Below are 288,358 nucleotides of genomic sequence, written 5' to 3'. Positions count from 1 at the left end.
AGTATGCAACTCTCTGTGATAGCTATTAATGAATCAGCTCTGTCCTTGTGCAATAATATATGAGCATCTGCTACATGCATTACATTGAAGTAGGTGGAATAGAGATTGTAAATGAATAGACACATTATTTCATTGTCCCTTCCTGCAAACAACTCACATCACAATGGGAAATAGAAATAAATATGAAAAAATAGATTTTCCAATTGAAAAAATTCTTGGTCCAAATCTCTCCTATTTATCAGGTGTGTAACATTGCCATACATGTACACATTTCAAGAAAAGTTACTTTATAATGTGGGTACTCTGCTACCTCAACAGTAAGAAAGTGTCTACATCAAGGGAATTAACTCAAATTAATTCTTTTTAAAATGACATATGTATTTAAGAAAGAGAAAGAGAGAGAAATAGAGACTAGAGGTTAGTAGTCCTTTAGATTATAGCTATTAAGTAGCTGTATAATAAAAGCATTTGAAGAATTATTGGGGGACATAGTTAATAATTAATAATCAAGTGACTACTAATTGAAATTAACTGTAAAACATTTGATCATCTGCACTGTAGAAGGTAATTTCAGTCTGAAGATTTCAAATTTCCATCCAGACTAATTTTTAAAACTGTTTGTTACCAAGTTTCCTACAATAAAAATTTTAAAATTTTGGAAGTCATGAAATCTCCAGTAACTATAGACTTATTTTTTTATTTGTTTGTTTGATGCCATAGTGTATTTTCAGCATCATATAGTTAACTTTAACAGCATACTCTAATCAAAATAGTCAAATCTATTATTTCTAATATAATTATATCAGATTTCAATCTATAATTTACTGACATTAAAATTCATCCCTTTTGATGTACAGTTCAATGAGTTTTGGCAGGTGTACAAAGTCATGCAATGACAACCATGGTCAAGATATAGAACATTTCCTTCAGCCCAGAGAGTCCCCATCGAGACTATAGTCAGTGTCCCTTCTCCCACAGCTCCTGGGAAGCACTCATCTGTTTTCTGTCCCCACAACTTTGCTTTTCCAGAATATGATATAAATGCAGTCATGCAGTAGGAGTCTTTTGTTTCTGGTTCCTTTCATTATAAATATATTTTATTTTAATATTATATTTTCATTATAAGTTTTATATTTTTAAGCAAAATATACAACTCAGACTGAGATATTTAGTAAGTATTTCATTAATTTGTAAAATGTATAGATAGAGTTACAGTTAGAGAGCGTTCATTATCTTTGGCCTTAAGAACTAAAACTTTCCCTCTCAGAACACTTTTATACTATGGATAGTTAACAAAATCTAGTTGATAGGGTTTTTTGGTGGTTGTGCTAGCAGTGAAAAACTGAAGTGTTTAACAACAACAAAAAAAATGTAGTTGCATATTTTAGAGCACCTGTTACATTTGTAAGGTAACCTATAGCAAAACAATTTCCTTGTAACCCTTTGAAAGAATTAAAATGCAAAATAACTGGTACACTTTGTTGTGGTTACAGAAATGTCTATGAAAAGCTTGCATTTTTTACTTGTAGGAGTTTCAGTTTTGCACAGTGAATTTGCCTTGATAGTAACTGCAAACAACTATAGCTATTACCTCTTCAGTCCTGACAGCAAGTTCAAAGTCTATCAACTATATTGTCCCAGCACAAGGGGAAGCAGACTTTTAAGCTTTAAAAAGCCTATTGTTGTATTTCTTTTTAGAGAATTTTTAAATGTACTATTGAGGCATCTTAAAATTTGATTTCAGCTTTAGTCATGCACGTGTATGTGCTTAGAACTGGGAGGAAAACAACATTTAAACTAGATCCATTCTTTTGGTGACTTCTTGTATACTGCTTATCCTTTGAATATTTTCACAGTCATCAATGACGATTTTTAAAAACACTTTTATTAAGATACAATTTTTATTTTATAAAATTCTCCCCTTCTTAGTGTGCCATGCAATGGTTTTTAGTATATTTACAGAGCTGTGTAACCATCATCATAATCTAATTTTAGAACATTTCCCTCACCCCTAAAATAAACCTCAAGCCTGTCAGCAGTCACTCCCCATCCCTCACACCCTCTGCCTTAGGCAACCATTAATCTACTCTCTGAATGACAATGATTTTTACCTTGGTAGGAATTTTTTAACCCTGTAGCTAAAAATGGGCCACATTTTAATTCTACTTACATTAAATTCTGTAAATTTATTGATTTATTTTTTAATTGGTAAAAATTTATTGTGTTTTTGCCATTACCATTTGTCCCCCTTATACCCTCTCCCCCCAGTAATCCCCACACTGTTGTCCCCATCCATGACTCCTTTTTCCTTTTTGATCAATCCCTCTACCCACTAACCTCTCCTCCCTCCTGAGCTGTCATATGCTCTCCATCTATGAGTCTGTCTCCGTTTTGCTTGTTAGTTCAGTTTGTTCATTGGATTCCACATATGAGTGAGATTATATAGTATTTGTCTTTCTCTGACTGGCTTATTTCACTTAGCGTAATGTTCTCCAGGTCCATCCATGCCATCACAAAGAATAAAATTTTCTTCCTTTTTAGACATTAACTTAGGAAAATTCATTGTTATCTTTCTTAAAATGCCTAGATCAGTTTGGATTTTTCTAAAAATAGTTCTTTTTTAAAAATCAATATTTCCCTTTTTCCCTTCTTTGTAGTTTTTAAAGCTCTTTCTTTGACTCCTTTGAAGATGTAGCTAAGGGACAGTTGGTGTTCAGGAAAGCAAATATTGGCATGAGTGGTTCCAAAAACCCTTTCCTTTAGCAATTAACAAGGCATTTACATAACTAAAAATATTTCAGTAACACGCATTTTCTCAACAAGTTACTTAGTAAAAGTAAACAACAAAAATTTAAAAATACATGAACAGCAGCACTTTTGTTAAGGGTGTTTTTTTAAGGTTTAGGTCTGTTTAGCAGTTAAAGGAAAACCTGTTGGGTGGAGTGGAAAGATATTGCCTAACTGGTACTTTGTATTCTTTTACCAATGACCTTAGCTCTCCCCTGAATTTTTACTACTGGTGGAGAAAACAGTGTTTCCAGTTTTCTCTGCAACAAAGGTCTTATTAGCTGAAGACAAATGTTTAATTATTAGAAAAAGAGTGCTTTAGAGATATGCGCTTCTCAGAATAACAGACTCAACAGGAAGAAGAAACCAGAAAAGAGAGTCCATCTGTGGTAACATGGTCTAATTTGACATCGTAATGTTGACTTAGTATTTCAGAAGAAAAGGTTGCTGTTCCACTCACTGAGATATATTCATTACATTTATTTTTTTTTATTTTTATTTTTTTTATACTTTTAATTTTATTTTATTTTTTTATTTTTTTATTTTTTATTTTTAGATTTAATGTGTTTTATTGATTAAAATATTACATTTGTGCCAATTTCCCTTCCCTCTGCTCCCCTCCACCCGGTGGCCCCCCTCCCTCCAGTTGTCCCCCCCTTTTAGATTATGTCCATTAGTTGTGCATACAGTTCCTCCCAACCTCTCTCCGTCTATTCCATTCCCTCCTACCATGATCCCCAATTCCTATATCATCTCCCTCCCTCTCCCCACTCCCCCTCCCTGTTGACCTCCCCCCAATATGCTTCCCGTACCCACAGTTCCTTTTCCACTCTCGTTGCCTGTTTAGTTTGCCTTTGTTTCATCTCCCTAGCTTCTGTTTTTTAAACCAGTCCCTTTAACATCTCATATAACAGTGGTTTGGATCTAATGAACTCTTTCAGTTTTATTTTGTCCTGGAAACACTTTCTCTGTCCTTCTATTCTGAATGACAATTTCGCTGGATAGAGTATTCGTGGTTGTAGGTTTTGGATTTTCATTACTTTGAATATTTCTTGCCAGTCCCTTCTTGCTTGTAGGGTCTCCCTTGAGAAGTCAGCTGATAGTCTAATTGGGACCCCTTTGTACATAATTCTTTTCTTCTCTCTTGCTGCTTTTAAGATTCTCTCTTTATCTTTATTTTTTGACATTTTGATTATAATGTGTCTTGGAGTGGTTCTCCCTGGGTCCAGTCTCTTGGGAACTCTCCTTGCTTCCTGGACCTGCAAGTCTATTCCCTTCCCCAAGTCTGGGAAGTTCTCCTTTATTATATTTTCATTCAATTTTTCAAGTTCTAGTTCATCTTCCTCGCTCTCTGGCAAACCAATGATTCTTATGTTGGGCCTTTTATAGCTGTCCCAGAGGTTTCTGATCCTCTCATTGTTGCTTCCCATTTCCTCTCGCTGCATTGGTTGACTGCTTGTTCCTTCTCCATATTCCAGTTTGTTGAAATGAACTCTGGATTTTTTTTCCTCACCATCTGTCTCGTATGTGGTTTTGTTCCTTTCGTTATGAATGTTTTTCGGTTCTTTCTTATCTTTTTCCTGCTCTTTTGTGAATTCTGTAAGCCACCTGATAACAATGGCCCAGAACTGAGCCTCTGACAGGTTTCTTATCTGTTCATCTGTCAGGTTCTCTATCTGTTGCCTGGTGAGTTGTGTCACCGGGATTTCTATAGTTGTCTGCCTCATTTTGACAGATGCGTTTTGTTTTCTTGGGCTGGCTATATGGGGCAGTGCCTGCGTACGCGTCACAAATCAGCGACCGGCGCCTGTCTGCGACCTATTTCGCAGCCCTGTGGTGCCTTCTTTGGGGGCGGGGGTCCAAGATGGATTCACACAGTTATTCAGCTAGGAGACCGGGATCCGTCCTCCCGCCCCCCTGGGCCTCACTGTTCAAGGCGATGCGGTGGCTGCTCTCCCCAGTGCTGGGGTCACGCACTGCCAGGGGCTTGACTGCCGCCGGGATTTTTCGCCGCCCCGCCGCTGTCTCAGGTGCGACCGCAAACAGCACTGCCCTCTTTAACTCTTACCTGCCCAAATGGCACCGCTGGTTTATAACTTCATATGTTGGGCTTCCGTGTAGTTTTATTTTCTGGAATTTCTAGTTATCCTTTGTTTTGAAGTAGTTGTATTCCTCTCTAGTTGTAGAGGGAGACCTAGCGTGTCCGTCTAAGCCTCCATCTTGGCCGGAAGTCTACATTTATTTTTGTTAGTTTACATATTAGTCATTTATTGCTGTGTAACAAATATTCCCTCCCCCTAAATTTAGTGGTAGAAAACAATAAACATGTATTACTTCTCACAGTATTCATCCATAGGCCATGAATTAGCGGATGGCTTGGTTGGGCAGTTCAGGCTTGGTCTTCTCAGGAGGTTCTCCCACGTGTCTCCTGAGACTGACGTTATGTAAAGGCTTTCCTGGGACTAAAGATGAACCACTCACATGGTTGGGAAGCTGGTGGTTGCTGTTGGCAGTAAACCTTAGTTTCGTTCCACATATGCCTCTCCATAGAGCTACTTGAATACCCATGACATGGAATCCGACTTCTCCCAGAGTGGATAATACAAGAGTACCAGCAAACCCAGCTGAAGAATCACCTCACCTCAGAGCATTTATTTCTTGCTTTACTGGTCACATAGATCAGCCTAGATTTGTTGTGGAGGAGTCTACACAAGGGCATAAACACCAAGGAGGTGAGACTTTCAGGCACCCCTTTCAGAGCCTCGCCACTTAAGCTTATACCATAGCCTTGCAGATAAATTTTTAAGCATTACCAAAATGCAAAGGCATTAATTTCTTTTCAAATATAAAAAATCCATATGGAGAAAGAAATATAGATTTATATCTCCCCAGTGAGCAGGAGAAGTCTGATGAAAATACATCCTTATTTTCAATTCCAAGGCAATTAATCATGTATTCATTGAGAGAGTAAGCTATATGCCCAGAACTATGCTACCTACATATGTTAAGGAATATGAGAGATGTGACAAAGTCATCTTAGAATTGTATCTGAAGGATATCTTTGTAATGTCTTTTCAGAATGATGTCCTCTGCCAAAATCTAGGCATAAAATCCAACCTCAGTCATCGGAGTTATGATTGTACCTCCAAGATCTTTGGGGGAATTCTGGTTTTCTCTTGATCTTGAAAGAAAGTAAAATGCCACCTATCAGAAACAGGGACATTTCCCCCCTTTATATTAACACCAGATAAAACATGATATGTCTCTTTTTCACAGAGAAGTCTAGACTTTAGCCATGCTTTGTTTTGAATATTGAGATGTATCCAACATGCTTAGGTATCCTGGAACTTTCCTAGCTTTGTACAGTTGCTCACAAGAGTAGAGTCTGGAAGTTATGCATCCAACTGGTTATTCACTTTAAATCTTTTTTTTTTTTCCTTGAAACAGCAACCCTCTCTATCTGTTAAACCTCTCATCTTCTTGCTTTGTCAATTGTTGCAAATGGAAGCTGCCATCCATCATCTTTTCAGTTCTCTTTCTCTGGCCGCAGGAATTGGTCAATGTGCTACCCAAGAGCCCTGGCCACACGGATCACTTCGGAGATCAGCCTGTGACCCACGCCAGACTAGTCTGGGTGCTTCTTCTAACTGGCTTCTTTTAAGACACAAGATGATGCTTAAACTGCTAGGGGCCAGTTTTATTTCAACTGGTAAAGAATTAATTTGAGAGAATAAAGTGAACATACACAGAAAAGTGGAGAGGAGACAAAGCTAGTTACAAGTCTTTGGTTCCAGAGTCCTCAGGGCCTGCTCACATACTTGCCCTTCCAAAGGCTTGGTTGGAGGAGCAAATAATCTTCCTATTTGTTTAAGATGGATCAAACTAAGTTTCTGTCAGTTATATCCATGATCTAACTAGTACCTCTTGAGAAAGGGTTGAGGGGATTCCACTTTCAACTTTATGCATTAATTATATTAATCAGAATTTTTTTGGCTGCAAATGATGGTAACTCAACTTGAGCTAGCATGAGCAAAGAGGGAGTTTATTAGATCGTGCTTCCAGTTGTAAGAAGGGCATGAGGGAAGCTGGCCTGAGGAGTACCTCGATCAAGGATCTAAATGTCATCAACATTCTCTTTTCTTTTTGTTTCTGGATCTCAGCTTTATTCCTCAATTGTGGGCTTGCTTTTCTCACCCAGGTAGGGTATGTGTGTGTGTGGGAGGGAGGCATAGGCATTGCTGGTAAATTCTAGGCTGACTCTTCATAGTATCTGAGAAGAAAGTTTTCCCTCCCTAATTATGAGTTTGCAAAACTCTCAGGAAAGGATGCTGATTGGCCGGGCTTGGGTTACATGCCCCTTCCTGCACCAAGTTTTGGAGCCAACAATGTAGGTACTATCATTGCCAAATTGGTTCACATGCCCTCTCCTGGATCCGGTCTGTGGCCAGGGATGTGGAGTCATGTAAGAACATGGCAGTCCCTATCTGAAAGCGATGACTAGAGTGAGGGGGAAAGAATCGATCTTCAAAAGAAGAGAGAATGTGGCTCTGACATGGTCACTGGGGACAGTACTCTAAGTATGGCAGTAGATGCCTGACTTTTGTGTTTGTGTTCCACATTCTATTTTGTTCATCTATTTTTATAACAAATGGGTATAAAAATACTTTGAAAAGATATTCATCTATATATTCGCTTTTAGTTTTAAGTGCTTTCCTCCTAAAGTAATATTAAATTTATAAGGAACCTTAGAAGTCATCAGGTTTCAATAATACTAAGGCAAACTACTCTCTTATGTTGCCATGGACCAGGGGCTTAACTATCTTCATCTCTTCAGTGATGTGAATAATGAGTTAAAATACATTTTTCTTAGAAACAGAGTTGGGACATAAGAGCACAGTTGACTAAATCAGACGCTATTAATTGACCTGCAATTCTTGAATTACTTTGGAAAAATTGTTGTCTCTCTGATTTCCTTTTCTTATTAAAAAATGAAAGTAACATAGTAATACTATAATGTTTTAAATATACCACAATAAGGGAATGGGGTAGAGAGAGCTCCAATAATTTTTACATACAATCTACAAAGTAGTAGTTTTAATTATTTTCTTGGTACTGTTATGGAAATGGCATCTATTTAGTTAAGGTATAAAATTAGCCTGTATGCTGAATGATAATTTTAGTTCAACTGGTATATTATTTAGTATTTATTGAACACCAACTTGTTCCAGATTCCTTACAGGGCACAAAATGTGGTCTGTGTTCTCAGGGTTTTTGAGTTCTTCAGTGAGAACTCTGTTTGCTGTTCAGGGACACTGCAGCCTTTTGTCAGTGAAGAGCTTTTCCCTGAAGTCAACTGAAATTTTAAAGATGTAGGTGGTATTCACAATTGTGAACATCTGAAAGGACTTAGAGCAGCTATATCTGCCATGTGTGTAGAAGGATATAACATTAAGTATAAAGCACTAAGAAGGTAAAAAGCAAATACAAGTAAAAATTAAAGAGGGCAATTTACAGAATACTGTGTTTGTCCTGCTTGGATATTCAGGCATCATCATCATCATCATCATCGATGGTATTCTCCTTAGCTAGGTTAGAAAAGCTCTCTCAGCACTGAAATTCCAAAGGAACTTTTGCACATCTAAGATAAGCTTCTTAGAAATAGCCTGCGTCTGAGATGAGAAGGGCACTGGTTAGTATGGCACCATGGGGAAGAACACGGGCCCGTGGACCTTTCAGTCCTGTTCTTCTACCTACTGGCTGTGTGACTTTTGATCTATGTTACTTACCTTCATAGACCTCAGTACCTGCATCTAAACTTAAGTATATACACATATATGTTCAAGTATATAAAATAAATTTATATATATTGGGTTTACCAAAAAGTTCGTAACTTTTTTTCCTGTAAAATAAAAGATGCTTTTCATTTTCACCAATAACTTTATTGATTTAGATATTCTGGCTATCTCCCATGTGGTATAATGTTGATTGTTCTCAATTAACGTCTTGATTTGATCGCTCTCATCTTCAACTGATCTATCTGACCATGGAGCATTGTCCAGAGAGAAATCTCCAGCATGAAACTTCACAAACTACTTTGGACATGTTTGATCAATCACAGCACCTTCTCGATACACTGTACAATTCTCTTTTTGCATTTCAGTTGCATTTTTACCTTTCTTGAAATAATAAACCATAATATGCCAGAAATGATGCTTATTTTTTTCCATCTTCAATATTAAAATGGCTAAACAAAAATTCACCAATTTTGGTAAGTTTTTAAAAAATGCACACTGATATGACAGCTGTCACAATACAATCTAACAAAATTGTTTCGAATGAAGTTAAAGACAACTAAGCACTACTAGAGCCAGCTTACAGAAAAAAAAGCAGACGAACTTTTTGGCCACCCCAATATATAAACTCTATAACAACTCATTTGCAGACTTGATTATGTGAAATATAATGTCTGGCATATAGTAGGCACTCAATGGATATTAGTTGAATTGTATTTTTGTTACTCTGTCATGAGATAGCCTAACCTCACTGAGGATAATATGGTTTTAACAGCAAATAGTAGGATTGTAAAAGACGATGAGATTGGGACCATTTTAATAGCTGGCGGAGCCCACCTGGAGTGTAAGGTTCAGGCAGTCCTGCTAATCCTATTTCCCGTGTTGGAGGGAGGTGGGGGAGAGGAGTGCAGACTCTCTTCAGCCTACTGGCCTTGCTCCTTCTATGCTCCCTGAAGGTCTTTTGAACATTTCTAAGGTCCTCTGACTGACAACCTAGAAAACCAGTGCTTAATTTGGATAGAGACTGTCCTCAACTCCCCACTGCTCACCCCAAACCTCTAGTCCCCATCAGCTGTGAGATGCCGCAGGGTAGTGGCTTTAGGATGTACTCCTTTGCGTGGTGTTGGTGCAATGCTTCAGTTGCCGCACATTTGTATTTTGAATAACCAATAGGAAGTGGAACTAGGGTGATAACATTCATCATGGTTAATTAGATGATATATTTCCCAATAATTACAATTTGAGGGTTATGAGAAAGAACTGTCTCTTTAGGAGAGTCTGTGAGGTGCTGCTCCTTTAATCTAGCTGCAGGATGGCATGGCCATTGCTTTTCCGAAACTGTTCTCCAGCTTTGAAGTGTCAGCCAAGGCACCACATGAACAAGGAGCATGATACTGCTAACTAAACTGGCGAGCGATTGCTGAGTTACACAGCATGGCAAATTTTTCATTCAAATGAGAACTCTAGCTGACAAGTGGAAGAAAATTTCCAGTTCATTTGCTCAGTGCTTTCCCTCCCCTTGAGGAACCGCATGCAGAAGGGAGCTCAGTCGGCAGCCGTCGGCAGCCGTCGGCAGCCGTCCGTCTCGAGAGACGATGGTGTAGCTTCTTAAGAGTCTATCTGCACCGCCGAGAATGGTTGTGCAGTCCAACTCGGGAGTGACACGGTATCTGTCTCCTCCCGTGTTGAATCGACATCTTGCGATGACGCTGGAGTGTCCTCTCCAGTGAAGCTGAAGCTACAGAGCCTGGGCAGGGTGATATGGAGGGTCTGCTGTTGCCCATGCAGCAGACCCCCCCTCTCTTCGCAGCTGAAGGGTCCAAGGGAAAGACGGAGTCAATACAGCTTGGCTTCAGGTGCGCCGCAGGAGTTGCTGGTGTTGACTACAACGTCAAACCGCCTTAGGGACTCCGGCTCCGGATTTTCTGTCGGGGTTTACTCCCCTAGCCTTTCCCCTGAAGAGGTATGCCGCAAGGCAGCGGAGGTTTTTTGGAATCAGAGTTTTCCTTCTCTGATGTGCCCTGACTGGAAGATCGAACCAGCGACACTTAGCTCGCAGGCCGACGCTCAATCCACTGAGCCAAACCAGCCAGGGTGAGGGAGCTCAGTGAGGAAAAGAAATGCAACAAGAGAGGAAGCTGGTGTGAAGGGGACTGTATTTCCTATGAACAAGAATTATCTTTACATAATCACAGTACAGTTTTCAAATTGAGGAAATCAATATTGCTAGAATACTTTCAGCTATAGACCATGTTCTATTTTGTCAATGTATTCAATAATGAACTTTATAGCTTTCTCTCTTCTGTACAGGATTTCATCCAGGATCATGTATTACATTTAATTACCACTTCTCTTCATTTCGCTTTAATCTGAAACAGGCCTTCAGCCTTCCACAGTCTTTCATGGTGTTGATATTGCTGTTTTACTGATGTTCATTTTTATGGACTAGTCCTCTACTTGGTCTTGTCTGATGTTTCCTCATGATGAGATGCAGGTTACACATCATCATTACATAAGTGCTGTCATGTCCTTCTCAAGGTATTCCATCCATGACGGACACATCACGTCCATCTGCTCTCACTGACAATTTAATTTTGGGTATATGGTTAAAGTGTAGTCTTTTTTCTCACCTATACATTTTACTGGCTCTCCCTTTGTGACTAATACACAATCTATGACTAATACACAATCTACTTTTTAAACCAGTGTTTTCACCATGTCAGGACCATCATAGATTTAATTTTTTCATAAGTATGTAATAATTCCTGCCATATTTGTTACAAAAAATATAATATATCCACGTACAACAATGATATATACTAGTAAGCTAATAGAATATAATGATTGAGACTATAGACTCTTGAGTTAGATGCCTTAGGTTTGGACCCTGTTCTACCACTTTCCTGCTGGAAATTTTTGGTAAGTTACTTTACCTCCCTGTGCTTCAATTTTATCATCTATAAAATTTTCAGGATAAAAATACTGTCACAGCTTATGGTGTTGTTGCAGGATTAAATGAGTTGATAATATGTGCCTGACACATAGTAAGCACACGATAAATGTAGGCTTTTATATATGATAGATATTTTATATATAATATATACTTTTTTCAGGGTACTCTTTTCAAAAATACAGGATAGTAAGTAAAAATCCAAATAGCGAGGTAACAGTTTTAGATAGAGCTGCTCTTCTTCCACTACCAGATCCAAAAAGAAACTTAGCTGATGTAATTTTTAAAAATCCCTAATGTAAGTGCTTTGACTTTCTTATTCATTTCTTGAACAAATTTGCAACAAGCTCCTACAATGTGCCAAGCACAGATGTAAGGTATGAGATATACAGTAATGAACCAGACAGCTCTCATGGATATTATATTCTAGGACATAGATGAAACCCAATTAGGATATAAATTAAGATAATTTCAAGTAGTACAAAGTGCTCTGAGGAATACAAAAGAGGCCCATACAATACAGAGAAACAGGTGTGGCAATAAGGATGACTTGGTCAGGGAAGGCCTTTTGGTGACACATATTTTAATGTCTCTTCATTGCTAATCTAACAAAAATGTTTATAGACTTATGATTTGAAATGAAACAACGTGGAACAAATCTTTTCCAATACATTAAGCTCTCTATAAACAAGATAGTACCACAGCTATATGTTTTCAGGATTGCAGAACATGTATCAGTTAAGCTGATGTTGAATAATGCTCTTCTTAATTGAAAATCTGCCCCTTAATCATCTTCTCTTCTTAATTAAGTTAGTGATGGTGTTATTACATAGTTTTATTTAGACACTAGTTGCATAAATCCTTCTTCCTTCCCTCAATATATTTTCCATCCTAGCTTTTATGGATGCAAGTTGTCCTTTCAAATATGCTTCATAGTGTCCAAAAGGAAAAATCTGAAACTTACCTCATAGCATACAGCATCATTCCTTAATTTATCCAGTCTCTCATTTGCCTCCTCCAGGGCTGTGTGGACCCCAAAGATTGTAACATCCCAGATTATTCTGTGTGCCTTGTAAGATCTTACACAGGGTTTTTCCTGTGACCCCCTTGGACATGAGGTATTCTGGGCTTGAAAGTCAGAGAGTCTTCACTTGAAACTAGGATGTGCCACTTAGCACCCGTGTGAATTAGGGAGGGTTGTTAATCTCTCCAAACCTCATCTCTAAAATGTAGAGTTATTGTGAGGTTTGGATGAAACTAAGTGAGATTACGTATGTGAAAGCCTAACACAGTGTTAGGGAGGAGGGGGAGTCTCCCCTCTTTTCCGTTAGTTATTGTAGTTGGTCTAATAAATTGACAGAGGCGGATTAACAAGAGAAAATAACTGAATTTAATTATGTATATGCATATGGTAGTTCCATAAGAATATGGGACCCAAGGACAAATTGGGCAGTTGAGGCTCATATGCCATCTTAAGCTAAGTGGTTTGGACTTGAAAGGGAGGGTGGCAATTCACAAGTACATGAGAAAGAGGAAATGTCTGGGAAACAAATTCTTACCTGGCCACCTAGAAATGATGGGCACCCGAGGGAAGACCAAGCAGACTTTGCTAGGTTCCTCCCTATCACATGCAACTTACATTAAACCACAGTTATCTATGGTGATAGCTCCTTTCCTGGAGCAGATCCTCTATCTAAATTCTTTTAGACAGGAGAAGGTCAAAGGTTCTTTCTGCATCTTTTGTTTCTTAAAAATAATCAGTTTAAAATAATCCCTATCCCAATAAAGGCATATTTTGGGGTGGCACACTATGCTCCCCCTCAGTATGTTGCCTGGAGTGCAGGTGCTCATGAAATATGAAGTCCTCCTCCTGCACTCATATGTCTGGTAACCTGTGTGGAGCTAATGAGTCTCTCCAAGGAGGCCCTGCAACTGGCCCAACTCCTATCAGGACAGAGGTTTGTTTTGTTTTTTTTAAATTTATCCTAGGAGGACAGCAAATACCTGGATGATGAGGTAGTTTCCAAAGCTACCTCAACAGGCTGATCCAGGATTTTTAACCTCTGAACCATAGATCCTAAAGCACAGGAACCCTGTGGCGGGGGCGGGGGGAGGGGGGCACTGCCTGGAGAAAGCTGGGAGGTGTAGAGGCATGAAAAGCAAGCTTTGTCCATTCTGATTTGCGTGATCTGTGTGCTGGTTGGCACACAGACGTTCTTGTCCTTTCTAGGTCTGCTCCATAGGAGTTCTGCTCCTAGTTCTTGATGAAGTATTTATATAGCATTGCCATTTCATTTCTAACATGTTAGAATTTAGTGATTTCATCATAATTCCTAGTTCACAGCTGCATACCTGTCAGTTGCATACCTTTTAGTGACTAAAACTTAATAAGACATCATGAGATACGGTGGCCATTTGCAAAGTATGTATGGTAGCCTAAGGCAGTAGCTAGAATGATGTTGTTGTTGTTGCTAAAATGAGATGTTTAGTTCTGATTACAAAAACAGCATTCTCAAAACTAGTGAAGTTAGATATGTCAGCGTAAGAAACATTCAAACCTATGGAGAATTTTTATGAGTTTTTTTGAGCCAAATTGATGACATACACTGGGAAGCAAGATCTCAAATGTTCCATAGAATAACAGTTTTGCAGCTTCTTTTATGCATCTAAAATTAAGGAGGAACTGTACATGAGGGTGGGAACACAAGGCAGAAATTGGATTACAGGCTAGTTAACAAGACCGTGTGCTCTCTTGATGGTTAACACCCTTGAAGGGGCACTAATTATTTCTGGCATTTTGAAGGTGTGTTAACCTAGATGCACAAGAAGAATGGACAGGGTTGACATAAACACCTTTCACTAAAGAAGTTATAGGCCTGGAGCATGACTACCCACAATTACCTGCCCAGTTAGGAATTTATGATCAGATCACCCTGTGAGGTTATCTTCCATAGAACCCCGTTTTTTTCTTCCACAGAAAACAAGTGATGACATAGTATTCCAGAACCATATTTCAGAACTTCTGCTTCAGAATCTCCTGGTTGCTTGTTAGCTATGCTAGGTCACGGGCCCTCCAGGAGCACCAACTCCGAATCCCTGAAGGTGGGACCCAGAATGGGCATTTAATGAACTTCACGTGCAACTCTGCAGGCAGACTAAAGTCCCATAACTAAGCTTCTGACCACATATTTAATTTTTCTTTCCCTTCAACTACTAACTTATTTTCATCCAAAAATAGAAAAGCAGTGAAGATTCTGAAAAAGTCCGTTTTATAAAATGATTTGCAAGTTTCTGTAGAACAATGTGCAAATTTCTAGTGAATTATTGATTTGCCAGATAAAACGCTTTCTACAATGGGGGGGGGGGGAGTGAGTACAAAGTGCAAAAAAAAAAAAAAACATTGATCAACTAGGATATTAGGTGCAATTTACATACACGTGCAAATAAACCCCTCCCCACCCTCTTCATATAGAGAAGCAGTGGTTTTAAAGCCCAGCGGGGTGCTCAATGAGATTGCTTGCGTTAGCACTTTTGTTTTGGTTTCAGTTCCCATGTACACACTCCTGTGTTTGTGGAGTTGTGGTAGAGTCCACACTCCACCCTAGTTCCAGGCCTCTGCATTTTACCTCCCCAGCCCTGGTGTTTGTTTTGGGTCTTGTGGTTTTGAAAGAGGTGTGGCAACTAGGGAGGAGAGCCCACAGTGCACAGGCTTATACCTGTACAAGTGGCTTTGTCTCCCTGGATTTAGGACACCAGGTATGATGATTTAGGCATTAGGACTCACTACCCCCCCACCCCCCCCACTGCCACAAATGGTTCACTATGTCTGATTTTTTTTTCCTCAAGCAGAGTTGCATAAAGGAAAGGGCTTAGAAAATGGCCATTGGAGTCAGATAGAACTGACTTCAAAATCTAACCCCACCAATCCAACTATATAACCTTAGATTTCAACTTTCTCATGTGCAAAAAAACAATTTCCTAAAAGGAGAGTAAGGATTAAATGTCCTAATGTATTATATATAAAGTTCATGGCACATAGTAGTCTTAATAAATGGTGTTATAAATATTACTCTTTCACCTAAACATTGAGCATCTATTCAAAAATAAACCTGAGAAAGGAAGAAGGATGAGTGTATCTAACACTGAGGAGTGGTTTTTCTTTTGGAGGGGGAAGGGAATCAGTCTCGTGGTGCTGGTCTCTTAATTAGGATTGGATCTCCATACCCAGGTCCAGGCTCGATGCCAACTAAGTGATGGCTTCCCAGTACTTCCCAGACATTACTGAAGGTCACCCAAGGGTTGCAGAGATGGAGGGAGAAGAAATCTGAGAATCTGAGACAAAGCTCTAAGCAATTGTGCCAAATAGAAAATTTGGCTTTCTGCAATATATACACATTTATTTTTACATAAAAACAATGGTTCCCCCTCCCCAAATCTTCACCTTAAATTGGTACCCTAGGAAGCTGCACCATGTTTACTCTAAAGCCTCGAATACCAGGGGTGAGTGTGTCCACAGTAGTTGGAGAATCAGCGATCTGAAGTATAAAGAACAAAGCCCACATTCTTTCTTAAGGCCTTCGGATCCAAGTGCTATATACTTCTCTAACCTCTGTCCCTTCCAAACACTTCCCAAACATATATGGTCCTTCACTGCCTGTGCCTTTATTCCTGCAGTTTCCCTGTGCCTGAAATGAAGGGTCTTCCTTCCAACCACCGTCTTTCCTGCTTCCCCCACACACCAACTCTACCTCCCAGATCCAGCTGAAAAGACAATTCTGAGAAGCCTTCCCTAGTTCCTCTTGGCAGGTGACAAGGCTCCTCCACCCAGCGAGCTTTTGGCACAAATAGTAGTAACTCTTCTATTGTTCGCCAAGAAGATGGACCCAGCTTTATTCATCTTTGGATCCCCTAGTGCAGGGAGTACTTAGTAAGTACTCAATAAATAATTGTGGACTTGATTGACTAATGAAAGGAAGACAGTTGGAAAAGGACCTGTTTTAAAAAGACTTTTCCTTACACCCAGTTTCTTTCTTTGGGCAAAGCAGATAGAATGAGCCCAGCATTTTAGAGAGAGATATTCTGCATGATGTTAGTTCATGTGCATTAATGTGGCCCTGTTACAAACAAAAGGGCTTTGCATTAATTATATGACTTTATTATACTTCCTTCTCACATTATGTATTTTTAGGGAAAGACAACTTTTAAAGTTTTTTTAAAATTTCCAGGTGAAGCTAATGTCTTAAAAGTGAGATAAGAGATGATTTGTCAAAACTGGTTCATTTTTGTCTTCATGTTTTTAGTTTGTTGGATCAGGCTAAATTCATTCCTCCAGTAATTATTCTCAATTTATTCACCTTTAAATAGATAAGTTTCCATATGCCAAGGTTATAGGTTTGATCCCCATTCAGGGCACATGCAAGAATCAATCAATGAAGGTATAAATAACTGGAATAACAAATCAATGTCTCTCTCCTTTCTTCTCTCTTTAAAATAAATAAATAAAATTTAAAAAAATTTTTAAAAATATATAAATGATGATGTGAAAAACACACACATGTACATGTGGACACACAGCTGTTGAGAGAGGAAAGAAGTGAAACCATTGTGATAATCCACTGCTCTGGAAATCTTGCTATATTTAGCTTTATATAGACACTGAAAATTATTGGATGCAGCAGTTCAGTTCCTTTAATTGCAGATACTAGAAATAAAAATCAGCCAAAAGAGAAAAGAAGTCTACTCTCTGACTAGTTTTCTCATCAAGTCTGTTACTGCCTTGGAGGTCTGCATTCCATGTTACCTACCAGTCCTTTGTGATCCCATATACTCATGTAGTGCTATCTACTCAATATCTTAAGGAAATACATGAGTTTTAAGTTTATTTTAAGATTTTTATTCCAATTTTTATTTATTCATAGCCTTTAGGGCCTCAATTATTTACTGAGCCCCAGCTGGGTAGCTCAGTTGGTTAGAGTCCCCCCTGATACACCAAGGTTGTGGGTTCAATCCCTGGTCAGGGCACATGCAAGAATACAGTATTCCCTCACCTATTGCGGCTATTATGTTCTAGAGTCCCCCCACGATAGGTGAAAATCCACAAAATAGGAACCTTACATTTATTTTAGAATTTACATTTTTTCCCCTACACAGGTGCACATAAAATTAGTTTATTAAAGACTACATTTTGAAGCCAGCCATTTTGATCCAATATTTAAATAACAAGCTGTTTAATATTAAAGCAGAAGGTACTGCCACAATGTGACAGAAGTACAGCTTTATCCATAATCCCTCCACACAATTATACATTAAATGCTATTTTTATTTAAGCATGGCACCCCTACTTGTTCTAAAATATGGGATGTGCTACCCCTGAAAAGCAAAGGAGGGGTCTTAGATAGTTTCCTATCTAGCGCTGGTTTAAATTCAAGTGAAGCCATCAATGTCCTTACCAGTAGGGACTGTTTTGACATGTCATTTCACAGTTTTGAGACTAACACCCCTAATGTTTACCCAAAACCAAGAAAAGGGGTGGGATTAGGGGTGTGTGTTCAGCCAGCTTTTAAGTTGAGACTAGAACCCCCTCCTAACGTACGCAGGCTTAGTACTTACGTATATTTTAAGGCTTTATAAACCCTTCCCACACACTTATAAACCATTCCCAGTCCCTTATTAACCTTTCCCACTCCCTTATTAACCTTTTCCACACTTCTATAAACACTAATTATGTTCTTAAACATATTCTACACTCTTAAACCTACGTAACTTTAACAACATATGTATACAGTACTGCAAAATCCTGCAACATAGCGAAAAATCTGTGATAAATAATTAAATATAATATTTTTTAAAATCCTGCGATACAGTGAGGCCGCAATAAGTGAACTGCAATATAGAGAGGGACTACTGTAAACCAATGAATGAATAAATAAGTGGAACAACAAATCAATATTTCTTTCTCTCCCTCCTTCCTCTCTCTCTAAAACCAATAAATAAAAATTTAAAATAAAGAATTATTTATCGAATGTCCATTATGTGTCAGGTCTGTGCATACCGAATGATTTTAGTCCCTAATCTCTAGTAACTGATACTCTAATCAGAGAGAGAGATGTAAAGGCATGCATACAACATAGCTCATTTGTTAAATCCAAGGACCTAGAGCCTTCACTAATTGACCTAATTAGTTTGTGCTTTATCTTTATTAACAAAGTTGTAAGCATATGTCCTTCTCTACAAAACGCAAATTCACTTGAAAATGCATATCTGTATAAGCACTCACACACTGATGTTTATGAAGAAGCAACAAAAAGAATGGGGAATTCAAATGTTAGAAAGTATTTTCTATTGGGACATATACAAGATAAATTATTACTCATGGTATATGCTTAACTTTAAAAGAAGATTACTTTATTTCAGGTAAATACTGTAATAATTATTTCCCACTAAAATGAAGAGTATACTTCTAAATAAAAGAGAACAAGAAAAAAATTAAACCCATGAATATTTCCTCAAAATTTTGATCTTAACCTAACCTTTTGAGTTATCTAATGTTTTCAAAAGTAGACAATGTCAGGCTTTTCAGGGATGTTTTCTGAGGTTACTTATTAGTAAATAGAGAAGGGATTTTGAATAATGTTACTTTCCACTAGGTATGGATCATTTCAAGGTGATTTGGAGTATTTCTGAATTTTAAAAATGGCTTTTCTTTTGTATTAGTGAACATCAAACCTCCACAAACAAAGATCATAGAGGCCTCTGATTGAAAACTGATTAAAGAGAATTCACAATATCTAGAAAGAAAGGTGCAAGATAAATATTATCAAAGTTTTCACTCCTGTAAAAGCAGAGATATAAGCATGCAATAAGTATTAAGGGAGGCTAGTAATCTACCTAGAAAATCAAGGGGAAAATAACCACAGAAATGGTATAAGGTTATCACACACAAGAAGTATGCAGCTGGAGGTTTTGCTTCCAGGAACCTTAGATTGCGAATGTTCCAGGAAGACAATCAAAATTCTTTTATGAGATCTAATTTCCCTGGAGAAAAATAGTGCTAGTGTGGTTTAGCATGTATACTTTTGCACCTTTACAAAAAAATATTATCTGCAGAAAGATTATTTATTTATTGAAACTGTAATTCAGGCTTGACTTAAAAAATGAATGTATTAATACCAATTCTTATTGTGGCTGACCACACTTGGGTTAGAATGAGGCATTCATATTCACACTTCTGGTTTTTTAAAGGAAATAGGAAGCTTTAATTATAGTAATGAAGTATTCCATTTCAAACCTATATTTAAAGTTCTAACTATTAGTAAAGTGGAACTGTGACCTCAGAAGGCAAACCGCCAATAAATGAAATCTCCAGTAAGTTATTGAAGATATTGGGAAATCTTCAATAAGCACTGAATGTACTCTCCTTACAAAATTTACCAAACTTCACTTTATTCTTCAATATTACAATACATTAATTTTTTTGAGGGCACACATGGTGTCCTATTCATGAACAGATTTCTAGTAGCTAACAAATGATCCAGTATATGTTAAGGCCTTAAGAAAATAGTTGTTAAAGGAATACATGGACATCCTTTAACAGGTAATCTAGTGACCAGTGGATATAAGCAGTGCTATGTTATGTGCATGATGTAACACCAAGTTAGGAAAGTTCCCTTTCCTCTAGAAGCCTAGATTTTTATTACTAGTCTGCAAAATTAACGTCAATAGCAAATATTATTGTTGATACACTTTAAACTATACATAGACTGGTTCCAACGATTCAAAGCATTGCAATAGTTCCTTATACATTACAAAGGTGGTGCATTTAACTTTTTCATATGATTCCAAGATAATCTTGGAATATCCTTACACATTCTTTTAAAAAAATGATAATAATTGCAGGTGCCATAGTGTGATTTTTCTGGAATATATCTTTATTTTCTCATTCAATGAATTTTTTAAAAATGTCTTCAAGGCTGTGTCTGAAAAAAGAAGTAAAGAACTATACATTTATGAATTTTATCCTCTGTCCCAGCTGCTGTACTAGATGCTTTATTTAATAATCTTGTGAAGTAGCTATTATATTCCTATTTTAGGGCTAAGGAAATTTATTTATGGGTAAGGAAATCATTATTTATAACCTCTCAAGGAATAGAAAATAATCTGGACTGATGATGTCTAGAACACAACTGTGCTCAATCGTGAAATGTAGTCATACTAGAAGGTCTCTGGAGCAGATGAAATAGATCAAAATACTGTTCCCCAAGGAATAATCACATGTCTCAGCATCCACTGGGATAAACCAATACAGTATTGTTGAGTGTATTCCTGCAGGGTCTTTTTATTTAATTGGAATGGAAGTAGGAAATTTTTTGTCTTGTGAGTGAGGTTGCTAGTGGAGAATAGGTAAGTCAGTTATCGTCAAGGCCAAGCTGCCCTGTTTGGGTCATAGGAAAATGCTGGGGTGCTCCCAGCTCTCCCCGCCACCATTCCCACACTCCTATCCTCTATCCTGCCCAACCTTGCCCAGTCACTTACCCATCACCCTATTGTCTTTTCTTCATAGCACTTATCATTGTATGACATTAGAGTTTGTCTACCACAAATCCCACTTACAATACAATGCTATTAAAAAGGGATGTTGCGTATCTTGTTGTTCTCAGATGTCATCATGCCCAGAATAGTGTCTAGAATATAGGAAGTGCTTAGTAATTATTTGTTGAATGAATGAATACACATAGAGTATTTAGATACTCCAAAATCTGCTTACCTTACTCAGACCTAACAAGGTTCCAGAGAGTTCTGCTGTTAAAGGCATTGCTTTGAGCAAAGTTATAAATTCTCAGGAAAATCAGATTATAAACTAACTGTGCTTTTGGGTAAAGATAACATTAGCCAAGGGGTACCATTAACATTTTATTAAGTACTAACTGTCAGATGAGCAGGTTTTTATCTAATCAAAAACAAAGCTGTGAAGTATGGGGACAAGCTGGTCAGAGTAAGAGTGTGGCTCAGAGCAGGGACTGCGAAGGTGAGGCTCCTGAGGAGCCAGTTTCCTGGGCCCCGGATGTGAGGTGAGGATGTAGGAAGAACTAAATGGCTGAATTTGATGCTTAGTTTTGCCTCAAACTTGACTGTCTTAAGGCTATTTATGCTCACTTCCTTTCCATCGCTTTGTTTTCTCAGCACCTATTAGTAGTCATCTCTGCCATCCAAGAAAGGATGGTCTTTATGTATTTTAGTTTCTCTTCCCAGAAAAAGAGATAATATAGTATCTGTATAAGGCTATCTGAGATCTAAAATTTTTTTCTAATGTCCACCTATAATCTTCTTTCTATAGTTTAAGCTAAAGCTAATTCTTTGTTTGTATTCTATCTAATGGAAAGAGAATGTCTGTTCAGCATTTAATTCATGGAATATCTTCCTATTTTCAGAGACCCTCAAATTCTGTACTCAGTAGGTCATCTGAAAAATAAAAAAAGTTCAGCTTTATTTTCTTAGGGTGATAGAGAGTTTATTAGAAGGACTTCAACCAGTATTTATAAGCCAAATTTAGTCAAACCACTTTGTTTAGACACTTCACCTCAGTTTTCTCCAGTTAAAATATTTCAGGTCTTTAAGCCTCTTCCTATGGGGCCTGTTTCACAAACCTTTAATTAGCTTTGTGGTTCTTCCATAAAGTCATCTCAAGTTTTTTTTTTTCTCCCTAATAATATGAAAACCTTCCAACGAGTAGATTTCTTTAGTCTCTAAATTTTAAACATGCATTCATATCCTTGCAGAAGAATATTGTGTTTCTTTAAATAACTGATGATTTTTACCTATAACTCTATTATGTCAATCAGCTGATGTCAAAATGTGTGTTCTAGACCAAGTGTTCAAAATTCAGTAAAATAAGAAAAATGGAGTGGAAATAGAAAGAATGATTTAAAATGTATTATAGGAATAACTGTATGTGGTTAATCAGGGATAAAGAATTTGAAACTTTAAACATAAACAACCCATAAAAGATAATTTAAAAAATTTTTAAGAGAAAATATAAACAACCCAATAGTTACCAAAAGTCTAGACTTGTACCTTTGTATTAATCTTGTGTTAAAACTCATTTTTTAAAAAATTATTTTTGAGGGAGGATTTTATGTGTAGAAAAGACGATTCAAAACGTTTAAAATTAAAGTTACAAATTCTAAACAGTAGTTTTGTATAAAGGTGTTAAATTCCATTTACAAATAATATTCTATGATTTGTAATACTTTCTGTCATAGTTAAGGGTCATCAATTAATGTTTTCTTTCATTCACAGTTAAAGGAACTCCTTTGAACATCTTAAGCTATATTTACAAATTTAAAATATTCATTTTCTTTTAATACTATAAATGTCTGATTTAATGGATAAAATAGTCCTGGTACCAAATAGACTATAAATCTGTTTTTTTCTCTTTTATTGACTTTATTGGGATGACACTGGTTAAGAAAAGTATACATGTTTTAAGTGGACAATTCCACAATGCATCATCTGTACACTGTATTGCGTGTTCACCACCCAAGTCAAGTCTCCTTCCATCACCATTTATGGCCTCTATACCCTCCTCCACCTCCCACCATCTACCAGATCCCAACCAACTTCCCCCTAGCAGTCAGCACACTATTGTCCATATCCATGAGTTTTTATTCCTTTTCTTCTTTTTTGCTCAATCCCCCATCCCCCACCCAGTTCCCCAATCCCCCTCTTCCTGAAAACTGTCAGCCTGCTCTCTATCTATGAGTGTGTCTCTATTTTGCTCACTAATTAACTTTGTTCATTAGATTCTACATATGACTAAAATCATATGGCATTTTTCTTTCTCTGATTGGCTTTTTTCACTTAGTATAATGTTCTCCAAGTCCATCTATGCTGCTGCAAAGGGTGAGATTGCCTTCTTTTTTATGGCTGAGTAGTATTCCATTGTGTAAATGTACCACAGCATTTTTATCCACTCATCTACTGATGGGCACTTGGGTTGCTTCCATATCTTGACTATTGTAAATAATGCTGCAGTGAACATGAGGATGTATATATCCTTTCAAACTAGTGTTTTCGGTTTCTTTGGATGTGTACCTGGAAGCAGAATCACTGGGTCATAAGGCAGTTCCATTTTTAATTTTTTAAAGAAAGCTCCATACTGCTTTCCACAGTGGCTGCCCCAATCTGCATTCCCACCAGAGGAATACAAGAGGATTCCTTTTTTTCCCCATATTCTCTCCAGTACTTCATGTTTGTTGATTTATCAATGATAGGCATTCTGACAGGTTTGGGGTGATATCTCATTGTGGTTTTAATTTGTATCTTTCTGATGATTAGTGATGTTGAACATCTTTTCATATTGGCCATCTGCATGTCCTCTTTGGAGAAGTGTCTATTCGGGTCTTTTGTCCATTTTTTAATTGGATTGTTTTTTGTTTTTTTCTGGTGTTGAATTTTATAAGTTCTTTACAAATTTTGGGTATTAACCCTGTACCAGATGTAGACCATAAATCTAATAAAATAAACTTCTAAGTACAATGAACTTTAAGATCTCTTAACTATTCTAATATGTATATCAACTTGATAAGATTTCAAATTAAATCACGTCTAAATTAATTACATATTACATGTTTTAAACTACAACTAAAAAGCTGATCTGTTAACTCTAATAGGCCAAATTCCAGGTGCTGAAAGTACCCAAGTTACTAAGGATACATAGATTTCCTAACCCAAAATGTATTAATATCATGAAAAACTTTCTAAATCTTGGAGTTGAAAGATGCTTAGCCACTAAGGAAGTCATTCTGTCATATGTCACAGTTTGGGGGATTACGTCCCCTTGTGATTTTTACATTGTCTTTCAGTTTGCTGAAGCTTCGTGAGGACCAGATGGTGCAAGCTGGATAACATTGGATCCTTGTTGGTGGCACTGAAGTGGCATTCTGGCACACTGAGACCTATTTATAGCCTCTGTCAGAGAGTTCATCATTTAAAACAAATGGTGGTCATTTAGCCACAGATCTTGGAGGTGAGTCATTTTATTACTTAATTTTCAAGTCATATTAGGATCTATTAACACCCACTCTTGAAATTTCCTTATATGATTGGACTTCGTATTTCTTTGGCTTTTGATATATTTAAATACCTTTTTAGTCAAGCCCTTGCATTCTTATCATACACTTTTAGTATTTTAGAACCACCCAACTCTTATAGATATCAAAATAATAATCCATTGAATTCTATCTATGTCTCATGGGTTTCTCTGGTTATTTCATTGTAAGTTGTGAGATCATCAAAGTGCCACCTTACAAATCCCCTTCTAAAAAGTATCCCAAGGTACTATTTGTGGATGGGCAAAAGAATTCAACCACAGAGATTTCATCACAGTATTATTTTTAGTAGAAGCTGACCTAAATGTCAAACAAAGCCTTTTTTGTTATTTAAAAATTTCTTCAGGGCAAAAACCAAGGTTTGTTCATTTTGTGTCTCTTTTCATTTAAAATTTACCTTATGACTTTGCACATAGAAGGTGTTTAACAAATGCTTCTTACCTAAATAGAAAACTAAATAGTCTCTTGAACACTCCTCTGCAGCATTGTGTCACTGGGAGTGGGGTTTAGGAGGACTTTAAATTCTAAAACATCTTCATGATCCATTCCTTAAAATGAATAATTTATGTGTTCTAGGTCTTAGGCCAAGTACTATACAAACTCACAACTCTACTCCTCTCTTTATAACAATAGGGCATGGCCCCTAAGACCCTCTTATATAAAATTCTAGATCTGCTACTTCTCTGTAAGATGCAGTTTTAAAAAGACAAAAAAGAAAAAATAAAGTTTTTGATACCTTTGTCATATTTGACCTTTAATAGGAACAGAGGATGTGAGAAAGAGAGTGGAAACCAGCTGAGAGATACCTCTGCTTTGTTATCAATTAATCATATCAAAATGCTTACATTTTCCAAAGATTGTGCAATAAATGAAGATTTCTTTAGTAATAAAGTAAAATAAGCTTACAAATTATGCTTAAATACTACTATAATGTGTTCTTAACTTTTTTCACTAATCTTCTAAAAGCTCTTGTTGCTCAGTAGTAGGGGTGTGTACACCATTGCAGTTTTTTTAGAGGCTGGGGCTCTGCTGGGCAAAGTGCAGAAATTCATTGTCATTGAAAACTTTACCTATACCACACTAAGAGTGAAACTGGTAGCTCAGAGAATGAAAAGGGGAGTCCAGAAAGTATTCCAAAGCTTCAGTGACAGGCTGTCCTGGCCTTGGGAGCTCTGGTCCCCCACTTGAAATAGGAGTGCTCACAGGTTTGCAAATTCAGTATCTCATCAAAGTCTTCAAGTAGATAGTCAGGAAGTTCTGAGGCAGACAGATAACCAGATAACAATGTGGACTATAAAAGGCGTGTAGATAACATTATTGTCAACATTGAATAAAGGGGTAAGATTTCCTGTGAATAAAAGGTCAGCAGAAGAGGAAGAGAGACAATTGGGAGGAGTCACAGGACTTGACCACTGTCTACAGTGAGAGTCATTACATCCTTGATGGTCATTCTGGAAGGCTTGCTGGAGGAGATGTGGTTTTAGCTGCTGCTTGTCTCAAACACATGTATCATAGAAATTAATACAATACTAAATTATGCCATCCTGCCCCCGCCCCCCAAAAAATCGGGGTAATTTTTAAAGATAAATGAGAAATCAGGAAATATACTTTTGGGATCTCACTGGGAACCTCAACATTGGTGAGTTAACAGCACCTTGGACAATCATCTTAGAATATGGTTGGGGGATGATCCCCAATCCAGCCCCATGCCAATCCTATGGTTTATATACTGCACTCCCATCTCTGTCCCAAGAGCTCCCAGTCTCCCTCCATATACCCTCTGTGCCCCTCCCTCAGTTTCCTATTTGAAATTTAAGAACAGCAGTAGAAAAGGCAAATGACACCTCTTTTAATTCTGGCTCTGCTAGGCTCTCTGAGCCTATTGCATTATAGTTAAAAGAATAATAATGCACACTTCCTAACAATGCTGTCAGAGTGAAATGAGATCATGTCTGGGAAAGGATCAAGCCTAGTTCTCTACTTAATGTGTGATTGAGAGATACACTAGTATATTTTTCAAAATATGAAAATATGGCCAAATAACAAATGAGTTTTGTTGTAGTTTGATTATTTTCCTTCTTTAGTCTTGCAACAGGCCTCCCTTCAGCTCTTTTTCCCTTCTGGATAAGAAAAACTTTAGTCACAATAACCATAATTTAACCTAAACACGGTGTTAAGAGCAATGTACTATACTATTGACCATGAAACTACAGAGATTTTAGATTTATGATCCTCCCCTGTAGCTTTAGCATGTAGGGGCTGATGATATAAGAAATGACCAAACCTGTAGAGAATTTTTATGACTTGATTTTAGCCAAATTAATTACATATGCCAGAGAGCAAGATCTCAAATGCTCCAGGGAATAGCAGTTTTGCAGCTTCCTTTTTGCATTTAAAATTAGGGAGGGGAAGATTGGAGGAAGCAAAGCAGACATTGATCAAATGGTCTCTTAAGGGTTAATGTCCCCTTTGAAGGGTATACTAGCATTTCAAAGGTGTGTTAACTAAGTTGAAGAACAATGGACAGGGTTTGCTTGAAGCCTTTCACTAGAGAAATTATAGTCCTATCCATCACCTGTGTGGCTCAGTTGGTTGGGTGTAGTCCTACAAAGTGAAAGGTTGATGGTTCGATTCCCAGTCAGGGTACATGCCTTAGTTGTGGGTTTGGGGCATGTACAAGAGCTGGTCAATGTTTTCTTTCACATCAGTGCTTCTTCCTGCCTTTTTCTCCCTCCCTTCAACTCTCTCTAAAAATAAATAAATACATTGAAGAACACAAGGAGAAGGAGAAGGAAAAGAAGGAGAAGAAGTTGAAGTTATAGCCCTGGGGAGTGACTACCCACCATGACTTGCCCAATTAGCAATTTGATCAGATCACTCTGTGAGGTTAATTTTTATAGAACCTCTGTTTTTTGCCCACAGGACTTTGGGTCCTAAATAAGATTAAAGAAAGTCTTCTTCCTAAATCAAGCTTCTTCCTTTCCACCCTTATCAATATTTTTTGTACTTTATTTTTATTTTTTATAACTAAATTTTATTGATTATGCTGTGAGAATTGTCCCAGTTTTTCCCCTTTGCCCCCTCCACCCAACAGCCCCCATTCCCTCAGGCAATCCCCACACCATTGTTCATGTCCACAGGTCATGCATATAAGTTCTTTGGCTACTCCATTTCCTATACAGTAATTTACATCCCCATGGCTATTTTGCAACTACCTATTTGTACTTCTTAATCCCCTTACCTCAACACCCATTCCCTCAGACTCTTGTCCAATCTGGCAACCATCAAAATGCTCTCTGTATCCATGATTCTGTCTCTATTCTTCTTGTTTGCTTAGTTTGTTTTTTAGATTCAATTGCTGTTAGATTTGTATATTTTTACCATTTAATTGTTCATAGTTTTGATCTTTTTCTTTTTCTTAAATAAGTCTCTTAACATTTCATATAATAATGGTTTGGTGATGATGAACTCCTTTAGTTTTTTCTTCTCTGGGAAGCTCTTCATCTGCCCTTTGATTCTAAATGGTAGCTTTGTTGGGTAAAGTAATCTTAGCCATAGGGCTCTGTTTTTCATGACTTTAAATATTTCTTGCCAATCCCTTCTTGCCTGCAAAGTTTCTTTCGGGAAATTAGCTGACAGTCTTATGGGAATTTCTCTGTAGGTAACTAACTGCTTTTCTCTTGATGCCTTTAAGATTCTCTCTGTACCTTTAACCTTCAATTTTGTCACTCACTCAGGTCTTACCTCTGCAAGGGCAAGGCCTTTATTGGCTACTTTGGACTACCTAACTTTTCCATTATTGAGTACTATCATTAGCACTGACAAGCTGTGAATTTCCAACAGAGACTTCACCATAGAAATAGTATTCATCAACTAAATTCCCACTTATAGAGCACTTTGTATTTGTCTAATTCTGACAACAACCCTGCAACATAGCTATAATTATCCTGATTTTACAAAGGAAGGCAATAGGCTAAAAGAGATTAGGTAACAATGGTAGAGCTTGGATTTAAAGTATAAAGTCTCCACTACCCCAATCTATCTTCCAAATATGCTTATAATTTATTCACTTTGGGTTATTTCATTTGTGGGTTAATTAATTTGTGTATCCCCTTCCATAAATTATTAAGGGCCATGCCTCTGAGTGAAGGACTTACATTACAATGCTGTTTAGTTGCATCTGTTTCCTCTTCACTTCTAAGTTACAGTCAGGCACCTGTTGAAGAAAGCTGATGCTCTCCAATTCTTTGATGCTGTCATTGCATCCTTTCAGGACAAAACTAGGAATGCTAAATACTGTCTGTACATACTTATGAAACTAACTGGATTAATAAAAAAGGGAGAGCATAATGAGAAACCTTAAATCACTACTATCCCTCAAAAATTGAATCCAAGAAGCTAAGTCAATATGCATTAATATTGACTCAACAAGTTTAGCTCAGTGTCACCAATTTTCCAAATGAAGGGCTTGAGTTATTTGTTTTTCATGATGAGGTGAGCCAATGCAGGGCTAACTCAAATTCGTGCTTCTCAAGTGTTTTTTAAAAAGTAAATTAGAAAGTTGATATTTAGTTATAGCCAAACACATTTAAAAGGTGGCAATAACAACCAATGTTTTTGTCACCCAGTTTTTGAAAAGAGCTTACCTATGTGTTACTTGTTTAGACACTCAGATATTAACAAATATATTCTCTTACTGAAATGCTAACTGCCAAGATTCAGCCCACAGGCATATTTTTATAGGCAAGTTACATATCTCTGAAAAACTGTCATAGAAATACACAATAACACCTACGTCCCTAAGGCCAAAATCTACAAGCAGCTTCTACAGACCTATGTGCCACAAGAGGCAGCAGTTTTTCCCAACTGAAAAGAACTCATAAAAATCTCAAAGGAAATGAAAACATCTTTTTAAAAACATGGAGCATCAAACCATCAGTCTCATCAGAAGAGAAAACAGGGGCTAAAAATATATCCCATGTTCTTTCCAATTCTGTTTATTGTACTCGTAAATTAAAATGTCCTGAATCATTTATTCACGCATACACCATACATATTTATTCACATTTATTCAAAATTCACAAGGCTAGAGGTTTCTGACAGTACTATGGCTTTCTCATTTGTGCTCATGTGATTCAGTCCCTATGGACTTGGTTATTATCAACAAAGAGTATGCTTGTGAATTAGAGTTGGAGCTCAGAGAAATTGCATCATCAGTCAAATATCAAACATTTGACTAGAATTTATAGCATGCAAGACATTGGGCTACACATGGTGACCATATTAAAAGTAAAGGATATAATTCTGTTAAAAATAAGAGTTAAATTGAATTCAAGTATTATTACTATGTGCTTATTAGTATGGTATAAACAGATAGCTGATTTCTCTATAGAAAGAAATTTACCCTTTGAAAGTAATTTTTAGTGAGTTGAAAACAATATTTCAGTAAATATTTTGAGATGATAAGTCTCTGAAATTATAAGATTCTAACTATTGCTTCTACTACCTCATGTACTGTTGTTTAGAGTGGCATTCACCAAAATGCATTCTAGTTTGAACCAAGTGAAGGAAAGTTGACAGGCTTTCTCAGAGCCTTTAACATGTTAATGATTCTCCAGTCATATTCAACACAAGGTTTTGTGAGTTTTTTTTCCATCACATTTACTAACATCTAATGACACATATGTTTATGTCCATATTTGATATCTCAGGAGTCTGGAAGTTCAGAAAAAATTGTGTGAGAGAGTGTATGTGTATGTTTTCTGTTTATTATTTAAAACAATTAAAGTAAGTATATTTAGTTACTAGAATGATTACCTTATATCTGAGTAGTGTCATGAGATTTCAGTGCCCTAATTTGCATTTCCCTTTATGATTGGGTTAATAGTAATAAGCCAAATGACATTGTGCTAAGTTGCATGAAGATTTCCAAATAATTTGAATAGAGAACAATAGCAGGAAAACTGAATCATTATGTTAGTCATTATGTTAATCATTAAGTGTATAGACTTGAACTCAAGAGAAACACTGCTCTAGTTGAGAACTCATTACCCCAAAGCAGGAGTCTATAGGGTTTAAGTTGCTCCTCTCTATGCATCCAAACTGTGACAGTTTGCTAACATTAGCGTAGTCAAAATTATAAAATTTCACAAAATTGTTCTAGTGGTTATATTTTGCAGGGCATTATTAAAATTATTGACAATGTAATAAGTGATAATAAAACATTAAGAAGAAAAACTAACTGCAGTGTTAATAGCAGTGCACCAAAGTTTTGTCATATGGGAAAGCAAAGGAATACTGTAGACAAGTAGAATAAAACCCGCAAACACGTCTTTCCATTATTTAATTCAACATTGAACATTTAATTTCAGCAGAACACTAATGTATGGATTTATACAATTTTAGTTTAATTTGATTATGATTTATAAATTTGTTTTTGTTTTATTGTCATTTGAGAACCACAGTAATTAGGAGTTTTACCTTAATCTTATGTTTTATATATTTTAAAATAATATTATAATAAAAGTAATTAAAGTCAACACTTAGGTCCTTCAAGATTCTCTTTTCCCCTTTACTAAATTTTGAAAAAAGCATAGATATAGTGCAAAGAACCTTAAAATTGAAGTAAAACAAAATTGGGTTCAGACTCAATATTTAAGTCTCTCTAAACTTCAATTTTCTCATCTGTGAAACTGGAATAATACTACATTTTTCACAGAGATATTGGTTGATGGTGTGACACATAAAAAGAATTCAATAAATAATGGTTGATTTTTCAGTAACAATCTGTCAAAATTTGTCATGATACTGTTTTTTATAGTCCAAATTTGAAAGTTGTATTTTCTACAAGACTATTTAAGATATTTGAATTGAGCAGCAAAGGTAAACAATCTAATAATACAAGAATAATTTAGCCTGTATGTACATTATTATTCTGTTTATAAAATAACAATAATACATTTATATAATTTGATACATATATAATATTACCAAATATGCATTTTGGCCAAGTGGTCAAGTGTTCAAATCAACAGTGGGAGAGGCCAAAGTTTACATCACCATTATAGAATGATTTTATGAGTTGTAAAAATAAATCTTAAATGTGGTGTTATTTTTAAAATTTTTCTATAATTACAATTTTATTATTAAAAATTTTAAAGTTTGATATTATATAGTTCAAAAGCAATATTTTCATAGTCCAGTTTTTCTAGAGCCTACCTTTGTGTTATCAGAGAGATTCTCCCTTTCAAGTTACATAAGTAATAACGTCGCTAACCTTTTCTTGTCTGTACAAAGCAGAAAATGTTTTTCAGCACATGTTTTCTGGAAGAGATGTTGTATCTGGGACTCATAGCTTGGGTTAAGTCTGAAAAATCCTTTATCTTTACATAATTGGCAAGCTATAACAATCAATTTAATAGGTTTTTAAAAAATATTTTTTGAACCTATGGTCTCAAAAACATAAGGAGGTATCTTATTAAAGCATTCTTAGAAAGCCTGTTGTTTTGAAATTTGAGTAGTGAGTACAAGGTATGCTTTGAGTACCTTATCTTTCTCTAAGATTATCTTCTTTATTGTATACACTTTATCTTCATCATAAATGTTATTGTACATATTTTAAGGGCTCCTTATCCTTGTGGGATTTATAGATAGCAACACTGAGTTATTTTAATTCATCCTTACAAGGTATAAAGAAACCTCAAATAGAAATCCCATTTCTTGAATAATGGCCAATATAGAATTAAAGAACTAAAAGGTTATTTTTGCTTAGTGTCATAAATTTCAGTTCACAAAATAACTCAATTAGGATTAACATTACGATGTGATGTTAACCATACATATCTTCATTTTTCTGTCTTACATTATTATTTTTATGTTTCTGAACATATGTTTATAAAACATTTGTTATTCTTCCTAAAGTTATCTAGCTAATATTTCCCTTTATCTGCAATTTAAAAAAATTCAAAAGCTCAGAGAAACAAAATATTCTCATAACTCATTTGGCTGCAAAATCTGTCTGATCTAACATGAGGTTTACTGGAAATATTCATACATTGTACTAAATAGTAATGTGTTTCATTATTTCTCTCTCAGTCCCCTACTACCCCACCTGAGAGGAGTTGATAAATATGATGCACATAATATATTACCTTCCTAAAACCTGAATATTTCTTAATTCCAAGTGACATATGAGACAAGGGATTATGGACCCTTGTAAGTCTTTATTTGAAAGTTCTAAATAATTGATGGGCATTTTTTGTACATAAAGTTAGTAAGTTTACAAACTAATTATTGAAGCATTTTATTCTCAGGTAATTAAAATGCATTTATGCTTCAACTGACAAAATCTGAACAAAGCACACAAGTGAACATTGGTCTATGTACTTTCTAGAATGCTTATATAATAAACATTAAAATAGTAATATTTATATTTTGTATAATGTGATATAAATAATATATAAATATATAACATAGGAACATTACAGTCACTTATATTCAAAAGTTAGTATTCAGATATTAATATATTAATCTTGGTAAGGTACCTTGTTTGTGTTACTAATACTGTGTTAGGGAGGAGGCATTCAACTATTCTGCACTTCAAAAGCCAATGTTAAGTCTGAAACTGAAGCCAAACAGTAAAAATTTTGACTAAATACTGAGATTGAAGTTAGATTTCAGTAGATCTTAAATTACATGTCTATGTGCATTTTACATTTTTTCTCAAAGAGCATTATTACATATATACTTTGAAGTAGTTTTGACCTCTAAAATTTAATACAGAATAAGCGTGTGTAATGGTGATTATTACTTTTCGAAATCAAATTATGGAGCTCTCTTCTTAAGTACTTTTAAAGCATAAATTTACTGAAAAGCAGGATTTTTTTCACTTACATATTTTTCTAAGTATCTTATATATTTTTAATTATATTTTATTGATTATGCTATTACAGTTGTCTAGACTTTTCCATCTTTGCCCCCTCTCCAGCAAGCACCTCTACTCCCTCAGGCAATCCCCCCACCATTGTTCATGTCCATGGGTCATGCCTATAAGTTCTTTGGCTACTCCATTTCCTATACTGTAATTTACATCCCCATGGCTATTCTGTAACTACCTATTTGTACTTCTTAATCCCATTACCTCATCACCCATTCCCTCAGACCCCCCATCCAATATGGCAACCATCAAAATGCTCTCTGTATCCATGATTCTGTCTCTGTTCTTCTTGTTCACTTAGTTTGTTTTTTAGATGCAATTGTGTTAGATTTGTATTTTTTGCCATTTTATTGTTCATAGTTTAATCTTCTTTTTCTTAAATAACTACCTTTAATATTTCATATAATAACGGTTTGGTGATGATGAACACCATTAGCTTTTTCTTGTTGGGAAGTTCTTAATCTGCCTTTTGATTCTAAATGATAGCTTTTCTGGGTAGCGCAATCTTGTCTGTAGATCCTTGCTTTTCATGAGTTTGAATATTTCTTGCCAGTCCCTTCTTGCCTGTGAAGTTTCTTTTGAGAAATTAGCTGACAGTCTTGTGGGAGATCCCCTGAAGGTAACTAACTTCTTTTTTCTTGCTGCTTTTAAGATTTTCTCTTTATCTTTAACCTTTGGCATTTTGATTATGATGTGTCTTGGAATGGGCCTCTTTGCATTCATCTTGTTTGGGACTCTTATGTGCTTCCTGGACTTTCATATCTGTTTCTTTCACCAAGTTAGAGAAGTATTTTAAAAAAAATTTTTTTCAAGTAGATTTCCAATGTCTTGCTCTTCCTCTTCCCCTTCTGGCACCCCTATGATGCAAATGTTGGACTGCTTGAAATTGTCTCAGAGGCTGCTTATATTATTCTTATTTTCTTGGATTCTTTTTTCTTCTCGTTCTCAAGATGCACCCTTCATGTGGGCTGAGTACACCCTCCTCTTGTAGTTGAGCCTTGGTTGCTGTTGGCAGGTCAATGAGAGGTATATACCCAGACCAGAAACTGCAAAGATTGGTGGTGATCAGTGACCACCAACCTCTGCCCTCCATGGAGGATCAGCTGTGCAGGGGCAGGGTGATGGTGCTCCAACATAGTCTGTAGCTACCCACTGGGTACACTGTCCCTGGGGTTTCTGAGTGGTGGAGGGCAAAATCAGCCCCCATCTGTGTTTTTCCCAGGGCCACTCTACCTGAACTATAAAACTCTTTGAAATGGCTGCTACTTGTGCTGGATTTGGAGATTCCCAGGTGAAGCCAAGGTGTGAATCAAAGCTGTCTGCTGGTAGTGCCAGGCCTGGAGTTCACTGAGGCCAGCTGTTGCTTATTTGATAGGATTTAGGAAGTTGTGAATCAGGAGCCAAGACCAGTCATTCCCACGGAAAAGCAGCTTGCACAGGTCCATAAGTTGGGTGGAGCAGTCTCTGGGGATCTCCAAGGCAGTGTAGCCAGGTTGAGGGAGTCTCAGATATGGCAACAGCTTGCTGGCTCTGTGTGGTGGTTTAGAAGAGGAACAATGGCCTCTGCTTACATTGATGCCGGAGACATAATTTCTCCCTGTATGCCACTGGTGCCCCTTAAAACTACTATCTCAGTGATTGAGCCCCAAAGGAGTAAGTGTAAGTAGGTGAGTTCATGTGTGGGTTAAGAGGAACTGCTTGGGGCTCCATCAGTTTCTTCCACTGACTTAATCCCTGCTCGTTTTTGCAGTGAGAAGTTATGGGGACTTATCTTCCTGGCACTGGAACCTGGTTTGGGGGGCGTGGTGTGGGGCTGGGACTCCTCGCTCCTGCGATATCCCTTCAGACTTTTTATCCATCATATGTGTGTGTAAGACCAGCCCATTCCACATCTGTGCCCCTCCTTCCAGTCCAGTGTGGTTTCTTTAATTCCGTAGTTGTCAGACTTCCATTCAACTCAATTTCTGATGGTTCTGAGTGATGGTTGTTCTATATTTTAGTTGTAATTTTTATGAGATTGTGTGAAGATTCGACCCATGTCTGCCTACACTGCCATCTTGACCGGAAGCCGCAAGATTTTTTTTAAACCAAGGAAAAAGATAAGACTGTGTCTGGGGGAGGGGATAGTATATGTGTGGGTGAGAGGAGGAGTCCATTGCTAAATAACTTCCTATGGTGTAGAGAACATGGGCACGGCACCATATGTCTATCTTCAAATTCAGTTTTGCTCTATTCTAGCTGAATGATCTTTGGAAATTATTTGCCATACGGCTGATGTCTTCATTTATAAACTTGAGGCAACAGCCACTACCTTTCAGGGTGTTGATAATATTAAACAAGTTAATTTTTGTAAATATATAACATAGAGCGTATCACCTGGTAAACAGTCAAAAAATGCATGGCATCTTGCTTAGGGGAACAAGTTTTGAAGAGGTAAAATGTAAAATATAATTAAGCCTTTGCCTTGACTAAGCCAACGGAGTAATTGGGTGCTCCTTCTGCCTTGTGCACATTCCAATGCCCATCCACATAATGAAATTCTCTGGGCCCCAACATGCCTGAGATCCTTGGATGAAAAATGTCGCATAAGGGGAAGTGATATTTTGATCAGTTCTTTCAGTCACACTGCAAATGTGCCGCACTGGAAGCCTCACTTATCCCATCCCTCTCCCACTTTTCTCCCGAGTTTCCAGCTACAATGGCAGTTGCTCTCAGGTCTTTTCCTTACAGAGCTGTGAGAATTAAACCAGAGCACATACATACCAACCCTTTCTCTACGACCAGGAAAATCCCTGAGAACTGCTCATATCTCCAGAAATACAGAGGAGTGGAGGAGCATTTTGTAAGTGGTGGGTGGGCTAGAGTTCATCACATTCCGCATAAATTTCAGCATCTTCCCTTTAAAGTTCAGCCCCTGACCTACTGTTTGTGAGAACTGGGAATGCTTCTATCATTGTTATCATCAGCTGCCATGTTATTGTTACGTACACTATACAAAGATATTATTTTTTCATCTTGAAATAGGGCAAATGAAGTGTGAGGAACAATTAACAGTAAAAATATGCCCCTGATTTATCTAGGATAATACTTCGAAAATGTAACAGTCATCTAAGGCAAAGGGTGCACCAAAAGCCTCATTTTGTGGTTCTTTATTTCAATATTTTTGTGATGAGAATTGTTATTATATCTTTTTTTTTTTTAATCTATCATTTTGCTACAGTTGTATCCTCTTCTGGAATTTTTACTTTTTTTTTTTTTCATGGAATGTTAAATACATTTCATAATAGCCAGGAGAAAATGAGAACACTTTAAAGAGTGGGAAACCTACTGTATCTCATGCATCGTCGGCAGCCGTCCGTCTCGAGAGACGATGGTGTAGCTTCTTAAGAGTCTATCTGCACCGCCAAGAATGGCTGTGCAGTCCGACTCGGGAGTGACACGGTATCTGTCTCCTCCCGTGTTGAATCGACATCTTGCGATGTCGCTGGAGTGTCCTCTCCAGTGAAGCTGAAGCTACAGAGCCTGGGCAGGGTGATATGGAGGGTCTGCTGTTGCCCATGCAGCAGACCCCCCCTCTCTTCGCAGCTGAAGGGTCCAAGGGAAAGACGGAGTCAATACAGCTTGGCTTCAGGTGCGCCGCAGGAGTTGCCGGTGTTGACTACAACGTCAAACCGCCTTAGGGACTCCGGCTCCGGATTTTCTGTCAGGGTTTACTCCCTTAGCCTTTCCCCTGAAGAGGTATGCCGCAAGGCAGCGGAGATTTTTTGGAGTCAGAGTTTTCCTTCATGCATAAAACCAGCAAAAACAGCAACCACAAGCCAATAATGGGAACGCAAGGGAAATGCAATGACTGTAATGGGTCATTCAACAATATGGCAGGAAAGAGTGGAAGAGGAGGGTCTGGATTATTCACTCTGCTCATGCCCCTTAAAGGCCCCCAGAGCCCTTCAGCTTTACCAGATCATTACTTGCACGTCCCTACTTTATTGAGAAAACAGAGATCAGACAACATGGGCTTCCTTCACTATGCTGCCCTTGTCCACAAATGTCCTCTGATCTCTGGAAAGAAAAGGACTGACCTCTTGTCCAGATAAGACTTCTCATCCATGTGTGATTGCATCTTTCCCAGTTTTCTCTGTGTTCTCCACCAGTCCCCCTTCCATGAAGTTTCAGTCACCCTTGCTGGCTTGACTTCTTTTCAACCTAAAAACATGTTCTGTTTTCTCTATCCCCATCTTAATATCCCATCTCTTTTTTCCTTTATTACCAAGCTGTCACTTGTAAACCAGGTCTGCTCCATCTCCTCTCCTAAAACAGTTCTGGAGGTCTCCAGTAGCCTTCCTACACACAATTCTATTGGCCCTCTTACCCTCTTTGATCTTACCACCATCTGATTCTGTGGACCATCTCCTCCCTGAGAAACTCTTTTCCTTGAAGTCTTGAGATTTCCCTCTCTGACCTCTACCTCACCACCCTTTGCAGATTTTTTTTTCCTCTTCTACTCATGAAATAAGGTGCTACTAAGGATCTTTCTAGACACTCTTTGATCTCACTCCCTGTGCACTTTTTTTTTTTTTTTTCTGGAGAGCTTATCTCAACTCTTTCAATGTTTTGCAAGTGATTCCAAAATCTGTTTACAATTCTAACCTCTCCTAATTCAGCACCTGAATTTCAAATTGCCTGCTACATGACTCCACATCCCAAAATCATTTAAAATTTAAAATCCAAACAAAAGGAATCACCTCATCTCTAAAACTTTCTTGTCTATGTGAATACAATACCAGCCTCCAAAATCTTTTGGGGGGAGCACACTCAGCTTTTCCTTTCTCTCATTCCCTGTATGAACTTTATCAGTGAAAAAACACTGCACTTTGGAACCAGACTGACTTCTGTTGAATCCTTGTTCTGGCATCTTTCTAGAACACTGACCTCAGGCAAATTTCTTAACTCCCTGAGTTTCTTCATCTGAATTAATCAAGTACTCATATTTACCTAGCCTAGATATTGTGCCAATTAAATGAGATAATGTTCACAAACCACCTTGTACACGCTTGACATATCAGAGACATGCAAATAATTTTTCTACCTTTTACCTGCTTTAGTTTTAACTTCCAGGTAGTCTCTACTGCCTTGGCATTTTCTGACATTGTTGCCATGTTGCTGACATTGTCACCACCTTAGTTTCATGGTTCATTATCACTTGCCTAGATCGTTGCAACTTCTGGAAAAAACATTTTCTTGCCTGCACCATTTCCCAGGCTCTTGTCCATCCTTCTACTAGAATTCTTCTGCAGCACTGACACAATCCCATGATGTCACATGGCATACAGAATAGATTACAGGCTCCTCATCTTGGTATTCAAGTTACTCCAAAACTTGGTCACTTGGTCTTTTTAACCTTTTAAAACCACTACTATAGCCCTTGCTGGTGTGGTGCAGTGGATTGAATGCTGGCCTGTGAACCAAAAGGTCGCTGGTTTGATTCCCAGTGAGGGTACATGCCTAGGTTGAGGGCCAGGTCCCCAGTTGGGGGCATGCGAGAGGCTACCGATTGATGTATCTCTCACACATGGATGTTTCTCTCCATCTCTTTCTCCCTCCCTTCCTCTCTCTCTAGAGATAAATAAAATCTTTAAAAATATATTTAAAAGAAAACCACTACTATATATGCAGCCCCTTGAGCCCAGTGCTTTCGCCAAAATGGACTCTTAAAGAGATATTCTTTACTTTCCCATCTTCCTACTTTTGCTCACTCAATACTCTTGGCCAGCTAGTGGTGTCCCAGGATCTGGTCAGGCCATGTGGCCATTGGGCTTATTTGCTGCAGTTCAGTGAAACAGTACTGAGAGGAAACTACGAGGAAGTAATTTTATTTAACATAGAGATTACGTGCCAGGAACATTTTCACGTGTTTTAGAACTATTAACTCAGACTTTATAACAACCCTTTGAGTTTGATGCTATTATAATCCTAATTCAAAAGCTTAGGAAACTGAGGCACATACAAAAAAGGTATGTCATATGCTCAAGATCACCATAAAGAGCTAATAAATAATAAAGCCAAGCTTCAAATGCAGATGGCCTAGATAACTAAGAGTCTGTGCTTTCACCCTGGCTGGGTAGCTCAGTTGGTTAGAAAATTGTCACATTTGCCAAGGTTGTGGGTTCAATCCTCGACAGGGCATACACAAGAATCAACCAATGAATACATAAGTAAGTGGAACAACAAATCAATATAAATTTTTTCTCTCTAAAAATCAATAATTAAAAAAAAGAGTCTGTGCTTTTTCCTAAAGATTTGCTGGGGCAGTGCCAAGGTAAGCAGCTCTAACTGAGTTTACCAGTCCAAGTCAAGCTAGACGCCAACAGGGAGGACCAGGATGTGAAGCCAAATGGGTCAAGAATGAGATGTATGAAGAGGTTCAAGGTTGACAACTGTAAGATGAGCTGACAGGAGTTACATGAACCAAGTTCAGGGGCTCATGACTGCTTTTAATGCAGTGTCCATGTCTTCTGTTCTGGACAAGTCGTTAATAGTCATTTGTTCCTGTTCCTCGTGAGAGATGAGCCTCCATGGAGGGGGAATCCCTCACCTTTGTAGCCTCCACATCTAACATAATACTTTTATTTAGTTAAGAAATATTTATCAAGTGCCCATACGTGGCAGGAAGTGTAGGGTTTAGGGGCATTTAATCCCTTCCCTTAGAGCTGCTTTAGTGCTTCTTACCTGATTTGATCTGTATATTGTATTCGTTCAAGAGGTCTGATTGCCAAGCATTTTCTCCACAATCTGCAGAAGATATAGAAACCACCTGAAAATCACAGGGCTGTCTGGAAATGAGTTAGGGCCGAGAGTCAAAGAAATGACTCTAGGGAGTTTTAATTAGAACTGCAAATACGTGACAGAGATTCCTTGTCATTTGACAAATCAAACCTGATCCCAATAAAATTGCTACACTTGGCTCCATGACAAGTGCTATGCCTTCCTTCTCTGTATTCTCCATGGTGTCTTGCATAGACTCTAAATATAGCAGGTTTGCTATGTGTGCTTGATGATAAGAAATGGTAGTAAAAATTTCATATCTGAACATTTTCTCTTTTTGTCTTTGAAGTTGAAAGTTGTTTTCCTCAGGGGGGAATGTTGGCTATTACAACATAGAAGAGTCTGGGTTAAATGTCACAAGTCTCCAACCCTAGAACTTAACAGCCAAACAAAACAAAACAAAACAAAACAAAAAAAATAGTCTGAGATAAATATCTCTATTTTAGAGACTCACACAAAGTAAAATTTACTCTCTTCATTTTTGACCATCAACATGGACACTCAGTGTTTTGTTTCCACTTGGGATAAAAAAAGAGGTTTTTGTTACCGGTTTCCCTACATCATATAATTATAGGAACTTTGAAATTACTGGATCTTTTCTCTGACCTTCAGGTGGAACAATGTTTAAAACTTTACCCTGAGCAGATTGATGAGAGTTTGTCCTGTTTTTAGATACCCTTAGAGCAGACTGCACTATCACCAGTAACCTAATGTCTGTAGTGTTTAATAGCTAAAGTCTGATGTCTAATCTAATCTTCTCCCTGACATTTCTTTCTCTTTCTCTCCTCAGTGGAGCTTGAGAATGACTGACTGGTAACTGTGTAATTACTTCACGAAGTCATTTCTCCTTTTTCAAGAAGACACATAAAACATTTAAGAAATGGAGTTACTGAATTGTACGCCCCTACATGTGAGGCCTTCTTAGGTATTGAAGATGCTTACATAAATATAGAAAAAAATTAATTGGATATATGGTATAACAGAACTTGGAATACAAATATTTGAGATGAGTCCCGGTTCTAACTGTTATCAGCTATGTAACTATAAAGGAATATGTTATCTTTATGAGATTCAGTCTCTGTATGTGTAAAATGGGATCAAGATAACCCAACAGAGTGATATTTGATACACTGTGAAGTGCTGCCTCTGCTGCCTACACAATGCCCAGCATGGGTGTTTAGCAACTATTCATGGGATTCAAAAATTGCCTGACTGAATTATTTATACTTTAAATGTTAGCTGGGCTACCTAAAGGGAGACTTGATGTACCATTAATTACTATTAACTCCTTCTCATCTTCAAATGTGTACAAAGATGTTTTCCTTCCTATCATCCACATATACCAGCATAAATATTCTTAATTTGGCAACAAATCAGACCCAAATTCAGTAATCTGGCATAGTCTAAATCCCACAAACTTGTCTTTGCTCTAAAATGGTATATTCATTCTAAAGAGAAAAAAAATCAGTGATTCGTGAATCACTAAGATTAATCATTAGACAAAGAAGCAAGTAGGATATTCAGAAAGAGACATGACTGGAAGAAGCAAAGAACATTTAAATGGCAAATATTTCACTCCAGGGACTTGGCTGAAGCACTTGAAAATCTTGGGGCCAATTATGTAAACTCTGAAGATGTTGGGAGGATAGTTAACAGCTATGTGGGTGCTGGAAAAGAATATGTCTTTTCTTTACACAGGCTAGTTCTCATGAATGCCTAAAATATTTGGTGTGGTGTTTTATAAAATCATGTCAGGAGGTTTTTTTCCCCTCACTTGAAGAGAAACTATTGTCCTCTTGAGACTTTTCAAAAATGATTTGTTTCATATTTGTGTATGTTGTTTGATACTTGTACTAACTTCATGATTTTTTTTTTAAGTTTAGCTTTGTAATTTTAATCTTTTCCATTTAAAATTAAAATTCATGAGAAGGGGTGTAGGTAAGAATATTTTAGTTTTTCCTATTCCTTTATGTTGACCTTCCATGGTCTAAGAGAGGGAATGCAGAAAGACTTTCTTGCCAATAGATTCTTGGAACTGGGCATCTTTCGTATTTGGCCTAGATGAGCTGATGGTCAAAGAACCTGAGACAATACCAGACTCCACCACGTAGACAATGTTTTCAGGGTGGGCACAGCCTATGCATGGCACTTGGGTTACACACAACTATCCATACTGAACTGCAGAAATGTCTGATGAGTCTCAGAAACTCTTTGCTAATGCAAAAATTAGGAGTGCAGCCTTATCATTCCCCCCAGTACAGTACTCCAGGCCCTTGATAGAAAAGCCTCTTCTCATCCCAGATACAAAGAATACTGACACAGTTGAAGTATGTGATTTCAATGACAGGTATTGTGCAAAGGAAATGTACCTTCTGAGAATTACTCTTTACAGTAAAGGAAATCCCGTGATGAAAGCCTGTCCTCCAGAATCTTCAGTCTTTTCTGGAAGTCTAGGTGCCATTGTTATACTTAGCGCAAATCAGGATATGAAATCAGAGTTAAACCAAGTGACTGGAAATTAATTTGGAATCTACACCTCCTTTTGAAAGGATGCCATATTAAATTTAATGTTTATCCTAGTAGGAGAAACAATATAAAAAAGCCCCCGTCAAAGTATTTGTTGTAGCCATTTTTTATATTTGCCCTGGGAATTATCTTCTCAGCATGGATTGAACCGATGTTACATCAATAATTAAAATAATTGATCATGGTAGTAGTTGCAAGAAAACAACTTCCGGTTTCTGCACTACTTATGTGAATATCAGATTACAGTACTTGTTGAAAAAATGGTAGTCAGGTTAAGGATGACAAGGGCAGAGACACAGTTCTTTGGGTTTGGAAGCAGTTTTTCCCCTCAAAGATGAGAGATGTCTTTCCTGGTGCCTTCATGAGAAGAGGCAATTCCTGAAACAGAGAAACTGTAAGGGTGACCTATAGGTAGATAAGACAGAAAAGCTCTGTCTCCATTCTGTCTAGATAATAAGGAATCTAGGTGTCTGGGAAAGTGAGTGCAACCGGCTGGGGCTAACAAAAGGATCTTTCTAGGTGGATGCAAGGAGGTACATGGGAAGGATGGACAAGCACATCAGAGTGGAGTACAAGATGAAAGTCTCTAAACTACTTTGTTAGCTAGATTCTCTAATTTCTTTTTACGTTTTTTAAAGTATATTTTATTGATTATGTTGTTACAGTAGTCCCAATTTTTTCCCCTTTGCTCCCCTCTGCCTAGTACCCCCCCTTCCCTTCAGCATATAAGTTCTTTGGCTTCACCCTTTCCTCTATTATTCTTAACTTCCCCCTGTCTATTTTGTACCAACCTATTATGCTTCTTAGTCCCTGCACCATTTTCTCAATTCTCCCCCTTCGCCTTCCCAGCTGATAACCCTCCAAATGATCTCCATACCTATGATTATGTTCCTATTCTAGTTTGCTTAGTTGGATTGTTTTTATTTTTTAGATTCAGTTTTGATAGTTGTGAGTTTGTTGTCCTTTTAGTGTTCATAGTTTTGATCTTCTTTTTCTTGAGTAAGTCCTTTTGACATTTCATATAATAATGGCTTGGTGATGATGAGCTCCTTTAGCTTTATCTTGTCTGGGAAGCACTTCATCTGCCCTTCCATTCCAAATGATAGCCTTACTGGATAGAGTAATCCTGGTTGCAGGTTGCCTTTCATCACATTGAATACTGTTTGCCAGTCCCTTCCTGCCTGCGAAGTGTCCTCTGAGAAATCAGCTGATAGTCCTATAGGCAGCCCCCTGTAGGCAACTCTCTGCCTCTCTCTTGCCGCCCCCAGGACTCTGTCTTTATCTTTCACCTTTGGCATCTCAGTCATGATGCATCCTGGTGTAGTTCCCTCTGGGTCCAGCTTGCCTGAGACCCTCTGTGCTTCCTAAACCTGTATGTCCATCTCCTTCGCAAAATTTGGAAAGTTTTCCTCATTTTTTTCAATTCTTGCTTCCTCATTCTGCACTGGTTGACAGTTTTTTTCTTCCTTATGTTCCAAATCATTGATTTAAACACTGGTTTCCTTCCCTTCACCACTGTTTCCTATGGATTTTCCTTCGTTTCCCTTGACATAGCCTTCACTTCTTCTCTTATGCATTTGCAGTACTCAAGCATATCTGTCAAGCCTGTGAGCATCTTTATCATCAGTGTTTGGAATTCTGCATCTGTTAGGTTGGCTATCTCCTCATCTGTTAGGTTGTCTATCTCTTTGTCATTTAGTTCTCCCACTGGAACCTTGATCTTTTTCCCCTTTTGGGCCATACTTCTCTGTCTCCTCATTCTGACAGGCTCCTTTGTTTGTTTGCCTCAACATACTAGGTAGAGCTGTCATTCCTGTTACGTTGTAAGGGGCAGAGCCTTAAGGATTCTTCAGTACAGGGCGACCGGTTTCACCATGTTGTGGCGCTGTATGTGGGGGACGGGTCTGAGGGGAACAATGCCGCCAGCCCAGCACTTGCCCCTTTTCCAGGCACCTCTCCCACTTCTGCACCAAACTGGCGCCCCTCTAGCTGCTACCCTGGTCTTCGTTCCCAGAGTGGGTGGGTCTGTGGACGTTCTAGGATGTGGGGGCCCTTTAAATAAGCAAACTCTGCTGAGACCAGCAGTTTATGCCTCCACCCCAGCCCCCACTGGTCTGCACAGTCAAAAGCAATGAGGCTATATTTTCCCCAGTGCTGGGGCTGTGAGCTGCGAGGTCTGGTGAGGAGCTGGGAATGCTCTCCAGGTGTCCCTCCTGACTTTTTAAAACGTGACTGCACATTCTGCTGGCCTGCCACTGCTGCTGCCGCTGCTGCCGCCACCACACCGCATCCTCGCCATCCCGGCTCCACCCCTCCTACCTGTCTGGATGAGTATTTCTTCTTTATATCTTTGTTTGCTGGACTTCCATGCAGTTTGATTTTCTGGAACTTCTGGTTGTTTCTAGTTTTGAGGTAGTTGTACTCCTTCTTAGTTTTGGAGGGAGACGCAGGATGTCTGTCTACACCTCCATCTTGGCCAGATGTCCTCTTTTTACTCTTTCAGTTAGCTTTCTTTGTAGTTGTTCAGCCTTTCCATTAAAGTTTGTTTGACAGTTACAGATATGTTAGGCCTTAGAGATTATGAAGAGAAAAAAACAGGTGAAAGTTGTGGAGGTGATGTCACAAACCTTAAACACAAAAGTGGTGACAAAAGGCAATAATCAGCAAGACACTCCTAAGAAGTGAGAGAACTGCATGACGCACTCCTCTGAATCTTCTGCATTGACCCTCAGAGGGTGCTGACCTCTACGGAATCTAAAAGAAGTGGTTTTATCTTGCAGGTGGGATTGGAGCACTTAGCTTAGTATGAACAAGTTGTTTCCATAAGCCAACAAGGTTGCATAGATTCAATGAAGATCTGGAGACCAGCTTGGTGTATCCATGAGACTTTGTATTTGAGTGTATTTTCACTTAAGGCTAAGTGAAGATATTTAGAAATCAAGGGTAGAAAATCTATCATAATACCAGAATGTCTGTGCCAGTCGGCAAGTATTTGCTGGTAAAGAAAAAGTTGTCTACTGGAGAGAGGAGAGATTGCACCAAGATCATAAAGTCAGAGGAGTTGGCCCTTTACGCAAAGGTATCCAAGAATGCTATCAGTAGAGAAGGGTAGCTCATATAAAGCAGGCAGCCTCAAAGATGGCCCTCAATAACCCCTACTTCCTGGTATTTACACCTTTGTGTAGGGCCCTCCCACACATACCAAGGTTGATCTATGTGGCCAATAGCATATGACAGAAAGTGACAGTATGTCACTCCTGAGATTAGTTTATAAAAAGATTTCAGATTCTATCTTGAGAGGTTATCTATTTATCTGTCTACCTACTATGGCTCTGTCTTCCTACCTATCTCTGTCTGTCTCATGGGTCACTTTTTCTGGAGAAAGTCAGGTCATAAGCAGCCCAACAGAAAAACCCATGTGGTGAGGAACTAAAGCCACTTGCCAAAAGTCACGTAAATGAGCTTAAAAACACATCCTTTAGCCCCAGTCAAGTCTTCAAAGACTGACCATGTCTGATTTTATGACTGCAACCTCATGCAAGACTCTGAGCCAGAACCATTCAGCTAGTAATCAGCAAGCCAATCCAGATCCCTCAGAAGCTATGTGAGATAATAATGTTTGCTGTTTTAAACTATTAAGTTTTTGGATGATTTGTTGCGCAATCTTAGATAATGAAGGCATGACAATATAGAGTCAAGGATTCCAGGAGGAATGTTAAATAGAGAAGAGAGACTCAGGTCTAATGAACAACCTAGCTCATTCTCCTAAGATCTGATAATAGGGCTTTTGGTTGGACACTAGTTGAGGGATACAATGGTGGATTAGCTTGTCCTTATCAAATCTTCCAGCCAAGCAGGGAAGAAAATGCCTCCTCTGGATAATAGAAACTCAACTGCAGAGGACCAAGTAAAATAAGGGTGCAAGCTGAGAGATACTTTTGGGAATCTATGTAAGAATGGGAGGAAGTACCTACAAACACAGAGAAAGAATAGGTTAGTGGAGATACTTGCTTTCCACAAATCTTCCATTTCAAAGGGGAAGGGAATGACCATTTACAACAAAAGGAGTTCAACTTGATTTCTACCAGCAGAGTTAAAAACCACTTGGGAATGAGGGTCCAAAGAACCAAATGTTTATGGTGATCCTCTTCAAACAATCCTTCTGCCTTCTAGGGAAAAGAAGAGTATAGAAGTCCATGAACAGCCTCATACCAGAATGGAGCATATCCAGGGAAGGGGGCTTTAAAATCCCAACTCTAAGAATTTATTCTCTTATTCTGAGAAATGTATATACGTCAACATTTTTATATGTCAAATTTCCATATGGGTGAGATGAACAAAACAGCAAATTGGGTTACATGTCTTGCTCTGGAAAGCCTATCCATCTAAATAGAAGACTCCATGGAAATACTGGGAAAAATAAAATTTTGGGAAGTAATTCCCTGACCAAATCAATCCCATAGAAGCATATGGCATATGGCATGCTCTTGGAAAAGTAATACAATTTTAATAAAATAGAAATTGATTGGAGGCTGGTCAGCTAGTGATTGGGTTCTGAGAGGTCTAATGGGTCCTAGGGAAATAAGAGAGGTGGTCATGGTAATAAGACTGCCTCTAAGATATCAATGAAAAGACATTAGTTTAGGAGGCTCCCACAATGGAGTGAGAAAAGAGAACCTTCCTGAGCCCTTCCTTGTTGGGGAAGGCAATAAGACAGTGAAAAGTAAATTGGAGGGAAGGAGGGAAAAGATGTTGAAGATTAAACTATAGAGCAGGTTATTATACCAATTCTATCTCCAAACAAAAGCTATCCTAGCAGCCTAGCAGCAGATAAGAGAAACTGAGGAATTAGTCATTAAATAATAACCTGTAGGCTATTCCAAAAGGGAAAGCAAATAATAAAAAAAGAGTGGGGACAAGTGTCTTTCCAGCACCAAAATGTGACTTCTAGATTTATCTTTACTAGAGAAAGTGGACTTATGTTACAAGCTCCTCATCAATTTTTCTCTTTTGCTGCCAATAATTTACTGAGGCCAAATAATTAGTTGACTATATTATAGGACACTATGAGTGACACAATGTTAAGTAGGAAATAAAATGTAGGTTACAAACAGTATTTGCACTATAATTCTACTTTTGTTTTTAAAAAGCATATATGTTACATGAAAAGATGCTCAATATCATTAGTAATCAAGGAAATAAAAGCAAATTAAAATCACAAATGACATACTGCTGTACATCTATTAAAACATCTATTTATTTTAAAATGATAATACTAGGTTCTGGCAAGGAAGATAACCACTATACATCTATTAGAACACCTAAACTTTTTTAAATGTAACAACACTGGGTAGAGCAACTAGCACTCTCATTCATTGCTGGTGGGCATGCAACAAAAAAGAACAGTTTAGCAGTTTTAGTTTATAAAGTTTTTTAACTGCATTAAGTTAAGAAATTTTTTATATTTTATAATTTATAAGTATAAAGTTTTATATTATGAAGTTAAACACACCAATTATCTAGTAATCTTACTTGTAGGTATTTATCCAGAGAAATGAAAATTTTAAGTTTGTTAAAAAAAAACTTATCATGTATGTTTACAGTGGCTTTATTTATAATTGCTAAAACCAAAATGCTCTTCAACTGGTGAATGTATAAACTATAATATAAATAGTGAATTATTACTCATCAATAAAGAGGAATAAACAACTAATACATGGAATAACATAGAGGAAACTCAATGAGCAATGTTGAAAGAAAGAAGGCTACATACTGTATGATTTCATTTCTAAGGCATTCTGGAAAAGACAGAATGAGAGGGCAGAAAATGGATCTGTGATTGTCAGGGACTGGGGTGAAAGGAGAGGCTGATACTAAGGGGACAAAGGAAATATATATCTTGATTGCTTGGAGTACAATTTGCTAGCAGTCATAATTCATTTTTAAAACTTTTTAAATATTATAATGATCACATATTTTGTTCTATAAATACCAAGAGTAGAAAGAAAAAATCATTGTTTTTAGTGCTTAGTTCTATAAGTTTTGACAGCTGCATGTGGTTGTATGACTGCTATCTGGATCAAGCTTTCTAAATACGATTCTCCACTAAACAGAACTAGATATACTTAGCGGGGAAAGTTGATTGCAAAGCTCAGGTGGACAAATACTACATAAATCTGGAATGATTCACTGTACCAGAAAGTCAGCATTCACTCAAAGAATAGAAGAATGATCAGGCTATGTCAAAAGGACAAAAGAGACAGCTGTAGATGGTTCCCCACTGACCAAATCTTGGGTAATTTAAATATCAAAATCAATAATAATAACAACGGATTATAACTCATTGAGAAAAATAAAAATCCTTGAATCCATATTAACTGACTCACACACACACATATATACATAGGAGGGGGGACCCCCCAAAAAACAGTTATCATCTGGAAGGCAGGCCCCTTGTAGTCTAGACTCCTCACACTAGGTGAGTGTTCTAGGAACCCATCTGTATCAGTGTACCAGCTAGCATTGTTGTGAGAGGCTGTGTTTGGCTTCAGTGAATTTTTTTTGTGAAGACTCGTTCAACGTATTTGCCCATTTATGATGGGTGATTTACAAGTGCATCTGCCCATATCACGCTGAGTGTTCAGCAGTTTTTGAGCAAAAACTACATGATTCCAATACCCACCCTCCCTATTCACCCGATCTTACCTCAACTGACTATTTTTTTGTTTCCTAGTTAAAAAGAGTCCTCAAAAGGAAACAGTTTGCCTTTGTGGAAGAGGTGGAACAAAAATGACAGAAGGAATAAAAAGCATCAAAATTGACAAATTCAAAAACTGTTTTGAGCGGTGGAAAAAACATCTCGATAGGAGTATTGCATCGAACGGAGAGTACTTTGAAGGTGACTGAAGTTTAAACATGTAAGACTAAATACACAATATTTTATAAATAAATTCCAGTTTTTTGGGGTGCACCCTATACATATATGAAAACTCCACCTTACAGCAGAAAACCAACTAATTAAATAAGAAATAAATATTTCCTGTTTGATAATAGGAAATACAGAATAAAGTATTTAGAAGAAAGGAGCATGATGCCTCCAATTTACATTTAAACATCTCTCATAAAAAATATATGCAGCATAGAATGATAAAGCAAAGAGAGTAATATGTAAAACATTGGTGAGTCTGGGTAAAAGGTACGTGTGTGATTCATGTGCTACTGCACCTTCTGCAACTTTAAAATTATGTGAAAATAAGAAGTTGTAAAATATAGTGTTTGGAATGTGCTGGAATGGATTTGTACCAGTCATCTGCTCCTAGTGAGGAAGCAGAGTTTTTAGAACAACTGTTTAGGGGAAGGTTGCCAGAGTATTTACAAGAACTCTGGATGCTTCTCAAATCTGGAAGAATCTTTATTCAGCACTAGTGGTATCATGTGTAGCTAGCTGTACATCCCTATGGAAAGTTGGGGAGGCCTGTATTCAACTGGGAATATGTGGGACTACTGCTTTATTTATATACCCTTCTCCATAACTTTCCATGTCCTTTACTTTAAAAAAAAAAAAAAAACGAAAAAAGGGGAGTTATTGGCTCAATATATTCACTCTCCACAAACTTAAATTTCTTATTGCATTGTATTTTGCCTGGTCTTGGGTATGTAGGACAGAAATGAGACCAGAGGAAGTGTGGGAATATTAATCAGCTGTGAAAAGGCTGTATGGTGTCAACATTGTAGGTATCTGCAAAATATCCCCCTGTCCTGCCCCCAGCTGAGGGCATGAAGGGACAGCTGAGTACTTTATGGACTTTTCTTCTCCCTAAGTACCATCACCTGCTCCTTCATACATTTAAAGCTTTGTACCACCTTAAGCAATAAAGAAAGATCAGTGAGTAAAATAATTACAATAATTTTACATTAAAAATTGACATTAGCGTTGTGTAGTAGAAACAACACAGAATTTGGTGTCGAAATACCTGGATTTAAGTTTGCCAAACTATCCCATCTCTCTATGAATCCATTGCTGTGTTTATAAAAGTACATAGCTTTATGTTTTTGAAGGTAGGCTGAGTTTTTATACAACAAACAAAGCAAACAAAAAATAAACATAAAGAAAAATATTGACAAATTGGACTAGATTAAATTAAGAACTGATCATCAGAAGGCACCGTAAAGTAGGTGAAAAAGCAAGTCATAAGCCATAAAAAAAAATCTCTGTAATATAAAAAAATGGCAAAGGACTCGTAACCAAAATATTTAACGAACTCCTACTAATTGATAAGAAAAAGACAGATAACCCAACAGAAAAATAGACAAGGGATTTAAACAGATACTTCCAAGAAAAGATATCCAGATGGCCAATAAATACATGAAAAGGTTCATAATCCCATTGGTAGTAATGAAGAAAATGCAAATTAAAGAGCGTGTACTCCATAGCCGCCACAGAAGATAAAATTAAAGACCAACAATAACAATATGCCAGTGAGTAGCCAGAACAAGGACTCTCAGGTGCTGCTGTTGGGGGTGTAAATTGGCATAATCAAATGAAAACAGTTTGTTATTATGTAGTTAGTGTATAATCTGTGACTCAATAATTTCACTGCCAGGTGTACCCACCCTAACTTGTGCACATGTGCACTCGAGGACACATGTGGAACGAAGGTCATAAGAGCATTATTTGCATTAACCCAAACCTGGAAACAACCCAAATTTCCATCAATAATTAATCGATAAATATATTCTGGAATATTCATTCAATATAAACAGTCCCTTGCAATGAAAATTAAGGAACTGTAGGTGGAAACAACATTTGTAAGTCTCAAAAATACCATTTTGAGTGAAAAAATGCAGGCACAAAAGAATAGACAGAATACATTCCTACTTAAACCAAGTTAAACAAACAAAAATTACAGTGCTTAGTGGTGCATATATGCATAGCAAAACTGTAAAAAAAAACAAAGAAGTGGTGGTCATTAATGTGGTTACCAATTGGGTAGAGGTTGGGGTGATAGTTGAGGAAGATGTGAGGGGCTTTGGAATCTGACAATGGCTCTTGACTTGGAGGTGGTTACACAGGTGACTATCTTATTTCCATGAGCTGTAACATGTTTTGTGTACTTTATTACATGTGTGTTACATTTCATAACAAAGAGGTTAAATTTTAAGGACTTAATTCTATCAGCCCTATCTACATCAAATGTCCACTATGAATCAGGAAGAAGTGTAAAGGCATTTTAAAACTATAATGTCCCATATGTTTATACTGTTGCTATTTCTATTAATAATACTAGGCAAATAAAACCAAAGAGCTGTTCTTAACAATGGCAACTCTAGAGCAGTATATCCTCAATTGAGAAATCACATTTCTAACGGCATAATGGCTACCAGCCGAAAGCTCTGTTAAAATAAATTTATTCTGTCTAGACAAACTCAGCATCAAAAGTGAAAACAGATGACTTAACTATTTCTTTTTCTTTTTAAATATAACTAGTAATGCTCATTGATATGTTTGGAATTAAATATGAGAGGATTAAGTCAGAAAATTCAAGGTAAAAATTGAAAACCAAAAAGAAAAATTCTTATTGAAGACCTAAAAGCATAATTCAAATTATGATATTTCTTCTTGCTCCTTGTGTATAGCTGATGCTTATTTTAAAGTCACTATTTATTATTATTCATAACACCTATAATGAGATTAACAATAATAAATAGTAACTACATATGTTGAATTTTAGAAAATGTTTTATTTAATATTATTCACTCTGTGAGCTTAGTAAAGATCTTTTCTTCAGTTCTCTGTACTGTTACATGTCTAGAATCTGCTACCTATTACTGTTAATAAATTATTAATAAATTACTTTCATACTGCTCTTCTCTCTTCAGTACAGAAATTTTTATGAGGCAAATCACTTGTATGTCCCCTTGAAATTTTATATTATAACCCTAGTACTATTCCTCAACTCTCCCTTTCTCCCTCCTGATTGTGAAAATTCTCTAGATTCTGTATTTCTTCCTTCTCTTTGGAAATGGTTTCAATACAATCACTATTCCCTCCTAACAGCTATTAAAATGACCTCCTAACAGGCTTTTCTGCTTCTAATCTCTCCATTGACTCATTTTTCACATGAAAGACTTTCCAAGACACAAGATTTGATTGGCTCAGTCCCTCTCCTTGAGGTTTTGATGGCTTAGTCTAGCTTTTAGGTTTTCTCCTGCCACCAGTCCCTCCCCACCGTGTCCCCAAGGACACCAGAGATAACTCATGCTAAAATACACTGAATCTTCGGGCATGCTCCCACCTCAGCATTCTAGGTATGTGAAAGTTTCCCATTTCTTTCTATCAGCACACAGTAGGTGTCTCGATAGGTGTTCAATGACAGTAAAGCTGTGAGACCCTTATGGCGATACATCTGCATCCTCCAGACACTTGATTGCTTTCTGCTCTGGGCTCCCAAAGCAACTTGTTCATATCTTGATTATGGTTTTGTAACTCTTTATTCTTCAACAACAGCAGCCCTGTTTTATTGATCTTTGTATCTGAATAGTACCCACCAGATATTAGTGCTCAATAAAATGCAACTCTTTATATTATTCTTCTAATCTTTATGAACTATAAAAAGAACTGTAGCAAATGAATGCGGAAACTCCTTAAAGGGCCCTGGCACTGTTTGCTGCTAGAGGAAAATGGACCCTTTCATTTCAGCCTTCCAACTGCACAGCGATTCAATAAATAGCAACTGGACATTTCCTCTGTACCAGACACTATGTGAGGTATTGGGACAGAATGAATCATAATCCCATTTTCATTGTTCTCTATACCTGGTGCAATAATAGAGCTACAGAGAAAAGTATTTTCCCATTTGCCTCACTCATAAGAGATGCCTGAAATATCCCATGCAGAAAGAATCAGTTTTTTGTTTTTTGTTTTAAGATCTTAGCCTTGTAAAATAGCCCCTTTCATCATAAGTGTTCACAAAAGCATTTCTCAGCTTTTCTGTCACTTGACCTGGGCTTTTCAAAGTATCCCCTGAAGAATCTGATTTGAAAAAAGAAATCTTCAGTTCTGATCGTGTGAAATTGATCCCCAGTCACATGTTCTCCATACTCAGACAGCAACATTAACCACCAACCTATTAAGTGGCGCCAATTGTGTTGGAGAACCCATCACATGAACTGGTGCTAGCTAGCTAGCCCCATCAGAATGAAATCCTTCAGTTTTACAGTCTTTGTAGAAAGTAAGCAATCACAGACCATCAGGGAAACCTTTCTTTCACCATCAGTTCTAACAGTGGACTATATAAGATATGATGCTAAGGTATTCCTTTTGTTTAAAAAAAAATTTTTTTCCCTTCTGATGTGAACAATTCCAGTTATGTTTAGCTCTAACAAGAAGACTTCAAGGTTTTATGTTAATTATTAAACACATACACATTAAACTCTCATCTCCAAGACCAGGTTGAAATGAATGTGAAATATTCTGGTTAATTATATTCCTATGCATATCACTCATACATAATCAGCTTTCTAAGACTTAGAGTGGATTAAAAAAAACACACAAAGAAGAATAAATATGGTGATATAATTTGGGCTACTTCAGAAAGAATGAGTTCACAGCTATCTTCAGATTTTTTCCCACATTACCTGAAATTCTCTTCATTTTGTCATATTTCTTAAATTTGAACCAATCCAAATTTTATTTCCGTTAACAAGTTCTGCATTGAAAATATGGATGCTCCAAGGATCCAATCATTCTCACCTTAGGACCATTCAGTATCAGATTAATTTGTTTTTTTCCTAAAACATTTTAGTAAAAGTTAATGTCAGCTAGACTCCCCCTAGAATATTGCTTTAAAAAAAGGAAGTCAATATTGGGAGTTTTAATGAGTAATGAACTAAAAGAAGTGGTGATGTAAGGGGAATAACGCTATAGACAGTAGATTGGATGGTTTCTAGTGAGGGTCTTTTGGGTACCAAAGGAAAACATGAGAACACCCAATACTTAGAGGAAAGGTTATTAGTTAGGTTGCTTTTAGCAGTAAGTAGCAAGAAACTTCCATTAAAATTAGCTATGGAGAAGTCTGGCAGGCTACCAGCATGCAGAGTTGAGCTCCACTTTTCTGTCATGTTTTGCCTTTGCCTTTCTCTGCATGTTGGCTTCGTCTTCAACCTAGTAGAAAGAAGGCTGTAACAATTCCAGGGCCAACTCCAGATATCGCACAACAATATCCAGAGGAAGATGGCACTGTCTCTTCCTTTGTATCACTGTAAGATGGCTCAGCTTTTCCCTGAAGCCCCCAGGTGAACTTCTCCATTATGTCATATTGGTTGGAATTATGTCACAAACAAAAATTATGTGTAAATCAGTCTCTAGCCAGGAAAGGAGAACACTATTATTGTCTTAGATCAATCAGAATTTAGCTCCCTGAGCTAGAGGTAGGGACAATATCCCTCAAAACACCTAAACAAAAGGGAAGTTGTGTTAAGACAGAAAAAACAAGGAAACTAGTTATTGATTGTGTTAGTGTCTGCTACAAGGAATGAAGGAAGCATGATTCTACAAGATGGAAGAGAAAGGAGAAGGTATAAGCAGAAGGCTCTAAACACAAAATTCATAAGTTCAAATTTTTTCCTGGAGCTCAACTCTGTTTTTAAACTTATCTTTAATTAGTATTCATTATCATGGTATACTAGTCACAGAAACACCTGTCAGTAGAGATTTTCTATTTCCTGTTAATAGAAACAGTCTATTAATAGAGTTATTGAATGTAGTAATTAGGATCATCATGCTTCCTTTTCCTCACCAAAGCTAAAGTAAAACAATTAATTTTTGCAATAATTGTTTCACAGACAAAGTATGTGTCCTATAGTTTAATGAAAAGTTTATTTGATATATGCATGGGTATCTAATGTTTTATGATTTGATGCTAATAGGGATTATAGGTTGTTTAGTTTAATATTTAGCTGCATGGTCATTAGTTGCATTTTCTAGTATTCTGATATGGTTGCCACTTCTTTATTTATTCATTTATTTATTCAAATTATATTTATTATCTATATATTTTATGCCAAGCACTAGGCAAAACTCTAAGAATACAATGTTTGTCATAAAAATAGAGTTTTCATGAACAAATAGATGTTTTACTAAGTAAGCTTAGAAGATCTAAGCTCTTGAAGGATGTCCATATTTTAAAAGTCATCCAAATGCAAACAGATCTTTTAAGAACTAACAAAGAAAGAAAGGAAAGAAGGAAGGAAGGAAGGAAGGAAGGAAGGGAGAGAGGAAGGAAGGAAGGAAGGGAGAGAGGAAGGAAGGAAGGAAGGGAGAGAGGAAGGAAGGAAGGAAGGGAGAGAGGAAGGAAGGAAGGAAGAAGGAAAGAAAAGAAATGAATCAGCCCAGTTTTCTTCAGAGGGAAAAATGGTCTGGTACCTAACTAATATTGTTTTAAGAATTATTTTTTTAAAGCTTCTTGTGGAGGCAAGTTTGCATTTCAGAGGAAGCTGTTAGGAAATACAAGGTTCACTCAGTCCCTGTTGGCCTTACCTCCATAGATGGTAAGCATTTAATGTGCCCAAACGGATGATATCATCTACATTACACCATCGCAAATAGTAATCTCATTATTAAATGTTTATAGAAAAATTGAAGGAGGGAAACTCACAGAATATAGCAAATATATGCCTGTACAGCTAATGAATATACATTTTAAAAATTATATTTGTTTCATAAAATATAGTAATTTTGAATGTCAAGACCTTCAGGGCAGGGAATGTTTTTTGGTTTTTGTTTTTGTAATTAGGTAATTTATGCAACTCCCTAGCATTTACTACAATATATATTCAACATTTGCTTCAATATTTTATACTTAGAAAAGTAAAGAGAAATTCTTTTCATTGTCCATTTGTAAAATTTCTGTATGAATTCTTCTCCTTGCTTATTTGGGGGAAAATGCAAAGTAAGGCCGTAAGGATAGAAACAAAAAAACACAACTTTGAAACCACTGCCTATTAGAATACATTTGAACTGCAATTTCCATTCATGTGCAAAAATCTCAAAGTTGCCTGGCATTGAAGCAGGAAGATATGTAAACTCACAGGAAACATACGTGCATCCTTTATACCTGACTCAGTTCAATCCAACTTGATTAAATAAATACATTGCAAAAATCCAGATGAAAGTTAACGAGGGCGGACTAAAGATACCTGCAATGAAAATAATAGTTACACAACAGTGCTTTATAGGATAAAACACAAACTCCTTTGCATGACATGAAACTTCCTTCATGATCACGCTTCTGGTCTCCTCTTCTGCTTCATCTTTTGCCAAACTACCCCAGGTTCCAGTCACTGAACACTGTCTGGGATTTCCCCACAGCTTTCACATCTCTTTGCATTTTCCCCCAACATTTCATTTTGAATATATTCAAACTTAAAGTTTTAAAGACTATTACAATGAGCACCCATGTGTCCACTACAATGATTTTATTATTAATATTTTATTGTATTTATTTTATCATATATCTACGTGTCCCTCTCTCTGTCAAAGTAAATTGCAGTCACCAGTAGTCTTCCCCCTAAATACATCATATGTATATTCCTTAACTAGAGATCAGTACTTGTTTATATGGCCTTTTATTTTTCTGCTGCGGTAAATTTTACATATAGTAAAATATGCAAATCTTAAGTGTGTCATTTACTGAATGTTGATAAATGCTGTGTACTATTTTTTTTTTAAAGTATATTTTATTGATTATGTTGTTACAGTAGTTCCAATTTTTTCCCCTTTACTCCCCTCCACCCAGTATCTCCCTCCCCCAGCATCCCCCCCCCAAGTCCGTACCCATGGTTCGTAAAAAATAACTATCCCTCCCTCTCAGATATTAAGACCCTTTGTAATCTTGTAAAGGACAATGGGCGAAGGTCTCAAGCTCCTCTAGCTGCTTCAAGCTGGACATGGTCGTCGTCCTACCTACCCTTGGGTCCAGAAATCCCTAATAATAGTGGGGGTGTGGAGGGGAGGGTGGCCTTCCCACATGGGGAAGGATTGTGCAGACTCCAGGTCAGTTGGCTGTCTCCGGACAACGGCGTGCTTGGTTTAGCAGGTTGGCATCCTTGTTGTGTTCTGGGGGGAACAGATTTGGCAAAAAGGGTTAAAAAGCATCATTCAATCCATAACTACTAGGTGACAAAAGGCAGGGATTAATTTTTCAATGTTCCACATTAGGAGAAAAAAAAAAGGGGGGGGGGGCTTCTTTGGAGGAAGGTGTGCTAGGCACATCTCGCCTGTCCAAAACCCTTTTGCCCATTATATTTAGTTTGGGCTGAGGGAAATAGTTTATGTTTCCCCCTTCTCAGACCTCTGGGCCCTTTCTGTCCAAGCCATTAGGATAGAAAAGAGAATTCAGTTTTAAAGTGAAGCCCACAGACCACCCTATTCTTCATCAACCCAGCCATTTAGTTCAGCCAAACCATTGAGTCTCAGGAGGCAGCGCTGCAGAGAGGATTAAGTGAGCCTTTTGCGTACAGACAATCACTCAGGTAATGCGGTCATAGGCTTATGCCCCAAGGAACATTTAGGGTGGCCCTCAGTCTGCTCTTCAGGGCACAGAAGCTGGGCCACATACCTGGCATTCATCCTTGCCTGTACACACCTGTCCTTTCCAAGTCTTTATGGTTTTCCATTGTGCCTTAAGGTCCCTTCTAGCCATCTTTCAGGAAAACAACCTTCATTCTTTCCCTGGAGAGATTGCTGTGGACCGCACAACCAACCATGGCAGCAGGCCTTTTATTTCGCGGGCTTTTATTACCTTTGAAAGTCATTCCCAGTCATTCCCATGCCCATTTGCTTGAAATACTTTTTTCCATCCCTTTACTTTCAGTCTGTGTAGATCTTTTGTTCTAAGGTGGGTCTCTTGTAGACAGCATATATGTGGGTCATTCTTTCTAATCCATTCAGCTACCCTATGTCTTTTAATTGGAGCATTTAATGCATTTACATTTAAGGTTATTACCGATAAGTACTTATTCACTGTCATTTTTCCCCTTTGTACTTGTGTTCTTCTCTGTCTCTCTCTGTTTCTTTATCTTCTTAGAGCAGACCCTTTAGCATCTCTTGCATTGCTGGTTTGGTGGAGATGTATTCTTTTAGCCTTCTTTTGTCTTGGAAGCTCCTTATTTCACCCTCCATTTTGAATGAGAGTTTTGCTGGGTATAGTATTCTAGGTTGTAGACCTTTGTTTTTCATTGCTTGGAATATTTTTTGCCATTCCCTTCTGGCTTGTAGTGTTTCTGCTGAGAAATCTGATGATAGCCTTATTGGAGTACCCTTGTATGTTATTAGTTGTTTTTCTCTTGCTGCTTTTAGGATCCTCTCTTTGTCTTTGAATGTTGCCATTTTAATTATGATGTGTCTTGAGGTGGGCCTGTTGGGGTTCATCTTCATTGGGACCCTCTGTGCTTCCTGGACTTGCGTGACTCTTTCTCTCGTCATGTTAGGGAAGTTTTCTGTCATTAGTTTTTCAAAGAGGTTTTCTATCCCTTGCTCTTCTTCTTCTCCTTCTGGAATTCCTATGATACGGATATTATTACGTTTCATGTTGTCCTGCAGCTGTCTTAGAACCTCTTCAGTCTTGTTCAGTCTTTTTTCATTTTGTTGCATTGTCTGGGAGTTTTTGTGTAGGTTGTCCTCCAGCTCGCTGATCCGATCTTCTGCTTCCTCTAGCCTGCTTTTAATTCCTTCTACTGTGTTCTTCAATTCAGAGATCGTATTCTTCATTTCCTCCTGGCTCTTATTGATAGCTTCTATGTCCTTTTTCATGCTCACGTAATTTTCTGTGAGTTCCTTGTAGTTTTTCTGGAGTTCTTTGAAGTTTCCGCTGAGCTCATTCAGCTTCTCCATAATCCATGTTTTGAATTCCATATCTGATAGTTCGCTCCCCTCTATTTCATTTAGCACTCTTTCTGGGGATTCTACCTTTCCTTTTGATGGGAGGTTGTTTCTCTGTCTCCCCATTTTTTTGACTCCTATTGTTTGTTGGTGCTTCCTAGAATGATCTGCACTTCCTGGATCTGCCTCTGGTGGCGTCAGATCATGTACCAGTCTGGCCCTAGGCAGCCTGTTGGAGACTTCCAGGGATCTACTGCTGTTGTCTGTCTTCTTTGATTGTTAATCTGCTCAATCTGTGATTAGCTGTCAGGCTTAAGGACTGTGGGTGTGGCAGCTTAATTCCCGTCGGCAGGGCTTTTGCTTCCCCTCAGGCTGACGCCACTTGGAGGGGAATGGTCTACCCGCAGTACTGGGGATGAGTCAGCACTGGGACCCAGTCGGCTGCTCCTCCAGTTCTTCCCTCAAAGCCACCGTGCCAAACTCTCCCCAAGTGTCTCCAGTCCTCTCTGCCTTCCCTCTGCTTGAGCCCAGGGTAAGTGGTGGCCAAAATATTTTCGTATGTGATCCACTTAAGAGCTCTTTTTCTCCTGCTGTTTCTCTCCGGCTAGCAAGAAACCCTGTGGCTTTTCGCTTTTCACAGCTGATACTGTTTTACTTTCCACTCTGTTGCTGTAGGCTGGGAAGCCCAGCTGGGGGTTTAGACCCTGCCCTTCTCAGGGGGAATCCCCGGCTGCTGAGCTGTTTCTCAGTCCCTTCAGCTGCCACCCATGTGAGCCCAGCCAGCCCTTCCGCGTCTCCGCACTCCCTACCGGTCACGTTGTGATGTAGCGGCCTTTTCTGTCTCTCCGTGGTTATAAGACTTCTTTCCAGCTAGTGTTCGTTGGTTGTTCCAGATGATTTCTCCAAAATTAAGTTGTAAACCCAGACTGGTCCTGGGAGGAGGTTAGTGTAGCTTCCATTTACTCCTCCGCCATCTTGGATCTCCGATAAATGCTGTGTACTATTAACCCCTCTTTAGATGTAGCACTATACCATTGTCCCAGAAATTTCCTTTATTCCCTTCCCCAGTCAATTCTAGCTCCAGCCTTCTAGAGGCAACCACTGCTCAATTATTTTCCTACCAGAGATGAAATTTGTCTTTCCTGTCATTAAGCTTTATGTAAATGAAATTATACAGTGTATACTCTATCTCACCCAGCATACTGGTTTTGAACATAGCTGAGTATGTCAATAGTTCATTCCTTTTTAATTACTGAGTAGTATTCTTTTGTATGACTATATCACATAGTTTGGTTAACCATATTCTTGTTGATAGACACTTGGGTTAGTTCCAGTGTTTGGCTCTGAACATTCTTGTGTAAGTCTTTCTTTGGATATATGTTTTCATTCCTGTTAGGTGAATAATAGTGGAATTGCTGGGTCATAGGGTAGGTATATATTTTAAAAGCAATAGTCAAATCTCTTTCCAGAAAATTGTACTGTGTTATACTTTTCTGCCAACATATGAGAGTTCTGCTTGCTCCACATACCCATCAACACTTGGTGTTGTCAGTCTTTTGAGTTTTAGCCATTTTTGCATGTGCCCTGACCGGGGATCAAACCTGCAACCCAGACATGTGCTGTGACCAGGAATTGAACTGGCAACCTTTTAATTTATGGGATGACACTCCAACAAATCAAGCCATACTATCCAGGGCTCAGATTTTTCTTATATGGCTATTGCTTTCCATATCCTGTCTACAACTTGCCTAGTCCCAAGTCATAAAGATATTCTATATTTTCCCTTGAAATATTTATGGTTTTAGCTTTCATACTTAGATCTATAATCTAACTTGATTTACTCTTTGCATACTGTGTGAGGTAGAGGCTGGGTTTTTTTTCATATTGATAACATAATTATTTCAAAACAATATATTGAAAAGAATTTTTTCCCATTGGATTGCCTTGGTGCTTTATCAATAATCAAATGATCCTTTAAGTGCAGACTTATTTGGGGTCTCTCAGTTCTGTTTTATTGATCTTTGTTAATATTTATGCCATTACTATAATTTATTGATTATTGTAACTTTATGATAAGTTGAGAAATCATATAGTATAAAAACTTCAATTTTTTTCAAATTTCCTTTGCCTTCCAGGTCCTTTGTGTTTTCATATAAGTTTTAGAATCAGCTTGTTGATTTTTACCAAAAAAAAGGCCCTTCTTAGATTAAAATTTAGATGGCATTAATATACAGATCAATTTTGTATCATGTCACTTAAATTGTTTTTTCTTCTATGGTGTTTTGTATATTAAACCCCTGCCTGAAGTGTGCATTTTCTAAATTCACTAAAAGGCAACTGCTATTTATTTTTCAGGACTCAGTTTAAGTAGCACTTCTGTTAAGTCTTCCCTCTCTGAAGGTAGAATTAATTGCTTATTCCTTCTTCTGAGTCCAAAACTAGCTATAGATGCTTCAGTAGAGTTTATCATATTATATTATGATTTTTTTGATTATATATATTTTTTCAATATTTTATTCAGGGTTATTCCCCATCATCTGATACGGTTCCTCGCACATGGTAAACCATTCTTGAATGTTTATCCATTAAACTCTTTATTGTGTGTCTACTATATACCAGATGTTACATCTGAGGTGGGGGACACAGAAAAAAACATGTACACAGATAAATGAATAAAATAATTGCAGATAATGCTAGGTGATATAGAGACAATAAAACCAAGGGAAGGGATAGAGAGGACTGGAGAGCATGTGTAACTACCTTACCTCAGGTGATCAGAGAAGGGCTCCAAGGAAGTGATATCTGAGCTGAGACATAACTGATAAAAATGAAACACCCATAAGGATGTTTGGGGGAAGAGCATTTGAAGCAGAAGAAACAGGAAATGCAAAAGCTCTGAGGAGAAATCAGGCTTAGATCAAGGAAGGGACAATTATTGAGCAATTAAGTGTATCTAGCAGAGAAGGGTGTCTGGGAGAAGTCACAGAGCTAAGCTTGAGAAAATGAGTAGTAGGTATCTTGTTAGACACCTACAGGAAATATCCTAGGCAGAGGGAATTATATGAGGTCTATCCATGTAATATGAAAAATACAGACATTTACCGAAGAAGATACAAGATACAAGAAACTTTGTACATAGGACAATGATGTCTCAGTCCCCCTTCAAAGTAGGCACCTTGGGACCTCACACAGTTCTCCCAATCACCATCAGCTGCCCCATGTATTTTCCTGAATCTCACTGATGGTCTGAAATCTCTTTCCTTTTCAAAGGTGATTTTAGTTTTGAGGAAAACCAGAAGTTGCAGGGTGCCAAATCTGGACTGTGGGGGTGGGGGCGGGGGGCTAAGTCACCTGGGTGATTTGATGTTCCACCAAAAAATTCTGCAGGAGACGTAATGCATGAGCCAGTGTTTTGTCTTGATGAAGCTGCCAATCACCAGTTGCCCACAGCTGCGGCCTTCTGAGTCATCCAAATGGTTTCTGCGGAGGAATGTTCAAGCTTAATGTAAAACTTGAAGCAGATTTGTTGCTCTACTCAGTCATTTTGAATGCAATGGCCATGCAGTACACATGCTCACTCACATCTACCACCCCCACTGACCAGAACAGTGAAGTCACCATTGTTCATACATGCACATTCCAGTCCGCTCTCCTTGGCTGCCAGGGTACATCAATGTTCTGCAAACTTTTTCCAGACAGACCTCCTCGTATGTAACAAGGAGCAATACACAGGCAAAGGAGAGAGTGGAAAGAAATGTTACAGAAGTAGGCAGAAGACAAAAAAATGTAGGTATGCGAACCATTCAAAGGAATTTGGATTTTATTATGATTGAAAAAGTGAGAAGCTAGTACAGTATATGCTTTATGAAGACCACTATGGGTCCAAAAAGTGGGAAGTAGACAAGGGTAGGGGGGGCAAGAGTGAACACCTGAGAACAGCTGGGAGACTGTTGCAGTGGACTGGGTGGGAGATAAGGGAGATCTGGACCAGAATTCCTCAGTGGGATGGAAGAAAAGCGGTCACCTTTGGGCCATACTGGAGGTGTGATAGACAGGTCTTGTGTATGATTGAATATGAGACATGAGGAGAACAGGATGAAAAGTAGGTGCCACTTTTTCTGGTCTGGGTGTGTGATGGGGCCATTTACTGACATGATGAGAAGCACATTTGGACAGAGGTGGGAAGGGAAGAGGCCAGGAATCAGGAGTTCCACAGTAGCAATGTTAAGTTTAAGATGCCTGTTAATTACCCAAGAAGAGCTGTATAGTAGGTAACTGGTTATGTGAGTCTGGAAATCAGAGGAAAGGTCAGAACTGGATGTACTTGGGAGTCGTAAGCATATGGCAGGTATCCAAGACCATAGGCCTAGATGAGATCACTACAGAGAAAAGAAAGAGTTTTGAAGAACAAAGGAGAGTGGGAAAGAGGAACTGTTGTGATGGGATAATATCAGGAGCCCATGAGGTCAGGGAGTCAGGGAAGCTTAGAGAAGGAAACATTTCAACAAAGACTGAGTAAGCAAACAAATCAAATGATAGATAGAAAGTTGACCTATAGGAATATTACAAAATGAAATCATTTGGTGACTTTAATAAACTTCATTTCAGCAGAGTGGATTGAGGCGTGATGATAGGAGTGAAAAGGAGACAGATAAACATGGACAAATTCTAGAGAGAACTTGAAGTAAGAGGGTTTGTTTAAGCATTTTTCTTTTTGACATAGATGTCATTAAGGCATATTTGTATGCAGATGGAAATAGCAGACATGAGGGAGAAAGTAAAAGAAAAAGATTATTTTGGAACCAAAATCTTTGTTAAATTCTCTCACACTCAAAATCAGATAAATATGTTAGGTGATGGATGTGTTAATTGACTAGATGATAGGAATTCTTTCATAATGTATATGTATATTAAATCACTATGATATACACTATAAATATATTATAATTTTATTTGTCAACTATACCTCAATAAAGCTTTAAAAATTCTGAAATTTAAGAACTGTTCCTCATCTTTTAAAGAAAAAACTTTTCATAAAAATACAGTAGAGCTCAGGCCAGTGTGGCTTGGTTGGTTGGAGCATCATCCTGTGGAGGCAAAGGCTGTGGGTTCGGTTCCTGGTCAGGACATATACATAGATTGTGGGTCCTGATCAATTTCTCTCTCTCTCTCTCTCTCTCTCTCTCTCTCTCTCTCAATCTCTCTCTCTCTCTCTCTCCATTCCTCTCTTTCTAAAGAGCAATGAAAAAAAAGTGTCCTTGGGTGAGGATAAAAAAAAAAAAAAAAAAAAAAGACAGATCCTTAATTTACATAAGAAAAAGGAAAGGAGAAAGCCATTAGATATATATCCCCTAAACAAAATAATACTGATTTTTTTTCTGATATTTCAAACTCCTCAGTCTTAAGCATAATTATTAGAATCAATATGGTATTACTGATATCCAATAATATACAATCTCTAATTACTAAATTTATTATTGCAATCTCCATTTTCTATCTGTATTTCCCTGTTGGCATTTACTGCAATACCATGAAATGCTGGCATTCACCAAAATGCCAATAGCATCGATTAAAAAGTCCATCTTCGTACATGACGCTGGAGAGGAAGAGTGTTCTAAAAAATTGCATTAATATAACTAACTCCTTTGTATTTAATTAAAATAAATGACTTTTCTGTTTGATTTATAGACATATAAACCAAAAAAGAAAAGAAATACAGTACTTGTTAAAATGAGATGAAATAAAAAACAAAAAAGGAGGCATTGGCCTTAGGAGAAAGGCATTTATCAATTTTTCATAAGAGGAAGGGAAACCAAGTACATGGGTCCTATTGTAGGTGGGTTAGTAGATATGGTGATGAAAAAACAAAATAAAATAAATAAGTGGTGAAAAAACAGTAAGAGACTCCTTAAGACTTGAGGATTGACTAAATGTTAGAAATGGAAGAGGTGTGAGAAGCAGTTAAAGGATTCCAGCATTATAGATGAATGTGTATGTGGGGTGGGGGAAGGAGGTGCAGCTGACAACACCATTGATCAGTCTGTTCATTCATTCACCCACTCACTCAACAAGGGGGAGCATGAATAAGACAGACACCATCCTTGTCCTCCCAGAGTTTTTAGTTGAGTTTACAATATAGTTTTTGAGGACTTCATTTTTAAAAATTATTTTATTTATTTATTATTAGAGAGAGGTAAAGGGAAGGAGAAAGAGAGGGGGAGAAACATTGATCAGTTGCCTCTTGCATCTACCCCAGACCTGCACCCCAGACCTGCAGCCCTGGCAGGTGCCCCAATCAGAGGTTGAATTAGTGACCTTTCTCTTTGTAGGCAATGCCCAACCAACTGAGCCACACAGGTCTGGGCTTGAGGACTCCATTTTTAATGAGATATTAGCAGCAAATGTATAGCTAAAACGTTGTTCTGTGGTCATAAATAAGAACAAGGGCTGTTTGTTGTTCCTGAGGTGTGTTCTTCAGTTAAGATATCTTGAGCTACTCTTATTTATTTACTTATCTATCTATCTATCTCTATTTTTTTAAAGACATTCTTCTTTTATTTTTTCATTTTTTATTATATTGTGTTCCAAGAAGCACTCTTTTTCTTAATGGTAAGAATTGCTTTTTATAATGACTGCATCAGGACATTTGAAGTCAATTGGCCAAAAATCTTTGTCCTTATACAGTTATAATCTTAATACCTTTAATCTTATACATACTTATGATTACATTCTATCATTAGATATGCTGATGTAATCATTCAAGTTATTACACTCTTCTAAGTGAAGATACAGCAGAGCATAATGATTAAGAGTATGGACTCTGGAATTGCCCAGATTTGAAGGACAACTTTACTGTATACAAATCACTTCACCATGGGGACATTACTTAGCCTTTCTAAACCTCAGATTTCTCATCTGTAAAATGGAAATAATACACAGAATGAGATATACACACACACAAATGAGTAACCTATATAAGTGGCAAATATGAATTAACTCTGTGGATTATCCAAATATCAGTTTCTTGGTTTTAGCATAGTATCATCATCGTGTGAGATGTTAACATTGGGTGAGGCTTGAGGAAATGTGCATGGGATTTCTCTATCCATTTCTTTACAACTTTCCATTAACTTACGGATATTTCCAAATAAAAGTTAGAAAAAATGTGAATAGTAATAGTACCCATTTCATAGGGTTTCAGGATGATTAAATGATTTGATATGCATATATAAAGTTTTAGAATAATGCTGGTGTACATTAAGCATTATACAAGTGTTAGTCATCTTTTAAAGGTAACTTTCATTACATCCACTGATTCATTTGTATATTTTAACACCCTGAGTACAACCATGTTTTTCCTCTTAAATAAGTCTTGGGAGAACTATCTATAATATGAATATTACATAGTAATCAAAGGTTTTTTCTTGCACCTGGGCTCTGGTGACTGCCTTCTTCTATCTCTTCGGTTTTTAAGGCTCCTGGGCAGGTCATAGAGGAACATCTTAGGTGGCCTCTGAAGTCTGGGATTCTACTCGTGATGAACAGGGGAAAATCTGCTTTAGAGTTGTCATTGTTATAGTTTCTCAAGGAAAGATTTCAGATACACATTTATGTATGTTAATAATATATGCAAGCATATACTTATTCACTGATGCCTTCATTCAAAGTCTATTGAACATCTTCCATATACCACAAACCTTTAAGACTTAGGGGACTATGAAATGAATAGATTGCAGCCCTCTGCTCTTGATAGCTCCACGGGGACAGACATGCAAGTGTATGATTGAAATACAATTTATTTTAATTCTGAAAAATAAAAGAAGGAAAAGAAATACAATGTGGTAATGCTTAAAATCTAAATGTGACAGGAAAGCTCAATGAGCAACCAATTTCCTGGGAAACTAGGCCATTCTTCAATGAATGTGATATTTGAGCTGCAGGTCAAATATATTGCTTATCTGTGGAATCACCTTGGTTGAAAAAGGTTGGAAATGGTTTTATTTCCATGGATAAATACATGGACATATAACCAAGGTCAGTATATAATATACTATGGAACCATAAGTTATAGGTGAAAAATGAGACCAAATCTTTTCTGTTGCATAAATTTTTATTTAGTAAAAAGCTAGATAGCCTAATTATGTAAAAGACTTACTTAGCTTACTTTCTGTAAAGTGTTAATCATTCACAAACATGGTTACTAATACATAGTATATGCCTGTTTATTGAGAATCAAAATTGAGTAGCTCAGAAAAGAGCCATTAAAAACATATTTGTTGATTTATTTAATGGGAAATGTTTACTAGCAAATGTCAAAGATTTATTATTAAAATTAACATCAAGACAATACCGCATAAACATTAAAAATCATGGACTTTTAAAAGGCCTTAGAAAACTTTAAAATGAGCTTAAGTTTAGATTATCATTACTAAATATATTTGACTAAATGAAAATTTTCTGAAAACTTACTATTTTAGTATTTTAAAAATAGTAATGGAGCAAACAAAATATTAGGTAACCCTGATCTGTTTCACCCACATTATCCCCATCTGAGGATTGCTAATTCTTTCAGTTGCTCAGGTAAAAATGTGCACTCTATTTGGGTTCCTCTCTTTTTATTTCCTGTCTTACTTTAATTTCTAATAAAGGATTTGCCTTCTAGTATTGTGTAATTTGTATACTTATAATTTGTTTTCTGTCTCCCTCTGTTAGAATGCCATCTCACTATGGCTAGATTTGGGTCTCTTTTCTTCACTGACCTATCTCTAAACTAACTACTGGAACATAGAAAGAGCTCACTAAGTATTTGTTGAGCCTAAATAATTTACTATCATCTTACCCACTGTCTCTCCTCCTTCTCCCACCAATATCCTCTTGAACCCCCTCCAATTATGGCACCACACTCTCGGGGTTCTCCTTGCTTACTTGTATCATCTTCTTGTCTCCTTTGCTTTTTTTTTGTCTCTTTCCACTCAGAAGTGGACTAATGGAATACCACAGGAATCATTTCTTATACCTTCTTCCTTTGGATCTGCCTCACTCCTTAAGTGATCTCATCTAATCCCAAGCATGTGAAAACACCGACTCTCTGCAGTCAACCTACAAATTTATACCTCCAGGTCAAACATTTTCCCTCAGAGCATAATTACATTAAACTACTTGCTTATTTTCATATGGATGTTTAATAAGCATCTAAATCCTAACATGCCCCATGTTGAACTCTACTTTTTCTTTAAGATAAGCACATCCTGCAGTCTACCCATCTTTGTTAATGGCAACTCATGCTTACAATTGTCCAGGTCAAAAGTCCATAAATAATCATTAATTTTTCTCCTTTTCTCATACCTTTTGTCATTTGGTCAGATCTTCCAAATATGTTTAGTATCTGACCATCTCCAGCACTACCACCTTGAACCATGCCACGATTCTCTCTAGCCTGAATTATTGCTTGCTTTCTTATTGGTTTCAGGTGGTTCTCCAACCTACACCAAGATGATCTTTTGTTTTAGACATAAGTAAGATCCCTATGCTCAAAAGCCTCCAGGGACTACAATCTCAATGTGTTACATTTAAATCCATGCCCTGGCTGGTTTAGCTCAGTGGATTGAGCGTCGGCCTGCGAGCTAAGTGTCGCTGGTTCGATCTTCCAGTCAGGGCACATCAGAGAAGGAAAACTCTGACTCCAAAAAAACCTCCGCTGCCTTGCGGCATACCTCTTCAGGGGAAAGGCTAAGGGAGTAAACCCCGACAGAAAATCCGGAGCCGGAGTCCCTAAGGCGGTTTGACATTGTAGTCAACACCGGCAACTCCTGCGGCGCACCTGAACCCAAGCTGTATCGACTCCGTCTTTCCCTTGGACCCTTCAGCTGCGAAGAGAGGGGGGGTCTGCTGCATGGGCAACAGCAGACCCTCCATATTACCCTGCCCAGGCTCTGTAGCTTCAGCGTCATCGCAAGATGTCGATTCAACACGGGAGGAGACAGATACCATGTCACTCCTGAGTCGGACTGCACAGCCATTCTCGGCGGTGCAGATAGACCCTTAAGAAGCTACACCATCGTCTCTCGAGACGGACGGCTGCTGACGATGACATAGTAATATATAAATATACATGCTATATTTATATTTATAATTTAGTAAAGTGTTGGGCACTGTGAAAGAGAAAACCACAGGCCCAAAACACTGAACCTAGGTTTAATATCTGATCTAATTGTAGTTTCAAACCTCTCCAGGAATATAATCTTAATTAGTCAGTGTGGGATTTTCTGGTCAGTACTCATGAGGTAATCTGTCATGGTGGCTTTCTCCATACACACACACACACACACACACACACACACACACACACACACAGGAAACAGAAGCAGTTTGCATGGTAAGACTCCACTGTCCCTTAAGAGAAGATAACTTTGCCTGAAACAATCCTTTCTTTTTTTGTTAATGACTTTCTTGTCCCTCCACCCCTGCCCCACCGCCCCTTTCTCTCTATAAAAGCCTTCCATATTGTACAGCTTCTTGGATTGAGAGCTGTCAGCCTGCTCTCTTATCTATGAGTCTGTCTCTATGTTGCTTGTTAGTTCAGTTTCTTCATTAGATTCCACAAATGAGTAAAATCATAAAGTATTTGTCTTTCTCTGACTGGCTTATTTCACTTAGTTGAATGTTCTCCAGGGACATCCATACTGTTGCAAAGGGTAAAATTTTCTTCTTTTTTACAGCTGAGTAGTATTCCAGTGTGTAAATGTCCCATAATTATTTTATCCACTCACCTGTTGATGGACACTTGGGCTGCTTTCATATCTTGGTGATTGTAAATAATGCTGCAATAAACATAAGAGTACTTATGTTCTTTCCAGAGAAGGAAAACTCTGATTCCAAAAAACCTCCGCTGCCTTGCGGCATACCTCTTCAGGGGAAAGGCTAAGGGAGTAAACCCCGACAGAAAATCTGGAGCCGGAGTCCCTAAGGCGGTTTGACGTTGTAGTCAACACCGGCAACTCCTGCGGCGCACCTGAAGCCAAGCTGTATTGACTCTGTCTTTCCCTTGGATCCTTCAGCTGCGAAGAGAGGGGGTGTCTGCTGCATGGGCAACAGCAGACCCTCCATATCACCCTGCCCAGGCTCTGTAGCTTCAGCTCCACTGGAGAGGACACTCCAGCGTCATCGCAAGATGTCGATTCAACACGGGAGGAGACAGATACCGTGTCACTCCCGAGTCGGACTGCACAACCATTCTCGGCGGTGCAGATAGACTCTTAAGAAGCTACACCATCGTCTCTCGAGACGGACGGCTGCCGACGACTTATGTTCTTTCAAATTCATGTTTTAGGTGTCTTCAGATATATTCCCAGAAGAAGGATTGCTGAGTCAAAAGACAGATCCATTTTTAATTTCTTGAGAAAACTCCATACTGCTTTCCCCAGTGGCTGCACCAGTCTGCATTCCCACCAACAGTGCAGTAGGGTTCCCTTTTCTCTGCGTCCTTGCTAGCACTTGTTGTTTGTTGATTTATTGATGATGGCCATTCTGACAGGTGTGAGGTGGTATTTCATTGTGGTTTTTATTTGCATTTCTCTAAAGATTAGTGACATTGAGCATCTTTTCATGTCTATTGGCCATGTGTATGTCCTCTTTGGAGGAGTGTCTATTCAAGACCTTTGTCTATTTATTTTTTTAATTGGGTTGTTTGTTTATTGGTGTTGAGTTTTTAGGCTCTTTATACATTTTGGATATTAACCTCTTATCAGATTTATTGGTGAATATATTCCCCCATTCTGTGGGTTTTTAATTTTGTTGATGGTTTCCTTGACTGTGCAAAAACCTTTTAGTTTGATGTAGCCCCATTTGTTTATTTTTTTCTTTTGTTTCCCTTGCCTGAGGAGATATATCAGAAAAAAATGTTGCTTTGAGCAAAGTCCAAGATTTTACTGCCTGTGTTATCTTCTAGGATTTTTATGGTTTGGGGTCTAACACTTAAGTCTTTAATCTATTTTGAATGTATTCTTGTGTGTGTTGTAAGAAGGTGATCTAGTTTCATTTTTCTGTACATATCTGTCCAATTTTCCAACACCTATATTGAATAAACTATCTTTAGCCCATTGTATGTGCTTGCTTCCTCTGTCAAATATTCGTCGTCGGCAGCCGTCCGTCTCGAGAGACGATGGTGTAGCTTCTTAAGAGTCTATCTGCACCGCCGAGAATGGTTGTGCAGTCCGACTCGGGAGTGACACGGTATCTGTCTCCTCCCGTGTTGAATCGACATCTTGCGATGACGCTGGAGTGTCCTCTCCAGTGGAGCTGAAGCTACAGAGCCTGGGCAGGGTGATATGGAGGGTCTGCTGTTGCCCATGCAGCAGACACCCCCTCTCTTCGCAGCTGAAGGATCCAAGGGAAAGACAGAGTCAATACAGCTTGGCTTCAGGTGCGCCGCAGGAGTTGCCGGTGTTGACTACAACGTCAAACCGCCTTAGGGACTCCGGCTCCAGATTTTCTGTCGGGGTTTACTCCCTTAGCCTTTCCCCTGAAGAGGTATGCCGCAAGGCAGCGGAGGTTTTTTGGAATCAGAGTTTTCCTTCTCTGATGTGCCCTGACTGGAAGATCGAACCAGCGACACTTAGCTCGCAGGCCGACGCTCAATCCACTGAGCCAAACCAGCCAGGGCATCTGTCAAATATTAATTGACTATAAAGTTGTCAATTCTCTGGGCTCTCTATTCTTCCTATACTTTTTGACATCTATCCAACTTTTTGTTGTTGTTTTTAACTATTTTTTGGAAGCATAATAAATGACAAGATACACAACAATGTGTTATGTACGAATTAAACATATTGGCATCCTCTAGAACCTTCATTTGTGCCAGCAAGTCACTTTAATTATGGCATTCTGCAATAAATGCTTCCTGATATCACTGTTTTCATTTGAAATTTTGTTAAAACACAGGGTTCCTTGAAATTTTTCACATTTTGTTCCACTACAAAAAAAGAACTTGAAAACAACTAATAGAACATTGAGTATTCCTTACGCTTTTCCTTCTCTGCTTCTCACTAAAGTGAGAAACCTGTTAAAAGAATCATTTCATGATGCTGTGAAAAATAATAGTACAGTACCACAAATAAATTTGCTTGGTTAAGAGTTGTGGCTTAGAGTGAGGAAGGGCCTCATGGTCTTGGTACCTTGTTGTTTAGAAATTCTAGAATAGCATTGCCAAGTGCTCTAAGAATGCCTTTTGGAATATTTGTCTGAAGGGATCTTACGGAGGCTTTTCTGAGCCACTAGGCATTCATGAGCATGACTATACTGGCAGTCACACAATTTTCTGCAGTGAAGATCTTTGTATCATCTAAAAGTAGTTCAGAAAGAAGCCAGAAAGCTAAGCTGGAAGAAAAACAAATGATTTTACTTAGAAACATACAAAATGCTCTGAATTTGTACTTTTAATATACTTTTTACAAATATAACCGTATAATGTGCTTATGCTGTGCTAAGCATTAGAATACTTTCACCTTTAATTCTTATGAACTTAGAGGTTAAACCTTTACCCAAGGTTGTATTTTAGGATTTTTGTTTCAAGTGGCAGAAAGTCCAGAACTGCAGTGGCATGCATAGAAGGTTATTTTTTTCTTGTGTAAAAGTCTGTGAGGTGAGCCGTTATGATGCTTCATGGTGTCCACGGCCTTCACCCCCAGTCCAAAATGGAGGCATATGTGTTCTAAATGGGAGGAAGGAAGAAGAGGTCAAAGAAGGCATGCATGCTGCTCTTTCAGATGTTTCTCAGAAGCTTCCCCATGACACTCCACTTACATCCTATGGGTCAGAACTTAGACACATAGGCACGTCTGCAGCATAATAGGCTGAAAATGTAGTAGTTCTTTTAATCAGTGGCTTTGTCCCCAGATAATATTCCTATCTCTACGGAAGGAGAAGGCAGATATTGGGGATGAGTGGAAGTCTCTGCAGTAGTCATAGTGATAAAGGTGGGGTTTGAAATCAGTTATGTCTTACCCTTTTGTTTTTCCTAAACCAGATCTTTTCATGGAGAATGGTATAGAAAATATATTAAACTGGCCCTACTTTTTACATTACCAGGTTAACTGAAAGAAACAAACATGCATGGAAAGAAGCTGAAGAATCATAAATTGGGCTTCCAAGCTCCCTTGATATGAGTAAAGAACAATCTTCATAAGTATTCCAGTCCTCTCGAAAAGGAAGGACAATATTTTGAGGCCCACCTCTCTGTGCTGTCCAGTACACAGCCACCAACTAGCTATGTGTAGCTACTGACCATCTGAGATACTACAGTTTAGAAATGAGATGTATCGTAAGTTTAAAACACATCCTGAATTTCAAAGACTTAGTATAAACAAAAAATGAAATATATCTCAATAATTTTTATATTGATTACATGTTGAGAGTATAACATAAAATATATTATTAAATTAATTTCACATGTTTGTTTTTTTAAAATGTAGCTACTAGATTTAAAATAACATATGTATTTTGCATTGTGGATTCTATCACATTTCTACTGGAAATCAATTTGCCTAGAAGACAAAAGATTGTTCTACAGCTGCCCTATCACTGAAACAGTCTTTCAAAGTGCTTAGAGGATCTGTGAAAAAGTTATTTCTGAGGATTTTTTACAAAAGGGATGTGGCAAATTTGGCTCCATAATAAATGACCCCAGGTTCTTTCTGGGGTCTCTCTCCCAGTTTCTATAAAGTGTGAATAATATTGACTATCTCCTGGGTAGCATGTATGGATTGATGACAACACTTGGATTGTACTGAGCCTCTCTAGCCCACACTTTTGAGGCATGTGACCATTGTTCTTTCTAGAAGGATGGGATGATTTATTGAGATGACTTACTGAAAGCACTCTCTGGTTCATTTACATCCACAAGAGGAAATATTTCTGGGCTGGATTCAGTAAAAACAGCTAGTCAGCATAGCCTACTTGAAGAACATCATGATTTCTCAAAGATTACTGAAATTGAGTCCTCAAGCATATTTGCAAGTTCTGTAGTAACTTAGTAAGTCTTTGGATAGCTCAGGAGTATTGAATTCATTAAAGCAGTTAGGGGTTCTCTTGTTATCCTCTTATCTATCTTTATCTTTAGCTTCATGTTCCCTTTAGCAGTGATTGATCTACACTTTCCATTTGAAAATTTGATGTTCTCTATGTAGAAAAAGGAAGCAAGATTTAAGGAGTTCTGGAGTTTTCTTCCATTAATATTTTATTATATACTGTCGACAGCTAGTATATCTCTTCCTTGTTCTTCTCTTCTTAATATATTTTATATATGTATGCATATACACACTTATATAAATACATGTATCTTCTTAGTCTATTACATATATATGTATATGTGTGTGTGTGTGTGTGTGTGTGTGTGTATATATATATATATATATATATATATATATATATATATATAAAACTATTAAAAAATAGGGGACCAACTTTGATGTCTTAGAATTTTCATCAACTTCATCTCATTCCAGATTTCAAATATTCTATTTGTCCATGCTACCATTGGAATTATATTTTATTAACTTCACATTATTCAGTACCTGCATTGTTTGAACTATTTGCAAATTATACTAATATCAATTAAAACAATACATAACCTATAGCTTTTAAAATAACTATTTGAAAGGACTTAAAAAGACTTTCTTATTTAACAAATACTGTTCTTGATGGAAAAAATTAAAAAGTGTATTAATGATAAAGATAAGTAAAAGGAAATGGTATAAGTGAATAGGGGCAATTGCTGACTCAAAGTGGATTAGTTTTTTTTTAAGTGCCACAGTGGTTGTTTTTAGTTTACTAAAATATTTAATTTTTGTAGAGGAGACCATTATTGTTTTGCAGTCCCTGCTTCTGGGAACATTAATTGGGAAACTTGTCTGCCTCATACTCAAACTCATGTTGCTGGTGGGAACAGCCAACCATAGAACCCAAACCAATGGCCACGCGATGCAAGTTAGGCCAATAAGAATTTCCCCTAGAGCTTTTCTAATTGGAGCTAAGGGGAGAGTCAGATCTTCTCTGAAGAAGGCAAAAGTGAAAGGAGTATGCCTCCCCATGTAATAAATGAGGTTCACTCACATGTCACCTTGGTGTAAAACCCAATAATTAGTATTGAGTAAAACAGGTCTTTATTTACAATATTCCAACCTGGGGGGTAGTCTGTGAGCATTCCTGCTCAGAGACCTGTTTTCTCACAAGACCCAGCACTTTCCTTGCTCCCCAAAAAGCTATAAGCCAAAACCATACCCAGAAGTTCCCCATCCCTTATCTGTCAACTGTCTCCTTCAGGATCTGGGGTATGATGTCATCAGCCTCCTTATTATAGTCCAGGAAAACATGTGCCATGTTGCACTGGATCATGGTGAAGTCCAGATTTTAACAGTTCTTTCTGCATGTCCTGAGTTTCAAAAGTCCAAAAGTCCGGTCTTTGGCAGCTTTGGAGTCAGCTGAAGTCAGCACAATCAAAACAGCATCATGCCAGCTTTCTTACTAGCCCAGGCCACATGGCTGAATCATTCCTATAAACTGCATTGCTGCTCCTTTCTTCTCTCAGACCACATGGCTTTCTCTTTTCAAAACCACATGGTTTTCCTCTGCTTAATGGCTGCCACCTTATTTTTAAATTCCTGACTGTGGCCTGTGATGCAGTGGGTGTGGTAACCAGTTCTGGCCATTAGCAGAACCTTGCACAGGCCCCATACGCTCTTTTGTCACCATTCTATGGCCAAAGTCTCTCCCATTTCCTTGGTGCTGAAAGTAGCTACCCGCCATAGATATGCAAAGGCATCTCTCAAGAAAAATGGCTGTGCTCCACTGAGTCCCATCCCCCATTTCCCAAACCACAGGCTGTGGGGAATTTGGGAGATGGCCTCCTTTCACCCTGTAATACCCATACCAGTGACATGCAAAAAGGAACAGATGCATAGAATGGACAGAGAGTTCTTAAAGGGTTTATGAATCTGGTTTCATTAATATCTAAAGCACAAATACATTCCACTGCTAATGACAATTCAGTATGTGAACCAATATAGTCTCCTTTGCCTAAGTGAATGAGTTGTGTTTCTGTCACTTGATAACTGAGAGTGTTACAGAAACAGGGGACTCCAAAAAACCCCAGAGTTTGTGGCTGGGAGATGGGGAGAAGGAAGCAGCTTTCAGAATGCTTCCACATACCTGAGTCTGGTGGCTAGTGTCTTTCTTATGTAAATGGCTAGGGTGCTTCCAAGTCCTCAGGTAGATGTGAGGGGTCTTGGACCATGAGATGGTACTGAAAGAGCTTACAGAGCCTGCGTGAGGTTCTGTGAATGTTCAGAACTGGTTACCACACCCACTGCATCAGAGGACGTAGTCAGGGATTTAAAAACAAGCAGCAGACATTTTAAGGAGGCTGACCGTGAGGATTTAACTGGAGACAGGCGGACCATGTGAATTTAACTGGGAACAGGCTGACTATGCGGATTTAATGGGGACTGACGATGCAGTTTTAAGGAAGGGACATACCTTGCTGCTTTGAAAAGGGACAGACTGACCATGTGGATTACAAAAGGACTAACTATACAGTTTACAAGGAGGCTGAGAATCCACGAGGTTCTGGATTAAAAGCTGGTGGACACCATAACACAGACGAGGTCTCCCCAATCAGAATTGAATGATTGGCAGCTACTGGTAAAGCTGAACTGTGTGTGGAAAGTAGGGAAACAGAATCTCTAACTTTTCTAAAACTAGCTTGGTTTGGTAGGGGGAGGCAAGGATATGTGTTTATAGGTGTTTTAAGGAACATAAAGTTTAACGGCAGAAATCCGCAAGTAATTAAATCTATATAACTATTAAATAAACAGTTCTTTTTCTTTTCACTAAACTCTGGTATTGAGAGTTATAATTCTGGCAGCAGGCAATCGGGCCCCTAACTAAAGAGCCCATGGGTTTTGTTTCAATTAGAGCAGCCCAAAGTTTCTGTAACAAGAGTCCTGGCTTTCTCTTTGGTGTCCAGCCTGTGAAATGACCACCGATGATGCTAACTCTGGTAGTCATACCCTTGTACAGTATCCTCATAGATTTAATGAAGATTTGATCAGTAAAGTACAGTGGAGGTGATGGTGTATGACTACTGTAAGTAGGTCATAGAAGGTCTATCTTGGTCTCCTGGATTGCTAGCAGAGGAAGAAGCCAGCTCCTGTGTTGAAAGGACACTCTAGAAGTCTCAGAATGAGGCCCCCATGGAGAGGAACTAAGACCACTTGCCAACAGCCAGTGCCAACTTGTTGCCATGGGAGTGAGCCACCTTGGAAGCAGATCCTCCAACCTCAGAGAAGCCTTCAGGTGACTGCAGCCTCATGAAAGACCTAATTTAAAAACACCTGCCAAGCCACCCCCAAATCCTGGACTCACAGAAACTGTAAGAAATAAATGTTTATAGTTGTTTCAAGCCACTGATTTGAGGGTAACTTGTTACTCTAAGGAAATACGTTATTAACATAACAACAGATAATTCTAACAGCTTTATAGGAACATTGAAAAGGGGAAAAAGGCGACTGAGAAGCCTAATACAATAATATGGTGCTTTTCCAGAGAGACAGTCAATGACTAAGCTGGGAGTCATTGATACTCAGTATTCCTAACTCCTGTCTGTTTTACATGCTTACGTGGGTTATATACTTTATCACTAACCATCACAGAAGCTAATAGCTCAATACAGAAGCAAGATAGCAAATGTTGTTACTCATAGGAAAATGAATATTAACTTGTAGACATTTTAACACATTTTTCCTACTAGTTAATTTACTAAAGGTAGGACTTTCTCTTAAGTAAGTGAATGATCAAGGACTTCTGATATTATCATCTAAAGAGAACTCTATTAAATTTTCTAATTGACTTCTCTATTTGAATATTAGAGATTAAGCTTGATATAGAATAATAACCAAATACAATACATATTTTTGTTTTTTAATGTGGTATTTTTAAGCTCATTAAATAATATTTAATTTTTACTATTTTTTCTTTTCTTCTCCAGGTTTTCTAGTTTTGATAATTATTACATACTTTTTCTAATGGGATCTAGTTCAACTCCTCACTCAAGTGCTAACTCAGCAAATAGTTGTCGGTGGCCCTTCCTTTGGTCTCGGTGTGAGGCAGAGGGTTGAAAACCAGCCGATGCATGTTTGTTCGTGGCCCAAGTATTAACCATCATTTGACTTCATGTACTTTCTCTGCACTTGATCTCAACTATCAATAAGTACCTCCTAAAATTCTATAAAATTGGGAAAATCAACGAATATTGAGTCTTCTATTATCCATCTTGTAAACTGTCAAGTCGAAAAACCACCAATATTTGTATGTGTAAGGTGATTCATTTATTGTCACATTTGTATTCTTGGTACCTAGAATTGCATGTTGTATGATGATTTCACTGTTGGAGAGATTTGGAAATGGAATGTTACCCATAAGGTAAAATTAATGTTTTAAAATGCTATTAAGAAAAAGTATATAGAAACCAGGAATGACTCACAATTATAAAATGATAACACCTTATATTTTTCAAGAAATTATTTAAATTACAACTAACTTAGAAAATACATGTGAATAATATAATGAGGTAATATCATTTCCTTATGTTCTCTCTAATTCTTTGATTATACAGTGAAAATGTCTGGAATGATAAGTTTTCACAATACTACAGTTTTATATCTATAATATGATATGTATATATATATTTCTACAGCACACACTGTATATAACTCTCAGTTAGCCAGCATTTTATTTATGAAGGTGCTGAAAAACCTTTCAAAACCATCAATGAAAGATGAAATCATGACCAGTAGGTTTACTCTTTAGGATTTGATGTGGACAGGAACTAACACTTGTCTAGTTACAAGATGCCAGTGCATTGCATTATATGCTATATTTCATTAGATCCACACATCAAACATATCAAAGAACTACCACTATCACCATTTTCAAAACAAAGAAAGGAAAAAGATGGTATTAATTTATGCATTTTGACAAAGCAAGAGAGAAAGAAGTGGGAAGTGAACATACTGAGTTGGCCGAAATGTTCGTTTGGTTTTTCTCTCTAAGATGGTTCTAGTAGAGCTTAGTTGTCTTTAACTTATTGGAAACAATTTTGTTAGATTGTATTGTGACAGCTGTCATATCAGCATGCATTTTTTTAACAACTTACCAAAATTGGTGGATTTTTGTATAGTCATTTTAATATTTAAGATGGAAGAAAAGTACATTTTTGAGATATTATGCTTTTTTATTTCAAGAAAGGTAAAATGCAACTGAAATGCATAAAAAGATTTCTGCAGTGTATGGAGAAGGTGCTGTGACTAATTGAACGTGTTAAAAGTGTTTTGCAAAGTATTGTGCTGGAAATTTCCCGCTGGATGATGCTCCATGCTTGGGTAGACAGTTGAAGTTGATAGCGATCAAATCAAGACATTAATTGAGAACAATCACTGATATACCATGTGGGAGATAGTCGACACATCACATCAACAAAGTTTTTGGTGAAAATGAAAAATGTGTCTTATTTTATGAAAAAAATGAAATGGACTTTTTGGCCAACCCAATATATCTCTAAAAATAGCTTTCAACTTTTTAAGCTGTGGAATCTTTTCTTAAGGCAAAAACTTCTGTGCTTGTGAAAATATAAACCAGAGGAATGCCTGGATGCTCTGGTTGAGCTGCTGGTCTTGCTGCTTCACTTCTCTTCCTGCCTGTGGCCACTGCTGCCCTATTACATCTTCAGTTTGAAACTACTGGGTTATGCCATTGTTCCTCATCATTCTAGTCTTTTTAAATCAACAATCCTCATCTAGTGCACCAAACTATTCTCTACTAACAAGAATATTTGACAAACCAGAGCAATACACTTATGTAAGACCATATTTGTCAAAATTTAGATGTTATTATACAAGGTACAAGAGATAAGATGACAATGATTATGAAAATGTCGATGATGACAATGATGATGCTAGAATTTACTCTATAAAAACTGTTCATTTCCTTAGTTTCAGAGTTAAATAATAACATATATACAGGCCTTCTGAGGCACCTAGCCACTATCATTGCTCTCTCTGGAAAAGCACCAGAGTAGTTCTTTGTGAGAAGTTCCTTATAGGTGTGTTAACCTTGTGTTTTTGCCATATAACCCTGCTCATTCGACAGGATGACCTATGATGAAGCCTGGCCCCAGAGCAGTGCTCTTTCTTCTCTCTACAGAGTGAGAGTATGAAACACCCAGGGAGGGTCAGCACTGGGTAAATGCAGAAGTAGGGAGATGAAAGACAGGAAACAGAAGCCATGAGTAAGCAAAGCCATGAGGCAGAGAGAAAGTGAGTAGAGCTCAGTCAGTAGCAAGAGTTGGAAAAATAAGCAGGTAGAGAGAAACAGCGAGAGAAGAACTGAGTCATGTGCATGGCAAGAAGCCACAAATTCCTATGAAGTCACGAAAGGGTAGCTTGTACTACTAGACTAGAGCTATTACTCAGTGGTTGCTGAGCGGCTGTATGGAAAACTTAGTTTTCCACAAACCTGTCAATAAGAGCTTTATCTGTCTTTTTTACTTCCCCATATTGTATCCTTTTTAATAAGCCTACATGAATTGAGCCTCATTTCTCTGTTTATTGTAGCCTGAATGAATCTAATTAACACAATACTGAAAGCCTGAGCTATGGCTGGAACTTAAGAGGAGGTCCTTTTATCATGGCTTTTATTATTTTAAAAGAGGTCCTGTGAGCAAAAACCAAAGTGCAGACTAACACTCAAATCCAATTGGTTTGGATTTGTAGTTTGGTAGCTTTTTTTCCTTCCTGCTTTAAAGGTTTTTTTTTAGTTCTAGGAGAGGGCCCAAATTGGATAAGTTTAGGTGTGGAAATAAAACACATGTTCTAACAGTTTGAGAGAGATGGATGAACCTCTTGGGATATGAGGCTTCACAAAATATTTCAAATTATTTTTTAAATATTACAGGCTTGGCAAAAACAAAATGATTTTCTAAAAGAATTTCTCTTTTTAACATTCAGATGATCTCAAGGGAAGTGTAATGTACATATTTCTAACCATCTTACATAACTCAGTATTATTTAATAGGAATTGATTGATGTTTATAAATTCAAAAAATTTTGAACTAAAAGGTGTTTCTGGACAGCAAAACTGTCTCCTCGGAAAATATTTGAATTAGGTGTTTTCTTAAAAGGTTTTCAGAGCTCTGTTTCAAACTTTACCAAATGTTCTTTTTTTTTCGTATAACACTGAAGAAGTAATCTCTAAAAATATCTCCCTTCCAGTTATGAACAAAAAGAGTAATTTAAATTCCAGAAAATTAGTGGGAAACAAAGAAGAAACCAACCATATTCTTAATCTAGATGTAGAAAAAAGAAGAGTGGGTGGAGATAAAAAGGAAGAAGGAGGAGGTGGGGTAAAAGGGAGAGGAGAAAGAAGTACTGAAATAATAAAGAATTACAAGGTTGTGAATTAAATGACATGTAATAAGCAACTCAAATTCCTCTATGGCATTCATTAAATCTCAGAACAATCTGGAGAGCTTTGCTAGTGTAAAATTATACTTCAACTGTACTTCCTTGATGCCCTATTCTTTTCCCATTATAATACTTATCAAGTTTTATTGAAATCACTTGGCAATCGTCTGCCTTTCCTTTGTACTGTAAGCAGTGTGAGTTTAGGGTCAATGTCTGTCTAAACAGAACCAGTATAAGACCTGGCAGAGCAGGTGCTCAAAGTTATTTGTTAAATAAAACCTTATCATGTCTAGGGAGTAAAAACAAGGCTCTGGAATCAAATTCAGTGTCATTTTCAAACTCTATAGAGTGGATACAGTAGCAGCACCTGCCTAAGTTATAATGAGAATTATATGAGGAAATAAGTGTACAGCCCTTGGCATGGTACCTGACATATTATTAGTGTCCAGAAAATTATTTCTGTAAAAATAGTCATTAGTATTTCCTCCATAGCAATGAATCTAAGCATTTTCTTCAACAAATAAAGTTTTTATAAAAATTAAGTAAAAATAAAAATTTTAAGAACACCCATTGTGATTTAGCCGTGCACATTTTATCTACACAGCCTGAAGCGTCACTGGTAATGCTCTCTTGAAAAATCTCTGTTTCTCCAATTGGCTGGTTGGCCATTCTCACGATCAGTGAGTCATTTAATCATACTTTTTTCTGGCTGAATTCAGTTGGCTATGGAGCAGGCATGCCAGAGAGTATGAAGGGTTGTAATTCTGGATTCTTTCAGCCTAATAAATATGTCAATTGTCTCAAAGAAAGGCCATGATTTAACAGTTACATAGTCAGAAATTCCTAGAATAAGATTTTTCTTTTTCCAACCCTGGCATGACTCTGACCCTGAACAGAGTGTACTTGGGTTACTCTGGAGATGTGGCCACTGCCCAAGTATCCCTTAGACAGATGAAACAGAGATTGAAAAGCTGTAAATGACTAGCCTGTTAGCCAGGGATAGCATTTGTCTTTAACCAAGCCCAATCACACAGCTGGAGGGAACTAATAAGAGATAGAATTTATTGAACACCTACCAAGTGTGACATGTTTTATAAATATTACTGCTAATTCTAACACAAAACTATGAAAGATACACTGTATTTCCCATTTTACAGATAAGGAAACTAGAGCTCAAATAGGTTAAGTCACTTGCTCAAAAGTTCACAGATCTAAAATCACTGGAATGTACCATCTTTACAATTTTTATGTAAGATTAGAAACTTCTAAAATATAAATTTTATTTTAAAATTAAAAGATTTCTTTTGTGAATGGAAACCCTCAGAGTAAAATTAATTTAAAAAATAAATTTCTAAAGCATAGAACCTGAAAAAAACTACGGCACCTGAGAATAAACCCACTTCTGTCTTTTATTTATTTATTATTAAATTTATTGAGGTAACATTGGTTAATAGCATTATATACATTTTAGGTGTACAATTTTATAATATGAGGTATATATGACATTTCTTTTCTCTATTATGTGCTCACCACCCAAAACCTAGTCTCCTTTCATCACCATATAGTTGATTCCTTTACCCTCTTCCTCCTGCTTCCACCCCTCTTCCCTTCTGGTAACCATCAGTCTGCTGTCTGTATCTATAAGTTTGGTTTTTGTTTTGTTTTGTTTTGTTTGTTTTTTGTTCCTTTTTGTTCTATATCCCACGTGTAAGTGAAGTCATATGGTTTTTGTCCTTTTCCATCTGACTTATTTCATTTAACATAATAATCTCAAGATCCATCCATCTTGTCATAAATGGCAGTATTTATCTTTTTATGGCTGAATACTATGCGATAGTACATACAAAGTTCTGCCCAAAAAATGTCCAACCATTCTTAAAATAAGAAAAATGGTTTGCGCAATATCAATGTAACCTGGCAGCCAAGGAGAGTGGACTGAAAGGCACATGCATGAACAATGACGACTTCACTGTACTAGTCAGTGGGGGCAGTAGACACCATTGAGCATGTGTACTGTGCGGCCATCACATTCAAAATGACTGAGCAAGCAGAGCAATGAATCTGCATCAAATTTTGCATTAAGCTTGGACATTCCTCTGCAGAAACTATTTGGATGATTCATAAGACTGCAGCTCTGGGCAACTGGTGATTGGCAGCTTCATCAAGACAAAACACTGGCTCATGCATCACATCTCATGCAGTTTTTTGGTGAAACAAAAGCTCACCCACATGACTCAGCCCCTCTACAGATTTGGCACCCTGCAACTTTTGGCTTTTCCCAAAACTAAAATTGCCTTTGAAAGAAAAAAGATTTCAGACCATCGGTGAGATGGTCTTAAAATACATGGCACAGCTGATAGTGATTGGGAGAACTGTGTGAGGTCCCAAGGTGCCTACTTTGAAGGGGACTAAGGTGTGATTGTCCTGTGTACAATGTTTCTTGTATCTTCTTCAATAAATTCCTTTATTTTTCATATTACATGGCTGGATACCTTCTGGCCACATCTTGTATGTACCACGTCTTCTTTATCCAAACATCTGCTGAAGAACACTTCAGTTGTTTCCATATCTTGGCTATTGTGAATAATGCTGCAAAGAACATAAGGTATATGTGTACATATAAAAATCTTTATGGGTATTTTCAAATTTATCTTTAGAATAGACCTTTACCCTTTGTATTTTAAGAAAGCTTCATTATCCATTGTTCATCTCCATGTCCTTTCTCCCTTAACTTTAATTTCCAGCCAGAAAATATAATCCTAGTAGGATAGGAAATTTTCCATCATTTCAAGAAGAAAATCTGCATCCTTTGGAGTGATCTACCCAGTTACAACCAGCTCATTGGCTTCTTCCCAGCTATTTAAGGCTTATTCCACTCTTGGGTGGTGAAAGGGAATTTCCTGGGACCTCTCTAATTATTTTTTATGTCCATAACCACCCCCATCTTTGCTCAGCTGATATTCTGAGCCTGTCTTGTACAGGTACAGGCCATGCAATGGTGACCCTGTGCCACTCCTGCTGTTCTGCATACCTGAGTCATCACCACAAATCATTCTCTCTTCTCAGGTTCCACATCACCTTTGAATGGGCCCCACAACAATGTACTGATTTTTTTTTTTAACTTTAAGAATGCTGCAGACTGTGTCTCCATTGAAGACAAAGAAACAATTATTCAATTTAATAAATATTATTGAACACCAGACACCAAGCAAGACTGGGTTGGACAGGGGTGAAGACATTCAGATGAAAGAAAGACATCAAAACATGGAAAACACATAGGCAAGTAGATCTGAGAAAGACAGTGTAGCAGAACAATGACCCTTTAGACCATAACCTACATGAGGACAGGGAATTTTGTTTTGTTTCATTTTTACATTGATGTACCCTGAGTGCCCCAAATAGTGAATGGTATTCAGTAGACGTTTGACTAATATTTGTTGGATGAATGAATGCATAAACAAGATATGATTCTTGCCTTAATGAAGCTTGCGCTCTAGTACCCGATAAATAAAAACTATGCAATAATAAGTGCTCCTATAGGAATAAGTGGAGTGGGAACAAAGGTATCAAATCCAGTCTTGAGGTGGTTTAAGGAAGTTTGGGACTACAGTATTTCTATCTCCTATCCAAATAGTTCTGCTCAAGAGACAAAATGTGTTGACCCAAGTCAAACTTTTCTTAGAAGTCAGTTTCCTGCTAGTGTGGCTGTAACTTTAATTTTTTTTTCATGCTGAGCATATCTTAATAAGTCTATTTTTATTTTATTGTTTATCATTTAAGTCCAAATGTAAGTATGTAAATAATTTTAAATAAGATTTTTTTTATCATTGGTGTAGTCATTGTTCTTTCTGATCAAATATTAAGAAGAGGGGAGATAGCTGTGTAGGTCCTTAGGCATGGCAAAACCAGATGGAGGGAATCCATGGATTACTCAGTTACTAAGAGAGCCTAATTTCTGAAAATGGCTCTAAATAGTTAAAGGAAAAAAATTCCATCAGAGAACAAACTAGAAATTAAAAGTAAGGTTGCCAAAGACTTTCACCATATCATTCTACTCTAAACACGTGAATGAGAAAGTTAAGGATCAGACTCAGTTGCTAGTTGTGCTTCTATTTTATACTGTCATAAAATAATTTATGTTCTACCTTGACAATTCCCTTGGCTTAGGCATTAAAAAATTATTTTTATAGGAAAGTAAATCATTGCATTAAAATAATTATTTTTAGGGGAAAGAAAATGATCTCCTAAAATGAAAGCAATAATGCTGTTAAATTTTACATTACAGGTCCTTGTTCCCAAGTAAACACAGAAAATGACTTTTTAGTAGAAATTTTCAACTATAAGAATACCTCTGGCTTTAAACATATTGTTAGCTCCCACAGATTCCTGCAAGAGCAATGCACAGATGGTGTATTATATTGAGATTCTTGAAGGGCTCTCTGTATGTTGATAATATTAGCTATGCACCGAGTAACATAGCTTAATTTGCAAATAATAGACAAGAAGAACATTTAGTGATAAAATAGAATGCCATTTGGACTATGAATGTTTTCATCATAGAAAAACGTCGTGTGTCGTGCAAAGTTTTGTGTAAATATGTTTATCTATGTGTTAATGGTATGGATGCTTTGCAACAAAGACTTGCTGAATATGAATTGGGGCTGATGGTGGTCATACATTATGTATCATATTGAAGTGCTATGCTACAAAACCCTGAATTTCCTGGGTAACAACATTTAATATAGAAACTGCATATATAATTTCTCAAGTCAACTCAGGAAGTTAAAACTGATGGGTCATATACTGAAACAGAGACATCTAAAAGAATTCACCTTCATTTATTTTTCCAGTTGAAAGGCAAAATATTCATTTCTTTATTTTGTTAATGCTTTAGACTAGAATTATTCTCTTAAAAGGGGTGGTGCTGTCTCACAAATCCATAAATTCTTTTTAACTATGCATGTAATATTCATTTCTCTTATTTTTTCAGTTCAAGTAGCAATGTTTCTAATGAAAAAATTTCATACTCAATGTCTAACAAAATGATTTTGTGTTTTTTTCACACTGAGGTAATCATGCAAGAAAGGAAAATAAATCATTCTCTTTTGGGGTGAAAGCATTCATATTTGATAAGTGATTTGAAAGTAAAATGAGATTTTACATAAACATTTTACATTTTTTATGGACTTATCTTTATTGGTATTCTTTTCAGGAAAGAGTTATTACTAAAATGAATATGCACATATCACAATATACACGACAAAGTATAGTTATAGATAATCTGTGCTACAGAAATGAAGAAATCTTGCAAAGTGCATATGAGAAAGAACCTAGTGATAAAAAGGTTCTGAGAGAGTATTATTAAAAACAAAATGTTTTGTTTTATTTGAGCATAGGACCACAACTTATAAATACTACCCAGAAAATATAAAAAAGGGAAGTAACAAATTACTCAGAGATGAAAAAATACAACAGAAAATATATAGGTAAATTTTTGGTTTTTGAATATCATCTAGATCTTAATATGGCCCCTCTGGAAGACTGTCAAGTCAGAACTGGACTAGAAATACCGTTAAGGGATCTAAAATAAACTTTGTTTTACATTCTTGCTCCACCCCTGAAATTCCTTTCTACTACATTTAAAACATTGGTTGGCAATTAGTTCAGCTTTTTTAATGTATTTAGAGGCCCTAGGCTCTAGTGAAATCTTATAAAGCTGTTTATAGCATATTCCACAGTGGAGAAAAAAAGCTAACTGACAAATGCCCCACACCTTCACTCCCACCTTTGGCTTTTCATCCTTCTGGCTACAACTTTATACAAAAACAGTAAAACTCTGTTTTAGTGTTACTGCTGTTGAAAGCAGGAGTAATACATGACCACCTTAGAGAATAACCAATGACAGATGTATTTTATGGCATTTTCTTGGAAGGCATAGGATTCATATTCAGGATATAATCTTGGCATGTATCAACATGTATTTATTGAGCATCTACTGTGTGCCAGGTACTAGGCTACTCTCTATGGAGCATGCAAAGATGAACAGAACACTGTTATGTCTTCAAGGTGCTTACAATCAAGTAGGGGGTGTGAAACATTACAAATAACTACAACAATGGTATATATGCTAAGAAACTTTGATTGCCTGATATATTCATAGCCACTTCAAAGAAAGGTAGCTTAAGGTAGTTTTTTTATGCATATTTTATATGCAACCCAGTGCTTTGAAGATTGGATCTGAGACCAACACCTAAACCTAGAAGTGGCCTGAGGTACAAGCTCTTCCAGAGATGGGAGTTCAAAACTGATGAGCCCTTCCCTGGCTCACTTCATTAAGTTTACATTCCAGAAGTTGGAATGTGAGGCAGGCAGAGAGAGTCACTTTGTTGGTAACATGGCTGGAGTTGAAGAAGCAGAAATAGAGGTTTACAAAGTCATTGTGACAGCAGAAAACTAGAATAAGGAGCAAGCAATGATGTGTTGCCTGATTTGGAAGAATGAAGATGAACAGCTGGACAGATGGATAGAACTTCTGAACCTGGTGGGTCTCAAGCACTGCTGTGTCCTGGATTTAGGTTCTGTTCTTCGCTGATTTGACTGTTGAGACAGTTCTTCCTTTTACTCCCCTGCAGAGCTTCACAATACATTCCTGTTAGTTAGGGCCTAACCTAAAGATGTCTAGCCCTTGCATACTGAGAAGATCCCTCTTTACACTACAGTAGGAGGATTCAAGGTTAAAGGCTTAGTAGCATGATCCTTCTTATCTTGCAGTTTCAATACCAGGCACTTAGAAGACCCCACAGATATTTGAATGAATATTGAATAAGGGAAATGGGTAAAATATAATGCAAGTTAAGAAAAGTAGAAGTTATTTGTTACTGAGAGAATCAGAGATAAGCTTTTCTGAAGATAGTATCATCTGAGCAGAGCCTTAAAGTCAGAGAGTGCTTAGTTAAGAGTGATGGGAGGGACTTCTCCTCCCAAAATATGCTCTAAGCATGAGACTTTTTAAACTGTTTTTAAAGTATTATGTCATGAGAAATTTTCAGGCTATGATGAAAATACACTAGCGAGAACATTATGAAAAGAGTGTTTAAAGGTTGCACCTTTGAAAGTATTCACCTTCCCCCTAAACCCAAGGAATAGGTCTTATACCTGGGTCTATCCCCCTTTGCCATGACAACCTGTTCTAGCAAATACTTGAGGGTTAGGGAAGGCGCACACATGGAAGTAAGAATTTCAAGCAGTGGACAAAGGCATATCAGTGGGGTAAATAGGGAAGTAAAGAAGTTTAGCTTCAAGTAAAGCATTTGAAGGGGATTATTACTGGGAAAAAAAGTTGAAAATGGAGATTCAGGTTTAAACTTTATTCTGCAGGTATTTATGCTGTAGACATTTATGAATTCTAAGCAAGGGAGGAATGCCAACATTGTGCTTTGGAGAATTAATCTGAAAATAGGATACAAAGTGGATTTGAGAAGGATAAAACCAAGTTAGGAATCCAAGGCAAAAGCCCCAGTGAAAGGTAATGTGCTTTCCTGTCATTGTAAAACTACGTGTACTTTTCAGTGTTACTCTCTAGTGTTTGTGTTAGTGTCTTGCATTTATACACATCTTTATTATTTATTTATGTATTATAGCTCCATATGATAAGTTAGTAACACAGCAATACTACACATCCTTCTTTAATTTATAGCAATGAGATTGCATACAAGATGCAAAATTGCCTAACTGCCTGTTTCTTCAAACGGCACATAAGGAACAATAGTAACTGCTCCACACATTGTATACTATTTTGGGTAGAGATGTTATTGAAATATAACCAATCCCAAATTCTTGTACAAAGTACTACTTTGTTCTCAGATGCTCTGAAAATTCTTTGATTTGAAAGAAAACCCAAAGCAATCTGCCTCTGGATGTCCAGTTTCATATGTTAGTGTCTCAGGGCATAACATTGCACCTTTTGGAATTTTATTGACTCACATTTTACACTGTGGACTCAGCCTGCTTCCAACCACCAGACACCAAACTCATGATGAATGGTTTTTGAGTGCTCCGTTCCAGAAATATTTGAAAAAAGAAATGGCCCAACTGTCTATTGATAATGTCACCAAAGCTTTTCTTTTTTTCTTTTTCTTTATTTGGTGGGATTTCTGATTTCCCTTCGAAAGAGAACCTGCCCAATGATTCTCAGTCTCTTCTCCCTGAGCCACAAACAATTGAAGATAATCACATTCATCATATCCTCCCATGGGAACTAGCTGCAACTTCGACTCAAGAAAACAGATGAGAATTCATGCTAGCTTCAGAAACCTGTGCTAGGGATAACTGAACATGAAGTAAAATTTTAATAGCCAACTCAAGTATGAAATGCTTTAATATTAGTCACAAGTGACTGGTGTACATCCTCATCATTAGACACATCACAACACCTTGCTTAATTGAGAACTGCTAGACGGATGATGCTACTGACACCAACTCTTACTCTGCGTGGGTCAAGTACACACGGAGCACACTCCCCCACCGTCCACACATATGCACATTCCCAGCATTAACTAAACACAGACTCTTAATTTCTTCATTCTTACCTCTGTTTTCAAACTCTATCAACAATTAGAGCCCTAGTTGGTGTGGCTCAGTGGATTGAGTGCTGGCCTGTGAACCAAAGGGTCTCTATTTTAATTCCCAGTCAGGGCACATGCCTGGGTTGCAGGCCCGGTCCCCAGTTAGGGGCATGCGAGAGGCAACTACACACTGATGTTCCTCTCTCTCTCTTTCTCCCTCCCTTCCTTTCTCTCTAAAAAGAAATAAATAAAATCTTTAAAAAGAAAACCAATTACATACAATTGTATAGAATTTGCTCTTTGATTTTATATGGAAGTACGTTGAATCAGAAAAAAATTGATTTAGAAAATTAGATTGGCTATTGAGGACTTATTTTGTTTTGTTTGTGTTCCTAAAACTGATCTCAAGCCAAAACAAAACAAACAAACAAAAAAAAAAAAACAAAAAAACACCAAGACATATACAAAATTTGTTCAAATGTGTTAAATGCCTTCTCACCCATAAAACCATGAGAATTTGCACTCTGATCACAATTTTATCTATTTGCAGAACTCATTTGGGTAGTCCTACCATTGATTTAAAAAAAAACAAAAACAATACAAGCTGCATACCGTTCTGAAGCCAGGAGAAACAACTGGGTGGAGGATCCATCCTGTGTTTCAAGATGATTTTCTGGAAATACATGTTTATATTTTAACACATTTTCTTGATTGGCACATTCTTATTTATTCTGACACATGTCAAAGTGCATATTAGGGTGTCTTTATTTTTTATTCAACGAATATTTTTTGAGTATCGACTATGTGTTCTACTGATTTCAACAGTGACTAGAACAGACAAATCCTAGCTCTTGTATAACTTAGATTCATGGTGAGGAAGGACAGTTCTTGAGCAAATAAGTAAGTGAAACACGTTTTGTGGAGATAAGAATGCAGATAAAGGGAAACGAGAGTTCTGGAGTGAAAGTTACAGCTTAAGTAAGGTGGCCAGGTACTTCACCGAGAAAGTGGAATTTCAGCAAAGACCTGAAGGACGCGAGGGAGCAAATCTGAGCCTTCCAGGCAGGAGGAACAGCAAGTTCAAAAGCCCTGTGGTAAGTGTCTGCTGATCTGTCCAGGGAGCAAGAGGAAGCCAGTGTGGCAACAAAAGAGCAGGCAAGGGGCAGAGGAGTGCATGTGATTAAGAAGCTAAGGGGGTCCCTCGTGGGTCATTTTGAGGGGTTTGCTTTTTAATGAGATGGGAAGCTATTGGATGTTTTGAAGAGAGGAGTGATGGGATTTTACCATGACTGACTTGAATATCTGTGGATGGAATAGAATACAAATATGAGGTCACCAAAGTGATGACTTCGGGAGAGCCAAGGTGTTTTATGGAGTTAGGCTAAGATTTAGTGTCTGAGGAGTTTTATAATTTTGTTATTTTTTCCTGGAAAAAAAAAAAAGGAAAGGAAAGAAGAAAGGCAGAATGGAGGAAGAAAAAGAGGAACAAAGGAAGGAAAAAAGAAAAATGAAAGAAATCAAGTATGTTGAGACATTAAGGGTGGTAACTTTCATTACAAGATTATCCATGCTCCTGACAAACCTGGTAAGTTAAAGAAACTGGGAGAATATATAGTGTATTAACAGTCACAATAAATACATGATAATTCTTCAGTTTGGTTCACAATTTTCCTTCACGCCAGGACAAACTCTGCTACTCTGTCAGTTAAACTATTAGCAAAAATGCATAGAATTTGTATTTGGAAACATTTCATTGGCATCCTGGGAAGTTCAGTTAATTAATGTCTGTAAAGTACTTCAAGATCATCAAGAACACAAAACTGACCTAAAAACAAGAGTTTTTAATTACTGCAAACAAGGACATTATTTGTGGCATCTGTTTTACCTTTTTACATTGCCTTAGCAATGATTTCTCTTGATCATCATTATCAATTGATGCTGTCTTACAGGGACTCAGAGAGCTGGTCTTGAGAAGTAAAGTGGTAAATTTGGAAAAGCTAATTATTGTATTTACCTCTATTAAATTTGGCCTTGTTTTATTAGCAAAAATAATTTTAATTTCTTTTCAACAGTTCTTAAATAATTTTAATTTCTTTTCAACAGTTCTTAAAGTATAATCCAGGCACCTCTGAGGTTTAGAAGGTCTGTGAGGCCAAACCTGTATTCACAATAATACAAAGATGTTATTTTCTTTTTTCACTTTCATTTCTCTTATGAGTGTACAGTGACGTTTTCTAGAGGCTACGTGTGATATCTAAACAGACAGAATAATGCAGGAGCAGATGTGAGAATCTAACTTCTTTTTAAAAGCCATACATTAGAGATTTGCAAACATGTTAAAACAATGCTATTTTTCTCACTACTTTTTAAACTATATTTTCATTAAGATGTTATTTTTGTTAACATGTAATGAGCTTAGTTTTGTTATTTTAAATTAATGAAATAAGAAACTCAATAAATTTTAAGTGTGTGAAAGAATCCTGAAGTCAGAAAGTCTGAGAACCACTACATTGGAATGTGAGCTCCCAGAGGGCAGAGATTTTTGTGTTTCATGCAGCCATGTGCCAAATATCCCAGAGTGCCTAGCATATAGTAAGTGCTTAATAAATACTTGTTAAATAGATGAATGAATTGTTGTCGAGATGTTAAATGAACTAACATGAGCTTCTTAAGGGCTTGAGACAAATGGTAATATTTGTGTTTATTGAAGTTTGTACATACATTAGGATACAATTATTTTATGCAGACCTTAGAATTATTCATGAAAGAAATTCAGGATAAAGTGCGATACTCATTTATATTTTCCTTTGCAGCCTCCCCACACATTCGCAGATGCCCTGATAGAAGAATTATCGCCTTATCAGTAAAAGCAAAGATGTTCCTTTGAGTTTTCAGCATGTGAATAACTGGTCTTCTATTCTTTTTGGTACATTCACAAACTCCCGTATCTTGGTTTTCACCGGATATTTGACAAGGCAAACAATCTTCCACAGAAACTAGAAGAATTTAGCAAAAAAGGTGACTTGCTTCTTCCAACTGAGGACATGCGGATACTAAATCAGATCCCTGGTTCCAAAGGGATCTGATGCTTCTAGACTCTAGAATGTTAAATTGATGTGCACAAGTAAAGCTGTCTTTGAATGTACATTACCCAAGTGGAACTGAAGAACCTTACAATGTAGTTAATGAATGTGATTAAGGAGAAGAGACAAAAACTAGGAAAATAAGTCTTGTGATCAATAGGCTGTCCAATGAGTACCACCTTTGGGAATTGGAAGGAATTTTAAAACGTACTTCTGATTTCTAATATTTCTAAAAACGAAACAAGCATTCAGTGAAGTACTATTGTATAAGGTAGATGGAAATAAAAGTGAGAGACTTTAATTGACCCGAGAAGTCCTCAGTTAGAGTGGATTATTAATCCTATTATTTCTTTATAGCAACATATCCACAAACTTTTATTACGTGACTACTGTGAGCCTAGGTCTCACTGGATATCGAGGATTCAGTGTACCCTGTCTCATGAAATTTAAATTTCAGGGAGAAACAGACAAGCAAACACATAAACAACCAAGATAATTTCAGGTATGATAAGCGTGATAAAACAAGCCTCTGTGTGAAGGAGTGATTTGTTGGAGAGTAGAGGTTAGGGAACAGGGCGGAGAGTGCTGATTTAGACTGGGTGTTGAGGAATCTCTCACTGAAGTGAAGGTATTAATCTGACGTGACACCTGAACGGCAAGAAGAGGCTTGCTGGCAGGAGCATGCTCAGCTGAGAAAACTGCTAGTTCAAGGTCCTGAGGAGGGAAGGAGCTTGGTACTTAAAGGGAAGGACACGGTAGCTAGTGTAATTGGAGCCTAGTGAGGAAAGGGGTCAGACATTATGTGCTCAGAAGTAGGTAAAAACTACGGTATGAAATGACTTGAATGAATTTGAATTTTCTTCTGAGTTCAATGAAAAGCCTTTGGAGAACTTGATCTGATCACATGATTCAGTTTGCATATTGAGAAGAATCAGCCTGGCTGCTCAATGGGGGATGGATTGTAGGGAAGCAAGCATAGAAGCAAGGAATCCATTAGCAGATGACTGTCCCCCCAGGAGAGGGACAATGGGTGGTGGCTCGGAATGCAGTGGTAGCAGTGAAGAAGAGAAGTGGATACAAATTGATTTGTTCTTTGTTTAAAATAGCGTATGAAACTTGTCTGGCTCATTGGAGCAGTTTAACAAATGGTAACTGTTATGTCATTGTTCCATTTATTTACTTTTTTAGAGACAGGGGAAGGGAGGGAGAAAGAGAGAAACAGTCACGTGAGAGAGAAGCATCAATCAATTAGTTGGCTCTCTTACGCTTCCTGACTGTGCCCTGATGGGACCACAACGCAACTCAGGCATGTGCCCTAACCAGGACTCTAACCTGAAACCTTCCGCTTTGCGGGTTGACCCCCTACTGACTGAGCCACACTGGTCCTTGTTCCATTTTTAAACACAAAGTTTGCAGAGACTCACAGATTTGTACCAGCCCATACGACTAGAAAATTCAGACAGTGTACCATTCCCACTGCCATAGGGTACTGTTATACCATTCACAAAAACTTTACCTGAGGTCTTTTTCCTTTCCAATCTTTTCTGCATTTACCATTCTAATCTTCTTCAAGCATTGCTTTCATCATGTTTACCTTGCTGATAAGCACATTACATGCACTTGTGTAGTTATTGAGTAATTGTGGTGAACTAAGCTTTTATGGGTGGGTGTGGTCACAGACTTAAGATATGGCTCTTGCTTCTAGGGTTTTAGAATTTACTTGGGGAGACATAAGTAACCCATATGACATAATAGATTAAAAAGATGACATAATTAACAAAGCTTTCATAAAGGAGGTCAGACTTGTTCTAGATCTTGAAAGAGGGAATTTTAGCAAAGAGAGAGGCAGAAAAATCCTGGGTGAAAAAGACACAATACCCTAGTTTTGTGCCATAGAGAGGGGGATTTGTTTGAGAAGAGAGTGCCTGCTTTGGGAAGGTGGGAGACAAAGTTACAGGGCAGGATAGTACCCAACAGTGGGTGCTATCATAAAGCTAAACACCAGGAATTTGGCCTTGATTCAGTTGGATATAAAGAGTTATTCAAGATTTGTGAGCATCATTCACTCTTACTGAAGGTTGAGCTGAGACTAGGGGTCTCTAATCTCTAAGGTATTTACCATCATCTAAGGTATTTATCATCATCTTTAGGTACTCATTAAGTACTTGGCTTGTAACTCTTTGCATTTTTAAAATACACAACCTGTATGAGTGCAGCCTATGTGGAGTAGGTGCAGAGGGAATATTTATTTGGTGGTGATGCAAGGTATGTGGCAACAGCATGTGGCCCGAACTGAAAAGAAGAAAGCCAGGAGGTAGGAAAGTCACGAGGAAGCTATTCCAGAGTGTAGGTGTGAAGAAAAGAATGTGGACAGGGCAGATATGAGAAAACGCTTAGGAAGTATAATTAAAGGGAACTGTAATAGTTTTGAATGCAGAGTGGGTTAAAAATTAAGTTAAGCTTTTGAATATAAAGTGTTGAAGGACCATGATGCCCCTCAGGCAAGAGAAATATTTGGGAGAGGGTATTAGTTTGGTGGGATTGAATAGGGGAACTTGGTTTTGGACAGGTATCTGAGGTGATGACAGAGTATTCATTTAGAAGTACTCTAGGAAATGGGCTAAGTGAGAGTGGAGTGGCTATGTAGAGACAGGGCTGAAGCTTTGTTATAATTTCATTCACTTCAACAAATATTTATAGAGGTTCTATTATGTGCTTAGAGCTATGGGATATAGAGTTGAAATCAGCATGAACTTTGAGGAATTGACAACCTACTGGGGAAAACAGGCATGCAAGAAAAGATCGCAAAGTGTAATGAAACAAGAGTCCATAGGAAATGATGTGCTGGGTAAGTGAATCAAATAGCATTTATTTAGTGGTATGAATTTCCCACCTGAGAAAACTGACATTAAGTTCATGAAAGCATCCTGAGGTGGCTCCTCCTGCTTAACTTCCCCTGACCACGCTGGCCACCACTGCCTGGACTCAGGATGGCACCCAAACAAAGGCAATGATCTCTAAACCAGGCATAAACAAGGCTGGGCACCATCAGGGAAATTGTCTCCCTTAAAGGCGCTACTTATTGAATAGTGAATGACATGCACACAGATTCACTCTCTTGGAATGTCTTAAATGTAACTCACTGAGGGTCATCACTAGAAGCAGAGATAGCAGTGGAAGCTGACACCTATATGAGCAAGAAGCAGAGAGATGCTGGTTCAGGAGAGTGGCAAAATTATCATAAAGCAAGAATGTGTGGCTGCCTTCCTGGAAGAGTGTAACAGTAGAAGGTAGAAATACAGTTATACTTAGAGCAAGCCTGAAATCCCCAGGCTCATACTTATTGTTACCCTTCTCTCGCTTTGCCTATTGTGATCACAGGACAGAGTTATGTACTTGCCCTTAGGGAGAGCAAAGAAAGGGAGAGCCAGGGAGGCTGTGCAATGCAGCTACCAGGCTAGAGGAAGAGAAACCCCCGAAGAGTAGAAAGTGCAGTTTCCAAGAGGAGAGAGGAATTTGAGTACCTAAATGAAAGTTTCTCAAAATGTACAGACTGCTAACCACAAGTTTAAGATAATCTGATTTGATAAAAAGGAAGATTTCTGGTTCACCTTAGATGAACTGAATGGGAGATCTGGGTGAGGGGCCTAGGAACTTGCATTTTTTAGGTGTGTCAAGAGCTTATGAAGTGCTTCCCTTTGAGACTCACTGCACTAAGCACTGGCTAAAGAAAGTGTTGAGAAGGCTACTGGCTTCTGACAATGCACCCAGGACTGAATGGTAGGAAGATTTGACATAGCACACGTGTACATTGTGTAGAAGTTAAAGGAAGGAGAGAGAAAGTATGTGAGGTGAAGCTGGAGTGTAGGGTGCATGGAACAGATAGTGGGGTTCAGATTTGCTTTGGGAATCATGAGATGAGTGATAACTGAGACCATATGGATTAGGTTTCTGCTAATGCCAGAATTTTTATAATCAGCATAAAAGTGCAATATAAAGCTTCCCACACCCCCTCTATATTCGTCCTTTTAAGATTTATGGAGCACCAACTACAGGGAGAACATTGTATTAACAGCTGTCACAGAAAACAGGAGCTCATGATGTACTTCAAGTTGGACAAAAATCAGTCATTCATATTTAAGTGACTACAAAGCAACATACAAATAAGTGCAAGTTAACTCACTTAATAAAATTTGTGTCCATTATGTGCAGACTTTTATTTCTAGACTTCATAGAGTGGTTTATCAGATGGTAAAGGCAGATTTTGTAAAAGGTGAAACCAGATTATAGAGTTTAAGGCACTCAGTCCAAGTAAAGATTTAGAATTACTGAGTTCAGGAGGGTACATAATTTCATGCAACATTCCACAAATATTTACTGAGTGCCTATTGTGTTGTAGGCACTGGAAATACAGCAATAAGTAAAACAGACCCCCCCCCCCTGCCCAAATTAATCCCTGCCCTCATGGATCTTATATTCTGGTGGGAGAAACGTGAAAACAAAATAAGTTATATAAAAATGAGTATATTACCTAAATATAAATAAGTATATTAGGAGATAATTGTTCTAGAGGAAAATAAAGCAGGTAGTGATAGATTTGGGGAGGACGAAGGAGGGGGAGATCCAATATTATAGGTGATCTTTAGGAAGAACTCATTAGAGCACGTTTGAACGAAGATTTGTAAGTCGGTGTCAGAGGATCTATAGTGGACGTGCGTTGCGCTTCCTCTCCTCTGCCTCTCCCACCTGGTACCAATTGCTATGAGAGGGAGACAGGCTCCAGCCTTGCAGATTACAGCTCACATAAGGAGTAAGAAGAAAGGGTGACAGTTGGTGTAAGGCCTAGATTAACAGACAAAATAGTTGGGATTTAAAATACAGTAATTTATTCGTGGTTTATGATGTGGACCATTTACCTTTCTAGGTAGTTTAACCACGCAGATTCTGGGTATGCTGGCAGGTTTAATTGTCACATCGTTGAATGTGTTAACTCCCGGAATGTTAACTGATTAATCTCAATCTTCTAATTAATGTTTGAATGGTTCTCCTCAGGTCCAAAGTATCAAGGGCATTTCTACTTAAAAGTAATTTGCCTTCTGATTGCGCCGTCAAGGGTAATAGGTATATTTGAGGTCCCTGTTTGGAGTGACCTGTGATGGCTTCACAATATCCATAGAAACAATAAAAAACCCCAACAGACTCCTCCCCCCCACCCCGCCCCGCCGTAGGATTAGTGATAAAAGGATTTGTCAGGTTCCGTCGGGCCTGGGGCTCGGCTCCCAGCCCCTGTGTTACGGCTGGTTATCACCCAGCTGAGAACAGAAAGCCCTGGGCAAGGGGGGGCTGTCTGCCCGGTCTCCTCCCTCCCACATTTGGTGACTGCTGTTTATTTACACGCACTGAATGGTAGTAAATGAATGTGAACAAGTGCAGGCAAATGCCGAGACATGGCGGGATTTTCGCAGCTTCTCCGCGTAGACCCGATAGGGGTGCGGTGGGTTCGCTCAGGGTGTCTCTCCGGTGTGCGCGTGGCCGACCCCATGACGGCCGGGGTCCCACTCTGTGGCGAGACCAGGTGGCGGGCGGCTGCGTGGGTCCAGCAGTGACCCCGCCGAGGGGCCTCTCTGACTTCCGTCCAAGCCCCGCCGGCCCCGCCGGCTCGGCTCTCCCTCCCTCCCCTGCTCCGGCCACCCCTCTTCCAGAGGCAGCCCGGCCCCCGCTCCGCCTACCCGGCTCACTCTCTTCCCTCTTCCCACACCGCCCTCAGCCGCTCCCTCCCCGCAAGCCCGTCTGCAGAGGAGTCGAGCGCCGAACGCGTCGATAGCTCTGCCCTCTGCGGCCGCCCGGCCCCGAACTCATCGGTGTTCTCGGAACTCGATTTCCCTAGGCGGCGGCCGCGGCGGCGAAGGCACAGCGGCGCGGTGGCTGTGGTGGCGGCGGCGGCGGTGGCGGCTGCTCGGCCAGTACTCCCGGCCCCCGCCATTTCAGACTGGGAGCGAGCGCGGTGCAGGCACTGAAGGCGGCGGCGGGGGCCAGAGGCTCGGCGGCTCCCAGGTGCGGGAGAGAGGTACGGAGCGGACCACCCCTCCTGGGCCCCTGCCTTGGACCCGACCCTCCGCGTCCGCGACGGGCGGGGCCGACGGCGAGTGAATGAATTAGGGGTCCCCGGAGGGGCGGGGAGGGGGCGCGGGCGCCGAGCCCAGGAGGGCGGGCGGGCGCTACGGAGGGGTCTACCGCGGGAGGCGCGGGGACGCAGCGACGCGGGGAATGAGGAATAGGCTGTGCGGGGCTGAGGAGGGTGAGGCTAGAGGCGGTCGGCGCTAGTGTTGCTTCCTGGACGGGGAACCCCTTCCTTCCTCCTCCCGAGAGCCGCGACTGGAGGCGGCCGGGGAGAAACTCGCGGGCCGGGCGGCTGTCCCTCGGGGCGGCGGGGTGCGGTGGAGGTGACTCCCGCGGCGCTCCAGCCTCCCCTCCCCCTCGTCGTCCTTTCCTCTCCCTCTCCCCCGTCGCTCCCGCACCTTTTCCTCCCTTCCCAGCACTCGGCTTGCCGTGGTGACTGTCTTCTCTGCTGCATCTAGCATCTCTGGATGAAGGAATAAACTTCTCCCTCAAGCGCAGACCGGACGAATAGTGGTCCTTTTCAGTGTGTCAGGGGATATATGAGTAAGGGGGGAGGACACGTTCTGGAAGACCATAGGAAAGTGCTTAGGGACCACTCTTTGAGGGTATTGTGTTTGGGGAAAAAAATGCATCTGCAGCCGAGTCCCTGACTGCTCCCCTCCCCCATGCATGGGCTGTGACATTGCTGTGGCCACAAAGGAGGTAGAGATGTTGATGGAAGAACAGGTGGCCAACACCCTACAATGTAAAGTCTGTGACTTAGTGAAAAGGAAAAAGTTAATCCCAGAAGGTCTGTTTTGCTTTGTCAAGTTGAAACACACGCAGAAAACCCGCAGAGCAGAAGCAGGGCTTTCCCTTTGCTAGTTGAGTGTAGACAGTAATAGCCAAAATCAGCCTTGAAGTTTTATTTTCCTGTTCCCCTTATCTCTTCTGTGTTACCCTCATGCTTAAAATTTGACCTCCGTCCCAAGAGTTATTACAGTACTCTTAAACAGCACACAGTTGTTTTTTTTTTTAACTGATTACAAGAGGAGTTAATTGTAGCAACCTCCCAGCCAACTGCTTGAAATACTCTTAGGCATGTGCATGCTGTAGCTGAAGTCCTAAGCTAATCTTCTTAAATCTTGATATCCATCAAAGCTAGGTGTTAACAACAGAAAAGTATTTTCTAATATTTACACAATATATATGTTACATTTGTAATGGAAACAGTCATTTAAAAAGATATTGGAAAAAGTCTGTTCATAATAATCATTTCAGAATCAACCATATATATGTAAGATAATCACTCTTAGGTCCAAAATGGTGACTCAAACATAGACATCAAATATGGTTAATATCGGTACTCCTTGCTTTGAGACTGTAGCCATATAGAGGCAGACTTGGTTTTAAGAGATGGTAGATACCATGATAATTCAGTTTTATGACAAATAAAAATGATTTTTCCCCCCCTTAACAAGATGTTCGGTTCTGGTCCCATTTCCACCCCTTGCTAGCTTTTGTAGCTTTGGTTGAGGGGGGATGTGATCTCCAGTAAGCCTCCTTGGGAACCCAGTTCTCTCTAGTGGGCTTAAATATTACATGATTTTTATAATTAAATATAAGGATTTTTAAAAAATCAGAAACAGCCATTCATAAACAAGAAGACCAGGAGGTGTGTTTCTCTCAGAGTTTACATATGTTTATAAAACAAAGCTCTAATCCAGTATATGTCCACAAAATCTAGGCTAGCAAACTTTTTGGTTGTAAGGATCCCTTTTATACTCTTCAAAAGTTTTCAAAGATCCCTACATGGGTTATGCCAATATTTACAATCACAGAAACAAAAACTGAGAATTTTAAGCATTTATTAATTCATTAAAAAATAGAAATAAAACCATTATTTGGTAACATAAATAGCACTTTTTTATGAAAAATAAGTATTTTTCAAAACAAAAATATTAGAAGGGTGTATTGTTTAACACTTGTAATCTCCTTAATTATATAACTTAATAGAAGACATCTGGATCCTCATATCTCTTTTTTCATTCAATCTATTGGTATCACACATCTGGAAAACTCAACACTTGTGGAAGAACAAGAGTGGAAAGGGTAATCAACATTGTAGTATTTTAATGAAAACAGTTTTTAACCTTTTGGACCCTCTCTCCCACAAAGCCTTAGGAACCCTAATGGCTTCCTGGACCACATTTTGAGAGCTACTGTACCATGCTATCCAAATTGTTTTGTGGGGTTTGGTGGGCAGGGATACATTGCAGTGTGATTCTCCTTATCTGTCCCATATGCTGTGGCCAGTATTTGGAATAAATGAGATACATATTAATAGTGGCTCCCAAGGTGGCTCTAGACAAGAGCAAGTAAGGATCGGAGGCACAGAGTAGGCCTGGGAGCTGTAATGTAACCGTCTGTGATAACAGTTATGCCGCCTGTCTGCTCTTTGTGAGAGGGCTCAGGAATAGGGTAAGGAGGTGGTTAGTATGTTACTATTTGGAAAACCATATTTTATTTTTTTGTGCCTATTTGAATAATTCTTGGTCTTTACTAAGTAGGATACTGCCTATATACAGTGCTTTTATCTGCACTTTCATTAATTTGGGACTCCTTATAATAAATTGTGCATTTACTGCCATTCTTTCTGCAGTTCCTCATTTGTAATAATAGCATGTAGTTATTGAAGGAGAGGAGATAAAAATAGATAAACTCATTTCTTTCAAAAAGTTTGAAACAACCAACTGAAAAATACTTTCTGTCTTGTACTGTTAACTTTACAAGTTGTCAGTGTTTATTGCAACTGTTGGGAGATGATTTATGAGATGCAAAGTGTAAAAGTTATGTGAATTACTGAGAAATATTCACTTACATCTCTTAAAAAATTTCTCATTAAAAGAGTACTTATATTTAAATTTTATATAATTGTATTTTTCTTGTGCAAAATGCTATTTTCAGCACTAATATAGGATTAGAGAGTGTGATTGATGATCGAACCAACTATACTGAATATTTCAAAATTTCTAAAGTTCTCTTAGTATTTACACCATGATTTTCCCCAGCAGATATTCTACAGATTTAAATGTTCATCAAATATTGTCCTTATCTGCTTTGGGTCTCAATTTTTATTTCCTCACTACACAGTGCAGCTTTATTTGACATCCTTCCACCTCCCCCCACAACTCCCATCTAATTCTTGCTAACTCTTCAGGAGAACTAACTATGATGATGCTTTTTAAAAGTTTTCTATAGCTCTTGGCTCCAACAAAGACACTCAGCATATCCACTTGTAAACTCTTAGGGGCCATAGCCAACCAGGAGAGAGAGCTGTCACCAGTTTTGTGTGGGTGTGTCCACAGGGTGTAGAGCATTGTGCTAGACACTTGTACTGAGTAAAATCATGGCATGTTCCTTTGAGAGCCATTAAGTGCTACAGAACAGCAGGCTGCTGTTCAGACAGAGAACCTGAATATAAGATAAAAGAACTTTGTACTCTGGCTGCATTTTTCAGAAATGTTGATGGGGGCGTTTGTAAATGTAGTGCAATTCATTACAATACACATCTGTAGTCAACTGAAGTTTTTGTCATTGAATTTTGTGAGCTGTTTGAAGAATTTCCCACAAGAAGGTGAATTTGTGTGAAAAGGTATTTATAGAGTATTTGGATGATATTAACCTCGTGTGTGACACATGTTCTAATTTAGTCACATTTTCATTATTTTTATTATAAGGCCTGCTGAAAATGACTGAATATAAACTTGTGGTAGTTGGAGCTGGTGGCGTAGGCAAGAGTGCCTTGACGATACAGCTAATTCAGAATCACTTTGTGGATGAATATGATCCTACAATAGAGGTAAAGCCTGTTTTAATATTACGCATATTGATTTGTGCAGGTCCATCCTTTGGGTAAAAAAATAGTTTTCTTTGATCATTTTTTGACTACTCATCATAAGACAATTATTTGAAAATAATTTTATTAAGTTATCAGAAATGTACTTAGGCTTCAAGACTTTAAAGTTATATATAACTGTGGGTATGGACAGCCCTTCTTGGGAGAATATCAAGATTCATTAACATTCATTCTGTGTTATTATGTGTGCATTTTGATTAGAAGTCCATTTCAGAGTTTTGTGAGAGGGTGAAAATGTGAATTTACATCTTATCTGTACTAACAGTCTTTTTTTTTTAAGTGGCTATTTTCATGTTTTGGGTCTTTTTGTTTTTTTTTTGTATTTTGATTTCCTTCTTTTCACATTGAAGTAGTGGAAAACCTACAGCTACCTGATGTATTTTAAAAGCTCATTCTTTGCATATATATATATATATATATGTATATATCCATAGACAGAGATATATATACGTAAGGGTACCACTACCAATCCTTAGCTTTATTTTGCAGCCCTTTTTTAATTTACTCAAGGAAATATTAGAATTATTTTTATTACAAATTGATTAATGAATAATTTTCAGACTTTTTTATTTTAATGAAAATATTACCAAAGTAAAGGCCAATAGCAAAACGATAGAATAAAGGCCTGAAAGAGACCTTGAGAGGTCAGGTAGTATCAAGCAGATGAGGATTAATTTAATTCCAAAGACCTACAGAAGGGGATGGCCCAACTGTGCTTGTTAACTCATTTCCAAAATTAACCGTATTTTATGCATAATCTGAGTCTACATGTTAAGTTTAACATCAGTGGAGATGGAAATAAGTATACTGCCTCATCTTTGAAATACTTATATTGTTGGGTTACTTCTTAGACTTCTTTACCCCAGTTTAAAGCAGTTCTAACCCCTTAGCTGTTATTCTAGATATGATATACCAGTCTTTCAAATCAGCTCTGAAAAATTTCCCAGAACTTGCTCTGAGTCTCAAGTTGTGTAATGCCTTGAAGAAACACTTTGACTGCACTGAGTTAGGTTCTGAGGGCATTGGTAGCCTTGGGAGGATATTTATGCAATTTAGAGCTTTGAGGATTGATTAGGTAAGTTTTATAAGGAAATGCCATATATTTTTGGTACTGCAGGATAAAAATGGAGAAATAACTGCTATTTACAAAGGTTTGATTTGAACAAAGAAACAATTTTTATTTGACTTCCGAGTTTAAAAATTTGCATTAGTAAATGGGAAGAGTCTAACTGAAGTGGACTATCTATAAAATAGTCTCTATATATTTTTTCTTGACAAGTCACTTCATGCTGTATGATGATTTTGTTTTCTTTTTGTCTTAAAAGGGGATTAAATAGTTAACTCATTTCTAAAGCCAAAGCTACTTGGCATACTTCACCATTTAAATCAGAAGTGAAAGGAAGTTTTAAATAGAATTCAGGTTAAGCACTGAAGTGTTCCTGGGATTTTGGAAGATGGTTTTAGCAGAAGTAACCACCATCTTCTCTGAAAATCTGAGGAATTCCAATATGCTGTTTCCTATCAGAGGTCATAAATATTATGTGTAGGAAACCTATCGGTCACAGTTGTTAAAGCGCAATATGAACCTTAGAGAACTAAAGCTAAAAGTTAATCCTTGATTGTGGAAGAAAGTAGAAAAAGTTTATAGACTCAAACCCATGACTGATGATTTCTGCCATACTATAAGATTTGATTCTGGGAACATTGATTACCTGTGAACTTTGAAACTGACATTCCCTCACTGGCTGAGACACCTGGGAAAAGGCATCAATCACACAGAGATTGTCTCTTAGGCAACTGACACTTAAATTTTTGGTGTATAGTTCAACTAAAAGAAAGGCAAGATAATTTATTAGTTTATTTTAATAAATAGTTAAGCAAAACTGCTCACTTGATGTTTTTGTAAAAAGTTAAGAAGGAGGGATGCGATATCACTACTGGTGTTAAGTTTTGATTAGTGAATAACGTAGGTCAGAGAAACAGAGAGGAACATGGACTTTGCACATTTGGAATTCTCATCAGTTTTTCTGCATTAACACAAATTGAAAGAAATTGAGAAAAAAGTTTTTTAATCAGGTAATACCATATTTTCTAGTGGTTTAGAATTTGCAAAGCTTTATATACTATGAAATAGATAAGGAAGGTGGTCATTGTTTCTTTCATTTTATAGATGAAAATGGTCTCTGAGAGGTGGTCATTTTCCTAAGGATACTTGGCTAGTAAGTGGTGGCATTTTGAGTTTTCTGAGACTAAGTTAAATGAAATTTCCACTGTATCATTGTCTAACTTTTAAAAAATGAAAAATTAGCCTTCAAGCAAAGAAGTATGTAATATTGGAGGCTAATTCAGATTATCAGTATAACAAAGTTTGATCTTATGCACATCTAATGGCATGTTAATTGTGGAGATATGGTATAGAATTACACAGGTATGACATTTGTGGAGCATGTTTATGCTTGAGGCTATGCACATGATAATCACCTTTACATCTATTCTGAAAGATTTTACCTTTATCTTTTATGGAGTCCATCAAAGAGTCCCAGAGATAATGAAATCTCATTAGTGGTGCAAGATTATTAAAAATTCAAAGCAATCCCCCAAACATACCAGGCTAGAAATAACATGCTTTTATAGCTTAGAGATCCTTTGCTTTTATGAAAACATGTTCCCTGAGATGTGTTTAGCAAGGGAAAATTTGATGGAAGAAGAAAAATCTTGTCTTAAAAAAATACAAGTAGTTATAAACATAGAAATCAGAATGATTAGTTGATCAATTAACAGATACTTATTATGTTTATCTACTGGATATAACATACTAGTAAAAATAGGTGTAGCAAAAAGTATTTTGTTTTCTAGGCTCTAATTCACTGACATCTGCATGCTTTTATTAGGATGACACAGTTCAGCCCGAGTTTCATGCCCTTCTCAGTAAGGAAGAATTTATTCAATTGGATTGATTTGTTCCATCTTTAGTGTCCTGAGCTGTAATCACCAAGATTTTATCAGTTTTTCTATTTTTTACTTTTTCATGTTAATTATGGAATTTATTTTACTTGCTGAATAAGGTATTTAGATTATAGGGAGAAATTTTGTAATATTAAACAATATTGAAGAGTGGTGTTAAAAGCATTATGTAGACTTGCAAACTGTTATTTTGCTTGCTTTCTGTATATATGTATCAAGTTATCAAGGAGTGGGGTGGATGACTTTGCCTTTAGGGGACATTTTGCAGTATCTGGAGATATTTCTGTTGTCACAACTCGAGGTGGGTACTGCTCGCACCTGCGGTGGGTGGTGCACAGGATAGCCCCACAATAAGTAATTACCTGGCCCAGAATGTCAGTAGTGCTGAGGTTGAGACCCTACTATGTGCTACACATAGCTTTAAACATCCGTAAATTGTTAAACTCCAAGTCCCTGAATAAGGTTTATGTTAAATTTTCTAACATAATATAGATTATAGATTTAAGCTTTACCTCTTTTAAACCTGTAATATGTTAAATATGTTAAAACGTTCTCTTTTTAAAATAAGGTAACACATGGCAGTTTTGTAACTGAAGTTCTCTCTCAGGCTGTGGCCAGCTCTTCCCCCCTTTCAAATGAGTGCCCTCTGCTGGTCAACTTATTTGCTTTTATAATAACAATGAAATACCTAACAAGCATGGATATTTTTCCTATTTAAATTGTGGGTATAAACATTTTATAATATGTACATTTTAATTAAGTTTCATTTTATTTAATTGTTTAAAAATATAAAGTATCATTTTACTCTTTAATATTAAGATTACTGTGTGGACAATTAAATATGTAAGTGAATATTTTTAATTAAGAAAGGAAATGCAGCCCAGTAAGAAAAAATAGGGAGACTATTTTGTTTGAGGGAATGAAAAGTGGCACAGTGGCTCTGAGTTTCTTGACATGGACACAGGAGGTTCAAAGCTTAGTGGTGTGTTCAATGGGTGTTAAGAAGGGCCTATTCAAAAGTGGCAAATTGCGGCAGTTCACATTTTGTACATTTTTATAGGATTGTAGAATAGTTGCGAGCATCTGAATTTTAGAATTAACTAATACAAATTCAAGTACTTTAGGTCAATTTAAGAATAAGTACTTACTAATAACTGTTTAGACCTGAGTGTTAAAAATTTTTGGACATGTTTTATTCTAACTTGAGTTTTTATAAATATGAAGCTTTAAAAGTACACAAATGAAAGTTGGTAATGGAAATAAGTGAGAGGAAAAAATATTATAGTTTGGCATTTCTTAAGATTCTAGTTTTAGCAATGCAATTAACTTCTTAATTCCACAGATATTAACTCAGTACCTACTTTGTACCGTACAGTCCTCCTGGGGCTGGAGACATGTTGAGGAGCAAAGGGGACCAAATTATCACCTTTGTGGGGCTTATTAGTCTTAAGATGTATTTTGAAGAACAATGTTTCTAGACAATGACCCTAATTATATATAACTTACTTTAGAGGCTTTATGCTTTAGGAGCATAGTAGATTTGTTGCATCTCTTAATTATATTATTTATCATAGTGCCTGGGTTTATGGAACAGTTTTATTATTATCTTAAATTAGTAGAAATGGGTAGTAAAAATAAAATGTTTGAGAGGATTAAGTAGGGACATAGTGCTTACCTTACATAACTTTTCAGCTTTTTATTTTGAAAACTTTCAAATCTGTGGAAAAGTAGTAAAAAAATAATACAGTAAATACCCTTTACTCTTAAACTAGACATACTTGCTTTCTCACATATGTGTGTATGGCTGCTTTCAACTACAGTGTGAGCTGAGTAGTTTCACTGGAGACCAGTTACCATCTGGTCTTTCACAGAAAAAGTTTGCCAACCCTAATCTGACAACAAGAGCATCTCCAATATAACCACAGTGCAGTGGTGAAATTTAGGAAATTTAACATCGATAGAAAACATTATCTCATATATAGTCCATGAATAAATTTTGTCAGTTTCCAGATTGTTCTCTCTTTTTTTTTTAGCAATTCCTCCCCCTCCATCTCCCCACCCCACCCCCCGATCCAGAATCAAAAAATCAGTTGTCCTGTCTCAAAGTCTCTCTTAACCTATAACAGTTTCTCAGCTTTTTTTACTCATTCATGATAGTGGTACCTTTTGAAGAATTCAGAAGTTGTTTTGTCTGATTGTGTCCTCATGATCAGATTCAGTTTAAACAATTTTGGCTGGAATACTACAAAAGTGGTGGTGTGTCCTCCTCTGTGTAGCACATCAGTAGGCACAGGTGTGTCCCATTATTGATGATGTTAACATTAATTATTAGGTTAAGGTGATGTCTGTTTTCTCTCTGTAAAGCTAGTTTCTCTTCCTTTTATAATTAATATATTGTCTGTGGGGAGATACTTTCAGAATATAAATATCCTGTTCAACATATTTGTACCCAGTGGGATATAGCATCCACTGATAATTCTCACCAAAATAAATTACTAACATAGTGATTACAAAATGGTAGTTAATCTTCTAACTCTGTCATTACTGCTACATTTATTGGTTGACATCTACTGTAAATAATGGCTCTCTACTTTCTCATCACTCCCCGTTTTTATTTGTTTTGTTTTTCTTATTTGTATTAGTATGGACACATACTATAATTATTGATATTGATTCTCAAATTTGCTTTAGATAAAGCCAGTGGCATCTTTTTCAGCTGGTCTCTGTATCCTTTTGACACGTCCCCATCAGTTTTTGAGCTCTTCCTTACTTGCGTTACAGTGCGTCCCAGCTTCATCTTGTTCTTTCCATGGCCCCACTCTGGATTGAGCTATTTGTCCAAAGAGCCCTAATCCTTTTAGTGGGGAACAATATTTAAAAGTACCTGGATGTTAGGTATGTTTATTGCGATTGGGGTGTCATTGCTTCTAGACCTTTTTCAATGGACGGAGCTAAGAAATGTATTTTAAAATCACGAGTTCATTCTTTCTCACCTCCTTCCGTATCATCTTTCTCCCATGGTGAGAACCCGGGTTCTATTTTGTATAAAATTTAAAGTTAAATATTAGACAGCTGTTGAAATAAAAACGGTAATGTCTTAAATCCCGATTCTTGCAGTATTACGTAAATAACACAGATTGAGTGAATTAATACTAGGCTGACTTCTTTAATTTTGTCATCGGGGTTAAATATTTTTCTCCATTGAGAACAGTAGGGATCTTTTTTATTTTCAAAATATTCTTAAACCATATAGGAAAATATTTAGGAAAAGATTGAGCTATTTGTCAACATAAAAATGAAGACATCTTGAACAAAAATATAAGACAAATGGAAATCTGGGGAAATATTTCCATCATATAGCCATCAGGAAGCTCTATTATATAACTTTTAGAAAAAGGCAAATATCAAAAAGGAAAAGGGGGTGAAGGATATAAATAGCCAACCTGTCCGCCAAAAATAAATAAATAAAACAAGTGACATATAAACATAAAAAGATAGAAATGCAAGTTCAAACAAATAACACTTTTTACTCTTATATTGACTAAGACTGAAATAACAGTGCTGGGAAGGCTATGGAGGAATGTGTACTATTCTATAAACAGGAGTATATAATCTTACAACTTTCTGGTCATTTTGGTGATATGTATTAAAATATAAGCTGCATGTTCTTTGACTACGTCTAGGTCAATTCGACTTCTGGGAATTTATCCCAAGGATTTGGTTTGTTAAGTGTTTAAGATGAATATACAGGGAAGTTTATTGCAGTGTTGTTTATGATTTTTAAAAGTATAAGTAATTTACATGTCTACCAATAGGGAATGGCTGAAGTAATTTATGGTGTATCTATTCAAATTATATTATGGAGTTGTCGAAAAGTACTAGGTACTGACATTGACTGGGTAGGTGGGGGTGAACCAATAAACCATTGTACATATATCCCAAATTCCTTGTTTTTCTTTTTCCCTATAGTATCTAACTAGGCTATTGTACGTGTTTTGAACTGTTTTTGAGAATTAGCTGTCTACAACAGCCTTTGGTGGCTTATAATCAATAGTGTAGAACATATTCTATGATGGATTTAAATCTTTTAGAAGTTACAAAATATTTGAACATTAAGAGTGTTAAGGTTTATCATTTTTCCTATAGGTGTTACTTAAGAGTATTAAGAAGAATTACACTACTTAACACGTTAAGAAAAAGTTACAAACATTTCAAGAGTAAATCCTCAAATAATACTTTAGTTGACATTTTCAGCAGTTCTATTCATATTTACAATAGCATCTGATGTAATCAGCAGCATGAAGATGGAGATTAAATGGGATAATGCTTTTAATATGCTTATCACAGTATCTGACATAAAAGTAAGGGCTCCGTAAATGTTGGCTATTAAAACTACTATTAATATTATATGGTTACCTTTAGTAAAAATTATTAATTTCCTTTTTTTTTTATTGCTGTTTACTGTAGTCTGCCTTCCAATGTCAGGGTTACTTCCTGAGCTGGAAAACTAAGTTGAGCATGTTAAGGATAACATACTGAGTAACTGGTTATTCTTAATTATAATAGAACAATGACAAAACGCTGTCCTGATGTCCTGGTAGTGAACTTAATCTCATTTTGAAATATTTAGTCTTAATTTTCAAACTCCTCTAATGGGTCTACAAATACGTTTCTGTAAATAAAACAATACTTAAAGCCATCTTAATAAACTTCAAAACACTTTTAATAAATTATATAAGTCAATGCAATAAGATGAAAATTCTAAATGGGCATAGGACATAGGTGATGGGAATAACTATTAAGATAAAATTATATAATATTATTAGTCCTCAAAGAAATGAATATAAAACAAAAAGAATTTTTAGCATTACTGACAGGAGTTTAAAGAAAAATAAAAATATAAAATTTATTGTTGATGAGTGGTGATAAAATATGTACACTCTTAATGCTGTTTGGAAAAATAATATGATGAACATGTGTGCACCAACCAGCTTTTTCATATCTTAGCATTCTGCCACCTTTGGTTTATATCCTTTTTCTTTTTTAAGATGTAAAACTTATTACAAATGAAGACTTCTGTGTTCTTTTCTGTAATCATATTGTCTTCTCTCCCATAAATGTTTTAAAATCTCTGTATGTATTGTTTGGTTTATATTTTTACATTTAAAGTTTCATATTATATAAAACTTGCTTGAATACATTTACTGAAGTATTCTTACTATGTTATAATTAAAAAATTTATAACTTAATTGTTTTATTATACTTTAAGCTCTATTAAACTTGTACTTATTTTGATAATTCACTTTTATAGTGTCTGCATATATTTACATTGAATGGATTCATTCACTTGTTCAACAGACAGTGCTGATTTCCTCCCGTGTTAGAACAATACTTATGCACAGGGTGTCTAGTGGTGAGCAAAACAGATGTGAGCTCAACCGTCATGGAGTTTAATGCCTAGTAGTGGTATAGACTTAAAAAATTATACAAACAAATATTTAGTTACAGATTATAATACATGATATGAAGGAGACATAGAGGTACTGAGGAAGGAGAGTGATAAGTCCTTTGGATTTTATTTTTAAGAACAACAGGATACTATTTGAGGACTTTAACCAAGCCAGTGACATTTAAAGTGGGTGACATTTAAAAATAATTACTAGCTGCTGTGTGCAGAATATATCCTATAAGAATAACAACAGGGATCCCAGCTAGGAAACACTTGCAAGCAATTGCATGAGACACAATAGTGTCATGGTCTAGGGTGATGGTGCTGGGGGTACTTGGATTTGGGGTGTATTTTGAACATAGATCTATGGCATAAGATTGTAGGTCAGTATTAAATACCAATGTAATTTTTCTTTGTAAGACATTTTAGGATGCCTTCCATGTTAAGTGTATCTATTGTAATGATCATTTAAAAGGAAATACACCATATTTCCTTAACATCGTTTACCAATAGTGGCATTGCTGTGTCAAAAGCTATGAACATTCGTATGGTTCTTGATAAATCTGGAACTGCTTTCCAAAAGGATTGTGCCTATTTATTGTATCGTTAGAAATGTTTGTGTTCTAGCTATGATAAACTTTTACCAGCATAGTATATTTCATTTAGAAAGGATTTGTTTGTTTTTTTTTCCTTTTTTTAACTAAGTGAAACAATAGTACTTTAGCTGGGAGAGAAGGAAAGTATGTGGAATAACTTCCTGCATTTAATATTTTATTATTTTGAGTGAAAGTGGCTTTATTATTTTTTTTGTCATAGCTTCCAAAGGATTTTAGTAACTTATGTACCTGAGCTAAAAATTTATTCTATTTAAAAGGCTGGAAATAATACTAATTAAGAATGTTTGGTCTTGATCATTTTCTTGCTCTATTAACTAGTTTCTTTTTAGAATCTGTGTTTTATAAAACTGGTTGAGCTTTGATAATCTGTACTTTCTCAGAGTGGTGGTTTATTTTTTAAGTATAAAAGAAATAAATAATATGTGTTGAGAATACTACAGATTTGTGAAAAGGTATTTTATTAGCCTAGAGCAGCATTGGCAAACTTTTCTCTAAAGGGCCATATGAATGTTTGTCACATAGGCTTTTTAAAAAAAAATTTAAACAACCATTTCAAAATTTAAGCACCATCCTTAGTTCATGGGCCAGATAAAAAAATAGGTGGGCAGTATTTGGCCTGTGAACAATAGTTTGCTGAACCCTTATTTAGATTCTAATTTGGGAAAGACCTTAAACTGATGACTAATTTTTTTTCTACTGCCATATACTTCTTTTTAATGGCTAACCTAAAGTTGGAACAAAATCTTTAGTATTTATATATTGATTTTTTGTTGTGCTTGTCTTCTGCTTTGTTATCAAACCTGTCAGTTTTTTTTTTTTTTTTTTTTCAGATTATGCTCTGCCTTTTAACACTTTTGTTCTGAAGTTTTTACTAGGTTGCATTGCCTTTTTATATAACTCAGAGATACTCTGCTCCGAAGGATGACTCTAGTTAAAATTAACTTTGGAAATACTGAAGTTTTAACCTAAATCTATTATTTCTAATCAGCAGATTCTACTCATTGTTTACAATTAGATTGTAGATTACTTTTTTCAGTAACTGAATGTAACCCAGAACTTAGCTGTTAAGATTTTTAAGGTTTGGAAGGGAAGAGATGATAGGAGTGAGAGAGATTGGTGAGTAAGGAGAGACTGCTTTCCCATTTCTTAGTCCCTTTGATGGAGTATTCATCATGGAAACATGTTATGAAATGCGTATGGAAACTACTGATACTCCACATTAAATACTTTTGAAACACAAAATATTTGAAAATTTTGTAAATGGGACATTATTGAGCTACATCTGGGAGGCATTATATAGGGGCACATGAGGAGTAAATCCCCAGCTACCCCTCACGTATAGACTTGTGTGGCTCCAGAAACTATAGTTATTAATTTTATTATTTGGAAAACATTTTTTATTTAAAGACTAAGGGAGCTTTCAACTATAAGATTGACTTTGGTTAGTATTGATGAGTGAAGAATGTGAGGTGACAGCAACAGGTAAGGAAAAGTCTTTGGTTGCTAGCCACACCCAGGTTATGAATGGATTGCTCTCAATTCCTGTTCTTTCATTATATGTCAAAAACACTCATTTTCAACTTACAATATACAAGAGTTCTTTCAAGTAATTAAGAGAATAGGTGAAAATAAAATGTCAACCAAATGTTGAATTTTTAGTTAAAGAACTTCTTGCTTAGAAAATAAATATCCATCCTTTTTTTTCTGACTGTGAAATCATTTTTATTATAGATAGTATGGAAAAATAGTTTAAAAGTAAGCATGAGATCATAGTCTAATATAGTAGTTCACTCTTTAAAAAATTAAAAGCCAAAAAGGGAAAGCATTTGACATAGCATCTAGTACCAAAAAAAAAAAAAAAAAAAGGCAGCAAGAGATCAATTATTTCTTAAATTATCTCCATCAAAGACAGCCTTTATTAACACTTTTATGTAATACCATCAGCTTTTAAATATATGTATATACATTTATATTGTTTCGTATCTATATTTTGTTGTGATCATGCTACATATATAGGGGTGAGCAAAAGTAGATTACAATTGTACGTAAGGAAAATAATACAATAATGAATATAAAATAATACAAGAATAAACTTTTGTGTATTCACAACTGTAAACCCACTTTTGCCCACCCTGGAGATCTGTATCTTTGTATTCTCTGGCTGTAAACATTTAAAATATATATCAAAAACATAATGTTTAATGACTATTCTCTTTTTTAATGATGGAACGATCTATAAAGTGATTCATGAAACAAAGACACATTAGTGCAATCCCACATGTGGAACAGTAAGAAACAGTGCCCTTGGTTTATACTTCATAGCCATCCTCAGCCTGGCCTTACTCTGTGGCCTCACATTGCACCATTTCTTTTTCCATGTTTTTTTTTTTTTTTTTTTTTTTTTTTTTTTGAGGCCTGTTTTGGCAGTGTGTATGAAATCTTTTAGGCATGAGTATTAATCAAAAGTCAAAGAAAATTAGATTTTAATTTTAAGATTCTATTAATGTTACCCACTCCATTTTTCTTTACTCAGCCTTAGAGTTGCATAGTCCCTTTAAGATTTCCCTCTCTCTCTCCCCTCCTCCCCCCTGCCTTTAATAGAGGCCCCACAGAATTTGCAGATAGGACAATCATGCTCTTTAGAGTTATCATAGTATCCATCTGGCTGTGATATATTGTGCCCAGGATTTCAGAAATGCATAAGGGCATTAAAATCCTCATTATTGACCATTCTCTTTGTATTCCTTTGACTATAAGTAAAATAGATGCATGACATTTATTTGTAAGCTGATTGGTTTTTTCTTGCCATCTAAATCATCCTGAATAACAGAGTTGGTAGAGCTGTCCCATTTTTGTAGTAACTATTTTTTATGAGAATTTGGGTCTTCGTGATGTCAACATGTACACTTACATTGTTGAATCTCTGTGTAACAGCTTTTTAAGAATTGTGGAGGTATATAAATAGCTATATATATATATATATATATCTCTCTCATAAAATTTACCATTGCAGCCATTTTTAAGTGTACAATTCAGTGACATTAAGTAAATCCACAATGTGGGGTTCTAATTTCATGACTTCGTCACCACAAACTAAAACTCTGCACCCACTGAATAATAACTCTCCAGCCCCACCCCAGCCTCAGGTAACTATTCTACTTTTTGTCTCTGTGACTTTACCTATTTTTGGTACCTCATTTACGTGGAATAATAGATATTTGTCTTTCTGTGTCTGGCTTATTTCAGTTAGCATAATGTTTTTAAGATCCATTCATGTTGTACTACATATCAGAATTTTCTTTTTATGACTGAATAATATTTCACTGTATTTATATACCACATTTTGCTTATCCATTCATCTGTTACTAAACACCTGAATTGTTTCTACATCTTGGCTCTTATAAATAATGCTGCTGTGAGCATTGGCATACAGATATCTGTTTCAGTCCCTGCTTTCAGTTCTTTTGGGTATATCCTAAGGATTGGAATTGCTGGATCATGTGTTAATTCTGTGTTTTACTTTTTTGAGGAACTGCTAAATTGTTTTCCACAGTGGCTGCACCATTTTACATTGCCATCAGTAATGGACAGGGATCTAGTTTTTCCACATCCTTGCTAACACTTGTTATTTTCCCTTTAAAAAATAAATAGCCATCCTAATGGCTGTGAAGTGGTAGCTCATTGTGGTTTTGATTTGCACTTCTTTAATGATGTTGAAGATATTTTCATGCGCATATCGGCCATTTGTCTGTCTTCTTTGGAGAGATGTCTGTTCATGGCATTTGCCCAGTTTTGAATTGGGTTCTTTTTCTTGACTTGTGTCCTAACACCTTTATAAAAGTAAAAGTACACCATAATAATGCAGACTGTGTTTCTCCCTTCTCAGGATTCCTACAGGAAACAAGTAGTAATTGATGGAGAAACCTGTCTCTTGGATATTCTCGACACAGCAGGTCAAGAGGAGTACAGTGCAATGAGGGACCAGTACATGAGGACTGGGGAGGGCTTTCTTTGTGTATTTGCCATAAATAATACTAAATCATTTGAAGATATTCACCATTATAGGTGGGTTTAAATTGACTATATAAGTTGACATTAAGGAGAAGTTTTATCTTCCATTTATTGAGTCTTTGCTAATCACCACGGATAAATTATCTAATTTAACTTTTAGAATAATTATGAGGTAGGTAATATCCTATTTTACAAATTAACTTCTTGAGGATTAGAGAAATTGAGTATCGTGTTTTAGATTGCATACTTAGTGGTGGTGCTAGGATTGAAACTTTGGCCTTTTTAACTCCAAAACCTCTTCAACCACTCTACACTAGAGAAGCAAAGCTTTAAGCTAGAGCTGCCATCATATAAATGAAAACCATCAACAAAAATATGAAAATGTAATTGAAGCAGTATCACTCAAATAACCTTAAAAATAATCAAGTATAGTTAGTGTAGAATTTCTTGGAATTGGATAGTGGGTACTTAAAAAAAAATCCCACAACTCTGAAGTTGTAATAGATTGAAGTATTAGAACAATTACAGTTTTTAAAGAAACTGACAAATCAGCCTAAAAGTGACTACCTTTTAAAAAATAATCACTATTGTATTAAGTATAGTTTGTATTCTGTTTTTTGAGGGTTTACAGTTTTCAGAGAACTTCGTATTAAGCAAATATCCCATTCATCAACTGTTCATTTAACAGTGAGTTAGCTCAGTTAAGAGGTTTAACATACTACTTAATATTTCTTACATTTTTGTCTATAGTAATAGAGATAAAGAAATTTGGATGGGTGATAATATTTTTGTAGAATAACTGGCTTTTTATTTCATGCTGCATCTTTGAAATTCACTTAAAATTTTGAAGGAATATAATTTTACCCCGAATTTAGAGTTTATGCGTATCTTATTGAAGAAGGACTTTTATAGAATAAACAGTGTAGGAGCATGAGTGTTGTCTTCACAGAAATCAAAATCCACTTGGCGCTCTTTTGTGAGAAAGGAGTATGAAAATTATGTTAATGTTATAATTAATGTTTTTATAAAAACATACTTAATTCTATAGATACACATTGAACAACATATATAGTTTATGTTTCAAAGATAATTTTAAAAATTAGGAATAGCACCTTCTCTGGTCTATAATTTTCAGTATTTTTCTGTTTTATCACATGACCTACCTGCATATGAGCCTATTAGATTGTAGTTTTAGTATATTTTTGGGTATTTGATCTTTTAAGGGACATAGTTCTCTGTTTAATATGGAGAAACACAATAATGGGAAGGAGAAACAAGGAAAATTTGTGGTGGGAAGCAGGAATTACATAAAAAGTTTTTTTCCAGCCATATTTTATAAGAAAAGGGGTGTACAGTTTTATAGAGTTTTGTATTTTTAATACCTCTAATGTAACTTTTTCCCCCACAGAGAACAAATAAAAAGAGTTAAAGACTCTGAAGATGTACCTATGGTCCTAGTAGGAAATAAATGTGACTTGCCTTCTAGAACAGTAGACACAAAACAGGCTCAGGACTTAGCAAGAAGTTATGGAATTCCTTTTATTGAAACGTCAGCAAAAACAAGACAGGTAAGTAAAATTGTATTAAATACAAGTCTATTTTCTGCAAACCATATCAAATGATTTTAATTATTAATCATAGTTTACTGATAAATCTCCTAGTAATATCATTTTGGGAGTAGGAGGGCAAGAATATAATAAATGTGTATACCTGAGGGCGTAACTGTTACATTGTTCAATGTAATTTATCAGTTTTTCTTTCCATTATACTAAAATAGGAAGTAAAACTCTTTATTTGGTAAATGTTCTCTTAAGGATATGAGAGGGATGCGCTTCTTAATCCAGTTCATGGTATTACTTTTGGCTTTGGTTTCTCTCCACAATGAACAATTGAACATTCTCTTTCTTCAGCTCAGCACTTCTTACATTCAGGAGTCAAGAAATGTGGGGATTTTTGTTGTTGTTGCTGTTATGTTTACAAAGTGACAGAACAGGGCAACGAATATTGAGTTCCTATTTTAGAAGTGCCATTAAGAGCTTTATGTCATGTTTCTAGATTAAATTTTGTTGAAGTTGAAGTATTTTACTTTGGTAGAATCTTTTAAAGGATATATTTATTTTTGGAGAAAGTTTTCATTAAAGCAAGAGAATATTTAGAAAGTAAATAGAAGTTCTCAGTTATTCATTACTATGTTGTTCTGACAAAAATTAATGCCAGGTTGATCTTGACTTTTATTTCAAAAATTACCTATATTTTAAAAGTAACTTTTTTCTCTAGGTAAAATAAAATAATTTCAGTTTATTATTTAACCTCTTTGTATGAAATAAAAGTTTAATGTATTGAAAAAATCCTAGAAAGAAATAATATGTAAGGATATGACGGAATATAATTTTCATATACTAAGAAATTGGTCAGTTTATGTTCCATACAAGACGTACATTTGTTTTGGGCTGTGAGTCCAGAAAACTGTAATACGAGGAGATGAAAATTGATGAACTCATTACATGTTAAACTTATAAAAAACAGGCATTCTAGAATTCTCAAATTTTGTAAAAGGGTAAAAATTTAAAAGTAAACCATCATTCAGCTAGTATATATACCTATTTCCCCAGTGGAAATGTACTGCTTCCTAGTTGTACAAATTTGGTACACAGTGAAAACACAGCGAATTCTATTTTAAGTCTTTCTTTTAGGATTAAAAGCTGAATTTCTGTCGTTTGACCATAGTGCAAATATCTCATTTTAAACCCTGATTTATAGGTTAAAGAAAGACCTGAATACAGCACTTTACTTCAGAAGAATTAAGATTTTATTTACATTCATTCCCAGGTCCATAGGCTGGGAGTAGGTTTTGATTTAGTCTTTTTCTTTTTGCTGGTCATCTCTGACCATATTCCTTGCTTTCCACTGGAGAGGAGGTACTCAAAAAAATGATTATAATATTTATAACTTTTTCTCCCAGCATTTTCTTATGAAAAACTTGCAAATATACAATTAAAGGAATTTGATTGAAAACATTTGCAAACATACTACTTAGATTATACCATTAACATTTTAACTTGCACTATTTGTAACTTGAAAAATACTTTTGGAACTAGTTAAAATTTTATTTTAAATTTTATAGAGAAAAAACCTAAGAGATTTTGCCTAATGTGAAGAATTGCAAATAGAGCAGCGCTTCTCCTATTTTTATATGCATATGAATGAATTGGGCTTCTTATTCAAATCTAGATTCTAATTCAGTGGGTCTAGGTTGGGACCTGTGATTCTGAGTGTCTTAACAGGCTCTCAGGTGATGCTGATTTTAGTACGTGGACCATAGTTGGAGCAGAAAGGCAGTAAGAACAATAAAAGTCTTGTTACAGTATTCCCCCATTGTTGCCTTCCGCTTCTCAGCTGATGAGCCTTAAATAGTTGTCTTCTTTCCTTGTTCTATAGCTCCTGTCTCAGAAGTACTAGTTAATTCTTAGTGTTTGATGTTAATGCTTTAATATACCACAGCATTCATAATTAACCAGAAAACTACCTGTCTTCCTTTTAAAATAGATTTTTAAATTTTATACTGTTTTTTTTGGGGGGGGTGATTAGGAAAGATGTATGTAGTGTGTATGATGTGGAAGTTAACTAATTTAAATTTGCTTTGTAGATATGTGAATCATTAATTAAAATATAGAGTGGTATAAAGGAATACTTTATTTCTTAACCTAAATGTTCAACTTTTCTTATATTTATATCCTGTTTTATTGATATGTTTATGTAATTTATGTTGCTAAACTATAACTTAGATATTTGGTTTCTGAGCTTTGATTTTTTATTATTACATAGACTTGTTGATTTGCCTTTCACAAATTTATTCATCTTCCTTTGAAATTTGTTTGATATTTGCATGCTTTTGGAAGACTTTATAAAGATTTATTCAAGTACTAATTGAGGAGATTACAAAATGAAACATTTAAATTTTGTAAATTTTATATCTTCAGTGTTTTGTGAAAATTTAAAGCCCTATTTTCTGCAGAATATTTTATTACTTATTTGCTATTATTTATTTATTTGAACAAAATTAATATGCATATTCTTGTATTTTATTAACATCTACTTATGTCATGGCCTATTTCAAACACCCCAGACAATTATATTCAAGTTAGTAGGAACAGGATGTTCCTTTAGAGCTTCTCAGAGATGTAAGTCAGGGGCTGGCACACTTTCTCTGTTAAGGGCCAGATAATAAATACTTTAAGCATCATGAGCCACAAATAGTATCCATTGCATATTTTCCTTATAACCCTTTATAAATGCAAAAATCATCCTTAGCTTTTGGACAGTACAAAAAAATAGACCGTGGCTACAGTTGGCCTTCTGGTTGTAGCGTATGCCCAGTTCTCTGGGGAACTGTATTGTTTGATTCAACACTAGAACTTTACCAGGGTAGAGTTTTCAACTTAACTTAAAATTACTAATGTTAGCCTGTAAAAATTTAAAGTAAGACTTATGTATTTTCTATGAAAGGGAAATAGAAGGGGAAAAAGGGGGAATTTCTTCTAGTACATTGTTAAGGGTTGTGGAATATATATTTTACCAACTTTAAAAAGTCCACCACATGGCTAGGATATAATGAGTTATATTTATTTACAATCATTTTACTCCACATCTGAATGGCTAAAGTAATTTTTATTTACTGCTAGTATGCTGAATGTGGTCCCTATGTCCCTACTGGGTAAAGACTGCTACCTAGTTTACATTTATCTGGGCAGTTAGGAATTGCCACATTTTCCCGGCTTCCTTGGGCAGTGCATGCAGTGTTGGCAAAGGCTGTTGAAACCAAACTATTGTTACCATGGTAGTCAGCTGTGTGTTTTCCAGTCTGCTAAAATCAAAAGTGGGGATGTTCAGTAAAGTGGATGACAGAAGCAGAATTCTCAGCATATTTGCTACTCCTGATTCAGCTTTTTTGCTTTCTGGAGGTCTCAACTTGAGTATAATGTGAAAATTAGTTTTATGAACATAAAATTTTGAGTAATTGCATCCTGGTTTTTGTTGTTAATTTCTGGATACTTAAAATTAATTGTTACAATGCAAATTTGCTTTTTTAGAATACATCTTGTTCCTCCCATTCGTCTCCCCCAAGGCTAGTGTTCTTGCATCTCTCTGTAATTAGCGTGTTCAAAGTGTTATTTCCTTAAAAGAATTTGCGAGAATTTTTGCAGATAATAAGCCATTCAGTAGGAACAAATACTTGTTTAAAATGAAATCTCATAGTGAAAGCATTATAGACTCCCGGATATGGAATGATGCTGTTAACAGTTTTTCTTTAGCATAGAATGGTCTATTACCTTAGTCTCACAAGTATGTTTTCACATAATAGCTGAGCTCAAAATGTCATCAAACATCTTGATTTTTAAAAATTTAGGTGTACAAACATGTGCACCTTTGTTCCTAATAAGTATTTTCAATTGTCCTTAAAGTTTGGTAACCAACATTTGAAAATGAGTATGTGTGGCAATAAGCTGTATTCTCAGGAATAAATCATGAAGTGCCAGTTAAGAGTTTAGCATCTAGCCACAGTTGCATATTGAATGTTTCAGCTGTACTTTATCTTTAAAAATTATCTATAAATTTTGGAATATAAAACCAGTGTTCTGTACCAGTGCCAGTAGTTTAAGGTGCACACAAGGATAAATAATAATCTCTTGATGTCAGTATGACCTTAAAGTATATTACCAAGAAATAAGAAATATTTAAATCTGAGGAAATACGGTAATAATTGGTTCTTTAAAATATAATTTAACTTTCCAATAATAAAAATTAGTGAAAAATCACTTTGAAATAACTATTTCTCACTGTTATTTTAGCTACTGAGGTCCTAATACTGAATATTTTGGTGATGGGTAGTAATTTCTTCTTTTTAATCATTGGCTTCCAATTCTCTCTCTGCATTGCTGGAAACAAAATCATATATTCTCGTATTGGTGATGGGGATTTGCACACTTGTAAACTCTTTCAAACTGATTTTAGAAGTAAGTTACAATCAAACTTTGCTTCTGCCAAATTTGTAGAGGACCAAAACCTTGTTTTTCTCCTCTCATAGCATGTTTAAGTATTCTACATTGACCTTATAACTTTTTAAAAACAGGAGTAAATCTTTACATTCTCAAAAAATATGAGCTTTTACCTGGTTTGTTTAATTTATGTATAATTAAATTTCTTGCATTAGTTTTCAAATTGGAAGAATTATTGTGAAAATATCATAAATGTCAGTTCATGCTTTACATTTTACTTGCTATATGAAAGTCATTGTGATGCTTTAAATTACTTATATTATTTGACAGTGATAATTTCTAATATATATATGTTTTTCAAGGACTTGGGAATAAAAATAATTCCTTGAGAATTAATGGTAATTATAAAATATTAAAATTTTTATATACAGGTAAAGTGTTTATGTAATTTAAAGTACTAACATATTTAATGATTTCAGAAAATGGTTGGAAATTTTTATTTTGTAGTGAGCTTAGCTAGCTAGTTAACTAAATTGATTCCATTAAAAATAAGATACAAATTTTCTTTGGCTATAGTGATTTTTTTATGAGATAGTTGAATAGGAATATATTACTGGGTGATATAACTTTTGAGATGTACTTTTTCTTTTTAACGTTTTTATTTACTTATTTTTAGAGAGAGGGGAAGGGAGGGAGAGAGAGGAGGGAAACATTGATGTGAGAGAGAAACATCGATTGGTTGCCTCTCATATGCTCCCCTACCAGGGACTGAACCTGCAACCCAGGCATACACCCTAACCAGGAATCGAACTGGCAACCTTTAACTTTGCGGAATGACACCCAACCAGCTGAGCCCCGTGGATCAGGGCTTGAGATATACATCTTACTATATAATTAACTTATTATTTAATGCCCACTTCTTAACTGAAACTGAGTTTTAGGAGTTTTAAGTTGTACTTTAATGGTAAATTACCAAACTCTACTGAAGCAGTTCTTGATACATTTTTGAGGATTATAAAAATTAATATACCCAAAGAATTGAAGTACCTTTTTTGTCTTAACTATTATAAGCAATAGTTGTGCAAGAGTTCTGCATGCAAAAATTAATCTTTAGCTGTCGACTTACTTTAGTTAATACTTAAATGGCCAATTCTCTGTGCCTGATTTAATTAAAACTAGAAATCATACAGTTGATATGTATTAACTTTTTACGTGCTGAGAGCATTTGATCACATTCAATTCATAGAAAGACTGATCTTACTGTTACAGAACCCCTGGGCTCTTCCAATTGAAACAGAAACCCATGGGCTGTTTCGTTAGGGGCCCGATTGCCTGCCGCCAAAATTATAACTCTTAATACCAGAGTTTAGTGAAAAGAAAAAAGAGTTGTTTATTTTAACAGTTATATAGATTTAATTATTTGCGGATTTTTGCTGCTAAGTCTTATGTTCTTTAAAACACCCATAGACACATATCCTTGCCTCCCCCTACCAAACCAGGCTAGTTTTAGAAAAGTTAGAGATTCTGTTTCCCTACTTTCTAAACACAGTTCAGCTTTACCAGTAGCTGCCAATCATTCAGTTCTGATTGAGGAGACCTTGTCTGTGTTATGGTGTCCACCAGCTTTTAATCCAGAACCTTGTGGATTCTCAGCCTCCTTGTAAACTGCATAGTTAGTCCTTTGTAATCCACATGGTCAGTCTGTTTCTTTTCAAAGCAGCAAGGTATGTCCCTCCCTTAAATCCGCATGGTCAGCCTGTCCCAAGTTAAGTCCACATGGTCAGCCTCCTTAAAATGTCTGCCGCTTGTTTTTAAATCCCTGACTGCGTCCTCTGACGCAGTGGGTGTGGTAACCAGTTCTGACCATTCACAGAACCTCACGCAGGCTCTGTGTGCTTTCTCCATACCATCCCCTGGTCCAAGACCCCTCCCATCTACCTGAGGCCTTGGATGCATTAAAGCCATTTTGCATAAGAAAGACACTAGCCACCAGCCTCAGGCATGTGGAGGCATTCTGAAAGCTGCTTCCTTCTCCCCATCCCCCAGTCGCAAACTGTGGGGTTTTTTTGGACTCCCCTGTTTCTGTAACATTACCAATCCCAGAGAGTTAAAATATTCAAATCCCTATAGTGAGTAATTCATTCCTAAAATTAAAAAAAAAAAATTAAGCTTTAAGTTAAATGTGCAATAAAATAGACCAGCTTTCCTACGGACTTCATTCTTTGAGAGGAATGCACACAGATATTAAACTTTTAAGTTAATTTGCATTACATGTAGATTAATATTTGTGTCCATTTGTTTTTTAGATGTAAGCTTCTAATTTGATGGTGTAGTTTTTCTGGACAAACTAGTAATACATTTAACTAAACACTTCGTCCCCTTTGGCTGTGGCCTAATTTTGGGGACTGAAAAAGGCATTAAAAACTTCAGTGATCTCCCTGTGGCCATACACGATGGTATTTTTCATCATAGCTTTCTTTCCATTGTCTTAAGTAGAGGTCCCTTTTGCCTCTTTAGAGTATTTGAATTAGAAAATAAAGTATGAGGCCATTATAATTAGATACTGTTCTAAAAATTAATTATAAGACTTGTAATCACTAAGAATGCACTTCTGTTGTGTGTTAAGCCACTTGCCCATCCTAGAAATTCACTGGACAGTGTTGTTATTGAAGGTAGGATTCAAGATTCTAGTCTCTTGACCTTTTTTTTGAGGTGTGTATGTATGTGGGGTTTTGTTTTTTTAAAAAAACAAGGGTTAAAACCCTTTTTGTACCACTTTTCTCCTCATTTCTCATGCAGGGTTGAAGTGGGAGGGGTGGGGATCAGTGCTACATAAAGCATCTGTTTTCCCTAAGTCAAAGAAATAATTTAGATCTAAGTTTAGTTTAGGTTTTGATTAATTCTATGACTAGCATACTAAAATGGTTGCTCTAATACATGTACTTAAGCTTTTCATCATCTCCTCTATTTGCAAATTTTAAAAAAATTATAATTCTTTTATAAAACAGAACTGACTTTAAAGAACAAACCAGGATTGAAGCCATATTTTAAAAACTGCATCCCCAGTTTTATTCAAGCAATCTGATGTCTGTTTTAAAAAGAAATTCTCAAGTAAAGCTCATAATTTCAAACTCCTTGCACATGGTTGTCCCAATAAATTATCATTATCGATGAAACAGACTTTAAAGAAGTTGTGTTTTACAATGCAGAGAGTGGAGGATGCTTTTTATACATTGGTGAGAGAGATCCGACAGTACAGATTGAAAAAAATCAGCAAAGAAGAAAAGACTCCTGGCTGTGTGAAAATTAAAAAATGCATTGTAATGTAATCTGGTAAGTTCAGCATATTAATTTTGGCAGAAAGCAGATGTCTTTCAAAGGTATCCAAGTAGCAACCACTTTAGAACTACTTAGGTGTGGGCTTTTAATTTGAAATACTAAAAGAAACCCCAGAGGGAGGTGGGTGGGAAGGGACAGATGAAAACGGGGAAGGGGGGATTAAATGGTAACAATACAAATTAAAAATTTCCAGGAAGAATTTAAAAGTAAAAAAAAGTAAAATGTCTTTCTTGAAAAAAAGAAATCTTTAGTTTGTTACCATAATTAGTTTAGTTTTATTTTTTATTTAATAGGTATTATAATTGAGGCAGTTTTGATGGCTATAGATGACATTTGTCTCAGAGTCTAGAAAGAAAAAGTATTAAGAAACTGTAGAGTAATAAGGCTGAATGGCCCAGAAGGTGGAGAAGGGCCACTCTTAACAATTCTAACTCAGTGGTGTCAACATCACTTTTTACCCAAGTTAGAAACTTGGGATTCTTTGGATGATCCTTCATCCTTCTTTTTCACCCGCAAGTGGAGACAATCACCAATTCCTTTGATGTTACATTCTAACTTTTACCACATCGTTAGTTCAGGCCTCTTTGGTTTCTTCCTGGAACTATTAAAACCTCTTATTTGCCGCCTTCATTCACAGTGCAGCCAGAGAGATATACTTAAGTATCATTCTCCTATCTTTAAATCCAGTCACTGACTTCCTGTTAACTGTGGAATAAAATCTCAAATTTCGTAGTATGTTATAGATGGTTCTTAACATCTTCCTACCCTCCAGCCTTTGGCCTTAGCTCTAAAAACTCCTTGGAAAAATGTTTGTGCTTATGTAAATGAACACCATGTATTTTCTTACCTTCCCTTGAGATTTGGCTGTTGCTCTTGTTTGGAATAGTACTAGTATTCTTGTCTTCTAGTCTTATTAATTAGCTAACATTCTTCAATGATCTCTAATTTGTTCTCTTAAGAATCTTTCTTTAAACCTTTAGACTGAATATAATGCCCTTCCTGTGTATTCCCAATATACGATTTTTAACTGTTATGCACTTACCCTGTTATATTGAAATAACTTCTTCTATATTTGTTTGCTGTACTGTAAAATCTTAGATAGCCAGAATCATATATTTTTAATATTTGCATGACCATGACCTAATGAGGTTCTTGGCACTTAATAGCTGATCAGTTGGGTTTTATTGCATTAAATTTCTCAGTTTTCTTTCTAAATCAACCCATATTAAATTTGGTCTTTCTCAGAAAACATTTCAGTCAGTAGATGCCATACACTTTATGACAAAGCTTAATATTTTGATGTATATTGTTTGTAATAATGTTCTGTGAGAACATGAAATAAAATTGTAGTTTATTATTTATTGTGCTGATTAAAATAAAGGTAGGTAGTCTTTATTATATGAATTTAAGGTCAGGAAATAATTAATGTAGCTCCCAAAAGTGTAACATATACATCTGAATAGATTTCATGTCTAGTCTAAACTCAGAAGAGGAGACAAAGCATGATGGGCATTAATTTTATGAACTCTTGACATTTTTTAGTATCACTATCTAAAGCAATATCTTAATTTAGAAGGTGTGGTAAAATTTAGCATTGCAATGCACTTTGAAAAGTCATACTTCTTAAATCACAGTAGCCATGACCAGATTTAAGTGATTAAGTTTAGTTTTTAATTTAATTTAGTTTAAATTTTTTATTTTCTCATTATCTTACTATTAGGTGATTTTTTTTAAGTAGGACTATTTAAAATAAGTTTTGTGCTTTAATTTTTATTTAAACAAAGGTGGAATCATACACTTTTCTAAAATTTCTTATTTGTGCAAACTTTTCAGTGCCTGTGTATTGTGGACGTCAGGTAGTTGTTGGGCATGATGACTTGAATCTTGTTTTTTCAGTGGACATGGATGGCAAGAAAAAAGCGTACTTGGTAATACTTAACATTTTAAATAAAAGTATTTTTACAAAACTAATTGGAAAGTGATAAATAGATACCAATTAGTTTTCTTAGTTCAAAAAATGGATGAGTTTAGACAAAATAATTACTGGGATACTACTTCTGTCTCATATCTGTGTGTATGACAACGACTGGTTCCCATATTTAAAAAAAGGCATTTACTGCTTTGTCTTGATTAATTGTAACATTCCCCTAATCATTGAAATTATTTAGTTTTAGTAAGATTGGATAGAAAGGAAAGTTCAGTGCAATATGAACCTGAAGTATTTGTCAGTCTTAGAGGAAGAAAATGTTAACAGATTTGTTTTTTGGTGCCTCCTAAATACTTGTGTTGTTTTCAGCTTAGAATGTGTTCTTCTCTGTATTCATCTACATCATCATTTCAGGCCCACTGACTTTTCTTCATTATAAAAATTGAACTAGAGTAGACTAAAGACGATACACGATCAAAGAGAATTTGTGAAGGCTAAGTGAGGTGGATTAGATCCTCAAGTATTCCATTCGAAGTGTTTATGATTATAAATCAGTCAGGGGTTGGTGAGCTATAAAATTATTTTTGGGAAAAGGGGACAACTGTAATTGAAAAACCAAAATAAAAAAAAAAATTATTTTTTACTATACCATTAGAAGTTTTTGCTTTTTATTTGTTAAGAAGATTAGCATGAAAGCCTTGACTGTATTGCTGAGAAATTGTCTTATCTCATTTCCTCACTACTTCAGGTGTAACAAAACATATGTTGTATCAGTAATGGTATCACAAAGTGGGGAGCATTCAATGAGTGAAACTTGGGGGTTTTATTGGGGAACTTTTAATCTCTGTTATTCAAATCAATAATGCTATGTTTTATCTTACTAATATTTGTTTAAAAGTGAGCATGGCTCTCATTACCATTCTGTTTACTTTAAAAATGTTGGTAATGCTTTTTTGAATTTTAGATGTGAAAATTAGATAAATGTAACTTGAAAATGCCCTGATTTAATTTTGCTGTTATTTTGAAATACTAATTTTGGAAGATTTTAGTAATACAGTAAAGGAGAAATAATGTCACTTAAACTTTAAATTATTTTCAAGATAACGTAACAAATGTGTTTATATGAATATCAACAGAGGTGGCTGAAATCAGTAAAAGCCTAATTCTCACAACTTCATTTGATGGGTATTTGTTCCAAGGACTCCCTCTAGTGTCTAGGTTTAAAAATATCAGTATGTTAATAGGCTTTAAAAATTACTCCTCAGGTGAACATATTTTAAAGTATATTGAGGATCATATTTTTCTTTATGTTTTAAAATATTGCTTTTATATTTAATTTTCTCTAACAGGGACATGAGAAGAGTTGACTTATATATAGATCTTGTATTATTTCAGTATTGCACAGTTAAAATCTCTCCTGATAGTCTGAGTGCCACTTCTGTGTTATGAATTACTAGGTTGAAGAGTATTCTGTCTTACAATCACTTTCATCCAGTACTCATTTAGATACATTGCTTTGGTCACAAATAGATGTTAGCCACAATGACCAAATGGGTATTTCTTTGAAGATGTAGCATTTCACTTTATATGGCAAACTTTTGAATACTTAATATATGAAACAAACCAAAGCAATAAATAAGGGAATCTCTCTAAATTGCTAAATTACACTATTTAAATAATTTAACTCCATTCTCCACAAATCAGAGTATTAACATTTTTCAAAGTAGTGTCTTGTATTGGGATTACTTTAAATTTCTTGCTTATATGATTGATTATAATTGAAACCAATGCCTTAATACACCTGTATATAATATTTGAAAAACTGGAAGTATATTCCAACACTGTTCACTTCTTGGTAATTATCAAAGTCTAATGGATTTAAATAGATATTGAAACAGCTCAGATATTGTTACTGTGAATATTTATAAAAATAGTTTATACTGATATCTAATGTCTAGAAACTCAGGGATAATTAAGTATAAATACTTATTCACACACATGCGCATGGATTTTGGTTACCAAGGTGTGCCAGTATTTCAAAAATTAGTAGCAAGTCTGGGGAAATATCATTTGTGAAGCTTATATAAGATTCTGTGCCATTACTTTTCATTACCTTTTGTTAAAATCAGTGTTCTCTATTTAAAATGTTGACAACATACCCATGAAGAAGACATTAAAGAATTATAAACGCATGATAAATATCCACTTGTCTAAAGAAAAATGTAAAGTGTCCTTATTCTTTCTCAGTATTGATGTTTCCATTAGTGATATATCCTTTCTATTATATGTACACCTCAAACCATCACATATATTCACATTTTAATACTTGTTATATATTTCAGGGTGTTGACGATGCCTTCTATACATTAGTTCGAGAAATTCGAAAACATAAAGAAAAGATGAGCAAAGATGGTAAAAAGAAGAAAAAGAAGTCAAAGACAAAGTGTGTAATTATGTAAATACAATTTGTACTTTTTTCTTAAGGCATACTTAAGTAAAAGTGGTAATTTTTGTACATTACACTAAATTATTAGCATTTGTTTTAGCATTACCTAATTTTCTTTCTGCTCCATCCAAACTGTTAGCTTTTATCTTGAATGCTTATTTTAAAATGACAGTGGAAACTTTTTTCCTCTAAGTGCCAGTATTCCCTGAGTTTTGGTTTTTGAACTAGCAATGCCTGTGAAAAAGAAATTGAATACCTGAGATATCTTTCTTGGGGTTTTTGGTGCATGCAATTGATTACTTCCTATTTTTCTTACCAATTGTGAACTTTGGTGTGAAACAAATTAACATGGCTTTTGAATCCTCCCTATTCTATTTTATCTAATCATATATATACTAATTATAACTTCAGTTGAGAATTCACTATTGGTTCTACAGACACATTGAGGGAACATGAATTTCTGAGCTTCCTGTAGATTCTTCTTCTGTTCATCATGTCCTCTAGTTTCAGTCACCCTTAATGAATGTAAATTTACACTGTTCATAAAGGTGTTCTTCCTCTTTCCACTGCTATTTGTCATAGTCATGTTCCCAAAAATACTATATTTTTTCTATAAAAGGAGAAAAATTGAAAAAAAGATAAGGCAATGGAAAACTATTAAAAGGCCATTTACTTTCCACATGAGATAAATTCCTATAATACTCTGAATAACTTTCCCTGTTAATGAAGATTTGGTATGTAATGAGGATTATAGCAACCATTTGTGGGCTATATTTACATGCTACTAAATTTTTGTAATAATTTAAAACATTTAACATACATAAAAATTCTCATAGGAATTAAATGTAGTCTCCCTGTGTCAGATTGCTGTTTAAAGAACTTTAAACCTTTTCTTGTACTTCAGTCTTTGAAAATAGTTTTAATTGATATTGAAGGTTATTTGAGCCAGTTATTGTAGTATGTGTTAAAGAGACCAAGTTGAAGGCTAAGTCCTATGTGAACCCTTGAGCTTCATTGTGCGTTTCACAGTATGGAGTGCATCTCTGTGGTCTTCCTGTGTTGTCATGCATTGATTGGGCAAAAATGGAGACAGAGAGAGTTGGCTAGATCAGCAAGATACATTCTCACTATGTATAGTGGTTCTGCTGACAGATCAGGAGCATCACTTTAAAAAAAAAAAACAACTTAAAAAAATACTTTAAATGAGATTTGGGGATGGGGAAGACTTTTAATTTTTTTAAACAATGAAGGGAAAAAGTTTCAGAGTCTAGTAATTGGCTAGTTCTCTTATCATGGCTAAAGTAACATTTCATAAAAATTTTCAAGTCTGGTCCATATTTTAAGAAGATCTAATGCTTTAAAATAGATAAATTAACAAAATTATTCTTTCAATGCATTTAAAATGTTCCTTATTTTAAGATATGTGAAGTGAGATGCTATGTTGAAGTGAAAATAATCACTGACCAGGAGGAAAGTGATTCTGGTATCTTTCACAACTCCAATTTTGGGCAAATCACCCATTTCTTCATGTTAAAATAAGTCATCTCAAGGCTATAGCTAGCATTACAATTATGTGTTTTACATTCAGTTTACATAAAAATAAGCCTATTTGTCAATCTCAGCACAATCTGTAACTTTTTACCTGTGTTACCATCTTCAGTGCCAGTTCTTAGGCAAAATTGTACAAGAGGTGAGGTTATTTTTAAATATCCTTTCTCCATCTTTTAAGACCCTTCCCCCATATAAATGTCACCTTGCCTGCCTACTCTTCTGTATGACCCATGACTTGATGCTTTTTCTTTTCATGTCTAATTCCCCTAAACTCTAAATTTATTGCTGCTTTAGATATCTCCTTGAAGAAGTCCCATCAAGACACATCAAAATGCCCTACATCTTGTTTCCTCAGGTTCAGTATAACCTGACACATACTACAATGGGACTCAACCTAATGGCTAATTTTGAGATGGTGGTGGTAGCAATTTAACCTTAATCCTTTGAATATTATGTTTGCTGCCTGGTCCATTGGTGACTGTGCAGGAATTTTCATACCTGCTGTGAGTAGACAGAACCCTATCCAGTGGAAGAAGAATTTAATAAAGGTAGTGCTGAAAGAATTCCTTAGATAATCTGTAATTAGGACTAGCCCTGGCAACAGTGTCATATTACATTGTTTTAATAACTAAAATCTTACAATGAAGAATACTTAAAATTTAATTCAACACAGTTCATTTATACCACATACTTGTCTGCTAAATGCCAGGAGCTACACAAGGCACTGGGGACTTGTGGTAAAGGGGGACATAATCCCTTTCCTAAGTAGTGCTTATATTCTCGAATGGTCTGATATCCTCATGAAGCATTTGGCACATGATCCAGAGATAACATAATGCATATTTTAGTTTTGTAAGGAAGGAAGTTGGTCTCCTAAGGTTTCTTCCATTTCTGGAGTAATTATTTTGCTCTGATTCAAATGTAACCGGTTAATCAAGTGACTTTATGTAAATCACTTTTACTTCATTGTTTTAAAGGAGTAAACTTGATTATATATTTTTTATTTTTTGGCATAATTGTGTGAATCTATTGGGACAATTATAGTATACATTAAGTAGTATGACATAATATTAGAATTCCCAAGTGTGTAATATTCTGGTTGGTCTCTTTATATGAGTAATTAAAATAGACTGTAAAAATTAAATATTGAATTCTAAAAGTTATGTTTATCTAAGTACGAATAAACAGATGCCTGAATTAATTTACAGAAAAGGAAATTTCTGTGTAAGAATCATTATGATTTCTGAAATGCTTTGCTATAAACTACAGGTTCATGGGACATCATCTAGGTGGGATGTTAAGACTCATATAGAACCTCCTCTTGTTTCTACCCAAGAGAAAGACATGGCCATATGTACTTTAAGAATAGCAGTACATAACTGAGTAAGGGGATTTTTAGGACTCATGAATTTTTTATGTAGCTGGGTTTTTTTTTTTTTTTTTTTAAGCAGTGGTAATTATCCTTTATTATGTGAATTTCAAATGATTTGAAAAATGTTTGTTTTCATAGAAACTTTAAAAGGGGAGAGATGATCCTAGAAGTAACATAAATGTTATTTAATTATTACAGCCTTAAAGATAAAACTCCTTGTTGAAGTTGAAAGAAATGCTAAATTACATAGTCTTAGATTTTAACATGTTTGTGGAAGAATATAGCAGAAGTATGTAGTATAATTTGAGTGAATATTCCCAATTGGTAATTCTAGGCTCTATTTTAACTGAGTCACACTGCATAGGCATTTAAAACCTAACTTTCATAGGTGATCAAAACCTTTGCCACCATTGCACAATTTTGTCCTAATATATAATGTAAAGAAATCTTGTGAGGCATGTTAAGTTGCAGTTTGCACCAATTCATCTCATTTGTATTCCAGTGACTTTTTTTCTTGTTATTTTTTTCTAAACAATATATACACAGTTTTTTGTAGGCAATAAAAACTGTCATTTACATTTGTCAAAAAGTAGTAATTTCTTGATAATTATGTACTAATGGTTTTAAAAACCTATCAGTTACAATAAAACTGAATTTATATTTAATAAATTCTGTGTTAATATTGGGTAGCATGAAATCTGCTTTGATAAATTGAACAGCATATACCTGGTAGCTGCAAATTCCTTCAGAAAATGAAAATTACATTCTAAAGATATATTCACATCAGTTCTTAAAACATAGTTATAACTAGATGAATACATCTTTTAGTTTAATAGTTTTAAGTGCCTGTTTGGGATGATGCTAGGTAATTTAGATGAATTTAGTGAAAACAAAGTTGTTACCTACAGAAATGTCCATTACAGAGGGTCCCCCTCCCCAGAGCTAAATGGGTTATGTAATGTTTTATCCAAAAGTATCCAGTTCCACTGTCTTGTGTTTTCATGTTGAAAATACTTTTGCATTTTTCCTTTGAGTGCCAATTTCTTACTAGTACTATTTCTTAATGTAACATGTTTACCTGGAATGTATTTTAACTATTTTTGTATAGTGTAAACTGAAACATGCACATTTTGTACATTGTGCTTTTTTTTGTGGGACATACGCAGTGTGATCCAGTTGTTTTCCATCATTTGGTTGCGCTGACCTAGGAATGTTGGTCATATCAAACATTACATTTAAAAATGACCACTCTTTTAATTAAAATTAACTTTTAAATGTTTATAGGAGTATGTGCTGTGAAGTGATCTGAAATTTGTAATATTTTTGTCATGAACTGTACTGCTCCTAATTATTGTAATGTAATAAAAATAGTTATGGTGACTATGATAGTGTGTATTTCTTGATAGAAATTTGAAACATTTGCCCCACAATTGACATGGAGTAGTTTGTAAGCCACAGACACTATAGTGTATTAGTAAATTTTCTTTTTTTTTTTTTGCAGCTTGTAAGTTAGCAGTACTCTTTATTTATGAAAGATGCTATGAACATTATGTAAAGGTTTGAGTCTGGTTAAGCTTAAGACCATCTTAGGTTTAAGTCCTTTGCCATGTTAAATCATTTAGAAGTAGGTACAAAACAGACCTGCCTTTATGACAGAAAATAACATTATTTATTACTTTTTATCAAAGAAGGTAATTGATACACAACAGGTGATTTGTTTTAAGGCCTAAAGGGAGCTAGCAGCAAAATAATGGAAATATTGAATAGGTATGTATGAAATGCCAGTCATTGGCAGGCTATTTCAAGATCTGAAGTAATCTTCATATATATTATTATTTCTATAACTGCACTAAAATCATGACCAGGTGCTATTTGATTTTTAGTGAACCTTGCTAATGTAACAAATGGAGTAAAAAATAAGGTACTCCTTCAAAAATTAAGAGAATAAGTGTTCAAGAAATTATTTTGTCTGTTTACATGTGAATTAAGTGGCACTGTCAGTAAAATGGAGAAATGGGCTAAGAATAATTGGCAAAAACCTATTAAGTTGAAACTTTTAAGTATGTTATTTTTTTCATTCGAAATTAGGTGCTCATTAATTTATAATCTAGTTGGCAACATTATGTAGCTAAGTTTCTATTTTAGTATCAATCATACATAAAGGATTGCTGATAAAGCTCAGAATGAAGTTGAAACCTATTTTCAGTTCAGTAAGGCAGCTTAAGTATTTTTTACATGATGTGTATATTGACATTTTAAGTTAGAATTATTTTTATATTTGTTAAACATAAAAAGATGGCACTGGCTTTCAGTCAATTATAGTAATGATCAGTTAGTTTCCTTGGTTTCTGAACAATAGCGTTGTTTCATAGCTCTGTATTTCCTGAGAAAGTATAAGGCTTCTAGCTCCTTCATTACAAATTCACCCCGTCCAATAAGTTCTTTGATCTTCTCTGGGTCCTTCACATCTTTGTTTTTAAGGAAAGCATTCTTCAGACGCCTTTTAAAATAGTCTGCTCCTTTTGGATAGTCTCGTCCCAGGTACAGCAGCTTAAAAAACAAAGATTACATATTTCTAAACAATCCATGTCATATAATAACATTTATAAAGTTGGCAGCATAATTACTTACATTCTTATAAAGATTCAGTACTTCCCCTCTTAAAGTATTGGCCATTTTCATTTATCATGAAAAATATCCACTTTTATACATAAGCATACCTAAAGGAAAGAAAAGTGTCTTTGCAAATAACTATTGTCAAAAAAGAAGCATAGAAAAAAGATTTTACATTTTGGGGAAATGCTAATTTTTAAAAAAAATTTCATTATTACTTTCAGCACTTTTATGTTCCAGGCACTGGGATACAGCTATGACCACTGGTCAGATAAGATACCTGCTCTCACAGAACTAACATCTCCTGAATGAGACAGAGTAAGCAAATTTCCTTATCAAAAGGAAGACTGTATTTATTCTGGCTGGCCAAGTCTAGAAGGGTGATATCCTAAGAAAGGCTAAAAGAATAGGAGAAACTGGCTGTGTGAGTCAGGAGGCTCATAATTAATGGTAGGTGGGCAAGAAGATGGGTGGCAGAGAGGTCAATGAAACTACCCAAGTGAATTTACATTAGTAGGCAGTATTCAGTGGGACAGATTATACTTCCTTATGTGTAATTCGTTAGTGCTGCATGGGAGACAGTTCCTTAAATGCACCGTGACAAACTAAACATTGAAAATAATTCACAATACTTGTTATAATTGTGGGGATTAAGTCATAAAATTCCTAACATCATAAGCAGGCCCAAAGTAAATGTTAATGTCATTTACAACCTCCTTTAAAATTCTCTAATTCCCATTTTCCCAATGACCTACCAAAGTGTTTTTATACTTTGTTTCTCATTAATTTTTCTTTTGAAATAATTTCAATCTTGCAGAAAAGTTGCAACATACTACTGCTGTTTTCCCCCTGAACTATTTGATAAGTTGCTAACATGCTGTCCGATCCACTTGAATACTTTGCATAGCCATCCAACAGAAATATATCAACCACCTACAAAATTTTACATTTTCCATATTAAAAAATAAAATTTTAATAACATTTTTATATATAAAATACTATTTCAATGTGTCATGCTAGCTACATTTTAAGTGCTTATAGGTACCGATGACTTAGTTGCTACCACACTGAGTGTATTTTCTATGAACAAGGACATTTTCTGACAGTAAAACCATCAGCATCAGGAAGTTAATAGTGCTGCATTACTTCCATCTGATCCACAACCTCTTCATGTTCTAGCAATTGTCTTAAAGATGCCCTTTATATTTTATAGCAAAAGGATCAGACTCAAAATGGCACACTGCTCATTTATTTTGTAGAATAGGTCTCATTTTGATGTCAACTCATGGCTAGATTCAGGTTGTGAAGTTTGGGCAGAAATAATACAGACATGATGGTTTGTTCATTTTACTGCAATTCCAATTTGTTCTGTTACAGTTAATGTTAATTTTGATCATTAAAGTGGTGTTTGGATTCTCCACTGTAAAGTTACTCTTATTTTTCCCTTTGTAGTATGTATTTTGTGGGAAGTACTTTGAGACTACATAGATGTATTCCTGAAAAACCTTTCCTCTTGCAAAATAACAAGGCTTATGGGGGAGATTGGTTTGGGACAGACCACTCAAATCAAACTAAACAAATAATAAACAGAAATTGGTACCTGGAGAGCTAATGTGGACCACTTGGATTGCCCTGTGCCTAGCTGCAGACTCACAGAGATGTTTAAAATGCTCAAAACTAATAGGGTAGGCTGGGAATGGGAGTCAGGGGCTGGGGACTAGGGATCAAAAGAAACAAGTAAATCTTCAGGGATGATGGATGTTTATCATGATTGTGGTGATGGTTTCCTAAATGCATGCATATGTCACATTTATCAAATTGTATTTATAATTTAAATAAGTATAGTTTATTCTATGTCGATTATATCTCAGTGAACTTTTAAAATGATAAGAGTAGGGTTGAGAGATACTGAGGTACCCATGGGAGTAGAGGTCTACCTAACCACTAGGCTGCCACTTAGTGGTCAGGGTAGGTTATTCAATCTGCCACCAATCAGTTGCATAAAATGGGTTATGCTTCTCTGGGGAAGGAGCCCTGTGTGTAAGCACTTGTTTTAAAATTTTAGAAACTATACCTGAATGACTTCTGCTGGCAGTACAGCAACTATGTGAAGACTTTTTCATTTCTTGCCAAAGTTCATAAATCACATTACTTCCATGTTAAAACTTGTATAATCCTTTTTTTTTTTACTAATTTATGAGCTAATTCACATAACAAGCATACTATGTAGCAGAATAATTTTCCTTTGAGTTCATTCATATTAGCTTTCTTTCAGTGTTCTGTTCTTTTCCTTCAAGTTGCTCCTTTTCTGCTTGCTTTTGCTGCATTTGTGAGCTTTCCTCCAAAGACTGGTAAACCTTTACTCTTAGAAGTGAAAGACCAAAAAGTGCATTTTAGAAGGTCTACATACGTGGTTGCAATTTGCAGACTGAGCTTCACTTAGGGTGATCTGAGTGGGCCCTTTATTGGAGAACCTCTGATGTCAATCTCAGATCTTTCCTCTTGGGCTGGTCAGAGTCCCCAGCCCAAGATTGGAAGAGAAGAGTCTTCCAATCTGAGGATTTGCCTATTCAACGTGAAAAAGTGGAAGAGGAACAGGGGCCTTGCCTCCATATTATGTATACCCAAATTGAATTAATTTATTGTCACTGTGGTTCTCATGGACTTAGTATGACTAAAGACACCCCAGTCCAGAGACTAGTACTATTTTGTACACAAATAAACCTCCAGTCTTCTGTGAGAGGGAGGGGGTATAGTCACTTAGAAATGTTTCTTAACTAGCTTTCACTTAATTCTCTTTACTTCATTTTTCATTTCCAGTTCCAATGGCCTTCCTCCAGTGGTTTTCGAAAATGATGCTGTATAAATTGTGCTAAGTCACATTCACCTACTCTGTAGCTTCCAGAGTCTTATTATCATCGCCTTTTTCCAATTTATTTTTATATCCCTTTACTGAAAAGTTAGTGGAGTTTTGGGAGGGAGTGAAATTAGATGGGTATATTTAACCCGCTATATTAACACCTAATTTCACTTTTTTAAACCTTTTTCTTGTTTGGCTGAGAGCCATTTTCCAATGCCATTTAATTTTACCGAAGAAGACTCAAGAACCATGTGCTTTTAGGGTTGGTTACAAGATGGCTGCAGAGTAGCTGGAAGCTCCATCCACGTGCTCCCAGCCCCGGCCTGGTCTTGCAGCTAAACCTCAGCGCAATAGCTCGAAAATCCAGCTGAGTGTTTCTGAGAGTATGTGTGAGTGCGTGTGTACGGGTGTGTGTGCAAGCGCCTGTCCGTCCACAAGCGCACTTGGGGGCCGGGTCCCCTGCCATAACCACGCCCAGCCCCATACTTCTGGCTCGCAGATTTGGAGCACAGCCGTTTTGTGGAATTTGCAATGTCCTCCTTGGGAAGAAGCTGCTAGAGTGGCTGCACCTGGGCGCCCAGCCTTGCTTTTGTGATTTCCATGCCTGCCCGGCCAGGCTGTGCACCCCGCCACCGGCAGGAGCCAGGGTGCAGAGGGCTGCGGTACTTGCAGGGGAGGGAGCTGTAGCCTCCCTAGCTGTGGGTGCTGCTGAAACCAAGAACAGGACAAAGTCTGACTGAGGAGGCTGTGGATCGGCTGAGGAGCTAGGAACACCTGGGACAGGGAGGCAGCCGGGGTGGCAGTGCTGGTGGCAGAGATCGCCGCGGGAGCACAGCGGCGGGAGTCCGAGGCTGAGACGCACTGGAGGGAGCAGCGCGAACACCCTGCCACTGTCTCATGTTATAGTTTTGCTGCTTGACTCTTCCCTTCCCTCCCCTATCCCACCAGGATGGTATGAGACTTAAGAGAAGACAGTGCACACAGGATACAATCTATTGATTTGGGAAAGGGGGGAGAGGCGTCGGAGTGAGAAGCGTCAATAGGTGGTTTCCTGTATGTGCCCCGACTGTGCATCCAACCCACACCAAGAAGCCCTCACAAGGCAGATGCGAGCATGGTAGGGGTTGAGCCCTTTAGCCAGACGGGTTCAAGTTCCCCCCAGTGAACATGTGAATGAAAATCAGGACCCAAATGCAACAGGAGAGTCCACATAACTCACACAAGGACGTTCCTAAAGCACCCAGATCAGGAGATCAAGGAGTCTGCACCATGAGGGGCTCTCTGCTCTGGGGAGAGATGAAAACTGCTGGAGAGGAAATCACCATCTATTTTTTTTTTCCTTAAAGAGGTAAAGTACAGGTTGTGTTTGTGGCTACCCAGCTTGGGCCCCAGCAAAGGGAGGATGGTGCAGACCTGAGTTGTGTGAGGTGAGTCTGGAGTGGGAGGTACCCACTGTGAAGTCTTGGGGGAGTGGCTGTGGGATTTTCAGGACCTGGATATACCTGGGCTACACAGCAGCCATCTTTCTTAGAGCTAGCCCTTTCCAGGGGAAAATCAATTACCTTGCCCTGTGGGATACTGCTCTACCCACCCTCTGGAAATTCCCTCACTCCAACCTCTGAAATCCTGTTTGCTCCACTCAACAACTTATTTTTGGTATTATTTTTAATTTACTGGTGTTCTGCTTTGTTTTTCTTTTCTCCCATCCTGCATCTTAACCCTTGCCAAGGAGACAGCAACATAATCAGAATGAGGGTCCCACAGGACTCCTAACACACAAGGCCACTCCACAAGACAGAGTCAAAGCAAAAAAAATCCAATACATAGAGACAAAGAAACAACTAAAATGAAGAGACAAAGAAACAACACCCAAATGAAAGAAAAGGTGGAATCTCCAGAAAAAGAGCTAAGTGAAATTGAGGCAAGCAATTTATCAGACATAGAGTTCAAAGTAATGGTTACAAGGATGCTCAAGGAACTTTGTGAGAACTATAAGGAACTTAGTGGGACCTTAATCAGCATGAAAAATGACAAACCTTAAATAAGAATCAGAAGGAAATTAAGAATGCAATATCTGAAAAGAAAAACACACTAGAAGGAATTAAAAGCAGGCTAGATGAAGCAAAGGATCAGATCAGAGAACTGGAAGTCAAAGTAGAAAAAAACACCCAGTCAGAGCAACAAAATGAAAAAAGTCTCAGAAAGAATAAGGATAGTTTAAGGGAGCTTTGGAACAACATGAAATGTAACAATATTCACATCATAGGGATACTAGAAGGAGATAAAAAAGGAGCAAGGAATAGAAAACCTGTTTGAAAAAATATCAGAAAATTTCTCTAACTTGGCAAGGGAAAATGTCATGCAAGTCCAGGAAGCACAGAGGGCCCTAATCAAGATGAACCCAAAGAGACCCATACCAAGATACATTACAATCAAAATGGCAAAATTTAAAGACAGAGAATCTTAAAGGCAGCAAGGGAGAAACAGCTAGTAACATACAAGGGAGCTCCAAAATGGCTATCAACTGATTTCTCAACAGAAACACTACATGCCAGAGGAATTGTCATGAAATATTCCAGGCAGTAAAAAGCAAGGATCTACAACCAAGACTATTCTATCCAGCAAGGCTCCTTAAAATGGAAGGCAAAATAAAAAGCTTACCAGACAAAAGAAGGCTGAAGGAGTACACCTCTGCCAAGCCAATACTGCAAGAGATGCTAAAGAGACTACTTTATTTTTTTATTTTTTTAAAGTTCACATCTTTTTATTTCATTTTTTTAAATTTATTTGTAGAGAGAGGGGAAAGGAGAAAGAGAGGGAGAGAAACATCACTGTGCAGTTGCCTCTCACTTGCGCCCCCAACTGGGTACCTGACGTGCAACCTAGTCATGTGCCCTGACTGGGAATCGAACCAGTGACACTTGGCTCGCAGGCCGATGTTCAATCCACTGAGCCACAGCAGCCAGGGTATAAAGAGACTACTTTAAAAAGAAGAAATAGGAACACAGGTACAAAGGGAAGATGGCAATGAACAAGTACCTATAAATAATAACCTTAAATATAAACGGATTAAATGCTCCAATCAAAATACATAAGGTAGCTGAATGGATAAGAAAACACAACCTGCATATTATGCTTTCTACAAGAGACCCACCTCAGAACAAATGATATACACAGGCCTAAAGTGAAGGGATGGAAAAAATATTCCATACAAATGGATGTGAAAAAAAAGCAGGGGTAGCAATATTTATATCAGACAAAACAGACTTCAAAAACAGGCCATAACAAGAAACAAAGGAGGTCACTGCATAATACTTAAGGGAGTAGTCCAACAACAGGATATAATTCTTATAAACATATACACGCAATAGAGATGCACCTATATACATAAAGAAAATATTGGAGGACTTTAAGGAAGAGATAGACAGTAATACACTCATTGTAGGGGATCTTAACACCCCTTTGTCAACAATGGATAGATCTTCCAAACAAAAAAATTAAGAAAAATATTGCAGAATTGAATGACACTCGAGATCAAATAGACTTAATTGATATTTATAGAACATTTCACCCCATGGAAGCAAAATATACATTCTCCTCAAATACCCATGGGTCATTCTCAATGATGGACCAAATGGTAGGACACAAAACAAGCTTTAACAAATTCAAGAAAATTGAAATAACACCAAGCTACTTCTCAGATTATGACTGCTTGAAACTATAGGCCAACCTTAAGAAAAAAACCTTAAAAACATTAAAATATATGGCAGCTGAATAACATGTTATTAAATAATGAATGTGTTAACAATAGGTCCAGGAATAAATCAAAAAGTATCTGGAAACAAATGAATATAAACACACAAACCAAAACCTATGGGGCACAGTGAAGGCAGTCCTGAGAGGGAAGTTCATAGCAATTCGGGCCTACAAAAAGAAGACAGAAAAATCTCAAACAAACAAACTTAACCCTACATCTAAAAGAACTAGAGAAACAACAACAACAACAAACAAACCCAGAGCAAGCAGAAGGAAGGAAATTATCAAGATCAGAGCTGAATTAAATGACCTAGAAAAGAAAAAACAAACAAAAAAAGGATCAATGAATCCAAGAGCTGGTTCTTTGAAAAGATAAACAAAATTGACAAAATGTTAAGCAGACTGATCAAGAAAAATAGAAAGAAAGAGGACGCAAATAAATCAGAAATGAAAGAGAAGTAACAACTGATACCACAGAAATGCAAAGCATTGTAAGAAATTACCATGAACAACTATATGCCAAAGAATTTGGACAACCTTGATAAAATAGAAAATTTTCTAGAGTCATACAATCTTCCAGAAGTGAATGAGGAAGAAGCAGAAAACTTGATTAGACCAATAACAACTAGCAAAATTGAAGCAATAATCAAGAGACTACCGACACATTAGTTGAATTTTACCAAATATTCAAAGAAGAATTAACACCTCTCGTCAAACTATTCCAAAAAATTCAAGAAAAGGGAAGACTCCCAATCACTTTTTATGAGGCCAGTATTATCCTAATCCCCAAACCAGGTAAAGACACAGCAAAGAATGAAAATTACAGCCAGTATTTCTGATGAACATAGATGCTAAAATTCTCAACAAAATACTAGCAAACCAAATCCAACAATACATTAAAAATATTAGGACTTTCAGTCAAGACAGAGGAGTAAGTAAACATGTCTCACCTCTGTGCACAACTATAGCAAAAAATATAGCTACACTACAAAACAAGTATCACCCATAATTGTCAGAAAATTGAATTGTGTGGAAGTCTGACAATCAAGGATTTAACAAAGGAGGTAAAAGACCTGTGCTTGGAAAACTAAAACACTGAAGAAAGAAATCAAGAAAGATACAAACAAATGGAAGCATATACCCTGTTCAAGGAATGGAAGAATTAATATCATTAAAATGTCCATACTACCCAAAGCAATCTATAGATTTAATGCAATTCCTATTAAAATACCAATGGCATATTTCACAGATCTAGAACAAATATTTCAAAAATTTATATGGAACCAAAAAAGACCCCGGCTAGCATCAGCAAACTTGAGAATAACAAAGTTGGAAGGATCACAATACCTGATATCAAACTATACTTCAAGGCCACTGTAATCAAAACAGTTTGATACTGGCATAAGAATAAACATATAGATCACTGGAACAGAATAGAGAGCCCAGAAATAAACCCATGTTACTATGGTTAGACAAAGGGGGCATAAACATACAATGCAGAAAAAATAGACTCTTTAATAAATGGTGTTGGGAGATCTGGATTGGGTCGTGCAAAAAAATGAAACTAGACCACCAACTTCCACCATGCACCAGAATAAACTAAAATGGATAAAAAGCTTTAGTATAAGTCGTGATACCATAAAAGTCCTAATGGAAAACATAAGCAAGAAAATTTCAGATATCCTACGTAGCAGTATTTTTGCTGACATATCTCCCAGGGCAAGGGAAATAAAGGAAAAAATAAACAAAGACGACTACATCAAATTAAAAATCTGCACGGCTAAAGAAACCAAAATGAAAAGGGACTGACTATGTGGGAGAACATGTTTGCCAATGACACCTGGGACAAGGGTTTAATCTCCAAAATATATAAAGAACTCACACAATTCAATACCAGGAAGACAATCCAATGAAAAAATGGGCAAAGGATCTGAATAGACACTTCTCCAAGGAGGACATACAGAGGGTCCACAGACATTTGAAAAAATGCTCAACATCACTAGCCATCAGAGAGATGCAAATTAAAACCACAATGAGATACCACCTCACAGCGGTCAGAATGATCATCTTCAACAAATCAACAACACGTGCTGGCGTGGAGAAAAGGGAACCCTAGTGCACTGTTGGTGGGAATGCAGACTGGTGCAGCCTCTGTGGAAAACAGTATGGAATTTCCTCAAAAAACTAAAAATGGAACTTCCTTTAGAGCCAGAGTTCACTGCTTGGACTATACCCTAAGAATCCCAAAACACCAATTCAAAAGAACTTATGCACCCCTATGTTCACAGCAAGTGCTATACTAGGTCTGTATCCAGCCTTGTACTATGAAAATTAGACATTTATTGAAGAAGATACAAGAAACATTGTAGACTCCTCAGTCACCTTCCAAGTTATTGACTTTCTTGAGGAAATCTGGTTCATCGGTAATGGTTTGAATCAAGTCATTAGCAACTGCAGCATGATGTTCCTTCTGCTCTGGTAGCAGAAGCTGCGGAACGAGTTTTGCCACATGTTTCATGCCAAGATCCTGCATCGAAATTTTGGAAATGGTAGTTTTTGGAATCCCCAGGTCAGCTTTGCACTGTCAGGTGCCGATCTTTGTTGACTAGAGCCCATACACTTTGAACATTCTCAGGTGTTCTGCTTGCTGCAGGCCTTCTAGAATGTGGATCACTTTTAACAGATTAACAGATTCTCAACCATCTTTGAAATGTTTGTGCCGCACTTTTAGTTGCACTGCACTCATTGCATTGTTCCCAAAAGCGTTCTGAATCATCTGAATAGTTTCCATGCAGGAATGTTTAAGCTTAACGCAAAATTTGATGCAGATTCATTGCTGTGCTTGCTCAGTCATTTGTAATGTGATGCCCACACAGTACACATGTTCACTCAACAGCATTTACTGCCCCCACTGACTAGTACAGTGAAGTCATCATTGTTCATGCACCCTCATTTCAGTCCACTCTCCTTGGCTCCCAGGTTACATCCATGTCACACAGAGTGTTCTCATTATATTAACGATGGCTGGACTTTTTCTGGACAGACTGCAATACAGTAGCCAAGTGCTGGAAACAGCCTTAGTGACCATCAGTAGATGAATGGATTAAAAAACTGTGGTACATTTACACAATGGAATACTACACAGCAGAAAGAAAGAAGAAGGAATTCCTACCCTTTCCGGCAGCATGGGTGGAACTGGAGTCTATTATGCTAAGTGAAATACACCAGTCGGTGAAAGACAAATACTATATGATCTTACTTATAAGAGGAATCTAATGAACAAAATAGAACCACAGACATGGAAACAGGGAACAGACTGACATTGCCAGAGGAAAAGGGAAAGGTGGGGGGGTGGGCTATGGAAAGAAGGTGAAGGGATTAGGCAAAGAACATGTATGAATGATTCATGGACATGGACAACTGTGTGGGAACAAGGGGTGGGCTGGATGGAGGAGGGAAAAGGGGGAAAATTGGGACAATTGCAATAGAGTAAATAAGAATAATAAATAAATATAGTACAAAGCCAAGATAAACTCAGCAAAATTTTTAAAAAAAGAACCATGTGCTTTTAAAATAATTCTGAATTAAATCTACATAGATATAATTTCAAATTGCAAATTATAGTTTTAATTCCTGGGAAACAGCATAATTTTATTTAATTCACAACTTGTAAATTTGCAGAAGCTTTTATAGATGTGGCTTAAATTGTACATTTTTAGCTGTTGTTCTTTTTACAACTTATGCATAATACAAGATATGCCCAGCAAAAAAAGTAGCTGATGTGGCTAAGGTAAATTTGTCCCAATTTTGGACATGTTAACTTAAACAGATTAAAGCAGTTTATTTTTTATGATTGTATGTTGACATTCAGGCAGTTAGGCTTATTTTAGCCTTTGAGAGAAACAGTTCTTGGGTTTGCAATTGTTGAACAATTTAAGTGCAGTAGGGACCCGGGACTGCTCCTGAACTGTGTATGAAGTCATGCAGATTTCTCTTATTTGTAAAAAGTCAAATAAGTTGGGGACTAAAAGAAGTCCCCCATCATCCTGAGAATGTGGATGTGCGTGGTAGGAAAAGGGTGAGGGGAACAATCCCCAGTGACAGCTTTTCTTCTAGTGACTTTGGCCTAACAAGTTAAGGCTTAACTCCAGTCCTGGGTTAAGTAAGAATTGTCATTTTACTCGGGATTATGGCACTCAGAGCTGTTGTTAATCACTCTTCCCCATAAAGTTCGATGGCAATAAAAGGTGAAAAGAAAACTGGCAATGGGAGGCATTGCAATGTTATTATTTATTGGGTTCTAGTAGACTTAAACAGACAAAACACATTTCCCCAAACTAGTTAAACCTAAAAAGCTTCACACAAAAACTTGTTCCAACACACGTGCCAGCACCAAAGGATATGTAATCAAAGAGATAGGCAGCAAGAGATTTTGCCTTCAAAGGCTAGCATACAGTTTGTTCTAATACTATCTAGAAGCCAGATAATATAAGTTGAAGGGAGATGGTCATGTATGTTCAAAACAGGTAGGTACTACAACTGTCTGAAGGTGAAGAGAACAGGGCCTTCTTACTCTTTATGCAGCTTGCAAGAGAAGTACTAGAGAACCACACTCACTGGCATAATCTCTTATAGCACAAAGACTCCTAGAACACACCCCAGCCTGTTCTATCACATCCATAGCAATTCCTCCTCAATGAGTGTGAACTTGAGCAAGTCCTTCCCCATAGAGGCCCACAATTTTAAGGTAATTGGGAACTAACGCCTCCTTTCCCCCATCAGTCCTAGTGGAGTGGACTGAGGCTTTGTATCATAAACAGTATTCTGGCTGAAAAATAATTTAAAGCAAAAGTTTACTTCCATACCAAATGGCTTTAGGTGTATATGAAGTCGACATTAATGTGTTTATCTTACTACTAGGGATTTGGAGGTGGGATATCATAAATATTACACAACCTGGATTTCTGTTACAATGGGGATAATAACACTGTAGCCCACAAAGACTAGCTCAGTAATATTTATTAATAACACATTTAATCAATGACGTTTGGATAGAGCATTATAAAATTAGAATTCAGAGATGAGAAATAGTGCTAATAATTTTAAAGTATTTCCTGTTATGTTATACTAAAATAGGGTTTAGGGTCCTAAAATCATGGAAAAATCAGTTCGGCTTTGGAAGGAGCTTAACTTCTTAAATCACTATTTTCTTCCAGTTTCCTGTTGGAGTAGTTGCCAGTGTTTCTTCATTTGGGGAGGAGACAAATTCTAAAGGTTGTGCTACTGGTTATTACAATTTTTACCTTGGGCAAATAACTTAATGAACCTTGCTGGGCCTCAGTGACCTTCAACCGTAAGAAATAACTTTGCCCAGGAATTGCTTCAGATCCTTTCCAGTTCTTGTTTACAGCGGCTCTTAGAAAAAACGGCACACACCTTGCACAGGAAATAAATAGAACCGTGTGCAAGGAGAAGAGTCCGAAGGTCATTCATTTAAAAATAACCAAGCCACTGGAGCCAATTTACCTCTTTATCTAAATTGCCAACTGAGCCCGTCACCAGGCAGCCGATGGAGTCATCACTGGACCCAATCGCGTAGCTAGGGTGGCCCCTTTCCTTCTGGAAACCCTCAGAAAGAATCTTCGCCCAACACACTCCAGGGAAATAATGAGGGACAGACTGTCAATGTCAGAAGACCCTCAGAAACCCTTTCACACACACTGAGAATATCCTCGTCCAGAGAATACTTCACCATCTCTAGACCCCAGGATCCGCAAAACAGAACAAAATACCCCGGTAGCTGCACTCACGCACTTCCTGGCACTCCACCGCCGTAAAAATTTCAGACGGCTTCCACTCCTGCGTTGGTAAACTAAGGAAGCACGACGGGAGGGGTGGGGCAACCTGTCAGGGGAGGGGCGGGGCGCTATCCGGAAAAACCCAGAGCGACTGCGCCGGCTGGTACGGGAGGATGCGTGGTTTTCTTGGGCGCAAGTGGGCGGGGCTTGTCGTCCAGACAACCCAAGAGCGTCTGTCCACACAACTCAGCTTGACTTTTGCAGACAGACCACTGAGGTCGTGCTTTGTTCAGCATGGTGAGCCAGGAAAGTGGGGTAACCAGGTTAAGGCGCAAGCACTGAATCTCCTTCACTGGTGTTAAATGATGTAATAAGAGCCTGTTTTATTTTAGAGGGGAGCCGGTCAGTTTAGTAAAGAACACATACCCCTGTTGGGGGAAAGGCCTTCTCCTGATCCGTGGCCTCCCTGTGCAGTGTGCACTATCCGGCGGACAGGTCAGATGGTGTCCTAATCTCTCACTGCTGCTAGGTTTAAAAATTGGCCTCAACCTAGTGGTAATATTGTTTTTTAGATTCAATATACTCAGCCTTAAGTATGATGAAGCTTCTCAGTTTTTTTCTGCACTCAGCTGTCTTCTGCAAGAGCACAAGCCAACATGTAGCTATGAGATAATCTCTTTTCCCATTTTTCTTACAACCAGAGGAAGTGGAAGTGTAATTAATTATTTAATTCATTAATTACTGGAAAATATAGAGTTCATTCTTTGTGCTTATGCCCTCTGAACTTTGAGCACTACTCAACTATCTGATGCTCTTATGATTTGCAAGGGGGTGAGGATATGTACAATACTTATCCCTAATCTGCTTCACATTAAAAGCACTAGTGAGAGATGATAATTTGCCCATCTTTAAAATATGGCTACTTGAGTGCAGAGGCAATGCTTTTTATATAGTCTGCTCTATAGTACTTATTTCAAAGTGGAAGTATGTTAACTGTTGATTGACAGCAAATATAGTACTAAAGGTGAAACTCATTTTTAAAAATTATGAGAGTAAAGTCTCTTCTATTCTTTATTTCTCCAGCATCTTAGAGTGCCTTGTATGTAAATCACTAATAAATATTTACTGAATTAACTAAATATATGAACTTTTCAAGAAGATGTAATCTGCTTTGTGTCAGTTTTAACATTTGTATTTTATACAGTGACAATCTTATGGTTTGAGCCAGTAATTTGTCCTGTATAAACCTTCAAATGTGGAAAATGTATAATCTTATAGTCACATGATCTCTTACAAATTCCTTAACAGAAATCTAATGGACACAGGAGCCTGATCAGGAAATTACAAGTAGCCTAACTGAAAAGTACTTGTAATTAATTATTGAAGTACTGTGCTTTCCAAAATAATTTCCACATATTGCCGAACAGTATCATTTAATCATAGTATTGCCTGCTTTAAATAACTGCTTCTCTTTCTATAAAATAAGCAATCTAATTTCACAGAAAGAAATTTTTATGAGATCATTCCAACACTTTCAAACTTGACAGTAGTACCAATATTTAGTCAATGGTTTATTGTTTTTTGGAGCCCTTTAAACTAGTGCCGTACTGACTGGTACTCTGTTTAGTGATAGGGCACTTCATTAAACATGAATTATTGAATGATTTTCATAAGAAAAAGTGTAAAATTTACTTATAAAAGATGCTTCAGCGAGTGAACTATTTTATCTTTTTTCCCTAGACTTGCTTCTAGTTTAGTCTGAATTTTTTTTAAGACTTTTTATTTTAAGATAATTTTAGATTTACAGAATAGTTGCCAAGATGGTATAGAGACTTCTCTTACACTCGTTACCCAGCTTCTTCTGTTTTAACATCTTACATAATCAGGGTACTTTTGTTTAAAATATCCGAATTTTAAAAAAAATTATTAATTCCTTTGTGTTTCCAAAATTTAGGGTCCCAAAGCAAAGAAGGTAGGTAGAAATTTTCTCAAAATAATTTTATAAGCACTGACATTGTACAAACTGAATTTTAAAACATGTTTTAGTTTCTTATAGTTTACAGAATTTACTAAGCTTACTTTGTAGACATTAATGCTGTTTAAGTAATGGAATAATCTTTGTGATGATTTTATGTATGTATATATTATGAAATGATTACCAAAATAAGGTCAGTTAATACATCTATCACTTCATATAATTAGCATTGTGTGTATGTGTATGTTTCTGTGTGTGTGTAGTGAGAACATTAAAGATTTGTCTTAGCAGCTTCAAGTATACGATACAGTATTGTTAACTGTAGTCACCATGCTGTACATTAGATCCCCAGAACATATTCATCTCATAACTGAAATTTATACACTTGCCCAGCATCTGCCCACTTTCTCCATCTCCTGCCCTTGACAATCACCAATTTACTCTGTTTTTATGAGTTTGGATTTCTTTTTTAGGTTCTATATATAAGTGAGATCATACAGTGTATGTCTTTCTCTGACTTATTTCACATAGCATAATGCCCTCAAGGTTCATCCAAGTTCTGGCAATAGCAAGATTTTCTTATTTTTTTTATGGCTGAATAATATTCTATTGCATAGTTTCTTTTTCTTTATCCATTCATAGATGGATAAACGCTGAAGTTGTTTCCATGGCTTGGCTATTTTAAATAATGAGGGTGCAGATATCTTTTAGAGAGAGTTGTTTCATTTCATAAAGTTTACATTCTGTCTAGGGAGGGAAAGTGATGAAATAATATAATTCAGATAGCTTTGAATATGCAGAAAACAAAGGTTTCAGTGAGAAATGTGTGGTAGTGGAGAGTGTTGATACTGTTGCATATATGGTGATTGAAGAGGTAAAATTTGAGAAGAGACCTAGATGAAACAAGGGACTAAGTCAATACTTACCTAAGGGATCACCATTCTAGGCAGAAGAAACAGTTATCGTGAAGTCCCAAAGTTGGGAGTGACCTTGTGAGAATGCCAGAGTGGCCAGAATAGAAAGTGAAAGATAAAACATGGGCTCTGGGTGGGGGAGATAAGCAGGACCCAGTTCGAGAACAAAAAGACTAAGGAGAAATATTTGGGTTTATTCTGAAGGTAATGGGAAGCCTAGGAAAGTTGTAAGCAGAAGAGTGACATGATATGATTTATAGTACATTCTTAAAGTGTCAGTGGAGCCCAGACCAGTGTGGCTCAGTTGGTTGGGTGTCCTGCAGAGCCAGAGGTTGCCAGTTCCCTTCCTGACAGGGCACATGCCTGGATTGGGGCAAGTACAGCAACCAATCAATGATTTTTTCTCACATTGATATTTCTCTCCCTCTCTTTTTCTTTCCCTTTTCCTCTCTGTGGCTCAGTGGATTGAGTGCTGGTCTGCAAACCAAAGGGTCATGGGTTCAATTCCCAGTCAGGGCACATGCCTGGGTTGTGGGCCATGTCCCCAGTTGGGAGTGTGTGAGAGGCAACCACACATTGATGTTTCTTTCTCTCTGTTCCTTCCCCTCTCTCTAAAAATAAATAAAATGTTTTTAAAAAATAATAAAAATTTTAAAATAAAAATAAATAAATAAGTAATCAGTGGAAAATTCACTCTAGAGAAGCCAGAATATAATAGGAGGACTGGTTAGAAAGCTACTGCAGCAGTCTAGATCAAAGTCTTCACACTGAAATAAATCAACTTTTAGAAGTAAGGACTCTCAGAGGTACACAAACGTTTTCTAAGGGTACAAGAATATAGGTAGCTTTATGAAAATCAATTTCTAGGTCATCAACTTCCATATTTACCCTTTCCTGGGAAAAACTACAGTCTTGAAGTCCTGCCTTTTGCCATTGCATTCTCTCCTTTCACATTATTACCCTTTGGTTTTATAATAATAATAATAATAATAACAACAAGATATATCTCTCATCCATTCTAAATCTTACTGTGGTTTATTACCCTTAGGCTTGGGCTATGAAACTAATGGACAATTCAAAACATTGATTTTGGCAAACCTTTCTTTAATCATGGCACCAAGGACTTACTGTTTTTGTCTTCTTGTAAGTGGTAAGATGCAGCATTAGAAGTTTTGAGATATTCTGTATTTCTTATCTATTGTAGTATGGAGTTGTGGGACTGCTAATAATTTTTCTTTAGTGATATCACCCATGAAATTATTGTTAAATGATGATCCAAAAAAATCTATCATAGTATAATTTATTGATAAAATATCCAGACTTTCAAAATAATGATTTTAATAGGATTAAGAGTATTAGTAAAAATGTAAATGAGTTTAATATTTTTAAATAGACCTTAAAGTTGTCTTTGAAATTTCACATATGTTAAATTAGTATTATTCATTGAAAAAGCTAGGAAATTGTACAGGACTATAAAAAAGGTTAGGACACCAGATGCACTCTTGAAAGATCCATCACTGCATTTACATCAATATGTTTTTTTTTCACCTAGAAACCACTGTTCTCCATAGAATACATGAAATAGCAGAAAACATTAATTAGATTATAGGGAGAAATTGCCTTACAGATTGATAAATATACAGATGACTCCACTTAAGTTATTCCCAGTTAATTTGTTAAGGAAATTTTGATATTTGAATTCTCTTTTAGGAATACAACTTGTGGAGAGACTTTACAGAACTTTATGTAATATAATATATGTTATATATTATATATATATATATATTTCTTAATCCTCACCTGATACGTTTATTAATTTTAGAGAGAGGAAGAAAGGAAGTGGGGAGGGGAGGGATAGAGGCAGACAATCAGACAGACCGACAGACAATTGATGTGAGAGAGAACATCAATTGGTTGCCTCCCATATGTTTCCTGACTGAAGATGAAACCCACAACCTAGCTGTGTGCCCTGACTGGGAATTGAACCCACAATGTTTTGGTGTACAGGACAACATTCAAACCAACTGAGCCACCTGTCCATGGTGGCATATTTTTATTTGAATTGATTTTATTTGAATATATTGAAAATGGTTACCAAGTACCTCCAGGGCAAGAATGGGCAAAAAGGTGGCCTAATAATCATAGCAGTACTTTAAATCTTATTTTAATTTAGAAATACTTTATTCACAAACAGGCTTTAGTTGCCTAAAATTTGAGTCCTGGTGATTAAAATTGCATCTTCTTAAAACAATGTGTAAAGAAATGGAATCAACTCATATCTGGCTCATCATAAAAATTGAGGTAGCCTGTTATGAGGATATACATTTGTACTAAAAAATGAAGTCAGACTGTCTTCTGTAACTGTGATAAGGCCAACTGGTTTAACTTTGAAAGCTGGACTTTGCTAATTAGGTAAATAGTAGACATTTTTATATAATACTTTGAGCGAAATCTGCAGCTTTAAAGTTTTGATCAAGTTAAAATTAAAGCAAGTGATAAGATAAAATAATTTATCAAAAATATTTTGATTTTAAAATTTTCAATAATATTGGAATTAAATGATTTTTTTGATCAACTTTTATGCTGAAAACAAATAATGCTGACTAAAATATAAATATAGATCAAAAAATCATCTTAAAATCATTTAATAGCTGATAAGATAGTAAGCAATTATCAGGAGAATCAGGAGAAAATCTGTATAAAGGCAGGAACCAAAAAAATAACAGAAGCACTGGTTTTATCATGAGGTCATTTACAGAACTGGTCAAACTTGAACTTTGGTCTTAACAGCAACAGTAGAAGCCAAATACAGTGGAATACTATCTTCAGTGTACTGAAAGTAAATGACTGCCAATTTAGACGTCTGTATCTGCTCAAATAGCTTTCAAAAATAAAAGTAAAGTAACATTTTATGGGCAAAACTTGAGTTTTCCACCTACAAAACAGATTACATGTATAAGATAGAAAATAATAACCCTCATTATATGTGGATTTAAAAATAAACTAAGATATATGACAAGAAACAACTTAAAATGTTCATCAGTTGATGAATAAAGAATATGTCAAATAAATAAATAAATAAATAAATAAATAAATAAATAAATAAATAAAATAAAAGTCCTGGCCAGGTAGCTCAGCTGGTTAGAGTGTTGTCCTGCTATGTGTCAAGGTTGCAGGTTGGATTCCTTGTTGGGACACATACAAGAATCAACCAATGAATGCATAAATAACTGGAACAACAAATAGATGTTTGTCTCTCTCTGTGTGTCAAGAAAGAAAGAAAGAGAGAGGGAGGGAGGAAGGAAGGAAAGAAGAAAAGGAAGGAAGGAGGGAAAGAAGAAAGAAGGAAAGGAAGGAAGGAAGGAAGAAGAGAAAGAAAAGAATATATATTATATCCATACAATGGAATATTTTTTAGCCATAAAATGTAAGTATTGATACATACTATAGCATGGCTAAACCTTGAAAATATTTTGCTAAGTGAAAGAGGCCAGTAAGTGAGCCAAATATTGAAGATGGTTATCCCAAGGATCAATATCCCAAGGCTCAATCCTAAATTTAGATGATGGTCTTCTCTTTATGTAATCTTCCATCAGGGAAAATTATCACCAAGATAGTTCTCAGATCCATACCCTGTAGCCCTGATTTCTTTGCTAAACCTCAGTTTTCCAATTTTAATGCTTGCAGCATTTCCTGGATACTCCAGCACTTCGTACTAATTATATTTAAACTCCTTTAAACACTTTCTCTTACAAATTTACTTGTTCTGGACTACTATTCTTTTTGAACTCTTCTCTGACTCCTTCCTCTCTTGCCTCTAAGTTAATCATTATCAGGTAAGTTGGTTTATAAAATATTTATTGGATCCATTCTCCTATCTGCATTTTGGGTCATGACTTTAGCTAACTATTGTTAATAGTGACCAAAATGATATCCTCTTTATAATCATTTTTTCCCTAATACCAGGTTAGTTTTCAAAATCATATTCTTAATAGCCATATTTCTTCTCAAAAACCATTTAGGGGTTTCCATTTCTTTTAGAATAATGTCCAAACTCTATAGCATAGGCTCCAGATGTCTTTTCCATTCTCATTTCCACATCAGCTCTTCTTGGAGTCTTCCCAGGGCCCACTGAACTTGTTGGCTTCTCCAGTGCTCTCTGAACTCTGTATTTTATGCCTGCATTTCCCTCTTCGGGGGATATCACCCCCTCATATCTGAATGTTAAAATTGTGGGGGCACAAACTTAAGTGCTATACTGCTCTATTCAATTTTACTTGATCCCAGCTGTTGAAGCTCTTCTTCCTCTAAACTTGCAAAATAATTTTCTGTATATCTGTTAGTTATAAAAATTTCTTTAATATTTATAGACACATTGCAGTATTAAAACTGTTTTTACATATATTTTCTTTTAATCCTTACAACCGTGAAATGAGGTTCCATTTAGCACCATTTTAAAGATGTAAAAACTGGGGGTGAGAGAGTTACTTAAATTGTATATGCTTATTGCTCTTACTCTTGGCATTGAATGATGTATATGCTTATTTTTCTTATTTGCTTCCAGACTTTGTCCTTAAGATACCAAGTCAAGGCTTTGCACACAATAGGCAGTCTTATTTGAATGAGTGAAAAACTGGATTCATGGAAGCAAAAATATTTTTCATAATTACTATTTGAGGGATATGTGTTTTTAAGTTATTTGGGTTAATAGCCTTTTTTTAAATTTTTTTTTATTTTTTTAACGTTGTGGCCTTTGTTAAGTCTGGCAATAAGAAAACGAAAATCACCAAAGCTGAACGATTGAAGCGGCTAAAAGAAGAGGAGGAGAGACGCCTAAAAGAGGAAGGTATGAAATACACAGTGATACTGTTTTCACATGCAGGCGATACCAACCTGTAATCCAGTTAATGTATTCTAAAATAATTTTCAAAATTCTTTAATTTTTCAAATTCAATTTTTTATGGTGGGTACTTACTATTAAAAGGGTACTCAGAAAGTTGATAGTTTACACAAATCACTTTCAGATACATCTTGAAGTAGAGTTGCCAGATAAAATACAGAATGCCAGTTAAATTTGAGTTTCAGGTAAACAATGGATAACTTGGCATAATTTGCCCCATGTAATATTTGGGACATAAACCAAAAAAAAAAAAAAAAAAAAAAAAGTTTATTATTTATCTGATATTTGATTTCAACTGAGCATCCTTTATTTTTATGTTAATTCTGGCACTCTTACTTGAAGTGTTCATATTTACTGATGAAATAGAGGCATTGCTGCTGATTGTGCAGTGAGAATTCTGAAACTCAAATTCATTAAGTAAGGGAAGAAATACATATGGCGGTCTAGATTTTTATAGTTTAATAATAATATTTATCTGCCAAATGTGAAGAGGACTTTCATTTGTTCAAAATGTCAATTGAAATTAATAAAAATATTGGTTATTTAAAATATCAAAAATTATTTAAAAAATCTGAATACTTCAAGTGGTTATGGCTTTTAGCATTAAGAACATCTGTGGACTTCCGGCCAAGATGGAGGTGTAGACAGACATGCTGTGTCTCCCTCCACAACTAAGAAGGAATACAACTACCTCAAAACTATAAACAACCAGAAAGAAGTTCCAGAAAATCAAAGTTCATGGAAGTCCAGTAAACAAGGATATAAAGAAGAAATACTCATCCAGACAGGTAGGAGGGACAGAGCCCGGACGGAGAGGACATGGCATGGTGTTGGCAGCAGCAACAGCAGCAGGCCCGTGGAAAGTGCAGTTACACTTTTTAAAAAGTCAGGGGGGACACCTGGGGAGCATTCCCAGCTCCTCACCGGAGCAGCTCACTGTCCCAGCTCTGGGGAAAATCAAGCCTCATTGCTTCTGACTGTGCAAACTAGTGGGGGTTGGGACAGAGGCAGAAACTGCTGGTCTCAGCCGAGTCTGCTTGTTTAAAAGGCCCCCACGGTCCTAGAACATCCGCAGACCCACCCACTCTGGGAACGACAGCCAGGGCAGCAGCTAGAGGGGCGCCAGTCCGGTGTGGAAGTGGGAGAAGTGCCTGGAAAAGGGGCGAGTGCTGAACAAGCGGCGTTATTCTTTCTCAGACCCCTCCCCTGCATACAGCACCACAACGTGGTGAAACAGGTCGCCCGTTACTGACAAATACCTAAGGCTCCGCCCCTTACAACATAGTAGGGGACATGGAAGCAAACACAGGAGACTTCCAGCCAAGATGGAGGCCTAGACTGACACTCCCTGTCTCCCTCCACAACTAAGAAGGAGTGCAACTACCGCAAAACCAGCAATAACCAGAAGTTCCAGAAAATAAATGGAAGTACAATGTATGAAATTATAAACAAGTGGTGCTCGTCCGGACAGGTAGGAGAGGCAAAGCCGGGGAGGAGAGGTCAAGCTGTGCTGGCGGCGGCAGCTGCGATGATGGAGGTAGGACAGCGGTAAGCACAGACACCCGTATTTAAGGGGAGGCGAAAAGCGCCTGGGCCCAAAGTCAGGGAAGGCAGACCCCCATTGCCTTGGACTGTGTGGCCCGGTGGGGGTGGGGATGGAGGAGGAGGTTCCCGGTCTCTCAGCAGAGATTGAACGGCAGGAATTCATCTTGGAACCCCACCCCCACAGAAAATGCCGTGTTGTGACGAGTGCACAGGGCTCCCCCCAACTATAGCATAAGAGGTGTGACAGCCCTGCCCAGGAAGCAAAGGTAAACACAAAGCTGTTCAAGATGGTACAGATCATGATAGAGATCCCAGTGACGCAGCTGACCAGAGAGCAAATATCTAATCTAATGAAGCAGCAGATAGAAAATCTTTCTGACGCACAGTTCAGAGCTTTGCTTATAAAAGCGCTTACAGACCTAACAGCAGATCTTAAACAAGATGGGGAAGGAATGAAGGCTAGTCCTGCTGAAATGAACAAAAACACATATGAAGCTAATGGTGAGGGCAAGAAAACCAGGGATCAAATCAACAAATCGAAACATCGGGAAGGAATAAACAGTCAACCAGTGCAGAAAGAGGAAACGAGAAGTGAGGAAAATGAGGAGAGGCTCAGAAACTTATCCGACAGCTATAAGCGGGCCAATGTCCGAATCATATGGTTGCCAGAAGGTGAAGAAAAAGAACTAGAAATGGAAAAATTATGTGACAATATAATGAAGCAGAACTTCCCTAACTTGGGGAAGGAAATAGACTTACAGGTCCAGGAAGCACAGAGAGTTCCAAAACAACTGGACTCAGGGAGAACCACACCAAGACACATTATAATCAAAATGTCAAAAATTAAGGCTAAAGAGAGAATCTTAAAAGCAGCAAGAGAGAAGAAGAGAATTACATACAAAGGTGTCCCAATACGACTGTCGGCTGATTTCTCAAAAGAAACTCTGCAGGTAAGAAGGGACTGGCAAGAAATATTCAAAGTAATGCAAAGCAAAAACCTACAACCATGAATACTCTATCCAGCGAAGCTGTCATTCAGAATAGAAAGGCAGAGAAAGTGCTTCCAGGACAAAGTAAAACTGAAGTTCATCAGACCCAAACCACTGTTTTATGAAGTGTTAAAGGGACTTATTTAGGAGAAAGGTCAAATCTATGAACATTAAAATGAAAGCTGTATCACAACAACCAACAACAGAAGCTAGGGAACCAAAACAAAGGCAAACTAAGTAGGCAACGAGAGTGGGAAAAGAATTATAGGTATGGGGAACATTTTGGGGGGAGGTCAGTGGGGAGGGGGAAGGGGGTGATGATGCAGGAATTAAGAAGCATAGTAGGAGGGAGTGGAGTAGATAGGAAGATGTTGAGAAGAACTATATACACAACCAATGGGCATGGAATGGGGAGGGGACAACTGGAGGAAGAAATGTCACTGGGTGGAGGGGAAAAAAGGGAAAAGAAATTGGGACAGCTGTAACAGCATAATCAATAAAGCATATTTTAAAAAAAGAAAAACATCTGTGAATTAAGGTTCTGGTTTTAAGTCCTTTTTCAGGTTTCATGCTGATTATGTATAATCATATAAATCTTTTTTAGATGACTCATGATAAGAATAGAACATCAGGATCTTGATCTTAGGAAATGTTTTATGATATTGGTTTAAACTTATATTCTTCAACATATATGTCATATTTTCTTTTTAATAGTAAAAGCAAGAGAAGGTTAAGGTTATTGTTTTAATGCTGTGGATATCACAAGGTTATGGAAATCTTATGAAGATGTTACCTCTCCTTAATTACCCATGATAGATCTGTCATATTTTTTTTTTGGAAAAATCATTATTAGAACATTATAAACTTTTGAGAGAAGAGAAATATTATTATAGGCCTATTTTATTTGGCCAGAAAATTTAGTCATGTTACTTTTTTGAAAGAAATCTAGCATTTGTCTTAATTCTACCACATACTAAAGGTTGTGATTTCTATAAAATATACCACCATCATTACATCTTGCAAATATTTGAAGTAACTTTAAGAGCTTAGAAATAGATTGACTTTATCACTGGGAAAAAAATTTTTCTTTGTTGTTTAGAGGAAGCCCGTGTGAAACATGAAAAAGAAGAAACGGAAAGGCTTGAAATGGAACGAATTGAGAAAGAAAAATGGCGACAACTTGAAGCAAAAGTAAATAAACATTAATGATGTTATTAATGAAGACAAACTATATGACTATCAGATTTGCTTGGCTATTTAATGACATTCTCCTCCAGAAGCTACCAGGAATATTTAGGCCTGTATGAACTGGCTTAACTCATTTAGTCCTACCATAAAATTAATGACATTACTAGCTACATTTCACAGATAAGGAAATTGAGGAATAGAGAAATCAAGCTAGGTCAGAGAAGGACCTAGACATAAATAGTCTTGCATTTAAGCCCATGCTTGTAAACATTAATTTATTATTCTCAACCTGTTTTACAGATAATTAAATAAGGATCAGAAGGGAAAAACATTTAAATTTTACCTCTCCTTTTTTTGTTTCACTTCTCTTTTTCACCAGAATTTTTCAGATCAGTAGTTCTGAAATATTTTGATCTCAGGAAAAAAAACCTCATTACTCTTAAAAATTGAAGACACTCCCTCAAGGAGCTTTTGTTTATGTCTATAAATATTTACATAGTAGAAGTTGAAACTGAGAAGTTTAAAGATACATTATATTAATAGACTTAAACATTGCTGACAATAAACCATAATAAAAATAAGTAAATGCACATTAACATATTTTTAAGAAAACAGCTATATATAATTATATATACATAATGTACACTATTTAGCTATAATTAACATATTAGTTTCAGGTATGCAACATAATGATTTAGTATTTGTATATATTGTGAAAAAATCATTTCAATAAGTCTAGTTAACATCCATCACTACACATTATATATTTTTTAAATTAGGGAAATGAGTGGTATTGCTTATATTTTAAAAATTTCTTTAATATCTGACTTAAGACAACTGGATTCTCATATCTATTTCAGTATTTTAACACAATGTTTATTTTTGATTGGGGTGTATGAAGAAAATCTGACCTTGTACAGATATGTAGCTGGAAAAAGGAAGAATATTGCATTAGCCTTTCAGATATTTGTGGCTATCTTTTTATTACTGTACCAAAAATCGATCAGTGGTAGTTTCTTAATGTGGAATCTGAAACCATATCAATGAACTCTTCATACACTATTACACCAAAACATTGACCTTTCTTATACTTGGAATAGATGTTTCCATACATGAGTTTGCAGTATCATATATTGGTTGCTTGAAAAAGTTTGGTTCACTGAATTATTTGCTTCCAAATGTTGACACATTTTTATTATTATCAAAAAATCACAAGCACTAATATCATCTACAATCAAATCAGAAAAGTTCTTAAGGATTAGGAAACTCAAGCTTATAGTGGAAGATACTTTTCTAAAAATTTGAAAATTATTTGAAAGCTTGAATTTTATCATTGACAACAAAACTTTAAATTGTTTCCTTGAAATGACATGCTCTGTTCATTCATTTTTGAGAGAATGAAGTGTATGAGTGTTTATTTCTCAAGACAGTATTGTCTGTTGATATGCAGCAGACGTGCTCTGTGCATACTTCCCGTTTTATCACACAGGATATTAAAAAGCCATACACTTAAAGGTTATTTAGTAAAATTAATTATTCTTACTGTTTCATCAGGTCATTCTTACGTGAAACTGGCTGTTTATTCCCCCTCCCCTCTGAAAGATATGACCACTGGTACGGTTTTACACCATCTTGCACTGTCACTGCAAATGTGTACAGTGTGGAAAAAGCAAAGTCTGAATTATTGTGAAAACACGTTTGACTTCACAGATCCCAAAATGGCCTTGGAGGGACACACCATGAGTGCTCAGACCACACTTTGCAAACCTCTGTTTCAGATGAAACCTTTTAGAAATATCAGTTACATTCAACCTAATTTTAGTATTCATTCTGAAACTCAATACTTTGCCAAGTAAATTTTCAATGCTGCTCTGAAACACAAAGATGAAATGAAAGAATAAATCAATGTATCCTCATGCAACAGGATCTAGAAAGGAAAAATGAAGAACTTGAAGAACTTTATTTATTAGAGGGGCGCTTTTCTGAAGCAGAAAAATTGAAACGAGATAATAGATTGCTTTCTCAGGTAAGGCTGATTTTTTTTTTAAGCTAATATTTTGTACCACCAGGGGGAGTTATAGTCCGATATCCTTTTTAGTTCCAAGAAACTTTAACCGTGTCTAGAAAAAAAACCTCTAATCTGACAGATTGCTTGTAGCGAAGTAAATTCATCTACGTTTGGAGAAAACTATTTGTCAATAATAATATCCTTGAAATATTTATATCCTTTGACTCAATTAACTTTTGGAATCCTCACTGACGAAATTATCCTAAATTAAAATAGAAAATTTTGAGGTTTAAGTCAATCTAGTGTTGCCCCAAACAGCATACCTTTAGAAACAATATAGGTGATCCTCAGGAGAAAAAGGAAAAACTGTAATAATATGACAAAGATGATTATGATATAATTATAAGCAAAAAATTTTAAGTACAATATGATTACAAATGTAGAATTTGCATAGACTACAAAATTAATGGAATGACTTGCACTAAAATGCCCACAGCATTTAACAATTACCAATAATTGGAGACTTAGAAATTAGCCCAGGTGTTGGCTTTTGTACATACAGGAGCTATAGGATTAGAAAGGAAAGCAAAACAAAACCAACTCAAACACTTTTAAAAATTAAATATAACAATGAATTTGTATTTATCTGAATATTGAGGCTTACAAACTATTTTGCTGAGGAAGAATTTGGTTATTTTAGCAATCACTCAATTACCTAGTTAAAGTCATAATATATTTGTTGCCTAAATTGGGAAAACTAGGTTATGAGAACTCATACTTAAAAAAGAAGTAATTTAATCTTTGGTTGAATTTCATCAGTGTGAACCTTCAAACATTTTTTTTTCTACAGTGGAAACATTACATTCAATGTGATGGGAGTCCTGATCCTTCAATATCCCAAGAAATTAATACTTTTATTAGCTTATGGAAAGAGGAAACAAAAGAGACTTTTGAGGAAGTAATTGCGAAGAGTAAACTAGTGCTACATGTAAGTACCTATTATTCCATAATTTAAAATTATTTAAATTACAAATGGATTTCAAAAACAGAAATAAATAAATATATATGCCAATTAATAACACTACTGCTTCCTTGGCTATTGAGGAAAATATTTGCTAGTCTTTTTTTCTTTTAACTCCTAAAAACCTCTTGATACCTTAGATGAGGTCAACATAACATAAATGTGAAATATTAACTGCATATGTGTCTAATTCCAGCAAAAAATTAACTTGCGCCCATTTATGTAAATAGCTTAGGGAGAAAGTGCATGATTTTCTCCTCAGCTGCATTATTCACTATTCATTAATGCAGTCCACGTTTTTATTGTTAACTCTGAGCTGGGCACCTACTCGTTCAGGCAGTGAAAGTACAAAGATGAATAAGAATACCCTATGTTCTCTTTCTGCAAATAGGATGGATAGACTAGCCTGAGGAGTTACCACTTTACAATACACTTAAGAATGCTAGAAAAAAAATTTAAATGACATTTAAGTCCATCGCCTAGTATAAAAGAAAGGGAAAATCTTGAAGGTCATAAAACAATTTAGAAAAGTGGGCAAGTGTAGAAGACAATCGCTTCCCAGAAAGTATCTGTTAATCCTTGATGACTTAAGCTTTGGTTTAAAGGGCCATCAGAGGCAAAGTCAAGGTTCCATGCAAGGTGACAAATAGATCAGAGACCCTCTGTATTGCTGGGAGCCTCAGAAAGGTAAGGTGAATAATAGGAAAAAAATCCTCCTCTGCAAAGGGAGGTGATAGGAACTTATCTGGCTCATCTTTAGCTTAATAAAGGGAAAACGAAAATGCTCTGGTGAGAATTCTCAATCAGGAGTGAATCAGAAGTTGGATTGGACAAGTTTACCAGAATACAGTGCACAGTGACAAAGAGATGGAAAATGTGGAAGAGCAGTTAACATACACATAGGATAGAGCAAGAAGGACTAAAAGTGGATTGAGGAGGAGTACCAGAAGAATGAGGGAGAGAGCAGTCAAACAGTGTGGCTGGTGATTTCTCAGAATTGAGGAAAGATATGGACCCTTCAATTCAAGAAGTACAACAAATGCCAAGTTAGGATAGAGAGAAAGAAATTACACTTAGACACACCTACATAATATCAGAAAGTAAAAGTAATTCACTTTTCTCAGCCCTGTTATCCTTTATGCTTTTTGTTCTAATTCCTCACCGTATTTTTGTGCTTCTTGTTACTGTGGTTGAATTCTCCTCCATGTCGCTGTGAAATGGAGTAACCCTAGACTCTGGAAAAGCGCATAACAAGCATTGCCTAATTTAACATATTGATGAGATTAATTTTACATATGAAGAAATATAGATTGTAACTGGCTTTGAGTCCCCTGTGAGACCTTAGATGGGCCTTGCTCTGACTTGCCAGAGGTTCCAGAGAGCCTCCCACACAGTGTGAGGTAGTGCACGCTGGTGGATTCATCATATGCTGTTCTTGCTATCACACATGCCCTGCCAGGCAGGCTGCCCCAGCATGCCGCTGGCCAGGAGTCAGGTGCTCTGCCTTTAGCAGGGAGGCAGTGGGAGGTCGCCCTGGGGCTCACTAGTGATGAGCACAAAGTGGTATCTTCCTGTTATGAAGGTGGCGAACACAATTGCAAGTAATTAATAGCAGGGAAGATGAGAAAATGTTAAGTAAAACAGAACAGGAGACAGAAGAGGAGAGGTATTGTAGTGACAGGAAACTGAAATGGGAAGCCACAACAGGAAATGGAATAATTGGATAGCAGTGACCCTCTGGTAAACGTCAAGTTACAAATTTATCAAATTTGTTTAGTTGGCAAACTCTTAGATAACGCTTACTATGCTAGGCTTTAGAAATACAATAGTAACTTGTTGAATTTTCATAGTAACCCTATGAAGTAGGCACCATTATTCCCACTTTACAGATGAAGAAGTTGAGGCACAGAGATGTTAAATAACTTGCCCAGCATCACACTGGTAGGAAGAGGTCACCGGAACTGAAGCCCAGCACCTGGCTTGGATCCATACTATCCTCCACTACTATGTGGCCTCTCTTAATTTAGAATTTTTCTATTTATTATCTGTGTCAGTGTTCAAATCTAAATTCTGCCACTTCCTAGTTGTCCCCTGACGCTGCTGTTCCTCAGTTTCTCCCAGCACTTCAATTGTCTCTCCACTCTCTTCTTGCTTGCATGGTTTCTGAGCAGTTGGATGTCATTCTTTGTTCCTCTAAAGGTAAGGTGTTATTTCCCGACCACCCCCCCCCCCGGCCTCCATCAGGATTTCTAAATTTGTCTTCGATTTTCTATATTTTGAAAATGATATGCCTAAGTGTAGGTTTTTTTATTTTTTGGCAGGGTGGGGGGAGGGTGGGCATCGATCCTGCTTGAGGTTCTCTGAGCTTTGTGGATCTATGGTTTGGTCTCTGACATGCCTTTGGTGAAATTCTTAGTCCTTATTACTTCCATTATTTCTTCTGTTCCTTTCTCTCTTTTTCTCCTAGTATTTCCATTATTTGGGAACTACCTTAGTCATTGTCCCATAGTCCTTGGATATTCTGTTCTCTTTTTGTTTCAGTTTTTGCTCCCTTTGCTTTTTGGTTTTCCAGGATTCTGTTGATATGTCCTCTAAGCTCAGAGTCTTTCCTCAGCTGAGTGCCGTATACTGAGGATCCCATGAAAGGCAATCTTCATTTCTGTCACATTGATTTTGATCTCTGATATTTCCTTTCGGTTCTTTCTTAGGATTTCCATCTCTCCCCTTACGGTATCCATCTATTCTTGTATACTGTCTACTTGATCCATTAGGACCCTTAGAATATTAATCAGAGTTATTTTAAGTTCCCAGTTTGATAATTCCAACATCCCTGCCATGTCTCTTCAAATTATTTTTTGCCTTTTGGTATGCCCAGTGATCTTTTTCTTGATAGCTGGATGTGATGTCATGGGTAAAAGGAATTGCTGTCAATAGGCCCTTAAGTTACTGGTGGTGAGGTAGGGAAGGGGCAGGAAAGAGTTCTGTAGTCTTGTGGTTAGGTCTCAGTCTTTTAATAATTCTGTCCCCCCGGGACATGAACTCCACAAGTGTTTTTAATTTTTCTTACCCCCTCTTCAGTGGGAGGAGATGACTAGAGCCAGCTGGAGTTGGATACAGGATTCCCTCACTTATCGCAGGTATTATGTTCTAGACCCCCCCACCCCATGAAGGAGGAACCTTACGTTTATTCTACACTCTTAAACCTACGTAACTTTAACAACATACGTATACAGTACTGCAAAATCCCACGATGTAGTGAAAAATCCGTGATAAATAACTAAATATAATATTTTTTAAAATCCCATGATACAGTGAGGCCGTGATAAGTGAACCACAATATAGAGAGGGACTACTGTATTTCCTTCCCCAGGTGAGTTAGGTTCTGATAAAACTCCAGCAGGTTAGGCTCTGGTTAGTTTGTTTGCTGAGATCAGGCCTCATTAAGAACAGAATGCTCTGGAGTGTTTCAGAATGATTCCCTTTTCCCCTCTGCTGCCAGAAGAATGAGGGGATTTTCTCCCACATTTATTGTTTGAACCTGATCGAGGTCCTGCAGGTAAATGTCACAATATTGTGGGCCTTCCCACACTGCCATGGCTGTGTCCTCCTAGAGTTTTTTTTTTTAACTCAGAATTGCCCACACAGAGCTTTCAGCAATTCACCATTTACCTCAGGTTTTCCTGCCAGACACTAGTTCTTGCAGTTGTTTCTGCTCCTGAGTTTGTTCTGGTAAGCCACGACTCCCTGTGTTCACCTGTAGGTCTCTCCACCCATCACTTACTGGTCAAAGACAAGTCACTGACTTTCCAGTCTGCTCATCTTTTTACTTGCTAGGACAGATGGCATCTTCCAAGCTTCTTACAGGTGAAACCAGACATTCCTGAGTTTGCTCATCTGTAAAATAGGCACAATAACAGTATCTACCTCATAGGGTTATGATGAGAATTGAATGAATTAAATCATATAAAGCATTCAGTAAATATTAGTAATTTTCCTGTTGTCCTTCTCATTGTTCTCATAGTGTTGTTATTCCTGTTGTTCCACAGTCTTAGGTAATGAAAGTACTGTTATACATGGTTGAGAGTTTCTATAATGGAATTTTGGGGTGAAATATTCTTTTTTTCCATGCTCTTGAATAATATAAAAATTCTCGTATTTACTTTACTGACAATAAGATGTGCTCTTTGACTCAAAAATGTTAGACTATCTCCTTTTCGCCTTTTCTTTATTTGTCAGATTTGATTTTCTTTTATAGTAAATTTTTACTTTATATTTTTACTTTATACTTTTCCTTAATAGTTAATTGATAAATTGAAATTAATTTTATTGGAAACTCCTTCATATGATTTGCAAGATAAAAATATACTACAGTACCAAGGATCAATTCTGGAACTGCAGGAGCTCCTTCACTTGAAGTTTAACGTGGCCACAGAAGTACTACTCCGAGTAAGTATGATATTTTGCTTATAGGTTATTATTAACTTTTATGAGACTTAAAATTTTATGCTATATAATTTTAAAAATTCAGTATTTTTTTTCAAAAAGTAAAAAGTTATTTAAAAAGTGGAATAAGTTAAGGCACATATATCTATCCATATTTAACAATTGTAAATATTTTATTTTTAAAGAAATAGCATGTCAATATAGCTAAAATCTAGTTTTCTTTATTATATTTGCCAGGTGTAACATAATAGTAATCTAAACATGTTACCTGCATATATAGGAACCACTTAAATCCTTAGACACTGTAAGAGAAACTAAGTGAAAAAGGGAGGCACATTTAATTAAGTAAATACATTTGTGTCATTTTGAGAATTTTAAGCAATTCTTTGTCATTTTGATTGAACCTTATTTTTACCCAAATAACTTTTATAAGTAATTAAGGGCATCCAACACCCTAACTTGTCTAAATTGTATAATTTATGAGGCTTCTGACCTTTTATACTGTTTTCTTTTCCTCTTATAGCAAGCTAGTACTTTAGCAGATCTGGACACTGGAAATATGGAAAAAGTCATTCAAGATGAAAATGTTACTCTATATGTGTGGGCAAACCTCAAGAAGAATCCAAGGTATTCCCATGGGTGATATTGTAGGTTGAAAGACATGAGAGTCACATCATAATTATCAGGCATATTCCTGTTCACTAATGGCATGGTACATGGTATCCTTGGAAAAACCCTTGTTAAGAAGTCAGCCAAATGGGGTTTTGAATCATAGACCTGCCATTTACCTCAGGCAAGTCATGTAGTTGTGTTGATCTTTAGTATATCAACAGGATAATAGGATTGAGTTGAGGATTAAATATCAATGCATATAAAAGTCATGGCATGGTGTCTAGTGCAAATATATGCTGAATAAATATCAGGTCTTTCCCTTCCCTTCACCACTTAACTTTGCTCCCCCCCCAAAAATAGAAGTGGTAGGTACTTTCTATATGGCAATCTCAAACTTAAAAATAAAATGTCTTTGTGAACTGTTAAAAATAATACTTTCCAAAAATAATACTTTTATATTTACTATTTTTAGATGTTTAAGTGATGCCCCCCCCCATTATTTTTAACAAAGTAAGAGTGTCCATAGGAATAATAGTGGTAATGATAAATTCATGATCACTCAGTTGCTGCTTGATCTCAAATATTTCAAATCAATTGAGTTAGTATGGCAGTGAGTTTTAAGAAAACATTACCAGAATAAAAATTAGGAGGTTCTGGTCTCAGCTCTGAAAAGACTGGTCATATTACAATGGAAGAAACTAGACTTCATTTTGGATGTTTAGTAAAAGGAAGGAATAAAATTTTTTCCACATTTCATTTGCTACAAAATACTCTGTAGTTTAAATCTAAATTAGAGACAATATAGTAATATAAACTTGTATTGTAAAATATGTTATATACAGCAGAGTAAAGAGAATTAATCTGTATAATTTAGAAGAATAAAAGTAAAATGACTAGCTCTGCATTTACTACCCAGAAGAGAATTAGGTGGTTCTTTTACTAAGATAGTGAGTAGTGGAGGCAGAAAAAAATCTGTTTTATTTTGATGGTGATGGCAAGGGCGTTGTAGGAATCGTCCTGTTGAGTTTGAAATACCTATGAAATATCAAGGTGTAAGTCTCTGAAGCACTTCAGAGAAACCTGAATTAGAGATATATTTTTGTGAGTCATTAGCATATAAATCAGTAGTTCTTAACTTCTTGGGAGTCAAACTCTTATGAACTTTAAATGATTCTATATGCTCACATATAAGGGCATTTTGGGGCCCCTTAAAATTTATTTAGGATGATTCTTCCCCCTACCCAGGAAACATAAAATTTATGTCAAAAACTCCTGATAATTTAAATAATAATTGAAGCCATAGAAATAATACCCAAGGAGATTATGTAGAAGGAGAAGAAAAGGGTTGGAGAGCTGAGTAATATCCACATTTAAGGGCTGGTTAGAAGAAGGCCATACAAAGGAAACAGAGGAGCTGCCAGCGATGGAGAAGAAGAGTATTGGGTTATGGATCCCAAGAGCATGTTTTGAGAAGGATAACGTTAGTAACTGGGTCCAAATCCTGCAAAGAAATATTCTAAATTGCGGTGAAATTAAAGTGAAGAGAAATACTACTTAGGTATAAATTTGCAAAAGACTTAGTGTTTCCCTGGGCCTCATCTTTTTTGTTAAAATAAATTGTTAACAGGTACAAAAGCATCAGATGCACTGAAATACAAATTGGATTTGAAATTCCAAGAATATTAGCAACAAGTGACATTGCTCTACGACTCCTACATACACACTATGATCATGTCACACCGCTGCACCCTGCTCCAACATTATTTCAAGTGCCTACTCCCACGGAACCTCACTTTGTCAAAGATAATGTTAAGAATGAACAAGCAGCAATTAGCAAAGAGTTCCAAGAAGAGTACAAACAACCAGAAAATGAGTCTAACTCAGTCCAGGAGGAAGAAATAAAAGTTGAAGAACAAGGTGATAATGAAGTGCAAATGGTAAGATACATTTACATGTATAAATTTTTTCTTTATATAACAAGTGTTCTTAGATTCCCCATCTTTCTCAAGATTGCTTTGGCTATTAAAGGTCTTTTGTAGTTCCATACAAATTTTAGGATTGTTTGTTTTATTTCTGTAAAAAAACACCATTGGATATTGATATGAATTACATTGAATCTGTAGATTGCTCTGGATATTAATTCTTCCACTCCATGTGCATAGAATATCTTTCCATTTATTTTTGTCTTTTTCAGTTTTCTTCATTGATGTCTTATAGTGTTCAGTGCACAGCTCTTTCACCTCCTTGGTTAAATTTATTTCTAGGTATTTTATTCTTTTGAGGGAATTATAAATGGAATTTTCTTCATTTCTATTACCAATAGTTTATTAGTGTATACTAATACATAATTGTTATGTATTGATTTTTTAGGAGGTAAAGCATTTACTTTTTAAAAATATTTTATTTAATTTTAGAGAGAGGGAAAGGAAGGGAGAAACAAAGGGAGAGAAACATCGATGAGAGGGACAAACATTGATCAGTTGCCTCCTGCACACACCCCGACTGGGGACTAAACCAGCAATTTAGGCATGTGACCTGATCGGGAGCCAAATCTGCAACACCTCACTTTGTGGAACAACATCCACCCAATTGAGCCACACTGGTCAGGACTATCATTTATTTTTTTTAAATACTGATTAAGCATCTATCATGTACTAGGCACCATACCAGGAACAGGATATTCAACAATAACAAAGCAAATAATGAATTTTGCCCTGAAATTTTTTAGAAATCAAGATCTGAGAGAAATGATTATAGCTTTTAATATTTTGATGATAATGAGATTATAAAGGAAACTATTCATCCATCTATTCAATACCTTACCAACAAGCACATATAGAGAACTTATTATATTTCAGGGACATAATAGGAGACAGAGGTCATGTAATGAACAGGATACATGTGGTCCCTGTCTTCATGGGAATCAGAATTTAGTAGGTAGAGAAAGGTATCAAATACAGAACAGTATTTTTTTCTTGGTACAAAATTTTTGAAGTATAACACAAATCATGAATGGTACATTTTCTTTATGTATTGATTTTGTATCCTGTAACTTAACTGGAATAATTTGTAAGTTCTAACATTTTTTTGGTAGAGTCTTTAGGGTTTTCTATATATAATATGTCATCTGCAAATAGTGACAGTTTTACTTCTTCCTTTCTGATTTGGATACCTTTTGTTTCTCTTTGTTGCCTAATTGCTCTGGCTAGGACTTCTGATACCTTGTTAAATAAAAGCAGCAAAGGTGCCCTGGCCGGGTAGCTCAGTTCATTAGAACATTGTTCCAATATGCCAAGGTTGTGGTTTTGATTCCTAGTTAAGGCACACACAAGAATCAACCAGTGAATTCATAAATAAGTGAAACAACAAATTGATGTCTTTTTTCTTCTTTCTCCCTTCCTCTATCTCTAAAATCAACACATAAAAATTAAAAATAATTTTATTATAAAAGTGGCAAGAGTGGTCATCCTTGTTTTGTTCCTGATATTAGAGGAAAAACTTTCAGTCTTTAACCATTTAGTATAAAGCCACCTGTAGGCTTGTTGTATGTGGTCTTCATTATGTTGGGGGTATGTTTCCCTAAACCCACTTTTTTGGGTTTTTAAAATCATAAGTGACTTTAATTATGTCAGATACTTTTTCACGTGATTTTTATCTTTTGTTAATGTGGTGATTGGTTTGTGGATGTTGAATTTTTTTTTTGCATTCCTGGTATATATGCTACTTGATCTTGGTGTATAATCCTTTTAACATATTGTTGAATTTGATTTGCTGATCATTTGTTGAGGATTATTACATTTATGTTCATGAGAGATATTGGCCTGTAACTTTTTTTCCTGGTAGTGTCCTCATCTGGCTTTGGTATGAGGGTAATACCAGCATAATAAACTAAGTTTGGAAGCATTCCCTTCTCGTCTGTTTTTTGAAAGCGTTTGAGAAGGATTGGTACTAATTTTTCTTTAACTATTTGGTAAAAATCACCAGTAAGCCATCTGGTTCTGGATATTTGTTGAGGAGGCTTTGACACTGACTTAATATCCTTGCTAGTAATTGAATTATTCAGATTTTGTATTACTTCAAGACTCGGTCTTGAAAGGTGGTAGATTTCTAGGAATTTGTCTACTTCTTCTAGGCTGTTATTTTGTTGGTATATAATTGCTCATAGTAGTCTCTTATCATTCCTAATATTTCTGTGGTATCAGTTGTAATGTTTCTTCTTTTATTTACAATTTAATTTTAGTCCCCTCTCCTTTCTTTTTCGGTGAACCTAGGTAAAGCTTTCTCAATTTTTTTCTTAAAAAAAAACACAACAGCTCTTAGTTTTAATTGATCTTTTCTACTGTCTTTTTAGTCTTTATTACATTTATTTCTGCTCTGATCTTTATTTCCTTCATTCTGCTAATTTTGGGCTTAATTTGTATTTTTTTCTAGTTCCATGAAGTGTAAAGTTAATTTGTTTATATGAGATCTTTCTTGTTTCTTAATATAGGCATTTATTGCTGTGAACTTGCAACTGCTTTTGATTCATCTTATAAGTTTTGGTGTTGGTTGCCATTTTCATTTGTTTCAAGGTATTTAATTTCTTTTATCTCTTCTTTGACTGACTGGTTGTTCAGTAGTGTGAGGTTTAATCTTCACATATTTGTGAATTTTCCAGTTTTCTTTTTGTTATTTATTTATATTTTCATGCAATCGTGGTTGGAGAAGATGCTTGATATTATTTCAGTCATCTTAAATCTATTAAGACTTGTTTCGTGGCCTTACATATGATCAGTTCTGGAGAATGTTTACACGCTCATGGTAAGAATGTGCATTTTGTTGCTTTTGGATGGAGTGTTCTGTATATGTTCTTTAAGTTCATATCATTTAAAGTGTGATTTAAGGTCAATGTTTTCTTATCAGTTTGTCTTGATGATCTATCTATTGATGAAAGTGGAGTAGTAAACTCCCCTACTATTATTGCATTACTATCTATTTCTCCCTTACATCTGTTAATAATTACTTTATATATTTAGGTGGTCCTATGTTGGGTACATAAGTATTCACAAATGTTATATCTTCATGTTAGACTGACCCTTTTATTATTATGTAATGACCTTCTTTGTCTCTTATTACAGTCTTTGTCTTAAAGCCTATTTCGTCTGATAAAAATATAGCTAACTCAGCTTTCTTTTGGTTTCCATATGCATGGACTATCTCTTCACATCCTGTCACCTTCAGTCTGTATGTGTCCTTACATGTGAAGTGTGCCTCCTGTAGGCAGCATATAGACAGGTCTTGCTTTTTATTTGTTTTGTTGTTGATGATGTTGCTGTTCACCAACCACTCTATGTCTTTTGACTGGAGAATTTAGCCCATATACCTATAAAGGAATTATTGATAGGTATGTACTTATTGCCATTCTGTTCATTGTTTTCTGGCTGTTTTTTCATTCCTTTGTTTCTTTTTTTCTTGCTCTTTTCCCTTGTGATTTTATGATTTTCTGTAGTAGTAGTACTCTTAGATTTTTCTCTATATACATACTTTGTGTATTTACAGTAATTTTTTGCTGCTATTATGAGGCTTTCATAAAACAATTTGCTTATAATAACATAGTAAGTTGATAACAACTTAAGCTTGAATTCTAAAGCTTTACATTTTTGCTTCCTCGCCACATTTTATGTATTTGATGTCACAATTTACATCCTCTTTATCTTGTATATCACTTTAAAAAGCTGATCTAGTGGTGATAAATTCTCTTAGCTTTCATTTGTCTGAAAAATTCTCCTCCTATTCTGAATGGCAGCTTTGCTGGGTAGAGTATTTTTGGTTGACAATTTTTTTTTTCCTTTCAACATATTGAATATATTGTTTCACTTCCTTCTGGCATGAAAACTTTCTTCTGAAAAATATGCATAGGGTCTTATGGGATTTCCTATGTGTGTAACAAGTTGTTTTTCTCTTGCTGTTTTTAAGATTCTTTTTTTGTGTTTAATTTTTGTCACTTTAATTATGTGTCTTGGCATGGGTCTCTTTGGTTTATATTTTTTGGAACTCTCTGGGATTCCTGGATCTTATGTCTTTTTCCTTCCTAAGCTTAAGGAAGTTTACAGCCACTATTAGTTTTCAAATAAGTTTTCTGCCCCCTCTCTCCTTCCTCCTTATGGGACCCCTATAAGGCAAGTGTAGGAACACTTGATATGTTCTCCCATAAATCTCTTAAGCTATCTTTTCTCTTTCGTATTCTTTTTTTCTTTTTGCTTCTCTGATTGGGTGAGTTCTGCTACCCCATCTTTGAGCTCACTGATCCATTTTCTGCTTCATCTAATCTGTTGTCAAATTTCTCCATTGTATTTTTCAGTTCAATTATTTTATTCTTCAGCTCTGTAACTTCTGTTAAGTACTTTCTTGTATTTCCTATCTCTTTGTTGATATTTTCACTTTATCTTTTTCTTTCTTCTTCCAAACTCAGTGAGCATCCTTATAATCATTATTTTGTGCTCTTTATCAGGTAAACCACTTATCCCCATTTTATTAAGATCTTTTTCTGACGTTTTACCTTGTTTTTCATTTGGAATATATTTTTCTATTTCTTCATTTGTCTTGACTCTCCATGTTAATTTGTATGCAAATATACATTTTTCAGTGTAAGACTGGGAGATGGGTGTTTCTCTCTGCCCCCTCTGAACTGAGCCCTGGGATAATAACCAATTAAGAACTGTTTTTTTCTTTCTTTCTTTACTACTGTCTCATTGAACAAATGAATACAAACCCCACTAGCCACCAGAGCCAGACTATCAAAAAGAATCCCCTCTATAGAAGCCACAAAAACTAGGCACCAAACATAAAAGCTGAGGCACCAGAACGCATGCTCTACAGTGCAGCAGAAGGACAGCACGAAACAAGGATAGAGTTCGCCTCTTTATTTCTCTGGGGAGGGTCACAGTTGGCCCTTAAGTGTGTGTTTAAGACTTCCTGTCAAGATTGTGGCATAGGCAGACATGGCTCACCTCCTCGCATAACCACATCAAAATTACAACTAAAATATAGAACAACCATGACTCAGAACAATCAGAATTGAGTTGAATGGAAGGCTGACAACTACGGAATTAAAGGAACCACATCCATCCAGACTGGAGGGAGGGGTGCAGACCTGGAATAGGCAGGTCGCACACCCATGTGCAGTGGATAAAAAATCAGGAGGGGTATCTCAGAAACGAGGAGTCCCAGCCCCACACCACGTCCCCCAGCCCAGGGTTCCAGTGCCAGGAAGATAAGTCCCCACAACTTCTGGCTGCAAAAAGCAGCAGGGATTGAGTTAGTGGAAGAAACTGCTGGAGCCCTAAGCAGTTTCTCTTAAGAACCCACACATGGACTCACCTACTCAGACTCAATCCATCTGAATACCAGCACCAGTGGCATACAGGGAGAAAGTGAAGTGTCTGGCAGCAGAGGCCAGCAGAGGCCATTGTCTCTTCTAAATCCAACCCCCTCCCCCCAACACACACACATAGAGCCAGCAAGCTAGTGCCCTATCTGAGACTCCATTAGTCTGGCTAACACTATTTAACTTACCTTGGAGATCCCCAGAGCCTCTACCCCGTCCAATTTAGCAAGCCCACCCAAGCTGCTTTTCCATATTGGCGACCTGGAGCAAGACAGAGGGAGACCACAAGGCGATGCCTGCTGGCCTCTATTTTTGGAGAGTAATTCAGCAGGACCTGGATGTGTGTTGATTTTGATGCCTGCCTGTGAGATCTGTGCTTTAAGATAAACAAATCAGCCTCCTTTATGGAAAGTCTGGGTGATTTTCCATTGGCTGTCTCCGCTGCTGGCCCTGGGGCAGGTGCATCAATGCGTGCAAGCCCTTTAAGAACAGTTGCAGGTTGCATGGATGCAAGCTCCTTTGGCTTTCAAAGCTAGAGGTTTGGGGGCTGGCCTTTCAGATGCAGGTCCTAAAAGTTGAGGTGCCAGATGTGGGATTTGAACCCTTCCCTCCTCAGGGAGAAGCTTGTATTTGTGAGTTGGCTTCTGATTGCGGGTCTCTGCAAGGGGATGGGTTTGTGGTGAGGTAGTGTCTCAGTATCTCCTATCTGCTTTGACGTGGAATTTTCCCCATTCACCTAATATATAAGATTCACTCGGCTTGTTTGGGGTACTTTTCAGAAGAAATGGTTTCATATGTAGCTGTGTATTTAGTGTGTATGTGGGAGGTAGTGGATTCAGGATTCTCCTCTGTCACCTCTTGAACCAGAACCGTATACTCTTATATAAAATGATACCTAAGATGTATTTTTAAGATACTACTTTTGAGTTATAAAACTGTATTTGCAAAAGGATTCTGCTTTTGTGAGGGCAAAGTTCTTATTAATGAATGGATATTATATTATGTTTCTCATATCTTTTTAATGAATTTGGAGGCTGATTGCAAGGCAATTATTAGTATAATAATGTAAGATTCTATGGCCAAATATATTGAGTTGTGCTTGATATGTGATATGATCACAAATAACAAGTATCTAGTACTTTGTTAGTTTAAAAATTAAATATCTTACATTTAGAAGATGGTTTAAATTATTTCCTTTTTAATGGGTCTATTAAGAACTTCGCCACTAGAGGGCTCTTAATACCATATTTTAGTTAATGTATAATAATAATAATAATAATATTGTAGGCCAGAGAAGGAAAACTCTGACTCCAAAAAACCTCCGCTGCCTTGCGGCATACCTCTTCAGGGGAAAGGCTAAGGGAGTAAACCCCGACAGAAAATCCGGAGCCGGAGTCCCTAAGGCGGTTTGACGTTGTAGTCAACACCGGCAACTCCTGCGGCGCACCTGAAGCCAAGCTGTATCGACTCCGTCTTTCCCTTGGACCCTTCAGCTGCGAAGAGAGGGGGGGTCTGCTGCATGGGCAACAGCAGACCCTCCATATCACCCTGCCCAGGCTCTGTAGCTTCAGCTTCACTGGAGAGGACACTCCAGCGTCATCGCAAGATGTCGATTCAACACGGGAGGAGACAGATACCGTGTCACTCCCGAGTCGGACTGCACAGCCATTCTCGGCGGTGCAGATAGACTCTTAAGAAGCTACACCATCGTCTCTCAAGACGGACGGCTGCCGCCGCCGCCGCCGACGACGAATATTGTAGGTATTGGGTAACACTGTCTTCCCAATAAATAATTTTTAGAAAACCCTAATTCAAGTGTATCACATTTGTAATAAATGTTTTTTAGTGATAATCAACTTCAGAAATATTTTAGTGGTTTAAGGGGGCATGCATGATAGTTTATAAACCTTTGAACTTTTTAAAATTCAAGTTAAAAAGTCTTTGTCTTTAAGATACTTTTAAACAGCCTTGACTGATGGCTCAGTTGGTTGACATGTCATCACGTACTCCAAAAGGTTGTGGCTTCTATTCCTGATCAGGGCACGTGCCTAGGTTAAGGGTAACTGATCAATGTTTCTCTCTCTCTCTCTCTCTCTCTCTCTCTCTCTCTCTCTCTGTGTCCCCCGCTTCCCCTCTTTCTCTCTTTCACTTCCTCTCTCTCTAAAATCAATAAACATATCCTTTGGTGATGATTAAAAATAAATAAATAAATAAAGATACTCTTAAACAGGTAAGAGATTTAACATAAATATGGGTATAGTATATATTTAATATAAATATGCTTATATATTCATATATTTATATATAGAAAACATTTACTATGTACCTTCTATAAGGAATTCAACACGATCATTGTTTTTAATAAGTTAACAGTTTTGTGGAGGAGTAACAGTGATTATACATTCTGATATATGCAATACAAGAGATAATGTGTGGGAATTGAGATTTTAAAAAAAATCCACAAGAAAAAAACAAAGTGAACAGATGGGAAGTCTTCTCTGATGAGGTAACATTTTTGCTAAATCTTTTGATAGGCAAGGAAAGTTTATATGTGAAGGAAAGGAAATTTTTCTGGTTAGAGAGAAAAGTGTAGAGACATAAATTAGCCTCAGAGATTTGGGGGATTCTTGGCATGATCGTGGACAAATTAAATATCTGTGAGACTGGCCCATATAAAATACCTAGCTTTCATTCAACAGCTTTCAACTTCCCACAAATATACTTCAGCAATTCATTTCCCAGTCATACTCTGGACCTTGCTGTTATTTCTTTACTTGCTCAACAAATATTTATTGAATGCTTACCTATGTATGCTAGGCACTGTTCTGGTCCTCAGGGGACATTGCAGAAAGGACAAATGAGATTCCTGCCCTTGTGATATATGTTCGAGTCAGGAAACACCAACAAGAAAGAGAAAAACTAGGAAATGGCAGATAGTATAAATGCCATGCATAGAATTAAACAGAATTATGTGATAGGGAGTTACTAGATTGGGTGGTTAAAAGGGACTTGTATGATGAGTTATTATGTGAGCTAAGACCTGAATGACCAGAAGGAATAATCTATACAATGATTGGGTAAAAATACTGTAGTCTGAGTGTAAAGGTAAGAAAAGAGGACCAGGGAGAAGGCCAGGGCGAGGAAGGAAGTGCTTATGAGATGATGTCAGGGAGGGAAGCAGAGGCCGCCTGGAATGGAATGCAGGCCAGAGTAGCAAGTTAAGATTGTATTGTAAATGCAATGGGAAGCCATTAGAGGGTTGAAAGTAAAAGAGAGTGGCATGATCTGATTGATGGCTTTGAAGGGTTAGTCTGGCTGCTGTGCAGAGACTGAATTGTGAAGGGCCAGAGTTGAAGCACAGTATCCAGTTAAATAGTAGTTGTGAAGCATGAGAGGTCAAAGTCACTTGGACAAAGGTAATAGGAAGTTGTGGAGAGGTGGATAATATGTTTGGGATACGTTTTGGAGGTAATCGATCCTAAATTTTTATTTGGGGAAACAAAGCAGATAGTGGTTTAATTTACTCAGATGGATAGGAATGGGCTGAATTGGCTGTGACAGTGTAACAAGAGTTTTGTTGTGGTCATGGTAAGTTTGGGATACACAAATGCAAATGTCAGGTAAGAAAATGTGAACCTGGAGTTCTGAGGGAAGTCGAGCACAGCCACTATGTCCCTGTGCAAATTGTGCACTTCTAGAGTTAAGCAATACAGGGTGAGTGTGGCCTAAAGAATGTCACTAGCATAGAGTTGGGAACCACTGGCCTTATTATTAAAGCTACAGGAATGAGTGAGATTTCAGCACCCTCCAGATAATAATTTTTAACTGTTACTCAAAATGAAGCAATGACGCTAAGTTTTCAAAATTCATCTTTAATTCCTTAGCAAGAGCAAGTTCAAACAATTTATTCTGATACCCTAGTTTAATTTAAATTATATTTTGATGAAAAAATCGGGTTTCAGATAAGCAAATTCTTTTGTATAGCTCTTCTTTTGATGGACAATAAAATTCAAGACATGCACTCAAATTTGTAAAGTATTCATTGCTGACGTTTTGATGTGTGCAGTATCAAGATTACCTACATCATTCATAATTGTTTATATTAGTCACCTAGCATCTCAGATGCTTTCATGCTTTTTATTGCTTTTCATTAGTTATTCATTTTACTTTTAAGTCTTTTATCCATCTGGAGTATATTTTAGTGTAAAGTTAGCCAGCTATCTCAAAACACCATATAAACAAACCTAGGCTTTTCCTATTGATCTGAAATGCCACATGCTTAAGTTCCCAGGTGGATCCTAAGATCTATTTCTGGAATCTCTATTCTGTTTGCGGTGATCTTATTATGATCCAAGTCATGTTTTTATATCAAATTCAAATTGCATATAGATTTTAAAATTTCCATGTTACAATATCTATGCCTATATCAAGTTGCAGTGAAAAATACTTTGCTAGTGTTCCATGTAGTTTTTCCATATTATAAGCCACTTTCTGTATCTATTGAGCCATGTGTCATTGAAAAGTTATATTTTAGCTACTTTCTCTGCTCAATATTCTGTCAACATTTCCAGGCAAACATTATTAGAAAATGTAATTTTTATAGATTATTATAAACCTGAAAGACTTTTTAAATAAAAAATAAAAGATTTATTATAAAACACTATTAGAGTTTAAGTAGAAGAAAAATACATGGAAAATAGCCAATTTTATAAAACAATTATGGAAAGAGGACTTTTCATTACCAAATATAAAACATGATGATAATATGAAGAAAAATCTATTTTTTCAGCTTCATTGCCAATAAACCCAAGGAGCTTTATAATGTATAAACCTATGGGTAACTATATTGCCAGCAAACGTGGTCTGGAGTTCAAGTTTGGTCATGAATAGTTCTGATGATCCAGCTGCAAGGACAGGAAAACATTCTAGAGTTGTTATCAAGATCAATGAGCTGCACCAGAATGTAAAGTGACACATTGTCTCCTTCATGAAGAAGTCTTAACTTCAAAAAAGTCAATAGAACTAAAGAGTAACATAAAATAGTAACAATTTTAATTATGTAAAGGCTATGTGTTAAATATAAGATTTTCCTCTCTATTATGTGATAGTATAGAAGCTGATAAATTCCTGTTGTTGCATGCCAAAGAACTGTGGTTATCAAGGGGAAATTCTGTTAAGAGATTATAAATTCTTAGTTTTCCTGCAAGGCATGAAACCCGTTGGGTCTAAATTCTAAAGAATTTTCAACTCCTTGAAGATGTTGATTATAATTCCTGTAAGAGAGAAATGCAACTGGCTTTTTAATAGTAGACAATATGAAAGGCCACCTAGATGTCAGTAGGCACCTTATATTTAACAGATCCGCAGTTGAATTCACTACTTTTTTCCCAAACCTGTCCTGCCTCTTTTTCTTGATAATTATATCACCTCCACCTTGTATCCTAAGCCAAACATGTGAAAAGCAGGCATCGCCTGCCCCTTGCCTTACTTCTTTATCTGATGCCATCCAAGTTGTGTTAATTTTACTTACTTAAGCTCCTTCTAATGGCCCTGATTGCTTTTACCTCCCCTTAGGCTCTGATCCTCTTACCTTGGACTTCTTTCTCTTCACTAAGCAATCCATTCATCAGCTGACCACCCCCGTATCTTGACCAATGCAACTATCCTCACATTACTTTTCTATCAAAAGCCTTTGTGGGCTTTCCTTTACTCCTGGGAGAAACTCCAGCTTTTAGAGTGGCATCCAAAGCTCTCCATAACCCGTCCCTGTCTCTAGCTTCAGCTCTTTCCGCTCTCCTAGCATGCCTCACTCCAACCACCCCTAACTACTTGGGGTGCTTGGAATCCTCTGTTTTGCTCCAGGTCTTTCTGCCTTCATTCACACTTGGAATTTCCTCCTGCCATTTTTTTGGACAATGTAATCGTCTCTCAAGATTTAGTTCAAACTTCATCATGTTTGGGTAGCATTTTCTAGCTTCACGCATCCACAGAATAGTCATATTCTTTTTTTGTATTCCTACTGTGTATCCCCTTTTTACTACAGCACCCACAAAACTGTTTCACCCATTTGTTCATCTGCTTCTCTGATGGACTGGAAGCTCGTTAAGTCAGGGACCTTACATATATTTTTTCTTTTATTCCTAGCACCTAGCAATGCCTGCACAATTAAGGCACTCTGTAAAAATTCTTTGAGTGAATGAGTTAATAAGTGAGAGGTTTCAGAGGCACAACGGAAAGGCTTGTCGGAGAATGCAGTAGTGTTAAAACTGGTCAAGAGGAAGACACAGGGCAATAAGGTGATGAGAGGGGAGGAAAAGGAACATTTGCTGAAGGGACTTGTCTTTGCATGGTGACTGAGGATGGAGGCGTGGTGTGATTTACTGGCTTTAAGCTTCTGACTAGAATTCTGGTACAAGGTTATTCGATTGCTATAGAAGTTCAGGTGCTAGTTGAGATCAGATGGAGTTAGCTGGATATCATGCAGTTTGCAAATATTAGCACACACACCAATTTTTTATAACAGAGCTTCATTCATCTAGTGCTTAACAGTATGCAAAATTCTCTACTTCTCTATTATTTGATCCTTAGCACAGTTATCTCCCTAAGCTTCAGCTTCCTTTTTGGTAAAGTGAAGATAGTAGCTGTCTCTGAGGATTGTTTGCAAGATGTTGTTGGATCAGATATTTGAGGCCCCTAATAATTAAGTGACTTGATCAAGGTCAAAAAGATAACTTACTGGCAGACCTAGATATAAATTCTAATCCTATGGTCTTCCTATGGTAGTATTTTTATTACACTCCAGTATAATGAGATATCTTCTGTTTCCTTGGTACATTTTTAGTTTTCTTGAGAGGCTTACCCCAAAGTAGACTTTGTAATTACTCTATCAGAGAACTGATTGCCAAAATCAAGCAAAATCTATAACATGGCAAAAAACAAAATGCAAACATAAACAGTATTTATATAGCTTGCATTGCTGCCTAGTCTCTCTACTTTATGGTTGATAGTTTTCAGCAGAGAATGTGAGCAGGCTGACTCCTGCCCTCGCGAAGTTCTGTGAAGATGCGCTCTCATTTTAATTGACTTTTAAAGTATAGTTTTTAAGTCCAGTTTTATGCCAGAGCAAGTATCAGTTTGGGGCCTTAGAATTAATGTAACAGGCATTGGCAGTGGGGGCTGGGACAGAAAGAGAAAATGAGTCTGAGCTGAAGAGACACTGACAGCCACCCCAGCCTGTCCTTGTGTTTTCTGTAGAGTTCTGTCCAGGAAGAAGCTGAAGATACAAAATATGAAGTGGAGATGAAATTATTAAGCGAAACAGTTTCAGCAGGTATTCTTCTAACTTACATTTTTAGAATTTATCTTTATTAGGATTTTCTATTTACAAAAGAATTGCAAGATCATTGTAAAAATAATTCACTGTTGCATAAATATATTTAAAGTGAAAATTCTTCATAAGCCCTCTTCTGACGTAACCAATAGTAACAAATTTCTATATTTGTGCTTGCTTCCTTTCCTGTTTCTCTCTCTTGATTTTTAATAAAATCGTCAGATCATGTCAAACAAATATTTTTGTTGGAAGTTACCTTTTTCCAACCTAATAGTATTTGTTATGCTACATAACACCCTACATATGTACATAGAACATAACATATATGCTACTTAAATGAATTATATTCAATATTACTCTAAGTCAGAACCCATTGGTAACTTATCTTTTTAGTAGCTCTATAATTCCACCCAATAATGGAACATTATTTAAATCTTTATTAATAGACAGTAAGGATATTTCTAATTTTTTACCATTACAATGTTGTAGTGAACATTCAAAAGCACACATATACAATCAGAAATTTCTCAATCTTGACAAACAGCAATTAGACATAGTTTAAAAATGTCAAAATGATAGTGATGTATAATTTGCCGTCTTTTAGTTTGAGATTAATGTACATCTTTTCCATTAACTTTATCATTATGCTGCTTTCTCAGCAGCTTCTAAGGAATCTATTTTTTATATATTTTTAAGCATATTTTTTTCATAACAGGCTTCTTGTCTACTTTTTACTTTTCCTAACATTTGTTGCTGCGGTCAACTAGGCTTGTATGTTTGTAATTTTCTATTACCTTTATGAGGTAAGTTTCCTATTAAAATATACTATAGTCAGTTCATAACCTCTGTCAGTAATACCAAGGTTTTCTACATGATGATCCCCGATTAACATATATGATAGATGTCTAAATTTGGACACAACATACTTTCTTACTTTCTTTTCAGGTAAATGGATTAGTAATTAGACACATTTGAAAACTAATTAAAGTCTGCATTTTAGGGAGTGTACACAAGGGAAAAAAGGGAAATTGCTAAACTGGAATTCCTTGGCTGTTTCTATTAGTTTTCAGTGCCTAATCTCCATGGGTTAAATTCAATGCCATCTCTGTGGGCTTCTTTCTATGGGAGAAAGAAATTGTAATGATAAATAATAAGACCAACAGTTCCTGAGTTTTTACTACATCTGGCACCAGTTCTGAGCTCTTTACATGCATGAGCTCACATTTCCCCCAAATTTATAAGATAGATACTGCTATTACACACATTTTGTAAAGGAAGGAATTGGGATGTTAATTAGCATGTATTGCATAAGTGTGGAACCTGTCCCCTTTCTTACTCATTGCACTGTATTGAAAGGATTTTAGTGAAAGGCAGGAATGGTCCCAGTGATATGTGACTTCCGATAGTCCCCTGATTGTGCATTGAGAATGATGAAATCCTAGAATTTCCCCATAAAATTTCTGAACATAGGGGATTCTTCATTTTCAAGCCTCCATCCTATTTTTCTATGAGCTGGGCCTCTTTTTGTTGAGAAAAAAAAAGGCTTTAATTTTATGTATGGACCAACATTTATTTATTTATTTTTACCATTTCACTTTTTCTTCCAGATATTTAGCCCCATAAGGCCCAATTTTAAGAAATTAATTTGGAAGTTATCAAATTTTGTGTTAAACCATTTTTGATCTTTAGAGTGAAGGGTGGCAGAATATGCTGCCCCAAATATGCCACATTGGCCTAAGGGTTATTTTGAGCTGAAAGCAACTGAGAAGATACACATGCAAGAAAAGCTCCCCACCTTTCTCCTACTTGCCTAAAAGCGGGATGTAAACGTTCAGAGGAGTCCCTCCTCTCCTCACTACTGGGAAGGACAAAGCTTCTCAGGGACAGCTGTAGACCCCATCGGCCTGGAGAGGGCACCAGAGGAATCTATGCGACAAACTACTAACCAGCCTCTTCTATCTCCTTCCTGGGAAACCTCAGACTGTTTTTCTTTGTCCTGTCATTTTACCACAGATTTATAAAATGCTACATGAGCCAGAGATCTAAGCCACCTCTTTGAATTACTTATTTTTTCCCTGGGGATATCCCAGTATACATGAGGCATGCATGTTAATAAGCTTGTTTTTCTGTTATTAGTATGTCTTTTATTACAGAGGTCTCAGCCAAGAACTCACAGGGTAGAGGGAAAATTATTTTCCCTCCCCTACATTAAGATTTATTTTAAAGTTTTTTCTTTTAATAACACGTGCTTATTGTATACAAATTCCTAAGATGTTAGTATATAAAATATGAAGGTAGCCCTCCCTGCATCCTACCTACCATTACACATGCCATTCCCACGCCAATGGTCAGCTTTGTGAATATTTTTGAATTAATTACTTTTTTGAAAAGTTTTAGTAGCTAAATAAAAACCCCCTTTACCATCACTAGATATTTCTCATTTCCCTCCTAAAAAAAATACAAGATCTATTTAGAAACTGAACTAATCTGATTAATTATAGCGCAGTTGCTGCTGCTAGAGAACGCTCCTGAAAGGCTGTATTTCTTCGAAGACGATGAGGTTGACACGTGTCAGTTCACGACTCTGGGTGGAGTGTATCACTTGGATATCTTGGAGCTTCCCCCACAGTGTAAACCAGTGAAGGGCTGGATGATTATGGAAGTAGGTTGATTCTTAAAATTTGTGAGTAAAATAATTTCCCACACTTTTACTTTATAGAAAATGCTCTAACACCTAATGAACTTTAACTCTGTTAAGCAAGCACAAAAGGAAAAAACGTAATTTTAGACCATCGTGAATTTATAAAACTTGAATCAGTACTAAAAGGAAGGAATCTACAATATTATGAATTTTAAAACTATAAATCATGCATGTTGATTGTGAACCTACAGCACCATGTTTACATTGTGTCAATTTGGCCTTAATAATGCTAGTCTGTTTCAGAGACTGGAAAACCACTTCTGTAAAGGGCCAGGTGGTCAGTATTTTCACCTTTTTGGCCATACCAGCTCTGTAGCAACTCCTAAACTCAGCAGGCCATTGCAACGCTGAAAACAGCCGTATGTAAATGAACGGGCATGCGTGTGTTCCAGTTAAACTTTATGTACGAACACTGGCGGTGGGCCGTATTTTCCAGGGCCACAGTTTGTGGACTCTGGTCTAGATTAGCGGTTTCCTACATGTGGTCCCTTAACCAGAAGCGTCAGCATCATCTGGCATCATTTAGGAATTTACTAGAAATGCAAATACATGGGCCCCGCCTCAGTCTTACTGAATCAGAAATTCTGGAGGTGTGAGATGCAGCAGACTGTATTTTAGCAAAACACACCTAAACAACCAGTGGTCTGGATCCTTGTTTATACAAAAGGCGGTCCATCAATCAGCAACATCACCATCACCTGGGAACTTGTTATAAATGTATGACTTAGGGCTTCACCTCAGATCTATTGAACCTGCATTTAACAGGACTCCCAGGTGATTCGCGTGCACGCTGCAGTTTGAGAAGCAATGATCCAGGTGAGGCCGGCGCTCCTGATGCACAGACCACACTTTGAGTGGGAAGGATGCTGATGGTAGCGGTTGTTAGGTCATCTGTCAAGGAGCTTCTCACACATGTTTTAATAAATAGTAACATGTGCACGACTACTGACTTGGTTTCACTTTACCTCACTGGCTGGGGTCCCAAATATACCCAGTTCTGCTGTCACAGCCCTTTCCCCTCCCGCTCCGCTGCCCTGTTCTCTCTTCCTCTCTCTGTCCTCTTAACGCCTCGTACACAGACTGCCAGGCATTTCTCATCTACATTTCAGGACACTGGTGCCTTCTTGTATTAGAGCAGTATTTCTCAACTTTCATTGTTTTTCATGATCACCTCTGCAAGAAGCTCTTATAAACATTTTTCCCCCCTCTGGCCAAGCCTTATGGAATTTTAGTGCCACAAAGAGACTGTATATTTGTATACATGCTGTATACATCTGTGCTTCATACATAAAAGAGTAAGATTTTTCCATGCTCCCCCCAAACAAATTTTTACCTTATTGGGGATGATATTGTCATTCTTTTCCCCTGCTCCCCTCACATAAGAATACATTTATTAGAGCAAGCCTTGGGAGAGATGATCTAATCTATTGCCACTTTCAAAAATCTATTTAAATCAACCTACCCTTCCTTGGGAATACTTGAAGGATAGTGGGGAGTCCAAGAAAGGCATCCTTTTGGTGATGGTAGGCCTGCAATACTCTCTGTCTATAGGAAGGTCTCAGCCTGATCTGGGGTTTTCAAGGCTTCATGTGAAGATCTTTATCAGAATGTCCTGAGACGACAGTTCTGGGCTCCATTTGAGCCCAGAGTCCTTCACATCCATTTTTTTTTTTTTTATCTCTCCTGCAACAAAGAGGCCTTCCTACTTTTTTTCAAGTATCTTTTCAATAATTTCCCTCTCCACTAGAATTTTTCCCCATCCAGTTTTTTTTTTTCTCTCTCTGTTTTGTAACATTTTAAATCTTACCCCTTCCCTAGATCTTTCTCTACATTTAGGTACATGTTACATTTAGAGATGGACAGATACCCTTAATCCAGAGAAATCTGCTGTTGGTTTAATTTATTTTATTTTTTTCCCAGCTTTATTGAGATACAACTGGCACGTAAGTTGAAAGTGTACAATGTGATGATTTTTACATTCATTCATTCATTTCTACGCTGCGTGTTACACTGCTTATACTTTTTTCTCTCCTCACCTGCACACCATAACCAAGGTATTGGAACATGGGATCTGGGGCCCTAGCTCTGTTTTTGAGTTCTGATGCCTCCTTGAAGTCATTTTGTAATCATTGGCAAATTGCATGATTTATGTAAGTCCCAGTCTCCTTTTTTGTATTTTAAATTTTAAAAATTTACAGTTTACATTCAATATTATTTTGTCTTAGTTTCAAGTGTACAGCATAGTGATTAGACAGTCGTATATTTTAGAACAGTGGTTCTCAACCTTCCTAATGCCGCGACCCTTTAATACACTCGTCATGTTGTGGTGACCCCCAACCATAACTAAAGCATAGTGATTAATCACAAAAACAATATGTAATTATATATATGTTTTCCGATGGTCTTAGGCGACCCCTGTGAAAGGCTCGTTCAACCTCCAAAGGGGTCGTGACCCACAGGTTGAGAACCACTGCTTTCGAAGGTGTCCCCCCTGATATTTCCAGTACCCACCTGGCAGCATCCATAGTTATTATAGAATGTAATAACTTTATATCCCCATGGCTATTTTGTAACTGCCAATTTGTACTTCTCAGTCTTTTCACCTTTTTGCTCAATTCCCAGTTACCTTCTTTGTTAAATATATGCCTGTAGAATTACTTGGAGGAATACAATGATGAGTAAGTCCCAGCCTAGACCTTGGCCCATAAGAACGTTCTTCAATTATATTCAAATTTAGTGATTTTTCCCCCTCTCAGTCATTATCTTTTAATTTTGTTGTGACATTTTGTTAGTCAATCTATAATTAAATGGGACCAAACTTCATTGTGGGAGGTGGGGGCTGGGTGTAGGGGACAAAGGGAGAGGGAAATGGGGGACATCTGTAACAGGGTCAACAATAAAAATAATAATGAAGTATCTTATTCAGCAATATTTACATCTTTAACTGTTACCAGTTAGCTTCTCACTTGGTGTTGTTTTGGATATTTTTAAAAGATACTCAAAGAAGGGTTACAGAAATACATATATCCTCCAGCAACTACAGAAGACTTTGAAACAGAAAATGCTTTCCCACCTGTAGACGTCATTCTTGAGGTTCACAAGAACGTGATCTTTTTTGAGGATCCTATGGTTGCAAGGTGGGATGCTGAAGGTACAGCAATGCCTTTAACCAGCTTTGATTATTATGTAATGAAAAAAGGTATACTAATATAAATCCTTAAATCAATGCAGGAAATGCAGTATGTAAACTATTTTTACACATTTCTATACCAATTCTGGGATCTATATTTTATTTGCTCTCAATGGAAATAAATAAGGATTGGAGTTTAAAAATTTACTGAACTTTATAACTCAGTGTTTGTATCTGCCATAATCTCTGAAGAGTTACAATTCAGACTGGGATTAAAATCTTATTATTTTAATGTTAGTGATTTGTAAATAATAAATCTTATTACAACCAAGTACTAAAGTATTGGAGATGGGAACTGGGCAAATGGGAAACCTAAGAAAGAAGAAAACTAGCTATTGTGTGCCTCTTTAAAACTTTTAGTTGTTGAAACATAGGAAAATAATGCATATTCAAATGTTAAATTAGTATCATAAATCAGAAGAACTAATAGAAATGCTATTTAATGATTCACTAATCATTAACATACACTATTTTGGCTTGGCTGCCTAAAGTTTGAAAGGTTGCGGTCTTGTGAATTAATATATGCAGTTTTGAGGCTCCTAGATAAAAACTGTATAGCTTTGTTCTTAATGGGAATTTTTTTACATTCATTTATTTATTTATGAAAGGATGTACATATTTGGTGATAAGTTGGGGACAGTTTAGATCACTAAATAACAGGGATACTATTTAATCTATTTTAGTTGTGAAGACAACCAAGAAGGATACATTTTTTGGAATTTAAACATTTTTATGATTGTGATAATATTCCATCCTTTTGCTTGTGTATACATAACTACAAGATAATATTTATATTCTAGAAATAGTTTATGCATTATAAACAATAGATTTATATCAATACACTAAACTATAAAATACATCAAAATAGGTAATTTCTTTCTTTTACATTGCTTTAGAAGTTTTACTTTCCTTTAATGATAATGTTTGTAAATATTTGTCATATTAAACATTATTCACACTAAATTAGAATTATACAAGGTAAATTATTCACATGATTTAGTGAAATATAACTTGTAAATTTTCATTCTAACTGCAGTAATTAGACTACAACTCTAGTCTAATTTTTTAAACCATGAGGAAACTTTTTGCCTGGAAGTAATGGAAACTTCGAGAATCTATTTATAGGTGATACTTAATTTTTACGTTTACAAATTAAAATAACTTTGTTAATGTAAAAACAAAAAAGGGAAATAAAAATAACTTAGTTTGTCAGTATAGTTGTATTTGTTATATTGAAGAGTCAAAAGTAGTCAGTAGAACCATGAATGTGAGAAGAGGAGAAAGCCAACTGGAAGGGGAGAGGGCATTCTAGGAAAAGAGCAATTAATTCATTTGTTGTGCAAATATGCTAAACAATAAGAAATATAGAGATAAATGGGTTCTTTCCTCTGGAAGTTTTAAAAGTAGTAGGGGAGGCAGGCAGGAGGAAACATCATAACAATGTAGTGAGGTGTTAATATAGAAGTGTCTTAGAGCAGAGCAGTGACTAGGTCTGTCTGGAGAGTTAAGGATGGAATATTGAACGGGTCCTGCGGAGACGAAGAGAACATTCTTATGAGACTTTGCGTGGCCCATGTCTTCATTTCTTGGGTATATACATAGGAGCAGAATGGCTGAGTTGAATGGTAAATTTATACTAAATTTTAAAGAAACTGCCAAATTGTTTTTCAGGGCAGCTGTACCATTTTATATGCCTGCTAGCAATATGAATTTTCCCATGTATCCACATCCTTGCCAGCGTTTGTTATTCTGTCTTTTTTATTATAACCATTGCAGTGGGTATGAAATGGTATTACGTGGTTCTAATTTGTATTTCCTTAATGACCGATAATGTTGAGCATCTTTTTTTTATGTATTCATTATCCTTTCATATATCTTCTTTGGCAAAATGTTCATTTAAACCTTTTACCCATTTTTAAACTGGGTTGTGTTTTTTATTGAATGTATTGGGGTGATATTGGTTAATAAAACTATATAGGTCCATGGTGCACAATTCTATAAGACATCATCTGTATATTGTATTGTGTGTTCACCACCCCAAGTCAAGTCTCCTTTCATCACTATTTATCCCCCCTTTAACTGGGTTGTGTTTTATTATTGAGTTGTAAGAGACACAAAAGATCACCTATTGTATGATGGCATTTATATGGAAAGTCCAGAAAAGTAAATCTTTAGAGACAGGAAGTATATTAATGGTTGCCTGGAGCTGGAAGGTGGGAATGGGAATTAACTATAAATGGACACAAGGAATTTATCAGGAAGACAATAATGTTCTAAAACTAGATTGTGGTAATGGTTGTACAACTGAGTAAATTTATTAAAATAATTGAATTGTATACTTACCACAGGTAAATTTTAAAGCTATTTTTAAAAAGATGAAAAGAGGTTCTTTAAAATATTAAGGAAGAGTACTCTAGGAAGAAAGAACGGCATTTGCAGAGTCACAAGATGTAAGAGGTTGTCGGGGAAGGGAAGAAAGCATGGCTGAAATCAGGTGTGCGAGGTGGTAAGAGATGAAGCCAGAAATGGAAGTCAGAGCTTCACTGAAAGGTCTTAGGCATGATCCTGCAGACAGGAGGAAACTCCCAGCAAAGTGGACTTTTTGTTGAGATTCTATTCTAAACGTAAAAGATAAATTTATACACAACGCAGTTTTTTGGGAGCTTTCACTCAACTTATTTTTGTACAGGAAAAAAATGAGAGCTATGTCATTTTCTCCATTTATTCTAAAGCTAGGCATTGGAAAACTGATGGCATCAGTAATGTGTCTTACAAGTCAGAAGAAAGACTTATAACATTCAGCCTGGAGACTTTTGGCCCTGTTACCTTGATTCAAGATACTCATATTAACATGCCATACCAGTCATGGGAACTAAGACCACTTGATGTGAATAAAGTACTGTTGACTGTGACTACAGTATTTACTGAGATTCAAATACAAATTCGGGTAAGTCACTGTTAAAGCAAGTCATATCCAAGAGGTAGACCTCATTGGTGACTGAAAGAGTCTGTCAAAGGAACCAATCACTGGTAATTTACATATTGAAATGCTTTTTAATAAACATATCTAACATATAACTTGAGCTATCATTTCTAAATGAGATATTAATTAAATAGACTGAAAATAATATGTAAAAAAGGTGAGGCACAAATTTATACCCTAAAGTTACTAGGAGTAGACTAATTAATGAAGCTACAAGCCTGGCTGTACTGTGACTTTCAGAGAGTTTTTGACCCACTCCTGAGAGGCTTCCTGATCTTTATCACCAAGCCATTTGAAATCCCCTTTGAGGTTTCTCTCAGAAGGAGGCTCTATTGCTTGCCAGTCATAAATTACATAGAGACAGAAAGTACATTAGAGGTTGCCTGGGGCTGAAGATGGGCATGGGGATTAACTGGAAACTAGCATGGGGGATCTTATGGGGGTGGGGAGACTATGCAAGTGTTCTAAAGCTCATTTTTGGTGATAGCTGCACCACTGTAAAGTTAAAAAATATCAGTGGATTATGTACTTGATATGGGTAAATTTATGATATGTAAAATATATCTTGCTAAAGTTATTTTAAGAGAGGTAGCCTGAAATCCCTTATGAATGTGGCAGGAAGACTAGATATCATCAAACTTTGCTTTTAAAAGCACTTTACACCTTCAAATTGCCAGTTTAAACTTTCCAAACTTTAAAACTGTGTGATAATTGTACATTATCATGTTAAATCTTATTTGTGTAAAAAATTATCCTTAAAAGTTGTAACTATCAAGTAGCTATTATTTAGTAGAAACATATGCAGTATTCTTAGGTTATTATTTATAAAATAGGAGACCTACAAGGTCCTTTAGTCCAGTCCTTTGATTGTTCAGATAAAGTTCCACAAGAATTGATAAATTGCTTAGGGTCACATGGAGGCATTGTGGTAGAGCTTTCAGGTTGGTCCTAAAACATGTCTGTCCTGCATTCTTTTTTTCTTTCAAATTTATTTGTTTGTTTGTTTGTTTATTTTCAGAGAGAGGGGAAAGGAGAAAGAGAGGGAGAGAAACATTACTGTGTGGTTGCCTCTCACTCATGCCCCCAACTGGGGACCTGACATGCAACCTAGTCATGTGCCCTGACTGGGAATCAAACCAGGGACACTTGTTTCACAGGCTGACACTCAATCCACTGAGCCACAGCAGCCAGGGCTTGTCCTGCATTCTTTTTAATGTAGAATGAGATAGGGTTTTTAAATGATGGTATAAAGAACCCAAAGGCTAGGAAAGGAATGATGATGAGTGACAATTTCTTTAAAAGCTTCTTTTTTTTCTCATTGAAACTAGGAAGACCTCTGCATGTTATCTTCAATCAAACTAAATAACGAAAAACATTCCTCTATTTTGGAAGGAAAATGGATGACTCCTATTTCTTTCATTATTGCTTTGAAAGAAGCTGGATTGAATATCTTTCCTACTGGTCACTCTCATTTTTATGTTTTTACAACCTATAAGGTAAGAATGAGTCCTTCTAAATTTAATGTAATGGACATTCAGGATGCTAGCAAGTATTAAATTTTATATAATTCTTAAGGTACATCATGGGTTTTCTATATTCACTTATATAAGATTATATAGTTAGGAAGGAAGGAGTAAATGGCAAGACCAGAAATTGAGTTCTCTCAAGTTTAATAATCTTCCCCAAGAAAGTAAGCCTCAGTATGATTTTCATGTTGCCGGTGGAGCACATCCACAGTTGGCTGGTTTTAGTAAAAAAGGGGTCAGGGCAACTTCATGTTTTGTATAGTTTCTTGCTTCTTCCAGACTGGAGATACATAAGATGTCTTAAAAGAGTAAATGACTCAGTAGTTTCTCAAACATTGTAAGTCAGATGAAGTTAAACACACACACGAATAACTGGTACACAAAACCTACTTCCTTCTGTTACTTGGCAGAGCCTCCTTGTCTACATACTCCTCTGTGTTACTCATAAGGCTTTAGTTAAATGAGATTCTTCCATATTAAAACTATGAGCTCTTTGAGGACTAGAAGAATCAGTAATCAACTTTGATTCTTCTAACATCTAGCATATTCCTAGAATACAGCAGACATTTAGTTAACATATAAATGAAGACCCAGTAGTTTCTAGTTTCTAAGTAGTTTCTAATCATGAAAGGTGTTTTGGGCAGACATGTTCAATACTCAGGAACAAGGTTATAATATATCAGAAAATGACAATGTAGGTAGACATTCATATAACATCTGAAAATAATTGTATCAGTAAGAGTGTATATATGTAGGAAAAAAAAAAAAAAAAGGTTCCTGCCCTTGTGGACCTTAAATTCTAGTAGAGGGAGGCAAAATTAAGCAATAGATATAAAAAATAAAATTATCTCATGTCAAAGATGTATAAAGTGCTATGGGAAAAAGAAAAGGTAGATCATGAACACTGGGGTTAGGGCAGTGTACAGTATCAAATAGGGTATTGGCAGCTCAGTAAGAAAGTAAGATTCGAGGTGGGGAATTTAACCAACTGGATATCTTAGGAAGCAGCTTCCAGACTGAGTGGCCTGCTATGCTTTAATATTGGACGAACAGCAAGGAGGCCAGGCACCTTAAGCTAAGAGAGCAAAGGGAGAAGAAAAGATAAAGTCAGAAGTAATGGGGTGTATGTGGGGTAGCATCAGATCACGCAGACCCTTGTAGACCACTGTCAAGACTTTGGATTTTATTCTGAGAGAGAGGTAAAGCCATTGCCCTGTTTTGAGAGGAGTCATACAATCTGACTCATAGTTTAAGTGGATTTTTCTGTGTTGAGAATAGACTATAGGAGACCAAGAATGGAAGGGAGAGTTGTTGAGAAGGCTCTATGATCAATTCTATTTGTTTGTATATTGACAGGTGCCTTTGGTAGAAATGAAAGCTTATCGACAAATGGCCCTGCTAAGTCCTGCTTTTGAGTTTGGTTGGAGCAGGTGGAATACGAAATGTGGTTCTAAAAATGTTGTATTTAAGGTACAGTATGCAAAAACCCATAACACTGCTTTGTCTTCCAAAAGAAAAGGTACCCAAAAGCTAAAAGAATATAGATCATGATTTCTCTTTTTAACATTCAAAATGGAGTTTTAAAACATTTTTTAAAATGTTGTCAAAAATATAAAACTAAACTATGTAAAAGTTATGCTTTCATTGTTTACTATGGTACCAAATGTTCTTGATTTCAGACTAGAGTCATATCTCTTTATAGTGCCTCAAGAAGAAATGGAGCCTTTAACGTGAATATATATCTATGATTCACAAATGCTCCCCTGAGAGTGAGGCCTCCAGTTTAACTCTCAGGCACATTTACTACTTGCCTCATAAATTCTAAAAGCTGACTGACAAATATTTTAGTGTAAGTTGGCTGCCATATTTATTCACCTTGTTTATTGTGTTTCTGCCATTAGAATGTAAGCTCCTTAAGGACAATCATAAGTTATTAATAATCAGTGGTTATTTTCTTTATTGTTATTACATCCCCAGCAACTAGAATAGTATCTGACACATAACAGCCACGCAATAAATATTTGTTGAGAGAATTAATACATTTTGATAAGCTCTATAAACACCAAAATTCTGGGGACTGAGTTGATCCCTTTAAATAATACTCTACTGTTAAAATACCTAATAGAAGGGGAACTATTAACAGATTTCTGTAATTTTCTTTCTTTAGGTGAGTGAATACCTTTCTAAAGAAGAGGAACCTATTAAAAATCCTAATTGGACCCTTTTAATGTTTAATGGTGATAGAGCACAAAGACTCAAGATTGATGAATACAGTGAGGCATTCTCTGAAGCTCTTAAAGAAGAAACTGAGTTTCACTCCACTCTGTATCACATGGTTAAAGATTTTGCTTCTGAAGAAGCCATAGAGAAAACTAGGAGCTCCAACTGCCAGTTTATTGACTCTGTATGCCATATGCTACTCTCGATTAGATTACTCAGCTATTCTTAATCTCTACCGATAAATTTTATTCAGTATGCGGAATCAAGCAACTTGGAGAAAAATCAGTTATTTCCTCAATAAAATTTAACAAGTGAATATATTTCAAATAAGCTGCTAAAATGATCTAATCAGCAATTACACTCAAATTTTACCTTTTTAATATGTGGGTTTTTTCCCTATGAATACCAGCCCACTGAGACTTAGCTTTCACTGTATGAAGATTTAATGATTCTTTATTTCAATAAATTTTAACAAACAATATAAAATATCTCCTCCTCAAAAAGCTCACTAAAAGATCATGGGGGAGATATTCACAAAAAGAGGAAATTTAAAAATCTTATAGTCATTCTGAGAACCTCTGGTTCCAGGCTCTACGCTCCCAGCTAAAAGTTACTAATTTACAAAATTCAGATGCTTAAACTTTAAAAATCAAGATACAGACATTAGGATATTCTACAATCATACTGGTGGTGGCCCATTGTGTCGTAGTTGGGTAAATGGCCACAAGATATGTTCTAGAGACATCCAGGAGTCTCCATCGTGGGTGGGAGCGGCATCCACGGACTTTTGGAAAAACCGACCTGTGAGGAAGCTTATCAAAGCTGCAAAGAGTACAATTAATGCAACAGAAAGCCAGAGCGCCTTATTTGCCTTTCTCACGGAAGTCTTGAGATCTGTTGCCCAGGAAGCTACTGTGTCATAACTGTAAGGAAAACACAAATTCAGAATTTGGTTATCATAGCAATCCATTATTAGAAACACTCCTTTTACTAACAATACCAATCAAGTCACTGGCCTGCCATGCATACCAGCAACACCGCTTTGTAGTAAACTACATGATGTGATCTGTTGTTTGGTTTTGGCCACAATCTGCCCCCCACCATCATTGTTAGAATTAAAGAAATAACATGTTATGGTGAGAATCTGAAAATTATGTGATTTAGGCATTATTTAACTCCTAACAAGTACATACGAGTATTTATCTCATTCTTTTAATCAGGTAAGACAACATGTTCCTACAGTGGAAACAAAAATATTATTTGAGTAAAGTAGAATGTATGTGTATCTACATATGTATATATAAACATGTCACTTATTTCTTACCATTCCTTAGATTTTTTTGTGTGTGTGTGTACTGAAATTTAAATGATTTCTTTTAGAAACACGCACCAAAAAAGCTTATTACAGTATCTAAGTCTTTGAAAATTGTTAACTCTGGGCTAAACACTGTACTATTGACACATGCTAATTCATTTCATCATGACAATAAAACAATGACATAGGTACCTATCCCACCCCTATTTTATAGATGAAGAAACTGGTGCTCAGAGATGGATGAATGCGCCCAGCACACAGCCAGAGCTGGAGCTCAGCCTGGGCCGTCTGGCCTCAGGGCCAGCTTCCAACCCTGAACTCTGCTGCCCGTTGAAACTCAGAAGTTCAGGGATAGCCCCTGTAGACCATATGCAGTTTGTTATTCATCTTAAATTTAACAATTTGACAAGTCTTTTAGTAAAGTAACTTAATCAAGAGTAATACTGTTAACTCTGCCTTACTTTTCCCCATTCCACTAAAATGATATAATTTGGCAAAGAGACAACTTACACTGAAGAGACATCCCATTTTGATGGATTGTTTCTCTTTTCAGAAAGACTTGGCTTTCTTGTCCTTTCTACTAGTTCTTCTCCAGGTGGTTCTGAGTCATTTTTAGTTCTGTAAATAAGTATATTTTTAAATATTCAAAACTAAAGATAATATGCTATAAAGTATTGCTAAATTTTACTATATTAATAAACATGCTCACAAATATTTGTTTTGCTTTAGAAAGTTTTGATAAATATCTACTTCTAAAAGTGAAATCACCAAATTTATACATTTAACCATTTTTAAAATTAAGTATTCTTCTACCACAGGGGCTTTAATAACCTATCTTAGTTGACTTGACTCTTTTCTCTGCTGGATTTTCGACAATGCTAAATTGGAGTAATATCAAAGTGTTATTTCTTCTCTTTCTCTAAAAATAATTAATTTTAAAACTGCTTATGAAAATGTTCTCAGTATAAAGCTAGTCAAAATATGTTAGCAGTATTCAGTGATCTAGCAAATAGCAATTGAATTGATGTTATTTTAATAAAATCATATTATCTGCAGAAGGATTCCCTTACCCAAACAAAACTTTGTTTCATTACTATGTTCATTGATGAGTTCCTAATTTGATTTGAGTTGTGATATCTCAAGCTCATAATGCCCTCACAATTGTCAAAGGGAACTGTGTCTCAAAGTTTGTTTTAGTCAAACAAATATAGGGAGTGTATGTGGTAGATTTTAGTTTAGTTTTTAAAGGAAACGAGACCCAAAAGCCAGGATCAATTGCATTCTTAAGATTCTCAAGGTCTTAGTCTTTTGCTTACAAGACGTCTCAGTAAAAAAAATCATACCATACTAACAAAAAGCAAATAATAGATTGTAATCTTTTGAAGAAAACAATTTTTTTTCACCCTGGATCAGAAAATATCTATTATGGTAACTCTAAAAAAGTGTTCAGTACATGTGACAGGATTATTTAAACACACATAAAACACAAAAAACTTTAAATGTAGGCACTATGTCTTACTCATCTTTGTATACCTTAGGATTGAGTGTAGTGTCTATTACATAGCTGGCACTCAGTGAACATGTATAAAACAAACATTAAATCATTTCATTAAGATCTCTCCAGATGAGGAAACTGAGACCAAGTAAGTTTAAAGCCATTTGTCCAATGTCACCCAATGACTTAGAGTCATGTTATTCATGTCGCTCCTTCCTGCCTTCTTCTTTGTGCTATAGAAGTATATTTTATTTAACTTGCTAGATATAGAGTTAGTAATACAGAGTTTTATGTTTCCCCTGCTCTTCATTTATGTAAAGGGAAAATATATATTATGCACATATATTACATATGGGCCTATGTGTGTATATATATGTGTGTGTATATGTATGTATGTATGTATGTATGTATCTATCTATATCTCATGTACTTTTTTAAAAAATGGGCATTTTACTTCTGCGGCTCTTTATTCATACACCTACCCACCCCCACTGGCCAGATAGCTATACAGGAAAGAAAACCATCTTCACAAATCTGGCAAATTTCAGGTTCTTTTCTAACCTAAAACCCCAAATCTTACAGTTCTAAGAACTACAAAGGTGAATGTATTCACAAAATAACATTTATATAGTGCTTTATAGTTTATAAGTCTCAAACGGTGGATTATCTTTCTGATGATGCAGCACTGATCTCATCTCCACAGAATTAAAGTGATCCCCACAGTTTATGCCCCAGCTCATGTCAGGTTAATAAACATGCCAAGCTTCACCTACTTTAGATCACATTTTCCTTCTTCACCATCTGCCCAGGAATAGGTGCTGATAAATCGATGTAATGAGGGACGGTGTTCACTCTGCTTTGACCCCAAAATACGCCTACGTAAAGATGATTATATCCACTTGTCAAATCATATACATCCATAGCTATTAATTTATTTCCCACTGCCTAAATCAATACAAAAATTATATGTTCTAACTATTTTCCTTGGTACATAATACTTATTTCATAATAAAACAATTTTGTGATATGCTAATTTTTATAATTATTCCGCTTATGTCAAATTCAAACATTTACTTTAGCACAACTCAAAATAGCAAAGTTCCCAAAAAGAAACCATGTAATTACACTTACCAACTGCTTGACCTCCTACTGAATTGATCATTGTTTTCCTTCCCAGCCACCTTTAAAGTTCGGATGTTAAAGAAATGATAAAATGTGAATTTAGTGAAACAAGTTTATATTTTTGTTATATGAAAACTAGTTTTACTTGTGGCAGCACATTTAGAACTTTGCTTACCATTGCTACATTTCCAATATTCCTGGGTAAAGAAGCAATTGTCACTCTTCGAAGAGAAGATGGCTACTCAAGGGGGGAAAATACACATTTAGAAAATTACTATTTTCTCCTTGTATGCAACATTGGTAAATATTCTTGAACATAGACATCCATGCACTTGACTACTGCTGAATAAAACAGTAGACATTTTTAAAAGGAGTCTGTTATGACTAAATTGCCTTCCAGTAATATTCTACTTATTTATATTTCACCATCCCAACAATGGGTGAGTATGATTTTTGCCAATCAAATAAGAAGTATAAGCTTTCATGTTTAGGATGTCTTGTAGTAACATTCAATACATTTTCTATGTTAAATAACCATGTATCTATCTACATCTATCTTCCTTAAGAACCACTTGTTTATGATCTTTGCCCATATTATTTTGTTCATGGTATTTTGGGTAGAAAATTTTTTCATTATTAAATACACAGCCAAATCTATTCATCTCTTCCTGTCTTTTTCTATCATTTCTTTCATTCTTAGAAATATTTTCTCCTACTCAAGAGGAGATAACTATACACTTATATTTATAGCTTTTTAAAATTGCTGTATTTGTTCCATTTACTACATTTAAGGATGGGCATATTTTTAAGTGAATGGATGTCTTTATATATATCAGTCTTGAGCTTTTCACAGAAGAAAAGGTTATATGGTATTATGTGGTTCTTAAAGTTTGAGTAAGTACAACTTCAGGAAATAAAAATATTTTAAAGTTTCATGTGAATTCTTTTGTTCAACCATCATCCCTAAATTAATTTCATAGGTTAGTTGAACATCAAGAATATCAAACTGTGGTCCATGAAACCTGGGTTCAAATCATGTTTCTACCACTACATATATCATAACTAATCACTTCTGTGATTCTCTCTTTCCTCATGACTGAAGAAGAGATTTGGATGGGATGATATTAAAGTCACTTGCTCAAAAATACTACTACAAAATTCTGTGCAATCCTTATTTTCAACTCCTTGATTTTTAGTTAGGCATACAGCCTCCAGAATTTAAAAAAAACAACAAAAACAAAAACTGTATTTCCAGGTTCATTTGCAGCTAAAAGTGAAAAGAGAATGCTATCTTGGATTTCTAGGAAGTTATCTTTAAAGGGCAGGGGAATACTTGTCTTTGCCTTTCCTTTTTCTTAGAATGTGACTCAGTATAATAACCATGGCTTGGTGCCTGGAATGGAAGCAGCTGGAGAGGAAGAGACTGAACCCAATAGATTTAGTGAAGCTGCTCTACCAGTTGCCTATTTTCAACTCCCATTTCACATGAGAGAAACTATTGTTTACAGCTTCCTTCTCACTGACAGGCAAACTTAATTGTTATACCGATATAGCAGGAAATATAAAAGCATACACATAAACAAACACACATATGTATATGCATACATACATATGAATTAAAATTATTGTTTTATGATTTTCATTTAAAGCTATATTGCTTCAAATATTTTTAAACATCTCACATATAATATTCGATAAACATTTTCAAAGTGAATTATTAATTACCTTGGAGTTTAGAGAAGCTGAGCGTTTTTTAACTTGACAGTCATCTGAAGGGAAAACATTTGCACATTTTAGAAATTACACTTGTCATTTTTGTTAATGCAATTGTCTTAACTCTTTACCAAGAAAATATTGAAGACCCTGAAGTGAGAAATATCCAGTTATCATTTATTTAGTGATTCACAACAACTACCATCTTAACCAATGGAATATAGTCCTCTATGTCACTACATACGTCCAGCATGCTGACCTAGCACATAATAGGCACTAAATGAGTATCTACTGACTAAATGAATCCAAAGTTACAGATAGAAGATAATCAAATACAGTTACTTTGCTAGAAGAGGTAACATATTAAGAATTCTCAGAAATTCATATTGTGAATAAACTATTATAAATCTTATATTAAGATATTTTCTATAGCCTCATATGTTCCCTATTTTCCAATTCATGAGTCAGCTTTATTGGTTATCCAGGGTTATTCCTTCTATGAGGAATACATAATAACCACTGTTAAGGAGAGTGGCTCATTAAAATTGTTCTGCCTTGCTTTATGTGTGGAGGACGAGCCAATCTGAATATATCCTAAGTAGGAGAACACTAGGGTCAACTCAATTGGTTGGATTAAATATATTCTCTGATCTCAGCAATTCAAATTGGTTTAATGAATTATTGATGCCATTATCAAAGAATCCTTGTCTCCCAACCTGTTATCTAACTGACATTCTACTTTCAGCTATATAGATGACAGGAATGAGTTATTCTTTAATATAACATTAACCTAAAGGTCTTATATTAAAGACATAATAAAAAATTGGTAAGAGATAGAATGAGAGAGACAAATGTTAGAAAACCATAACTGGTATTATTATCTTAAACTTTTATTACCTTCATCTTCCAGAGGGTTAAATGACCTTTCATTTTGCAAAAGAACCTGTTTCAATTCTTCCAATTCAGCATGTTCTTTAGCATACATTCTCTTCAGATTTTCTACATGCTGAATCATCACTTCCACTGCTTTACTAACCCGGCTTTCCTAATAGAAAAAAAAAAAAAAAAAAATCACAAATTTATATTGAAAATGTTATTTTTGATACCTAGTTAAAAGATGGTCATTAGAAACAAGCATTTATCTTCACTCCATCTCTACATCCCACTAAAATTACAACAAAGATATTTCTAGGAAAAATACATAAAAGGCCTGGGCCCACAAGGGCAAATGGAACAGAACATGTAAGAGCTATAAAATTTTGAAAGCCTGCTAGAAGGACTAGTGGTAAATGACTGAGATGTGAAATAGCCAAACCCTAAAATAAGCAGTAAGAAAAGCCCAGAAGCAGCTTAGGAAAGCCCTAAAGGGTCAGGATTTAGTGGCAGCTTTGGAATTAAGCTTAAAGGTGAATATGTGAACAGAAGAAATGGTTGAAAACCTACGTCAAAAGTGATTAGATCCACAGATGCCCTCCCTTACTCAGGCTAGCCAAGCAACCACACCTAAACCACTTTGGTGGAAAACTACTAAGGCTGAATATCTAGAAAGATCTGACCAAGAGGGTCTATGGACTGGATAGTCACAGACAGTTGATGGTGGCTCATACAGAAATGAATAGATTTAAGCAAAAGTCTATACATATTGAATAATGAGATACCTAACCTTATTTCTCCTTCCAGTTCCCAAACACTGGCAGCCAGGCTTATACCCTCAAGAGAAGCTGAAGATTTTTCTCTGGGGAATCTAACATCCCAAGATGAAAGTCCTAAAACCATTGACATAAAGAATATTCCAACAAAACATTTGTAGTTTGTGTGAAGCTCAGGGCCAACAAGAACCTTTTCCATTCAACATATACAGAGCTCCCAGTCAGCCTTATAGTTGATCATCACATGTTAGAGGGAAGCCTCCAGCACAAAAGAGGAAAATAAAAACAGAAAAAAGGAAGCTGGTAGAAATAAACCAGAAAAACTAAAACTTCAAGGAACCTACCAATAACTAGAGTTAAGAATTAGTATTGTATGCATAAAATAAGGTATTAGTTAAAAACAATCTGAGAATAGCAGCAAAAATTAAAAGAGCCTAGAAATTAAAAATATGACAAAAATTTGACAGAGAAAATGGGGAGGACATGATGATGGTTTAAGGAGAAAGTATTAAATTAGTATTTAGAAGAGAGGGTGATAGATGGGAGGCCCGATGGACCTGCATGATGTTTGTGATGATGAATTTCAACAGAGCTAGTGAGCATAGAGGTGTGATGTTTTCCAGCTATGCAGGTATGAGCAGATGGAGAAGTGGATTTAAAAAGGGTTGTAGATTTTCCAAATGGGGGGTGGGGGTAGGAGGAGAGAGAGAGAGAGAGGAGAAAGTGTTGAGGGTTCATGCAAGGGAGTGACTATTGTATTTGACCACAGAATTTAAACTTGGTCAGGAAAGAAGAGGAGTCAACAGCAAGGTGAGAATCTGGGAAAAGGTGGGAGGGAACAGAGACTGATAAAAGAACTAAGTATTCACCTTCACAGTGGGACACTAACAATTATCTAATACTGAAAATAATTCACTATGTGACAGTATATGCATGTTATTTAGAGATACAGATATAAATACAAAACAAACCAAAAGAGTTGAAAGTGATTTCTCTTGAATGTGGAAAATGGGATAATAAGCCTTGTTCTTAGCTTTTTTAAACTATGTGGATATATAACTTTAATAAAAATAAAACAAAGAATATTATTATATAGTGAGGAGATAAAAAAAGTATGATATTAAAATTGAGTAACAAATGATCAAACTAAAACTATCACCACAATTGGGGCTCAGTTGGTTGGGTGTCATGCTGCAAAGCAAAAGGTCACTGGTTTGATTTGAGTCAGAGTAAATGTCTGGGTTGAGAGTTCAGTTCCCAGTTAGGGCATATAGAAAAGGCAGTCAACCGACGTTTCTCTCTCGCACTGGTGTTTCTCACCCTCTCTTTCTCCCTCCCTTCCCCTCTCTAGAAAATAAGTAAAATCTTAAAATAAAACAAAACTATCACCACAATAGAATTTCTTCTTCTTAGGAAAATGTATTTTCACAAGTTTATTTAGGTATAGATTTAAAAAATTTAAGTCTTCTCACATTTGCCCACAAAAATTTTTGAATTTCTACTTCTCTATGAATAAGTGTGCAAAGATGCATATAAAAGGATATTTATTATCATATTGTTTATAATAGAAAAATATCAAAAACATTCTGAAATGATCAAATACAGGGACTTGGTTAAATAATTTATGATCTATTCAACTAATACAATAAAATAATGACAAATGTAGGAATTTATATCACATAGAAAGCTATCTATGCTATATGTAAAATAAAAAAGAATAGATTATAACACTGTATAAAGGGAGTGTCTGAAAAATATATAACAATTTTTATAATGACTGTCACTGGATAATACTACTAGGAGAGATTTTCTTTTACATTCCCACATATTCCATTTTCCATTTTTCTGTATTAAACATATATGTCTTGTATAATAAAGGAGTGTTTCCTAAAACTTGATCTTAGAAATATAATCTATAATCTCAGGAAAAATAATTCTTTTAGTAATTGCACTATAACTAGAGAAGCAGACACACAGATTACCTGATTAATGGCTCCCAGCATCTCCGCCCTGCTGGCCACCCGTACTGCGCACTGGCTAAGGAACGTGATACTCTTTTCGAGCTTCTTAATGGTTTCCTGGGCTTGGTTGTCATCTTCACAAAGAGCTGTTAAAGACTGCATGGAAAGCAATGTCTTAAAAAGTACCCAATCCCAAAATTCAGCAAGTGATTCTAACACTATGTTGTAAGTGTGGATGACAGTCAAATCTCAATTTTCTTGGTGGAGAATTTTCTCAGCAGCTGCTAAGACCAATCAGAAATGACACTGAAATGTTAATATCTTTATCGCTATCCAGTAGAACTATGCAGAGGGTCACAAAGTCTTTCAATCTATTCTTGATTCCTTCCTTCTTACTTCCCAAATTTGCTACTCCATGTGTATTTATATTTTTCTCCTACAATGGAATGGGATTAACTGGTAATGGTAAAGAAATTATGCTTACAAATGAGTTGAATATGTTATATCAGAGGGACAGTTTGAACTCTTAGGAAAAGTAATGTAAGCATACCGAAATCAGATATGGCTCTGACCACTATCCTTGTTTGTCCATTGATGACAAAGTGTGATTGGGCTAGCTGTGTGAGTATGCCTTCACTGACTTATGAATATTTCTCTCCCCAAATTAGCCCTCTTAAGTTTTCAACCCACCTCTATATTTCTGATGACTTCACAAATGGAAGAATAGCAGTTGTTACACTGCTATGTACCTCACAGGGAACTTGCCCACCAACTAACAAAACCCATTCTCTTTTTTCAGTTAATTAAATGGAAATAGACTTTTGATTCTCTTCTTTGAAGCTTAAGATTGATACTATCTCCTATCATTTAGTTTTCTGCCTGAAATCTATTTGAAAATCCAGAGAGAATGCAGAGGACTCATATAACTACTTTAAAAGGCATTTATTGTTTTATTACTTAAACACACATATGAGTGAATCTTTTATTTTACCCAGATCCTGAATTCTTACCTCCTATTAATTGACATTGGGCTGGTCAGGCAGGGCTTGGTGTTCATTTCAGTCATATAAGTAAAGTCATATGGAATTTTGAAAACAACACGACCAAATGTATAGCTCCCAAATGTTGTGATTCTTACCTCCAAAAGCTTTAAACAGTTAGTGATTTCTTTCTTCAGATTTTCTTCTGCCAAGTCACGGGTTCTTTCTTCAAGTTTCACTCTTTTCTCCAAGGTAAACCAGTCACACTTAAATCCCAGAGATAATCTGAGAAATTCAGCCTGTTGTTAAATTAACATGAGTGTGAAGGAAGAAAATTGGGTGTGGTGAAATATTGGGTTGGCCAAGAAGTTCATTTGTTTTTTTCCCCATAAGATGATTTTAGTAGCGCTTGATTATCTTTAACTTCATTTGAAACACTTTTGTTAGACTGTATTATAACAGCTGACATATCAGCATCCATTAAAAAAACTCATCAAAATTGGTTAATTTTTGTGTAGCCATTTTAATATTGAAGATGGATGAAAATAAGCAACTTTTATGGTATATTATACTTTATTATTTCAAGAAAGGTAAAAATGCAACTGAAACAAAAAAAAAATTGTGTAGTGTATGGAGAAGTTGCTGTGACTGATGGACCATGTCAAAAGTGGTTTGTGAAGTTTCATGCTGAAGATTTCTCACTGAAGAATGCTCCACGGTCGGGTAGACCAGTTGAAGGTGACAGCGATCAAATCGAGACATTAATTGAGAACAATTAACGTTATACCCTGTGGGAGATAGCCAGTATACTCAAAATAACCAAGTCAATAAAATTACTGGTAAAAATGAAAATTGTGTCTTTTATTTTACAGAAAAAACTAAACAGACTTTTGGCCAACCCAATATCTAGGTTTAATAATGAATTATACGAGACATTTCTTCTTAACAACACAATGTTGACATGCGGACTTTACCTGCACTTTGTCATTGCCAAACCAGACACCGAATGAGTGACCGTTGTGCAAAAGCTGGAATCGACTGTAGGCCAGTGAGTCTGAAATACTTTTTTTTAAATGAAAGTAAAAAATATTTACTTTACACTCACCTCTATCTCCTTCTCATTAGCAGAAGTGCTGTAAGATAGACAAAGAACTTATTCAAACATATTTCAACAGACAGGCAAAAAAGAAAATGTTAGCGTGCTATGTGAAAAAGAGCTTACTTGTCACTTTGTTTAAAGTTAACTGATTTCACAGTGGTTACAGGAAGAGAAGAAGCAGCAGTGTCTGTTAAAAGACAACAAAATATTATTTGGTTAAAAAGGCTTAACAGCAACAGTTAAAGGCATGTTCAATCAACTGTTATGTCCTCTCTCCACTAAACAAAGGTGTTTCATTGAAATATGTCTGAGGTGAAAGCCAGCTAATCACGCATTTGCCGAAATATAAGATAATGTTATGCTATGCTCTTGGGATCATAATGATCTTAAAATCATTAGTCCACACTTCAGCATGTGAATAGTCTTTGGAACCTGAAGCGGTCTGAGTCACAGAACAGTCCGATTTTATTCTTTGCATTTGAATGTTTGTTTGATTTAATTATGTGGCTAAACACATACCTTCCTCTGGTACCTTGGTCCTCCTTCATAGCAATGTTATAATAGCAACAGCAGCATGAATAATAGTGGTTGTAGTAGTAGTAGTAGTAATCATAACATAATAATAATACTGGTGACAATAACAGCAACAATACACATGGTCTCAACCATTCAGTCACAGGTTTAGTATATGACAGTCCCACAAGATTCTTTATACATACTAATGATACTCTTCATGAAAACTTTGCAAAGAGGGAAAGCTAACAACTTCATCAAATCATCTAAAATAAGGATGAAATAATTTTGTACAGTAGCTAACTTTTATTGGTGCTTCTCTGCCAGACACTTTTCTAAGTGCTTCATACATAATTTATTCAAATCTCACAGGAAATCTTCTGTGATAGATATGGTTATTATCTACAGTTCACAGGCTAGGAAATAATCACAGTTTACCTGTCACACATAGATATTTGGGAGAACTAAATAAAACTATGTACATAAAGAATTTAGCCAAGGATTTAGCATACAGTGTATTCTCAATAAAGGGTAACATTTTTATAACTCATCTTTTTCAATTTGCAGATGAGGAAATCAAGAGTTAAGTAACTTTCCAAACTCACAGCTACTCAGTATAGCGTCTGTGCGACTCTAAAGCCTGAACTCTGCCCACTTGTTTCTCCTAATTACTCCCATTTATTCTTTAAATACTGGTTTATTGACTTTTAAATGAAATGATGAAACAGATCTCAAAGGACAGCTGAGAATTTACTACCAACATTGGCATGGTTCTTAGTTCACAATAGGGCAGTAATCCTCTGGGACTTAACAGTCAATGGCAACAAAAATGTGGCTTTTTGAAAAAGATACAAATAGAATCAAGAATCTCTCTTTTTTTTTTGAGGAAAGGGAGGGAAAGGGGTTAGAGGTTAGAGGGAAACTCGGTCCAACTGGAGGGCCTGTAGGAGCAAGGGAAGGGGGAAAGGAAAAGGGGGAATGGAGACTCCCAGTCACGCAGAAGGGCCCATAGGAATTGCCTCCTATTTTCAAGAATCACTTTTATTGGCTAGTTTTATCTAGAGATGCAGAATTTTTAGATGCCATATCTTTACTTGGAAAGAGTTCACCCATAAAAATACCAGCAGGGAACAAAAGATTGCACCGAGGGGTTGGGAGAGAACATTCCTTACCTCCTGCAACACATTCTTTTCCATGCTTATCTATTGTTTTTGGTTCCTTTTTGGCTTCCTAAAATCATAAAGAGATTATATTGTTGTACATAGAGTGGATATCCTTTATAACCAATCATTTCCCAACTTCCTGTCCTCCCCTAACCCTACCTGGTCAAAAACAGTCCATAGTATTTGAAGAACTGTACTAGGGGTTAAAGAAGAAAACAGGACTAGCTCCAGGGGTGCTTCTAATCTATCTGCAGCATAAAGGACAGAAATACATAAAAAGCCTCAGACATGGTACATGTGACCACAAAGCAAACTAGGATTAATTGCCAAATAAATGGGATCTGGATAAGTAAGTGCTCTGCAGAGGAAAGAGAGAGATTCACCATGGCCTGAGTAGCATAAAAAGTCTCCGCAGACAAGGAACATGCTGAAACTTGACAGAGAGGTAGGATAGGATGGATGCAGTGGTCAAGTGGGGGTGATCTAGGGCTATGACATGCACAGGTTGTGGGAAAAACTGTGTCAGAAACAGCTGCTAAGATTGTGCTTTTACTCCCTATGGTTATATTTTAAGGTCACCGATCAACTTGTTTACAAATGTATCTATACAACAAGAATCTCCATAATCAGGAGGTCGTACTGTGCTGCCTGGGTAAGATAATGGGAAAGCTGGAGGTATACAAGTCTAAGACAATTTTCTTTGGTAGAGCCATTATCTCCTCTTTCTTGAAGATGTTTTGTCCCTTCATTCTGTTCTCCCCCATTAATAGTGATATAATATCACTACTGTATCACTATAATAGTGATATTATAGGTATCACTGTAATACCTCCTTCTCAGTCTGCTCATATTAGTAAATTAAATCATCAAGAGTTCAATATCCTCAGTGCTCTTCCTGACTGCCAGAGCCTTGGGAAAGCTCATCCACGTACTTGATTCTTTGCTGATAATTCACAAGTGTATATCTGCTTCTAAAAATCCTGGTGGTAAGTTTAAGAAAATGGGTATATAGCCAGATACACAATCTCCTTCCAGACTATTAGTGTCTGATCTCCAACTGATCTTACTTTACCCTACAAATTCTACTCTTCCTTATCCCTCTCTCCTCTCATCTTATCCTATTCGTACCTCCTCCATGACACCTCTTCTGGCCTTTCACACCAAGGATTTTTCTTTCCTATTACTAATCACACTCTAATTATGGAGTAACTGTATGTTTCTTCCCCAAACTAGAATATATATTTAAGATAGATATCACTGTTTTCATCAACCTTATTAATGCTTTCACTTATTTAAAAGCCCTCTATTGACTGATATTTAGCTTGCTTTCAGTAGACCCTTGATGAATAAATGACTGCTGTGTGACCTTGGACAAGTTACAAAGATGCTTCGGCCTCAACTTCTTTATAAAATCATTAAATTATTTTAACCTCATAATATTTTGAAAGGAGAAAATGAGGTAGTGTTTTTAAGAGTATTTTGCCAACTTAAAGGGACAGTTTCACCATTGTAATATAATATTATTTTTATTGTTAAGGTGTATATTTCCTTACCATATTTAACATGTGTTTGTCCTCATTCGCAGAGCCTTGGAGTGCAATATTCTCATGGGCTGAACTTATATCTATGAGAAAAAAAAAAAAACACACTAGAGAGTTGGGGAACTATATCAAATGAAAGGAGAAGAAAGAGTGAGGGGGCAATATGGGCAGACTAGTATGTAGCACAAGCCTTAACATGTGAGATGAATTACATACTAAAAAACTTTAAATGTTCTGTTGATTCAGAATCAAGACTAGAGAAGCTATGGTTCCCACGGAAGCTAGCCATATAAGCTTTCCTAGTGGAAATAAACATCTGTATAAATGGCCTTCAAGTAGTCAGGATATTAATATCTCTTTAAAGGCTGCTTCTGCTTTTTAAAATCAAACACATTACTAGTTTAATTATAGAAACTGGATGGAGGAAAGATGAACAATTAGTAGCTTAGTAAACTTTTTATAGCCTAACAAACAGGTTTTTCTTTTAATTACTTGCATTAAAGGCTGATAACAAAAGACATCCTTCTAAAATATGTATCTTTCTTAATAAAATGTCATCAAACTAAGAAGCAAAGATGCACTTTTAAATTATGCCACTCTTTATAATTTTTCTTTAGTTTTGTATACTTTATTTGTATTGTAATATACTTTCTAATGGATTTTCTCTTCACATGATCCATTTTCCTGAATTTAGCTCTGTGCAGGGACAAAAGTTAGCAGCTCTAGATAGGTTTTGTTACTCTCTTTTCTAAGAAAAAAATAGCTAAAGAATATATGATATTTTTAAAATTTTTATGGAGATAAGAATAAAATGGTAATCACTTTTCAGATATATGGGAATAAGAACAAAATGGTAATCCCTTTCTTCAGATATATAAAATCTTTCTTTATGGAAATTTATTTTTGTTTTTAAGTTTTAAGACAGATAATACATTAAAAATGTAAAATATTTCACAGTGAAAATGTTTCCTCCCATCCATGCCATGCAGAAACCTATTCTCTCTCTTCATAGACAATGTTCTTTTGTCTAGCTTTTTAGAGATATTTTATGCATACCTAAAAACTTTTTCCTGTCCTTTTTTTCACAAATTTTTATATGTGATGCATAATATTTTGTACTTTGGTGTTTTTATTTTTTTTTACAAGAAACAATAGTTCTTTAATATCCTTCCAAGAAAAGTTTCTTTATATATGTTTTATGGATGCATGTAAGTATTTCATTACATGGTATGTGCCAAAATATATTAATTAACTAGTTAGTTGATAGCTAACTTGCTTCTGATATTTTGTTATTACAGACAATAATACAGTAAACAAATTCATACATATGTCATATGGTATGTGTATACTTATATCTACAGAATAAACTCCCTGAGATCAAATTGTTTTTATAATGAGATATGTACATTTGACATTTTAGTAGATATTGGCAAATTCCCTCCATGTTATTTATAAACAGTGTTGTTTCACAGGGAATGGTCGAAACTAACTACTTTACTTTCAGAGTTAAGTGGCGGAAAGGATCTAACATCTCATTTAGCTAATTCTTTTGCCTCCTGAATGGACCATCACTAATTGGACTATCTTCTAACCTAATAGATTCTAATTAGGATTCTGTAATTTCCCAGGCAAGTGATTCCACATTTGAGCCAGAGTGGAAACCCAGTTGTGTCTAATCAATCTTGGCCATAAAGAAAATTTTAAAACTCATTAAAACATATTGTAATTTTGGTTCTATGGACAGAACTGAAAAAAGATTGGTAACATCATACATAAAAGCAATAGTCATCTCTTGGAATTTTTTCCCTCCACAGTGTGTCTCCATACTCTTTTGTAAAATAATGCTACTAAGGATAGTTACTCTACTAGCTTATAGGTCTGCTTAGTGTTTTAGAATGAAAACTATACTTGGACACTTTAAGGGCTTACCTTTCACTTTCATCATAGCAGAACCTGATCTTGTAGCCTCCGCTTTCTCACAGAGTGATTTACAATCCAGATCACCAGAAGCCATATTCAAAGTCTCTGATCCAGAATCTATTACCAGGAAGAAACTATAGCATGAATACCATGCAAAACTATTTGCCTATGTCCTTTTTATTTTCATACATGTCATCAGGTCACAGAGCATCAAGCTCATAGTTATACTACTAACACCCTATTTCCATATATTTTCCAAATTCACTCACCACTTTTTGTTACAGTACTCTCAGTGGATGAAGTGTGTACAGGAGATGATAGTGTGGAACATTCCCTGCCAAAAGAAGAGCGGAAGTATTTTGGGTGTCAGGTCCAGAGAAATCTCTTAAAAATTAAGTGATTACACATACAAATCCACACACATATAATAGACAGGCAAACCTGGACTTTGGCAGGCTCTCAGAAGACAATTGTTCAATAGCATTCTCCTTAAGGAAAAAAAAAAAAAAAAGGAGAAATAAGTTCAACAATTTGACATTTCTCATTCCAGAAAGGTGGTTTTAAGCAAACATTTTCATATAATTTTAAATGAATCCATATTTACTTTGATCTTTTGGAGAGGATATGGGGATGGGATTATACAGGGCAGACTGATATACATACTTCCTCAAAGCTGTACTTGCAAAAGAATCCAATTTAAGTATATTTACAAGTCTAATATTTAAAGAAAACCTGATAAATTCTTGGGTAAAACAAATTCTAAAGTTAAAGGGCAGGTAGAGTTTATTTCATGAAGTCAGATTTTCTTTAAAGAGAACTTTCTATGTGGCATAAAACATTTCTATTTATGGAAATACTACTCAACCTGAAACTTTTGACCTGGTGATCTAAAAATGGGTCTCAATTTTTTAGCTAGACATATCATACATTTCAAACTTAATCAAATTCTCAAAAATCTGAGGGATTACATCTAAGTCAGCACCTATTACTTGGTTCTCAAAAGAGCTTAACAGGTTCCAGGCTTCTAGGGCAAGTGTCTGAAAATCTCATTTGAACTTCTTTGTCTCTATCAGGAGTTCCTAATTTGGGGGAACTTTGGGACCTTAGGGTTGATTAGTTCACTTATTCTATTTCAAAAAATACAATGGGAACATAGGTTTCTCTTTAATAAATAGGATTTTCTAATAAGCATATTTTCATTATTATTTGATCTCTTCAAGAAAATAAATTAAAAATTGTTGGATTAAAACTGAAATAATTTGGACATATCAAAAATCTACAAAGACAATGGAAAATGAAGACATTTATATGTGCCATAATCAAATATAAAACTTACTAACTGCCTTCACCAAAACACATTCCAGTGTACCATACACAGAATTTAGAATCTATCCAGGATAATACTGATGATAACCACAGAAGAGGAAAGGTTTAGCGAGAGTTTGCTGAATATGTAGTTACCCAGTACAATAATGGCAGCTTACATCTGTTCAGCACATTAAAATGTACAAAAGCCCTTTGATGTACATCTCATTTAATTTCCCAACAACTCTATGCAGTGGGTCTTAACAAGAAAAGATTTACCTATTTCAGGTAAGGAAAGGAAAGCCAATGAATAAAGTAATTTCCCAGCAATATTCAGAATGGTGGTATCAGCCTATAAACCCAGATCAAACTAAATGTAGTACCCCCTCCTCTGTAAACAGAACTGTCTCTGAGATACCCTAACTCAGATGAATTAAATATAAACTTTTCAAATGTTCACCTCAAATATTTAGAAAAATCCACACACTTTGCAAAGCAAGATTCTAAAGCTAATCCTCCTACATAATGTTGGGCAATCATCTCTTTATTTCATTTCACCTCTGCTTTAAATGTCTTTGGGTCAGATCATCCAATGTGACTGAAGCCCCTCATGATGTCAGTTTCATTTAACTCAACAACTGTCATCAAAGGCCTACTTTGTGCTGGGAATGGGGACAGAGGCTGGAGATACACAAAAACACAGTCTTTGTCCCAGGGGAGTTTGTAGGCCACGAAGACAAATATATAAAACAAACACTTCATAAATTATAGGCAGCATTCCACAGAGAAAAGTAATATGCACAGAATAGAAGACAGTAGGGTAATATTTGAATTAAATTTTGAAGAAATTGTACCTTATACCCTATAGGTAGTTAAATAGTGATGGCCCTATCCTTAAAATATTTTAGTAAGTTGTATTAGTAATTATATGCTTCTTTAACTACATTCCAATATATATAAGAAATAAAGCTATAAAAATAACAATTAAATATCCTTCAGTTTCATTGAGCACACTTCATAAAAGTCAACAAAGATTGATTACTGAATAATAAAAAAGGCCCTTTAAATACACCATATCACATAAAGATGTGTTATTACATGTGGCTTAAAACAACACTAATGTGCTATAATTAATAAAGTGTATTAAATGTAATAATTATGTTTCACTAACTAAAAAGCTAATTTTGTCAGAAAGAGACTTGTTATTATACCTATCAGGGTCATGGATACTTGTATTTAATTTTAAGAAGTATAGCCCTGGCTGGTGTGACTCAGTGGATTGAGTGCCAGCCTGCAAACCAAAGGGTGGCTCGTTTGATTCCCAGTCAGGGCACTACCTGGGTTGTGGGCCAGGTCCCCAGTTGGGGGCGCATGAGAGGCAACCACACATTGATGTTTCTCTCCCTCTCTTTCTCTTCCCTACCCCTCTCTAAAAACAAATAAATAAAAATCTTTTTAAAAAATTTAAGAAGTGTAAAAGAAAATGTAGTTATTTCCTATTTAATTAACCTATTTTCCAATTTAGGGGGAAAAGTACCCATTATTTCTGTAAACTTTGTTTTAAAAAAGGTCTAATTATTTAGTGTCAAAATAACATATCCAGGACAGCAAAAATACAGTTTGCCTCCATTATATGACAAATGTCTCATCTGTCATAATGTTCTGTATAAGCCTCCATTTTGTCCTAAATCTCATATGTGAAACATTTTAGTAAAAAGATTTTTGATAAACATAAAATATATATTGATTAAATAAGTAATAATTCTGTGACTTTGAAGAAATGTCATGTATTCGGTAGTCATACATTACTGCATTGTTCTGGAAGAGTTGCAGGATAAACAAATGGATGTTGCTCCAATTCATTAACATGTATGAACCTCACTGATCAGAAACAACCCAATATACAACCCATCTCAAACCTACATTTTCATAAACATAGTCTAACCACACTTTTTCCCTTCTTAAAAGAAAACCAGACAAAAGAAGATTTTTTTCAAATTTAGGATTGTAGTTAATGAAAGTTGGAGATATAGCCCCTCAGGTGTCTGTGCATGTGGAGAGGGTATGGGAGATAACTCAGCAAAAACTTCCCACAACTGTGCTCTTTGCGCCTAACTTCAAAAGCCACCCCAATTCAAACCAGCATCCTGGACCTATCGGAGAACCTAACCCACACACAACAACTGTGAATCCTGGGCAGATTATGAAAAAGATAATCTACTGGATGTATTTTAAAACCAAGGAAAATAAATTGACTAAAAGCAACAAAAAGACAGTTCAAATGAGAGACTTACTTTTATAGAAGACGGGCTCAAATCAATGAGTCTAACACATGCCAAACAGCATAGAGCAGGAAGAGTGTTCTTCCTCTCCAAGCCATTCAAATACCAGCCTGCATAACATTTACATGAAAATCCATGGTTCAGCCCATTTGCCTTTGACAGTAAGAATCTAATATAGGGTGGGGTAGCAAAGGTACTCAGGGAACAAAATGAGACAGATTCTCCCATGGGCTGGGCCAGCAAATGCAGGTCACACACACACACAGCAGTATTATTTCAATATTTGGATAGAAAAATATGAACAACAATAAGGAATAACTTTTAAAATATTAGGAAGGAGTGGGCAGGGCAGTGAGCAATAGGGGAAGGATTGGGACAACTGTAATAGAACAACAATAAAACTTTAAAAAATAGTAAGGGCAATGAATGGACCTAGATAATCCCACCGGGTTATTTTATTTTTGCTCTTCTAGATGAAATGTTACTTTATCTATAGATTTTACGATCAGAAAGACTTCCACTAATAAACATTCATGTTATTAATTTTTACCATTTGATCTATTTTAAACAACTGATGCTACTCAAATAAACTAATAGGATTTTTCTGAGAAAAACAAAAGAAATCAAACAAAAGGCATCTATATAGACTTATTTTATTCTAAATTTAAACAAATAATACCCTTGACGTGATTCAGTGTTAGTTTCAATATGCCAAAAAAACAGAAAAGAGGAAAAATGTAAAATCAAATGTCAAAAGATTACAACTGTTGTAACCCAAACAAAACTAAATTGCTTCACAGGATTTTTTTTTTTTTTTCCCAATTTCTAACGAAAAGGACACCACACCCTCAGGTCTACAGGACACACCCACGACTGTGAAGTTTATTTATAATACAGTTATCAATCAACTTCTACCTGTTCCAATTTTGCAGCTGGCAATGTTAGTTATTCTCCAAGGTTACTAATGCTGCACCACCCACAACAAAACAGGACAGACAACAGTCAGAAACTCTTCTGAGAAATTTAAAAATTAATTCTGCCCTTTGCCTCACAAATCACCTCTGCCTAGTAATAGTACATCTTAGACAAAAGCATGTTATAATATGGAGGAGACCTCAAAGGGATGACAAGATAATACTTGCCATATGTGGTTTTTTTTTAAGTATATTTTATTATGTTTTTACAGTAGTCCCAATTTTTTTCCCTTTGCTCCCCTCTGCCCAGTACCCACCTTCCCTCCAGCAATCTCACCCCTCTAGTTCGTGCCCCTAGGTCATGCAGATAAGTTCTTTGGCTTCACCCTTTCCTATATTATTCTTAACTTCCCCTTGTCTATTTTGTACCAACCAATTATGCTTCTTAATTCCTGCACCTTTTCCCCATTTCTCCCCTTTCCCCCTCCCAGCTGATAACCCTCCAAATGATCCCCATACCTATGATTCTTTTCCTATTCTGGTTTGCTTAGTTGGATTTTGTTTTTATTTTTTAGATTTGGTTGTTGATAGTTGTGAGTTTGTTGTCATTTTACTGTTCATAGTGTCGATCTTCTTTTTCTTAAATAAGTCCGTTTAACATTTCATATCATAATGGCTTGGTGATAATGAACTCTTCTAGCTTTACCTTGTCTGGGAAGCACTTTCACTGCCCTTCCATTCTAAATGATAGCTTTGCTGGATAGAGTAATATTGGTTGTAGCTCCTAGCTTTTCATCACATTGAATACTGCTTGCCAGTTCCTTCCTGCCTGCAAAGTTTCTTTTGAGAAATCAGTTGATAGTCCTATGGGCACCCCATTCGTAGGTAACTTTCTTCTTTTCTCTTCCTGCTTTTAAGATTCTTTTTATCTTTCACCTTTGGCATTTTAATTATGATACATCTTGGTGTGGTCCTCTTTGGGTCTAGCTTCTTTGGGACTCTCTGTGCTTCCTGGACTTGCGTGTGTGTTTCCTTTGTTACCTTTGGGGAGTTTTCCTTCATTATTTTTTCACATAAGCTTTCAGTTTCTGGCTCTTCCTCTTCTCTTTCTGACACCCTTATGAATTGTATGTTGGCATGTTTAAAGTTGTCCCAGAGGTTCCTAAGCCTCTCTTCATTTTTTTCAATTTTTGTTTCCTCATTCTGTATTGGTTGACTTTTTTTTTTTTCTTCCTTATGTTCCAAATCATTGATTTGAACCCTGGTTTCCTTCCCTTCACCATTGGTTTTGTGTGGATTTTTCTTTGTTTCACTTAGCATACCCTCCACTGTTGGGGACAGACAGGCATGGGGAGATGTGAGAAGCAAACAGGCTTGGTTTAAATCACTCTGACAACTGTGCAGAGCCACTCCCCGCTGGGCCCTTAGCCAGCAGGTTGTCTTCCAGGCCTGCTCTGAATCCCACCCTCCAGGGGATTTTAAAGATAGAATAGAAATACAAAGTGGCTTTTAAGGAAAAGGGAACCTGCTCTGTTTTTCTCTGTAGAGCCTCAAAACCTTGTCAGTAAAATGTGAAGAACAGAACGATTAAGTAAGAGGAAATGTTTTTGACCTTGTGTAAAATACCTGGATGTTTCAACCCTGTATTGATCTGCATTTCCGTTTCACTCCCTACCATTTGGGGAAGTGCTGCATATTTTCCTTAATTACTTCCACATGTGGAAAGTGGATCAAAACCCTGACTAATAAAAAAATGAGGGTGATTTTCCACTAGAGAAAACCTCCTCCCTTTCTTTCTCAGATGGAGAGTGTCTGAGTAGTTTCGTCATCCACTTTGAGGGACCCAGAGTCTCTCTCACTCCACTTCTTCCCTTATGCATTTGCTGTACTCAAGCATATCTGTCAAGACTGTGAGCATCTTTATCACCAGTGTTTTGAATTCTGCATCTGTTAGGTTGGCTATCTCCTCATCTGTTAGGTTGACTATCTTCTCAATGCTTAGTTCTCCCACTGGAACCTTGATCTGTTCCCCCTTTTGGGCTATACTTCTCTGTCTCCTCATCTTGACAGGCTCCTGTTTTTGTTTGCCTCTGTGTCTTAGGTAGAGCTGTCACACCTGTTATGTTATAAGGGGCAGAGCCTTAGGTATTCACCAGTATAGGGTGACCTGTTTCACCACATTGTGGCGCTGTGCGTGGGGAAGGGATCTGGGAGAGATCAATGCTGCTTGCTCAGCACTTGCCACCTTTCCAGGCACCTCTCCTACTTCCATTTGGGCCTGGCACCTCTCTAGCTGTTGCCTTGGTCATTGTTCCCAGAGTGGGTGGGTCTGTCGACGTTCTAGGACTATGGGGGCCCTTTAAACAATCAGACTCTGCTGAGAGACTGTCAATTTCTTCCTCCATTCCAACCCTCCTTGGTTTGCACAGTCAGAAGCAATGAGGCTTGATTTTCCCTAGTGCTGGAACTGTGAGTTGCACAGTCTGGTCAGGAGTTGGCAACACTCCCCAGGCGTTCCTCCCGACTTTTTAAACGTGTAACTGTGCTTTCCCCTGACCTGTTGCTGCCGCCACCGCTGCTGCCACCACCACACCACATCCTCTCCGCCCTGGCTCCACCCCTCCTACCTGTCTGGATGAGTATTTCTTCTTTATCTCCTTGTTTATTGGTCTTCCATGCAGCTTGATTTTCTGGAACTTCTGATTGTTTCTAGTTTTGAGGTAGTTGTATTCCTTCTTAGTTGTGGAGGGAGACTCAGCGTGTCTGTCTAGGCCTCCATCTTGGCCAGAAGCATTATTTTTAACAGCCAAAAAATAAACAGAAATTCATCCTCATACCCCCTGACCTGTGACAAGATATTCTCTGAGCTGCACGCTGCTGATAATTCTGATTCTTGGTGATAGCTACAGCTACTTTCTGAGTGTTTATTATGAACTATGTATTTTCCCTATGACTCAGCAGTGATTTTCAAGCTTTTTCATCTCATGGCACATAAACTAATTACTAAAATTCTGCAGCACACCAAAAAATATATATTTTTTGCTTAACTGTCAAAAAAGTTAGGTATCATTTGGATTCATTCACACCAGATGGCTAGTGTTGTGCTGCTTGTTATTTTTTTATTTGACAGTCTAAAGGAAAAGAGGTCAGTGACCCTGACGAAATAGTCAGGTATTTAGTCAGTTTTAAAATTCTCATTGCACACCAGTGTGCCTGCTGCACACAGCACACCAGTTGAAAATTGCTCTGTTAGTGTCTTGTGGTAGGCAGCTCTGAGACTGGAGTAGATAGAGGAGAGAACCAGTTTAGTTCTCATAGAAATTTTCATGAAACTTCTTAGTTCTTGGAGTGTTTGGGACACACACAGGTACCTAATCACATGTCCAGCTTTGCAAAGGTCTAGAAACCCTTCGGTTGCTATTCAGCATCAATGGTAGGTGCAATGAAGAAGGAAAGGAAGACAGACTGTAAGGACAGATGACTGGGCCCCAGAGATAAACTGTGAAGAGTGAGGAGGTATTGCTGAAGTGGTCACTATGTATATGTGGGTCTAGCTACCGGGGAGCAGCAACACTGGATTCAGTGGGAGACTGTGCTCCAACAATTGTGGCTGGGAGCCCAGTCTCCCACTGGATCCACATTCCTTGAAAAATAGAGAATGACTTTAACAATGATATCACAAGGAGTTTACCCAGCTAACAGCACAGTACAACCCTGCTCTGAGAGTGCTGAGACCAGAAAGGACTCATCTCTCTACTGACCAGGGAGAGATCTCCAAAGACCCCAACACAGAGTTCTAAGGACATTCAACAAGTATTAATGGGGAAACTACTGTTCACTAAATTTGTAAGCTAGGTGCACATTGTTCAATGGCCTAACAAAGGCACTTTCCATGCAGGTGGCAATCTAACACGGGAATAAGTGTAAGAAAACACAGAATTACAATGCAACTAGAATATAGGTGACAGTGAGGGGAGAACAAAGAGTTCCTGGGGTCTAAAATAACTTATACTTTTCTGAGTAGAATAGTTGAGAAGTGAGGAAACTGAGGCCTGAAAAACAGGACTTTTCTATAGTTGCACAGAAACACAACCAGGGAAAACCCAGTCTCTTGACTTCTAATGCATTGCGATTTCCACCTCAAAAAGGACTAGAGATGCTTAACCATAAACATTTCTTATTACCACAAGAAAGGTTTTGCGGAACCATTGGTTTCTGAAATGGGCCTTGACAATCAAAGAGAATTTGAGAAGTGGAGACATGCACAATGATTCTGGGTAAATGGCATAGGCAGGTCTACGTAATATATTCTGATAATACACACTACCTGATGTGCCTGACATGCAGGCACAAGCAAAGCAGTGAAGAGGAAAGGATGAAAAGTTAGCTTGTGACCAGATTACAGAGGGGCTTGAATACCAGCTTGAGTTTTTTATTATGAAGGCTCTCAAGAGTAACTACAATTCTATAGTTTGAAGCCAAAGAGTTTAAGAAAACATCATGATTTATGGGTGACTGGGATGAACAAAGATCATATTTTTTATACTATCAATCTCATATTTCATTCTAATTCCTTGTATTAATGAATGAGAACACTTAGAAAAACATTTTCTAAAGAGAGCTTTATATTTGTTTAAGAGATGGGCGTCGGGGCGTGAAGGGGTAAGAGGTAGGGATTTACTCAAGGGACAGGCATGAGGAAGTAAAGTGGGCAGTGAACAGGCTGAGTAGATTCTTCAGTGGATTCTGGGAAAGGACTGATGAGAATTGGTGGTAACAGTCACAAAGTGCAGCTGCCAGACTAGTTCCTGGGGACTGTAGAAAAAATGGCACAGAATACAACATGAAAACCTATACACCTCCCAAGGAGTATCTAATAGAACTTTCTAGTATGATTTCTTTTAGCTTCTATTGTATTATAGATGTCAATACCATACACAAAACAACTCAGTCACATATTCTAATGAGAGTAGATTAGGAGTTCCTTTTAGATACATAAGACAGAACATTACTCAGCCAAAAAACTACTTTCAAGGTAACTATGAGTAATTACTATGATGAAAATGTCTAAATTTGGTATTCCAAGAGGAGCAGTGAGAAAGACTTATTCTTTGAAGCTAGACAAACCTGAATTTGAATCCCATGTTTTTACTTACTAGTTGAGTAATCTTGGCTAAGTTATTTAACCTCTCTGAACTTCACTGTGTCATCTGTAAAAGTAGAGAACATCTATCATCAACATTGTGGAGAGGATTAATAACATGGCATGTGGAAATGTTTTCCTGTGAAGTGCCTGGTAACTACTGATCTTTGTTTCTTCCTCCTTCTTGGTGAAATCAGTGCCAGATAAAAGGAAAATTACTAATAACTGAACATCCTGTGAAATTTCAAATTCAACTTCCTTTATAAAAACTTTATAAGAACTGCTAAGTAATAGCAAAATAGAGTCATTTCCTTTTTTCTTTCCCTTTCTTAGCTACTCAATAGGATGGGAACTAAGAAACAGAAAAATGTCAGATACATACACTTAAAAGGAAGAACGAGAACAACTCGCAACACTCAGTGTAAAAAAAAAGTAACTTTTTAAAAAATGAGCAAAAGATCTCACTCAGTAGACACATCTCTAAAGAAGACATACAAATGGCCAACAAGTACATAAAAAGATGCTCAACGTCACTTGTCATTAGAGAAATGCATAGTGAAACCACAATGAGATACAACTTCACACCCACTAAGATGGTTATGATAAAAAAAGACAGACAAGTGTTGACAAGGATGTGGAGAAAATTGGAATCCTTATACATTACTGGTGGGAATATAAAATGATATAGCCACTTTTTAAATCTGTTTGCAGTTCCTCAAAATGTTAAATTACCATATAATGCAGCAACTCCACTCCTAGATATATTATATTTACCACAAAAGAACTAAAAACACATGCTTACACAAAAACGTATACACTAATGTTCATAGTAACATTATTCACAATAGCCAGAAAGTAGAAACAACCCAAATGCCCATCAACTAATGAATGGATAAACAAAAAGTGGCATATTAATACACTGAAATATTATTCACAATAGCCAGAAAGTAGAAACAACCCAAATGCCCATCAACTAATGAATGGATAAACAAAAAGTGGCATATTAATACACTGAAATATTATTCAGTTAAAGAAAAAGAATTAAGTACTTATAACAGATTAACCTTGAAAACATGTTAAGTGAAAGAAGCCTGGCACAACAGGTCACACATTGTATTATTCCATTTACGTGAGCTATCAAGAACAGCCAAATCTATAGAGACAGAAGGTAGATAAGTGGTTGCCTAGGGCTGGAGGCTTGGGGAAGGGGGGAATAGAGGTAGACTGCTAATGGGTATAAATGTTCTTTCTGGGGTGATCAAAAGTTTTAAAATTGAATGCGGTGATGTCTGTACAACTCTGAATATATTTAAAAGCATTTAACTGAACATTTTAAATTGCCGAATTGTTTGGTATATGGGTTATATTTCAATAAAGCTGTTAAACAGGGAAGAAGATTGGATTCTCAGATCCTGAAACAGAACTGTCTACTCCATTTGACTGAGAAGCTCACGAGACTCAGGCTCAACTGTAGACCAAGGAAGGAGCTCAAGACACAGCTTCAAGACCTGAAAAGTTTACCTGAGTGACCTTTAGTGTTACTATCTTCTTGGGTGAGGAAGTAGTGTTAGCATGTCACTGCAGCAAAGGCTACTCCCTAGGCATTGCCTTACTTTATGATTGTTTACAAAGGACCAGCAACTCAAAGAACTAGCCTTGAGCTCAATTCTTGGAGAATCAGTCAATGGGACTTGAGACTTCTTAAAAGTCATTAGTGAATTTAAGTCACAAACCAGTCTGCCTCTCAAACAAAAAGTTCAGCACACTTCATCAAAATCTTCATTTGGTTATATATCCTTGAATTTATACAACAGAGGTGGTAGGAAAAATCCCAAATGACTGATTTTTAATTTCCTGTCATTAAAGGTTGACATTTATTATGCATTTGAGTTTTGTGGTATAAAACCCATACTTGCTATAAAAGTATCCACAATACAGTTGAACCTTGAACAATGCAGGGGTTTTAGGCACCAGTCACCTGCCCAGATGAAAATATTCATATTACTTAAGTCACCAGTATTAAAAAAAAAAAAAAGAATACCCACAGAAGAGGACCAAGATATGATAGTTCTAAAAATGAAGTTAAAATATACTCTAATACTCACTCCTATACTTAGGTCATCATTCATCCTGATGCAATCAGAAAGATCTGTTCCTGGGAGGGGGCCAATTGTAGGGCCTGGGAACCTGGCAATAGAAAGAAAAGTTCCTTACTACAGGTGGGAAAATTGCACATTTCAGCAGATACCCAGCTATAACGTAGTTCCCCTACCCCACCCCAGCTTTACCAAATTTCTAATTAAGTACTACGGATTCATGGATTAAGTAAGGCATAATGAAGGAGAGCTCCACAGAGAATCTAGCCAAAAATGAAAACGAAGAATTTGCAACTCAAAGCCTTGCTTCCTCACCCTCAATATAGAATGGAAATTTCACCCAGGTGGCTAGTGCTCATAAACTCCACTGACATTTCTGAACTTTTCCTAAGGAAGATCAGTCTGTTTACTGAGAAAGGCAAGTAAGCGCAGATGAGCTTCAGGGAAGGGTGGATGTGAGAATTGATATGGATTCCCAAGGGCCTGAGAACCCTGAGTGCAAAGGAATACGATATACAGTATGATCAAAACCTACCTGAGTACATTAACTTAGCAATACATAGTGTATTTCTAAAAACTGGGAATCATTTCATGTAGCCTCATTTGTCTCTCACATTTCCAAATGGACATTATGAAAAATTCAAAAGAGCAAGAAAACTGCACTTCAAAAAAACTATAGACATTTTTTGTTTTGTCACTGTTCAGAAAGTTAAGAGAATTTGTACAATAAAAATTCCACTATGAAGATGTTATAATCTCAGGATATAAAAATAAAACTGATTAAAAGGGTAGGCAATGAGAAGGGTAGGTATATTTTGCTCTTTTAACTTACAGCAGCATGGTAATTGTGGGGGTGGAGTGTGGGGGGTGAGGAGAGGTGGAGGAGGGTATGGGGAGTTAAATGGTGATGGAAGGAGACCTGACTTGGGGTGGTGAGCCCACAATACAGTGGACAGGTGATGTGCTGTAGAACTGTGCACCTGACACCTATGTAATTTTGTTAACCAGTGTCACCTCAATACATTCAATAAAAAGGAAAACACAAACAAACAGAAAAACAAACAAAAAACTTACTTGTATGATCTAGTCACTTCCAAAGCACCATCCCCTATTTTCCCATATTTGGGCCTTTCAAATGAAGCGTGGATTTGGTTAGTTATACATGAGAGAGGTGTCAATAACAGTGTTGGAACTGGTGTGAAACTATCCAGATGCAAGGCATCTGTAGTAGAACAGAAAAGAATAAAAACATAAATTTATTTTTGGTTTATATAAATTTTTCTTTCATTTTTCTCTTGAGAGATTGGACTATGTCTGAAAAATCAGAGGTCAATTAATTTCTATTAACATTTTAACACAACCTTCCCCTCCCTTGATGCCTAATTATATAGGGTGAAAATGCCAAAGGATTTTTTTAAGCAGAGGCGAAGAGGGTGAGGTAGGGACAGGAAACCCCTGTCTACTGAGCAAGTAGAGGGGCCAAGAATCTGCAGCCAGAGGGCAAAATCTATTTTTGTAAATAAAGTTTTATTGAAACACGGCCATACCCCTCCATTTAGTATTGTCCACCAGTGCTTGTGTGCTACAATAGCAACACCGAAAATATTTATTATCTGGCCCTTTACAGAAACAATTTACCATCCCTGAAGAGAAAACAGTTAGACATAGTAATGGCAACATATCAGAGTACCAAACTGTTTTTGTTTGTTTTAATGACTCTAGGAAGCAGGAGCAAACCTAGGCTTTGAGTCACTTACAATTTTTTACTTCAAACTCTGACTCTGTTACATACCACTTGTGTAATCTTGGGTAAATAACTAAACCACTCTGAGTCTCCGTTTATTTGTGGCACATGAGCTTAGGTTCAACACCAACTCAATGTTCCTTATCTTTAAAATGGGAATTAAATTAGCATCTACCTCATGGGATATAGTGAAGATAAAACGAGTTAATAAATATGTTAAGAGCAGAGAGCTGTGCCTGGCACATAATAGTGCTGTCATAGTTGTTGAGTTGCTGTTATCACTGAGTTAGTGTTGAGTGGGATCACCTCTATAAAACACTCATCTATTGTCCATTGGTAATGGCAGCAGTTTTCTCTTAATAGCTGAAATGACCCACAAATCACTCTTCCTTTTTATTCCTTCTTAAATTTATTTTGATAACCTTCCCACTTCTTTCATCATTTCCAAATCAGCCATTAACGTCTGCTTTTAAACACATCTGAGTGGTGATGAGAGACGTCACTGCTTTGAGCATTTCCTGAGACGAAGCTCATTTTCATCAGCCTCGCATTGAGTAGTAGGACACAGTCTGAGCCACAACCTGCTCAGCACTTCGGTTCTACTGTATCCCATCCCACCTCCTCTTTTTCCAAAATGACTTGTCCAGCTTTGATTGTTCTTCAAACACTTAGGGCTTTTGCATTCTTCTGGGTTTGGTTATTTTTCCCTCTCATTTCATTCTCCCCAGTTGGAACAGTTATCCCATGAGTTTTACTTTTCCAAATGCAACCCACCTTTCAAGGTCTGGTTCAACTCTGATTTCTTTTATGGAGACTTCTCTGAGCCCAATAATCTTTGAGTTATTTTAGGGTTTATTCTTTGTTACATATAATACAGTGCCTTGCTTAAAGTAGGTGCTCAAACAAAGTTGATCGACTGAATTCAAGAATAAATATCTGAGTATTCAACAACTATTCCTATACAAAGATAATTGTGATTAATTATTTTCACTTTTGAGAAGAACCTTAACCCAGATATGTCTGCTAAGGTGTAGGAGAGGAGCTATCCAGGCTTACCCAACAGAGGTGTGTACCGGCATGTATGTTTGAGGGTCAGGGGTGTCTGATGTATTCTTGCTTCTTGTCCGCTACACTGTTTATGGTAAAATAGCTCCTGAAAAGAAACTCAAGTAGTATTAGCTATTTAAAGGGGTGTAATATATAACATAACATTTTATAATCTACTCTCTTCATCTCCAATGGTAGAATATCACTGGCCTCAAATAACCTTGCAAGAAAGATCAGGAAAAAAATAAATGATGCCAAGTAACAAAGCTTCATGCCTTTTATCAAGAGGCATCTCTATGAATAAAGTATAATTCTTATTAAAAATCACAGTTCAGTAATTTAATAGAATGATAACATCACTTCCCAATAAGTTGTCACTTTTATGTAAACAAAGGGTTTGAGAAAGAGGAATGTGTGAGGGGCAAGCTTAGTTATGTCATTCTTCTTCATCACAATACTGCAATAAAAAATTTTAAATATTGAAAAATGGTGGTCAAGATGGAAGTGTAGGTAAATATGCCTTGCCTCTGTACACAACTATAGCAAAAAATACAGCTAGACTATAAAACAAATATCACCCAGAATTTTCAGAAAATTGAGCTGTGTGGAAGTATGACAACCAAGGATTTAAAGAAGCCACATTCACCAGATGGGTAGAGAGGCACAGAAAGGTGCAGAGATGGGAATGCCTGGTCCCAAATATACGTGTGGTAGGTAAAAATTGGGTAGGATACCTCAGTAGCAAGAAATCCCAGCCCCAGGCCAAACCACCCAGCCCAGAGTTCCAGCACCAGGAAGATAAGTCCCCATAATTTCTGGCTGTAAAAACGAGTGGGGGTTGCAGCTGCAGAAGAAACTGGAATTCTCAAGAGACTCCTCTTAAAGGGCCTGCAATGAATTTAGGACTCATGCAGACTCACTCCCTAGGGCTTCAGCCCTGGGGCAGCAGCTGGGAGGGCACCAGTGGCATATGGAGAGAAAGTGAAGTGTGAGTGCTAGGAGACAGCTTCTTCCCAGGCAAAACTCCAGAGGTCAGGCAGTGACACTGTCCCCTCTGTGAGCGCTCCCCAACAAAGAGCAACAGAGCAGTGACATGGGTTGCCCTGCCCTAGCGATTACCTAAGACTCTGCCCCATACAACTTAACAGGTGTGCTTTTATATAATAGGCCATGCTACTGAGACATGAAGACAAAGCAGCTCTACCTAATACAGAGAAACAAACATAGGGAGGCTGCCAAAATGAGGAGACAAAGAAATATGGCCCAAATGAAAGAATAGAACAAAACTTCAGAGAAAGAACTAACTGATATGGAGATAAGCAACCTTTCAGTTCAAAATACTGGTTATCAGGATGCTCCATGAACTCATTTGGTACTTCAATGGCATAAAAAGACCCAGGCAGAAATGAAGGTTGCATTAAGTGAAATAAATAAAAATCTACAGGGAACTGATAATGGAGGGGATGAAGCAGAGAATCAAATCAACAATTTTGAACACAAGGAAGGAAAAGGCATTCAATCAGAATAGCAAGAAGAAAAAAAGAATTAAAAACAATGAGAATAGGTTTAGGAACCTCTGGGACATCTTTAAACACACCAACTTTGGACTCAGGGGTGCCAGAAGGAGAAGAAGAAGAGCAAGAAAATGAATACTTATTTGAAAAAATAATGAACAAAAACTTCCCTAATTTGATGACGGAAATAAACATACAAGTTCATGAAGCACAGAGTCCCAAACAAGTTGCACACAAAGAGGACCACACCAAGACACATTATAATTAAAATGACAAGATTAAAATATTAAAGATAAAGAGAGAATCATAAGAGCAGCAAGAAAAAACCACGGGGAGGGATATGATTGCGGGAGAGGGGGTGGGTTAGGTGGGCGAGAGAAATTGGGGGAAAAGGGGACAACTGTAATTGAAAAACCAAAATTAAAAAAAAAAGAAAAAAAAAAAAAAGAAAAAACCAGTTACCTACAAAGGAATTCCCATAAGACTTTCAGCTGATTTCTCAAAAGAAACTTTGCAGACTAGAAGGGACTGGCAAAAAGTATTCAAAGTGATGAAAAGCAAGGACCTACAACCAAGATTACTCTATCCAGCAAAGCTATCATTTAGAATTTAAGGACAGATAAAGTGCTTCCCAGACAAGGTAAAACTAAAGCAATTCATCATCACCAAGCCATTATTATATGAAATGCTAATGGGAATTATATAAGAAAAAGAAGATTTAAATGATGAACAATAAAATGGTGATAAATTCACAGCTATCAGTGATTGAATCCAAATAACAAACCAAGCAAACAAGCAGAACAGAAACAGAATGATAGATAAGGGGATTGTTTGGATGGTTATCAGTTGGGATGGGGAAGGGAGAAAATGGGGAGAAAGGTGCAGGGATTAAGAAGCATAAATTGGTAGGTAAAAAATAAGGGATGTTAAGAACAGTGTAGACAATGGAGTAGCCAAAGAACTTATATGCCTGACCCATGGACATGAACCAAGTGGGGAGCAATTGGTGGAGGTAATGAGGGTACCAGGTGGAGGGGGGCAATGGAGAAAAATTGGGACAACTGTAATAGCATAATCATTAAAATATATTAAAAAAATAAAAATAACAAGGAAGGAAAAAAATGTTTTATTTATTGCCCTGACAGGTGTGGCTCAGTGTGTTGGGTCTCATCCCACCAAGCGAAAGGTCACTGGTTCAGTTCCCGGTCAGGGCTCATGCCCAGTTTGTGGGCCAGGTCCCTGGTTGGGAGAGAGAGGCAACCAATAGATGTTTCTCACACACATCAATGTTTCTCTCCCTTTTCTCCCTCTCTTCCCCTCTCGCTAAAAATAAGATTTTTTAAAAATGTCATCATTTCTTAGGGTCTACCAGGACTGTGTTCACGTGCATGAAAAAAATAAATAAATAGGTATCCATTTGCTTTATCTGATAATATCCTAAGAAGAGCAATATAGAGTTCTAAGACTACTAATACATCCTGGACTTAACTTGCTATTTTGGTATAGCAATTGATTCATACTTCAATCATATCAAGAAGCTTAAACTTACCTGTTCTTCTTGAAGATGTTGAGTTGTATCTCTGCAGGACAAGGGATGATACGGAAGAAATTCCTCACCTAAATATCTCTGTCATGAGAAAATGGAGGAGTGTAGTCAAAGGGAGAACAATAAAAGAGTCAAAGATACAAAACTTAAGGGAAGAAATAATGCTCTCTGAGGAGGGGAAAAGTGACCAGTTCTTTATCCTGTGTTCTACTTTAGGGAAACAAGTTTGTCACTGCTAACTTCTCGGTGCCGTTTTCCCTAATACTAAAGGAATAAAACCCAAAAATCAGGAACAGGAAACTGAATGGTCATTGAAATGTTTAGGCAGAGGCCAAGGAAGCTTATTGGAGACATAACTCAGAATAGTGAAAATGATGCCTGTGGACATTTTATAGCAATAAAATCATGGCCTTAGTCCAGAAGGTAGCTACATATCTCTCTTAGTTACATTATGATAGAAAATTTTACTGGTGTTCTTAAAATGATTAAAACATATTTAGATATGGAGGTTTTTCCAGTTCAATTTATTGCAGGGGGCCTTTTAGAAACTCTACTTAGCTTAATCTCCCACATTAAAAAAATATATATATATATACGTATATATATATATATATATATATTTCCTGCTTAACCAGATGTGCCTACATTATATAAGCCTCAGAAACAGGCTATTTGCAAATAGCACCCTTCTCTCTTCCCTCCTCCAGTGCCAAACTGGCTGTTCCTTATGTTCTTTACTTATGAATAAAAAGAAGAAATTCACCAAGTGTCATAGGGAAAAGAAATACATTAAACTCAACCATGGATATTGTGAGATATCTAGACAGGAGTTGAAAGGTTAATTCAAATAGGAGAAAAAAGAGGCAGTAACTATCAAATCCTATTCAAGAGTACACATTTAAGATGATCAAAAAGCAGGTGCTGGACACTGAAAATTGGTTCTTTTCTAATAGACACTGTTAAAATCTGAAATGCATCCTCTGTGAAATATGTAATGTCTTCAACAAATCATTCACTAATGTGAGTTCTTCCTTCATTTTCAGTGCATGTGAGAACAAAGTCCACCAGAGCATATTCTTCTAAATTGGTTATTTAAGTTTATAATTAAAATTATTATCCATTATAAATTAGCTTCAAAACCTTACACAATTTGGACAACATGCTCACACTAAACATAATATATATATATATATATATTTTTTTTTTTTTTTCTTTTTTTACCTGAAACAGCAAGCCATGGGGTCGTCCTTTAATTAATTTCTTTCTTAATGACTTGATTGTCGCTGTAAAGAGAATTTGTAATCAGCTTAATATGAAAATTCCTTTTACCTTAATTCACTTCATAAACTTAAAAAAAAAATTTTAATTTATTTATTTTTAGAGCAAGGGGAAAGGAGGGAGAAAGAGAGGGTGAGAAGCATCGATGTGTGCTTCCTTCTTGTGCATCCTCAACTGGGGACCTGGCCCACAGCCAGGTATGTTCCCTGACTGGGAATCAAACCGCCGGCCCTTTGGTTCACAGGCTGGCACTCAATCCACTGAGCCACACCAGCCAGGGCATTTTGTCAACTTTTAACAGCTTTATGTTTGGGGCCTGAGGAGAGGAGAAAGAAAACAATGATCTTTGAGACAGGCATTCTCAACTCAGGACTTGTAAAAACAAAGAAGCAGAAGAACAAAGCAGGCTGGAGAGGCAAAACGATTTACCACCCTTGAGCATTTAAACTTAACCTTTATAGATGCAAGTGAATTGTCTTCTAGAACTAAATCATAATTATCCAATCTTAAAATGGGAATTCACCTTTGAGGTCATTTACTCTATCCCTACCAATGTGGAAATTGTCTCTCTGATAAGTCTCTGCTTGAGCTACAAGGATGGGAGGCCCTAGAATTAGAGGCTTAAAAATCCCAGAATCCTACAAGCAGCCTGAGAGCGCAACCACACTGACGCCCAGTGGATTTAAATGATAACTGGTTATTCATCGAGCTGATATCAGACTCATAGGATGGTTCTTAATTCACTATACTCTTTTGTGAAAATTAAAATATGTGAGATATACTTCACTAAAATCTGCTTCCCAGTAACTTTCAAATTCTCACCTTGGGTATAATGGAAATGGGAAAATAATATCTGTTTAATTCTTCAAGCTACATAGTAACATATTACTTATTTGACAGCCCATACTTTTGAAACATAGTCAAGAACCAGAAAAAAGGCCCAAAGCTTTTGGACCACCAAAATAGATGTTGATATCCATGCCCTTTCTTCACGTGAGAAATTCTCACACTTCCACTCAGAAAGTGGACTCTGAATTTATACATAATTCTCACAAGCTGACTGTTTTCTCAGCCACAGATGATTAAAAGCAAAACTAAAATGAGGGTATGAAGCTCTGCTAGATGGAGGCATATTAATAGCTGCCACAATTTTTTTTTTTTTTTTTTCATCACTAACAGCCAGGAAAATTAACAGCAGATACTCTGGTGTCCAAACCATACAGAATTCTAGTGCTTCTTAAATTAAATATCAACAGTACAAAATCTCAATAACTTGAAGAAATTCTGAGCCATGAAAAAATGTTAATATATGTGAAAATAAATATATATTCTAATTTGAATTTTTCAGGAAAAAGGCCTTAAAATCTTCAATTATGTGGAAGTTTACCCATGTAAAATTCTATTTTGTAAGAATATTTTTTTGTAAAAATATTTCTCAACCAAGCTTGAGATAGTGTTACTAGCTCCACTAAGAGGAAAGTACATATATTTTTAAAATATTTAAATGAAGTTAAGTAATATGTTTTTTAAAAATTCTTAATACTTATACCTCTAATAAAGATTCAATTTAAAAAAATTCTCTATGGTAACTGTATTAAGAAATAAGCTCCTATCCTCCTCCTGACCCTCGTCTAATCAACAGCAATCAAAGCTTTCAAACGTGGCCAGAAACATGTTTCTGAAGGTTGTCTAACACTTCTCTAAATTTCCAAATTAAGCTTGTGTTTCAGAAGAAATAATGAGTTAGTATAAGACTGTCTAAATTACCCATCTACTTTCCTACGAGGCAATCTTGGGTTTTAGAAACAGTCCATCTTAAAACATTCAAATTGTAAACCTTATTTCAACAGATGTTTTGTGCAATGTGTAGCAACTATTTCCATATGTTTCATAAGGCAAAATAAGCTGGCTTATGACTATAATTTGCATTTACCTTTGCATTCTTTTTTATGGGCTTGGAGCTAGACGTGCCACATCTCTAGGACATTTAGGTTTCACATAGAAGAAAAAAAAAAAAGCCACTGTATCTCCTGCTGTGGCCATCTGTGATGTAGGATGGGACCAGGTGTCTTAGATACATTGCCTTTGAAGGAAGCTGAGATAAAGCAGTTTTCCAAATGACTGTGCAATGAGACTTTCATGCACAGACCCACAACTGACTGTTGAAAATCAAAACCAAGTTCTATTAGAGCTATAATAACTTTAGCTATCAAATGATGGTTGACTATTAGGGAGTATGGATTTTTATAACAAAATATATGTGTTACTTTATGTTGTATAAAATTGTGCACTAAAAATATCAGGGTTCACTGAAAACCAAAGACAGAGAATGTAATTCACAAGCCATATATCTGTTAAAGGAGGGTCCCCAACCTCCTGGTCACAGATCAGTACCAGGCCACACAGCAGGAGGTGAGCTTGAATGTAATGTGATTGAATCATCCAGAAACCAACCCCTACACCCCGGCCTGAGGAAAAATCATCTTCCACAAAACCGGTCCCTGGTGCCAAAAAAGTTAGGGGCTGCTGTGTTAAAGGACTTGCATACAAATTATGTAAAGAAATCCTGTAACAATAATTTTAAAAAAGGATAAATGTCCTACTTTGAAAATGGGCAAAAGACTTAGATAATTCACAAAGAAGATATAGCCGATCAGCCCAACAAATGAAAATCATGAGATACTCAGAAGAGTGGTGAAAATGTCAACCTTTTGATTCACTCCACTGAATGTTGGAATGGTGGGGCACCTGGAACTCCCACACATTGCTGGCAGGAGTCTGAAGTGCTACAAACACTGGAAAACTGCTTGGCATTTTCCTAAAAAGTTAGTTACAACTACACAAGGATCTAACAACTCTGCTCCTAGAGATTTATCCTAGGTTAAATAAAAATGAATGTCCACACAAAGACTCATACACAGATATTTATAGCAGCTTTCTCTATAACAACCCCAAACTGTATATCATTTAGATGTCCAATAGGGAAAAAGAGAACCAAATTATGAAAGATTCAAGTAAAGGAATACAACTCAGCCATGAAAAGGGCATACCACTGACAAACACAACATAGATAACACTGTGCTGAGGGAAAGAAGACGCGCAGGCACAGAGTATATACTGTATAACTCAATTATAAAACAGGCTAAACTAAACCATCCATGTTAGAGATCAGAGTGGTTGCTCCTTGTGGTACAGGTGGGGAAGAGGGAAGGATGGGGAAAGAGCATAAGGGCAATTTCTGCGGTTATAGAAGTTCTGTGTTTCAATGTATATTTGTTGGATCAGTGGAACAGTATGTTTTATGATATGTTAATTTCCATCAATAAAAATAATTTAAAAACTATGACAAGAACAAAAATAGTGGTGCTTATGACTTAAATAGACTTAGGTAGACACCAGAGCACTAATAAACCCAGTTATTAAATTATTAGCACCTAGGAAGATAACCTGATCACCGAGACATGCATGTTGAAATGGCTAACGGCTACCTCACAGGAAACTAGAAATATACAAAACCAGTAGAGTGTAAATGTTGTTGACCCTTGAACTGGAAGGTGCTGGTTGGGTGCTGAGAAAATGCAGACAGCAAGTGGGACTCTAAGGCAGCTGGGCTGCTGCAGTGAATGCAGGAGGCAGTACAGTCGCCACAAGCCAGAGCCCCGCGAGGCTGGGCACTGCTTCTCTGGGGAGCAAGGCCCAAGTGCAGACCCTTGTTTTTAATTTTCTTAAAGCACAGCTAAAAGTGCTCTGCTGCCTGTCAGTAGCCAATGAAGGTTATAGTTCTACTCCTTCCAACCAGATTCTATTCACAGGAAAATCGTGAATAAAACAATCTAACTTCCATATGAAACTGACATGTCATTACCCATTTGCCAATGATGAATGACACAATTCATGTGTTGGAAACATACTCTAGCAGAACAGACTGAATGTACCAAGTATGGCCAAGCATTGTTTTGCATTTGTCATGTTTTTTTATAGAGTAACAATGACTGAAGTTTCTAGAAGAGGATACTGAGCTTTAGAGAGGCAAAGTGATTTGCCCAACTATATCCAGTTTCTCTTTTGCAGACTTAGAATCAGAACATAGGTTTAACTTCAAATCCCATGCTCTTAATCATTAAGCTATACTGCCTCTTAGATGGTTTCATCCATACCTTCATCCATCATTTGGGAAAATTTAGGCCCCCATCCCATCAGAGGTATTGAGCAAGTTATGTTGGTCTTTGGTTTTCTCCTTGGTCCTCACTTCAACATCTATCTTGAATAGTCTCAACCACCTGAATACGCCTCTCTTGTCTCCTTTCCCTCTTGTGTACTGACTGTTCAGGACACGTGGCTCTCACCTTGCATCCATCCTCAGAGCTGTTAAGGTGTTGTCTGTCCTATATCACATGACCTCCATGCTAAGAATAGCAAGCTAGAAGAGTTTCCAGTGAGGTCATCTAGATGAAAGCCTTCTCTCAGCTAGAAAGTTCATATATAGATACTAGGTTCATATAAGGAGTTCCGATTACAGAAGCCTCTCAGGCTCTCTCCCCAAGGAAATATTAGTAGTTTCTAAAGGTAATTCCCTCATTGTTTTTAAAGGAATGACTCAATGATAATATCATATCAAACAGACCCAAAAAAAGTATGAATATTAAAGGGGTTATAGTTTGGATTAGATCAATTAGTGTATGTTTCATGTTCATTAGGTTCACCCTAGAACTAAAAGTTTTATTTTTAATCCCTTTTTAAAGCAAACATTGATTTATACATCTGGTATTGCCTTTGTTAACAAGATACTTAGAAGGTAAGAAGCAGGAGAAAGGAAATATGTAGTAACCATTCAAGAACTTTAGCAGTTCTAATGCACATTTCATGGAGGCAAGCATGTAAATACATCATATCACAAATCAGTCCAGCCCTGGTGGCCATTGAAAACTTGAACAATATTATTTATTCAGCATTAAGTTCTGAATTTCTACTCAAATGCCCTAAACAACTCCCTACTTCAAGTTTGTGAACACTGTCATTGGCCCAGACATTTGAACAAAACAACTACATCCCCACGCAATTTGCCAGTGAGCCTTTCTTAGATGCAGCAGAAAGTAATTGCCTTAAATACTTAATGAACATAGTAAGCTAACCAGAAAGTTTCAGAAGAACTACATGGATTTAAGTATTTCTATTTTCTGACTCAGAATTCAAACGTCTGACTCAGAACTCATGCAGCATGTGGTGGCAGTAGTCATGGTTGAATGTGCCAGGATGTTTGTGTGATAACTGTCTTCTCCCAGTGACCTTTATTCACAGTCTATCCGGAAAGTCTGCTAGGTAGAACACGTCCAACTGCTACCTAACTTTCCCTTCTTCTTGCAAAGGTTGATTTTTAAGAAAATTATTAGGAAGATCTTCAGAAGCAAATGGTTGTAAGAGAATAAGCTTGACATGTTCATCTTCTTTATGTAGCAAAAGATACAAGTATGTACAGGAGTTTGTAAAGCCAGACAGTGTGTGAGCAACTCGGGATAGAGAGGAGGCATCTGCCCTACCTTATCCAGCCAGAAAACAAAATACATACATTCAACCCAGGGCAACTGGGTTACATATTTTAATCTTTTTAATAATAGGCCAATTATCTTCTGAGGAAAAACTAGGAAGACAATAGAAAATTCATAATATCAGTAATGTACATTTTGGGATATGTTATGAAAGTGGACTCTTCAGAGAAGAAACCATTGGGGGTGGGGAGTAGAGATAAATTATTCATCTTATAAAACTATGAGGGATATAATATTGATTTAATCAAAATATAAATAGAATTGGGCCAAAAAACTAGTCCTCTAAGCACAGTGTCCAAAGAAAACACATCATAAACCAAATTTAGTTTTTATTCATGTCTCAAAACGAACAAAGGGAACCTTCTCTAAGGCCCTCTGAGCAATAATAAAATAATACATTGGTTATGTAATTTAAAGTATGCCTTACATTGTGTGTCAGAGTGAAACATAGTAATCCAATATTTATAGTTATTAAAAGTTAGCAAGTTCTACAAGATTTAAAAAAAAATAATACAGTGTTGAATAACCACTGCTATTTTAGAACTAGCCAGGTTCTTTAAACACTTAAACAGCTTTCTCAGGTATCACTAGGAAGGGTACAATAAATACCAAACAAACACATGTCTGAAGAATTTCATATCTAGCTTGCCTTAACCTTATATTTAGTTGTTTATTATCTAAACCAGTAGCTTTCTATTAAAAGAACATTTATTCTGCTAGAGCAAGAAGCTGGCTGAACAAAAGCAGTTGTCTGATAAATGACCAGATAAATAAGCTTTATTTTTTATGGTTCTAGAATAAAATAAGCTTATAAATAATCTAACATCTGTAATTTGACAGTTGTCTTCTCACCTAAATCCTTAGTAAACACCCACTTTTAGGTAATATGAAAAATATTCTAATTTGTAAAGCAAAATATATACTTAACACATCTGAAAAACATTTTCACATATATTTAATATATTGATACACATTAAATTCTTAAGTATTTTTCCCAGCTCTAAGATTATTACTTAAAAGAAAATAGAGAGGCAGGGTCCTTTCTACCGTATGATGGATACAAACTAGCTAACACAATCAGGGTAAAATAAGAAAACATTTTCAGGCTCAAATATCCCATGCGAACAAGATATTTTTTTTCTTGTTTATTTTTACAGATACTGAGAAGTTTTATTTAATGTTTAAAGAAATAACAGTCATGGACAAATCTAACTTGTAATAAGCAACCAAAAGGAAAGTCAGTGGTTAAATCAATCTACTTAGCTACTAGGCAAACCTCTCTGAAAGCCCACAATACTACCTTCTGGAATGATTTCATTGTCATAAATGTCTTAATACAACAGCTGTAATCTTTAAAAATGGCTGCAGTCCTCTTGCCATATCTCAGAATGGACAATATTGAGACATAACAAATATTTGCTACTCACTTTTCAGTTTTCTTGTCTTCTGTTCCAGTGTCTGGCAAGTGTTCACTAGCTCAGTATTTATAGTCTGGAGACTCAGTTGTTCCGAAATTGCTTCCTCTAATTTATGCAGCAAAGATTTAGCTTTTTCACTGGCAGAGTGGGCTGTGCTATCTCGATCCTCAACCTGGAGGTGTACAGTTAATACTGGATTTTCGCAGTGTGGCCAGGAAAGAAAGCAATTGAGCGCACTCACTGTTATGCACAGGAAACTGAAAATGTGCTTTTCTTCTCAGGGAAGTGATAAGCCGCTACTGAACTTCTGCAATTCTGTGTTTGCATGGGCTTCAGGAGCCCGAGCTCTATCACAGTCCTAAGCGTCTTGATATGTCAAGTTGCCTCTTTCTGCAGCGTTGACACCGCCTCTTTTACAACGCCCCCTTTACTTCCTCTGCTCACTGCTAGTCTTGAGGCACTGAACTTCACAGTTCCTCTTTGGTTTTTTTTTTTTTTTTTTTTGTTCCTTCTCCATTTTTACTTGATGGTTTTAAGGACATCTGAGGAGCCTCCCCCTAACTATAATGTAGTCAGAGGCTGCCCTACCTGCTCCTCTGCATCCTTCTGCCATTGGCTGGCTTCTTGGACCTTCTTCCTGAGGGTGGCTTCCTGGTTGACAGCATCTTCTTGCAGTCGGTTAATGGCTTCTAGTTGTTTTTGCCTGGAGTTTAAAAAAAAAAAAAAAGCCCAAACCACAAGCTGTCAGTGACATTTCAACTAAGTAACCCCTGGGAAGTTGTGACAAATTCAGACCTCATACACTTCCTCAGAGATCAGAGGAAAAAGTGAGAGTGTTTACAAACATAAATGCTACACCAATATAGAACTTTAATTAAATAAGTCATATTGATCACTTAGCCTGACGCCCTCACTTTACAGATAAGGACATTTAGTTTCCTAATTTTACATTGGAATATTCAGTTCCCCACAAGCTACATTCCTAGCACTTTGCGTCGGTGCCAATTGCTTAAAGGATGGAGCTAATACATGAGATCATCATGACAAGTGCCATATTTACATAGGACAGGTACCTTTTTCAGAAAAAGAAAGAAAGAAAAGCAAAAGTGAGGGAGGAAGAAAATGAAACAAGAGCTTTTTTTTCATGACCTTGTCCTTTCTTCTTAAAAGTTGTCAATCAAGATAGAAATATGTCCATGAGAAAAGGATTGGCTGCTCCCAAGCACAGATAAAAGCTACCTGTGAGTATTTCCTGTGTCTTCTCTTTCTGGAGACCTCCTCTTCTCTTTCTTCCTCACCCCAAATGTCTTAGTGTTGTTCTGTTACCTCTCCTTTGGATCTGACTAATTCTCAAAGTATATAAAAATGCATCCACTCTCTGATAGCTGATGAAATTATTTGAACTATGCTATGTAATAATATATCAATTATTATCTGGAGACAACTTGACCTGAATAAGAACCTTAGCTAAAAGGAATGATGAACATAGGGAGATTCAAAGCAGTGAGGAAAACATTGTAAGGTTAGGCCTTCTGTTTGTCTCTCAGATATTAACACACTCAGAACCCCGTTGTACATTGTCATAAATCCTGCCCTGATTACAAAAAGGATGACTTGAGAGACAAGGATGGTCTTACAGAATGCTTTACCAGCAAACAAAACCTTAACAAAATTAAAACTGTCTGAACACATATTCTACTAAGATTGTTCAAGAGCTTAGTCAGATTTTTCTTTTCTTAAATTGTAGTGAGAACATTTAAAATGAGATCTACCCTCTTAATGCATTTTTAAGTATATAGAACAGTGTTAACTATATGCACATGTTGTACGGCAGATGTCTAGAACTTATTTATTCTGTGTAACTAACATTTTATACCTGTTGAAGAATTTGCAGCTCCCCATTTCTTTCTCCCCTGGAAACCACCATTCCACTATCTGTTTCTGAGTTTGATAATTTGTAACACCTCATTCCAAGTGATTTATTTCACTTATCATAGTGTCTTCTAGATTCATCCATGTTGCCATATGTGGCAAAAGTTTCTTCTTTTTTAAGGCTGAATAATATTTCATTGTATGTATATACCACATTTCTTTATTAATTCATCCACTGATGAACATTTAGGCTGTTTCCACACCTTGGCTATACTGAATACTGCTGTAGTGAACGTGGGTGTGTAAATATCTCTTTGAAATTCTGCCTTGAATTCTTTTGGATATATACCCAGAAGAGTGATTGATGGATTGTATGGCAGCTTTGTTTTTAATTTTTTAAGGAACTTCCATACTGTTTCCACATAGCAGTTGTATCATTTTACGTTCTCACTAACAGCATACAAGAGTTGAGATTTCTCCACATTCTTGACAACACTTGGTATCTTTTATTTTTCTTTTTTTAATAATACCCTTCCTAACCCGTGCGATTTATTCATCATTGTGAATGACTCATTGTGGTTTTTATTTGCAGTTCCCTGATGAATAGTGATTCTGAGCATCTTTGCATATACCTCTTAGCCAGCTGTATACTTTCTTTAGAAAAATGCCTATTTAAGTACTCAGCTAATTTTTTTTGACAAGGCATTTTAAAAATTTCCATCCACTTCTCCCCCGACTTTGGTAATGATCAGCTTTTTCTCTATATCTGTGGATCTATCTGTATTTTGTTTTGTTTTGTTTTAGATTTCACTTAATAAGTGATATCATATAATATCTGTCTTTGTCTGACTTACTTCATTTAGCACAATGCCCTCTCAGCCCATCCATGTTGTCAAAAATGGCAAGAATAGTCACATATAAAATAATGTTCATATATTCATAATTAAAATATATATTACATCTTCTTTATCCATTCATCTATTGGTGAACATCTGTGTTGCTTCCATATCTTAGCTATTACTAGTAATGCTGCAATATATAGGGGTGCATATATCTTTTTCATTTAGTGGTTTTTTTAAAAAAATTTTTATATATACCCAGAAGTGGAATTGCTGGATCATAAGGCAGTTCCACTTTAAATTTTTTGAGGAATCCCCATACTGTTTTCCATAGCGGCTGCACTAATTTACAATCTTACCAACAGTGTGCAAATTTCCCTTCTCTCCACATCCTCTGTAGTACTTATTGTTTGTTGATTTATTGATAGTCAATCTGACAGGTATGAAGTGATATCTCATTGCAATTTTTATTTGCGTTTCTCTGATGATTAGTGACATTGAGAAACTTTTCGTATGTCTATTGGCCATCTGTGTGGCCTCTGAATAAAGGTTTATTCAGGTCCTCTGCCAATTTTCAAACTGGGTTATTCTTTTTTGTTATTGAATTGTGGAAGTTCCTCATATATTTTGAATATTAACCCCTTATCATATATATGGTTTGTGACATATTTTCTCATTCCACAGGTTAGCTTTTTACTCTGTTAATTCCTTTTTCTATGCAGAAGGTTTTTAGTCTGATATAGACCCACTTGTTTATTTTTTTATTTTGTTGCTTGTGCTTTTTAGTGTCATATACAAGAAATCATTGGCAAGACCAATGTCATGAAGTTTTTTCCCAATTTTTCTTCTAGGAGCTTTACAATTTTAGGCCTTGTGCTTAAGTCTTCACTCCATTTTGAGTTGATTTTTGTATGTAGTATAGATTGTGTTCAACTTCATTCTTTTGCATGTGGATATCTAATTTTTCCAACACCAATTGTTGAAAAGACTATTGTCTTACATTGTGTGTCTTTGGCACACCAGTCAGAGTTCACATATGCATGGGTTGCTTCATTCTTTTATATTGGTCTATATGTCTGTCTATACATCTGTCTTTAGACAAGTACCATACTGTTTTGATTACTGTAGCTTTATAAAACATTTTGAAATCAGGAAGTGAGCTTCCTTTAGCTTTGTTCTTTCTCAAGATTGTTTTGGCTATTTCAGGTGATTTGTGGTTCCATATGAACATTAGGATTGTTTTTCTCTTTAACTTTAAAAAATGCCATTAGGATTTTGATAGGGATTACATTGAATCTGTAGGTCGCTTTGGGTAGTAGGAACATTTTAACTGTTTTAGGTCTTCAAGTCAATGAACATAAAATGTCCTTCCATTTATTTGCATCTTCTCTAATTTCTTTCAGCAATGTTTTGTAGTTTTCAGTATACAAGTCTTCACCTCCTTAGTTAAGCTTATTCTTAAATATTTTATTATTTTGGTGCAATTTAAAATGGGATTTCTTTCTCAGGTTCCTTTTCAGCTAGTTTATTATTAGTTTATAGAAATGGAACTGATTTCTTTTGTATGTTGATTTTGTAGGCTACAATATTGCTAAATTTGTTTCTTAGTTCTAACAGCTTTTTGTGCAGTCTTTAGGGTTTTCTGTATATAAAATGATGTCATCTGCAAAAGAGATGAGTTTACTTCTTCCTTTCTAATGTGGATGCCCTCTATTTCTTTTTCTTGTTTAATTGCTCTAGCTAGGGCTTCCAGTACCATGTAGTATATAAGTGGTGAGAGTGGTCCTGCTTGCCTTGTTTCTGAACTTAGAGGCAAGGCTTTCAGTCTTTCACCATTGAGTATGATGTTATATAAAAAGCTGTGGGATTTTTATACATAGCCACTGTTATGATGAACTGGTATTTTTATACTTCTAAGTTTTTGAATACTTTTAATTATAGAAGGGTGTTGAATCTTGTTAAGTGTTTTTCTGTATCAATTTAGGTGCTCTTTTGATATTTATCCTTCATTTTGTTAATGTGTTGTGTCACATTAATTGATTTGTGTATGTTGAACCATTCTTGAATTCAAGAGATAAATCTCAGTCACGGTGCATAATATCCTTTTTAATGTGCTGTTGAGATTGGTTTGCCAGTATTTTGTTGAGGATTTTTGCATCTGTATTTATCAGGGACATTGGTCTGTAGTTTTTCTTTCACTGCCTCCCCTTGACTTGTTCAATTCTTTCCATTCCTCAGCTCTGGAACCTATTGTGTCAAAATGGAAGCCTTCTCCTCCTAAGCTTAAAGCCCCTAAAGTTGCCTTTAATAAATATTCTCTACCTCATCTAAACATAGAATTCTTTCATTACCACAAAATAATGCTCCACTAATTTTCTCATACACAGTTAAAACCCATAGCCAAATCATTTCGTGTGTAGCCTCTATATGTTTTTGTCTGTTTTAAATTATGTATAGAAGTCAGGGGCTAAACAACTCTTACACTGAAAAGCAGTATTTTGTCCATTGCTAGGCTTCTAGAATATTTTAATGAATATTATGTCAGATTTTAACAAATAGGTAGTAGGGGATTAATAGTTGCAAGGACATAGGTTTTGAGGTCAAACACATCTAGATCTGATTTCAGCCGTCATTTAATCCTACTTGGGTGCCCTTGAGAAGTTTTTGAGCCTCTCTGGATATAAATGTATGTCAAATTCTTAGCACTACATTCAATACAGTAAGGTCTGAACAAATTGCACCTACTATTATATAACTGGGTTTCTTGTGTGTCTAGTAGATAATACAGAAGATTCACTTACTCAACATGACTCTAGTGCAGGCATCTCTCCAAATAGTTCTTTGTTGCTAAATAGAAGAATTTCAATGCTCCCTTTTGTGGAGAGGAATCTGTAAGGAAGCTGCATATCCACTTAACCCACAACATTACCACTAAGGGAAGTCTGGGCTCCTGGCTTCTTAGAAAAAGCAGAAGATTATTTTCTTGAGAGCTCCTTCTGGTATTAACTTATTTTTGGCATTTAGTTTCCTTATTTGGGAGGAATAAAATAGTTTTTTCCTGGCTTTTTTTAAAGCAACCTTGGTCTCTAATGACATTTTTACATTTACTTTATTAAAATTCAATATACACCCATGTTCATTCATTTATTCAAAAAGCAGTTCTTAAGAGAACACTTAGTATGGTACTAGGAGCTATATACATGGAGGCCCACTGCCCTTGCTTAGTACATGTGGTTTACAAAGTATACAGATTTCAAGAATTTTCCCATGATCACAAGAATTAAAGTAAGAGGAAGCATGAGATGATAAATTATTTTACATTGAGAGTCCTCTATTCCCTATGGCATTTTTTTCACTTGAAATTCAATTAACTAGTACCTAATGTGATGCATTGTACGCTCAGGTGGACCATGAAGCCTTATGGGATAGGGGTCCACAGACTCAGCATCAAATTCTTCCATTAATAGATCTATCTGTAGATTTTCCATTAACTCTCAGGTCTTAATCAATTCACTCTACATTCGTATGTCTCTGCTTTATGTGAAAGATGAGGTTTAAGGCCTCTGTGTTTAAAAGAATTCTACAGTTTGTAATTCCAATTTTTTTTTCTGGAGAAAATAACATTAAACTGGCTTTGACAGATTTTAAAGTTCAATAATTGCAATTTTGAATACATAAGTCAATTTCACACTATGTCACAATTCAAGATTGTTAGACAAAATGTCCTATCTGAAAAAGTGTCATCTGAAATCAATATATATACAACTTGGAAAAAAATAAACTAAAGGCCACAGTACAATCACAAACATATCATGTTTATAAAGCATGGGTTTCTTATATATAAATGATTGTCACCTGGAAAGATATTCTTTTCTGAAATAAAAATATTCCAGTCTGAATCTCTTCAATATCTCTATCAATTTGACAAATTCTTTATCAAGAGATTCTTTGTGGTTTCCCAAGCTGTTTTGTATTAAGATGCAAAGATTTAGTTTTTCTTCCATGGCATATTTGAATTCCTACAAGGAAAAAAATCATAACACAAGCTTCACTATTCCAGTGTTAAATATAAACATGACAGAGGCAATATGAAATGCTGTGGTCATTTCCCTCTCAATAGTATTTACTGTTATTGGACCCTAAAGTTCTAATTGAACACATACTAATTCTCAATTGCCCAAAGACCAATTATTCTTTAGGTTGATTATCTCAGTTTAACAAGTACATATCAGTTACTTATCAAGTACCTAGAACTGAATTTCATGTCTTTTACTTAAGATCGTGGGTCCCTGACCTTTCTACCAATCATTACAATTGCTTTAGAATAGGATGGGACAAGAAAATGCAATAAAATTAGTATCTGTTGATTAGCATATTCAAAAGCAACTTTTAAAAAAAGGTTAGTTTTGGAAAGAGATTGATATTAACATTTCAGAGTTTTCAGACTTTCCTTCTTGCTTTAGCTTAACTTAGAAGCTGATGAACATTAAGTCATCTGGCAATCAAGAAGTAGAGATATTAAATGATGGATAAATTAAAGAGATTTCTTTTTATATGGTTATTTTCTAACAAATCTGGAAATAGTTACCTAGGAAGTTCATGTTTTTCCAATGTTCTGCAAATTTCTGGGATAATAAAACATTAGAGTCTCAGGAATAAGAGTCTTTTCCACATGACCATTCCACCAAAGTCAGAGAATTTTAATAGGCCAATTTTAACTGGCGTAGACTAGCCAGTTTACACAAGGATTCAAACAAAATGTACTCTTATATTAAATCAACTTATGTATTCTCTGCTTCTCCGACACATAACACATATCCTCACACTCACTCACTTTTACTCCTTCCTCATCCTCACATTAAAGAACTTATCCTAACCCTCAAACTCACTTTCACCCACACACGCACATTTGTACACATCCCCAGAAACACACTCTACACATCATCACAATAAGATAGCAGAAGACTACAATAATTCCTTAGAAATGGTACTGTATATAAGTATTACCTGGTTTTCAAAAGTAGAAAGAAAACCAGGAAAAATATCAAAATACAGAGTACTTACAGTAAGCTTGTTCTCCCCCTTTTCTTCCACAGTATTTTCTGTATTAGTTACCCACTGTAGAGAGGTATCAATGAGGGTTTCCACTTCTGAAACTTCTTTATGCTGAAAAAGAGTTTGATGTCTTCAACTAGGAATTCAGGTAAAAGACATATGCTATTACATATGCCATTATATAAGAAGTAAAGTTCTACTATGAAGGTAATTCAAGGAGACACCAGAGAAAGTTCCTTCTCAACTAATGCCACCCAGTGACTTGCCTTTCTCCCAGGATGTTGCCATCTGTAGATGCTAAGTCTCGTCAGGTTCTCTATACATGCTGACTACACACAGATAGAATCGTTTTCCAGAACAAAACCTACCTATTTTCATTCTGCTGAAATGAAGGAAACAAGCATTTTAATAGATTTTTTCATTCATTAAACTAACTACCTACTATAGATGCTATGAACTGTGAAAGGAATTGGAAATACCAACATGAAGATTCTCTGCTTTCTCTGACCATCTAGAGTTTCCAGTAAAATATCACAATGAAGAAAGAGATACTAGCCATTAGCTAGAAGGGAACTGTTCAATAGATGTCATGTCTTCAGCCCTTTGATACCAAAGATTAGTCTGTAGAAAAACTATGCTCAGGCAATCCATATCTAATGGCCAACTTGTTAGTCCTGATTGACTCAGAACTAGATCAATTTCAGGAACGTTTGAGAAAATGCTTCTCTTCCACAGTAGGATTAATTTGGGGCTTAACAACACACACATATGCTTGTGCTCTGCAAACAGACTGTAGGTCAGCTATCTGCAGACATTCCTAGCTAGTGAACCACAAGAGGCATGTGCTATACTATACCAGCTTCTGAAGAATAGCTGTGAATTCCACTCCCTGTTGTTCAAGCTCTCTCAGTAACAGCAGCATTACTTGGTCCATCATTGTGTCCAGAGATGAGAAGCTGATTAAATTGCACTGACACTCAGTGTCAGTGTTCTGAAACAATTACCAAAATGTTCACAATTCTATCATTCTAATGATGAACATTTGTTATTTTTATTTCATGAAAATAATAGTCTTATGGAATCCACCTATATTCCCCCAAAAAACTGTTTACATTTTCTCTCTAGTGTGGCTTCAACTTTCCATTTATTTGTTCTTAAGGAAATCTCATTTAACCCACAGATAACATTTACATGTGGGTGATGTAAACTGCTATGGGTCTAATTTTATGACTGTAAGGGACAGTAAAGAAATTCACAGAAAAAAATGTTGGGCGTGGGGTGCTCTGTAAAGCTCATTGAAAGCAGACTAGCATCTTTTGTTCCCCTTCCATTTATAGAAGACGGTCTCAGATAATGTTTCACAAAGCATATTCCTTACACTTCCCTCAAAGTCTCTGTCTCTTGTCATATTTTAGATATATGCCAACGGTACATTTAACTTTCTTCCTGCTGTCTGTTGGAAAGAGGTCAGAGGGCTCTTATTTCAGATCCCAATTAAAAGGCAATCTTCTTGACCCATCAGTGGGGTTAACCTCAGAGCCAGACCTTTGCCAGCTGTTGAACCTCCCTGCTTGGAAGTATAGAATTTCACACCCTGGCATCCTGACAGTATCATTATCTCAGAAGCCTGAAGATGAAAACACACTGCCAGGGAAGATTGGCCATCATGTCATTCAGTCTGGCAGTTTGGCTTGGTGTCAAAAACCCAGGAAAATGATGAGCATTTGAAACAGAATGTCAGAGAAGCCCCTCCCTCAGCAGAATGTCCAAGGCTGCCTGAGACAGAGTCAGATGAAGGCAGCATATGTTGCCCCTGCATCTTTGGCAGAAGAAGTTCAAACGACATTGTGCCCAAAGACATTCTTCTTCTCCTTCCAAGGTCATATCTCAGCTGTCAACTAGAGGGCATTCTGACATAGATACCATCCACAGACATAAAGAGACCATCAAAGTGGTGAAAAGAAAGCAATTTGCTAATAATGCATTTTCTAACATAACAAGCACAAAACTGCAAAGTATAAAAGAGTGGAGATATAGCATGGGAGTGGGGGGTCCCAATATTTCATCCCCAAGAAGGCTTTTGATTGTTTCCTACCACATTGTAATGAATTGGGTCTAGTTGGGGGGTGGGGAGGGAGTCTAGGGGAGAGCAACGGGGAAAAAATGGGACAACTGTAATAGAAAAACAATAAAAAAAGAAAAAGAAAAGAATTGGGTTTACCTGAGGGGCTTTTTGAAAGGAATAATTTATTTTGCCATTTTTCAATTAACTGAAAACATATAAAATGCTAATTTCTGTTCAGAATGTAATAATCACGATTGTTAAATTGGATTGGTACAATTATACCCTAAATTTCATACTGTTTCTGAGCATCTTGATTCATGGTGGATGCATTTACTGTGGGAAGTTGGGGAAATACTGAAAAGTACTTCATGGATCTCTACTGCTACCTTTAGGACCCCAGGCAGGGGAACATGCAAGTAGTTTGTGCTGAAAAATCCAAGAATATAAAGATTTCTGAGATCTACATTCACTGAATGCACAGTTCCACAACCCCATGGATGAGCCTCCCTACAGTTTTCAGTCATAACTTGAAAAAGGTCCATTTTTCCAGGTTGAGCCTTTAGACTTGGATTCTAAAAACTATCAGCAGGTTCCCTCAAAATGTCAGAAGTGCTTTTCAGCAAGCTATGAACCTTCACTTAATAGTAAGTTACCACATGTGGTGATTATTCTGTAAAGCTTTCCACTTGATAATAATTACTTACCTCTGCAGATTGAGCAAGAATGAGTTCACAATGCAGAGACTTTTCTCCTTTAGAGATGACACTCTTACACTCTCCACTAATGTTCAATTGGATCCCATTCCTTGAGAAAACAAGAGCAGTAATCCCATCTGGTTAAGTGTGCCTCCAATGCTATGTTTTGAGTCACCAGAATAGGGTATGTTTATCACCAATCAGTAAGCCCTCATGTGTACCAAGGATAGTATAAGGTACTTAGGAACACAGACAAGACTGAGTGCCTGACCTCCAGGAGCTGCAGAGCCTAGTAACACAGGTGTTGCAAACAAATAGGCCATTAAAAAAAAAATGAATTGGAGCCAATAGTTAAAAATTAGAAAGTTTCACTAAAAACATAGATGATTGTCATATAAGATCATGTAAGAATAGAGGTAAGAACAGCATGTCATACATGCACTCAAAAGGGTTTCTTTAATTTCAAGGTAAGAGAAAAACAATGGAAGGCCATGAAAAACTTGCAAACAGTTTTGTTAGAGAAAAGCAGAGAAAATGCCACCTACGAAGGTACAGAAGAAACGAACGTGGCACATTCAAGAACTGCTGATGGCTCAGTTGGCCAATGACGTAGGGTGGAGACATGTGAGAGAAGGCTGGTGAGGGGTTGCTGTGTACTTACATGATGAGTTCCTGTTGCAAGTTCTGTAACTCATGAGCCAGTTGGTTTTTCTCCCCTCGTAAATTCTGGAATCACATACAACATGAGGCTGCACATGTTACTTTGTGGGGAATTTACATTTACATTTAACAACCCCAGCTTGCAAGCTGTGAGATTGTTATGGTATACCTCTATAATGCTTCCATAGTCTATGATGTTTGACTTAAGTTCTTCTATACACAACTCCTTCTGAAAAGTAGAAGAGAAAATTAGTAGTTAATAAGTGCATTAGTCCACAAAATCATGTTCATTAAAATAACTATCAATCCGCATCACAGAAGAATTGTAAATGTCCAATGAGGCAAGATCTCCTATCTATCTCATTATGAAAACAGAACCAGTCTGTTTTTGTGATTAAGACCACACGAAAAGTATGGGACAACAAGGCCGCTATATCTAACTGGTGACAGCATGCTCTGTGTTTGCCCGGTCCAATGGAATCAGACCCTTGAAGGTAATTCTTAAGGCCAAGTCAAAATTATAGTTATTATCAGACACGTAAGAAAAAAATCAGTCTTTATCTGCAGATGACTAATAAATTATCAAGGCCTTCAATTTTATTCAGCTTAAATGATATATCTCTTAAAATCACAATTCTGTACTGCAAGACAAGAGGCTACAGATAGTGTCTGACCTATGATCTTATCCCATAACTAGGATGGTGCCTGGAACATGGAAAGTGCCCAATCAATACTTTATGAATACTGGGCAGGAGTGCAAAGTGGTGGAAATATCAGAGTTATGGAGAAAGTGAGCTGCCACCACAGCTACAGTGTCACCGTATAGAAACAGAGAACACCCACAATGAAGAGATAAGTTTTTACAATATTCAGTATCTGGGTCAATGTCTACAAGTCATCAAAGACTTCTTTGAAACAACATAACATAAGGGGAAAGGAAGAGAAATATTGCTTTTCCTTTATTTCCCTGTCTTGAAATGTGGAAGTTGATTAACTTAGAGCTGTGTCTTCCCTGTGTCTCTTAAAGCCACCATAACCAGAGTCGCTGTTCCTTTGTTACCAGATAGGCAGTGGTCATAGGATACAAGGATAAATAGAATATCTATCTATCTATCTATCTAATCAATCAGTCAAACTAGGAAGAAAATAATTTTTCTTCTTCTTCCCCAAAATGAATGACTGCACACACATTTGTGTTATTACACATTAAACCTGCATCATTGTAGCTAGCCAGTGACTAATGCATTGGCACACTAATATTTGTTGCATAGATTAATGAATACCACCAAAATTTAGAGGATATGATAAAACTTATACCAGATGGAGAAGTCAGTATTTTTATTCAAAAGAATATTTGTTGTGAAGTTTATGAAGGAAAGTCTAATATTCTTGCAAAATATTAGAATCAAATGTTCTAATACAGGTGAAGTTACACAAATGTCCATCTCCTTTGTAATTTGGAGAGAGCTAACCAATCCCACAGGACTTCATGGGAAGGGAAAGAACCAACCTTCTGCAAACTTGCATCTTTATTAAGCAAAGTGTTCTCGTACATGTGTAACTGCATCTGAAAAGAAACAAAGTTAGCTCAGACCACTGGGATATTGCTTTGGTAAAAGTGCCACAAAGTCATTCCAATGGGGAGACATGTTTCTAAAGCATCTTTAACATGTATATGTTTTTTCCTTGTTCAAGAACTTTTACATAAGCCTTACAACAATCCTAGAGGCTGCGGTTATTGCTCTCACTTTATTAGTGAGAAAATCAAGACTCAACACTAGTCAGAAACTTGCCCAATGTCACACACAGTAACAGAACTGAGCCTAGAAAATGAGTCCCCAGGTCTGGCCAAATGCCTTTCCCACCAATTCATGCTTCATATAATAAGAGGATATATAGAGTCTGTTTTTTTGGTGAAATACAATTATATATGAGACATGATCACAGGCTACATTTGGACATATAGAAGACTCTTCTTCCTCTTTTAAAAACTTAGTTTACGAATGTTCAAGGTTTCTTTTAGCAAGGTGAATAGTAAGGATATAACAGTTCTTTCAAACCAAAAGCAATCTTGTTGGCACAGGATTCTAAATATAATATAACTGATAAATATGTAGATTCATTGAATTGAAAACCTGAAAAAATAATCTGCAGAGTCAGAAGTAGAATCATTATAACCATATATATTTGATGTGCCTTTACAGTCCTAAAGATATTTTCACATAATCATCTCATTTGAGTTTGCAATAAGCTTGTGTATTAGGTAGAAAATATATTCATTTAGTAGATGAGAAAACTGAGACTTAATAAATTTAACTACTTAACAAAAAACCAACTTAACTTTGGGTGGTGAGCACATGATGCAGTGTGCAGATGATGGGTTACAGAGTTGTACACTTGAAACCTGTATGGTTTTATTAACCAATGTCACCACAATAAATTCAATTAAAAATAAAAAAGTAAAACTGGTTTTGGTGAAGCTTGCACAACTCTGTGAACATACTAAAAAACACTGACTTGTACATTTTAAGTGTGTGAATTTAATGACATGTATATTATTTATTAGTAAAGTTGTTACATTAAAAAATTGAAATTGGCCTTGGCTGGTTTGGCTCAGTGGATTGATCACTGGCCTGACAACCAAAGGGTTGCCAGTTTGATTCCCAGTCATGGCACATGCCTGGGTTGTGGGCCAGGTCCTCAGCTGGGGGCGTGCGAGAGGCAACCACAAATTGATGTTTCTCTCCCTCTTTCTACCTCCCTTCTCCTCTCTCTAAAAGTAAATAATCTTTTAAAAAACATAGAAATTGCCCTTTATATAATTCAGGCATCTCGAAGAGTACAAATTTTAAAAGTTATAACAAAAAATTACTGTATCAATGAGTCATATACACCTTTATAGAGTAATATTAGCTTGATGGAAGAAAATAGTTTACCAGTATTTGGGAAGTGCTTACTTGGTGCTCTTTCTCAGTTTTAGACAATTCCTCAATATTCTTTTCCAATGTATATATATCCATAGTATTCTTGATATTCTAATGCAAAAGAAGATAGTATTGTTAGATTTAGACCAAAAACTAAATAAAATGTAAAAGAACATCACAAAGTCTTTTTAAGGAAGTAGTATTTTCATCAGTAACATCATAATCCATTTTAATCTAAGGGTCAAAACTTTAAATGTTGTCCAGAAATAATATGATTCTTTTAACATGACTGTCTAGGAAGTCCCTTGCCATTTTATTTTCGCTCCTTAGTCACACCTCTCACACTTATCATTGCCAGCAACTGTGGCCCTTTCATTATATTAACTGCAAGCACCTCATTCTTCAACTACCACTTTTTGTCTTTCCAGGTTACGTCTTTGAGCAACAACAAATGTTCAATCCCCACTGGATCCTGCAATCCACTGATATGACTACCTCCTCATTATTCTTCCACTTTCTCATGAGCTCAGTCCCCTCTTTACTCAGATTAAATTTTTCTGTGGTCAATCATTATAATCACTCTTTTTCACGTCCCCTCAATTTCCTTGCCTCTCCCCTTCTTCTTAGTATTTGCTTCATTTTAGTTTGCCATTCACGCTGCACCAACACCCTTACAGGTAAACCTTGTTACAGAAAAATACAAATGAACCAACAGCTCACACGGTAAATTCATTACCCTTAACCTCAATGTTTACTGGCAGTTGATTATACCAATATATAATCCTAGTCCATTCATCTGGCCATTTGCCTAAATCAGGAATTTGCAAACTACACCAGCTTCCCCACCCTGCCCACACAGGCAGCTCTCGCTGACCCCCTCGCTTTGTAAGTAAAGTTTTATTAGAACACAGTGTGCCCACTTGTTTTCTACCGCCTCTGTCTGCTTTCACACTACAATGGCAGAAGTGAGTGCTTGTGACAAATGCTTTTTAGCTAGGCAACCCTAAATATATTTACTATCAGGTCCTTTACCGAAAGTTTGTGAACTCCTTGCTTATTTTATCCCTTCTCTCTCCTTGAACTTCTAATACCTCTTCCAACATCCCCACTCTCAGTCGATAACTTTGCTTTGTATGTCACCGAGACATTAGAAACAATCAAAAGATAATTTCCATACTATACAATATATAATAAATACCTTCAGATATATTATAAAGCATTTGCTGATCTGCACACTTCTCTCCACTGCTACTGTTAATTGATTCAGCCTAAGCCTCCAACAGCTTTGCCTGGATTATTACTACGACCTCCTAATTGGTCTCCCAGTTTCCAGCTTGCTCGGTGTAAATAGCTGGAGTCCATACAATGCCCACATAAGACCCTGTGGGCCTGGCTCCCAGCAGCTGTCAAATCTCTTGCTATTTCTTCCATTTGCTCTGGCCACACTGGCCTTGTTGTCCTTCAAAAATAGCAGGCAGGCTATAGCCTGAGGTCTTTGAGCTTGCCATTTCCTCTGCCTGGAATGCTCTTCCACAGGCAAACCTCCTTTCTAATTTTTAACCAAATGATTAATTTCACAGTGCTACTTTTATCCTAAGCACCCTAGTTTAAATTGCACTCCCCCACAATTCTTTCACTCTTCTTTTCTCCATAGCATTAATCGCCATCTAACATGCTAGCTCCACATGGGCTGTTTTGCTTAAGTTTGTCCCCTCGGCATCTAGAACAGTGCCTAGCACATAGAGGTCTCCCAATGAACATGTGTTGAATGAACAAATTAATGAAAGAATTAGAACTACCTAAACCATTATGCTGTTCGCTACTTTTCACAATGCCTCAGATTTTTGCCTCCTAATTAATCTTAGCTAGCGGCGACATTTGCATGTGCTGTGTCATGATGAAAGGTTCTAAATCTCCTTTCTTCCATCTTAATTCTAAACTAGTTAGGTACAATTCTTTGATGCTAGTCGATCATCATAATATATGGGGAGAAAGACATCTTACATTGGGAGCTTAACTGTAAAGCACTCATTTTTTGAAAACTGGCCTTATAGCTACAATATGTCAGAATCTACTGTAGGGTTTCTTCCTAATCTTTAATTACTCCTTTCCAACTCACTGTGAAATATATTTAAGGATTTAAGAAGAAATATTAATCCAGATGGGTAGGAGGGCAGAGACAGAGAGAGCTGGGGTGGGGAGGATGTGGTGTGGCAGAGGTGAGGGCCAGTGGCAAGACAGCGGCTCATATTTTGGATAAATCTCCAGATTGTATATCACAGGTTAACAAATACCTCTGATAAACTTATATAAAGCCCAAATAAAATATGTGCATAACACTTAACATCCAAAAGATACCTACATGGAATTTCCCTCCAAAATAGTAACTTACTAGTAGCTGTGTTACCTGTTCTTTGTTTAAGTATATTTCATTGATTATGTTGTTACAGTTGTCCCAGTTTTTTCCTTTTGCTCCCCTCTGCCCAGTGCCTCCTTCTCTCCAGCAATCCCTCCTCTTAGCTCATGTCCATGGGTCCTTCATATAAGTTATTTGGCTTCTCCATTTCCTTTACTATTCTTAACACCCCCTTGTCTATTTTGCACCTACCAATTATGCTTCTTAATCTCTGTACCTTTTTCCCCTTCTCCCCCTGCCCCCTCGTATGATTTCCATATCTATGGTTCTGTTCCAGTTTGTTGTTTGCTTAGTTTGTTTTTGTTTTTACTTTTTAGATTCAGCTGTTGATAGTTATGTTTGTTGTCATTTTACTGTTCATAGTTTTGATCCTCTTTTTCTTAAGTAACTCCCTTTAACATTTCATATAGTAATGGCTTGGTGATGATGAACTCTTTTAGCTTTACCTTGTCTGGGAAGCACTTCATCTGCCCTTCCATTCTAAATGATAGCTTTGCTTAATAGAGTAATCTTGGTTGTAGGTCCTTGCTTTTCATAACTCTGAATACTTCTTGCCAGTCCCTTCTAGTCTGCAAAGTTTCTTTTGAGAAAGCAGCTGATAGTCTTATGGGAACTCCTTTGTAGGTAACTCCCTGCTTTTCTCTTGCTGTTTATACGATTCTCTCTTTATCTTTAACCTTTGGCATTTTAATTATGATATATCTTGGTGTAGTCCTCTTTGGGTCCAGCTTGCTTGGGACTTTGTACTTTCTAGATTTGTATGTCTATTTCCTTTGCCAGAGTAGGTAGGGAAGTTTTCTTTCATTATTTTTTCAAATAAGTTTTCAATTTTTTGCTCTTCCTCTTCTCCTGCTGGCATCATTATGATTTGGATGTTCACACTTCTGGAGATGTCCCAGAGCCTTCTTATTCTCTCATTTTTTGAATTATTGTTTCTTCATTCTGTACTGGTTGACTATTTCTTCCTTATGTTTCAATTCATTGATTTGAACCCTGGCTTCCTTCCCTTCACTATTGGTTCCCTGTGGACTTTTCTTTATTTCACTTAGTGTAGCCTTAATTTCTTCCCTTATGTATTTGCTGCATTCAATCATTTCTCTGAGCATCCATATCACCAGTGTTTTGAACTCTTCATCTGATAGGTTGGCTATCTCCTTTTTCCTTAGTTCTTTTTCTTGAGTTTTGATCTGTGCTTTCATTTGGAGATGAAGCATGTCTACCAATACCTCTGTCTTGGCCCGAATCCCTGTTCTTTCAATGATTTAATTCTGTTGCTTCAAAAATATATATTGCATGGAGATTTATTTTTAGAGATTTTACTAATATTACCTAACATATATGAGGTATATTATTGTTAAACAAATGGGTTCACATGCATTATCTTAATCTCTAAAATAACTAGGGAATAGATATTATTAACTCAAAAATGATAACTGGCTTTTCCATGGTCAGACTTTCAGTAAATTTAAGATCTGGGTCTTAGACTCAAGACAGTATCTAATAACATAAAATTATTAGATAATGTCTACACTTTCATTTTTGATTTATATTAGTTTTTAGATGACTTAATTTTACTTCATCTTAAATCTGAATTTTTTAAATTTCATTTCTTCCATGGATATATACCAAGGTAATAGCATACTTCTGTCTGAACATGAAAATATTATCCATTCTTCATCATTTGACAAAGCAACCTGATTTTTGGCCCAGAAGAATTTGAAATTTACATAATTTTTAATTAATCCAGGGTTAAATAGATTGTATGATTTCCATATGTTTACCTGTGCCCATATTTAATGATTTCAACATACCTCCTCTTGGAGATTCCGAATCTTAAGAATCAGAGCCCGGTTTTCTGTCTCCTGATTTTTAAAAGAGAAGTAATCAAAAAATTTGAGAAGTTTATGAAATACCACATGTTTACTTCCAAGACTATCAACATTCTTCCCTTTTATTAACTTTAACTATGGTATTGAGATTTCACAAATGAAATCTGTCTGAAAATATTTTTAGTATGGTGTTATGTCTTTGGCCTCCAGTTTCTTGGGATCTGTGAGAAGTTGCCTGTTCTCTTTGAGTCAATCTAACTATGACAGCAGAGAGGGAAAGACAAAAAACAAAAAAGGAGCAGCCTGGTTTCTTTCCCTGCTACTTACTGCCATCCACCTATGACAGGTAGTGTGAATTCACCTATTTAAACAGCACTTTAAAATCACAAAGAGATCTAGCTTTTTACTTAAAGCTGTTGATATTCCAAGATTCAACATTACTAGAATATATGATTGTCAAAGGCTATTCTATAATTAAGAGCCCCAAATTCAGAACCATCAGAAGAAAAAATATTCCAGAACAAAACATATGCTAAAATGTTAACAATAAATATTCTGGTTATAGTAGGATGAGAGTTTTGTGGAATTTTTTTGTTAATACGTATTTCTTCATTTTATAGAGTAAATAGGCATTACCTTTATAATATAAAAGTAAAAAGGGAAAACATATCAGATTAGGATGGCATTGGTACATGAATGAAGGAACATCGTATCGTATCGGCAGCTGTCCGTCTCGAGAGACAATGGCGTAGCTTCTTGAGAGTCTATCTGCACCGCCGAGAATGGCTGTGCAGTCCGACTCGAGAGTGACAATCCCTGCCGCACTTGTTACAGGTGAAGGCAGATGGCCGTTGTTGCTGCTGCTGACGCTGCTTCTGCCTCGATCTTTTCTGGACCGCCTCCTCGTTGCGCGCAGCCTCTGCGCGTGACGTACCTTGTCTGACCGCGAGCCTCCAGGCTAGGCGGTCGTCTGCTTGAACTTCCCATGTGTTGAGATTGATGGAGCATTGTGTCATGTCCTTTTTGCAGATGTCTTTGAACCGCAGTTTTGGGCGCCCTGTCATCCTCTTGCCTTCTGCTAGCTCGCCGTAGAGGAGGTCTTTGGGAATACGGCCTGCATCCATTCTTTTGACATGGCCGAGCCACCTGAGGCGTCTCTCACTAAGAACTGCATGCAAACTGCTCATGTTGGCTCGCTTCAGCACCTCGGTGTTGGGGACCTTATCCTGCCAGGCGACATGCAGGATGCGTCGCAGGCACCTCATGTGGAAGCTGTTGAGTTTCCTTTCGTGCCTTGCGTAGGTGGTCCACGTCTCGCTGCCATAGAGGAGAGTGCTGAGTACGCAGGCTTGGTAGATGCGCAGTCTGGTTTTCTCAGTGAGGCTGGAATTGTTCCACACTCGCCGGTTCAGTCTGGCCATAACTGTGGCTGCCCTGGCGATTCTCCGGTTGACCTCCAAGTCAACTGACAGAGAGCTCGAGATGGTGGACCCGAGGTAAGTGAAGTCGTTGACAACCTCCAGGGTGTATCCGTCGATGGTGATGCATGGGGGAGTCCCCGTGCCTTGAGCCATAACGTTCGTCTTCGTCAGGCTGATGGCTAGTCCGAACTCCTTGCATGCGTGGGAAAGGCAAATGACTAGCTCCTGGAGTCCCTCTTCGGAGTGTGATGTCAAGGCTGCGTCGTCGGCGAAGAGCATCTCACGGATGAGTACCTCTTTGACTTTGGTCTTGGCTCGTAGACGGGCCAGGTTGTAGAGCTTGCCATCGGATCTGGTGTGAATGAAGACACCCTCGCTGCAGTCCTTAAAGGCGTATTGGAGGAGCATGGAGAAGAAGATTCCGAACAGCGTAGGCGCGAGGACGCAGCCCTGCTTTACTCCGCTGCTGACTGGGAAGGCCTCAGAGGTTGCGCCGTTGTAGGACACCGTGCTGTGCATGTTGTCGTGAAAGGACATGACCACAGCAAGCAGATGTGGTGGACAGCCAATCTTCCGTAGCAAGCTGAAGAGTCCGCTTCGACTGACCAGATCAAACGCCTTCGTGAGGTCGATAAAGGCGAGGTAGAGTGGTTTATGCTGCTCGTGACACTTCTCCTGCAGCTGGCGTAGGGAGAAGATCATGTCCACTGTTGATCGGCCAGCTCTGAAGCCACACTGGGACTCTGGGTAGACGCGGGAAGCAAGGGTCTGCAGGCGGGCAAGAGCGACCCGGGCGAATACTTTGCCGACGACGCTGAGGAGAGAGATGCCCCGGTAGTTGTTGCAGTCGCTGCGGTCTCCTTTGTTCTTGTACATGGTGATAATGTTGGCGTCTCTCATATCCTGGGGGATGTAACCCTCCTTCCAGCAGAGACAGAGTAGATGGTGGAGCGGCTGTAGCAGGACTGGTTTCCCGCTCTTTAGGATTTCTGGAGGGATTCCGTCGCTTCCTGGTGCTTTCCCGCAAGCGAGGCGGTCGATGGCTTTGCCGAGCTCTGCCGCAGTAGGTGGGGTGTCTAGCTCCTCCATGACTGGTAGGTCTGGGATGGCGTTAAGAGCAGTGTCTGTTACGGTGTTCTTCGTTGCATACAGCTCGAGGTAGTGCTCGGTCCACCGCCGCATTTGCTGTTCCTGGTCAGTGATGACCTCACCTGTCTTGGACTTAAGGGGGGCGATCTTGGAGGGGATTGGGCCTGTTGCCTTCTTAATACCCTCATACATTCCTCGTGCGTTGCCTATATCGGTGGCTTCCTGAATGCTTCTGCACAGGTTTAGCCAATAGGTGTTGGCACAGTGGCGGGCGGTCTTCTGGAATTTGTTCCTGGCAGCCCGTAGAGCTTGAAGTGTACTGGGAGTGGGCGTGGCCTTGTAAGCCAGTAGGGCCTTCCTCTTAGCCTCGATCACGGGTTCCATTTCTTCCCAGTGAGCCTCGTACCAGTCAGCGTTCTTCTGCTCTTTCTTCCCGTAAGCAATAATGGCGGAGTTGTATATGGCGTCGCGGAGACGTGGCCAATTGGATTCGATAATGTCATCTGCCACCATTCCCTCGCCGAGTGCATCTTCCATCCTGTTGATGAATTGCTGGGTCTTAACTGGGTTGCTGGCACAACTGGTGTTGATGCGTGGGCGACCCTTCATCTTGGAGTGGTGCAACCTCTTCGGCATTATGCGCACCTTGCTTACCACGAGGGCATGGTCCGTGTCGCAGTCTGCACTGTGGTAGCTGCGGGTGAGGAGGGTGCTGCCAATATCCGTTCTTCTGGTGATGACAAGGTCAAGCTGGTGCCAGTGGCGGGAGCGGGGGTGCCTCCATGACACCTGGTGGATCTCTTTGCACTTGAAGAATGTGTTTGTCACGCACAGGCCGTGGTGACACAAAAGCTCAAGCAGTCGCTGACCATTCTCATTGATCTTTCCTCTCCCAAAGTTTCCGAGGCAGGTGGGCCAGGCCATGTGGTTGGCTCCTACTCTTGCGTTGAAGTCTCCAAGGAGATAAAGAGCGTTACTTCTGGGGATCTTGGATAACGCTTCGTCCATTGCATGGTAGAACTGTTCTTTCTCTTCGGTGGTGGCGCAGAGGATTGGGGCGTACGCGCTAAGAATGCTGACTGGGCCGAAAGTTGTTGACAATCGGAGGGTAAGTAATCTCTCTGTGCCTCCTGTGGGTGGCTCTATGGAGTTAACAAGCGTGTTCTTCACAGCAAACCCAACACCGTGCTGTCTTGGTTGGTCCGGAGACTTCCTTTGCCAGTAGAAGGTGTAGTTGGTTTCTCTGATAGTTCCGTTGTTGGCCAACCGGGTCTCCTGTAGAGCCGCAATGTCGATGTTTAGTCGTGCCAGTTCCTTGTCGATGACGGCGGTTTTCCTGGCACCATTGATCCACGGAAGGTCTGCAGTAAGTCCGGGACACATGGTCCTGATGTTCCAGCTAGCGAGGCGAAGAGCTGGAGGCTTCTTTCTTGTTGTTTGCTTGGAATTGCCTGGTGCGAGTATTTTGTGGCCCACTTTTCAAGAGACGCCTCTCTGATCCCCACGCACCCAGTGGGGCAGGTGAGCCATGGCGAGACGGCACCTAATTGGCTGGGGGCTGCCCAGCTTGAGGCGGGTGGTAGCTGTCCAGTGAGGTGCGATGACCTCTCCCACCGTCAGAGGAGACCCCTGGTGCTCGTTTCCTTCGCCAATCGGATGAGCTTATAACCGGTAACTGTCTCCTCCCGTGTTGAGTTGACATCTTGTGATGATGCTGGAGTGTCCTCTCCAGTGAAGCTACAAAGCCTGGGCAGGGTGATATGGAGGGCCAGCTGTTGCCCATGCAGCAGACCCCCCCTCTCTTCGCAGCTGAAGGATCCAAGGGGAAAGACAGAGTCAATACAGCTTGGCTTCAGGTGCGTCGCAGGAGTTGCCGGTGTTGACTACAACGTCAAACCGCCTTAGGGACTCTGGCTCCGGATTTTCTGTCGGGGTTTACTCCCTTAGCCTTTCCCCTGAGGAGGTATGCCGCAAGGCAGCGGAGGTTTTTTGGAGTCAGAGTTTTCCTTCTCTGGTGTGCCCTGACTGGAAGATCGAACCAGCGACACTTAGCTCGCAGGCCGACGCTCAATCCACTGAGCCAAACCAGCCAGGGGGATGAAGGAACATACACTCCACATAATTTTAAACAGAAGACCTGAATTAAAGTCTAGCTTTAACATTTATTAGACAATTGACTTTGAATAATCAAAACATCTCTGGACTTTATTTATAATTCTATTAATTTTTTAACAAATGATAGCTACTTCTGTTTCTACCTCACAGAATTTCTATGATGACCATTGAAATTGAAATATTCAAAATTCTTAAAATTTAAAACACTATAAAATGCAAAGAATTGTGATTATATACCTAAGACTCCACACTTTTAATAATAGCTAACATTATTCAGCTCTTGGAGGAATGAGAACATTAACTGCTTTACATATATTAACTCATATAACCTTTTCAGCCCTAGGGTCTGAAGATACTGAGGCTTAAAGAGCTTATATGGTTTGCCTAAAGTTATGCAGCTCTAGAAGTCAGGACTTGACTGCTGGCCATCTAACTTTCAAGTGCGTGCCCTTGATCATTTCTCTACATTGCTTCAATGTAAAAGCTCTCACTGACCCCAAATTAAGTCTTTCCTTTGGTGCATTCATAGAAACTTGAAGAATCACCTGACACTCAATCAGTCTAGCCTCCACATTTTGCTATTGAGGTAAGAGCTAAGCTAAGCTGTGCTGGTTGTGGGAGGTCACAGGTGACCGACACAGGCCTGGAGCCCAAGTCTCTTGGTGAATTATAGACCTAAAAATAAATTAGTCTGAATGACTTTTGGCTGACCATCACTATTGTTAGCAACACTAGAATACTGCTGCGTAATTAGGTACTTCTCTGTCGGTTGAGTTAAAGCTTAGTCTAAACAGCAATTTGCTCTAAAAATTACAAGCCTGTGCTCCTTTAGTATAAGAACTGATTTATGGAACTTCTCAGTAATCTGGAAGTATTGAGAAAACTGATTCTTTTTTTTTTTTTTTAAGATTTTATTTTATTTTTTAATTTCAAATTATTTATTTATTTGTTTGTTTGTTTATTTATTTTCTTTTTAGAGAGAGGGGAAAGGAGAAAAAGAGGGAGGGAAACATCACTGAGTGGTTGTCTCTCACTTGCGCCCCCAATTGGGACCTGATGTGCAACCTAGTAATATGCAAGAAAACTGATTCTTTTAAAACTGAGAAAAAGTTGAAAGTCTGACAAAGAATGTTTTTTTAGAACATTTAAGTGGTTTTTAGTATCAGGTATTTATGAACTCACGTAACAATTTCAGAATGCATTCCAGAGATCTTCTAGATATTCACAAACCATTGTGAATATGACCAAGCAATTTGTAAGTAATTTTAATCTTGGTTCAAAAGGAAAACATGGGTTTTCTTTTTTCCTACCTTAATTTTTCTGAGGTGTTACTATTATTCATTTATCTGATTTTTCCTCCAAAAAAATCCTCTTGAGGTTTCAAGGTACTTGGGTGACTTACTAATTGTTTGTTCTGGGCTACAATTGTGCTCTTCTGCTCTTCTGATGCATTCATACTAGTTTTCAGTTCCTCCAGCTCTTCTTTTAACAGATTTGTTCTCATAATAGCCTGGCGGGCACTGTGGAGGTGTGGGTAGGGAAGAAAGCAGTGAGCAAAACCTCAAATATAACTGTCAAAGATACTAAGAAAAGCCAAGGTCTATTTTTGGGCCCACATTGAAAACCCTTGAAAATATAAACCAGCTGCCAACAACAGTAAAAATATACCCACTATCTTTCATAGTCCTTGGAAAAGGAAGGGATCAAGGGGAGTGTAGTGGGGAAAATAGGATAGAAGAAAAAATATATATTCCTGAAGATAAAGATTTTGGGGGTCCCTTTGAAATGCTCATTGGTTGAATCTCACAGTGCTTTCCTTCTACTAATAAGATGTAATATTAGTTAATGCAGTTCCATAAATATTTATTGAACAATACCAATTGGAAACAGAGGCTCTTTCTGAAGGATTAGAAGAAGGAGAAAAGTGAAGGACAAAAGACTTGATTTTGTAGACATTGGCATTCTGGCTGCTCATTAGTTTCTCTACCCTTTCTGTCCTTGTGCGAGAAATGCAACTCCCTTTTATTACATTTCATCACTGCTTAACTTAACCAGAGTCAGCTTCTGGTGCTTGCAAACAAAAGTCCAACCAAAAGTACATTTATCCAAAGCATAATTTTGTTTTGTTTTGTTTTTTAAAAGAAACTTTGAACTATTACATTTCAAATAAATAATAAATAGGCTAATTGTGGAATGGAAAGAGCTTGAGATAAGCATAATATTTTATTTTTTACATTGGTTTGGAGGCCGGACTGGCTGGTCAAAAAAAACTACGAGAATAAGAGTCCATGGTCAGAATGCTTTACCGCCTTTTCAAGTTAACTTAAAATTTTTCTCTTCAGAATATTAGCACCTACATCTTAAACACAGACTTTGTGAGAACCTGTTGCTTTTTTATGGGATACTCAAGCATCTCCTTGCAAACCACTTTACTAGTGTTTGATACTTGATCTGGTGTGTCTCTTAGGTCCTTTAGTCCTTTCCATCTTAAGCTAAGGTCAGGAACTTATCATCCTTCTAGGGTGTAGGTACCCTGAGGGCACATTTCAAATCTGACTCATCAATATAGCTCTCATAATACTTAGTGTGGGACTTAGCATAGAGTAAGAGTTCTACTAAACCACAGAACTGCTTTGGATAGGTCCACACTTGGCCCCCCTACGTAAAGTGGTCTTACACAGAGATCACTACCTTGAATGACACAAAGAACATCATTGCTAGAAAAGAACTGACGAACATTGCTCATGGAAATATAAAATGGTACAGACACTTTGGAGAACAGTTGAGCAGCAACTCTAAATGCTAAGTATAGGTTGCTACCCAGCAATTCCACTCTTAGGTATAAACTGAAAAGAACTAAAAACATGTCCACACAAGAACCGCTACACAAATATTCATAGCGGCAATATTCATAAGCGTTAAAACAACCCCAAAGTTCATCCTCTGAAGAATGAATAAACAAAATGGCATCCATCCATACAATTGTTCTTCAGCCCTAGAAAGGAATGAAGCAGTGATACATGCTACAACATGAATGAGCCTTAAAACATTTGCTAAGTGAAAGAAGCCACACACAAAGGGCATATGTTGTATGGTTCTATTTATATGAAATGACTAGAATAAGCAAATCCATAGAGACAGAAAATGAATTAGTGGTTGCAAGGTACAGAGGGGAGTGGGAAATGGGAAGTGACTGCAAACTGGTATGGGATTTCTTTTTGGAGAAATAAAAATGTTCTGGAATTAGATCCTGATGGTGGTTGCACATCCCCATGAATAATACCAAAAGACACTGAAGTGTACACTTTAAAGGGCTAAACTTTATGCATGTAAATTATATCTCAATAAAATACAGATTATTTTTAAAGTAATAAATAGATAAGTAAATAAATAACTCAAAGCTCCCAGCACCCAGTACCCCACAATGGCTCACCTTTTTATCTGAAGGCGCAGTTCAGTACAGTCCTCTGATAACCGACTGTTAGCTTCTTCCAAAGTCTCCATTGCCAACTTGAACTTACTGTTTTCCTTCTCCAATTTCTGCTTGCTGCAATGCAGGTCTGCTACATAGGTAATCAAATCAGACACCTCTCTGCAAATGAAATAAGGAATGAGAATAAATAATCTTCCACATGCCTAATCCCTTCCAATCAAAATAAGGCATATAGTTAAGCCCCAAAGGGCTTAATTATTTCTGTGAGATTTTCTACTTTATCCTCTTCCATCCTCATAAATGTAGTTTATTTATACAATAAACATTTATCAAGCATTTATTATAAGAGCATCAGAGATGGGTCCAAAAATGCAAGGTATTCATCATCTGACAATTATAAAGTCAACTTACACTGCTTTTGTTTACTCCTTTTCACGTCACTCCCAACATTGGTCTCTGTCTACACTGAAGAGTCCCTATGTCTGCCTGGGTTGTGAGAGATCCCAAAATAAATTGCCAAATTACTCTTAGTGAAGGCATCTTGGCAGGTTTTAATGGTCCTTTAACTAAAAAACAGTTCTTAGAGTCTTATATTTGTAGCTCTCAATTTAGTATTCCTGTTTTCTAATACTTTCTATGGCATGTCAACGTTGGTGTAACCAATATTAAATCATAAATCCTGTGAAAGCCTGGACTGTGTATTTCATAGAGTCCCAGCCTTCCTCTTGCTCTTTGCCATCCTATCCCAGTTCTTAGCACAGATCAGCTACATAATTTTTAAATCACCTTTTTGCATGAGTAAATCTGAAGTGCAAAGATAAAGGAGAGATAGGATCAACTCTACCTAATATCTAAAACTCACACATTTAGAAAAAAAAAAACAAAAAGAAAACCTTTTATTTTTTCTTGAAAAGTATCTATTAAAGAAGTGCTTTAAAAATAAACCTTGTGGACTTCCGGCCAAGATGGAGGCTTAGACGGACACGCTAGGTCTCCCTCTACAACTAGAGAGAAATACAACTACTTCAAAACAAAGGATAACTAGAAATTCCAGAAAATAAAACTACACGGAAGTCCAACATATGAAGTTATAAACCAGCGGTGCCATTTGGGCAGGTAAGAGTTAAAGAGGGCAGTGCTGTTTGCAGTCGCACCTGGAGCGGCGGGGCGGTGAGGAATCCCGGATCCGTCAAGCCCCTGGCGGTGCGCGACTCCGGCGCTGGGGAGAGCGGCCGCCGCATCGCCTTGAACAGTGAGACCCAGGGGGGCGGGAGGACGGATCCCGGTCTCCTAGCTGAATAACTGTGTGAATCCATCTTGGACCCCCGCCCCCAAAGAAAGTGCCACAGGGCTGCGAAATAGGTCGCGGACAGGCAGGCGCCGGCCGGTCGCTGATTTGTGACGCGTACACAGGCACTGCCCCCGACAGCCAGCCCAAGAAAACAAAACGCATTTGTCAAAATGAGGCAGACAACTATAGAAATCCCGGTGACACAACTCACCAGGCAACAGATGGAGAACCTGACAGATGAACAGATAAGAAACCTCTCAGAGGCTCAGTTCTGGGCCATTGTTATCAGGCGGCTTACAGAATTCACAAAAGAGCAGGAAAAAGATATGAAAGAAGCGAAAAACTTTCATAACGAAAGGAACAAAACCGCATACGAGACAGAAGGAAAGGAAATAAAATCCAGAGTTCATTTCAACAAACTGGAATATGGAGAAGGAACAAGCAGTCAACCAATGCAGCGAGAGGAAATGGGAAGCAACAATGAGAGGATCAGAAACCTCTGGGACAGCTATAAAAGGCCCAACATAAGAATCATTGGTTTGCCAGAGAATGAGGAAGATGAACTAGAACTTGAAAAATTGAGTGAAAATATAATAAAGGAGAACTTCCCAGACTTGGGGAAGGGAATAGACTTGCAGGTCCAGGAAGCAAGGAGAGTTCCCAAGAGACTGGACCCAGGGAGAACCACTCCAAGACACATTATAATCAGAATGTCAAAAATTAAAGATAAAGAGAGAATCTTAAAAGCAGCAAGAGAGAGGAAAAGAATTATGTACAAAGGGGTCCCAATTAGACTATCAGCTGACTTCTCAAGGGAAACCCTACAGGCAAGAAGAGACTGGCAAGAAATATTCAAAGTAATGAAAATCCAAAACCTACAACCACGAATACTCTACCCAGCGAAATTGTCATTCAGAATAGAAGGACAGAGAAAGTGTTTCCAGGACAAAATAAAACTGAAAGAGTTCATTAGATCCAAACCACTGTTATATGAGATGTTAAAGGGACTGGTTTAAAAAAAACAGAAGCTAGGGAGATGAAACAAAGGCAAACTAAATAGGCAACGAGAGTGGAAAAGGAACTGTGGGTACGGGAAGCATATTGGGGGGAGGTCAACAGGGAGGGGGAATGGGGAAAGGGAGGGAGATGATATAGGAATTGGGGATCAAGGTAGGAGGGAATGGAATAGACGGAGAGAGGTTGGGAGGAACTGTATGCACAACTAATGGACATAATCTAAAAGGGGGGGACAACTGGAGGGAGGGGGGCCACTGGGTGGAGGGGAGCAGAGGGAAGGGAAATTGGCACAAATGTAATATTTTAATCAATAAAACACATTAAATCTGAAAAAAAAATAAACCTTGTAAGAGTTTAAGGTCAATGTTATAACTCTACTTCTATTACACTTTTATGAAAAACACATAATATCATGAAGGAGAAGGGTTTCATGAGTGAGAACATGTTAATTTATGCAATACTAGTCTTACATAACTTGTATTCCTAGTAGAACTAGTTCTAATGCAATTCGGACAGAATAGTTAAGAGTTAAAAATAAATTATGTTAGCTCTACCAAAAAATAGCTAAGTGACTTTATTGTAAGTAAAATACATAAACCTATAAAGTAAATAATAAAATTTGGGGCACTTGAGAAAGTGTTATAACTAAGAATGCTTACAAGACTCCTTTAGACATGTCTCCACCCAAAGCCTCAAAGCTCCTCGATGTGAACTCCGTTATATCTGTGGTCATATTAACTGAAACACATACAAGAGAGTTGTATGAAAAGTCCACTTCTCCAAACCACAAGAAAGTGACAGAACAATCACAAGGAAACACATACATACTTGCTCCCCCTGGTTTTATGCTGTCCTGTTCAAGAACAGAAGCATCGATGCTGCTGCCTGATCCACTATTCACTCCTTCCCTGTAGTCAAAAAACAAAACCAGTGAGCTAGGATTCTTTGCCAGACCAAAGCTTAGCTAACTTTTTAGATGTGCTGTGTACTTTCCTATTCAGGTGTTTGTTTCTGGATTTTAAAACTATCTTTTCATTCAGCAACTATTTGGAGCCCAACACTGTGCTTAGATAGTGTAATAGAAAAAACAAAACAAAACATGGGGTATTAATTCCTTCCATCTTCCATAACCTCTTAATCTACCATGAAAAAAAGTGCATCCATGAATTGTTGATGATTTACAGCAGCTATGATTAGGGAAGAGGATGTCTCAATGGATTAGGAAGTTGAAATAGTTTGGAGTGATAGTGGATATTTGTGGAGGTAGCAAGACCATGAGACTTAAAAAAGAGTGGGAAGGAAAAAGCATAAACACCTAATTTTTGAGATAATTGACAGTGTGATCGTTCTCTCTTTCACATGGAAAACTGGGTTGAGTCTGGACTAATTGTACTGTGAGCATTTTACTCTTGAAATTTGGGGAAGCCTCTGTCCAGCACACGAACTCTAGCTCTCAACACCCAAATAAAGAAGTTAAAATTTCATTATTATTTTTAAGAGACTACACTATGATTTAAGTTTTGTTACCTAATCTTTCGAAGTGCCAAATCATTTCACTGTCTCTCTGGAGCAGTAACAAAATCCTCTAAATTTGTATTTATATCTCACTGTGTTTCAATTTGAAATGTCTGTCAAAAGATCGCTAAGCAGAATAATTCATACAGCATTTTTCCTATTCCTTACTACACACCATCACCTCTTTTGAGTTTTTCTTTATTTTGTATTTATATTTCCCATGTTTTTTCTTTTCCTATGCATTTGTTATAAAAACTCGAGTTTTTCTTTGCCCTCACTCCATTTTGTAAATGAATTATTGATATTTTTATTATATAATCAAATTTAAGTATTTTAGAAAATAAGAAAACTCATAAGAAAAAATTAAAACCATCATGCAAAAGATAATAATGTTGGAACTTATTCTTTCCAATTTTTTGTATGTATTTTTTTTAAATGTGGGATTATATATATATTGATTAATAGCTTATTATTTGAAATACATACATATGAATATTTATCCTGTCAATATTTATCTAATCATAATTTTGAGTGACTACTTAGGATTCTACCGTATAGAAGTATTATAATTTATTTGCCCAACCATCTATTTTAAAATATTTAGATTGCTTATATTTATCATAAACAACATTCTACACATATTGGTTATGTACGCAATTGGTTATTTTCCTTAAAATTACATTACTAGCTTGAACACATTACATATTTTTAAGGGTTTAGTACACATCCCTAAATTGCTCATGAAAAAAAAAAAAAACAAAAAACCCCAAACTGTAGCAACCTTCACTACTACCAATGGTAAATGAGAAGTGGCTTAATTCTGCACCTGCCCTGACAACATGGGATAGAGTGAGTCTTTTAAAACTTTGCTAAACTAAAGGGCAAAAATAGTATGCTATCTTTATTAGCATTTTTTTGGTTACTAGTAAGATTAGATATTTGTATATATTTACCTTGATTTCACAATTAACTCATGCATATCAAACATTTCAGTCATCTTAAATCATCTGTACATCCTAACCCTCCATGAAATCTAGCAAGTTTTGTCACGCTTTGGGCTTCAAGATTCCTTTAAGCAAATCCCTAGTACCTAGCAGCTGACAGCTAGAGATTGGTGGCTGAGTAAAAGCCACAGGAGTCTGGCTTCCTGTGAGAGAAGGTGACTCTTCTCCAGTATCCACCAGGGGCCTCTGACATCATGGTGCCATTCTCCTTCATAATCATTTCCTATCCTACTATATTTTTCCTTTTCCCTTTAGTTTTCCTAGAGTCGAGGCTTCTAAATTACACTCCCTGCCTAAACATCCTCATTGACCTCAAAATGGTGTCCACTCTGAGTTTAAGTGCACGTGAGATTTGGTCTCAGTGTCAGTATGTAGCTTGACTCTTATGCCAGCTGTTGTTAGTGAGAACATGTGCTGCCTAATCACAATAAATGAATATTATCATAATCATGTAATTAACAAAGAAGTTCTCAAAGTGTGCCCTTCACTATCATCACCTGGAAAACATCTCAGAAATGTAATTTATCAGGCTCACCCCAGACCTACTGAATCATGGCAGGGATGGGGGTGGGAGGAATTGGCCCACAATCAGGTATAATGTCGTTCAGGTGATTGCAATGCATGCTAAAGTGTGAGAAGCTCAGGGTGCAATATTTATATCAACAAAGAAAACAGTGATTAGCATTAATCATAATTAATTGTTAAAACAACCTGAAAATGCTTCTTGCTGATTACCATTTGTTTCTGCAGCAAGCTATCCACTCTTTCATGATGGCTTGGAAAGTTTCCAAATCCACAGGCAGGTCTCTCTTTTCAGGACCAAGTATGTTCCATAGCTCCTCAAAGCCACCGTCTTCAGAATCTTGACTAGTTGTTTGTCTCAGGTAATCTATTATTTTGGCAATTCTTACTGAGCCTTAGGGGAAAAAATGGCATATTAGTTTTTAAAGATGAGTTAAGATTGTTTTTTATAATTGAGGTGCTTAATTCTCCCAGGTTCCTTGGATCCTGAAAACAAGCCACTTCACTCTTGCAGTCCTGGTGAGCTCGCATGGTAGAGTGGTAAGAGCACTGGCCTTGGGTTGGAGTTTAATGGAGCTGGTGTCAAATCTTGGCTCTGGAATGTTCCAGCTGAGTGGATTTGGGAAAATTACTTAGTCTCTTTGAACCTCAAGTTTCCTTATCTGTGAGATGGGAACGAGACCTACCATACAGAGTTACTGTGAAGTTTAAATTTTTATAATACATAGAATCAGTAATCAGTTGTGAGAGGTGATCAAAATGTCACTTTAATTTTGTCTCTTGTTCTTTCCTTAAAAAGCTTTCAATCAAGAAGGTTTCTCCCCTGCCCTGGTGAAATTTCAGTTTCAAGTAAATACTCAGTTTTTACGGAGGAGAAGAATCAGGGTAGAGAGGTCTTAATAACTTTAAAGACATTAATTGAATGGCAAATGTCATTTGGTAGTGATAGAAAATACTGGGAAAGGAAAATATTAATACAATTATTTAAAGAGATGATTTTTATTTCTTTATTTCAATTAATTTGCTAGAGTGGCTCACATATCTCAGAGAAACACTTTATTTACTAGATCACCAGTTACTATAAGAGGATATAATTAAGGGACAGGCAGGTAGGAGAGACGCACTGGGTTGGGTATGGGGAAAAGTCACGGAATTTCCATGCTCTCCCTGGCTCACCACTCTCTTCAAATCTCTGTGTGTTTGTTCACCAACCTGGAAGCTCTCTGGAGCCTCTCCTTTTTGAGTTTCCACAGAGGCTTCATTACATAGGTGTGACTGATTAGATCATTGGCCATTGATGACTGAACTCAATCTTCACTCCCTCTTCCCTTCCCCAAAGGTCAGGTGTGGGAGACAAAGTTCTGACCCTCTCGTCATGGGGTTGGTGCCTCTGGCAACCAGCCCACATCCTTAGGTGGGGTCTGAAAGTCACGTCTCTAACTTAACAAAAGACAGCTTCCTTGCTCTCCTAAATTAGGAAATTTTAATGTTTGGGGGAGCTCTGTACCAGAAGTAAGATAAAAAAAAAATATTTCTTGTTATAAATCACAAAATCACAGGGGCTAAAATTCGTGAGTGAAAGTTTGATGAGGAATAGGATATTTACATGGACTCAAAATATCTTCCCATAAATTGCTTATTAATTACAAAGGAAAAATAGTAATTTTACAATGGGCACAGAGTAGCCACTGTTATCAGCAGTAGTTAACTAGTTATTAATAAGGAAAAGGGAATTAGACATTGAGCTTAATAAACTGAGGCGCATGAGCTGCTTGTTTCACCAGGAGACTACAGCTTCACACCCAGGGGGGGTCACAGCATTGCTCCACCAAGGGGATTAACACTCCTCCCTCCCCCCTCCAGTGCCAGATTGTTCAGGGGTACAGGGGGAGGAGCTTGGCCAGAAGAATCAGTTAATCTAACTAGGAGGTGTAAATCTATCAAAAGCCCATGAACGCGTGGGAAGTTGATTTGGTTCTTTTGAAAAAGCACCTGGTCCTGTCCCAAACCTAAACTAATATAATCCCAGGGGAACAAGGAAGTACTTTCAACTTTCACTTTCTCTCTGTATCTCTGTATCTCTCTCTCTCTCTCTCTCTCTCTCTCTCTCTCTCTCTCTCTCTCTCTCTCTCACACACACACACACACACACACACATAAATACACACATCCCTGGTAAGGCACTCGCCCCACTTGTTTGGCATTCTCTCTCCCAGAAACACATGACCAGGAGGGTCTAGCAGCCACCAGGGCCCACAGCAGATTGCATGGGCTTCAAAAGGACTAAGCTTTAATATGAAGCAGAAACTCTGGACACTGGCTTTTGTCTTGGCCTCGCTGAGGAAATGGTTGGACTTTTTCCATGGCAGAACCAACAGAAATGGGACCCAGGGGCAGCCTACATTGGAAACGCACTCAAATAAACCATGCCACGCCACAGTCTCCCGCACATAGGTCCTTGGAATGCTTTCCTTACAATCCTATGGAAGAACCTTATTTCCACTGAAAACAACACCACGCTAATCAAGTAATCAAAGTGAAAAATCCTGATATATGGTACTGAGAAGAACACAACACCACTCTGCAGTGTCTGCAAAAACGTATCATCTGAATAATCAAGAGGAAATATCAGACATTCTACAAAGTAATTGGCCTATACTTTTAAAAAATTTCAACATTATAGAAGACAAAAAATCTGAACAACTGTTTCAGATGTAAGGAGACTAAAGAGATGTGACAATATAGGAGTGCTTCTGAATTGAATCCTGGACCAGGAAACAAAAAGACTATAAAGTATGTTATTGGGACAACTGACTAAATTTGAATATAGAATTTTGATCATTTTTCTGTGATCATGCAAGCAAAGAAATATCTTTGTTCATAGGAAATCCACACTGATGTACTGAGGGGTAAAAAAGCCACAACTTACTCTCAAGTGATCAGAAACACAATCAAGGTTTTATCCTGCCTCTCCTTTGAGAAACAAGACTCAGGACAGCCAAATAGTTGCTGAAGAAGGGCAGAGCTTCTCTTATAAATTATTACAGCTCATAAATTAGGAAAGAATGACAGAATATCACTATTTGCAACACTCAGGGAAAGAAGAGAGTTAAGCCTCCACTGTCAACAGTTTTGCCTTCTGATAAAACTACATAACACATCTGTGTAGAATTCTTGCCACACACCCCCCAAAAAAAGTTTTACCAAATGTAGGGGACAGAGAAACAGACTAAGTGTCCTACAGTCACACCTTCACCAAAATTCAGACTGGGGGAAACTCTGAGATAAAAGAACTAGTTTGATTAACAAACAACTTAAAATACAATAAAAACAAGAGATGGAAAGGGAGCATGGATATAAGCCAGATAACTAAATACTATGAACAAACCTTGCTTGGACATTGATTTGAACACTTAAACTGTTTAATAAAATATAAATTTTTCACACAAATAAGAACTTTAAAATACTAATAACATATTTAATATTAAGAAATTATGTTAAATTTTTAGTCATAATAACATGGTAGTTGTGTTTGAAGTCAGTCTATCTTTTAGAAATATGTATTTAAATATTTACAGATGAAATATTGTAACATTTTGGATTTGTCTCAAAATAATCCAGAATGGAGAGGGAAATGTTTTGATGTGGTTAAAAATGAGACATAATTGGTTATGACATATATATATATATATATATATATATATATATATATACACTCATATATATATATGGATTCATCATAATATCCTATTTCTGTATATATTTAAAATGTTCTAAAATTATATATTATATATGTGTAATATGTATATGTACACATATATAACAAATAAAACAAAACCATATCAACAGAGGAAATTGTTGAAGGTTATAAAACAAATCACGAACAACAGGATTACTGGTGGTTTTCTCCTTTCCTTTTGCTTATCTATATACTATTCATTTTATTACAATGGATATGAATCATTTATATACTAAAAATTACTTGTGGAAATTTTAAAAAGAACACATCTCTAAAAAAAGCAGAAGTGAAAATCTAAAATGAAAACTTTTGAGCTAAATGTGTATGTGGCTTTATGCATTTTGAAGTATTTATTTCTTCTGTGGCAACACTTATGACATGTCACTAGTTTCAATCAATGATTAGAGCTCCTAAATCAGTTGATAAGCTCAATAAAGCCATTCGAGATGCTAGTGAAACGAGCAAAATAGGCACAACAAAATTCCAAAGAAATAAGCAGCACCCAAATAGCCATATTTAAACCCAAATTAGGTTGCATCCCGCATGTGTGTTGACATAGGTCCACAGAGCACCACATATAAGCCACTTGCCTTTCTCTCATAAGAGAAAGACAATGACTTGAGGAATACAACAAACATTTGAACAGGTAATTTTCAACTCGCCTCTGCCTTTTGTGTCACATGCATGAAAAGCTCTTGTGAAGAACTCATCTTCACAGGCCCTGTGAATGCTGCAGGTTACATCTTCCTTGCCATCATCAGCTCCTGGGATCCCTCCTGATAGGAGAAAAAGTTTGCAAATTCAGAAATGCTTTTCCCTGCTACAACACTTAACTCTTTCTTTGTTTTTATTTTAACAAAGAAAACATTTAAATAAACAGCAGCATACAATACTGGTTACTTAAACAGACCAAGTAAAAAAAGTGGCCTTGAAATGTCTACTAATCATTTTTTTTTCTTTTAATGTTTTATAAAAGAAGGAAAAAAGAAGAAATGAAAGAGAGGGAGGTGAGCTTTTTTTGCCCTGTAATGTTAAAAGCACTCTGAAAAAGCAAGTAGTATAGCAAACAGAAAAATAGAGGGAAAGCAGCTATAAAGAATATGTGCCATTTTACAGTTTTGTTTCTCAGTGCGTATTATATATGGGACTCTGTAAGCAATCCCATAAACAGGGTTCCCAACATTTCAACTGAAATTGGCCTGTAAAATTTACATTCTCCCCTTGCCTGACTTATTGGCTGTACTTACAATTCACATTTTCTTCTTACATGTTTTACGCTCTCTCACACACAAGATTGCTAAAATGATTGTTTTTAACAAGGCATCTGAGAACTATATGAACTCTAACCCCCCTCTGTCTACGTATCCCCATCATGACATTCTAATTTGCCCTGGAGAAAGTTTGTTTCAGGTCAGTAGAAATACCAATAATCATGATTATAAATACAATCCAGAATTTCTACCAGGTTCTTAATTAAAATCAGAGTAAATACTTACATTTTACATATAAAATTTTCTTTTAAGACTGAAAAAAATACTTAAAAAGGGAAAAATGGATGCTTCCATCCAAAGTTTAATATTGCTTTATTGAAAGAACATTAAAAATGAATATTTACCATCTTCATTCAGAGACCATTTTTTCACCACTGAATCCTGAGGAGTAAAAATTTTAGAGCTTTGACCAGAGGTGCGATCACAGTCAAGTGTTAAGGTATTAAAATGAATTTTATTATGATAGTTATTTAAATCCTTGTTGGAAAAGGGCTTCCCCTCTCTGATGTGTGATACCAAAGACATATAATTCTGGGAGCTCTGTGATCTTGGCCGTGAGATGTTTTCTGAACTTGTGAGGATAACAGAGCATGTTGCTTTTTCAGGGGAGCTGAGTTGAAAGATGGATGTGGTTCTTGGAGACACTGTTTGAGGAGATGAACGGAAGGCATCGTCCTTCTCAGAACATGAGAGGTGAGTGTTGGGTGTAGTCATTTTCTTCAGTACCTCTTCAAAATCTTTCCTGGTGTTAGTCTGTGGACTATCAAAACTGCTAGGTTGGTATTTGATAATCTGTTGAATTGGATTTGAAAACTCTTCTCTCTTTTGGATGGCTCTGATTTTTCTACAAATGCTTTCCACTGGGTTATGCCGCTTCTCAGTTACCTTCCTTGCTGAAGCCATTGTTGACTGTCCTCCAGTTATACAGGTGAAACAGCTAAAGTACAAGCAAAAGCAGATATTGGGTGAAAAATTGCTTTGTCCCACCAACAATAACCCTAAGTCAACTGGAGAGATCAAAATAAGATGTCTTTAAATAACTGTCCCTAAATAATTGCTTTATGCAACTTTCCATGTGTTTAACTTTGGACACTCAAATTTCTAGGAAATAGTAACAGTTAGCACATATAAAATACTTACCATATGCCAGGCATGGTACTAAGTTCTTTATAACATCCACTCACTTCATCCTCAAAGCAACTCTATGAGGTAAGCATTATTATCATATCCACTTCAGGCAAAGAGAGAAAAAAAGAGCACACCCAAAGCCATCCAGTAAGTGCCAGCCCAGATTTGTAGTCCTGCTCCAGAAGCTGGAGTTGTAACACATTACTTTCCACTTCTAATTCTATGTCAAATATGATAATGATGATGGTGAAGTTGCTAACAGCTCCCATTTGAGTACTGTTCTGGTTCTCATCTTTTGAGAACTTACTCAATATGCCCTGTATTAGTTGTTTTACATGTGTTATATGTGAACTTCACACAAACTCTGTCAGATATGTGAAATTTTTTTTTTACAGAAAATAAAATTGAGGCTCTAAAAGACTAAGTAACTTGCTAATAGTCACATCTTTAAGATTTGATCCAAAACACAGAATCATAGATATAGAGAAGGCCCGGGGCCAAAATGGGTGAAGGAGATTAAGAAGCACAAACTTCCAGTTATAAAATAAGTCATGAAAATGTAATGTACACCATGGGGAATATAGTCAGTAACTTTGTAAGGTGACAGATGGAACTAGACATATTGTGATCATCTTGCAATGTATACAAATGTCAAATCACTATGTTGTATACCTGAAACTAGTTAATGTTGTATGCCAGTTATACCTTAAAGGAAAAAGAATACTTTATGAGACAGTAATTAAGGAATTTGAAAATAAGTCCAAAGTGTTGTCTAAATTGATAAAATTTAAATTATTCCAGGCAAAGTGTTACAATATTTTGAATTAGAAAGAGTTTGAAAGTTATGATTTTTAGGATCTTAATAAAAATTTTAATTCATAGAAATTTAGGGGAAAGATTCCTAAAAGAAAATGAACAAAAGCTACAGAATTCTTAAAAGAGCTATAATTGGAAAAGGTATTTAGAAACACTGGGGAGAAAAAGATTTTGAAGTCCTCTTAATTTGCTTTCATTTTACTTCAACATGATGGCCATCAACTCCAGCCAATAAAATTTCCACTAGCAGAATCCTTTACTATTTAGGATAATAATCATCTTTGAACCTTTTTATTATCACTTGACAATATCCTTCTTTCCATTCATTCAAGGGTTGTCTTTCAATGCCAAATCTAAACACCATCCTCTATTCAAATCCTGGGAGCAGTGTCTCATTGGACTCAACTTTTTCTGTTGTCTCCTAGGATGTATAATTACACTGTACATTTTGTCATTTAATTTTTTTATTTTATACTTGGATTGTTTCAAATGTGTGTTCATGTTGCCTTCTCAAAAACACTTTTAATTTTTATATCCAAAAGTCATGAGGTGATTCTTTTCTATAAACTCAATGCATTATTATTAGCCTAATTGATAATGTGCAATTACATATCATTTGATTACCAGGCTTGTGGACTTGTCCCCTAGCTGTAGTGAGTGTTGGTTTCCAACTAAGCAGCTACTCTCTTTTCTGAAGAATTTTCCCTGGCCATCAGGAGCTGCTTGCTGCTCAACTGAGAAGCTGGAAGTGAAGTGGTGGTGATTACAGAAGAGAATTCACCTGTGAACACAACACATTCCAGGCCTATGGCTGACTGTGGTGGTGATATAGCAGGAGCCATCTAATTTCCCCATGTCTATTGAAGGGCCTTATAACGACTGGGTAAGTGCTTGTTGGTGTGCTCAATGTGACATGACTGTTTCTCTTGGAGAGCCAGAGAACCAAGGCACAGGCTGAGCATGCAGCTAACTGATACCTTTGAATTGGAACCTCAGACTCCCAGATCCTGTCTGCCCTCCTTGCTGAGCATTGATGAGATGTTTAAGCCACAAGGAAGGATCTCATTTTGTGGGCCTTTGTGACTAATCCAGATTAATGTTTCTAGCCTTTAAGACACACATTTCCATTTGCTTTTCCAAGGCATTTTTCTCCCACCATCTATTTTCTGAACTTCTAAAACTGACCTAAGTGAGCCCTGCTCCACAGTTTAACTAAACCTTATAAAGAGTACACTTCAGACACTAACTCTTTATGAGCTAACAAAACTCCACAAGATTAACTATTTTTACTTTTTCTCAGAAGAGAACATTTGTGGGAGGGAGTTCAATCAGTACAATGTGATGATAAAAATTTCAAAATGTGTTCTACCTTCTCCCTATATGTCCTGGAAACATCTCCTGTCTGTCCTGTTCAAACCTCTTTTTCAGTTTCAGATCCTGGGAGAAAAGATTAGCTACAATCTGCCTCACATTTAAAAATATATGTCTAATTTGATTTATACAATAACTGTCTTTGAAAAAGTACTAACTAGAAATCAAAAACTGAAAGTTAATCGTACCAGAAGAATCAGTTGCTTGGATTCTCTTTTAAAGGAATTTCCTCCTTATTTATTTATTTTAGTTGATTATTTATTAGATAAAGATGATACACTCATGAAAATTCCAATGGCAAGGACTCTTGCTTTTAAGTTCTCTGAATCTTAGTGGCTGGCACTTCACATCATTCATCTCTTCAGGCATTCAACCAATACTTGCTAAGTATCTAAAAAGTGCTAAACCTTGGGTAGGTACTAGAGGTAAAATGATGAGCAAAACAGAGCGTGTGCTCTCCTAAAACTTGTAGTCTATGGGAGATGCAGATAGGAACAAGTAAGCCGGCAGAATCACTAGATAAAATCTAGAATGCCCACTGTTTACTTGAATTTGAATTTGAAATAAATGATGGCTAATTTTTTTAGCATAAGTGTGTCACACAAGTTGCACAGGAAAAACTTATACAGAAAAGTTTTCTTTTTATCCAAAATTCAAATTTCACCGAGCATCTTGTATTTGTTAACTAAATCTAGCATCCTTAAAGCATGCAAATAAATAATTACATCTTGGGAAAAAAATGTGCCAGAGGCTATGAAAACACATAATAGGGGGTTATTCTAGTTTGGCAGTGAAGACAGAGAAAAATTAGGGACACCTATTATGTGTCATGCACTGTGCATAATGCTATACTGTACATATTGTTTGCTAAATCTATGGTTATAAACAGAAAATTAAAAAGTGGAGCCATAAATCTGCTATAGGAATTCCTAGTTGGATTCCCATTAGCTAAATGTTAGAGATTATCAAAACAAATTATTTCACTAATCTGCTTTATTTTTTCCTCCTATTGATTAAATTATGCCTCATTGTTATTTCTAGAATCTGAGTTTTGTTATTATTATTGCCTGAGTTGCCTTGTTGAATGTTGTAAAAGTGCTTGAATCAGTGATTTTCAGCCATCTCCTTGATATAAAACTACACAACAATAATGAAAAGCCCCTGAAGGGTGGCAGCATCTGTAAAACAAGTGTGATTTGTTCCTTACCTCAAGTTAAGCTATTCATTACAGATCCAATTCCCACCAGTGATGTAACTGCTGAGTTCAAGAGTGATCTGAGAGTTTTGCACTCTTTCAGACTTACAGAATCTTCTATATTTGTTCTGATTTCCTAAAGGAGCATCCGGTAAGTTAGAATAAATATATCATGTATGTACAATACAGACAATATTTCATATTCGTTCATATTCTTTAGAATTTACAGACAATATAAGAGCATTATCTGTGTTTCTCAATATTTATATTCTTCCATCACTGATAAATGGTTGAATTTCTTTGCAAAGAAAGGCATAAGATTTATATAGAGATACAAAAGTAGCATCCTTGAAAAAGTCAGATTTCAGGGTGATTCAAACAGATCTTTAGAAAGCCCTGTGAATCAAACTCTGAGTCAAAAAAGTTATGTTGACAATATTATCACCTTTCTTATACCAAACTTACATTTCTCTCCCTTTACTAATAGTTGTTTCTTAAATATTGCACTTACAAACTTTAGATTAGGTAGCTTATTTTAACAACCACTCAATAATTATGAAATCCAGTCAAAACTTTCACCTAAGTGAGCCCCACTTGGTGGTTTAATTAAGGCAACCCCTTTAATTAATGTATGTCAAAAATTCAGTATATGTCCGCACACAGGCATACGTTGCAGGTTCCATTTCAGACCAGTGCGATAAAGCAAGTTGTAATCTTTTTGCTGGGTTAGGGTTTTGCCTTCAGTTTGTAAAAAATACCACATCAGTGAAGGGCAATGAAGCATAGCACAATAAAATCCTGTATGCCTGTATATGTATCTAGGTAAACAAGGGATTCTTTTTGCCAAAAGAACCCGTTGCTAACAATTAGGTGCCAGGAAACCCTTCATCAAAACATAAGAAGAAACATCTGTTCACGGAGATGTTCTCAGAAAACTCATCGTTAGCCAGCCCAATGGGAGAGCAGAACATGGTGTTCTACTTCACCAGTAAATTTTATATTTGCCAAATTACACTGTTTCCAGTCTTTTTGTGACTGATTTTTAATGTGATAAAATAATAACTCTTTTTTCCTGCCTTCTCTAGGTTAGATGATAGCAGCTGTTAAAATGACTTGTAAAACCACAAGTTCCAGATTTAGCAATGCTCAGCAAGGCTGCCATCTGCAAACCTTTCTGATTACTAATAAATGCGAGCTGGTGTAGAGTGAAACACCCTCCTCCCACCATTCCCTTAACCTTGTTATATTAAGCTCGTTGGCTGGGTCACACCAAGCTTATTATAAACATCGCACATGGGAACAATTCCTGAAATAGCGCAGTCACACATATGCTTCTGAAAACTGGCTGTGTTCTTCTATTTCAGTTCTTAGTATATGAAGTCTAGTTTTCTTCTCAGAAACCAGGAGAAAACCTATGATAAATCTCTAACTCCAAGAACTCAGGGGCTCCAACCTTCGACAAAACCACATAACCAGTTTCCACCAACACATATTCCAAATGATCGAGGCTGAAAATGACAACTGAAGACCTTAGGTACCTAAAAGTCCGTTTGAAAACAGTTTTGGGATTTGCCTGTGGTGAAAGCAACATTTGTGGGGAACCTAGCTTTATCACTTGGGCTACCATCTTTTTTCCCAATTTTTTTCAGTGTTTCAGTTTTATTCCTAGATTCGTTTCAAGTTTCCAATGACCTCTGTTGAACCCCCAGTGTAGACTGATAGGAGAGGTTTGTCTCATTTGCCACAGCGTATTGAGTTGGGGTTTGGGAAAAGGAGACGACAGAGCAGCTTCATCTGCGATTGCTCTTCCCTGCTGAGGGCAGGGCTTGTTTCATCTTAGATGACTAAGGGCTATAGCACCCACCAAAATGCGTTTACTTGGGGGAAAACTCACCACCTTATTCTCACTTCACCAGCACTCCAAGAACCATCTTCCAAAAATTGGGAGTCAAGAATGGAGGCCTGCAGGGTCAGGTGGTGTGGGCGGAGCTAACTCCTGCGGGGTCACATGGAGTCCGGGGGAAGAGCGTGGAGAAGAGGGGAGCCACTGATGAGCTACACCTGCCTCGTTGGTTCTCGCCAAGATCACGAAAACAGGCGTGTGAGGACAGACACGTGGGAGGAATGAGGATGACCCCTTTAGGTGCATCCATGCCATTTTGGCCACTCCCACCATGGTGATCACATGAAATAAAGATCCCTTAGAATATACTCTCTTTAGTTGGGACGAAGGAAAAGTCACTTAAGTTAAACTTCGTACATTTCTATTGGGCCAAGTGCTGCAGGGTGTCTAAAACAGCAATGCAATTAAACATGTCTTTCATGGGACCATATCTGGTTTGGGAGACATGATATATAATTATGCACAGCGCAACAATTAAGCAAAGAAGTACGTGAGTGGTACATGAAGCTCAAAGGGAGGTCAGGACAGGATGAGCTTCATGTGGGTTGAGAAGCCTTTATGAAATAGATGGGACGTAGCTGGGCTTTAAGTAATAAAATGTTTTGGAAAGCTAGCGGCTTAGACAAAGCTGAGAGGTGGGGAGAGGCAGAGTAAAAGCGTTGTGGTGAGACAGAGCTTGCTGTTTTGGTGGCACTAGCTGAACAGTGGTGAAGCCATGAAATAGTTGGGCGGTCGTGGGTTAGTGAAAATACATACATACATTGAATAGGTAGGATACAGGCAGATCCAGAAATGAATGAAATCTTGTTACCATTTCCTATTTAAGGAAATTAGGTTTAGCTGGGATAAATATCTTCAAAATAAAACGAAAACAGAACAACAACAACACCAAAACCCACAAAACAAACAAAAAAGCAAACCACAATCAGGGTTGCAAACACACAACCGAAAACATCATAACTGGAACTGAAAGGTTTTCCTCCAGCTGGCAGTTTTGTTCATGGCCCATGGGGCTTCTCTAGCCTGACCACTCTGGTCTGCAATCACATGCTTCACAGACCTCAGCTTCGGTGATTTCCTACTTCTCCCCTATTTCCTCTCTCCCCTGCTCCTTCTGGGGTGCTCTAAAGATCTATCTTTTGAATATCCAGATTTTTATATATGCTCCTATTCTTGTGGGTCCTCACTTCTGTCACCAGATGAGAGGGAGGGGCTGTAGTGGTTAAGAGTTGAGGCTCTGGATTAAAGTAATCTGAGTTCAAACCCCAGTTCTGCCCTTCCTACTTTGGTGACCTTGGACAATTTATTTAACTCTCTATGCCTCAGTTTCTTCACCTGCAAAATAGCATTAATATCGTGAGTGACCTCCTGGGTTTGTTGCAGGAATGAAAAGAGATAACACGTGCATGATGTACTTTCTGAAAGTCCTTTAACTTATTCAGATGTTGACTGGTCTCCTAAAGCACAAAATGGAGCTCAGAAAGATACGATCAGTTCACCCATGTATCTCATTAGTCTTGCTCTGTTTAATTTCCCATCAAATGAACTATCATAACATCCATGGTTGTGATCTTCTTATCAACCCACAGATACCAAAACTAGCATCACCCAGAGATTTCTCTCCTAGTCATAAAGGAAGCCAGTGGTGGAGCCAGAAATAATATTCAAATTCTGAATCCACTAGACCATATTACCTGTCTGGCAAATGATACTCTTGCTTTCTGCACCAGTTAAGTGTCTCACACCCAATGCTTCTCAGAGCAGTGAAAAGAATAACCTAAGTTCGAGCAGCTCTGCAATGAATTGAATGAATATGTTATTTCATTATTTACTAACTGATTGCCTTGTACTTATTCTAACACAGTGATTTCCAACTGGTGTGCCACAAGAGCTTTTAAAACGTGCCACACCTGACTATTTGGTGAGGGGCACCAACCTCTTTTCCCTTGAACTGTCAAACTGAAAAAAAAAAAGACAACTAACACAACTATAGATGTCCAGTGTGGACGAATAAAAATTATGGCTATTTTTGGTCAGATCAGCAAAAAAAAAAAAAAAAAAAAAAAAAAAAATATATATATATATATATATATATATATATATATATATATATATATATATATAAACCAGCCCTGGCTGGTTTAGCTCAGTGGATTGAGCGTCGGCCTGCGAGCTAAGTGTCGCTGGTTCGATCTTCCAGTCAGGGTACATCAGAGAAGGAAAACTCTGACTCCAAAAAACCTCCGCTGCCTTGCGGCATACCTCTTCAGGGGAAAGGCTAAGGGAGTAAACCCCGACAGAAAATCTGGAGCCGGAGTCCCTAAGGCGGTTTGACGTTGTAGTCAACACCGGCAACTCCTGCGGCGCACCTGAAGCCAAGCTGTATTGACTCCGTCTTTCCCTTGGATCCTTCAGCTGCGAAGAGAGGGGGGGTCTGCTGCATGGGCAACAGCAGACCCTCCATATCACCCTGCCCAGGCTCTGTAGCTTCAGCTTCACTTCAACACGGGAGGAGACAGATACCGTGTCACTCCCGAGTTGGACTGCACAGCCATTCTCGGCGGTGCAGATAGACTCTTAAGAAGCTACACCATCATCTCTCGAGACGGACGGCTGCCGACGACGACGATATATATGTTTTGGTGTGTCACAGACTTTTAACAACTAGTTTATGTGTGCCATGAGATGAAAAGGGTTGAAAATCGTGGTTCTAACAGAATAGCTTCCCTCTAAGCTCTGCCCCTGAATAGCACTCACAGGTGAATTCTATACCTGCCCAGGAAGGCAGCCAGAAAGGTTCAGCCTCCTCTGAAACAGCTACTCCACACTGGCATGCTTTCTTAACATAGCAGAGTAAAAAGGGATAAAATCCAGACTTTACAAAAAGAAACCCAAGCTGGGGCATGGAGTTTTGGCTATACTGTAGGTAGGGTTGATAACAACAGGTTTGCTTGGCAAGTCATTTCCCCTTGAGGTAGGAGTCCCTGATCGTGCCAGACCTGAAAGCAGAGGTCTGTCTTGTTATAATCAGAGAATCTCTAAGGGCCTCCACCCACCCCCTAGTCTTCAAAATAACCTTTCAAAGAAATTAAATCTTGTCACGTAAATAGAACAAAAAAAATCTACTTAAGTAATACAAATCTCCTTCTCTCTAATGTCATTAGAAATCAGCTAGTAGCTGGATCTCCGGGATTAATCTCTGATTGATCCAAGGGACTCATTTTGTCTTACCAAAAGTAGATTGGACTAATGAACAAAACAAACGAACGAGCAAAATATAAGATTGGTGCAAAAATAATGTCTGATTTCGAGGTCTATTTTAAAAATGAAAAAGTCCGTGATTATGAAAATATTTATTTATTAACATAGCTTCCTTTGCTTTCTAGAACCTCAGTCCATTTGTCAACTAGCTTATAAATGCCACACTTGTAAAATTCTTTAGGTTTTGAAGCAAAATATGAATCCAACTCATTTTCAACCTCTTCTCTTGATGTCAACCTAAGACCGTCAAAATGGTTCTGTAGTCCCGGAAACAAGTGATAATCAGAAGGAGCAAGGTCAGGAGAATATGGAGGATGAAGCAATATTTCCCAACCAAACTCTTTCAAGAAATTTTTGGTGAGTCAAGCTGTGTGAGGATGAGCATTATCGCGATGGAAAATGACACCCTTTCTGTTGACTAATGAGGGTTGCTTTTGGTTCAAAGCTGCTTTCAAAGGATGAAGTTGTTCACAGTAAAGATTAGCAGTAATTGTTTGATTGTTGTCTAACAGTTCATAATGGACAATTCCTTCCATATGCCACCATCCACTCAATATGATCTTCTTTGGATGAAGTCCTCCTCTTGGTTGTTGAACTCTTCTTCCTCCTTGACTGATACACTATTGGCGGCATTTAGTGTTAGGTAAAGGATCCACTTCTCAGCACCTGTAACAAGCCTACCTAAAATGGTGCCTGAAGGTGTCACAAAAGCAATGATTCACAACAAGCAACACGCTGTTGCAGATTCTCTGGAGACAGTTCATGTGTGATCCATTTTCCAACCACTGAAACCTTTCCCTTCTTTTTCAGTTGGTGTAGCACGGTTGTATGGGCTACGTTAAATTGTTCTACAAGTTCCCTAGAGGTAATGGTGGGGTTTTCTGTGAGAACAGCTTCCAACACTTCGGAATCAAGTTTTTTTGGATGACCCTCTTTTGGCTAGTTTTTCAAACTGAAATCCCCACTTTGGAAATGGGAAACCCACCTCTGGCAACTTCTTTCAGTCACTGCATCGTCCCCGTAAGTGCTCTGAATAGACTTTGCTGCTGTACTTGCATTGGCATCTTTATGAAACTCATAGCGTAAAACATTTCTAATGTGGTCTTTAGATGGGATGAACATGGGTGCAAATATTGCGGACGATTATGAACAATACTTCGGTAATCTGAAAAAATAAGGTATAAAGCAGTCACTGTGACATCAAAAAAATTATAAGAGGCACAAATTTAATAAATACTATCTAAAACTTTCTTTCAAAAAAGTCAGACATTGCTTTTACACCAACCTGAGAACTAGAGGCATGTAAACAAGGAACAGACTTACAGTGACCGGGGTGGGGGGGGGGGGAGAGAGGAAAAGGGGGGAAGAATAGGAAGGGTCTAGTCAAGGAACAAGTATAAATGACCCGTGGACATGGACAACAGGATGGGGATTGACTATGGGGGGGGGGGGCATGGGACAGGGGAGAGAAATGGGGGGAAAATGGGACAACTGTAAGTGAAACACAAACAAACAAAGTAGATTGGAGGGGGAAAGGAGCACTATCAGAAGAAAACCAGAAAGTAGAATCCCCCTTTATTATAGGCATGGCCAAGCATAACATACATATTTTTTTTCAAACCTGCTCTGTGTAAAAGACACTAATTCTTATAATGTACTCTATGGTGCCTTTATATTCTAGGAATCATTGTCTTAAAATTGCTTTCTGTTAATCAAACTTTAATAAGCAAATGTAGTGTCTTCAGGAATCCAATTTCATAAAGATACTGTCCCAGAAAAAAAAAAAATTTGAGAATTTTAGCGAGTTATGGATTCATTCTGAAAAGGAAGAACATGGAAATGAATGCCCTGAAAGAAAAATTGGCACTCTATTTTTGGAGGGAGTTTAGCATGAAGCAAGGCCTGAAAATGTCACTAAGATATGTATCTGCTGAATGAAAATCATCTGTCACCCTTCCAGATCTACCCTCTGGAAAGAGAGCAAGTTCTGTAGGCCTTGCTCCCAGGAGACTGACCTCTATTGATTTCCCATTGAACTTGGACAGTAAGAGGCCCCAACAGAGAATAGATGATCAGGAGGAGACAGAGCCTCGGATCTTTATTCTCTTGGCTCCCACCCTGCCAGGCCTATCTGACCTGTTTCCTTCTTTTCCTCGGCTCCTGTCACATGACCCTCTCCTAAAGTCACAGTCCTCACCTGGTTCCACACATCTTCCCACACTGCTTGGTTCCTTACACTCTCATCAACACAATGTGTTGATCTTTGCCAATCTGATAGGTGAGATATGGATGGCATCTCATCATTTTAATTCATATTTCTCAGAAATATGGTTCCTATGTTTAAAGCTATTTTTACTTCCATTTCTATGTTGTATTTGTATTCTTGGTCATTTTTCTTTTTCTTTTTTTAAAAAATCCTCATCCAAGGATGTATTTATTGATTTGAGAGAGAGAGAGAGAGAAACATCAATTAGTTGCCTCCCCTCCCATACATACCCCAACTGTGGATAGAACCTGCAACCTAGGTATGTCTCCTGACTGGGAATCGAACCTGAAACCTTTTGGGGCATGGGACAACACTCCAACCTGCCGAGCCAGCTGAGCCAGCTGGTCAAGGCTGGGTCATTTCTTAATAGGAACTTATTTTTACCAATTTATGAAAGCTCTATATTAAGAACTTCAGTTCTTTTTATTTTAAGTGTTAAATATGTAGTTGTACAATTTGTAATCTCTATTTTCATCGATGTATTTTGTCATGCTGATTTAAAAACAAATAGAGTCAAATTTCAATCTTCTTGTGACTTTTGAGTTTGTGGTAGCCATAAAAAGAATTTCTGACTCCAAAACTATAAAAAGATTCTCTGATATTCTTTTCTAGTGTTTTATTTTTATTTTTTATTTTTTTTATGATTCAACACATTGAGAATTTATTTTCTATTAGTGAGATAGGACTCTACCTGTATTATTTTTTAGATGGCTATCTGTTGTTTTCTTTCTAGGAAATTACCCTACAGATATACTTCCACATATTTACAAAGATACACATAAAATATATTTATTATAGTATATTTGGAATGACAAAATATTGAAAACAACCTTTGCATCCTTCAATAAGGGACTGGTTATATAAATGACAGTTCGTTCACACGCTGGAATAAAATACAGCTGTTTAAAAGAAAGGGGTTCTTTAAGGACTGATATTGAATTCCAAAGTTCTGTGGTCAGGTTATAAATAAACCCTAAGGTGAAAAACAGTGCTTATACCATTTCTGACTTAGAAACATATATTACAACCAAAGCAAAACAAACATACACATAGATGCAGAGGAAACTGGAGACAATAATAGCCTTGGGAAAGGAAAATGGGGGAATAAGGGACAGGAGAAGAAGAGAAATTTAATTATATCTGTGTATATTTTTATACTGTATTCATGTACAATGTCATAAATTTAAACAAGAGAATAATTAAAATAAAAAGGTAAGAAGATTTTAAGACTAAATTAATTATATTTTGATGGTTATTTTATTACTATACACTATATATTTGTAAGATAATGTCATTTACAGCATTAATCTGCCCCTTAGTTCGGCAAAACACTTTTTTTACGTAGGTGCAAAAATGTGGATCAGTACCACCCTCTGCTGGTAGCCAGCTGAAATTTAATGACCCAGAAATTATTAATACTGTAAACTTATGATTTTTCTTAGGCTCTTTGTGATTATCGTGTACTCAAATAGTATATCATGAGTAATACTTCACATCATAATTTTTAAAAATTCCTGTGAAATGTATAAAGTTTAAAAAATCACACATTTTTATAGAACTCCACAATTCTAGTATTTTAACTGTAATTTGTGTTCAGAACTCGACATTTGATGATGTGGGAATATTGAGAATAAAATAATAACTAATAGTTATTAATAGTTATCACCAAGTTGTATAACATGTTTCTCATCATGTTCATCATCATTATAATTCATTCACTCAACTAATATTATTTGTTGTATGTCAGGTATGTCCTTGT

At 36.8% G+C, this 288,358-nt stretch overlaps 4 protein-coding genes and 1 long non-coding RNA gene across 10 annotated transcripts in view; 3 read left to right on the top strand and 2 right to left on the bottom strand.

The window, feature by feature from the left end:
• Positions 1-74,101, top strand: part of LOC150011507 (uncharacterized) — an 82,886-nt gene extending 8,785 nt beyond the window's left edge. Inside the window, exons 3-4 of one of the 2 annotated variants that reach the window (XR_016510660.1) lie at positions 24,390-24,553; positions 73,883-74,101. This is a non-coding gene — a long non-coding RNA (uncharacterized LOC150011507). Of the gene's footprint in view, positions 1-24,389; positions 24,554-25,396; positions 25,493-73,882 lie in introns of those variants that run through there. The other variant, XR_016510659.1, reaches the window with a different exon arrangement.
• Positions 74,102-99,838: 25,737 nt separating this feature from the next.
• KRAS (KRas proto-oncogene, GTPase) lies at positions 99,839-132,965 on the top strand. 3 transcript variants are annotated; one of them, XM_090272934.1, is made up of 6 exons: positions 99,839-100,022; positions 103,795-103,916; positions 116,890-117,068; positions 118,423-118,582; positions 126,220-126,343; positions 130,619-130,682. In XM_090272934.1, the coding sequence occupies exons 2-5, from the start codon at positions 103,806-103,808 to the stop codon at positions 126,337-126,339; spliced, it is 570 nt and encodes a 189-aa protein (XP_090129060.1). In that variant the 5' UTR covers positions 99,839-100,022; positions 103,795-103,805; the 3' UTR covers positions 126,340-126,343; positions 130,619-130,682. The 3 variants fall into 3 exon arrangements, with proteins under 3 accessions (XP_090129060.1, XP_090129059.1, XP_090129058.1); XM_090272932.1 differs by lacking the exon at positions 99,839-100,022 and adding an exon at positions 102,125-102,166; XM_090272933.1 differs by lacking the exon at positions 126,220-126,343 and having other exon boundaries at positions 99,965-100,022; positions 130,619-132,965.
• Positions 132,966-134,241: 1,276 nt separating this feature from the next.
• Positions 134,242-148,780, bottom strand: ETFRF1 (electron transfer flavoprotein regulatory factor 1). Of its 3 annotated transcripts, none has more exons than XM_090272937.1 (3): positions 148,667-148,780; positions 136,277-136,365; positions 134,242-136,195 (listed from the first exon to the last, which is right to left on the bottom strand). In XM_090272937.1, the coding sequence occupies exons 2-3, from the start codon at positions 136,325-136,327 to the stop codon at positions 135,974-135,976; spliced, it is 273 nt and encodes a 90-aa protein (XP_090129063.1). In that variant the 5' UTR covers positions 136,328-136,365; positions 148,667-148,780; the 3' UTR covers positions 134,242-135,973. The 3 variants fall into 3 exon arrangements, with proteins under 3 accessions (XP_090129063.1, XP_090129062.1, XP_090129061.1); XM_090272936.1 differs by having other exon boundaries at positions 148,685-148,779; XM_090272935.1 differs by having other exon boundaries at positions 148,689-148,779.
• Positions 148,781-148,907: 127 nt separating this feature from the next.
• Positions 148,908-195,937, top strand: DNAI7 (dynein axonemal intermediate chain 7). Its single transcript, XM_090272930.1, has 13 exons — positions 148,908-148,969; positions 156,323-156,407; positions 160,095-160,186; positions 162,108-162,209; positions 163,042-163,179; positions 167,512-167,658; positions 168,179-168,282; positions 169,895-170,204; positions 182,888-182,963; positions 191,587-191,801; positions 193,166-193,333; positions 194,720-194,838; positions 195,536-195,937. Exons 1-13 carry the CDS (start codon positions 148,967-148,969, stop codon positions 195,810-195,812), a joined length of 1,836 nt encoding a protein of 611 aa, XP_090129056.1. The 5' UTR covers positions 148,908-148,966; the 3' UTR covers positions 195,813-195,937.
• Positions 195,938-196,008: 71 nt separating this feature from the next.
• On the bottom strand, positions 196,009-275,562 carry IRAG2 (inositol 1,4,5-triphosphate receptor associated 2). The gene is made up of 39 exons (XM_090272929.1): positions 275,004-275,562; positions 274,051-274,164; positions 269,863-270,043; positions 267,437-267,516; positions 267,268-267,346; positions 264,301-264,459; positions 262,270-262,387; positions 256,225-256,275; positions 252,031-252,108; positions 250,584-250,640; positions 249,243-249,302; positions 249,075-249,139; positions 248,423-248,522; positions 246,510-246,644; positions 245,663-245,764; positions 244,454-244,617; positions 238,476-238,590; positions 237,897-238,059; positions 230,867-230,928; positions 229,649-229,726; positions 226,595-226,691; positions 224,869-225,016; positions 223,804-223,885; positions 212,496-212,542; positions 212,324-212,388; positions 212,064-212,171; positions 210,147-210,217; positions 208,603-208,660; positions 207,041-207,104; positions 206,924-206,951; positions 205,977-206,117; positions 204,860-204,994; positions 202,126-202,273; positions 201,241-201,284; positions 199,691-199,753; positions 199,525-199,574; positions 199,167-199,268; positions 197,409-197,516; positions 196,009-196,506 (listed from the first exon to the last, which is right to left on the bottom strand). Exons 1-39 carry the CDS (start codon positions 275,560-275,562, stop codon positions 196,263-196,265), a joined length of 4,323 nt encoding a protein of 1,440 aa, XP_090129055.1. The 3' UTR covers positions 196,009-196,262.
• Between the last annotated feature and the right edge of the window lie 12,796 nt (positions 275,563-288,358).

Source organism: Furipterus horrens, unplaced genomic scaffold (assembly GCF_987537825.1).
Source record: "Furipterus horrens unplaced genomic scaffold, mFurHor1.1.pri manual_scaffold_4, whole genome shotgun sequence".
In the NCBI taxonomy this organism is placed as follows: domain Eukaryota; kingdom Metazoa; phylum Chordata; class Mammalia; order Chiroptera; family Furipteridae; genus Furipterus; species Furipterus horrens.
The sequence above is the reverse complement of the archived record's forward strand: the minus strand, read 5'-3'. Positions and strand labels throughout refer to the sequence as shown.

Excerpts from the sequence above, each read along its gene's own strand:
- IRAG2 (XM_090272929.1), bottom strand. The coding sequence starts at position 275,562 with ATGGCTTCAGCAAGGAAGGTAACTGAGAAGCGGCATAACCCAGTGGAA. Across the intron at positions 267,517-269,862 it reads GCTTGCTGCAGAAACAAATG|GGAAGGAGTGAATAGTGGAT; the intron begins GTAATCAGCAAG and ends TTTTGACTACAG. Across the intron at positions 199,575-199,690 it reads ATATTGGAAATGTAGCAATG|GTGGCTGGGAAGGAAAACAA; the intron begins GTAAGCAAAGTT and ends CGAACTTTAAAG.
- DNAI7 (XM_090272930.1), top strand. Across the intron at positions 156,408-160,094 it reads GAGACGCCTAAAAGAGGAAG|AGGAAGCCCGTGTGAAACAT; the intron begins GTATGAAATACA and ends TTTGTTGTTTAG. Across the intron at positions 182,964-191,586 it reads AAGCGAAACAGTTTCAGCAG|CTAGGCATTGGAAAACTGAT; the intron begins GTATTCTTCTAA and ends TTTATTCTAAAG.
- KRAS (XM_090272934.1), top strand. The coding sequence starts at position 103,806 with ATGACTGAATATAAACTTGTGGTAGTTGGAGCTGGTGGCGTAGGCAAG. Across the intron at positions 103,917-116,889 it reads AATATGATCCTACAATAGAG|GATTCCTACAGGAAACAAGT; the intron begins GTAAAGCCTGTT and ends CTCCCTTCTCAG. Across the intron at positions 118,583-126,219 it reads CGTCAGCAAAAACAAGACAG|AGAGTGGAGGATGCTTTTTA; the intron begins GTAAGTAAAATT and ends TTTACAATGCAG.
- ETFRF1 (XM_090272937.1), bottom strand. The coding sequence starts at position 136,327 with ATGAAAATGGCCAATACTTTAAGAGGGGAAGTACTGAATCTTTATAAG. Across the intron at positions 136,196-136,276 it reads TACTGAATCTTTATAAGAAT|CTGCTGTACCTGGGACGAGA; the intron begins GTAAGTAATTAT and ends TTGTTTTTTAAG.